At 42.7% G+C, this 288,358-nt stretch overlaps 2 protein-coding genes and 1 long non-coding RNA gene across 6 annotated transcripts; 2 read left to right on the top strand and 1 right to left on the bottom strand.

Moving 5' to 3' along the window:
* Positions 1-54,499: 54,499 nt before the first annotated feature.
* On the top strand, positions 54,500-93,143 carry esrp2 (epithelial splicing regulatory protein 2). Of its 3 annotated transcripts, none has more exons than XM_055648460.1 (17): positions 54,500-54,658; positions 54,827-54,967; positions 55,186-55,314; positions 60,945-61,058; positions 66,557-66,671; positions 68,012-68,110; positions 68,199-68,253; positions 70,168-70,278; positions 73,622-73,754; positions 73,851-73,893; positions 74,978-75,279; positions 78,784-79,002; positions 81,624-81,810; positions 82,524-82,716; positions 84,189-84,369; positions 88,688-88,804; positions 92,271-93,143. In XM_055648460.1, the coding sequence occupies exons 2-16, from the start codon at positions 54,839-54,841 to the stop codon at positions 88,775-88,777; spliced, it is 2,100 nt and encodes a 699-aa protein (XP_055504435.1). In that variant the 5' UTR covers positions 54,500-54,658; positions 54,827-54,838; the 3' UTR covers positions 88,778-88,804; positions 92,271-93,143. The 3 variants fall into 3 exon arrangements, with proteins under 3 accessions (XP_055504435.1, XP_055504433.1, XP_055504434.1); XM_055648458.1 differs by having other exon boundaries at positions 81,624-81,822; XM_055648459.1 differs by having other exon boundaries at positions 54,505-54,658; positions 54,758-54,967; positions 81,624-81,822.
* Positions 93,144-141,722: 48,579 nt separating this feature from the next.
* On the bottom strand, positions 141,723-259,987 carry nfatc3a (nuclear factor of activated T cells 3a). 2 transcript variants are annotated; one of them, XM_055648456.1, is made up of 10 exons: positions 259,628-259,987; positions 230,384-231,497; positions 216,027-216,189; positions 193,705-193,904; positions 190,712-190,884; positions 189,556-189,696; positions 182,256-182,311; positions 181,544-181,670; positions 173,022-173,768; positions 141,723-145,939 (listed from the first exon to the last, which is right to left on the bottom strand). In XM_055648456.1, the coding sequence occupies exons 1-10, from the start codon at positions 259,713-259,715 to the stop codon at positions 145,833-145,835; spliced, it is 2,916 nt and encodes a 971-aa protein (XP_055504431.1). In that variant the 5' UTR covers positions 259,716-259,987; the 3' UTR covers positions 141,723-145,832. The 2 variants fall into 2 exon arrangements, with proteins under 2 accessions (XP_055504431.1, XP_055504432.1); XM_055648457.1 differs by lacking the exon at positions 259,628-259,987 and adding an exon at positions 258,221-258,407.
* LOC129705064 (uncharacterized) lies at positions 258,946-283,908 on the top strand. Its single transcript, XR_008724847.1, has 3 exons — positions 258,946-259,360; positions 279,068-279,346; positions 282,981-283,908. It is a non-coding gene; the product is annotated as an uncharacterized LOC129705064 (long non-coding RNA).
* The last annotated feature ends 4,450 nt before the right edge of the window (positions 283,909-288,358 follow it).

The following is a 288,358-nucleotide window of genomic DNA, read 5'->3' as shown; positions in this document are numbered from 1 at the left end:
GGCGGAATACTTGAATATGTTTGAAAAGCAAACATCACAAACAATAGTGAGCCAGTGGTGCACTCCAGGATGTGACGAGTGAGTTTCAAGAAATTCTCAATGTGTCATCAATCCATCGATCTACATTCCTCAGTAAATGTAATTGTGTTTTGACCAAGTATTAATGACGCCGCGTTCCTTTGAATAAAATTCACGGGAATCCCGTGGCGGCGTCATTAATATTTGGTCAAAACACAATTACATTTAGTGAGGAATGTGGATCGATGCATTGATGACACATTGTATAACTATGTGTTAACTACTGCCTGTTAACAAGTGCTAACAGTGGTAGTTAACAAATCGGTTTTGTCTGATGGCCGGTGCAGTGGTTTTTATCCATGTTCATTTATAACAAGGCGAATATTTAAAAAATAAATCTGTATTTAACAACGCAAATTCGTATTTCCATACGAAATACGGAAAATTAGCGTGGGGCCCCCTGAGGCATGGGGCCCAATTTGGGAGCAATCAGTCCAATCGGCTTATAATAATAATAATCAATTTTATTTGTGGCCGCCTTTCAAAAGTCTCAAGGACACCTTACAGAATTTAACAAGAGTAAGAAACATATAATCGGAGTAAAATGAATAATAAAGACATCACCAATACACAAATTAAAGACAGAATTCGATCCAAAGACAAAGAAATCAAAAACACAATGTGAAGAGAGAGCAGCGGCAGCTAAACCGCGCCAGCGTACACTCTCCCTTCCGGCAGCCATCTTGGACACAAACTAAAATAATCACTTACACACAAAAATCATCCCCCCACAATGATTACCACTGTGGGGGAAGGCACAATGTCCAGTCCCCTTCCCCGGTTCTCCCAAAGTCAGGCCTATTGAGGCCTCCGCTATTGCCTCTACGGAGGCCCGATGTTCCTGGCCGTTCTCGCCGGGTGCTGTTGCCCCGGCGTCGGGAGAGTCCTCTCAGCGGCTGGGCCACCTGGAACGGCCGCTTCCTTACCGGAGACCGCGGCTTCCGAAGCCGACAAGGCCGCGCCGGTTTGGAGCTCCCAGGCTCCCGATGTTGAAGTCGGCGCCGCTCCGCTCCGCTCCGCAGACCCACAGCCCGGAGGTGTTGAACTCGGCGTTGTTGAACTCGGCTTAAGGCCGACCCTGCCCAAGAATGTGGGGTGATCTTATAGAGGTGTACAAAATCATGAGAGGAATAGATCGGGTTGATGCACAGGATCTCTTGCCCAGAGTAGGGGAATCGAGAACCAGAAGACATAGGTTTAAGGTGGGGGGGAAAGATTTAATTGGAACCTGAGTGGTAACTTTTTTGCACAAAGGATGGTTGGTGGGTGTATGGAACGAGCTGACCGAGGAGGTAGATGAGGCAGGCAAGAAACATTTGGACAGGTGCATGGATAGGACAGGTTTAGAGGGACGTGAGCTAATCGAAGGCATGTGGGACATGGGTAGATGAGACATGTTGGGCGTTGTGGGCAAGTTGGGCTGAAAGGGCAGTTTCCACGCTGTATCACTATGACCTATGTAAAAGACCTTCATAGAGCATTCAGTAGTACAACTCAAGTACAGGCTGCAGCCTGGGACTTTGCTGATCTCCATGGCTCCATGCCATACCACACTGTTGGCGAGGAAACTCGCCAAATGCCAGCACACTGCTTAATCCTTTCAGGCTCCAATGTTCAAAAATGGTAATTTAGCAATACTTAATACATTCTGCAGGTGTTTCTTCTCCCAGTTCCCAGATACAGCAGCACTTTGAGCATTTGCATAATTCAATATTTCACTTGCTTTCTGTGGGAAAGTTTAAATTCCCATGGAAAGGCATCAGCTCAAGTGATCTGAAGCCTATTAGTTTAGTTTAGTCTAGTTTTGCTTGGAGTTACGCTGAGGAAACAGGCCCTTCGGCCCACCGAGTCCGTGCTGACCAGCGATCCCTGCACACCTACACTATCCTACACACACTAGGGCCAATTTACACTTATACCAAGCCAATTAGCCTACAAAGCTGTACGTCTTTGGAGTGTGAGAGGAAACTGAACATCTCGGAGAAAACCCACGCAGGTCCGGGGAGAACGTACAAACTCCGTGCAGACAGCACCCATAGTCTACACTGTATCTTCTTATTTGTTCTATCTATTGTACTTGAGTTTGACATGATTGTTTTTATGTAGAGTATTATGGCTTTTCACTGTACCTCAGCACACGTGACAATAAAAAATCTAAATGTACACAAAAGCCTAAAATACTCTTCTACATGTTAGAAGCGGTGGCAGGAGATATGGTGTTAAAAGGCCGCAGAGTGGACGGAGAAGATTCGAAGGGCCGAATGGCCTAATTCTGCTCCCATGACTAATGATTACAGACAGTTCTCAACTCCAAACTGTAGTAGCTTATTCCACGCAGCCCAGAAATGAATTGGGCCAACTGCTTTAATTAACGGAGGAATTAAACACTGGAAATATCATAATGTAAATCAAAGAAAACAACTGACCCTAATAACAGAGGAAAGTTTATAGATGAAGACAATGAAGAAAGTTGGGCAAAGTCTTTGGGGATTCTTGTAATGATGTCCGAGGGCATTATGATGAGCCTCCAATAACCATGGTGATCTTTCATCAATTTCAACGTCTATTGTGTTTGACTCCAGACATTGAACATGAACAGATGAAGCTGTTGATCCATTATAACATTAGATGTCAGAACATGGTCAAAGGGAGATGACCTTTCCTTATATTTCCCACGTTCCCTCATCCCAAATGAAATCAGTCTTACTGTAAGATTAATAGCAGCAAATTAATGAATTAATATTAATTTATTAATTGGGCAGTCACAGTGGTGCAGCGGTAGATTTGCTGCCTTACAGCAAATGCAGCGCCGGGGACCCAGGTTCGATCCCGACTGTGGGTGCTGTCTGCACGGAGTTTGTACGTTCTCCCCGTGAACTGCGTGGGTTTTTCCGAGATCTTCGGTTTCCTCCCACATTCCAAAGATGCACAGGTTTTGTAGGTTAATTGGCTTGGTAAATGTAACTATTGTCCCTAGTGGGTGTAGGATAGTGTTAATGTGCGGGGAACGCTGGTCGGCGCGGACCCGGTGGGCCGAAGGGCCTGTTTCCTCGCCTTATCTGGCTGGAATTTAGAAGATTGAGGGGGGATCTTATAGAAACTTACAAAATTCTTAAGGGGTTGGACAGGCTAGATGCAGGAAGATTGTTCCCAATGTTGGGGAAGTCCAGAACAAGGGGTCACAGTTTAAGGATAAGGGGGAAATCTTTTAGGACCGAGATGAGGAAAACATTTTTCTCACAGAGAGTGGTGAATCTTTGGATTTCTCTGCCACAGAAGGTAGTTGAGGCCAGTTCATTGGCTATATTTAAGAGGGAGTTAGATGTGGCCCTTGTGGCTAAAGGGATCAGGGGGTATGGAGAGAAGGCAGGTACAGGATACTGAGTTGGATGATCAGCCATGATCATATTGAATGGCAGTGCAGGCTCGAAGGGCCGAATGGCCTACTCCTCCACCTATTTTCTATGTTTCTATGTTTCTGGTCGAGACCCTTCTTCAGACCTGAGTCATAGATTAGATTTATATTAGATGTTTATCTCTGAACTAAGCTAAACTAACATAGAACATAGAACAGGACAACCCAGGTACAGGCTCTTCAGCACAGAATAATTGCACCCAAAATGATGCCAAGATAAGCTCATCTCATCTACCAGCACATAATCCCTATCCCTGCATTATTCCCTTTACCGTGTACCTGTACACTGTGGACGGCTCGATTGTAATCATCTATTTTCTTGCCGCTGACTGGTTAGCTCGCAACAAAAGCTTGTCACTGTACCTCAGTACACGTGACAATAAACTAAACACAAACTCAAACTCTAACCACGTTCATATCCAAACGCTTATTAAATGCCACTTACACATACGCCTCCACCACCACCCCTGGCAATGCTTTCGAGGCACCCATTTCTAGTTTAGGTGCTTGTTTGTGTAATTCATAGTTATCACAACACAGTACACATCTTCTTGATGTTTAGGTAGCCCTGTAACTCAATAAGTTTCATTATCACAATGGTTTATGCAGGTATTTGAATCACGGGTGCATTATGCTGCATTTATGTAAGAGTTGAGTTGAGTTTATTGTCACGTGTACCGAGGTACAGTGAAAAGCTTTTGCTGCATGCTAACCAGCCAGCGGAAAGACAATACGTGATTGCTATTGAGCCATCGGGTCTTTGGGACGTGGGAGGAAACCGGAGCGCCCGGAGAAAGCCCATAGGGAGAAGGTGCAAACTCCACACAGACAGCACCCGAGGTCTGGATTAAACTCGGGTCTCCGGCGTTATGAGGCAGCAGCTCTACCAGCTGCGTCGCTATGACCCCAACTGTTGTATAAGTTTCAGAAATTCCTCCAAAAGGAATTTTCACTGTTCCAGGATTTACAAAAAGCATTCCAGTTGAAAAAAATAACAAGCTGAGCCCAGTGATGTCCCTTGCAGATTATAAACACGATAAATCACTACCTCAAACCATAACCACGGCACTCCTTTTACAGTTGCAGTCAAGTGCCAACTTGCATGATGGGAACTGATTTGGTTCTTGTTTCCTAGCAACCTTCTAGAAAAACCAGTCGGGCCTGTGTGATGTAAGATGTTCCCATGAAAGTGGGAAGAGGCAGAGGGTGAGACGTATCCTTGAATATAAGGGCGGATGACAGAGTTTTGATTCAGCCCAACTTAACACGGAGTTCAGTTTCAATGAAACCCTACCTGTTCATCCAGTTGGGGTGTCTGTATTATCTCAGAAGGGTGTTGGTCTGGCCTTTTCTCATCAAGTCATTATGTTGTCTTTCCCTCAGTTGATTATGAAACGCCTAGTGTTTATCTCTTGAGGGGTAAACAGTTACTGCAGTAGCAATGCTGCTGTCAGACAGTTTCTTCCCAGCTGTTATTAGGCAACTGAACCATCCTACCAACAACTAGAGAGAGCAGTCCTGAACTACTATCTACCTCATTGGAGACCCTCAGACTATCTCTGATCGAACTTTACTGGCTTTATCTAGCACTAAACGTTATTCAGGTTATTCCCTTTATCATGCCTCTGTACACTGTGGTCGATTGTAGTCTCGTGTGGCCTTTCCTCTGACTGGTTAGCACGCCACGAAAGCTTTTCACTGTACCTTGGTGATTTGTACCCCAACATCCCTTTGTTTTTTTACTCAACTCTAACTTACAAGTAACATGCAATAAGTGACCTCTTTATTCTTCCTGCCAAAACATACCATTTCATTTCTCTATTCGTCTTGTCTAAATGTCCTAGTCCTTTTACATCCAATCTGCATCGACAAACCAATATAGAATATAGACCCGTTCAGCACAGGAACAGACCGTTCAGTCCACAATGTCTGCAGCGAACATGATGCCAGGTTCAACTAATCTCCTCTGCCTGAACGTGATCCATCTCCATCCAGAAATATAAATGGTCACTGGTTCCTTATTATAAGAACTTTTGGTGGAAGCCGTCAAAGACGAGATTCTAAGGTAGACAAAAGTGCTGGAGAAACTCAGCAGGTGCAGCAGCATCTATGGAGCGAAGGGTAGATGCTGCTGCACCCGTTGAGTTTCTCCAGCACTTTTGTCTACCTTCGATTTTCCAGCATCTGCAGTGCCTTCTTAAACAAAAGACGAGATTCTTCTCACTGGTAGTTTGAGATTAGTTTTGTTTAGTTTCGAGTTACAGCGTGGAAACAGGCCCTTTGGCCCATCGAGTCCATGCCGACCAGCAATCCCAGCACACAACCTATCCCACACACAGTAGTGATAATTATACCAAACCAATTAAACCACAAACCTATACGTATTTAGAGTGTGGGAGGGAAGTGGAGCTCCTGGAGAAAACACACGCGGTCCCAGGGAGAATGGACAAACTCTGTACAGGCAACACCCGTGGTCAGGATCGAACCTGGGTCTCTGGCACTGTAAGGCAGCAACTCTACCGCTGAGTCACCGAACCGCTCTTAGTTCTTATGTTCCTAAATCTCACATTTTTAGATATTCAATAATAACTAAAAATTAATGGAGTGACATGCTACATTTGCAGCAGTAATTATATGAGGCCAGGAGGTATATTGGACATCGTCACATGAACAGCCTGGCATGTAATCCAGCATTTATTCCATATGCACGCAGCATAATTCAGGCTCTGCATGTCGTATGATGACAACTTCCCTGTTTCATTGCTACTGTGCATTTCAGTAACTTTTCTCTGCTTGATACATTTCATAAAAGTAGGATGTGATTTCAAACAGTGAAGCAGTGCATGTCAGATATTAAATATGGAATTATGGATTTATACAACTACCTCTTTGGTTGAAGTTGTTGTGGTAATTGTACATTAGTATTCACGGAGAAGCATAATAAGGCAAGTGTCACCTGATGCGGCAAGATCTTCAGTTTTTCAAAAATATACACTATGTAGAAAACATGTGTACATGTCCTTCTTTACATTCAATGAGCTATCAAAGCGATATGTTCTCTTACAAATGCATCAATGTCATTCATGTTGACACAAGGAACTGCAGGTGCTGGAATCCTTAGCAAAGCACGAACTGTTGGATTAACTCAGTGAGTCAGGCAACATCGCAAGAAGGAAATGATAGGCAACGTTTCAGTTCGGCTCCGGTGTGGGAGATTGCAACCTCCTCGTGGTCCACCCTGTTTCGACGAATGCAATCAACTCGACGTGCACAAACAAATAGATCAAATAGAACAAGTTGACCTGCAACTTCAGGCTGTGCACGCCATACACAAGAAGAAGTTTGGCTCCTGAAGAAGGGTCTTGACCTGAAAAGTCACCTATCCATTCTTTACAAGAGTTTTGCCTGACCCACTGAGTTACCCAGAACTTTGGGCTTTACTCATTATCATTTGTGTTTCTGCTATAAACAATAGGGTGCTGTTTGATTCACCTCCACCCCATTGAAGACATGGAACTGATGCACTACAGTGTACCACAATACTGAGAACTATATTCTGCACTCTGCATCTTCCCCTTTGGTCTATCTATTGTATAGTTTAGATTTGTTCAGTTTAGAGATACAGCGCGAAAACAAGCCACTTGGCCCACCGTGTCTGCGCCAACCAGCAATCCTAACCTATATGCGCACTGACCTATATTACCAATATAGGTAAACGTACCTATCCTACACACACTAGGGACAATTTACAATTATACCAAGCCAATTAGCTTACAAACCTGTACGTCTTTGGAGTGTGGGAGGAAACCAGAGCACCCGAGTCACAGGAAGAACGTACAAGCTCCGTACAGACAGCACCTATAGTTAGGATCAAACCCAGGTTCCTGGCGCTGTAAGGCAGCAACTCTACCGCTGCGCCACTGTACCACCCTATTGTATTTCAGTTTGAATTAATTGTAACTATGTACGATATATCTGATCTATTTGGATAGCAGGCAAAGGAAAGGAGATGAGAAGAACTTTTTTCACACAGAGAGTGGTGAATCTCTGGAACTCTCTGCCACACAGGGTAGTTGAGGCCAGTTCATTGGCTATATTTAAGAGGGAGTTAGATGTGGCCCTTGTGGCTAAGGGGATCAGGGGGTATGTAGAGAAGGCAGGTACGGGATACTGAGTTGGATGATCAGCCATGATCATATTGAATGGCGGTGCAGGCTCGAAGGGCCGAATGGCCTACTCCTGCACCTCATTTCTATGTTTCTATGTTTCTAAAGCTTTTCACTGAACCTCAATACATGTGACAATAATTAACCTAAACTTAAACCAAAACCAAAAACGACACCATGAAGTGTTTGAAAGGCCGTTGGGCAGGAGCCAGTCCTCCAATGTCCACTAAAAGCTGGAGTAACTCAGCGGGTCAGGCAGCATCTCTGGAGAAAAGAACTAGGTGACGTTTTGGGTCGAGACCTTACTGAGTCTGATGAAGGGTCTTGACCCAAAACGTCATCTATTTCCTTTCCCCAGAGATGTTGCCTGACCCGCTGAGTTACTCCGGCTCTTTGTGTCTACCTTCCGCGTAAACCAACATCTGCAGTTCCTTCCTACACACGTCAGTGTCTCGTACTGACAGGACGTCAGACTGTGGCGCTTCCCCACAAAGGCAGCGTTATGGAGGCACCGAGCTTCAGTGCGGCCCTCAGCACGTATCTCAGCAGCCTGAACATTGCCACCCTGTGGCTAAATCATCAGCTGAGGGAGGGTCAACAATAACTGGCAGATGATTTAATTATCATGTTTCATCTGATGCCCAAAGGCTTTTGGGGTGGCGCAGCGGTGCAGCGGTAGAGTTGCTACCTCACGGAGCCAGGTACCCAGGGCGAATCCTAACCAAGGGATGCTATCTGTACAAATCTGTACAAAGTTTGTACGTTCTTCCTGTGACCGCATGGGTTTTCTCCGGGTGCTTCGGTTTCCCCCCCAGCCTCAAAAGACGTACAGGTTGTAGGTGGAAGATAGACACAAAGTGCTGGAGTAACTCAGCAGGTCAGGCGGCATCTCAGGCTAAAATGGGTGGGTGAATTTTCGGGTCAGGACCCTTCTTCAGGCCTATCCATTTTCTCCAGTTATTCCAGCACATTGTATCTATCTTTGGTATAAAGCAGCCTCTGCAGTTCCTTTCTATGCGGGTTTGTGGTTTAATTGGCTTCCGTAAAAATTGTAAATTGTGTGTAGGATAGTGCTATAGGACCCACAATACCTCTACTCTGATCAAGAAGGCTCATCAGCATCTCTTCTTCCTGAGGGGACTGAAGAAGGTCCATCTGTCTCCTCAGATCCTGGTGAACTTCTACCGCTGCACCATCGAGAGCATCCTTACCAACTGCATCACAGTATGGTATGGCAACTGCTCTGTCTCCGACCGGAAGGCATTGCAGAGGGTGGTGAAAATTGCCCAACGCATCACCGGTTCCTCGCTCCCCTCCATTGAGTCTGTCCAAAGCAAGCGTTGTCTGCGGAGGGCGCTCAGCATCGCCAAGGACTGCTCTCACCCTAACCATGGACTGTTTACCCTCCTACCATTCGGGAGGCGCTACAGGTCTCTCCGTTGCCGGACCAGCAGGTCGAGGAACAGCTTCTTCCCGGCGGCTGTCACTCTACTCAACAACGTACCTCGGTGACTGCCAATCACCACCCCCCCCCCGGACACTTATTATTATTTATTCAAATCATTTGCTATGTCGCTCTTCCAGGGAGATGCTAAATGCATTTCGTTGTCTCTGTACTGTACACTGACAATGACAATTAAAATTGAATCTGAATCTGAATCTAGTGTACGAGAGTGTTTGCTGGTCGGTGTGGACTCGGTGGGCTGAAAGGCCTGATTCTGCGCTGTATCTCTAAAGTCTAAAGTCATTCGTTTATAGACTTCTCCTTATGTTGAAAAACCAAAAAGCATCATTAACTTGGTGAAAGGCGCACTTTAATCTAGTCCTGATGCTGCTGAACTTCCAGTGTAGGAAGCAAAGATCATATGATCTTTGGTAGGAAGGCGTCTTCAGGCAGGCACATTTAATGCTACAGGTGCTTATGGGCGGAACTGAACCGCCTTTAATGCCTTGGGCACTGTTTCCAAATGGAGGACAAAATAAATATTCTCTTTAGTTCCATGGAAAATAATTCCTGGAAAATCTTCAGAATAAATGGGAACACAACAAAGAGATGGTAATTTACTTGCAAATCAACTCAGTATCTACTTGTCTGCTACAAAACTGAGAACTGTTGCATGAGAAGGAGTCACAACACACTGCTCTGTTATTAGTTTCATTTAGTTTAGTTTATTGTCACATGTACCAATTAAGATACAGTGAAACTCGAAAGGTAGAGTGAAAAGCTTTTGTTGCGTGCTAACCAGTCAGCGGAAAGACTATACATGATTACAATCAATCCATCCACAGATACAGGATAAAGAGGATAACAATTCACGCAAGATAAAGTCAAGTGAAGTACGATTAAAGATAGTCCGACGGACTCCAATGAGGTAGATAGGATGGTTGAACTGCCTGATAACAGCTGGGAAGAAACTATCCCTGAATCTGGAGCTGTGCGTTCCCATTCTTCTGAACCTCTTGCCTGATGGGAGAGGGGCGAAGAGGGAGTGACCGGGGTGAGACTGGTCCTTGATTAAACTGGTATTGCCGAGACAACTTGAAGTATAGATTGGAAACATAGAAACATAGAAAATAGGTGCAGGAGTAGGCCATTCGGCCCTTCGAGCCTGCACCGCCATTCAATATGATCATGGTTGATCATCCAACTCAGTATCCTGTACCTGCCTTCTCTCCATACCCCCTGATCCCTTTAGCCACAAGGGCCACATCTAATTCCCTCTTAAATATAGCTAATGAACTGACCTCAGCTACCATCTGTGGCAGAGAATTCCAGAGATTCACCACTCTCTGTGTAAAAAATGATTTTCTCATTGGAGTCAACCATTGGAGTCAATGGTTGCATGATGAACTGGGCTGCGTCCGCAAGTCTCTACAATTTCTTACGGTCTTGGATGGAGCTGTTCCCAAACCATGTTGTCATGCATCCTGATAAAATCTTTTCTGTGGTGCATTAATTTGGATCACAACAAGAGACAAAGACAGATGCAGAGATAACATTATGTTTCATTCTTAAAAAAACACTGTGCTTTTCTTTTAAAATTTGAATACAAGTAACTTATCAAAAACACATTCAACTGTAATACAAACTGAAAGTGTTGTGAATACCATGTATGCATGGGTCAGGGAGCATTTGTGGGCAGATAATGTTTGGGACTGAAGACTTATCAAAAATCCATAAATTAATCCAGTCGCTGAGGTCTTCCTCATTTTACAAGTATTGATGATAGACTATAATTGGGATGCATTGGTTCTGAAATTAATTGTATTTGATGCTTCACTTTCTGACATCTGCACTGGATTCAGGGTCAGCATCATGACTTGGTTCATCTGCAGCAGACATAATTTTATCATTTCATCGGCACGGTGGCACAACAGTAGAGTTGCTGCCTTACGACGCCAGAGACCCGGGTTCGATCCTGACTACGGGTGCTGGCTGTTTGTACCTTCTCCCTGTGACCGTGTGTGTGAACAGACAACTTGCTGACCTTCACATGCATTGGACTTTACTGGACTTTATCTTGCACTATGCGTTATTCCCTTAATCCTGTATCTGTACATTGTAGACGGCCTGATTGTAATCATGTATAGTCTTTTTTTTCTAACTGGATAGCATGCAACATAAAAGCTTTTCACTGTATGTTAGTACACGTGACAGTATTACACTAAACTAAAAAAAACAGTTTCCATGTTGTATGACTCTTTGGCTCTGATGCTACAAACTTTAATGGCATGGTCAGCACTGGTGTGTTTTCACTAGAACAAAAAGTTGTTCTGGTCCAGATGTGTAAGAAGGAACTGCAGATGCTTCTGAGACCGTCTGATGAAGGGTCTCGACCCAAAATGTCACCTATTCATTTTCGGACCCGCTGATTTACTCTAGCATTTTATGTCTATCTTGTTCTGGTCTATCCAGCTCTTTCTCAACGTGACTCTTGAATACACATGGGATGGATCTGAGCTGACAAAAGGACAGGATTTTAACCGGTCTTTGTACGTAAGCACAATGAAACTTGTTCTGCCAGTGGAGATGTTTTTGAACGTATGGTCACACCTAATGATGTCCTCAGATGTGAATTTGAGTCATCACTGCTGCAAAATATTTTTTCCAGTTCAGGTGGATTTATCTCAGCTGGTTTGAAGCCAAGATTATTTTTTCATCGTTGGGACCTTTACTACCTTTTGAATGACACTGTGCCTCAATATCCGTACAACCTTAACAGGGCAGGATTTTAGTTTAGTATTGGTTTCTATCAAGTTTGTGTGACTGAGGGTGTTAGGGCAAATCATTACCAAACAACCTGCCATAGTATTAATCCACATAATCAGCCTGAAGAAGGGTTTTGGCCCGAAACATTGCCTGTTTCCTTCGCTCCATAGATGCTGCCTCACCCGTTGAGTTTCTCCTACATTTTTGTCTACCTTCGATTTTCCAACATCTGCAATTCCTTCTTAAACATTAATCTGCATGTCCTTGTTTTGGCTATTAAGTAAGCTGAAGTACTTGGTCGTTTAAACTAATAGCATTGATAGCAACTGACTGAAATGGTCTCACCAGTACAATGTAAACCTACATTTGTAGCCTTGGATGACTGTGTTTGGCTAAGTGGGAACCACATTTATAAGTCTCCTGAGACTTCTCTGACGTACTTCATATGCCATTTCCACTGACACAGCAATTTTGCATGCAAGTTCAAATGTACCATTTTCTTTGCTCAATACCCGAGACTCATGTTGGTTAATCTTCAAGATAACAAGCAAACTTCTCATCTCCCTCAGGGTGGCACGGTGGCGCAGCGGTAGAGTTGCTGCCTTACAGCGCCAGAGACCCGGGTTTGATCTTGACTACGGGCGCTTGACTCCCCGTGACCTGCGTGGGTTTTCTCTGCGAGCTTCGTTTTCCTCCCACGCTCCAAAGACGTACAGGTCCGCAGGTTAATCGGCAAAAATTGTAACTTATCCCTAGTGTGGGTAGAATATTGTTTGTGTACGGGGATCGCTGGTTGGCCCGGACTCAGTGGGTCAAAGGGTATGTTTCCACACTGTATGTCTAAAACTAAAACTAAAATAAGGCACTACCCTTAATCTTCAAGCACCCTGCTTGGTTTAAAATAAAACATTAATCTTTATTTGATATATGAGGTGGATGTTTCTCAAGTTCTGTCCACATGCTGAGGTTCCTGATACTGCTAGCCAATGCAGCAATGTAGTCCCACTCCTACCAGACAGGATAAGATAGGTGTGGACTAGAGGGATATAGGCCAAATGTGGGCACCTGGGACTAGTGTAGATGGGGCACGTTAGTCGGTGTGGGCAAGTTGGGCCGAAGGGCCTGTTTCCTCGCTGTAAGACTCTATGACTCCGTGACTCTATTAAACTTATGTAATTTAACGAAGAAGAGCAATATTAATTGGAAAGTTATTAGAAAGTAGACGCCTCTCAAATGAATGGTCCAGCTAAAGTTGAGTAGTAAGTGTGATGGGGGGGGGGGGGGGGGGGGGGGGCAATGATAGATCTGCAGGTGAAGAGAGCGATTTAATATAAATACAGAACATAGAACAGCACAGCACAGAAACGGGCCCTTCGGCCCACCATGCTTGTGCAAACATGATGCCAAATTAAACTGATCTTGTCTGTCTGTACATGATGCATATCCCTCTATCCCCAGCACTGCCATGTGCCTATCCAAAAGCCTCTTAAACGCCACCATCGTATCTGAGTCCACCACCACCCATGGCAGAGCGTTACAGGCCCCCACCACTCTCTGTGTAAAGAATTACCCCTGCACACCTCCATTAAACTTTCCTTCCTCTCATCTTATAGCTATGCCCTCTAGTGTCAGACATTTCCTCCCTGGGAAAACATTTCTGACTGTCTACCCCATCTATGCCTGTCATAATTTTATATACTATCATCATTTTGTAAGTTTGCATAACTTTATACACTTAGATATTTACATTTTGTAATCCATGCTCCAACTGGGTCAAAGTTGGAGCAAAATTCTGGATTTTAATTATTGTCAATTTTTTTTTCTGGACTTTACCTTGTCTACACATCTGGACATCTGCAGCAGCGGCTGCGGAGGGTTGAGGTCCCGACCACGGGGGAAAATGGAGGAGGACTGGCCAAACTTTGTGCCTTCCACCACAGTGATGAATGCTGTGGTGGATGTTTGAGTTAAATTGTTATTATGTTTTTGTGTGTTCTTTTTTCATTGTAGCGCTGCTGGCAAATTCAGTTCATTTGTACTTTATCAGCAGGTGACAAATAAAACTGATATTGATATTGAATATTGATTGATAATCAAATGTGTAAAAGACTGTTTACACAGTGGACTCACATGATTATGGTCCAATCAGCCATAACATCGGCTGACACGCCTAATTCTGAATTAATTATGTATGCACAATGATCTTGCCTCTTTCTGCCTTCCTCTCACGATTATTCCCCATCTACAGTTATGGACATCATAAATGCAAGCTCTTGAAAACACCGAGAGCAGAATAATTTCAAACTTTCAACTCATTTGGAAACTTGTAATCCGTAGAGTCCCGATAATCTTCCATTGAGTGAGGAACATACATACATTTATTAAAGTAACCTGAGCACATAGATGGGGATGATGAAATCTTGCCTTGGGATAGAGAATGGGTGTGGGGACATAATTGAAGGATATACAATGCACTGTGAGTGCCAACAATATCGGCCTGAAGGCGTTGAGGTCAATGAAAACTGATGAATCATCAAGTTTCAACTTCACAAGCCTTTGCATTCAAAACAGACTTTTACCACAATTCAACTTCTATACGCGCCACCCAAAAATAATGGTTGAATCTAACCTCATTAGTTTGTTGTGAGTTGATAATTGATTTGCTTCTACAAACATCATAATATAATATTAAAGTGTCACCATTAATAGAATTATAAAATATGTTTTTGTCCTTCGGGGTTGGAAACATTAAAGATTAAAGGACATAGTTTTCATTTTTAGAGATACAGCATGGAAACAGGCCCTTCGGCCTCCTGATGCCAAGCTAATTGGCGATCCCCCATACACCAGTTCGATCCAACACACTAGGGAGAATTTACAGAAGCCAATTAACTGACAAAGATGCATGTCTTTGGAATGTGGGAGGAAACCGGAGCACCCGGAGAAAACCCACACGGTCACAGGGAGAATGTGCAAACTCCATACAGACACACCCATGGTCAGAATTGAACCCAGGTCTCTGGCACTGTGAGGCAGCAACTTTTCTATGTTCTAAAAACCTCTCATAATGATACATAGATCTATTCATTTTGAATCTGTTTTTGTCTGTAAAATCACCAGCTGGAGTTTTTGAATTGAATAGAACCCGCGTGGAAGTTACAGGGTTCAGATTTTGATGAATAGAAGCAGAAAACTAGGAGCAGGAGTAGGCCATTCAGCCCATTGTGTCTGTACTGTCCTGCAATATACTCATGTCTGAACCTTTCCTTCTATACCAAAGTTGTGTGCTTCCCCCAAATCACATTTATGAATGAAAACTGGTTACTGGCAGTATTTTTTTATTTGAGTACTGTACTTTCCAATTTTATAAACGGCAGTAAATTTATAGTAAATTCAAATATATTGATGATTATGGGTTGGAAGGAGCTGGAGATGTTGGTTTACACCAAATATAGGCACAAAATGCTGGAGTAGGTCTGGAGAAAAGGAGTAGGTGACGTTTCAGGTCGGAACCCTTCTTCAGTCTAAATTTCTTCCGGCAGAGGGGGGTGAATCTTTGGAATCCATTGACACAGAAGGCTGTGGAGGCCAGGTCAATGATTGAGATCGATCATAGGTTCTTGATTAGTACGGGTGTCAGGGGTTGTGGGGAGAAGGCAGGAGAATGGGGTTATGAGGGAAAGAGTGAGTACAGTATGGAAACAGGCCCTTCCGTCCAACTTGCCCACACCGACCATGATTGAATGACGGAGAAGCTTGAATGGCCTAATTCTGCTCCTATAACTTATGAAACGTCACCTACTCCTTTTCTTCAGAGATGCTGCCTGACCCATTGAGTTACTCCGTGATCATTCTATTGTTACTTATGTTACTATTCATTGTAGTTCTGCTTTTGGAGATTCAGCGATGTTTGACTCAACAGAACTGGGTTCTGCTGTAACCAGAGCCCAATGTGCTAGAGTATCGTTTTTCTGGATTTGATCTCTAATTAAACATGTAAAAGACTATATATGTCCCAACCAAAAATACTTGTTGAATCTAACCTCATTAATCTTTGGGGTGTTGATAATTGATATGCTTTTTTTTACAACACTAAAATAATAAAAGATTTCACCATTAATAGCATTAAAAATCTTTTTTTCCCAGGGTGGACATTTTTTGTTTAACTAAGTTTAGAGGGACAGCACAGAAACTGGCCCTTCGGCGCCAGCAACTGGTGCAGTAGTAGAGTTGCTGCCGTAACGGGTTCGATCCTGACTATGGATGCTGTCTGTACGGAGTTTTACGTTCTCCCCGTGACCGCTTGAGTTTGCCCCGGGTGTTTATGTAATTTAGTTTAGAGATACAGTGTAGAAACAGGTCCTTCGGTCCACCGAGTCCGCGCCGACCAGCGATCCCTGCGCATTTACGTTATCCTACACACACTAGGGACAACTTACAATTGGGAAGCTTGCAATGCAGCGGTATGAATGTTGATTCCCCACCCCCCCACCCCACCCCCTACCACCCCCCCCCCCCCCCCCCCGCTAATTGTCCTAAAGATTTTAATTTTTGTCATGGGATGTGGGTGTCACAGGCAAGGCCAACATTTATTAACCAAACCTGGTTGCCCTTGAGAAAGTTTAGTTTAGTTTAGTTTAGTTTAGTTTAGTTTAGTTTAGTTTAGTTTAGTTTAGTTTAGTTTAGATTAGTTTAGTTTAGTTGAGTGCACCAGAGTACAGTGGAAAGCTTGTTTGTTACATGCTCTCCAGTCAGCGGAAATACTTTACATGGTTACAATCAAGCCGTCTACAGTGTATAGATACAGGATAAAGGGAATAATCTTCAGTGCAAGGTAAAGTCCAGTAATGTCCGATTAAAGATCGTCCGAGGATCTCCAATGAGGTAGATGGTAGGTTAGGATCACTCCGTAATTGGTGATAGGATGGTTCAGTTGTAACAGCTGGGAATAAACTCTAAGTAGGCACAAAAAGCTGGAGTAACTCAGCGTGACAGGCAGCATCTCTGGAGAGAAGGAATGGGTGACGTTTCGGGTCGAGACCCTTCCTGAATCTGGAGGTGTGCTCTTTCACACTTACATAACTATTATCTGATGGGAGAGGGGAGAAGAAGGAGTGTCCAGTGTGAGACTCATCCTTGATTATGCTGGTGGTCTTGCCACGACAGCATTGTGTAAACGGAGTCAATGGAAGGGAAGTCGGTTTGTGTGATGGTCTGGGCTGCGTCCACAATTCACTGCAATTTCTTGAGATCTCGGATGGAGCTGTTCCCAAACCGTGCTGTGATGCATCCCAATAAAATGCTATCTAAGGCGACGTTATTGCCACTTTCATGAAAGGTGACATTAATAAAACGTTTCAAGTCAATTAATTCCCAAGAGAACAGCAATTAAATGTACCACTGTTTTTGCATTGGTATTAGCTTAATCTTGTGTTTTTGCTGTGAATTACACTCAATCCAGCAGTTTTGTAAATGGTAGACCCAGTCCCACCAACCAGGCATTTCCCACTCAACAAGATGTGTAAAGGTATTTGCCTTGTCAGCAAAGCAGGGCCATTTGTAGCTGGTGTTCTGTAAAAAACAGATGGTGTGTTTGTCAAGGAAATATTTACCTTAGCTCAGAGTGCAGCCAAAGCCTTTACAAAGCAAATCCATATTAACGTTCCGAGGAGATAGATTTCCTAGCTCACTTTGTTTAAAGATACAGCACGGAAACTGGCCCTTCGGCCCACCGAGTCCGTGCCGACCAGCGAACACCACACACTAACACCATCCTACACACACTGGGGACAATTTACATTTATACCAAGCCAATTAACCTACAAACCTGTACGTCTTTGGAGTGTGGGAGGAAACGGAAGATCTCGGAGAAAACCCACTCAGGTCACCGGGAGAACGTACAAACTCGGTACAGACAGGACCCGTAGTCAAGATCGAAACCTGGTCTCTGGCGCTGTGAGGCAGCAAACTCTATCGCTGCGCCACCGTGCCGCATAAGGAATAAACTGAGATAGAATAAATCCACACTTGATCAACTAATTACATGGATTTGTTTCAATATAAAGTGTAATTTAGTTTAATTCAGAGATACAGCATGGAAACAGGGTCTTTGGCACATTGAGTCTTAAGTTTATTGGCCAAGTATTCACATACAAGGAATTTGCCTTGGTGCTCCGCCCACAAGTAACAAGTAACAACATGACATATAGTGACAGTTACGAATGACTCAGAAAACACTAAACATTAATAATAATGAAACATTAATGATAAAACACCGTTGATCAAGCATGTGAACCAACAAAATACCAGATCAAAGGGAGGCTACAGATTTTTGGCTGTTGAGTAGAGCAACTACTCGTGGATAAAAACAGTTTTTATGTCTGGCTGTGGCAGCTTTGACAGTCCGGAGTCGCCTTCCAGAGGGAAGTGATTCAAAGAGTTTGTGGCCAGGGTGAGAGGGGTCAGAGATGATCTTGCCCGCTCGCTTCCTGGCCCTTGCAGTGTACAGTTCATCAATGGAGGGAAGGTTGCAGCCAATAACCTTCTCTGCTGATCGGACGATTCGCTGCAGCCTCCGGGTGTCGTGCTTGGTGGCTGAGCCAAACCAGACCATGATGGAGAAGGTGAGAACAGACTGTCTTATCCCACTTTTTCATGCACTCTCCACACATTAGGAGCAATTTACAGAGGGCCAATTAACCTACAAACTCGCATGTCTTTGGGATGTGGGAAGAAACCGGAGCTCCCGGAGGAGAGCCACACGGTCACAGGGAGAAGGTGCAAACTCCGCATAGTCAATTCTGAAGGTCAGGTTCTAACCCGAATCACTGGTGCAGTGAATCAGCAGCTCTACCACTGCACCACTGTGCCACCCTGAGTAAAGAGTTTCAGTGAAGAAGGGTCTCGACCCGAAACGTCACCCATTCCTTCTCTCCAGAGATCCTGCCGGTCCCGCTGATTTACTCCAGCATCTTCAGTTTAAACCAGCATCTGCAGTTCCTTCCTACGGCAGTGAAAAGCTGGTTCCGCTTGCCAGCCAGTCAAATCATCCTATACATGAGTACAATACATCTGCTTCTAGAACAGCCCTCGGAGAGTCGCCAAGTTCTGCCGCTATTTTGCAAGTCCCACGTCTCTGGAACGTCCAGCCTGGGTTGCCGGTGAGATGCAATCCTTAGATTCCACGCTTTAAGGACGGGTGTCCTGGTAGCACTGGGGGTGAACTTGGGGTCGACCTGGCTCCGGCTCGATGCCATCGGCTCCTTGCTCCCTGCATTTGCTAGCACTAAGACATGCCACCACAATGACTGATAACATCCATGTTTTAACCAATATTTTAAAATCATAACATCTACCTGTGGTTTCTGTTAGTTGTCCCTGACGTTTTATTTTATTTTTTGAATTAATAGTGATGACATAAGAATTATTGGTTCAGCTGCTAAAATGAGTTGAGCAGAAAATGATTGAGTTTAGGTCAGGTTGGGGGAAGTTCCCCCCCGCCATGGGTACCATGTAATCCCGTGCCAGGTGAGGAGGGGGCTGTGGACCCCCAGTAGGACCAAAAACAAGACCTGTCAAAGGGCGGATGAGCTTCTAGCGAGCCAACGGCCATCCACACACTTCAGTGGAAGTTGCGATCGCTGTCATACACGGCATTGTAAGGCACCGTGCCCGATGATGTTTTCAACAATGATGATGATTAGGTTTAGAGATACAGCGCAGAAACCGGCCCTTCGGCCCATCGAGTCCGTGGCGGCCAGCAATCTCCCCACACCAGCAATTTCCTACACTCACCAGGGACAATTTACAACTTTACCATGCCAACTAGCCTACAAACCTCCACATCTTTGGAGTGTGGGAGGAAAGAGGAGAAAACCCACGTGGTGACGGGGAGAATGTGCAAACTCTGTGCAGGCAACACCCCCGTGGTCAGGATCGAACTTGGGTCTCTGGCGCTGTAAAGCAGCAACTCTACCGCAGCGCCACCGTGCCACCCTCAAAGCGTGACATATATAATCACCAGAAGGCACTAAGAGACTTAATTATTCCTCTAAACATACGGTAATTGCATCATTCTGTTTATTTCAGCAATTGATATCAATTTTACCCAGTACAAAATGTAACAGGGATAATTTCAGGGGCACTTTGCATGAGTCCATCAATTTGAATGGGTATTTCCATGTGCAGTACAATTCATCCTGATGTACATGTTGCAAATTTCTCATTAATCCTTGTGCAATATTCCTTTTCGAACATTGCAGTGGAAATTAGTCCAAGTTGTCTTGGGAGCAACCAGAGCTGGACAGTCTCAGGACAACGAGGTCTTCATAAGCACTGGAGAGGAACCCTTCTCCCATCAGGCAAGAGGTACAGAAGTGTGAAAACGCACACCTCCACATTCAGGGACAGTTTCTTCCCAGCCGTTATCATGAATCTGAACCATCCTATTAACAACTAGACAGTGGTCCTAAGCTACCATCTACCTCATTGGAGACCCTTGGACTACCTTTAATTGGACTTTACTGGACTTTATCTTGTACTAAACGTAATTCCCTTTATCCTGTAGCTGTACACTGTGGACGGCTCGATTGTAATCATGTATAGTCTTTCCACTGACTGGTTAGCAGGCAACAAAAAAGCTTTTCACTGTACGTTAGTACACGTTACAATAAACTAAACTAATCACTAATTACTAATTACTAATTACTAATCTATATGGAAGGTTATTTGATCCTTTGGTCTAAGGTTTGTAACACGGCATCAAATGCTACAAAACATGGCCCTCATGCCAGCCATTGAGGGCCAATTTCTGACCTTTCAACCATGTTTCCAATGGTTTAATCACATCCCTCCCATCATCCTCCTCCCTGACCGCAATCACTGCCCAGACTCACAAAGGATTTGTCTGGAAGAGATAGGAGCGGCAGTATAGAGTCAGTGTGGAAACAGGCCCTTCGGTCCAACATGCCCTCACCGACCAACATATCCCATCTACACTAGTCCCACCAGCCCGTGCTTGGCCCATATCCCTCTAAACCTATCCTATCCATGTTCTTGTTCATATGCAGATTTGTAGGTGAATTGGCCTGTGTTAATTTTAAATTGTCCCTGGTTTGTGTAGCATAGTGCGAGTGTACAGGTGATCGATGGTTGGCGCGGACTCGGTGGGCCAAAGGGCCTCATTTCCACACAGTATCTCTAAACTAATCTAAACTAAATTTATAGGTTATAGCAATGACTTCCAAGGTGAGCAATTAAAAGAGTAGATCTTTTATGACCCAGGAACATTGGAGGAACAGCACCTCATATTTCGCTTGGGCAGTTTACAACCTAGCAATATGAACATTGACTTCTCTAACTTCAAGTAACTCTTGCTTTCCCTCTCTCTCCATTCCTCCCCCTTCCCAGTTCTACAACCAGTCTCACTGTCTCCGACTACATTTTATCTCTGTTTGCTTTATTGTTACCTTCTCCAAGCTAACACTGATCTAGGATAGTCTGAAGAAGGGTCTCGACCCGAAACATCGCCCATTCCTTCTCTCCAGTGATGTTGCCTGTCCTGCTGAGTTACTCCAGCATTTTGTGTCCACCAATGATCTATTCTACATTTCCCTTGATCTCCATTCCTTTTGTCCTATTTTCGCACCTTACACTTCCTTATCTCCACCCCCCCTGACATCAGTCTGATGAAGGGTCCCGACCCGAAACGTCACCCATTCCTTCTCTCCAGAGATGCTGCCCGTCCCGCTGAGTTACTCCAGCATTTTGTGTCTATCTTTGGTTTAAACCAGCATCTGCAGTTCCTTCCAAAACATTGTTAACTTGTTCTCAGTCCCACTTTGGCCAAATAAAATGGAATCTCCTATCAAAAACCATTGGCAGGAGTGTGAAGAAAGGGAGGAATGTGTAACAGCACTGCTTCGTCCCTGGTGTAATGTGGCACCAAGTTAGGGACGGATTATTAATATGTATTGAACTTTTCCATAATTATTTCTGCTTCTTTGTACAACAGAGAAAGAGCACATATTATTGCAGAAACACTAAAAGCAATATTGTTTAGCGACCACAAGGTAAGGCAAATAGATACAATGGTTCCAAATGTAACACTTAGATGCTTTGTCACAAGCCAACAGCAATGAGCACAGAAAAGAGGTGGCAGGTAATGCAATACCAGAAATATTATATCTGTGTGGATGTAATAGAAAAAACAATGATCAAATGTCTGTTAATAATAATAGTGAATTATACATTCAGACAATAGTAGGCATTATGGACGGAAAAAACCATGAGTTTAGTTTAGAGATATAGTGAGGAAACAGGACATTCGGCCCACCGAGTCTGCGCCGACCAGCGATCTCTGTACACTAAACCTATCCTACATACCAGAGACAATTTACAATTTTTACTGAAGCCAATTAACACCTTTCAAGGTAGACAAAAGTGCCGGAGAAACTCAGCGGGTGCAACATTTGCATATTTTCCTTTGCTCCATAGATGCTGCTGCACCCGCTGAGTTTCTTCAGCACTTCTGTCTACCTTCAAATTCCCAACATCTGCAGTTCCTTCTTTAACACCATTCCAAGTGTTGGAGGAAACCGGAGCTCCTGGTGAAAACCCTCGCGGTCACGGGGAGAACGTACAAACGCCATACAGAATAGCGCCTGTGGTCAGGATCGAACCCGGGTCTCTGGCGCTGTAGGGCAGCAACTCTACTGCTGCACCACCGTGCCACCCCAAGTGTCATATGTACATGCCTAGTTGCAAGTTTACTGTCAGTTCAGACAACCAGAATTTTCTCTACATAAAGAAACCGGGAATAAGTTCTGTGCTAAAGTTTAATTTATTAAATTTAAATTTCATTTTTTTTCCACCAGGTCATATAATTTATTTAAAGTTTCCTTAGTTTGCATCATTTGACAACTTGGATCACTGGAATATTTATTGTGGCTGTTTAAATAAAGTTACAGTCTCACGGTGCCACTATCCTGTTTATATCAACGGGACGATGGTGGAGAGGGTCAAAAACTTTACATTCCTGGGCGTGCATATTTCCGAAGATCTTTCCTGGACCCAGCACACAGATGCAAGCATAAAGAAAGCTTACATCAGTGCCTCTGCTTCCTGAGAAGATTACGGAGATTCGGTATGTCAAAGAGGATTCTCTTGAACTTCTACAGCTGTACAGTAGAGAGCATTCTGACTGGTTGCATCAGGGCCCGGCTTGACAACTTGAACGTCCAGCAGCGGAAAAGACTGCAAATGGTTGTGACCACTGCCCAGTCCATCACCGGCTCTGACCTCCCCACCATCGAAGGAATCTATCAAAGTCGCTGCCTCAAAAAATCCCTAAAGCCATCAGGCTATTAAACACTACATACAAGCTCTGAACTACAACTGGCTATTATTATTATTGCACTATATTTGTTTATTTATTGAGTATGTGTGCATGCGTATATATACACACTGAACTTTTTCACTCCCGTTATGTACTATGTCTCCATATTCTGTTGTGCCGCAGCAAGCAAGAATTTAATTGTCCTATCTGGGACATATGACAATAAAACACTCTTGACTCTTGTCTTGACTATTGGATATTTTCCTTGTGACTAATATCAATGATCATTCCAGTAAGCCTTCACTTCCAGCAACTTAGAACGTAACCTCACACAAGGAAGAATTTGCAAATCTATCGTAATGCCAGACAAACCACAAAATGTTTAACAGCAAACTAAGGATTTTTGAAGTTAATTTATTAATTGTAATGAAGGAAATGTCATGCTCATTAGCCATTGCAATGTTTAAGATACAGCTAGGCAGAAACATGGAGAGGACAGCTTTGGAGGGATATGGGACAAACGCAGGCAGGTGGGACTAGTGTAGATGGGACACATTGGTCGGTGTGAGAAAGGTGGGCCAAAGAGCCTGTTTCCACAAAGTATAACTCTATGAGTCTATAATAGCTGCAAACATACTGCAATCTTGGACTTGGGGACCTTGGGATATATGTGGGATGAATAAAAACGGGATTAATAGAGGGCTGGTGTAAATGTATGGTTGATGGTTGGCATGGAGTCAGTAGGGTGAACGGCTTATTTCCATGCTGTATCTCTTCATGACTAAGCCAATTATATTTCTCCGTTTTGTCTTGATGCCTTCTCCCAGATTGATGCAACCATGGTGCACCAAGATCATCAGCTCTGGAATTCCTTCCATATACCTCGGCTCCTCCACCTTTCATCCCTCCTTTCTCCATCCATCACCACCTCTTCATCAGCTTGTGATATCCACCCTAATATCTCCTCAGGTACCTCATCTGTTAATGTTCGGTGCAATGATATTTTCACAATCTTTAAGGAACGAGATGATAATTTTTTTTTTTCACACAGAGAGTGGTGAATCTGTGGAATTCTCTGCCACAGAGGGTGGTTGAGGCCAATTTATTGTCTATATTTAAGAGGGAGTTAGATGTGGCCCTTGTGGCTAAAGGGATCAGGGGGTATGGAGAGAAGGCAGGTACAGGATACTGAGTTGGATGATTAGCCATGATTATATTGAATGGCGGTGCAGGCTCGAAGGGCCAAATGGCCTACTCCTGCACCTATTTTCTATGTTTCTATGTTTCTATGATGGTGCTGTAAGGCCTTGGGATGTCTTTAGCTGTAATGAAGGTTAATGTGCGCTACTGTTGAGATGAGGTGGTGGAGTCCTTTTGACATCATATTTACACTGCTGCTGATGAGGCCAGATGTTTGCGAAATTTATAGCCATGAGCTAACTCTTGCCATTTCCATTTCTATAACCTGGTCCCAGAAGAAGGCTCATGATGAACTGAATTTGCAAGTTTGATTCTGTGACAAGGAAGCTCTATTTTGTTTGTTCCTCGCTACTCAACATCATGACAAGTGCCCAGCTGCATTAGTTGTCATCGTAGATCCAATGGGGAACTTTGGCCAGTGCTATATCCTTATTTTTATTGAAGATAGACACTAAATGCTCAGCGGGCCAGGCAGCAACTTTGGTGAGAAGGAATGGGTGACATTGCGGGTCGAGACCCGTCTTCAGACTGAGAGTCAGGGGAGAGAGAAACTAGAGGTATGAAGAGGAACAGAACAGATCAGAGTCAGAACCGATGACCAAAGAGCCCACAAAAGTCCATTGTTGGCCGTGGAGGGGGTGATAAATCAATCAATCAATCAATCAACCTTTATTGTCATCTTGCAAGCAACAGTTGTACTGCAAAATGAAAAGACGGAATAGCCAGCATCGCACATGAAATTTAAAACAACTTTGGTGAGAAGGAAAAATGGGTGATTTGACATTGCGGGTCGAGACCCGTCTTCAGACTGAGAGTCAGGGGAGAGAGAAACTAGAGGTATGATCCAGCAGGAACAGAAAAAACACAGTTAAAATACAGTAACCCAATCATAAAAAATGTCCCGGGGCCGCTGAGGAAGAGTGTTAGAGCACCTCGTAGATCAGATTCAGAACGGCTCTGAACAGTTCTTGTACCGAAGGGAGAGCCCACAAAAGCCTTCCTGTCGCGATTGTTGGCCGTGGAGTACAGACTCCACCCGGTGATAAGTCCTGAGGATGTTGGTGGGGAGTGAGCGTTTTACAGGAAAAGTCGCTAACACGGATGACGGTGAGGCTGTGATTTGCACACCGAGGAACTGGACTCTCTCCACTGCAGTGCCACTAATGTTGAGCGGTGTATGCTCTGGCTGCGCCCTCCTGACAATCTCCTTAGTTTTGTCGACATTCAGTTCTAGGTTATTTTTGCCGCACCAGTCCACAGTTCTACTTCCTCCCTGTTGTTTCGTCAACTGAGACCCACCACTGTAGTGTCGCCGCGAGATTTTATTGTCCCTGAATCTGGCAGCACAGTCATGTGTTTCACAGCGGGCTGGCACACAGCCTTGAGGGGAGCCGGTCCTCACGTGATCGATCTCCAACACGGACTGACTGACCAAGATCCAACACAGGGTTTAAAGCAGGGTTAGTTTCTCCCAATTCCCTGTGGGATGATGCCTGACTGAAGTCAATGACCTTTGTTCTGTCCCAGGCCTCCTGGTAGAGATGTCTGTAGAGCGGTTGAGTGGAGGGGGTCTAACGATGAAGGCTGGCACAAAACACTTCATTATTATTGGGGTCAGGGCGACAGGGCGGTAGTCATTTAGGCAGGCAACCACTGGTTTCTTCGCTATGGGGATTATCGTGGAAGTTTTGAGGCATGTGGGGACAACGAGGGGATAACGAGGGGATACGAACAGTAAAACTAACAGGATGACGAGGGTGAGGAATGGACAGAGAGGGACAACAACAGCGTTGATTTCTCCAATTTCATTTTAACCCCCTTCCCATTGCCTCTCTGTCTGTCCATTCCTGAGGCCAAACACCCTCGTCGCTTGGGCAGCTCATCCCAGTAGTATGAACATTGATTTCTCCAATTTCATTCCCCCTTCTCTCTCTGTCCATTCCTCACCCTCGTCATCCTGTTAGTTTTACTGTTCGCATCCCCTCGTTATCACCTCCTCCACGGCCAACAATGGACTTTTGTGGGCTCTTAAACAGGGTGGTAGAATTGCTGCCTGACAGCACCAAGGACCCGGGTTCAATCCTGACTACGGGTGCTGTCGGTGTGGAGTTTGCATGTTCTCCCTGTGAGCACCTGGGTTTCCTCCCTCATTCCAAAGATTTGCGAGTTGTGGGTTATTTGGCTCCGTAAATCGCCCCTAGTGTGTGGAATACAAAACTGGGATAACACAGAACTAGTGTGAACGGGTGATCGACGGCCAGCATGGACCTGATGTCTCCATGCTGTATCTCTAAACCAAACTAAACCATTGAAAAGTATTGTCAAGGGGAACCTTTAATAGTTTAACCACTTTGCTATGAAGATTGAGACTTTTCAAAATAAGTTATCTATGTGCTATACCTTTATTTTTTATCTTTTCATCCTTGTGAAATTCGCCCTGGGGCGAAGTTTACTCAAAAAAACTGTCAGACTATTTAACCGTATTGTGGGGAGCAGGAAGCCGTCAGCTCACGTGACAACTATACCTGCTGAACAACATTTCTACGTCTCAGCTAAATGGGAAGAAACAATCTCACACCGCAGCACGGAGAGCTCTGAATTTCCTTCCCATATCCATGCCTGTGACTCTGGAGAGGGGAGGCTTCTTGGTCAACCTAATTGCATCTTGGAATTCTTCTTTTCTTTGACCATGGCTGGAATTGGAAATCGTAGCAAATTCTTCACAGACGGAACCTTCCCTGTAGGAGAATTGACTGGCTAATTCTTGGCTGTCGATTCTGTGCCGTAGCCCCAGGGAAACTTAGCCCCACCTGTGAATGCACAAATATGTCAGGTATGCTTCAATGCTCACTGCAAGATCAGTGACTCCATTCAGGGGGTGCTAACAGATGTAATCTTAGACCAATTTGAGTCCCAATGTTTCTACTTCTTTCACCTCCAAAGAATAAAACAAAGTAAAGGAAATGAATGAATATTCCACGATGGTCAGACCTGCCTTCTTTTTCTGTTTCCACCTATTCCAGCTGATAAATCCCAGCGCATGCAACCTTGACACTGATTCCTCATAGCAAAGGGATGAAGTCTGGTGAAAAGAACTGAACAAGCCAGGATGACCTTTTGATGTCTCGGGTCAGGTCACATACCAGACTTACTTAAAATCCATCTGTGTTTGTTTTCCAAATGATCTTATCTGTATCGCTACCTGTTCCAAGGAGTGACCATGCACTAGAACTCAAGATTGCAGCCCGACGTTATTCAAGGCAGCAAGCCCTTCTTTCCTGACTCGACAAACCCAGCAAGGGATTCTTCTTAAGGTAGACACAAAATGCCACAGTAGGCCTGTCCCACGAGCATGCGACTCCATGCGGCAAGCGCGACCTAACGTGGTCGCTTGAGCCGTACGGCCTCGCGGGGCCGGTCCCACTTCGATCGCCTGAGCCGTATGGAGCTTGTCCCGACATCATGCGGGGCTCCGAAAAACTGACCGTGTTCAAAAATTCCGTGCGACAACGGCCTGGTACCCCGCAGCCGCCTCGACGCCATACGCACCACCTCGACGGGCGCGCGCAGCGTCTCAACACCATATGCAGCGTCTTGACACCGTGCGTCATGCGCGAACTTCCCGCGGACTTCGCTCGAACTTCACGTCACTCATTCGACCTCCGCGCGGCCCCCGCTTCCGCTTTGATCGCGCTCGCCGCATGCAGGTTGCATGCTCGTGGGACAGGCCCTTAACTCTGGGGGTCAGACGGCATCTCTGGAGAAAAGGAATAGGTGACGTTCTGGGTCGAGACCCTTCTTCAGACTGAGAATCAGGGGAGAGGGAAATCTGGGGTATGAAAAGATACAAAGAACTAATGAATGAAAGGTATGAAAAGAACAAATCAAAGCCAGCAACCAGGGTCAAGGAAAGACGGAGCCCACAATGGTCCATTGTTGGCTGTGAAAAGGTGATAACGAGTAGGAAACTCGTACTATGAAATGGTGGCTGTTGGCCATAAAGTGTGGGCACTGTGGCTTGTCAGAATATTTATCTTCCAAAAAAAACATCACTGCTGAGTAATTCCTACTATCTCCCTCCACCCTGACGTCAGTCTGAAGAAGGGTCTCAACCCTAAACATCACCCATTCCTTCTCTCCAGAGATGCTGCCTGTCCCACTGAGTTACTCCAGCCTTTTGTGTCTACCTTTGGTTTAAACCAGCATCTGCAGTTCCTTCCTACACATGACTGCATGAGGGATCAGCACAGAACCCCGAAACAAACCCGGGTGTGAAGGAAATCAAGGCAGCTCTACAGAGAAGAGGGAGTCAAGTTTAATTTGAAATCAAGCATCGTTAATTGTTCCAGGTGGTCGCAGGGAACGTGGATAACATGGATGTTATCGGTAATGAAGAAGGGGTCCCGACCCGAAACGTTGCCTATCCATGTTCTCCAAAGATGCAGCCTGAGCTGCTGAGTTACTCCAGCTCTCCGAAACTTCAACATCACTTTAGTTTAGTTTACTTTAGAGATACAGCGCGGGAACAGGTCCTTCGGCCCATCGGGTCCATGCCGACCAGTGATAACATGTACATTAACGCTATCCAACACACACTATGGTCGTTTTTACATTTACCAAACCAATTCACCTACAAACCTGTAGGTCTTTGCAGTACGTCACTTGCATTAACAAAGCAAGGTTTATTTTTCTTCTCAAGAGCTCCTAATTCTTTAATGGTCACTGTCAGGCCCCTCCTGGTGGACAGCTGGAGAGCAAAGCTGACTGGAAAGTGGGAGTAAGTCAAGTACTGCTATACCTGAAAGGATGTGTGTGATTTTAGGACACCCCTATAAGGGAGAGGAAAACCTCAAACCAAAGAGAAAATCCTTTAAATTTAGAGGTAAATTAAAAATAGGTTCATTAATTGAAGCAACTCTAATACACCTGGTTTAAACTGAACCTAATTTATATCCAAATAGTTATTAAGGTATCAGTGAGTTGTTATCACAGCAAAACAATAGAATGCATTAATCCTTATATATACGCACTTGGTGACAGATTAGATCAACGCGTTGCACTCTAACCTTTGTGACCCAAAATTGAGTACTATCTAAAGAAGACTTCAGCATGAAGTTATATGTTTCTCCTTTCTCTGTCAGTTGGTGAATTCTTGACTAAAATGAATTAAATGCTGGCGTTGATGTTCGTCAAGGTGGCACGGTGGCGCAAGCAGTGGAGTTGCTGCCTTACAGCACCAGAGACATGGGTTTGATCCGGACCACGTGTGCTGTCTGTACGGAGTTTGTACTGTACATTCTCACCGTGATCGCGTGGGTTTTCTCCGAAATGTTCGGTTTCCTCCCACACTACAAAGACATACAGGTTTGTAGGTTTTAAGAAAGAATCGAAGGTGGACAAAAAATGCTGGAGAAACTCAGCGGGTGAGGCAGCATCTCTGGAGCGAAGGAATAGGCGACGTTTCGGGCCGACACCCTTCTTCTGTCGAAGAAGGGTCTCGACCCGAAACGTCGCCTATTCCTTCGCTCCAGAGATGCTGCTTCACCCGCTGAGTTTCTCCAGCATTTCTGTCTACCCTCAGGTTTGTAGGTTAATTAGCTGGGTATAAATGCAAGAATGAATGTGTGGGCGATAGTGTTAGTGAGCGGGGATCGCTGGTCGGTGTGGACTAGGTAGACTGAAGGGCCTGTTTCCGCGCTGTATCGCTAAACCTAACTAAAAAAAATAATAATTAAATAGATTACATGAGGAAGAGGCTCTGCCTTAGTCCAGAATGGATTGTTATTTTAAATGAGTCAATGAACCACACCCACCAAATGGAGCATGTTGTTCATTATTTTGCATTATTTCATGATCTCATGGCCGGGATAAGGGAATAAAGTCATCGTTGTTCCTCTTGTGAAATAAACCAACCACAGGTCTCATATCAAGCCTTGTGTTCACAAAAGTTTGCTTGCTCTGCCTTTACTTTTCACAGGGCAGTGCCATTTGTTTCAGCTCATGAGATTAGGGCTTTTTGTGGCTTCACGCCATCCTGATCAGCTTCCGAACCAACAAAGTCCTTTTTTGAAAAGCAACACTGCCATGCAGGAGAAAACACAGATGCCACGTTACGCATGGCAAGCACTTGGAAAGAGAATTGGTCATTCTTCAAAAATACGGTGCTGCCAGAGGAAGTAGTTTGGTCATGGATTATCGCGACATGTAAGAAACAATTAGACATGTACATGGATAGAGGCAAAATGCTGGAGTAACTCAGCGGGTCAGGCAGCATCTCAAGAGAAAAGGAATAAGTGATGTTTCAGGTCAAGAACCTTCTTCAGACCTCTGATGGTAGCCTGGTTAAAGGTGAACATCACCTGGTGAACTAGTCGATAAAGCATTACGATTTCCGTGTATACGGATGGCAAATTATTGAAGTTTTACTATAGTTAGTTTTAGTAATGATAACTGAACGATAGATATTGGAAGCAACACCAGGAATAGTTCTCCCTGCTTTTTTAAAACAGTACCTCGAGATTTTTTCATGCAACGGAGGCCTCAGAATAAACCTGTCATTTAAAATACATCCCAAGGTGTGTAATAATCTTTCAATAGTTGAGTTTAGTTTAGAGATACAGTGCAAAACACTGAGTCCGCACTGATTAGTGATCCCTGCACATTAATACTATCCTACACACTGGGAACAATTTTACATTTATACCAGGCCAATTAACCTGGACGTCTTTGGAGTGTGGGAGGAAACCAAAGATCTCGGAGAAAACCTACGCAGGTCACGGAGAGAACGTACAAACGCCGTACAGACAGCACCCCTAGTCAGGATGGAACCCGGGTGTCTGGCATTGTAAGGCAGCAACTCTACCCACTGCCCCACCGTCCCGCCCCTGACGGGTGCGTTAGCCAAGATGTTTATGGCCAAGTCCGTGGGGCTATGCAAACAAACAACCAAAGCGACCTGAAATGCCGACTCTGAACCTCTAGATTCCCTCCCCCCAGACTCTCAGTATGAAGAAGGGTCTTGACCCGAAACGTCACCTATTCTTTTTTCTCCAGAGATGCTGCCCGGCCCACTGTTACTCCGGCATTTTATGTTCTTCTTCTTCTTTCATGTGGCGTGCACAGCCTAAAGTTGTTGGACAACTTGTTCTATTTGATCTTCCGTTTGTGCACGTCGAGTTGACTGCATTAGTCGAAACAGGGGGGACCACGTGAAGGTTGCAATCTTCCACCCCGCATTTTATGGTCATCTTCAACCAATGGAACACTATTGAAGTACCTTGCTGTCAGTTCATCACTTGGGCAGGTATGAAGGAAGCAACTGTTACAACTGAATGTAGCTTCGATTTTTTAAATATTGGGATAGTTGTGCCGTGCTATCAAAAAAGGTCATCCCAGGTATTAAAATGTCAACTGTGATGGTATTAATGGCAGTGCTGATAATAGTTTTTACAAGTATCTTCAGTTTGCCATGGGTGGGAACTTAGCTTGAGGGAAAATAATTAATGTACAGTTATTTTTGCAATGCTTGCAGCCCAGGAGAAACTTTGCTTGAACCACCTTAAATATATTAACGGTAGAAAAAAAAGAATGCCACCAGTTTTATTCTACAGCACGGGAAGATTTACTTGCCAAAGGGCAGCAGTGTAGAGCAGCAGTAGAGATGCTGTCTTACAGTGCAAGAGACCCGGGTTCAATCCTGACCACGGGGGCTGTCGGCATGGAGTTTGTACATTCTCCCTGTGACCGCGTGGGTTTTCTCCAGATGCTCTGGCTTCCTCCCACAGTCCAAAGACATGCAGGCTTGTGGGTTAGTTCACTTCAGTACGTTGTTAAAAAAAATTGTTCCCACGTTAGTGATCACTGGTCGGCACGGCCATGGTGGGCCGAAGGGTCTGTATCTCTAAAGTCTAAAGTCTAAACTCTAAAGGTAGATGGGTAGATTTTTAAGTGAAAACCTGAAATAAATCCAAAGCCACTTGAAATCTGAAATATTATGTAATACTAGACTAAGTGGGACGTGTTGGGTCCCAGCAACTCACGGGCGGCCTGGTCCCCCAACGCAATATTCCACCTCTCCACCAATTCCAATATTCAGGAGAGAGAATCTCAACATTTTTTAAACACTAATAACTCTTTTGTTTTTCATCGATGGGAATAATGTTGAGATTGCATGTGACATACGGCGTCAAGGCGGCTGCGGGCCGGCAGGCCGTTGCCGCGCAGAACTTTTGAACACGGTCAGTTTTTCGGAGCCCCGCGCGATGTCGGGACCAGCTCCGCACAACTCCATACGGCTCCGGCGATCGAAGTGGGACCGGCCCCGCGAGGCCGTACGGCTCAAGCGACCACGTTAGGTCGTGCTTGCCGCATGCAGGCGCATACTGGTGGGACCGGCCCTTTAGGTCGCGCTTGCCACATGGAGTCGCATGCTCGTGGGACAGGCCCTTTATGAATTTATAAAGCACGGAAACAGGCCTTTCAACCCACCTTGTCCAGGCCATCCAAGATGCCCGATCTAAGCCAGTCCCACCTGCCCGCATTTGCCCCATATCCCTCCAAACCTTTCCAGTCCATTTGCCTGCCTGAAGAAGGGTCTTGACCCAAAACGTCACCCATTCCTTCTCTCCTGAGATGCTGCCTGTCTCGCTGAGTTACTCCAGCATTTTGTGTCTACCTGTCCAAATGTGTAATAAGTGTTATTGTAGCATCTGCCTCAATTACCTCCCATGGCAGCTCGTTACACACACCCACCACATTCTTCAATGTAATGTGGCTGGGGCATTAGTAAGGGAATAACCCTTTGCAGTACAAAAGCACTAGTCTCTCCAAAGTATCGCACAATAGGGCTTTTTCTTTCCTCTATACCCACAGCTCACTTGCTCCATCCCAAGAATGTATACACCCAGAGAGAACAATTAAATGGCAATAAAACAAACACAATACTTTCCGATGGGTGGAACAACAGAAACACCGTTCCTTGCCTAAAGAAAAGATGCAGCTTCATAAAAAGAGGTGACAGGCTTTTTTTTTATTGATGTAAGAGTACACCCTTGCTGCGTTACCCTCTAGTTGGAATTCCATATCTGTCCAGACTCACTGGAATATGGATCATCGGCTGTCGTCGTTGGATACATGGTTAACATCTGATAAAGGGATCGTGGAATTATTCCACGGGTCAATTTTCTCCAGAAACGCTGCCTGACTCGCTGAGTTACTCCAGCACTTTGTGCCTATCTTTGGAATAAACCAGCATCTGCAGTTCCTTCTTATATAACATATTAACGTAAAGTTCCCACCTGACGGTGTGCTACGAGTTCCACTGTTCACACCCTTGTATCCATTCGTTATCACCTCTTCCCCAACTAACGATGGGCATGGATGCATGGAGTTTGTACGTCCCCCCCGTGGCCTGCGTGGGTTTTCTCCTGGAGCTCCGGTTTCCTCCCACACCCCAAAGACATAGGCTAATTGGCTTGGTAAAATTATAAATTGTCCCGAGTCTGTGTAGGATAGTGTTAGTGTGCGGGGATCGCAGGTCGGCGTGGACTCGGTGGGCCGAAGTGCCTGTTTCCACGCTGTATCTCTAAAGTAAACTAAACTAATTATGCTGTGTAGGAAGGAACTGCAGATGCTGATATACACAGAAGATAGACACAAAATGCTGGAGTAGCTCAGTGCGTCAGGCAACATCAGTGGAGAAAAGGAATAGGAGACTTTTCGTGTCGAGACCCTTCTTCAGGCTAATTATGGCTGCCACCCTTCATTGCTCATCTGTTGCCTGCTGTGCTTTGTTTTGGCCTTTTCCTAACTCCCCTCAATTTTCAGTCTGAAGAAGGATCTCGACCCAAAAAGTCACCCATCCTTTCTCTCCAGAGATGATGCCTGACCCGCTGAGTTACACCAGCACTTTGTGTTTTTTACAATAAAGTTCACATCTGACAGGACATGTCAGAGTCATGTCATTAATACACCTTTAGGGATTGGTAACTCTAACTAGCCTTTGAGTTTTGATTATGGACAAAATAGAAAGCATTTGGCCTATAGAAGCCAGAGATGTGGAGATGCATTCAATAAATAATTGGTTGGAATAAGGCTGATCCCAGGGCAGGTACAGGCTACAGGGCATTGGAACAGGATCTAACAACATCAGCACATCTGAAACAAAATCACAATGACTGCAATAAAACCCGCAATTAGTGCAATAGAATTAATAGGGTGTTGGCAAATGCTCCTCCCTCTCATGAGGCTCAGAATAGGTTGGGATTTTACAAGAACTGGTTTCACAGTATACCTTTGTGCCAAGGTTTCTGGGTTTAATTCAGTTAAGTTTAGTTTATTGTCATGTGTACCGAGGTACAGAGAAACGCCTTTGTTGCGTTGCCAACCAGTCAGCGGAAAGGCTATACGTGATTCCAATTGAGCCATCCACAGTGTACAGATACAGGATGAAGGGAATATCGTGAATAAAGCTAGTAAAACCGATCAAGGATAGTCTGAGGGTCTCTTATGAAGTACATAATAGGTTAGGACTCTAGTTCTCTAGTTGCTCTCTAGTTGTGGTAGGATGGTTCAGTTGCCTGATAATAGTTGGGAAGAAACTGTCCCTGAATCTGGAGGTGTGCGTTTTCACACTTCTAAACCTTTTGCCGGATAAGAGAGGGGAGAAGAGGGAGTGGCCGGGCTGTGACTCACTCTTGATTACGCTGGTGGCCTTGCTGAGGCAGTAAATGAAGGGAGGTTGGTTTGTGAGGTGGTCTGGGCTGTGCCCACAATTTTCCGCGCTTTCTTGCGGAGTTGGGTGTAGCTGTTCCCACACCAAACTGTGATGCATCCCGATGAAATGCTTTCCATGGCGCCTCTGTAAAAGTTGGTGAGAGTTGTTGGGGACTTGCCGAACTTCCTAAACCTTCTGAGGACGTAGATGGTACAAATATGGCTCCTACGGATGTGTAAGTGGATGGTACAAGCAGCAAAACCCTTTGCCCTGGATAAAGTTGTGCAAAGGAGCTCTAATGCACAACCATAAATGACGCTAATGAACGCATGTGTAGCTTCTGAGAATGTCGGAACAATTTTTGCACGCAGTTCTTGTTCAGTATATATTTTTATTCTGATTAAAGTTTACTTTCATTTTGAACAACTGACAGACCTTTCTCCCACTACATTGAGACTGATGTAGCCCGAGAATAAAAATATGTATAGGTATTCACAACAGTCATTCTATACATGAGTCACCCAGCCATTTATCCACATGCCCCTGGGGTTTTATTTTATTTATCTAATAAAGAGGCATCTTGGTTGGCATGGGCAAGTTGGTCCACTTATAGGTTCAACTCTGCTTTCCATTTTCATTTATTGATAGCCATGGAGAGTTTTAGTTTAGTTTTAGAGTTGCAGCACGGAAACAGGCTCTTTAGCCCACCGAGTCCACGCCGACCAGTGATCCCCACACAATAACACTACCCAACACACACTAGGGACAATTAACACATTTTTTTTAATGGAAAGCCAATTAACCTACATAGCTGTACGTCTTTGGAGTGTGGGAGGAAACCGAAGATCTCGGAGAAAACCCACGCGGGTCACGGGGAGAACGTACAAACTCCGTACAGACAGCACCCATAGTCGAGAATGAACCCACCGGGTTCGGGTGCTGTCTGTACGGAGTTTGTATGTTCTCCCCGTGATCTGTGTGAGTTTTCCCTGAGATCTTCGGTTTCCTCCCACACGTACAGGTTTGGAGGTTAATTGGCTTGGTAAATGTAAAAATTGGCCCTAGTGGGTGTGGGATAGGTGGGAGGGGGGCTGAAACAGGGCTTCCTGTCTCTCCCTTCGGGGGAATGCGACTTTTTCTTGTCGTATCCCCCCTTCTCTGCCTCCGTCTGTGCTGAGGCCTAATGGCGGAGCTGGCGGCCTCCAACCTGCGACCGACCTCGAGGCTCAGGATGTAGAGCCAGCCAGGACTCACCAACTGTGCCGTCTTCGAGCTGTGGCGGCGTTCGGGCAGCAGCACGACTCAGCGCTCCGTGGAGGGCGGCCCGGCGCGGGGCTGAGACGCTCCGGTGGCAGCGGCACGACTCGAAGGCTGGGACGGCGCTCCCGTGAGGGCGGCCCAGCTCGGGGCTGGAACGGCGCTCCCGTGAGGGCTGCCCGGTGAGGACGGCGCTCCGGTGGGCAGCGGCATGGGGCTCGAAGGCTGGGAGGGCGGCGGCTCCTGAAACGGCGCTCCGAGGGCGGCCCGGCGCTGGGCTGGAAACGGCGCTCCGGTGAGGGCGGCCGGCGCGGGGTGGAGACGGAGATGAGTGCTCCGGTGGCTGAGGCGAGGCGGCGTTCTTTGTGTTTGTGTTTATTGTGTGTTTTGTTGTTTATTATTACATGTATGGCTGCAGGCAACGACATTTCGTTCAGACCGAACGGCCTGAATGACAAATAAAGGATCTAAATCTAAAATCTAAATCTAAAATCTAATGCGCGGGGATCGCTGGTTGGCATGGACCCGGTGGGCCGAAGGGCCTATTTCCGCACTGTTTCACTCAACTAAACTAAAGAGCTAGTGCACAGGGTGATCGCTGGTTGGCACGGACTAGGTTGGCCAAAGGGCCTAGTTCCACGCTGTATCTCTAATGTCTAAATAAAGTCTAAAGATAGTTCACAAAATAGAAATAGTGGTAACCTGTATGGTCGACTTAGTGCTCAGAATCAACAGTGATACAGGTGAAGTGACACACCAATTCACTGACCCTACACCAACACTAAAAATAGTTTATTTAGTATGATTCTGTCTGAAAATTGAAAACATTTTAAAACTTTCTAAAATGAATCAGTTAACATCCAGGCAACAAGTTGTAAATCTGAAATCACAAAACCAGCTTGTGGTCTTTATATTCTTAATTGCAAAATATTCCATGCCATTTTAATTCCTTTTGAATTGAAACTTCAATACTGAGGGCAATGCTTAAAATGATTGTTAAATGCAATTATCTGAAAATGATCTTATTTGCTTAAACCGTGGCTCGTGTTTACTGTGGTGGAATGGATGTTAAAGAACGTTGAAAATAAACTTTAAAATATATTGTGGTATCAGGAAATAATCACAATCCAATAAGTAACATTCCACTACTTTTCACTTCGAGTCACAGGCCGCTCAGCCCAACTGGCCCATGCCGACCAACGTATCCCATCTACACTAGTCCCACCTGCCTGCATTATGGCCCATATCCCTCCAAACCTGTCCTATCCATGAACCTGTCTAATTGTCTCTTAAACATTGCAATAGTACTTGCCTCAACTACCACCTCCAGCAGCTCATTCGTATTTTTGTTGTTTTTTGTATTTCTGAGCTCACAATGAAAATAAAGCAAAGCAAACCACTGATTATTTAATTTGGAGATAGCAGTGACCACATTTGCCTCTGCCAGCCCGTTGATGAACGAAATTACTGATTTCCTAACGTTAGGCTTGTGCCCGGCACTCGCACAGTGTTGCAATAATCAAACCTTATTCTCGTTCAATTTGTTTTAATCATTTTTCTTTGTATATTATGTTCATTTCCATTTACAGAGACTACAGATAGGTGACATTTTGGGTTGGGACCCTTCTTCTTCATCTGAAGTCACTTAACCATTTTCTCCAGAGATTCTGCCTGACCCGCTGAGTTACTCCAGCACTTTCTGTCTTTTTTTTTGCTAAACCAGCATGTGCAGTTCCTTGTTTCTACAGGATGAAGAATGAGACTGAGGCCACAAAGATGATGGATCCACTTATTATACATTTTCATAGCTAAATTCTACCTCACTTTAAGAGGCTACAGACCCTTCTGGTTACGTTGAATATCGGAGAGTCTTTCAGAACTGCTCCCCTGCTCTGTACCAATCCCACCCCTTTTATACGTTTGTTATGGAGTGGGACGCCACAGAAACTGGCCCTTCAGCCCAACATGCCACTTTTATTTATTAACTGTTTGAAAGATACATCATGGAAACAGGCTCTTCGGCCCTCTGGGTTCATAGTGACCATTAATAATAATAATAATAATAATAATAATAATAATAATAATAATAATAATAATAATAATAATAATAATAATATAATATATTTTATTGTCATTGCACATCAGTGCAACAAGATTTGGTATGCAGCTTCCAACTGATGACAACAAAATTAAATAAATAAATAAACTGTGCGACGTGACCATCTGAGGGAGACAGACCAGGGGGGATGGGGGGCACTCAGCAGGGACGGTTCAGAGCCGCTATAGCTCCGGGAATGAAGCTGTTCCTGAGTCTGGACCCATTCACACTAGTTCTAAATGATCCCTCTTTCTCATCCACTTCCCACACACTGGGGGCAATTTTACAGAGGACCAATTAACCTACAAACCCACACGTCTTTGGGATGTGAGAGAAAACCGGAGCACCTGGAGGAAACCCACTTGGTCACAGGGAGAACATGCAGATTCCACACAGACAGCACCTGAGGTCTCCGGGGTTCTAGCAGCTGTGCTGGTCTACCACTCATACAATTCTTACATTTTGAACATTTTACCAACATCCCCTTTTACAAAACGTTATTGTGGAGTCCAACGTCCTTAACCTCAGGCCTCTGGTTACCGAGGCAACAAAAGAAATAGTTCTCTCTGACTTACATTGTTAGCACCTCCCATAACGTTGGGCATCTCTGCTATTTGTGTGATTAAACTTTAAAACAAAATGGTTTTAACTGTTCCCATAAAAAGTAGTTTTAACATGGCTAGGTGGAACAAAGTAAGAGATCAGGTGAGCTTATTCAGTCAGTGCCCTAGGTGAGGTGACAGCAGGTTCCACCATAGCTTTGGGGATACCTGGGTTGTGAAGCCTATAATTAGTGCCCAGCCAGAGTCATCTAATCTCCATCAGTGTAATTACCTGTCCATGCTGCATTGTGTGACAAAATATAAGTATATACTTTTTCAAATCAATTTCATTTCCCCTCAAAAATATACACTGACCATGATTAGTATACATGGTGAATAACTTTGTTTCAGGCCTCAACATCTTGTCTTAAAGCTGCTGCCTCATAGTGCAAGCGCCCCAGGTTCGATCCCGACTACAGCTGCTGTCTAACTGGATGCTTGGTAAAGCACATTTAATACGTAATTTTAAACAAAATCTGGTTACCCATTGATCAGTTGGGAGAAGACTGCACCTTATACTGATTTAATCATTCAGCGGAAGAGAAACCTTTATGCTAACATGAAGGAGCCAGGCATGAATAACTTGGACTACCCACGCCAGGGGGCCACATGAGTGGCACGGGTGGGGGACATTATTTCTGGAAATGAAAATGTCAGATGGAATTTTCGCACTGTAAACACTGTATATATTTCTTACTTGGACAGGAGCCACAGAGTGGCACGGGTGGGGGACTGTTTGGTGAAATTTGACAAATGTAAAAAAATTGTACTGAAAAAACTTGTATAGTCTCCGAAAATGTCGGATGAATTTTGTTTGTTTGAATGGTTCAGGAATTGTATATATTTATCAATTGAATAAAGTCTATTTTGAAATTTTAAAAAAAATGAATAACTTGGACTAAACTTGGACTAACTTGGACTGGGCGGCACAGTGGTGCAGCGGTAGAGTTACCGAGCCAGGGAGCCGGGCTCGATCCTGTCTACCGATGCTGTCTGTACGTCCGTACTGTGACCGCGTGGGTTTTCTCTGGATGCTCCAGTTTATTCCCACATTCCAAAGACAGGCAGGTTTGTAGATTAATTGACCTCTGTAAATTACACCTAGCGTGTAGGATGCAAGAATGGGATTACATAGAACTAGCATTCATTAGACAGGGGGTCTCGGTGGGCTGAAGGGCCTGATTCCACACGGAATCTCTAAACTAAACTAAACATGTTGTTTAATTTGGGTTGTTTATCTTGTTTAATTATGTTGTTTAATTTCATGTGACAGGTTCTTGGGCTCTGTTGCGTTCTTAAAGCAAGCATATCAGCGGATGCATGACTGATGCAGTTTAATGTGGATAAATGTGAGTTTATCCACTTTGGTGGCAAAAGCAGGATTATTAGAACAAAAACAGGCAGATTATTATCTGAATGGTGTCAAGTTGGGAAAAGGGGAAGTATAAAGAGATCTGGGGGTCCTTGTTCATTTCTCACTGAAAGTAAGCATGCAGGTACAGCAGGCAGTGAAGAAAGCGAATGGCATGTGAGGATTTGAGGAAGGACATTCTTGCTATTGAGGGAGTGCAGCTTAGGTTCACAAGGTTAATTCCCAGGATGGCAGGACTGTCATATAGAATGGAGTGGCTTGGACTTGTATACTCTGGAATTTAGAAGGATGAGAGGGAATCTTATTGAAACATATAAGATTATTAAGGGATTGGACACGCTAGAGGCAGGAAGCATGTTCCCGATGTTGGGGGAGTCCAGAACCAGGGGCCACAGTTTAAGAATAAGGGGTAGGCCATTTAGAACGGAGATGAGGAAAATCTTTTTCACCCAGAGAGTTGTGAATCTGTGGAATTCTCTGCCTCAGAAGGCAGCGGAGGTCAATTCTCTGGATGCTTTCAAGAGTTAGATACTCTTAAAAATAAGAGTCTGGGGATATGGGGGAAAGGCAGGAACGGGGTTCTGAATGTGGATGATCAGTCATGATCACAGTGAATGGCGGTGCTCTATACTCACAACTCTATACTCATGACTGCGTAGCCAGTCATAGTGCGAACTCCATCATCAAGTTCGCTGACGACACCACTGTGGTGGGACGTATCACTGATGGGGACGAGTCAGAGTATAGAAGAGAGATCGACCGACTGACCAAATGGTGCCAACACAATAACCTGGCCCTCAACACCAGCAAGACCAAGGAACTGATTGTGGACTTTGGAAGGGGTAGGATGGGGACCCACAGTCCCGTTTATATCAACGGGTCGATGGTGGAAAGGGTCAAGAGCTTCAAATTCCTGGGTGTGCACATCTCTGAGGATCTCTCCTGGTCCGAGAACACTGATGCAATTATAAAGAAAGCACATCAGTGCCTCTACTTCCTGAGAAAATTACGGAGGGTCGGTATGTCAAGGAGGACTCTCTCTAACTTCTACAGGGGCATGCTGACCAGTTGCATCGTGGCTTGGTTCGCCAACCTGAACGCCCTGGAGCAGAAAAGACTACAAAAAGTAGTAAACACTGCCCAGTCCATCATCAGCTCTGACCTCCCTACCATCGAGGGGATCTATCGCAGTCGCTGCCACAAAAAGGCTGGCAGCATCATCAAGGACCCACACCATCCTGGCCACACACTCATCTCCTCGCTACCTTCAGGTAGAAGGTACAGGAGCCTGAAGACTGCAACGTCCAGGTTCAGGAACAGCTTCTTCCCCTACAGCCATCAGGCTATTAAACTCACCTCAAACAAAACTCTGAACATTAATAGACCATTATCGGTTTATTTGTACTTTATCTGTTTATTTATTCATGTGTGTGTATATTTATATAATGGTATATGGACACACTGATCTGTTCTGTACTATATTCTGTTGTGCTGAAGCAAAGCAAGAATTTAATTGTCCTATCTGGGACACATGACAATAAACTCTCTTGAATCTTGAATCTTGAATCTGACTCGAATGGCCTACTATTGCACTCTATTGTCTATTGACATCAGATTCAATTGTCTGCCTGAGTACCATTCAGTAATACATGAAGCCTGGTAGTGCCCGATGGAAATACAGTTGTATTCAGGCAGAGTGTTGCTCTACAACATACAGTATGTCCCATCACCCAACTCCCAGCGTTCAGACATTGGGAATGAGCGTCACGTATCAGCACCGCAACAGCCACTAGTCTATTGTGCGGATGATATCGATAAGTAACATTCACCCTGGGGAATTTTGCCACTGCTCTTTTTTATAATCCATCTGCAACTCTCTCAATAATGTTCATAGGACACTGAGGTTCTATTTAAGACGTCCCATCATTGGAATTCACCAGTGTACAAAACCATTTTCAGTCTGGTCTCTTTGCTACAGATATCAGTAGCTTCAAAAGTGCTGGACTTTGTCTATTTAAATCTGGGGCATCCATCATCACGGGCAGAGGGAGAGGGAGAGAGAGAGAGAGAGAGAGAGAGAGAGAGAGAGGGAGAGAGGGAGGTAGAGATAGAGATAGAGAGAGGGACAGAGAGAGAGGGAGAGAGAATGAGGGAGAGAGAGAGAGAGAGAGAGAGAGAGAGAGAGGGAGAAAGGGGGAGGGAGGAGGGACAGCAAGAGAGAGAGAGAGAGATAGAGGGACAGAGACGGACAGACTCAGAGAGAGAGAGGGGAGGAGAGAGAGAGAGACAGAGAGGGAGAGGGACAGAGAGAAATAGACAGGAGGAGGGGGGGGGAGGGAGGGAGACAGGGAGAGGGGAGGGAGAGGGAGAGGGAGAGGGAGAGGGAGAGAGGGAGGGGAGGGGAGAGGGGGAGGGAGAGGGAGAGGGAGAGGGAATGTCCTTCCTGCCTGAGGGAGAAGACCATACTGAAATATTGATCGCTGAACGATCGATTGCCATCAGAAGTGACGTTTCTGCCCTCCGACCTCCTTCTGTTAGTGTGAGTCACATGTTGGAGCCAGCGAGCTGTGGACAGGGAGGAGGATCAGGAGGTGAGTAACTCAAAGAATTGTCTGTTCCCTGGGTAATTGCTCATAGCAGACAGTCAGTACAGAAACAGGCCCTTCGGCCCACCTTCCACTGCAGGCCCTTCAGCCCTCCTTCCAGTGCCGGCTTCACAGGCAGATTCAACTGGCAGATAGATCAATCTGTAAGACATAGGAGCAGAATTAGGCCATTCGGCCCATGGAGTCTGCTCCACCATTGGATGGTGACTAATCTATTTTCCCCCATAACCCCATTCTCCTGTTTTTTCCCCGTTACCTCTGACATCTTGACTAATCAAGAACCTCTCAATCTAAGCTTTAAAAAAATACCCAATGATTTGGCTTCCACAGCCGTCTGTGGCAATTAATTCCATTGATTCACCGCCCACTGGCGAAAGAAATTCCTCCTCATCTCCATTCTAAAGGTGATGGCTCAACTTTGATCCAGAATTGTGAGTGATACTGGTACTGGTTTGTTATTGTCACGTGTACCTGGACAGTGAAAGTTTTGCATGCTCTCCAGGAAAACCATACATAAACTGTGTCCATCACTGGCAGTGTATGTTTTAACAATTCCTGCCCAGACCCAATTTTTAGATTCTGAAGAGCTATTGCGAGGGAAAGGTGTAACTGTTCACACTGTGTTACTAAATATTTGCTTGGTCAATGTTCAATTTGCATTCTGATATCAATCAGAACTTTCGGTACTACGAGTTTCAATGACTGTTTTCCCGAATGTTTGCAATTCTGTTTGTCCGTAGGTTGATTCCATCGGATCTAGGCACCGTTCTCGCCTAGCTAGCACTGACCCGAGCTGTCCACAGCAAAGACAGAGATGGCCAGTGGTTGGAGGCCTGATGTTTGGAGCTAACACTGAGCAAATACGGCAAGGTGAGAGGCTTTGCATTGATTTACAAAACTTATCTTAAATCAAAGTCACAACAAAACCAAATAGGAATGCTACATCTTGGTGCAGGTGTCCAATTTTCTCTGTTCAATAGGGGATTGTAACTTTCACAAGTTACACAAGTTATAGCAGTAAGAAATCTATAAAACGTTTCCAGCAGCTTGATAATGTAAAGGGGATCACTGTATCACATGGATGAACAGAACCAGGGGCCACAGTTTAAGAATAAGGGGTAAGCCATTTAGAATGGGGATGAGGAAACACTTTTTCACACAGAGATTTGTGAGTCTGTGGAATTCTCTGCCTCAGAGGGCAGTGGAGGCCGGTTCTCTGGATACTTTCAAGAGAGAGCTAGATAGGGCTCTTAAAGATCGCGGAGTCAGGGGATATGGGGAGAAGGCAGGAACGGGGTACTGATTGTGGATGATCTGCCATGATCACATTGAATGATGGTACTGGCTTGAAGGGCCGAATGGCCTACTCCTGCACCTATTGCCTATTATGATTGCCACTCTCTAAACACTCCAAAACTAAATGATATTGATAGTGGAATACTGCCAGGGGAATGCACTGCCTATAATGTGGTGGAACTTGATTCTGTAGGAACTTTCCAAATAAAAATTGGGATGTATTTGAAAAGGAGTAGGTTGATGAGGACGATGTTTGAGGAGTGTTTGAAGGCTCTGGGACTGCACTCATGGGGGGGGGGGGGGGGGGGGGGGGGGGGTCTCATTGAAACTACCAAATAGTGAGAGGCCTAGGCAGAGTGGATGTGGAGAGGATGTTTCCACTATTGGGGGATTCTTGGACCAGAGGGCACAGCCTCAGAACAAATGGACACACCTTTAGTGTAGAGATGAGGAGCAATGTCTTCAGTCAGAGGGCGGTGAATCAGTGCAATTCATTGCCTAAGATGACAGCAGAGGCCAAGTCACTGGCCAAGTTATTAAAGCGGTTTTGACTAGCACGGGTGACAAAAGTAAAGGGGAGAAGACAGGAGAATGGTGTTAAGGGGAGAAAATACAGTAGACTAGCCATCATCGATCGTATGGTGGAGCAGACTCCATGGCCTAATTCTGCCCCTATGTCTTACAGATTGGTCCATCTGCCAGTGGAATCTGCCTGTGAAGCCGGCACTGGAAGGAGGGCCGAAGGGCCTGTTTCTGTATTGACTGTCTGCTATGAGCAATTACCCAGGAACATACAATTATTTTAGTTACACATCTCCGATCCTCCTCCCTGTCCACAGCTCGCTGGCTCCAACATGTGACTCACACTAACAGAAGGAGGTCGGAGTGCAGAAACGTCACTCCTGATGGCAATCGATCGTCCAGCGATCAATATTTCAGCATGGTCTGCTCCCTCAGGCACGGAAGGATAAAATGATTTTTTTCATACCTGCTGAGTTCTGATTCCTATCAAGATTCGCTATTTTCACTTTTACAAGTTTTACAATATTTCCGATCCTCACAATAGACAATAGAAAATAGATCATTGGTGCAAGAGTAGGCCATTCGGCCCCTTCGAGCCAGCACCGCCATTCACTGTGATCATGGCTGATCATCCACAATCAGTACCCCGTCATGATCCATTTTCCTGTCTCAACCAGTCTTGGACTCCCCCAGTCAGCCCTCTACCCTCTGCAGACTTGTTCCTTTCTAACTGCCGATGTGACATCAACTGCCTTAACATTACGACTGCCCTTACCTACTCTAACCTCACCCCCTCCAAACGTATAGCCCCCTGCTAACAATATTTCCTGTTGTACATGAACGGGTGATCGATGGTTGGCATGGGCTTTGTCGGCCACAGGGCCTGTTTCCATGCTATAGATCATTTAGTAAAAACTTCAGTACAAAAAATACATGCTAACTAATTTAAACATTGTTTTATTTGTGCATGCTTCAGTTTGAAGTTAATTTGGGAAAATTGAATAAGCCAATAAAACATTATGATCGTGAAATAACAGCTCAAAAGATAGATAGATGCCATTTAAACATACAACTTTCGAAAGAGATTATGTTCCTGCAGTCATAACAGCAAAAAAAACAAAAACGCACAATTGACACAATTCCACACAAACATCCATCACAGTGAATCTCCAAACACCTCCTCACTGTGATGGAAGGCAAAAGTCTTATCTCTTCCCTGTTCTCTGTTCTTTATTCTTCTTCTCCCGCAGTCAAGCAGTCAAACTGCTGCATCGAGCTGATCGAGGCTCTTGATGTTAGAGCCCCCGGCGGGCGATGGTAAGTCCCGCAGCCGTTTAAGCCGCGCCGGGCAATGTAAGGCCCTGCTCCGGGTCGATTTAAACCTCTCAATTCTGGCGGGAGAAGTTGCCGTTGTGGGAGCTCCGAAAAGCGGTCTCCCACCAGGGACCCGCGAGGTCCCGATGTTACCGTCCATAGGGCCTGCAGCTGGAGCCTCCGAAGCCGGATCGCAGCCGCCGCGCCACCACGGCGCTCCGCGTTACGAAGTCGGCCAGCGATGGTCCGCGATGGTGAGTCTGCAGGCTCTGCAACTGGAACCCCAGGTCGATTCCGGTTGGAGGCCGCCGGCTCCACGATGTTAGGCCCCAAAGACAACGGAGACTCAACAGGGAATAGGTCAAGTCCCCCATGCAGGGAAGAGATTATTATAACAAGTTATTCGTTTTAATACGATTTTCATTACTGACTACACATTGATACATCAGCTGTGAGTACAGTTATTTTAATAAAATGATAAATTGATTTGGCCCAGCAAGAAAATAGTTTCTTGAAAGAAGCCTGTTGTATTGAGAAGAATTAGATGTCTATCTCATCACCCTACCCTTACCCCCAACACACGCACATACTCAACACACATTGAGTAGCACACATTGAAGTTAAAAGGACAAAACAAACTTCACTGAAAATACACTCATATTGAACCTATATCAGGAGATTTAAGGAAGATAGACACAAAATGCTGGAGTAACTCAGCGAGACAGGCAGCATCTCTGGAGAGAAGGAATGGGTGACGTTTAGGGTTGAGACCCTTCTTCAGACTGTTTCATAAAAGGAGTCTGAAGAAGGGTCTCCACCCGAAACGGCACCCATTCCTCCTCTCTAGAGTTGCTGCCTGTTCCTCTGAGTTACTCCAGCATTTTGTGTCTATCGGTTTAAACCAGCATCTGCAGTTCCTTCCTCCACAGGAGATTTAAGGACCCTGCAGTCCACTTACTGCCTCCTGTCAGTGTTCATGAACACGATTGAAAAGAGACGAGGGAGTCCACATTGCCCCATATATGGTAACTGACAGTATTATGGTGACACAACAGTGTAAGATAAATATAGTATTTCGCTACAGTATTTCCCTTTTAATTAATGTCTCTAAGTCATGATAGTATAGATTCATTGAGCCATGCAGCATGAAAACAGGCCGTTCGGCCCTACTCATTCATTCTGTGCAGGATGGCTTATTGATTGTAATCATGTATTTACTTACCGCTGACTGAATAGCATGCAACAAAAGCTTATCATTGTACCTCCGGTACAAATGACAATAAACTAAACTAAACTAAACTTATACTAGTCCCACCTGCCCGCATTTCACCCACAACCCTCTAAACCTTTCCTATCTACGTCCATGTCCAAATCTCTTTTAAATGTTGTTATAGCACCTGCCTCAATTACCTCCTCTGGCAGCTCGTTCCATATAACCATCTGTGTGGGAAAAGTTGCCCCTCAGATTCCTGTTAAATCTTTCTCCTCTCACCATAAACCTACAGTGGCTTGCAAAAGTATTCATACACCTTGAACTTTTCCACATTTTGTGACGTTACAACCACAAACGTAAATGTATTTTATTGGGATTTTATGTGATAGACCAACACAAAGTGGCTCATAATTGTGAAGTGGAAGGAAAATGATACATGGTTTTCAATTTTTTTTACAAATAAAAAACTGAATAGTGTGGCGTGCAAAAGTATTCAACCCCCTTTACTCTGATACCCCTAAATAAAATCCAGTGCAACCAATTGCCTTCAGAAGTCACCTAATTAGTAAATAGAGTCCACTTGTGTGTAATCTAATCTCAGTATAAATACAGCTGTTCTGTGAAGGCCTCAGAGGTTTGTTAGAGAACATTAGTGAACAAACAGCATCAGGAAGCCCAAGGAACACACCAGACGGGTCAGGGATAAAGTTGTGGAGAGGGTTAAAGCAGGGTTAGGTTATAAAAAAATATCCCAAGCTTTGAACATCTCACGGAGCACTGTTCAATCCATCATCCGAAAATGGAAAGAGTATGGTACAACTGCAAACCTGCCAAGACATGGCCGTCCACCTAAACTGACAGGCTGGGCAAGAAGAGCATTGATCAGAGAAGCAGCCAAGAGGCCCATGGTAACTCTGGAGGAGCTGCAGAGATCCACAGCTCAGGTGGGAGAATCTGTCCACAGGACAACTATTAGTCGTGCACTCCACAAATTGGGCCTTTATGGAAGAGTGGCAAGAAGAAAGCCATTGTTGAAAAAAAAGCCATAAGAAGTCCCGTTTGCAGTTTGCCACAAGCCATGTGGGGGACACAGCAAACATGTGGAGGAAGGTGCTCTGGTCAGATGAGACCAAAATTGAAGTTTTTGGCCTAAATGCAAAACGCTATGTGTGGCGGAAAACTAACACTGCACATCAACCTGAACACACCATCCCCACTGTGAAACATGGTGGTGGCAGCATCATGCTGTGGGGATGCTTTTCTTCAGCAGGGACAGGGAAGCTGGTCAGAGTTCATGGGAAGAGTTCATGGGAAGATGGATGGAGCCAAATACAGGGCAATCTTGGAAGAAAACCTGTTAGTGTCTGTAAAAGACTTAAGACTGGGGCGGAAGTTCACCTTCCAGCAGGACAACGACCCTAAACATACAGCCAGAGCTACAATAGAATGGTTTAGATCAAAGCATATTCATGTGTTAGAATGGCCCAGTCAAAGTCCAGACCAAAATCCAATTGAGAATCTCTGGCAAGACTTGAAAATTGCTGTTCACAGACGCTCTCCATCCAATCTGACTGAGCTTGAGCTATTTTGCAAAGAAGAATGGGCAAAAATTTCAGTCTCTAGATGTGCAAAGCTGGTAGAGACATACCCCAAACGACTTGCAGCTGTAATTGCAGTGAAAGGTGGGTCTACAAAATATTGACTCAGGGGGGGCTGAATACTTTTGCACACCACACTTTTCAGTTTTTTATTTGTAAAAATATTTGAAAACCATGTATCATTTTCCTTCCACTCCACAATTATGCACCACTTTGTGTTGGTCTATCACATAAAATCCCAATAAAATACATTTACGTTTGTGGTTGTAACGTGACAAAATGTGGAAAAGTTCAAGGGGTATGAAAACTTTTGCAAGCCACTGTATGTCCTCCGGTTCTTGATTCCTCTACCCGGGTTAAAAGACTCTGTGCATCCATCTATTCCCATCACCTCATGATTTTTATACACCTCTATAAGAACACACCTCCACCTCCTGCATTCCTAACCTCTCCCTGTGGCTCATGCCCTCAAGTCCTGGCAACAACCTCGTAAATCTTCTCTAAAATGCAGCTTAATAGCTAATACTTTATTACCAGCTTTTTGTGTCTATTTTCAGTTTAAACCACCATCTGCAGTTCCTTCCAACAAGGTTTATTACACACAATTACACACTAGTTAATGTGGTGTTCGATAAATAAGTCTATTCCTATAAAGTTACTGCACCTCAATAATGTTTGCTTGTGGACATTTGCTGACAGAAGTACTGGCAAATATATTGGCTCCTGCTCTGAAAAAACACAAGGGGATTGAATAACTATGTCTGATTTTTAATATTCTTTTGACACTTTAGAAATTGATGCATAAGATTCAATCAAATAAGAGCAAATAGAGAAATACTTAAAATATAGACTATTCAAGAAACCAGTGTTGAATTATGTTATTGAAATAGCTTTGTGCATTAGTTGTGTTCTATGTGTTATATTTAGTGTGACACATAGAACTGCAGATGCTGGAATCTTGAGCAAACCAGGAAGTGCTGGAAGAGCTTGGCGGGTAAGGCAGCATCTGTGGAGGGAATGGGCAGGTGACTGTTCGGGACGGGACACTTCTTCAGACTTCTTGAGTCTGAAAAGAAGTCCCAACCCAAAAGGCTCCTTTACTAATCCCTCCACAGGTGCTGGCTGGCTCTCAGAGTTCCTCCATCACCTTGTGTTTTGCCTATATTTGGGTATATCTTGGCATTTTTGGACATTAAGAGCTATATTTTTTTAATATCTAGAAAGATAGTTGTGTCTCCAAGTCTAGATTATAATAACACACCTCCATATTTCAAGGGTGTTCTAAATTCGAACTAACCATTACGTATGATGAAATTACTAATGGGGCTACTGTGGTGGCCAGTACTGTCAAATCCCGGAAATTCCTGGTTACAAAATCCCACAACAGCAAGCGCACCAAAGACTGAACAAATGATGAGTGTGGACTTCTCGGAATTGAACTGATAACCAGGGCAAACCCAGCCCCAAGAAACTCTAAAGATAGGCACAAAAATGCTGGAGTAACTCAGCAGCACATGCAGCATCTCTGGAGAGAAGGAATGAGTGACGTTTCGGGTCGAGACCCTTCTTCAGGCCTGAGTTAGTCCAGCTATTTGGGTCTATCTTTGGTGTAAACCAGCATCTGCAGATCCTTCCTACCAAGAAAATCTAAACAGGTTTATTTAACCAGAGCTACCCTATAAAGCATTATCTTCACTTACTAAACAAAATAAACTAGTAAATTGGTGCAGGAATAGGCCATTCGACCATATCCCTTGATTCAGTTAGCCCTGAGCTATATCTAACTCTCTCTAAAATACATCCTCCTTTACATTATTACACTTTACATTAAAGAACTCTTGACACTATCACAACTTTCTCTTTCGATGCGTGGAGTTATCTCTTTCGTAATTCCAATTCATTTCCGAGAGTGTGATAACGCTTTTATTAGGATTCTTCCACTCACAACGACCCCGCCCTTGTTGGATACATTCTATAATTCATTTAGAATCTACGTGAATCTTAATCAGGAAGAAGCTACGGAACAAAACCATCTGAACCGCTCTGCTGCTATTCACTGTTGGTGCCTCGACCGCTGTGACCAAGTTGGACTCTAACCTTTAAAGGCTATTCTCGGAGAACCCGAAGAATTCGCGAATATATATATATGTATAGAAGGGCATGAAGAAGGGTCTCCACCCGACATACCACCTATTCCTTTTCTCCATAGATGCTGCCTGACCCGCTGAGTTACTCCAGCTTTTTAGGGCCTATCTTCGGTTTAAACCAGATTTTTCCTACATATATTAGATATACATATATATATATATATTGTGTAGGAATGAACTGCAGATGTTGGTTTAAACTGAAGACAAAAACAAAGATAGTTGCCAGTTCACGTTGTTACCAGATCCTATCCCAAAATATTTGCCTATTTTACCTACCTATTTCACTTGAATAAAGTTTAATTGAATTGTTGAGCCATCTGCTTTGCTTTATTTAAGAGCTATGCAAGTATACGGCCAGGTTAGCATTGTGTGTTTTTGTGTTAAGCATCTTTGTTTTCCTCAAAATAATGTTTTGGTAGAATTTAAAAAAAACTGACAAAGTGGTTCCTACCATGCATTACCTAAGGTATAGCTGCATTAAGGGCTTGTCCCACTTTCACGACCTTTACAGGTGACTGCCGGCACTCGCGATAGATCGCCAACATTTTCAACATGTTGAAAATTCAGCGGCAACCAGAAAGACGCCACGACTCTTTGGAGACCTCATGCAGGCGACCCCTGGCGACATGTCGCGAGTGACCTCCAAAGAGAGGTCTCCAAAGAGTCGTAGCGTCTTTCTGGTCGCCGCTGAATTTTCAACATGTTGAAAATGTTGGCGATCTATCGCGGGTGCCGGCAGTCGCCTGTAAAGGTCGCGAAAGTGGGACAGGCCCTTTTACACCCTAAACAACACGGCATTCCGTTTCAAGCTGCGGGAGTTCAGGCAGGGAGGGAGGGTCACTCCACATTGTGTGGCCGGCCTCCTGTCATGATTACGGCTGTGAGCAGGTTTGTTCTGAAGGCGTGGCACGGTTTCTATGGGAACCCCATGGTGATTTGCGCGGTAGCAATCGAGTAGCTTTAAACAAACAGAGCCGCCGGGCGCCGGCCGGCAAACCACAAAAACATAAAGTACTGCTCGAAGTCCACTTCCCCCCAGATCTATTCTGACTGGGTGATCGCGGGACCTTTCTTGTGTCTGCTCCCTGTTCAAGTTCCTGTGGGGGGGAGATTCAAGCGACCCAGAGCCCACCTCCCATGACAGTACAAGTCCATTGAATGGCAAATATACCTGGTTATTGTTTAACAGACACAACGAGAGCCCGGGCCACGTGTCTAACCGCGCATTGTAGGGGGAAGTTAATTCTTTTCAGCAATTTCATTCCACCAGAAACAAATCCAGTATTATTTATCAACAACCGCCACCAAACACTGGCTGCAATACACATTAACATCTTCGATTACCACAACCGTTTGGAAATTCGAATCAGATCTAAAAATGGGGAGATTACCCAAACTATAAACTAATCATTACCTTTCATTACCAAGAAAGAATGCGACAGTGTGACTTTCTAAAGAGCCAAGAGCATAATTTTGAAGAACCTGTCAAGCTGTGCTCTTTATAGATTACATTATAGACCACAGCAACAATGGACCATGTGTGCTCGCTATTGTTAGCCAAACATAATATTGCAAAAAAATATTACCCCAGCCCATTTCTCTTTCCCACCCCCTCCAATCAGTCTGGAGAAGGGTTCAATGTCGCCTGTCCTTTCGCTCCACAGATACTGCCTGACCCGTTGAGTTCCTCCAGCACGTTGTGTGTTTGCATTACATTGCAAAACATTCCAGTTTCCAACTGTCAACGCGGATGGACGTCCCTTCTGCCGCTGAAGTTCAATTTACACTACAAATCAGTGTTGATAAACAGAAGATGGACACAAAAAGCTGGAGGAACTCAGCGGGACAGGCAGCATCTCTGGGGAGAAGGAATTGATGGTGACTTTTCGGGTCGAGACCCTTCTTCAGAATCAGAAATAGTTCTTCCAAAGGGGCGTGCTCTAAGTATTGAAGTGCAAGTCTGAGTTAACGATACGAGACAAAAATATATTCATTCGTTCTCTCTTTAAAATTCTGATGGAAAATGACTGGAAAATTGCATCAACAGAGCAACATTAATCATTAATGGGTGTGCGATGGTCTTTATCAGTGGCTTAATTGGTAAACCATCGCAGATTAATATCAATGAAACCGTTTCCTATGGATAATTCAGGGTGTTGAAGTATTTTATTCTCTTTCAACAGAGCGGTATTACAAATATCTAGGCACATAAATTAGTTGAAATGTCCACATTTCCTAAAGGCAATGTCTTTGGAATCAACTCATTAAAACCACCTTCTGCATTAACAAGTTAAGGTTATTGTATGGTAAATAAGTACACTGCAAAACTTCATGGCTGCTTTACAATCGTGAGTAAAATAAACACTAGGGTTGCGCAGGCGTGGAGTCCACGAGTAAAAAAAGCCCAGCCTTAAACAAATATTAGACTCCAGAGATCATTGGACCCGCCAAATCTAATGAAGAGAGTGGCCAGTTAATCGCTGTTCCTTGGTGTTTGGCTTTTAGGAAATGTTAGTCCAGGCAATATAATAGCATCAGAAGTTCTCACTGCATTTCCTCCAGAATCTCTAGTCTTAACACGATATCTTGGAGATTGCAAATGCAGATTTGTTGAAGATTGTCAGAAGGATGTCTTCTATCTCTCCCATAAACTTGTCACTCCGTGTCATCTGCAGAAGCCACAAGCTGAACCCAGAGCGGCGAAACTAAGTTGCACTTTGTGTGTTGAAGGAACTGCAGGTGCTGGTTAACACCGAAGAAATTAACAAAATATTGGAGTAACTGGGTGGGTTACGAATAATAGGTGACGTTTCGGGTCTGAAGAAGGATCTCGATCCGAAACGTCGCCTATTCCTTTGCTCCAGAAATGCTGCCTGACCCGCCGAGTTACTCCCAGCATTTTTGTGACTAATTTAAACTTAACCTGTTAGAGGCCTCGTAATATTTGAAATAAATAAAAGTGAAACAACAAAAACGCTCCCAAGTCGGAGAACATTTGAAAGGAGGCAAACGTTCAAAGTCGAATGCGGGGGAAGTTTTGTTAAAAAAAGATTCAAAATACTTCCACCTCCAGAGTAATTTGATCGCCTGGGTTTACCTGTTTTAATGAGAAATAACACTCAATGAGCTATTTTCAAGCTAGTGTCAAAATGTGGCCTGTTTCCTGCAAACCAAAAACACGGTACTTATCCCACGTGGAAAGGTCCAAGAGAGAAGGGAGAGAGACAAGGGGAGAGGTGCTTGGTGTCTTCTGAGACTCCACCAAGCACAAGGTGAAGCGACCAGCGATTGGGTTGTTCCACTTTTTGTGTAATGCCACGTCCCTGTTTCCTTGTTTGCAAAAGAACCAATGGAATCTCCCAAGCGATTGCTCCTTCCCTTGTCACATGGTCTGATCAACGGGCAGGTAAATGAGGACAGACAGCAGCCATCGTTTTTCCCCATGTCAGTGAAAGGGACAAGCTTTGTCAGTTTCGCCTAGAGAACGAGCAACTCCTCAAACACCTTGGGACCAGGTAGAACCAGAGACGTTTCTTTTTTTGTTGTTGCTGTTGTAAATGAAAGGAAAAAAAGGACTTTCTTATATCCTCTCTTTCTTTTTTTTCTTTCGGTAGAGGTGATCACTCGAAAGGTGAACACTTTTTTTTTTTCCTTCCCCTGTTTGTTTGATTCTCTGCTTGTAGTTCTCCGTCGTGATGGCTTCGCACGAATCTCTGGTGGTTTTATCTGGGGCAACAGCTGGTGAAAATGGGGCTAAACTTGGCTCGGATGAAAGGGAGCTAGTTCTCTTGGTGTGGCAAGTTGTGGATCTAGTCAACAAGAAGGTACGCCATCGATCTGGATTTTTTTGTTTTGTTTTGTTTGTGCGTGTCTCTCTCTGTCTTTTATTATTATTTTTTTTGTACACAAGCCAGTTTTCACCGGTGAACGAATGCTCTTCTGCGTTTCAATGTGAGTGTTTTAGCCTTTGGAGCGACTTGTTTTACGCAATGTTCCAACTCTTCTCCTCTCCTCCCCAACCCCCTTCCCCACACGTTAACAGGTAGGCGACGTCCACCGAATCTTTGTAAAAGCCGACAACCCCGAACTGAGCGAGCAATGTAAAGAGGATTTGCTTCCTTGCGTGGAGGGAATCGACAAGGCGGAGCCGCTTGACCGAGTTATTGTACAGGTGATTCTGGCCTTTTAATCACCCCCCTTCCCCCATCCCCCCCCACTAAAAAAAAAAGTTTGTTAAAAAAATATATGTATATGGGGAACTTTCAAGGGAGAGTTTCCAGCGAGAACATGTACAGGGCATGCAGTTGAATTTTTTTAAATAATGACAAGTCGCCTATTTGCAAATCCAGGAAGCAATTCCAATCCTGGGAACGACCCACCCGAATCCCAAATGGAATTCCCACCTTGACTGCTTTCAGCTCAACTCGCGAGGTGGGGTTGGCGTAAACAGATTTTTAATGCCATTTGCGTGGGTTGGTACACAGATGCGAGGCAAGTCGGGACGTTTCAATGTATTTTACCAGAGTTTAGAAGCAGGGACTGTCTTTGGGAAGGGAGGGGCAGCGGCTAATGACGCTCATGTGTCTTCAGAGTCTTGCATTGACCTTCAGAAAAAGGCTGTCACAGTGCGAGCCTGACTCGGTGATGCTCAAACATGCTCACCTGTCTTGCTGTTCCCCACATCATTACTGGCAAAGAGAAACATTGACCCAAACTGAGTTAAACAATTACACTGGAGCTACTTCTGGGGACTTTGTTTACATGAAATGAATTTACAAACCTCATTGTCTTTTATATCCTGGTTAAACTGAATAGTTTTTTAAAAATATCACAATCCTTGGAGTGGGGGGGGGGGGGATGGAAAACCAGATGGCTGGTCTATCTATCCCTTGTTTAACTATTGTATCTAATCCGCTCCAGTCACCTGTAAACACGATTCCTAACGAATGGCCATTAATGCAACATTCAATTTAATACTCAATGGTTGGGTAATTAAAAAAAAATAATTTTAAATGTTAAAAACTCCATATAGATTTTGCAGAGATTAATAAATTAGTTGACAAAATGGTCGAGTTTACTGCGGAATAACTGATAATTTGTTGTATTTAATGTTGTTGTTGCATCTAAGGTGTATATAAAGCTACAGCAAATACGATTTTCATTGTTCCAATTCGTATCCGGCACATTTTGACAAATAAACACCTTTGGCTAGGTGCCAGCTCTCTGTCTTGTCTCAGCGACATGCAAGTGAAGACCAATCTGTTTATTTAGCCGTAACGAGGCACGTTGCTTTCAGTTGGGGGAAAACCAGATCTTGTTAAATCCCTCTCGATCTAATTGATGTCCGTTCCCTCTCCTCTCCCCGCTCATTGCAGAGTTTCTACATTTTTTCTCTCACCAAGTTTAACAACCCATAGGCTTGGTGGAAGGGAAGTGATGGGGTTCCAGTGAATCCAATGACCAGAGTCTAATCTCTTGTATCTACTGCAGAGTGGTTACATATTGATTTGGTTAAAGATTTTAAGGGAAGGTAGAGGAAATCTTGCAAATCGAGAGTGTTGTCTGGATGTTTTTTTTTAACATGCAAGTAATAGCATCTAAAAGATGATGTCTGAAGAAGGGTCTTGACCCGAAACGTCACCCATTCTTTCTCTCCCGAGATGCTGCCTGTCCCGCTGAGTTACTCCAGCTTTTTGTGTCTTTCTAAATGAAAGGCATTGTTTACAGTAGCATCTATTGGACCTGTAGCTAACAGGTTTTTGCCCATGGAGCTTGGATTCCTTGTGCACTACCCCAGTTCCTGAATAAGTTTCCTCCCCTTGCATACACATGGCATCTCTTCTTTGAACACCATGGAGTTAATGGGTTGAAGCAGTCTAGTTATTGTTTGCTGTGGCTTCTTATTGTACGGCCTGCAAGAACCTGCTTGCAAGGGGGAGGGTCAACAATGATGCTGTGACTTTTGCCTGAATTGTCTTCTGCTGGTCATGTTGGAAATGCGCAGTGGGCCTGTCAGCATCTGTAAAGAAACTCTGGGTGCCATCTGTATGGAGTTTGTACGTTCTCCCCGTGACCTGCGTGGGTTTTCTCCGAGATCTTCGGTTTCCTCCCACACTCCAAAGATGTGCAGGTTTGTAGGTTAATTGGCTTGGTAAATATAAAAATTGTCCCTAGTGGGTGTAGGATAGTGTTAATGTGCGGGGATCGCTGATTGGCTGGGACCCGGTGTATCCACGCTGTATATCTAAACTGTCAAAGTTTCATATGCAAGGAAGCAACTCCTGTACTTCTATAGAAACTTTAACTTGGATGGCAAGCCTTATCCATGGGTGGTAACTATAACTTGTATTGCAACTTTTAGCATCGTACATTATCTCAGTGCATCATGAGAATTCAAACACAAGTTGGCATTGGCAGACAGGAGTTACTTGGGCAGCCCACTAACTGGTAACCTGAAGAAGGGTTCTAACCTGGAACATCACCTATTCCTTTAGCCCAGAAATGCTGCCTGACCCGTTGATTTACTCCAGCATTTTCTTGTCTCCCTCTGTGGCTGGTTTTAAAGACTGCTTTGGAAGAAAGCCGTGTAGAGACCATTTTGCAGCTATGGCAGCTTGATGCTCCATTGTTGTAGCCTTTGAGGATACCAGAGCTGGTGAATATGTTGGGCAATGTTAGTGTTGGCAAATATGGAGGAAAGAAGCGTCATGGGGATGGATGTATTGTAATAAAGAGCATTTTTATTTTAAGACGTTACTCCACTTGATCCAAGGATGGTTAATGAGCAGAGTTATGACACTGTTTAACATTGCGGCCTAAAACAGGAGGACGAAAGTGGGATTGTGTGGCAGATGGCGTAGAGGTAGCAGGCTCGATGGATATTTTTATGATGAAGATTAGATAAATTCTTGATTAGAACGGGTGTCAAGGGTTATGGGGAGAATGGCGGTAAATGGGATTAGGAGGCAGATATCAGCCATGATTGAATGGTGGAGTAAACTTGATGGGCTGAATGGCCTAATTCTACTCCTATCACTTGTGAGCTTGTCTAGGAGTCACGTGGATATGGGTTTTGACAGCAACATGAACTGAGGAGGAGGCAGGTGGCATTCCAGTGGCAAGAATATGGGAGATTATACCTGGGCAGGATCAGTGTGGCATCGGCTTGGCCGCAAGGCAGTTTCCAGGGGCAGAGATGGAATCCATACACAAGGAATGGAATTTGCACTGGTTTCCAAATTCATGGCCTTGCAGCAAGATCTGCTTTTCCAGTGTTTTTTGGGCAGCCAGTGTAACAGATTAAAGGGGATGGTTGGGTTCTTTGCTGTCGACTTGATACCACCAGTAGTTGTAAATGATGATTTTAGGATATTATTATGATTGACTTCATGCAGTTGGGGAATGAGCGGAGCCAATGAATAATTGTAGACACAGGGAACTTGGGTATTTTAACCATGATCATGCTTTTTACCTCTAAATGTATCGACTGGATTGCACTTCCTTGAAGGCCTGTATCTTACACCTACTAAAACTAAACTTCAGAATTCTGAAGAAGGGTCCTGATCCAAAACATTGTCTGTCCATGTTCTCCAGAGATGCTGCCTGACCTACTGAGTTACTGCAGCATTTTGTCTTTTTTTTTTTGTAAACCAGCATCTGCAGTTCCTTGTCTTTACAGAATTCTCTTGTTTTCCTGATCACACATTGTGATCCTTGTGATCGCAGATTAAACTTTTTGTTCTTGACCATGCAGCGTCCCACTAGTGATACACTAGTCCCACCTACCTGTGTTTGGCCCATATCCCTCTAAACCTTTCCTATCCATGTACCTGTCCAACTGTCTTTTAAATGTTACTTTAGTAGCTGCCTCTGGCAGCTCATTCCAAATACCCACAACCTCCTGTGTGAAAAGAGATTCACACACTTGATGATGAAATCATCTTAGATACCAAGTCTTCTGATTTACTTTTACTCATTTATTTTGCCACTGTTTGGCCTGTCTGTAACAACTGTTCGTCCAGATGTGTCTTCAACGAAGAGTAACCCGAGTATTTGTGGATGTTGGATTGTGGTGCTTCTGGTTTTTGGGAGGTTAGTTGCCTCTCCTTAAAGTGGTCAGACGTGTTATTCTTGTCCAGCATTGACACCAGGCTACCAAACTAGTATTTCCACTTAAAGATTTTCAGCCAGCCAGCATTTCCTTTTAACCCTTTCCTAATTCGTTCTGTTGCATTGTTTTTTTTTGGGTTACGTTTGAAAGACGAAGCAAACAGCCGTTGGTGTGGGGAATGGACAAGTTTGCCTTTTTCCCTTGAATCTGAATGTTAATGTTTGGAATTGTCCAGTTTGGTGTTTTTACTGAGTACTTGTAAAGGAGGTGATTGTCCTAAAGATGTTACCTTGACTGCAAGCAGAGTGTCGACAGACTCTGTGGAGCCACCTGTAATTACTAGGGTTGGCTACTCCATGTTCAGTTCTTTGTGTAATGAAAGGGATTGCATGTTTTTGGCAAATGTCAGACAGCGTCAAAGTTGATAAATCGACAACTCTTGTGGGGAAATTTTATGATGTGATCCCCTTAATAATTCATAATTATTTCACAAAGTCCCGTAATTTGATTTAAAAAAAAAAAAAAAAAAAAAAAAATCATTCCTGTAGTCAGGACTGTGATTGGATATGCATTGCTGCAAAAAATGTTTTGTTTGTCTGAAAAATCTTTCATTCTTAACAATGTGTCCGGCTGTAGAGTTTCCCAGTGAATATGTTGTAGAAACAAAGAATTGCAGATGCTGGTTAATAAAAGGAAAGGACACAAAGTGCTGGAGTAACTCAGCAGCAGGTCAGGCAGCATCTTTGGGGAACATGGATAGGTGACGTTTTGTGTCAACACCTGAAGAAGGGTCTTGACCCAAAACATCACACGTTCCGTTCATAAGTTACATTCGGCCCATCAAATCTCCTCCGCCATTCAATCATGGCTGATTTTTATCTCTCGACCCCCCCCCCTCCATTCACCTGCATTCTCCCCATAACCCCTGATCACCTATCCATGCTGTCCAATGATGCTGCCTGACCTGCTGAGTTACTCCAGCACTTTGTGTCCTTCAGTGAATAAGTTTGTTCTCTCACATGGCCTTCCCACCTCATGGATGTTGTTGCAGATGCAGCTCATTGATACATTTGGATTGATTGAAAATGAATGGACATTTTACTGAGCAGTCTAAAGAAGAATGACATGTACACCTTTTAGAGTCGGCATCATTCAATGTGGAACCAAACCCTTCAGCCCTCTTAAGCATATCTGTGCAAAGTCTATTAGATACACCCCTCTACTTTTGCTATATGTTTCCCAGGAGTATATAGTTAATGCTGACACGACTCTCTCAACTGTTGCTGCAGATATTTTTGCTGTGCTGAGTCAGTTTGATATCATCTTGCACAATAGGGTCACAATTATGTAACTTTTCAAAGCAGTGCTTGTTTCCACTTGCGCCCTGGTCTTGGATAGATTGGCTCTTGAAGCTCTGATAGATTGGCACTGAAATGGAACATGCCAGCAGATATGGGAGCAGGAACATTTCCTTGAACTCCCTCCCCACCCATGTACACTGAATGCAAGCACTATAATTGGAAATGATCAACATTTAGGATGCAGGTACTGAACTTTATGAATGTTGGCCAATAGAACCTACTTGTGGTTAAAACGTTTTTGGGTTTCGCGAGCCCTCCCACATTCTTTGGGTAGGTGTGAACCAATTATTGCAAATGCTCTGAATAAATACATGAATCATTTCTTTTCAGTTCAACCAAGCTGTGTCGAACGAGTTGAAAGCACTTGGGAAAAGTTCCTACTGCCTTTGTACCGATGGCCAATTACTCGTCCGGCAGGTCCTGCACCCTGAAGCATCTAAAAAGGTGAAGGAATTTGACAGCTAAGGTTATAAATGTTCGATAAGGGAAAAACAAAACACTTGTGGCAAATGCTTATTGTGGCCTAAACCTGATCTCTGCTAAAGTGCTTGGTGTTTAACTGTCTTTTATGCCCCTGTCCCACTTAGGAGACCTGAACGGAAACCTTTGGAGACTTTGCACCCCATCCAAAGTTTCCGTGCGGTTCCTGGAGGTTCCCAGAGGTTTTTGTCAGTCTCCCTACTTGCTTCCACTACCTGCAACCTCTGGAAACCGCACGGGAACCTTGGGTGGGGCGCAAAGTCTCCAGAGGTTTCTGTCCAAGTTTCCTAAGTGGGACAGGGGCATTATGATGCACATTCTATGTGGCAACACACAGATTTAAATTTGGAGATACAGCGAGGAAGCAGGCCCTTCAGCGCGCCGACCAGCGATTTCCCCGCATTCTAACACTATCCTGCGCACACTAGGGAACAATTTACATTTTTACCGAGCCAATTAACCCACAAGCCCTGCATGCCTTTGGAATATGGGAGGAAGCTGGTGCTCCTGGAGAAAATCCACACAGGTCACGGGGAGAATGTACAAACTCCGTACAGGCAGCACCAGTAGTCGCGATCGATCCCAGGTCTCTGGCGCTGTGAGGCAGCAACTCTACCGCTGTGCCACCAAGCTGCCCACCATCTTTGCTAGAAATAGGCATGACTCTCAGCTGCACAAATTACATTGATCATTGATCATTTAGTGTTTGTAAATTGGGATCCGATTAAGTGTAGTGATTTTTGCGTATCTTGGACCTGTAGTGTGAAAGACTACTCAAGCCAGAAAATGCACTCCTGTACATGACTTTTTTCATCCACAATCATTCTCGTTCTTTGCATCCTTCCCAATTCATCCTCCTTCCCAAATCATCCTGCAGATGCAGTGGACATTATTCCACAGTGCAATCTGTTCAAGAACGGAATTCACTATCAAAACATGGAGGGGACAGGACACAATTTTTTGGCGGCCACATGCGCACACTCACACGCGCGAGGCTTCGGACGCTCAATCCAGCGCTAAATGCAGCTCAACTGCCTGTCTCACCGGGTCAACTAACAGCCCTGTCTGGACTGACGGGATACCAGCGCTGCTTCTCTGCGCTGGCCATATTTCCCGCAAGTCCAGGCAGGTTAACCTGGCGGCGATGTCGCCCACCTCTCAAAACATGGGGGGGGGGAACGTGTCCCCTCTGGCCCCCCTGGGTTTTCCGCCCCTGAATCTGATCAATAGGTTACTTGGCACCTTGTGATCTTGTTCATACTCCATCAGTTTTTTACATTTAGTGGCTTCTTCAAAGGAACATAAAGCAGATCATTGGATTCCTCATCCCTGTAGTCATTCAGTGAAATAGTATTTTATCTCCATGTCACTTCTCTGTGCAAAGATTTTATCCCATCATTCTCCCTAGCGTTTGGATTGCACGGTAATGCTGTGATACAGTTGCTGCCTTACCGTGCCAGAGACCTGGGTTCGATTCTCACCTCAGGTGCAGTCCGTACAGTGTTTGTACGTTCCTCCTGTGACCTTGTGGGTTTTCTCCAGGTGCTCTGGTTTCTTCCCACACTACGAAGACATGTAGACAATGTAGACAATTGGCTTCTGTAAAATTGTCAATTGTCCCTAATGTGTAGGATAGTGCTAGTGTACCAGATGATCGCTGGTTGGTATGGACTTGGTGGGCCAAAGGGCCTGTTTCCATGCTGTATCTCTAAAAAAATAAAAAAATAAATTCTATTGACCTGTGTGAATATACTCTGCAGTATATCTGCGCAGCCCTCTTCCAAAGATTCACTGGTATCTGTGCTCAAAATCTGCATTTCTGAGAACTTTGTACTTTGTGTTTCCAGCATTAAGTCTATACTTTTGCTTATTTATACTCCACTTTCAATTTGTATGATTAAGTTAATTTGATCCTAATTGAGAATTGAATCAGATTTTACCTGAGCAGAAAAATTATTAATGTTCCTACTTTGTTGAGCATTAATATCAGATTTGTAAACTTTACTCTGGTGTGAATGAGATTTCCAGTCACTTATCCAGAGATGGTTGCCTTTTTAATACCATTTGGTCTTTCTTCCTATGGGAGTGTGGTGTTCTCAAATGTAGTATATTTGGTACAATTACATAACCTGATTGCTTTGTCCCATTTGGGGTTCCTTCTAGAATTGTTCATTTGGCTAAACATTTGAGCAATGTAGGTTTGACTTCAAATGAAATATTCCTTTGTGGGGATAATAATTTACCCGAGGTTTGGATAGAGTTATTTTGGAATAACACCTGACAGAAAGACAGAAGTTATACTTGGACACTGAAGAATCTGGTTGTTGTGAGAGTCTCAACGCAACACTTGAGAGAGGCAGAGGCTAGGTAGGCACAAAATGCTGGAGGGAAGGGCCTGTCCCACTTTCACGGCCTAATTCACGACCTCTGCCGAGTTTGCCCTTGACTCGTACTCGCAGCATGGTCGTCACGAGGTCGTAGGTAGATCGTAGCGGGCCGTGATGGTAGTCGTAGGTACTCGTGGCATCAAGTAGGTCGGGGGGTTTTTTTCTAGCCTGATGAAAAATGTCCACGAGTAAAAAAGGTTGTGAAAGTAGGACGGGCCCTTTACTCGGAGAGAGTAGCTGGAGTGTCATTCTGAAATCAAGGTTTTATGATGATTTCCAAATAAACGAGAGGCACTTTGAGAGGTTCCTGGTTCTTTTACAAAGACTGCCTAAAGGCAATGAAGGAACTTAACAATAACATTTGGATGGGGATTTGCTGAACACCGGGAGTAGTATTTATAGGACTAAGGAAAAGTGGAAGTGTGGAAATAAATAGACCAGGCTGCCCAAAGAACAGGGCTGTCTGGTCGGTAATAAATGCTATGTGGAAGTCTCAGTCAATAGTATAGAAATCATTCCTTTTGGAAGTGTGTACAAACAGAATGTTAAGGGTTCTGCTGTTCTGTTGTCAAAGCAGTTAGTTTGACTAGGGGGAGCTTTCTCCTAATCCTTGCAGACTCTTTCCTGACTTTGCGTCGTTGTTAATGCCTCATCTTTATTGTTCAGTATGCTTTTGATTTTTTTTTTTTGCCTGCTGCATGCCGAGATGGAGACTATAATTAAACTAGGTTATATTTATGTTGATCCTGTCGGTGTCTTTTATGTTTTTCACATTCCTGTGAAAGCTCCCCAAAACGTAACACATTTTTTGAGGAAAGAAAGACTAGCATTTGTTGATAGTTTTTGTTTATTGTCACGTGTATAGTGAAAAGCTTTTTGTAGCGTGATAACCAGTCAGCGCAAAGACTATACATGATTACAATAGAGCTGTCTATAGTGTATACATGCATGACAAAGGGAATAACATTCAATGCAAGACCAAGTCCGATTATAGAGGGTTTCAATGAGGTAGATAGTAGCTCAGAACCGCTTTCTATTTGTTGGTAGGATGGTTCAGTTGCCTGATTACAGCTGGGAAGAAACTGGAGATTTGTTTTCACATAACCAACAAAGAGTTACAAGTGCTACCCTGCAAATGTCTTACCTGGTTTGCTTAATTTTCAGGTGGCATGACACCTGATCCAAACGGTTTATATATGTAAATATTGCAATTCCCCGGCCTTTTTCAAGTTTTGTCCTTCAAGCGATGTGTAACTTGATGCTAAAAGGATACGTACAAATATAATGCCCTCTAAACAGCATGGCTGTTGGACATTTGCACACTCCCTCTCATGAGGAGGACAGGAGCAGATAATACCGTTTTTGAACTTGGTTAGAACCAAGTTTTGGGTAGGCACTTGACAAGATGCAGGAAAAATGTTCCCAATGTTGGGCGAGTCCAGAACCAGGGGCCACAGTCTTAGAATAAAGGGGAGGCCATTTAAGACTGAGGTGAGAAAAAACGTTTCAACCCAGAGAGTTGTGAATTTGTGGAATTCTCTGCCACAGAGGGCAGTGGAGGCTAAATCACTGGATGGATTTAAGAGAGAGTTAGATAGAGCTCTATGGGCTAGTGGAAACAAGGGATATGGGGAGAAGGCAGGCACGGGCTATTGTTTGGGGATGATCAGTCATGATCACAATGAATGGCGGTGCTGGCTTGAAGGGCCGAATTGCCTCCTGCACCTATTTTCTATGTTAGATGGATATTATTGAATTATAATAAATAATGGGTCAAATAGCACAAAATATTACTGGTGCTTTGGGGTCAAACTCGATTTTGGGCTGTTTGTCAATGGAAGTTATAAATTAGTTTCACCAACAGGAGGGTATGTGGCTGATATAGTTGATGAGGTAGGATGCTATGGTCTATAATCTGGTAGTCATCTGCTCAGGATGATGTGGGTTTCATATTATAATAAAACACAAATGTTACAGAGTTGACTTTAGAAAGTGTTTACTTAATGATGCTTGGCATTATCTCCGAAGTTTGCCGTATTTCAGTCCTAACTAGTTAATCTAATTTGTACTTTTCACTCCAGCAAATTTCTATTTATTCGTTTTTTTTTTTAATTCGTTTTTAAAAATTCCATTAAGTCAGGCTGGCAATTATATTTCCTATTGAACAGCTCAACCCTTCATTGATTATTGCTTGGGATTTATTTCAGGATGTTTTAGTTGAAGGAGAAAGTCTTCTGAAAGTTTGGTTGTCTGTGTCTAAACACGATACCAATTGAGTTTGCGTTGGTTTATGATTAGAGGGCTGTGGAGGCCAAGTCCAAGGGCAGGCACGGTGGCGCAGTGGTAGAGTTGCTGCCTTGCAGCACCGGAGACCCGGGTTTGATCCCGACTACGGGCTCTGTCTGTACGGAGTTTGTACGTTCTCCCCGCGACCTGCGTGGGTTTTCTCCGAGATCTTCGGTTTCCTCCCACACTCCAAAGACGTACAGGTTTGTAGGTAAATTGGCTTGGTATAAATGTAAATTGTCCCTGGTGTGTGTAGGACAGTGTTAATGCACGGGGATCATTGGTTGCCGCGGTCACGGTGTGCCGAAGGGCCTGTTTCCGTGGTGTATCTCTAAACTAAACTAAAACTAAAGTCAGTGGATATTTTTAAGGCAAAGATAGACAAATTCTTGATTAGAACGGGTGTCAAGGGTTATGGGGGAAAAGGCAGGAAAATTGAATCAGGAGGCAGAGATCAGCCATGATTGAATAGCGGAGTAGACTCAATCAGCCGTATGGCCTAATTCTACTCCTATAACTTGTGAACGTGATTTATTTGGTGATTTCTCAGGACCCGATTCATCTTATTCTCTTGGTGGCTCTTATTCCCTGCTGGTATTGATCTTGTAATCGATCTATGGATCTGATTCAAGGCATTGTTCATTACCTGGTAATCCCCACCCAATGCACATTTCTTTGGCGGCGGGTGAGTTGAGAGGGAGGAGGACTATTTTCAAGCCCCTCCTCTTCAAACATTATCCATTGAGTTCAGAATATTTAATTTGATTCTCGTTTCTTTTTATCTTTCAGAACTTGGTGCTATCGGATGTGTTCTATTCATTTTATGACCTGCAGAAGGAATTTGAGAAATGCTGTCCGGATGTGGCCGCTACTAAAGAAGTTTCCATCGGCTCCATGGCAGAATGTATCCTTCCCTGGCTTGTGCCTGGACTTCTCTCTTTCAATGCGTTTGACTGAGTTTTCATCCAATGCAATTCTACTTGGCATTCCTAGAACTGAAAGTTGATCCATATTGGAGATGGAGTTCTTGATTGATTGGTTGATATAATGTTTGGCCATTCATCGCCCATCAGTTCCACACTAATGGAAACAAAATCTCTCTTTCCCCCAATTTTCTACTTGTGCAATCCAAGTAGAAAATACACACCGCAAACTGATTGTATTGATCTGTTTGTGATCAAAATTAACTTGTAGCAGAAGCTTCACAAGTCTGAAGAAGGGTCTCGACCCAAAACGTCGCCCATTCCTTCTATCCAGAGATGCTGACTGTCCCGCTGAGTTACTCCAGCATTTTTCATCTATCTCCACAATCTATCATGAGATAGATTTACTCTAGAGTTATTTAAAACAAAGTAGTGCAGCAGTAGACTCAGCACCAGAGACCCGGGTTTGAGCCTGACTATGGGTGTTGTCTGAACTGACTTTAAGTTCTCTCTGTGACCAAGTGGGTTTTCTCTGGGCACTCCAGTTTCCTCCCACACTCCAAAGATGTGCAGGTTTGTAAGTTAAGTGACTTTTGTAATTATTTGAATTGTCCCTAGAGTGTAGGATAGTGCTGATCGGTGTGGACTCAGTGGGCCGAAGGGCCTGTTTCCATGCCGTGACTAAAGTGAAAGTGGATCAGTTCTTGTTTTCTGCTTTTTCCACTTCTCCAAAATCCTTGGGACTGTGACGATGGGAACAAAGCAAATATAATTAGTATTAGAATCTCTGATTATGGAAGGCACATGAGTGGAACATGGGTATTGAATGCTCAATTTGACAGTGTTTTTGTAATCAGCTTCCCTTTTTATTTTTGTCTATCCCCTGTTTATTTTGCTTAGTTTAGTTTTTTTTAGTTTTAGAGATACAGTGTGGGTAAGTGCCCTTCGGCCCACCGAGTCCATGCTGGCTAGCGATCCCCGCACACTAGCGCTACCCTACACACACTAGGGACAATTTACAGTTTTTACCAAGCCAATCAACTTACAAACTCTGTACCTCTTTGGAGTGTGGGAGGGAACTGGAGATCCCGGGGAGAATGTACAAACTCTGTATGGACAGCTCCCGTAGTCGGGATTGAACCCGGGTCTCTGGTGATATAATACAGCAACTCGATGGGGAACACCACCTGGTGTAATCTCTTCCTGGTGAAATCTCTCTTTTAAAAAAAAAAAAAAAATAAAATAAAAAATCCCTATTTCCCCCATCCTACCCCTGAATTACAAGATGATGCCAAACCAACTTCCTTAATGATGTGTACAGACTTGGAATTGAATACAGACGATGAAGCTAAAGAGTTTGGTGCATCTGAAGTGGCGACCATGGGAGAAATTATTTTGCATTTAATTAGCGAGCCTTATAGTAAGTGTCTTGACCTTTGCATTTGCCATTCATTCTTGATCAGCTGTGGACGCTGCATGACACATTGTTGCGTTACTTTCTTTTTCAGATTACAGCTTCAAAAACTTTGAAACCGTCAACTACAAGTTTGAAACTGGTCCCTGGTGAGTGCACTTGTTGTTATGTGGAAGGTGTTGCATTTCAGTCATTTGTGGGGAAACTGCAGTCAAGAAATGCTTGGCAGAATTAGCTATTGATGCCAAGAGTGTTTTATTGTCGTTTGTCCAAAAGTGGAACAATGAAACTCTTACATGCAGCCGTGCAAAAGAAATGTAAACATTGTACTGTGGACACCATAATAAAACCAAAAAAAGGTTTGGTGTGTATGTGTAAATTGAGAACTATCAAACAATAATAGTGCACAGGCAGAAGCAATGCCCCCAAGTCTATGTCGTTCAGAGCTTATTTGGAGGTTGTAGTGTTTAATAGTCTATTGGTTGTAGGTTGTGTGAGATGGAGTCAGAAATGTGCCTTGAGGCTGCAAATGTACACCTGGAAGAAATCTGATCCAGGGAAGCATGTTCTGCTGATGGACCATTTTCTTGCCCTAATGGGTCCACCACGCTTGTTATGCTTCACAATTCAATTCTGAGTCCTGATCTGTGAAGGCCCATAGAAAGGATTCTTGCACAATGGTGAAGGGGGGCAGGAAATTGGGGAGAAGCTGAAGTGTTTTATTGCCAGATGTCCCAGATAGAACAATGACATTCTTACTTGCTGCAGTACACAACAGGATATGGAATCATAATAAATAATAGAACAAAAACTCGGCAGAGAAAAAAAGAACAAACAAGATTCAAGAGAGTTTATTGTCATGTGTCCCAGATAGGACAATGAAATTCTTGCTTTGCTTCAGCACAATAGAATATTGTAGGCATAAATAAATACAGAACAGATCAGTGTGTCCATATAGCATTGAATGTATGTATATGTATATACACACACACACACACACACACACACACACACATATTATATATATATATATATGTGTGTATATATATGTGTGTATATATATATATATATACATGTGTGTGTATATATATATATATACACACACACATACACACACATACACAAACCGATAAAGTGCCATAGGTTAAAGTTCAGATTTGTGTTCGAGTTGAGTTTAATAGCCTGATGGCTGTGGGGAAGAAGCTGTTCCTGAACCTGGACGTTGCAGATTTCAGGCTCCTGTACTTTCTACCTGAAGGCAGCGGAGAGATGAGTGTGTGGCCAGCATGGTGTGGGTCCATGATGATGCTGCCAGCCTTTTTGAGGCAGCGACTGCGATAGATCCCCTCGATGGTAGGGAGGTCAGAGTCGATGATGGACTGGGTAGAGTTTACAACTTTTTGCAGTCTTTTCCGCTATCGGCGGTCGTTGCCGAACCAAGCCAATAACGGTGCAATAATAATAATAGTCTATTGTAGTTCATAGCTCATGAGGTTGTAGTGTATAATAGCCTACAGTAGGGAAGTGATCTTGGAAGTATCCCGGTTATTGATATGAGTGGTGGGTTTTGATTGTCAGGGAATTAATGACATGTGTATAGTACAAAAGAAGCATAAACACTTGACATAGAAAGAAATTTCCCCTTGGCAAAGCTTGTTAAACCAGTGGCATTTGCTATAAGACGCGGGCAGCACGTAGGCGCTGTCAGAGTTGCTGCTTTACAGACCTGGGTTCGATCCTGACTACGGGTGTTGTCTGTACAGACTTTGTACGTTCTCCCCGTGACCTGCAGCATGGGTTTTCTCCGGGTGCTCCAGTTTCCTCCCACACTCCAAAGACTTGCTGGTTTGTAGGTTAATTGGCTTTGGTTAAATTGTAAATTGTCCCTAGTGTGTGTAGGATTGTGTTAGTGTACAGGGTGATCGCTGGATGGCATGAACTTGGGCTATAGGGCTTGCAACCGTGCTGTACCTCTAAAGTCTAAAGACACTAAATGTTGTATAATAGTCATTTCTTGACATCATGCTGATCAGTGACACTTTGTGTCCAATGCTCTCTTGCAGTAGCAAAGCTGAAGGAGTGGACGGCGAAACAGTAATTAGGGCCAGAGGGTTGCCGTGGCAATCATCGGACCAAGATATAGCACGGTTTTTCAAAGGACTGAATATTGCCAAGTAAGTCTGCTTTGGAATAAGGACCTAATCCTGTGAATGTGCAATCACTTTCTAACCATTCTTGATTTGACATCAAATGCCATTCAGGAGATCTGCCTCCAGTTATCTACTTTGACACTTAACAACTCTTGAGGGGAAATGTATATAGCGACCTCATCGTAAAATGTGATTATTTCCAAGATCGGAATTCTTGAGGTGATTCTCTAGTTCCCTCCACAATCCCTTCTCTTGAAGCAAAGGCTATCAGTACTCCATGTCTTTTACTGAATGTTTGGTGATTTTAATGACATTTCACTTTGTGCTGTGGCATCTTGTTTACCTTAACCCTCTAAAGCAACTCTGGGCTGTCTTCGCACTAAAAATACTCCTCTCAATTGCTAGTGGTTTTGCAGTCAATTGTGTTCCAATTGTTGAAGGAAGATGTTGGGCAGGTTTGCAATTCAGAAGCTAAATACACTCTTTGACATCTTTGGAGATGTGCTGCAGTCAGATTACGACTCGATTCCTCACTGGGGCTGAGCAGCTGAATGCTGGGTGTCTTGAGTGCAGCTTGGTCATGTTGTAGTGATGGTCCAGGGGGTTATCGATGTCGACACCAGCCCAGGCTGAGCGTGTGAAGTTTACCAACTACCACCGGTAGGGAGAGGGAGGGAAAGCAGGAAGTACTTGACATTAGAGAAATCAACGCTCGTAAGCTGCCAAAGCAAATTGTGAGGAGCTGTTCCTCCCCTTTGCATGTGGCCTCACTCTGTCAGTGGAGGTGGCCCAGGACATCTAGTTGTCCTGCCAGTTCCACTGTTAGCAGCCTTGTATCTCTCTCGTTATCACACCTTCCACAGCCAACCATGAGCCATTGTGGCCTCCACTGTCTTGAGGTCATCTGTTGCCGGTCTTCTTATTCTGGCATTTCCTCCTCCTCTGTCCAACCCCACCCCCCCCTTAACTTTCAGATGAAGGGTTCAGACTCAAAACGTCACCCATTCTTTTTATCCAGAGCTGCTGCCTGACCAGTTGCGTTAATGCAGCATGTTTGTGTCTATCTGCACTTATCTGACTACTCCCTTTAAATTGCTGCATCTTTCTCTTAGCCTTGGCATTGTCAACAAATGTCCTTTTCCTTTTCGCTCTGTAGGGCGTGCAATTGTCCAAATGTGTTGATGAGAAGCGCGCAGACATCTGATGGCATGTGGCTCTTGGTAAAAGGAGTGAGAGTTAGATTTAGCTCCTGGGGCTCAAGGAATCGACGGATATGGGGGGGGAAATGCAGGAACTGGACTGATTTTTAGATGATCAGCCAAGATCGTATTGAATGGCGGTGCTGGCTCGAAGGGCCGAATGGCCTATTCCTGCACCTATTTTTCTATGTTGCTATGAATGCACAGTAGTGGAATGTTGGGTGTGATTAGCCCAAGGGGAGGTTTGAACAGGGTGGGAGGTAGGAATGGGGACGAAGCTTCTGGAAACCAGTGTAGACTAGTTGGATTGCATGAACCATCTCTGTTAAGAAGGTTGGCAAAAAGATGATGCTTCTGAATTACACATTAGGTATGTACAAGGATGCTGGCATTGAGTAGCTAGACCAGAGGTGAAGTAGAGAAGGAAGCTGTGGATTCACACCTTGGAATGGTCTTAATGCTGTAACTTTGGATGAGGGGAAACCAATAGGTGATGAGTTCATGGTCAAGATTCCACGAATCGCTCTTCTGGCAATGACTACAATGAATGTATTCTGGCAGTGTAGAGAATAGTTGCAGAATTTGGGGGTTAAAAGGTTGATCATATGGTAACATAGTGGACATCCACGCTATCAAAGCAGAGGCGATGCTAGAGTTACCTGGGCTGTGATCAACCATGGGGTGACACAGTGGTGCAGGGGTAGAGTGGCTGCCTCACCGTGCCAGAGACCTGGGTTCGATCCTGACTATGGGTGCTGTCTGTATGGAGTTTGTGCATTCTCCCCGCGACCAGCGTGGGTTTTCTTCAGTTGCTCTGGCTTCCCCCACACCAAAAGACGTACAGGTGCGTAGATTAATTGGCTTCGGTAAAATTGTAAATTGCCCCTAGTGTGTAGGATAGTGTTGGTGTATGAAGATCACTGGTCGGCGAGGACTCGGTGGGCCGAAGGGCCTTGTTTCCGCACTGTATCTCTACACTAAATGGAAACAAACTAGGGTTGTCCAATGATCTGGATCAGTGAGGTGAGGAAAGGGAGGATGATGTAGGTAAATGGCAAGTGTGAGAAAGAGCAAATGGATACGGTCTGAAGAAGGGTCTCAGCCTGAAACGTCACCTATTCCTTCGCTCCATAGATGCTGCCTCACCTGCTGAGTTTCTCCAGCATTTTTGTCTAAAGTGCGGTCTCTGGAGATGTTGCATTGGCCATGGCAATGAGATGGCCAGATCTCCAAAAATGAATGAATTAAAAAATCTGAAGGTGTGAATTTCCAAGAAGAAAACTTGAGATAAACACAAGGGGTTTGGCCATTGAGAATTACTGTTGTCAGTTGTTGATAACTGCTGCACAAGCAGAAAAGTGGAAGATTATTTCTTGATTTGCTCCTCAAGGCTTGGTTTGTACAGAGAATAATTCCTTCTCTTTCCCCTCCTCCAAAAAACCATTCTCGGGCAAGTCATGTTGACTTAATATTGGTCAATATTTACCCATCGTGAAAGTGTAGTTAAATTGGCAGGATCTTTATCCACTGTTCCCAGCATCGCTGGATAAAGTTTGCGATCAAGATTTTGTGTTGCATTTTTTTTGATTAATCATTGTGCTGAGCTTCTTTGTAACACCCACTGTGACACAGCAGTAGAGTTGCTGCCTTGCAGCACCAGAGACACGGGTTTGATCCTGAGTACGGGTGCTGTCTGTACGGAGTTTGTACGTTACTACGCGTGGGTTTTCTCCGGGTGCTCCGGTTTCATCCCACACTCCAAAGACATACAGGTTTGTAGGCTAAGTGGTTTCGGTAAAAATTGGCGCACCATGTCCTCGCCGACAAGCGATGTTCCGCACACACCAGCACTATCCTACACACTAGGTACAATTTCCGATTTTTACTGAAGCCAATTAACCTACAAACCTGTGTGTTTTTTGAGTGTGGGAGGAAACTGGTGCACCCGTGGAAAACCCATGCGGTCATAGGGAGAACGTTCAAACTCCATGCAGACAGCATCGGAGATCGGGATTGAACCCGGTTCTCTGGCGTTGTGAGGCAGCAGCTCCACCACTGTGCTGCCCCTTAATAACTAAACTCAGAAAACGGAACTGTTAAATGGACTTGTTGATAATGGAAGTTCTTGAATACTTTTTAATAATGGGGTGATTCTGGATTTATTGAAGGGGTGGTGTAGCTTTGTGCCTGAACTCTCAAGGAAGGAGGAATGGAGAAGCTCTGGTCAGATTCATCAATCGAGAACAGAGGGACCTTGCACTGGAGAGACACAAGCATCATATGGGGAGCAGATACATTGAGGTGAGAACCAACATCACGTGGCATCTAACTTTACTTTTTAGCTCTGCTTTTCCTTTTTAAAAGAAGCATCTCGTTCACCTGAAACTTCCTTTCCAGGTATACAAGGCTACCAGAGAAGAATTCTTAAAAATAGCTGGAGGTAAGTTTTTGGGAAGAATTCAAACAGATAGACAACTTTAATAAAAAAATAAAAAATAAACATTTTAATTTAGATGTTTTCAAAGTTAATCATCTATCTTATTTATGTTTGGGAACTGATTTGAAGCTGAAAAGAATTTAGTCAGAGGGTGGTGAACCTGTGGTATTCATTGCCACATGAGGCTCTGGAGGCCAAGTCAATGGATATTTTTAGGGTGGAATTGACTGATTCTTGATTAGTACGGGTGTCGGGGCTTATGTGGCGAAGATGGGAGGACGGGCTTGAGAGGGAAAGATAGATCGGTCAGGATTGAATGGCGGAGTAGACTCGATTGGCCAAATGGCCTAATTCTGCTCCTAGAACCTATGAAAATGTAGTCAGTGACTGGGCCTATGCTTTGGCTCATTGGGTTGACACTTGTACACTAACACTATCCTACACGCTAGGGACAATTTACAATTTTACTGAAGTCTATCGACCTGCAAACGCACGTGGTCTTGGGAGTGTGGGAGGAAACCAGAGCACCTGGAGAAAACCCGCGCAGTCACAGGGAGAACGTACAAACTCCGTACAGACAGCACTCGTAGTCGGGATCGGATCTGGATCTTTAGTGCTGTAGGGCAGCACCCCTACCGCAAGTCCCAAAACTAATTATGGGATTCCATTATCGCCAACTCAAGATTTCTTTGGTATATTGTGGATATTTGGACTGTAAAAGGGCAGTTGCATAATCGATCCACTGAAGTCTCTGGTACCTGTGGGTGTCATGGTGGCGCTGCATTACAGCGCCAGAGACCCGGGTTCGATCCTGACTACGGGTGCTATCTGTGCGGAGTTTGCACATTCTCCCCGTGACCTGTGTGGGTTTTCTCCGGGTGCTCCGGTTTCCACCCACACTCCAAAGACGTACAGGTGTGTAGGTTAATTGGCTTTGGTAAATTGTAAATTGTCACCAGTGTGTGTAGGATAGTGTTAGTGCGCGGGGATTGCTGGTCGCCGCGGACTCGGTGGGCCGCAGGGCCCGTTTCCGCGCTGTATCTTGAAACTAAACTAATTGGGAACGCTTTATTTGTTTCTCGTGCAGGTACTTCGAATGAAGTGGCACAATTTTTATCGAAGGAGAGCCAAGTGATAATACGAATGCGTGGACTGCCTTTCACGGCCACAGTGGAGGATGTCCTTGGCTTTTTTGGAAAGGAGTGTCCTGTCACCGGCGAAAAGGAGGGGCTCCTCTTTGTGAAGTATCCCGATGGGCGACCTACTGGCGATGCCTTTGTCTTGTTCGCATGTGAAGAATTTGCCCAAAATGCACTTAAAAAACACAAGGAGATATTGGGAAAGCGTTATATAGAGTTGTTCAGGAGTACTGCTGCAGAAGTACAACAGGTTTGTACCATTCACTGCATGTTATGTTGCATTTGACTTGACCTTTATGTAGAGCAGTGGTTCTTAACCTGGACCCCCAATGGGGGTCGTTTGGGGCTTTGCCGGGGGTCACGAAGGGAACACAAATAACATATCAATTTGTTTCACAACAAGAGGATTTCAGTATAGGAGTAGAGAGGTTCTTCTGCAGTTGTATAGGGCTCTGGTGAGATCACATCTGGAGTATTGTGTACAGTTTTGGTCTCCTAATTTGAGGAAGGACATCCTTGTGATTGAGGCAGTGCAGCGCAGGTTCACGAGATTGATCCCTGGGATGGCGGGACTGTCATACGAGGAAAGATTGGAAAGACTAGGCTTGTATTCAATGGAGTTTAGAAGGATGACGGGGGATCTTATAGAAACATATAAAATTATAAATGGACTGGACAAGCTAGATGCAGGAAAAATGTTCCCTATGTTGGGCGAGTCTAGAACCAGGGGCCACAGTCTTAGATTAAAGGGGAGTTCATTTAAGACTGAGGTGAGAACAAACTTTTTCTCTTAGAGAGTTGTGAATTTATGGAATTCCCTGCCACAGAGGGCAGTGGAGGCCAAATCACTGGATGGATTTAAGAGAGTTAGATAGTGCTCTAGGGGCTAGTGGAGTCGAGGGATATGGGGAGAAGGCAGGCACGGGTTATTGATGGGGGACGATCAGCCATGATCACAATGAATGGCGGTGCTGGCTCGAAGGGCCGAATGGCTTCCTCCTGCACCTATTTTCTATGTTTCTATGTTGAGCCCATGTTTAGGAACCTAACAAAGGTACATACCACATACAGTATTTTGTTCACGTACATGCGCGTACTGGTGCCAAAATGGTTAAGAACCTCTGATGTAGAGGAATGACTGTAATCTCGATCTAACCAATTTAGAATGAATAAGCATTTGTCCTTTTATGGGTCTGTCCCCTCCAATTAATTCATCACTTCAATTTGAAATCATATGGCAAAGAACAGGCCAATTGGCCCCAAACATCTGTACTATTTCTCTGGGGACCCTGTGTGATTAGTCTCCAATCATGATTTTGTTTTAATCAAAAGTATTCATCAAATTATATTTTTGTGAAGTTATTATTGGATCTGCTTCCACCACTCATGGGTAACGCATTCCGAATGAGGGGATCAAACCAATTAGGATTAGTTTTGTGTAGGAAGGAACTGCAGATGCTGGTTTAAACCAAATATAGACACAAAAAGCTGGAGTAACTCAGTGGGACAGGCAGCATCTCTGGAGAAAAGGAACAGGTGATGTTTTGGGTCGAGACCCTACAGTCTGAAGAATTAAAAAAAAAATCTGTTTGATGCCTTTTTTATTTCTTGGCTCCATCCAACTAATTGTATAAGCAAAGTCTTGAGGCAAGATGGGAAACAGCTGTTTACTTCAGGTGTCTTTGCAAAATGTTTCTTGCAGTTTTGTTCGTTTGCTGCCAGCAATGAATGCAGATCACGATCAAAACTCGTGCGTCAACTTCTGTGAACCACCATCTTGATTGATCCTCTGCATCTTTGCATTAAGCAGCTGTCATAAGCCATGTTCCTCACTTTGTAAGTGCTGGCTGCAAATTTCTACACAACACTGGGGCCACGATGGTGCAGCAGTAGAGGTGCTGCCTTACAGCGCCAGAGACCCCCGTTCAATCCCGACTACGGGCGCTGTCTGTACGGAGTTCGTACGTACTCCCTGTGACCTGCGTGGGTTTTCTCCGAGATCTTCGGTTTCTTCCCACACTCCAAAGACGTACAGGTTTGTAGGTTAATTGGCTTGGCATAATTGTAAAATTGTCCCTAGTCTATGTAGAATAGTATTAATGTGCGGGGATCGCTGGTCGGTGTGGACTTGGTGGGTCGAAGGGCCTGTTTCTATGCTGCATCTCTAAACTAAACTGGACTCGCTGATTGCATAGGGGGTGATGGAGCTGCGTGTAGTGATTTTGCATTGGTGTTGGCTGGAGGGTGTAGTTGTCCCATGTGGTGATGGATCGGGATTAAACATGTACTTTTAAACAGAAATTCCAGCAAGTTAACAGACGAGGTGATCAACCAAGTCTGGGCAATCTGGTGCTCTGTAGAAGGTTCATCCTAACAGCTACCTCCAGATAATACAAATTATTCCACGTATCAAATTCCTCGTATGTTGCAAAACGTACTTGGCTGACAAAGTAAGTATGAGTATTATTCTTGCCGCTGAAGATTATATTTATCTCACGTTATCCTTGGATAAAATATCAAAGTGCCTGATACCTGGAAGTAAATTCAAGTACTCTTACCTAGATGTGTGTCTTTCACTTTGCAACAACATTCATTTTTGGGCAAGTTAAGACTCTTAAGATTTTTTAGCAACTCTGAGCTTGTAGAGTACAAGATGGCACTAGAAACGTGGTGAGTCTTGTCTACTGTCTCAGTGCAATTTACAATCTTGCACTCTTGTGCGATCGTCCCTAATGTACAGTGAGATTGTTACTGAACTGTAAGCAAAAAAATAATTTCACTGTACCCACATTTTACAGTACTGTTCATCCTCTTTGAAGTAGAAATCTCAGTGTTGTCTGGTTTTAATGCATCAACTAATGACAGTTTTAAAATCTCCCAGTTAGTGCTTTTTTTTTTGGTTAAGAAAGTAATATCGTCTATTTTCTTGCAATTGAATTACCTGTCATAATTGCAATGTTCCATTAGAATGGGTTACTGAGACATTGTGGTGTTAGGTTTTCAGTTGGATATCAATGAGATGGATATTATTTTGAAGGAGAATCTTGCTTCAAGACCGAGTCGGTTTCTGATAACATGGAACATGTTGAACTGTGGAAGCAAAGAACTGCAGATGGTGGTTTATAGCAAAGATATGACGCACAGCGCTGGAGTAACTCAGCAGGTCAGGCAGACTCTCTGGAGAAAAGGGATGGGTGACATTTCGGGTCGGGACACCCCTTCATTCAGACTTCTTCTAAAGAAGGGTCCCGACCTGAAACATCACCCATCCTTTTTCTCCAGAGATGTTGTCTGACTGCTGAGTTACTCCAGCGCTTTGTGTCTATCTTTGTTATAGAACAGTACAGCATGGGAACAGGCCACTCGGCCCACCATGTCCATGCCAAACATGATGCCACAACACATTAAACTCCTAGATACACAAAAAAGCTGGAGAAACTCGGCGGGTGCAGTAGCATCTATCGGCCCGAAACGTTGCCTTTTTCCTTCGCTCCATAGATGCTGCTGCACCCGCTGAGTTTCTCCAGCTTTTTTGTGTACCTTCGATTTTCAAGCATCTGCAGTTCCTTCTTAAACACATTAAACTCCTGTCTGGAATGTGGTATATATTTCTCAATTCCTTGTAGCTTTCCACAAGATACTAATGTAAATGTGTCGATATGCTTGTGAATGATCTTTCCAAAGCTGGAAGTGTTCTAATAAGGAACCAAACAACTACTAATGTTTTGTTTTATTCTCTCATCCATTGTTTCAGGTGTTAAACAGATACATGTCCGCGCCATTAATTTCAACACTCCCAGCTCCATTAATCCCATTGTTACCTCAGCCATTCATTGCTACTGGAAGCACCAGGGATTGTATCCGTTTACGTGGCCTTCCTTACACGGCAAGCATTGAGGATATTCTGGACTTCATGGGGGAATTTACAATCGACATAAAGCCACACGGTGTTCACATGGTATTGAATCAACAGGTAGTTTGAAATCTGCTTCTGCTGATGTGAAATCCATTGTGTATCAGTCGATCTTATGTGGCCAAGCCTGTTTACTGTTAGGGTGCAGATGATTTACTTTGGCTTGTGGACAACCCTGCATATTAACTCCTGGGCGGAAACAATGGCACAGCGGTAGAGTTGCTGCCTTGCAGCGCCAGAGACCCGGAGTTCGATCCTGACTACGGGTGCTGTCTGTGTGGAATTTGTACATTCTTCCTGTGACTATGGGTTTTCTCCGGGTGCTTCAGTTTCCTCCCACACTCCAAAGATGTAAGAATTGTATCTATAAATTGGAAATTTAGTTTACTGCAAAAAAAAAAGAGTAAATTTGCCCCAAGAGTGTGATACCCATGACTGGTGAGTGTATTTAGGGTGTGATCGCTGACTAACATGGTGATCATTAATAATTAAATGATATTTCAAGGAAGTTCTCTCTGTATTTAATGAGGCTCCTTCTGGCAGACAAAAGTCTTGAGGTCCATGTCCTGCCAAGTAGCCTGCCACTGGACTGGTTATGCTGCCATCTCTTGGAAGTTGCCCAATTATGGGATGCTTTGTGTCTCAAATGTAGAATCTGAAGAACCCGAAACGTCACCTATAAAATAGTCCATAAAACCTGGAACTTTTCTAATCCTGTTTAAAAAAGATTGATTGCGTAATATTGTTCCTGGATTCTCATTTTAAGTCCCCTTCTCCCCTCTCCCACGCGGTCATGGTGGGAACGTACCAACTCCATGCAGACAGCGCCCGTATTCGGGATCGAACCTGGGTCTCTGGCACTGTAAGGCAGCAATTCTACCGCTGCGCCACCATGCCACCCCAATGCTGGAGCTGCTGTATTGAAGGTTATCCTGTACGTTGATATGCATTGACTTCTGAGTATGTTTATCCTCCTATCTGTAAATTATAGATAGATGAAACAATTTTCTGTGCTGAAATCCACTCGGGATGCAAGCTCGGGATACATCATACTCTGCTTTCTTATCTCAACGTGCACGAGAAGAATATCTCTTGCAATTCACTTTGAATTCTCCAATTTTGTGTCGCCTCTAACCCGCATCCCCGTACATTTTCTCCCTCCATTCCTTCCTCTGGCTTCACAATTAGCAACTCTTCAAGCTGTCTGTCTTGCACCTTCTGCTTTAATATCTGACCTTCGTCCAAACTATTTGCCTATCGGACCCCCCCCCCCCCCCCCCCCCCACTAATGTGCACCTAATTAGCTGCCATGCTTTGTCCAGCTTCTCTCTCTCTATCCCTTCCCCACCAATCATTCTGACAAAGGATCCCGACCTGAAACGTCACCTCTCCTTGTTCTGCACAGTTGCTGCCTGACCCGCTGAGTTACTCCAGCACGTTGCATCCTTTTATCTTTAATTCACTCTACCACGATGTAGTTTAATCACATTGCTTAAACCTTTTTAGCGAAGAATAAGTTCATTATTTTACGTGATGGTTGCATCAATAAATGTAACAAGTTTTAACTCCTATTCGGTTTCTTAAATCAAAATGTATTCAAGAGTTAAATATAGCTCTTGGAGCTAATGGAATCAGGGGATATGGGGAGAAAACGGGAATGGGGTACTGATTCTGGATGATCAGCCATGATCATATTGAAAGGCGATGCTGTCTTGAAGGGCCAGATGGTCTACTCCTGCACCTATTTTCTTTGTTAAAATATTTTTAACATTGCTGGTAATATTGATGAGTCTTGAGAAACACTTAAATCCACCCACCGAGAGGAAGCATTGTTGGAGTATCTAACATGCACTCAAATTTTTTTTTAAATGGCGATTCACAAAACTGCCCAAGCCATGAGTATTTTCGTGACTTGTAGCCGTGCAAATTAAAATTTTAAAAAAAAAACACTCCTACACAAGGTGAAACTTTGAAGTCAAGGGAGAAGAGAATTCCTTTAACATTAAATCAAATTATAATTGGAAGTGGACGAAGCTTACTCTGGTCATTAACCATTTAAACTCTGCTTCCTGTTCCTATACTGACCTTTCTGTCCTGGGCTTGTATTCATTGGAATTTAGAATGGTGAGAAACCATTAATATCTTATAGAAATATATTAAATTCTTAAGGGATTGGACAGGCTAGATGCAGGAAAAATGTTCCCGCTGTTGTGGGGGAGTCCAGAACCATGGGTCACAGTTTTAAGAATAGGCGGTAGGCCATTTAGGACTGAGATGAGGGAAAGCTTTTTCACCCAGAAAGTTGTGAATCTGTGAAATTCTCTGCCACGGAAGGCAGTGGAGGCCAATTCACTGGATGTTTTCAAGAGAGTTAGATATAGTTCTTGGGGCTAAAGGAATAAAGGCATATGCGGAGAAAGCAGGAACGGGGTACTGATTTTAGATGACCAGCCATAATCGTATTGAATGGCGGTGCTGGCTCGAAGGGCTGAATGGCCTACTCCTGCACCTATTTTCTATGTTTCTATAAATGAAACAACGTGTGTGTGTGTGTGTGTGTGCGCATTGGTAATTATCTGTTAAGTTTGATGCTGTTCACAAGGATTTTTCATTCATCTGTCAAAATAGAATTGCAATGACAGTGTTTTTTCTCCCCCCCCCCCCCCCCATCCCAACTCTAGGGCCGGCCCTCCGGTGATGCTTTCATTCAGATGAAGTCTCCAGATCGTGCTTTCTTGGTTGCACAGAAATGTCACAAGAAGACCATGAAGGACCGATACGTGGAGGTGTTTCAGTGTTCTGGAGATGAAATGAGCTATGTTTTAATGGGTGGCACTTTAAACCGTAGTGGCTTGTCTCCGCCACCATGTAAGTTACCATGTAAGTTTTGAATTCTGACGCTCTTGCTGCTAAAGGCTGAGATTGTGGTAGGTGGAGGCTGGAGCTCTATTTACCCTTTTCATCTTCACCTAGTCTGCCGTGATCAATGTCCCATCAATCGACGCTTGAGAATGAATGAGGGTTTTGATTTTTTTTTTGTGTCTCCCCACTGCCTTGCCATTCCCCTTCCTTCCCTCTCTCCCTCCTTCCCTCCTTCCCTCCCTCACCGAATTTGGGTATTGTTACTGGGCGACTTTTGCTTTTTGGTACTTTCTGGAGCTCTGCAGTAGGTCTGCCTGGTTGTGAGGATGTGGAAAGGTTTTGGGGGTGGGTGGGGAGGGGGAGGGGGGTGGGAAGTTGATGTTGGTGGGTGGGAGATAAGGTGACTTTACTGGGAAGCGCTTTAATACAATGCGATAAACATTGTCGAGATCAGCCTTTGGCTTTCACTAAAAAATGGTCACTTTTTTTCCCCCCCCCCCCCCCCCCCGGAGCTAACATGGAGGGATAACCAAATTGCCGACAGATGCATGAATGCAAAATGCCATACATATTGGCGACTGCAGTGGCTGTCTGCAGAGTTCAAAGCCCTTTGAATACTAATTACACACAAGTATCTATTTGGGATGTCAGACACGTGCATTGTTTGTAAGCCACTGTTCCCGCTTCTCATTTGCGCTCTCTTGTTGTCGACGTTCCAGGCCTCTCCCCGCCGACGTACCCCACCTTCTCGCCCGGCACGGCCGTTATACCAGCGGAAGCAGCACTCTATCAGCCCCAGGGCTTGTTGGCACCAGCTCGGTCAGCTCAACCCACATCTCCTGCTGTCGCCTACTACCCAGCTCAAGCCTCAGCCACTCAGCTCTACATGAATTACACCACCTACTATCCAAGGTAACTATCCCCGCTGGATCCCTCGTGTTACTGGGGCGGCGCGGTGGCGCGGCATTAGCGTTGTTGCCTTAGAGCGCCAGAGACCCGGGTTCGATCCGGACTACGGATGCTTGTCTGTTCGGTGTTTGTACCTTCTCCCTGCGACTGTGGGTTTTCTCCAGTTTCCTCCCACGCTCCAAGAACATACTGGTTTGTAGGCTAATTGGCTTGGTATAAAAATAAATTGTCCCTAGTGTGTGTAGGATAGCATGTGGGGGTCGCTGGTCGGTACGAACTCAGTGGGCTGAAGGGTCTGTTCCCGTGCTGTATTTCTAAAACTAAAAACTAAACTAAAACTACTGGTGCGGTCCTATTACCACTGTTTAGTGGTGGAGTTGCTGCCTTGGTACCAGAGACCCCAGTTCGATCCCGACAAAGGAGTTGTTCGATCTTCATTGTTGCCTCACTTTCCTTTGAATGAGTAGCACAGTGTTACACAGTTCAACGCCTTATTTCAGTTTATTCCCACCCCATCATACTTGCTGTCGAATGCATCATCTGTCATTCAGTTACTCCATTGATCTACCTTAGATCTGAATTCCCAATATGTTACGTGTTCAATATAAAAAAAAATCCCAAACATTTTTTAAAGCTGTTCAGTACGTTTTGATTTCCACCACCTCTCCTCCCACCCCACAATGAACTAGATGTTCGTTCTTGCCACTTTATCTTTGAAAGACTAGCACCTGTTGCTACACAATATTATTTTCTAGGTTCACCAGATATCAGACCGTCGGAGGACGTGATGTTTCAAATAATTCCTGTAGCAAGCCAGACCCAGCTGATTCATTGCTTTTGGGGAAGGGAAGCTAAGTGCAATTGAATTTACTGAAAATACTGCATTGGGTATTCGAGTAGAGCTGCTGCCTTTCAGCGCCAGAGACCTGGGTTCGATCCTGACTACAGGTGTTGTCTTTAAGGAGTTTGTGCGTTCTCCCTGTGACCATGTAGTTTTACTGCGGGTGCTCCGGTTTCAACCCATCCTCCAAAGACGTGTGGGTTTGTAGGCTAATTGGCTTCTGTAAATTGCACGTGGTGTAGGATAGAACTAGTGGACAGGTGATCGCTGGTAGGTGTGGTCCCGGCCGGTCAAAGGGTCTGTTTCCATGCCGTATCTCTAAAACTAAAACTACTGCTAACTTAACACTCGAGAACCTTCCTTTAAAAATGTATATAATTTATGAACACACACACATGCAAGAGTGCTGTACCTTGCCTGCATACGTTCATAAGTGATGGGAGCAGAATTTAGCCATTCGGCCCATCAAGTCTACTCCACCATTCAATCATGGCTGATCTACCTTTCCATCTCAACCCGATTCTCCGGCCTTCTCCCCATAACCCCTGGCGCCCGTACTAATCGAGAATCTCGCTCTCTCGCGCTCTCTCTCGCTCTCTCTCACACACACACTTGCATTAACTTGTTTTTGCAGCCCCCCAGTGTCGCCGACGACGATGGGATACTTTGCGGCTCCACAAGCAGCGATGGCGGCGGCAGCAGCATCATCGGCGACCCACGGCGTGTTGCCACAACCCGGAGCACTTGTTCGCATGCAGGGTCTGCCTTACAACATTGCAACTAAAGACATCCTCAGCTTCTTCCAAGGATATCAGGTAAACCCATTAATCTGCCCTGTTTTTGACGAGCTTTTCCTAACTGCGGCACCACGCTTTTCTGACCGAGACCATTTGTAATGAATGCCGCTCTCAAGATGGCAGCACAGCTTGTGGGTTGATGTTCACTGCAAGGAACTGCAGCTGTTGGTTTATAAAAAAAAAAAAGACACAAAATGCTGGAGTAACTCTGCAGGTCAGGCAGCATCTCTGGAGAACTTGGAGAGGTGACGTTTTGTGGGTCGGGACTCTTGTTCCGTCTGATCGTTGTAGTAGGCTGGAATTGAGATGGAGACCTTGGGAATCCATCTTGAAGAAAGATCTTGACCCGAAATGTCACCGAGCCATTTACTCCAGAGATGCTACTTGGCCCGCTGAGTTACTCCAGCACTTTGCATCAATGTTACAGTTCTCTAGTTGGCCAAAGCCCAAGGAGATCTAATGAATTTTCTTGTGCATTCTTCCTCTGGCTCTCCTGGGACACGTTGAATACTGTACTGACCTTAAAGTGAATACATCTTGGATCACCTCTTGCTTGGTATGGCCGGCCACGTGAAAATGTGTGTACTGTACGCATTGCACTTTATGTGGGTATTGGCCCGTCGGCTGTTAATGGTGATAAACTCATCTTTGCATTTTTGGGGAAAATGAGGTGGTGGCCTTTGGGGTTCCCCTCCCTTATGTGGAATCTCTTTTGATTTTATGGCACTGCATGTTTTGAACACTAATGAGCACATTGCAGCAACACCAGACCTACCATGGAACAGGTACCACTTACTAACAATAAAACCTGTTGTCTCAAAACTAACAAATCTCTTTTCAATGCTCAAATATAAGTTGCAGGGGAAGCAAACTGGAACATCCAAATACATCAGAATTCTTTGCATTTTGACCTTTTGTTATCAGCTCTTTACTTTCATTATCTTACTAACCTTTTTTTTACATGGAGAGAATCTGCTTGTATCAAATTTGATAATGGAAATTAAAATTCTCTTAGTAGAATTGTCATGTTGTGGCTTTGGCAGAATAACTAGTGTAAGGATCTAAAAGTGTTCTCTTATTCTGGTGGATAATGTTACTTTCCTTCGTAATCAAATTAAATGCCTGCATTTATAACTTAAATTTACCTTTTTTAAACTATGGTGCTTTAAACTTCCTGTTCACGGTCATTATTATAGAGCCACACAGCATGGAAATGAGTCCTTTGTACCACTGAGTCAAGCCCCTGCTTGGGTTAATACCATATTAATCTCCATCCATAGGTTTATATGTGATAGGAGCAGAATTAGGCAATTTGGCCCATCAAGTCTACTCCGCTATTCGATCATGGCTGATCTATCCCTTCCTGCTAACCCCATTCTCCTGCCTTCTCCCCTTAACCCCTGACATACCCATCAATTCCTCTGCATACTAACCCCCTACAGACGAGGGACAATTTACATTGGCTGATTAACTTGCCAAAACTACAGTTGTGGGAGGAAACCGGAGAATGTACAAACTCCACATAGATGGCATGGGAGATGAAGACTGAACTTGGGTCCTTGGAGTGGTGAGACACGATTAGTTGCAACATTGTGCCACTGCAACTGAAACTAAATTGAGGAACTAAATTCCTTTTATGTGAACATTTGTATCGATTCAACTATCAGTTTCCTAACCAAAATTACTTTCTTGCCTAAGTGTCCCAGTCCTAATCGTTTTGCTTGTAGGATAGTCACCAGCTATTGGCATGCAAGGGGAAATTTTCATTCCAAAACTCGATCCTGACTGCAGATGCTGTCTGTGCAGAGTTTGTACGTTCTTCTCCCTATGACAGTGTGTGTTTTCTCCGGCTGCTCCGGTTTCCTCCCAAGATGTGCAGATTTTTGTACATTGTACATTTGGCTTCTATAAATTGTGGCTAGTGTGCAGGATAGAACTAGTGTATGGGTGATGACTGATCCGCACTGACTCAGTGAGTGGCAGGACCTGTTTCCACGCTGTATCTCTAAAACTAAAAACTAAATGTTTCTTTCTCACTGTCTATCTCCTGGACCAAGATTAAACTCGTATCAAGGAATAATAATGCTGCTGAATATTTAAAATGTCCTCACTTTGTTTGTCTGTGGTTTGATATTTGTCTGGGAGGTTGCAAGCTAACATTAACATTTTAAATACATTTTTGAATCCTCTTGCTATTCTTCACGAGAGAATTCACTTAAGTGTTGTTGGTGCAGGTCTGATAATATGCTAATGATTACACAACCTAGCTGGCCCAAGCTAGAATATGTTTCTGGGCAAGGTAATATTTTTTTTAGTAAATGCTGGATGTGCCTCTGCCAGGATTAATGATTCAATGGCAGATTGACTGGGGCAACGTGCCAGTTTGGGATTGTACTTGCTTGCTTCAATGTAATTCTGATCCTTTCATTTCAGGAGCCTGATGTAATCATGTTCCTCACCCCACTGTTCCTTTTGTAACTTAAAATTGGCAAGAGAGAATTTGTATATTTTATAGATGTGATGACAGTAGATTCTAAGCACCTTTAGAAATTATAAAAGAGACGCTGGCCAAGCCCATTCTGGTTTCACCTTGTACTCCCAGAATTGAATAGCTAACATTTCTCTTCATTTCTCTATTTTGAGTTCCGATTTTTTTTAAATATTATTTTTTTAATTTTATTTATTTTTTGTACCTAAAATTTCAGCTATTTTAGAAACTTGAATGGTGTCTAAATCACATTTAACTATCTGCTTTTGAAACATCGCTTTTAGTCTCAAATTTACAGACACAAAATTGAACTACATTGATTTAAATCTGCAATTTCAAAAAATTACTTTTGACTAAAGTCTTACATGAAGTTAATATTATACTTTTATCAATAGAAAGGGTGTTGTAATGCAGGGACCCTATATTAAGTGAAATGACCATTATAAACAAGGCTTCTGGGGGACCACAATGGACTGTGTGCCTTTTCCAGTTTATAGGTGGGCTGTTTTTAGGTGTAGAATTGGGGCCATTTGGCCCATCAAGTCTACTCCACCATTCAATTATATATGAAGAAATGATCTGCTTTTCCCCCTCAACCCATTCTCCTGTCTTCTCTCCATAACCCCTGTCACCCGTACTAATCGACTGAGCCTTAGGGCTAGGTTGTACGGGGCGGGGCCCAAGTCTGTATCCAGAATTTGCACGTGCCTCTACATGTTGGGCTCATGTACATGGTCCCCGTAAGCTTCAGCACCATGGTCCAGGTGACTGTGTAGATGCCCCAGACCACAGCTCCCTAACTGCTGATAAAGCTGAATCCCAAATCATTAGTTTTTAGTCATCTCTGAAATTGTTTTTGCACTGTGTCTGAAGAATGGTCCCGACCCGAAGCGTCGCCTATCCATTTTCTTTGGTGATGCTGCCTGACCCGTTGAGTTACTCCAACATTCTGTTTTTAATGTCTTTTTGTTGAAGACAGAAAAAGGCAGCTGCCCCATGCCTCCTATTCCGTGACCCACGAACTCCACTGAAATCAATGCCGTGCGATTTTTCCAGCAGATCAGCTGATGCTACCTGGACTTGTGTAAAGACCAGAGGTAGAGCAAACACTCATCACCAGCTCCCTTGAACCAGTCAATGAGGCCCGTGCTGCTGAGGTTTTCCCAACGCAGGTGCTCATGTCTTCACCTGGAATGGCTGAGAGTTGACGCTTCCTTTCAGAACTCCCTGGCCACACCCATCATGGTTTGGCTCAATTGGTTCCACAAAGACAGTTAGTCAACCCTTGTTATTATGGACCTGTTTATAATGGATTTTAGTTTTAGCAGACTGCCTCTTTAAAAACACGGGCCACTAGTTACACTGCGGAGGCGTTGAAATTGCCAAGGCGTTGAAATTGCCAAGGCGTTACTTCAATTGACATTTAACAAATAGCATTTAGTATTTTTAGCAGTAACAAAAATATATTTTTAGTTAATAGTTAACAATAGCTAATTGGAAACAAGTAGTTGTTTCACGTAGGTGGTTGATGCAAATCTCTTACTTGGTTATAGCGGGCATTTGGCAATAATTGACACCATGTATCTTCCCCCCCCCCCACCCCCATCGTCCATTATAACATAGCTTTACTGTATTACAAGAGTTAGTTGCCTTTCTAAAACACTTAAGATTGGTGCATTTGGTCCTACAGTCAAAGGGATGTTACGTTTTGTAACAAACTACAATTCTCTCTTGCCAAGTTAAAGCCTAGGGTAGAAACTTTCTAGGTTTGCAATTTGTGGTGAGTCATGCCCTGGCCCACGCACTGTTCCTCATTGACTGATGTGTGTATTCAAACTTGTACTGTAGTACGCAGCTGATGACTACACCGGCCTCATTCAGATGAACGAACAAGCAAGGAGTATGTTTCAGGCACCCAAAGAGTGGGTCTGTTTGTAGATGACCAACTTTACAAATGTCAATAAGGTAAGGAGGTCACTTCCTGGCCGCCTCTCTGGCCAGCGTCACTTGTGAGTGACGCCAACTGGTGTTTCAAACCTGGCAACTTGCATTTCTCTCTGTCCGTCTCTGAGACTATCATCTCTCCTGGCTTCTACCAAGGGTGGAACTGGAAACCCCAGGTGAGGTGGTCGCTGCCGCCCTTTGAGCAGTGTCTATTAAAGTGCTCTCTCAACAGTGGGAATGATTAGTGGGATGAATGGATGGCTGTATGAGCTTGCATGGCTGAGATGATATAACTGGAGGGAATGTCAGAAGATGTCTCCATGGTGCTTAATTGCTCACATATGTAGTGGCACAGTGAAATTCTTATTGCAGGCTCCGCCATCTTTGGCTCCATTATTCAAAGTCCGGTCAACCCGTTCGCTTGATGTACTAGAGCTGTTCCCACGGGCTGATCTTCCCCCTCCTCGCCCCTGGGCCATCTTTGGGTCCCAGGGCAGCTCCTGCAGCCGACCTTGAAGGCACTGGAGCCAATACCCCGGTTCGCCCTCCTACCCGGCCCTTGCTCCTCGCGTTCGGCATCTCCAGCTCCCAGTCACGCCAGCCGCCAAGCCTTCGGGTGGGTATCTGGTCTCGCCGACTGATGACCCTTCGGTCTATGCCCCACCGACCAACAAGACTTTGAGTCTTCAGGCGGCTTCCTGGTCCCTCCGACCAACCAGCCTTCCTGGCAGGCACTTCGGCAGGGCCTCTGCTGCACGGCACGTCTAGACGTGAAATGTGCAAATATGAATTGGTAACCAGAGTGAGCGGAGAATTGCCGTTTAGTGGATTTAAGAAGGGACTGCAGATGCTGGAAAATCAAAGGTTGACAAAAGTGCTGGAGAAACTCAGCTGGTGCAGCAGCATCTATGGAGCGAAGGAAATAGGCAACGTTTCGGGCAGAAACCTTTCTTCAGACGGAGTTTTGGCCCGAAACGTTGCCTATTTCCTTCGCTCCATAGATGCTGCTGCACCTGCTGAGTCTCTCCAGCACTTTTGTCTACCTGCCGTTTAGTGGCGATCCTTTTGTACGTGGTTTTCCATCCTTCAAAAACGAACTGGAGAAATGTGGTACAGGATTCCTGGGATGTCAGAACTTTCATACGAAGAAAGACTGGGTAGACTCGGTTTGTACTCGCTAGAATTTAGAAGATTGAGGGGGGGATCTTATAGAAACTTACAAAATTCTTAAGGGGTTGGACAGGCTAGATGCAGGAAGATTGTTCCAGATGTTGGGGAAGTCCAGGACAAGGGGTCACAGTTTAAGGATAAGGGGGAAAATCCTTTAGGACTGAGATGAGAAAAACATTTTTCACACATAGTGGTAAATCTCTGGAACTCTCTGCCACAGAGGGTAGTTGAGGCCAGTTCATTGGCTATATTTAAGAGGGAGTTAGATGTGGCCCTTGTGGCTAAAGGGGATCAGGGGGTATGGAGAGAAGGCAGGTACAGGATACTGAGTTGGATGATCAGGCATGATCATATTGAATGGCGGTGCAGGCTCAAAGGGCCGAATGGCCTACTCCTGCACCTATTTTCTATGTTTCTAGGATTGGAAGGTAACGCTCTGTAGAACGTTCCAATCTCCACAGTTTCCTTGCTGGTTTGAAGAGCTGGAAAGGTAGCGATTTGTAGGACAGCGAAACATAGTTGAACAATGCAAGGATGTGTTTACATGAAATGTCTTTCTGTAGTGAATTGTGGTTTGTCGAGTGTGAAATGTGACAATTTTCGTGAGTCGAGTGTTTTATTGCCATACGTCCCAGATAGAACAATGAGATTCTTACTTGCAGCAGCACGCAACAGCATATGTAAACATAGTACACGGTGAACAATATGATCATCGAGAGAGTTGAAAAAAAGGTTCAGTGTGTAGTTCAGAGCAAATGGATATGTTTTCTTGCAAACAAAATGGTGCACTCCTAAAATCGAACCTCCAAATTACCTAGACTAGATTCCTTCACTATTTGCACATCAAAGTGGGTGCTGCAAATACAGTGCAAGTCAGGGAAAGGTCTCGTTTAAACTGCTTCACTGTCCACCAGTGTTGCTGGAGCTGCAATTACCACCATTATCTTTTCAGCATTCCAGAATCGCCCAATTTTTGCTTTAACCAAACTCTGAGCAGATCTTGACGTAAGCCATACGTTATTATGAGATAGACCTTCATTTGGCAAAGTGCAACATGGCTCTTAATAGAGTCAATCTAGTGCTCATGAAATTTACACAATACATGTCTAATATAACCATAAGACATTGGAATGACACCATTTCCCCCCCCCCCCCCCCCCCCGTGACCTTTGGTGCTACACATTGAAGGGATACGGATCTTTGTTCTTCTTGGCGGTTGGTTGCTATTCTTTTCTTTGTTTTTCCAACTTTTCAGTTTTTTGTAATACTGTTAGCAAACCTTTTTAAAATGCTCTAATTTTACATGCGTGGCAGTGGGATCAAAGGTCATCAAGTCCGAAAAGGTGACAAATTTTGCTCTTTAGATATGACACCCATTTTTGTTTATCTTGACATCGAGGCAAAATCATTAGATTGACGGAGCTGATTTATCAACCTGTTGCTGCAATGGTCGTGATGAAGAATCTCCAATTGTCCATCAATTTCCAAGTGGAGCCAGAATGATACACCATGGAAACAGGCCCTTCGGCCCAACTTGCCCACACTGGCCAACATGTTCCAACTACACTAATTCCACCTGCCAGCATTTGATCCATATCCCTCCAAACTTGTCCTATCCATGTACCTGTCCAACTGTTTCTTAAATGTTGGGATAGTCCTTGCCTCAACTAACTCCTCTGGCAGCTTGTTCCATACACTCACCACCCTTTAGGACAAATCTACCCCTCGTATTCCTATTAAATCTTTTCCCTTTCACCTTAAACCTGTGTCCTCTGGTCGTCTTCACCTACTCTGGGCAAGAGACTCTGTGCATCTACCCGATTTATTCCTCTCATGATCTTATACACCTCTATAAGATCACCCCTCATCCTCCTGCGCTCCAAGGAATAGAATCCCAGCCTACTCAACCTCTCCCGATAGCTCAGACCCTCTAGTCCTGGCAACACCCCCGTAAATCATCCCTGTACTCTATCCAGCTTAACAACATCTTTCCTATGACACGGTGTCAAAAACTCTACACAACACTCTAAATGCAGCCTCACCAACATCTTGTACAACTGCAACATGGCCTCCCATCTTCTATACTCAATACTCTGGCTGATGAAGTCCAATGTTCCAAAGGCCTTTTTGATCACCCGATCTACTGTGACTCCACCTTCAGGGAATTATGCACCTGCACTCCTAGACCCCTCTGCTCTACAACACTACCTAGAGCCCTACCATTCACTGCCCATGTGAGACTTCCCAAAATGTAACACCTGCCCATGACCTCCCATGTTGCAGTCCAGTTCAATTTTGTGTTCCTCTCCTCCCACAGCTTCATGCAGATACGATCTTGATTCTGTATAACTTCAATGGCCAGCCCAGCGGCGAAGCTTTGGTGACGTTCCCAACCCTTGAGACGGCAACGAGAGCTATGTCGGAAAAGAACGGACAACTTATTGGTCATCACTGCATAAACCTCAGATTGGTGTAAGATCTGCAATCAAAATTTTTTTTTTGTTTTTTTTGTTTGTTTTTACTCGTGGAAACGCACAGAGTCCTTACAGGAAAGTGGCCTTGTACAGAACACGGCAAAATAAAAGGATACTGAAGTGTGGGACACCCCCTTCCTGCCAAAGGGTTGTGCACTAATGCAAAAGCCATAATGAACTGCAATATTCTTCATCTACCTTTTTAACTACCAACTTACATTTATGATTTTGACTTTATACTGACATGGAAGTGACTTGCAAAACTTGACAATGCTAACTAGTTAAGTTATATATTTTATTTAAACCTAGTAGCTTCAGAGCCACATGTAGACTTGCTGTTCTTAATGTGCATGCAGTGTTTATGTTAAACCGTTTGTATATTATGATACAAAGATGCTGCTTATAGGTAATGCCTCCAATGCATGAAATAGAATTTTTTTTGTATAAGCCTATAAGCAATAAGGATGAATTTTTTTTTACGCTATGATGACTAAGTGACAAATAATCTGCTGTTGGAGCACTAACACCATGTTATCCATGATTTTCTTCCCTATGTGCCTTAACGCAAAGTGCAATATCAGCAGAGCAAGATTTTGAACAGGCCTTCTTGTGAGGTTGAATGAGTTGTATGTACTTTAGTTAATAGAGCAAGTTTGAAACTTGCAAAGTATAAATTGTACGCTTTGTATAGCCAATAAAGTTTAAAGATGCATAAATGAATCTGTTAGTTTATGTACAACTTTAGATATTGTCTTTTGCTTCCCATTTAAAGGATATCACTTAATCTTGCTGTAATCTTGGCATTGCAGGGCAATGATTGTGGACAAAGGGCTGCTTTTGTGCTGTACAGCTTGATAATCTTGGTGTATAGTTTAGAGATATACCGTGGAAACGGGCCATTTGGCCCTCCGAGTCCGCACTCACCAACGATCCCCGCACATTAACACTATCCAACGCGCACTTTGGACAATTTACAATTAAGCCAAGCCAATTAACATACTAACCTGTACTTTGGAATGTGGGAGGAAACTGGAGATCCTGGAGAAAATCCACGGGGAGAACATACAAAATTCCGTACAGACAGACACGTGTAGTTAGGATCGAACCCGGACCTCTGGCGCTGGAAGGCAACAATGCTACTGCGCCACCGTGATATTGATATGGATCAGTGGATGTATTGGGCAGGCATTAGGAATGTGGTTCTGATAAGTGTAAATTGATGCATATTTTAACTCTCTCTACATCCAGTGAATGGCAGATAATTCCACAGATTCACAACTCTTTGGGTGAAAAAGTGTTTCCTCCTCTCAGTCCTAAATGGCCTACCCTTTATTCTTAAACTGTGACCCCTGGTTCTGGACTCCCCCAACTTGGGGAACATTTTTCCTGCACCTGGCCGGCCCAATCCCCCCCAAAAAATATGTTTCTATAAGATCCCCTCATCCTAAATTCCACTGAATACAAGCCCAGTCAATCCATTCTTTCATCATATGTCAGTCCCGCCATCCTGGGAATTAACCTGGTGAACCTACGCTGCTCTCCCTCAATAACAAGAAATGTTGGCATGGGCAGAGGTCTTTTTTAAACAAAAACATTAGATATGTCTTGAATTTAACTTTGGGGGTTGTATAATGATGCATGTCATTTTTATTTAGTCAGAGACTAACTTTGCCATGCTGGTTCCAGCTGGGCAGCAGTTGCGTGCCCTCCACTGCAGGGAGCAAATACACGGGCAATGGTCTTGACAATGAGGTCAAGATCAGTTGCCTGACCTGGCCTAGACGCTGCATTTTCTGCGGGACTTCCAGGAAGGATTTCGAACGTGTGCTCGTGATTTTTTTTTCCCCCCAGGTTGAAGGAGAAGCAGGGCCACCAGTTGCCTGAACATCGGAGGTGGACCAGTAGTATAAGCAGGTGAGAACTCAATCTTATTTTTGGAAGCTCGGGCCATCTGATTCAAATCTGTAATCCTTGTTTATCCAAGTAAATCTCCTTAATTAGTTTGGTTTAAATCTGGTTAATTTTATAGAAGGCATTCATAATGTGTGGAAGACCATTAAACATGTTGTCATTAGAAAGTTGGGGGCACCAAGGAGGAATTGGCCACCAGCATAATAGTCAAACGTGTTTGATTGTTGTATGTCCCAGATAGAACAATGAAATTCTTGCAGCAGCACAACACGTATATTAATAACAAAATAAATAAAATATATTAAGGGCTAAATTGGGACCCGGACATTAAAGGTCAGAAGAGGGACCCAAACCGAGGCATTATCTATCCATGTTCTTCAGGGATGCAGCTTGACCCGAGTTACTCCACCACTTTGTGTCTTTTTGTTTATTGTGAACCAGCATATGCAGTTCCTTGTTTCTGCATTGTTACAGGTAATCATTAGTTACTGTGGAAGAGAAAGTGAGTGCTTTTTAATAAAGTGCCAAAGTAATTGCCTTAAATAGTTACTTGTCTATTGCACATTATTTTCATGGCTTTGTAGCACCAGCAATGAAGGAGAGGTGTATGTGTGTGTGAAACGGATACAATTTGGAACCAAAGTATTAATTTGGGAACGATGTGGTTGACAATTGTGTTTTCCTTCACTAATTCCTGTCAGCTGGGTGAAGCAAGGGCTAATCAGCCCGTGTGTGTCACAACGATGACTCTACAATGAAGTAACAGTGGGCTGTTAAAGGATGGAGCAAACCAGTTTGGGTACCAGCTGGACAAAACTTGCAACATAATTGCAGTTTTGGTCTCCTAATTTGGGGACTGACATTCTTGTTTAGTTTACAGATACAGCGCGGAAACAGGCCCTACGGCCCACCGAGTCCGAACCGACCTGCGATCCCCGCACATTAACACTATCCGACACACACACTAGGAAAAATTTACACACACACCAAGTCAATTGACCTACAAACCTGTACGTTTTTGGAGTGTGGAAGGAAACCGAAGATCTCGGAGAAAAGTCACGGGGAGAATGAGCAAACTGCGGACAGGGTTAAATCCGGGTCACTGGTGCTGTAAGGCAGCAACTCTACCGCTGGGCCACCGGGCCGCCCTTGTTATTGAGGGAGTGCCGCGTAGATTCAGCAGGTTAATTCCTGGGACGGCAGGACTGACATACGATGAAAGAATGGGTCGACTGGGCTTGTATTCACATGAATATAGAAGGATGAGAGGGATCTCATAGAAACATACACAATTCTTAATGGATTAGACAGGCTAGATGCAGGAAAAATGTTCCTGATGTTGGGGGAGTCCAGAACCAGGGGTCACAGTTTAAGAGTAAGGGGTCGGCCATTTACAACTGAGATGAGGAAAAACTTTTTCACCCAGAGAGTTGTGAATCTGGAATTCTCTGCCACAGAAGGCAGTGGAGGCCAATTCACTGGATGTTTTCAAGAGAGGTATAGCTCTTGGGGCTAACGGAATCAAGAGGTATGGGGAGAAAGCAGGAACGGGATCATATTGAATGGCGGTGCAGGCTCGAAGGGCCGAATGGCCTATTCCTGCACCTATTTTCTATGTCTATGTTTCTAATTGTGAATCTGAATTTTGTCTATGTTGGAATTATTGTGGACTAAAACTTTGAGCAAACTGGAACATTTATTCTAGTTTAGTTTGGAGATACAGAGTGGAAACCGGTCATTCTGCCCACCGAGTCCGAACTAGCAATTGATCCCCGAATATTAACACAATCTTTCACACACTAGGTACAATTTACATTTGTACCACGCCAATTCACCTACACACCTGTACGTCTTTGGAGTGTGGGAGGAAACCGAAGATCCCGGGTCAAACTCGCAGGGAGAACGTACGAACTCCGTACAGACATCACCTGTAATCGGGATCGAACCCGGCTCTCTGGCGCTGTGAGGCAGCAAATTTACCGCTGTGCCGCCCAATTCGGATTAATCTTCTGATAACACACAAAAAAAAACACGATCTTGGCATAAGAATGAATGAGACAAGGGAAAAGGATGTGATCTTTTGGGGAAAAAAAGAGACAATGCTCTCGGTGGGAAGATGGAGTTTAACACCACTCACTCAAATAAACCAACCATCTCATTTATCAATTCTCCCAAAGAGGGAAATGGTGTTGTATTGGAAAGACCGTTTACACTATAAGAGCTAAAACTGATGTTTTCATTAAACTTCAATTTAAAGTGTTTCGTTTCATTGTTAATTAAACATATTTGAGGAATAATGTGTGAGGGGTATATTTGGTGCTGTATTTAATTAATCTCCCTGCTGTAGGAGGGATAACATGTCAATTAGATAAAGTGAAGGATGTAATTATATTGTGCCCTGTAGGTGGGTGTAGTTAGTTCCAAATAATCTCTGACAAAGATATGGGAATGAGCAGAAGGTTAAGGAGGAAGGAATAATTTTCTACACTCATTTGGAAAGAGTGCAGAGAAGGTTTATGTTCAGAAGTGATAGGAGCAGAATAAGGCCATTTGGCCCACCATGTCTACTCCGCAGTTCAATCATGGCTGATCTATCCGGAAGTGGCGGCGCTGCCCAAGCAGCTGCGGCTCGCCTGAAGTCCGTCTGTCTTGCTCGTTTTGTTTTGTTTTCTTTTGGCTTGTTGGACGTGTGTTTTAGTTTATTTTTATTTGTGTATATATGTGTGGGGGGGGGGGACTGGTTTTTGTCTCTTCCTTCGGGGGGGGGATGCAACCTTTTCTTTGTCATATCTCTGTCTCCGTCTCCGTCTGCGCTGAGGCCTAATCGCGGAGCTGGCGGCCTCCAACTGGAACCGACCTCGAGGTTCCGGAGGCAGAGCCTGGACTCACCATCGCGAAGCTGGCCGACTTCGGGGCTGTGGCTCGACTTAGGAGCCTCGGAGGCTTCGGCCGCGGGTCCAGTGGACAACAACATCGGGAGCTCGCAGGTCCAGATTTGTCCAGAGCTCCCGCAACACCAGCTTCGTCCGCTGGACTGGAGGGCGGCAGCTTCGACCGCCCCGGGCCGCGGAGTTTGAACCGGCCCGTTCACGGAGCTCGGATTCGGCCGCGGGATTTACCATCACCCAGCGGGGGGCCCCAACATCAAAAGCCTGGATCACCTCAATGCAGAGGGAGAACAAGGAAGGAAAGGCAAGGACTTAAGACTTTTGCCTTCCATCACAGTGAGGAGGTGCCTGGTAGACTCACTGTGGTGGATGTTAAACTGTGTTCATTGTGTGTTCTGTTATTTTATTCTCTGTCATGACTGCAAGGCATGTAATTTCGTTCAAACCAAAGGTCTGAATGACAATAAAGGATACTTTATACTATCCCTCCCTCCTAACCCCATTCTCCTGCCTTCTCCCCATAACCCCTGACAACTGTACTAATCAAGAATCTATCACTGCCTCAAAAATGTCCACTAACTTGGCCTCTGCAGCCTTCTGTGGCAATGAATGTACGGGGATGTTGCCAGGATGTGAGCGCCTGAGCTATAGGGTGACGTTGGGAAGGCGAGGGCTGTGTTCCTTGGAGCGCAGGAGGGTGAGAGATGATCTTGCAGAGGTGTATAAGATCACGAGGGGACCAGGTAGGGTGAATACGCAGTCTTTTACCCAGAGTAGGGGGATCTAGAACCAGAGGACATGGGTTTAAGGTGAGAGGGGAAAGGTTTGGTAGGAATCTGGGAGGCAATCTTTATATTATGTACAGAGAGAGGGTGGTGGGGTATATGGAATAAGCTGCCAGAGGAGGTGTTTGAGGCAGAAACTATAACATTTATAAGACATTTGGAAATGGCATAGATAAGAAAGGTTTGAAGGTATGTGGGCAGGTGGGACTAGAGTAACATAGAAAATAGGTGCAGGAGGCCATTCGGCCATTCGAGCCTGCACCGCCATTCGATATGATCATGGCTGATCATCCAACTCTGTATCCTGTACCTGCCTTCTCTCCATACCCCCTGATCCCTTTAGCCGCAAGGGCCACATCTAACTCACTCTTAAATATAGCCAATGAACTGGCCTCAACTACCTTCTGTGGCAGGGAATTCCACAGATTCACCACTCTCTGTGTAAAAGTAGATGGGGCACATTGGTTGGCATGGGTAGGCTGGGCCGAAGGGCCTGTTTCCTTGCTGTATGACTTTAGAACAGTTTCTGACTGACTTGACCCATCCCAACCAGGTTGTTACAACCTGCTATGTTCCTGTATTTTGCTGAGCTTCCTTGTTGGCAGCCTTTCGAATTCTAATTCTCATGACCAGTCACGCCCCAAAGCACGTTTCCTCATCGTGGGAGTGTCTCCTTAAGCCAAGCTGCTTTGAAAATGTTCTTGTTTTGATGCAATAGCGTGTGACTCAGGAGCTTGGCGTTTGTCATGTGTTCAAGACACCACCTGCCTTTCGTTACGTAGGCATAAATCATCTGCTGTTACTGCCCATATTGTGGCCACAAACATAGAAACAGAAAATAGGTGCAGGAGTAGGCCATTCGGCCCTTCGAGCCAGCACCGCCATTCAATATGGTCATGGCTGACCATCCAAAATCAGTTCCCCATTCCTGCTTTTTCCTCGTATCCCTTGATTCTTCTTACCCTAAGAGCAAAACCTAACTCTCTCTTGAAAACATGTGTAGGTTTTAAAGATATTTATCTTAATTTAACAGCAAAGTTTTTCGAAATCTTTTTTTCTGAAATGATTACTGCTTGGTTTTGTGCTAAAGGCCGTCTATAACATGTATCAGTGACTTGAATAAAAAGATTTCCATCTAGAAATTAGATCCACCAAAGGTTGCTTGTTCTACTTTGCTTCTGAAATTTATAATCACCGAGTTAGAGACTCGTAGAATCATACAACATGGAAACAGGCCCTTCGGCCCAACTTGCCCGCACCGACCAACATGCCCCATCGACACTAGCCGCACCTGCCTGCATTTGACCCACATCCCTCTAAATCTATGTGTAGGAAAGAACTGCAGATGCTGGTTTAAATCAAAGATAGACACAAAATGCTGGAGTCATTTAGCGGGACCAGCAGCATCTCTGGAGAGAAGGAATGGGTGATGTTTTGGGTTGAGATGCCTGAAGAAGAGATATCACCCATCCCTTCTCTCCAGAGATGCTGCCTGTCCCGCTGAGTTGCTCCAGCATTTGGTGTCTATCTTCCCTCTAAATCTGTCCTATCTGTATACCTGTCTAAATGTTTATTAAAATGTTGTCTTAGACACCTCCTCTGGCAGCTCATATATACCTACCACCCTTTGTTTAATGACAAGGTTGTCCCTCAGGTTCCTATTTAAATCTTTCCCTCACCTTAAACCTGGGTTTGACTTTGCCGTATAGGAATGAATGCCTCCGTGCTGTAATTCATCGATGTTTGCTTTTGTACACAGCTCACTACAATGGTGAGCTGCTGACAGCATTTTGCAGTTACCTTGCACAATCAAGCTTGAAAACTTGCAGACTGACGCGGAACAGCGGAGACCGAGGCAGTGCAGCGTAGGTTCACGAGATTGATCCCTGGGATGGCGGGACTGTCATATGAAGAAAGATCGAAAAGACTAGGCTTGTATTCACTGGAGTTTAGAAGGATGAGGGGAGATCTTGTAGAAACATATAAAATTATAAAAGGACTGGACAAGCTAGATGCAGGAAAAATGTTCTCAATGTTGGGCGAGTTCAGAACCAGGGACCACAGTCTTAGAATAAAGGGGAGGCCATTTAAGACTGAGGTGAGAAAAAAACGTTGTTATTGATAGGGGATGATCAGCCATGATCACAATGAATGGCGGTGCTGGCTTGAAGGGCCGAATGGCCTCCTCTTGCACCTATTTTCTATGTTTCTATGGAACTGAGTCGAAGGACCGGATGGCTTACTCCCGCAACTATTTTTCTATGTGTCTAACATCTGCTCTAGTTAATGAAACACCAGATTAAAAGGCAATCGATGAAGGTAAGTAGTGTGGAGCCAAAAGCAAACTGCTGGAAGAACTCATTGGGACGAGCAGCATCTGTGGAGACAACAGGATGTTTGCTGTTTAGGCTCGAGACCCTTCATCAGGTTTGAGTGCAGAGGGGAAAATAGACCATGCCTGGAAGTGTGCTGGAGAATGGTGAGTGATGGGTGGAAAAGATGACGGGGGGAACCAGGTGAGATAGAGTGGTGGTGCTGGGATGAAAAAGATGAACAAAGGGGAAGCGAATAGTGGCACATTTTTGGGTATCCCTCTTCAGATCACACCATGACTAGAGGAGTTTAGAAGAGGGGAGACCTCACTGAATCTTACCGAATAATAAAAGTCCTGGGCAGAGTGAATGTGGAGAGGATGTTTCCACTAGTGGGCGAGTCTAGGACCAGAGGCCATATCCTCTGAATAAAAGGACACATGTTAGAAAGGAGATGAGGACGAATTTCTATAGTCAGAGGGTGGTGATTCTGTGGAATTCATTGCCCTGTGGCGGCCAAGTCAATGGATATTTTTAAGGCGGAGATTAACGGATTCTTGATTAGAGCGGGTGTCAGGGGTTATGGGGAGAAGGCAGGAGAATGGGGTTAAGAGGAAAAGATAGATCAGCCATGATTGAATTCTGGAGTAGATTTGATGTGCCAAATTACTTAATTCTGCTCCTAAAACTTATCAACACATGAACTCATCCCGAGCAGTAATTAGCATATCGTGGAACCCCCTTTCCTGATGTCATCTGCTGCCAGCCACCATCTGTCCTGGTCTTCTCTTGCTTCCAGAACCACTTCTGCCATCAGTCTGAAGAGTCCCCACACAAAACGTCACCTATTCATTTTCTTCCAGGGATGCTGCACGATCTTCTGGAAATGTTTAGAGTGTGATGCAGCGGTAGAGTTGCTGCCTTACAGCGCAAGAGACCCAGGTTCTATCCTAAGCTCTGCTGCTGTCTGTATGGAGTTTGCATGTTCTCCCTGTGACCATGTGGGTTTTCTCTGGGTGCTCCGGTTTTCTCCCACATTCTAAAGTCGTGCAGGATTGGAGTTTTATTGGCTTCTGTAGATTGTCTCTAGTGTATCGGATAGAACTAGTGTACAGGTGATTGCTGGTCGGCACGGACACGGTGGGCCGATGGGATATGGGCCCAATGCAGACAAATGGAAAGAGCTTTAGATGGGCATATTGGTCAGCAAGAACAAACTGGACCAAAGGGCCTGTTCCTATGCTGCATGACTATTGTTAATATCTCTCTACACTACACTGTCGCTATGACATTGAATTTTCCACACAAATAAACAAACAGATGAACTTGTGAGAAAGGCTATGAGAATGAAAAGATTATATCTACCTGGACTGCTGTGTTTGAGCCCGTAAGTATTGACACTAAAGACAATAACGTTGCTGAGGATTTCTACAGGACCACCTTGTGGTCTCTGCAGGTATTTTGTCCATTTTAAAGCGTGTAAAAGCATTTCAAAATGATCAAATTCTTCTGAGCTGTATCAGTAAGCAGCATGAACGGCAATATTGTTGATGGGGAAGGAGCCAGTGTCATTCAACTACCCGCCATGTCCACAGTTGTTGACCTGATGCCGTTAGATCAAGCTTAAAGCTCTCGGGAAGCACAAGAGACCGCAGATGCTGGGATCTGTAGCTAAAACAAGGTAGCTGGAGGAACTCAGCGGGTCAGGCAGCATTTGTGGGAATGGACTGTTTACGCTTCCGATTATGGGTGGCGCCGTGGTAGAGTTGCTGCTGTACAGCGCCAGAGACCCGGGTGACTACAGGTGCTTGTAATAGCAATAATAATACACTTTATGGTCTTTGTAAATACATACCATGACATTTCAGGCGCACTGCCCGTGCGGAACTCCAGCGTATCAGATAAATATATAAATAGCGACAATGAAAACAGCATAAATGGCAAGAAAAACCAAGTCAAGTCAGAATGTGCAATATTCCACAGTATGTTGTAGCAGTACAAAATATTGGCTGTAGGGGGGTGTATATTCAGTGCAGCTTTCCTGAGGGCAGAAGGGCAAACAAGTGATGAGCGGGATGCCTTTCGCAGGCAACAAGAGCTATAGATCTGTTCCAGGGCAGGCAGTTTGTACGGAGTTTGTACGTTCTCCCTGTGACCTGCGTGGGTTTTCCCCGGGTGCTCCGGTTTCCCCCCACACTCCAAAGACGTACAGGTTTGTAAGCAAATTGCCTTGGTAAAATTGTAACTTATCCCTGATGTGCGCGGGATGGTGATAGTGTGCGGGGATCGCTGGTCAGCGGGAACAGACTCGGTGGGCCGAAGGGCCAGTTTCTGCGCTGAATCTCTAAACTTAACTAAACCCTTCATCCACATTCTAAGTTTGTGACAAGGACGATGAGTCTTGAAGAGAGGGAATTGTTTCATTAGATAATTTACCCATACATCAAGTGTTGGTGCCTTGATAGATCCTGTTCTGTGAGTCGGTTTGTGGTATAATCCTGCATTAATACAAATGTATACATGCAATGCTTGAGATTTGGATCTGCGTGTAACATTGCATCAATGCAAATGGCAGCTGATGACTGCCAGGGAATTACGTCCACCACAAGTGACTCGTATGGCAACAGTTTTGCAGTCAAGAGCTAGAGCAGGACCCAGTGCCAGGAAACAGTTTAAATTGTACTGGTGGGACGATTTAAACCTGTTGCTATTGTTACAATCAGTTTGCTATGCCAACTGCTTCATTTGCCAAAAGGAAGGTCCTATTTTGACAACCTGCAGAGTCTTGGCTATAAACATGCAACAAAATAAACTTCAGTACAGTTTAGAGATATAGCGAGGAAACAGGCCCTTCGGCCCATCGAGTCCGCGCCGGCCAGCGATCCCTGCACCCTAACACTATCCTACACACACACACACACAAAGGACAATTTACAATTATGCCAAGCTAATTAGCCTACAAACCTGTACGTCTTTGGAATGTGGGAGGAATCCGGAGATCCTGGAGAAAACCCACGCAGGTCCCGGGGAGAACGTACTGACTCTGTACAGACAGCAGCCACAGTCAGGATTGAACCAGCAAGGCAGCAATTCTGCCGCTAACGGCGCGGTGCCGCCCCTTAGTTCTGTGCTGGTGGGTGGCACCACTGGTAGAGCTACTCCCTCACAGTGCCAGAGCCTCAGGTTTGATCCTGACCTCATGCGCTGTCTGTACGGAGTTTGCACGTTCTCCCTGCGACCACCTGGGTTTCCTCCCACATTCCAAAGAGGTGCAGTTTTGAAGATTAATTGGCTTCCTGTAAGTTACACTTAGTGTGTAGGGAGTGGGTGAGAAGGTGGGATGGCATAGAACCGGTGTCAGTGGGTGATCGATGGTCGGCACGGACTTGGTGGGCCGAACGACCTTTCCCATGCTGTGTCTCTAAAAGTAAACAAAACCAGAAAACAAGACACCACAATGTGGGTGTTTATTCCGATAGGTTACACAGTAAACATGGCACAAATAATGAGGTAGTAAGCAGATCTTTTTAGGAAAGGTGTCAGTGTCCTGATCCGTGAGTTAACAATGCTGTAGACTAACAAGCAATTTCAAACAGATTATAGACGCAAAATGCCGGAGTAATTCACCTCTGGAGGAAAGGATTAGGTGGCATTTTGTGTCAAGACCCTTCTTCAGACTGAAAGGCGGGGGAGAGGGAAACTAGAGGCATAAAAAGGTTCAGAACGAATCAGAACAGGTGGAGCCCACAATGGTCCATTGTTGGCTGTGAAAGAGGTGATAACGAAGCAAATAAACATTCTGAACAGGGGGTGTAAGATTGCAACCATCACGTGGTCCGCTCTGTTTCGACTAATGCAATCAACTCGACTGCACAAACCGAAGATCAAATAGAACAAGTGTTCAAGAAGGAACTGCAGATGCTGGAAGATCGAAGGTACACAAAATTGCTGGAGAAACTCAGCGGGTGCAGCAGCATCTATGGAGCGAAGGAAATAGGCAACGTTTCGGGCCGGGACCCTTCTTCAGACTGATGGTGGATGGGGGGGAGAAGGAAGGAAAAAGGGAGGAGGAGGAGCCCGAGGGCGGGGGGATGGGAGGAGACAGCTCGAGGGTTAAGGAACGGGAGGAGACAGCAAGGACTAGCAAAACTGGGAGAATTCAACGTTCATGCCATCCGGACGCAAGCAACCCAGGCGGAATATGAGGTGCTGTTCCTCCAATTTCTGGTGTTGCTCACTCTGGCCATGGAGGAGACCCAGGACAGAGAGGTCGGATTGGGAATGGGAGAGGGAGTTGGAGTGCTGAGCCACCGGGAGTTCAGGTAGGTTATTGCGGACGGAGCGGAGGTGTTCGGCGAAACAATCGCCCAACCTCCGCTTAGTCTCCCCGATGTAAATCAGCTGACATCTAGAGCAGCGGATGCAGTAGATGAGGTTGGAGGAGATACAGGTGAACCTTTGTCGCACCTGGAACGACTGCTTGGGTCCTTGAATGGAGTCGAGGGGGGAGGTGAAGGGACAGGTGTTGTATTTCTTGCGGTTGCAACGGGAAGTGCCCGGGGAGGGGGTGGTACGGGAGCAAAGGGAAGAATTGACAAGGGAGTTGCGGAGGGAGCGGTCTTTGCGGAAGGCAGACATAGGGGGAGATGGGAAGATGTGGCGAGTGGTGGGGTCACGTTGGAGGTGGCGGAAATGGCAGAGGATTATTTGTTGTATTTGCCGGCTGGTGGGGTGAAAGGTGAGGACTAGGGGGACTCTGCCCAAATAGAACAAGTTGTCCAACAACTTTAGGCTATGCACGCCACACGAAAGAAGAAGAAGAAGTTCTGAACAGAAAGCTCTGGCAAACTGAAAATCTGCCTGCCAAAGTCTTACAGACATTAAGGTAAATGGTGTGGACGGAGCAGACAGTAACACCCATCATTGTCACAAACTGTGAAAACAGGCCACCTTTCATGGAAATACCAAGAACTGGGCTTGGCCTCCCCTCCTCTCAAAAGATACGTAGGTCTGCCTCCACCATCTGGTCAAAACTTGAACAGGTGGAATTATTTTTTTACTGGGTGACGTTTTGGGTCGAGACCCTTCTTCAGACTGCAGTTAGACTAGTCTGATGCCGATAGACACAAAATGCTGGAGTAACTCAGCGGGACAAGCAACATCTCTGGAGAGAAGGAATGGGTGATGTTTCGGGTCGAGACCCTTCTTCAGACTGTCGGTAGTTTGACGAAGGGTCTCAACCCGAAACGTCACCCATTCCTTCTTTCCACAGACGCTGCCTGTCCCGTTGAGCTACCCCAGTATTTTGTGTCTATCTTCGGTGTAAACCTGTTTCTGCAGATCCTTCCTACATATTTATGTTTTCTTCAGATAAAATTGCGTTAAGCCAAAATTTTAACAATGCTTCCAAATTAAATATCGGCTAATTCCAACATTTTTTTTTTTTAACATTGCAGTTATCCAGAATCCACAATCTTTTCCCCATCTTCTGCAAAAAAATGTGTTAATCATAAATTATATTTCACTTCAAAATAAAACTACACATACATTAGACTTGTTTGCAGTATAGGATTAAAATAACTTTATACTGTATGAAAATCAGGGAGTATATTAATGTACCTTTGAAGTGCAGGTTAAAAGAAAAACAAAGTGCTGGAGTAACACAATAGACAATAGGTGCAGGAGTAGGCCCTTCGGCCCATCGAGCCAGCACCGCCATTCAATGTGATCATGGCTGATCATCCACAATCAGTACCCGTTCCTGCCTTCTCCCCATATCCCCTGACTCCGCTATCTTCAAGAGCCCTATCTAGCTCTCTTTTGAAAGTATCCAGGGAACCTGCCTCTCCAGAGATGCTGCCTGCCTTGCTGATTTGCTCTCTTGAAAGTATCCGGAGCAACTCAGTTGGTCATGCAGCATCTGTGGAGGACATGAATAGATAACGTTTCGGGTTGGGACTCTTAGTTTTAGTTTTTAGTTTCAGAGACACAGTGCGGAATCAGGCCTTTCGGCCCACTGAGCCTGCAGTGGCCAGCGATCCCTGCACACTAGCAATATCCCACACACACTAGGGACAATTTACAATTTTAGCAAACCAATTAGCCTTCAAACAATACAATACAATACAATACGGTTTATTTGTCACATTGCACAAAAAGTGCAAGTGAAATGGATTTGTCAGCAGCGATACAATGATAAAGAGCACACACAAAAACACAATCAAAATTTAACATAAACATCCACCACAGGATTCATCACTGTGGTGGAAGGCACACAATTTGGCCAGTCCTCCTCCATCTTCCCCCGTGGTCGGGACCTCAACTTGTACGTCTTTGGAGTGTGCAAGGAAATCGGAGATCCCGGAGAAAACCCACGCAGGTCACAGTGAGAATGTGCAAACTCAGTACAGACAGCACCCGCAGTCAGGATCGAACCCTGGTCTCTGGCGCAGTAAGGCAGCAACTCTACCACCGGGGGCGGTAAAGTGTAGATATCAAATTGAAAATCTATCTACGTCTTCCCTTGACTGTATTCAAGACTGATTAGAAGGGCAATGTGATTAGTACATTAACTAAATGGAGCATGCTGAAGTAGGTAATGAGTTGTACTGATGATTTCCAAACCATCCATGATCAGCCAGCAATTGCTATGTTACATAATCTTTCATTACCAAAACTGAATAAGATAAAAAGGGAGTCAACATAGTTCATGGGAATGCATTTTGGCTGACTAATGCTGCACTGCATTGCCTGTGAAACCACACAAGGGGCGCCGTACGATTGGCAGCCCCGCCAACAGTCTGTCTGTTTTTTTTTTGTCTTTTAAAGCATTTTTTAGTGTGTGTTAAAAGTCTGGGTAAATGTTCTCAGGTTTGTTCCCTGTGGGAGGAGGGAGTGTGGGGCAGGGGAAACGTTTTTTCAGTTTCTTACCTTGCCTGTGAGGGGATTATTTCCCGGATCGCATCTCCGGTCGCTCTGCAGCCTACCATCGATGGAGCTGGAGGCCTGACTTGAGCTCCACCGCGGTGCGTGGACTAAACATGGGAGCTGATCCCTTGCCTGGGATCACTCCAGCCGCAGCCTGCGGACTTTGCCATCGTGTGCTTGCAGTCTCGGGAGAGGCTGAGTCGGGAAGCTCCAACGGCACAACCGACCAGCCCCGACCCGGGGGCCGATCGCCGGCGTAGGGGATCTTACAACCCCCCCCCCCCCCCACCCCCCGCCCCCACCCCCATGCAGGAGCTGATCGCCCCGATGCGGAAGGCCCAGACGCCGCCGGCTATGATTGCCCCGTCAATGGAGGACTCCAGGCCCCCGGCCACGGGAGAGCTAAGGGAAGGGATTTGAACTTTTTTTCACCTTCTATCACAGTGAGGAATGTGGAGGAGTCACTGTGGTGGATGTTTATGTTAAATTGTGTTTTGTGTGTTCCGTTGCTTTTTAGTTGTATGACTGAGTTGGCAAATGAAATTCTTTGTATGTTGCAAAACATACTTGGCTAATAAAGTATTATTGTGGGTGTGATGTATGTAATATAATTAGCATATGTTATGTCTTGTGTGAGGGGACGCGTGCGCTAGGGGAGACTCATGGTGGCGTCCTGCAATAAAGTAGCTTGTTAGTTTACTCCTGTATCTGAGAGTTCTTGTTAGTCAGTTCCAAGCATCCAAATACACTACAGTGGGTACACAAAAAAGCTGGAGAAACTCAGTGGGTGTAGCAGCATCTATGGAGCGAGGGAAAAAGGCAACGTTTCGGGTCAAAACCCTTCTTCAAACAAAAACGTATTATTGTGATTGTGATTGTGATTATTGCTCGGTAAGAAATCAAGGAATTATTGTCAGGACAGACGAGGAACTACAAATGCTGGAATCTTGAGCAAAACACAAAGTATTGGACAAACTCAGTGGGCCGTGTACCATCTTTATAGTTTAAAGATACAGCGTGGAAACAGGTCCAGCGGCCCACTGAGTCCGCGCCGACCAGCGATCCCCGCACACTAACACTATCCTACACACACTAGGGACAAATTGCAATTTCACCGAAGCCAATTAACATTCAAACCTGTACGTCTTTGGAATGTGGGAGGAAACTGGAGAAAACCCATGCAGGTCACGGGGAGAACGTACAAACTCCGTACAGACAGCACCAGTGATTTGAATCAAACCCGGGTCTCTGGCGCTGTGAGGCAGCAACTCTACCGCTGCACCACCGTGCTGCCCTAAATTTCTCTGGAGGAAATGTACAGGTGATGTTTTGGGTCAGGACCCTTCTTCAGAATAATGTTGATATTTAAGTAAATTGAAAACCAATGAACTAAAATAGCATTGTTGGTCGCATAAGAAATAATCCTTGCTTTTCCTACACTGTATATGTTATGACCAAAACTAAGAAATGTGGATACTTAATGGTAATCACAGCAAAGTCTCTTGCATCTACTGTTGGAAACTATTCTAACTTAAGTAATATTCTTTTAGTGATAAGTTAAAACAATGAAATCACAGTTCTTTAAGTTTCTGCACAGAGAAAATCATACATTTTATAATTGCACATGCAACGATGCCCTTTGGACTCTAGAGATACAGCGTGGAATCAGGCCATTTGGCCCATCAAATCCACACCAACCAGCAGACATTAACACTATCCTGCGCACTATGGACAATTTTACCAAAGCCAATTAACCTATAAACTTTACGTCTTTAGAGTGTGAGGGGAAACCAGGGCACCTGGAGAAAACCCACGCGGTCACAGGGAGAACGTACATGCTCTGTACAGCCAGCACCCGTGGTCAGGATTGAACCTGGGTCTCCGGTGCTGTAAGGCAGCAACTCCACCGTCGCGCCACAGTGCCCCCTGTTGGTTCTGGTTCTCGCAACTCAAACAAATAGATACTTTCACAACATGTTATGTGAAGTTGGTCTCCAGTGTTCAGGCGCCAAATACAGAGTCAGTGTCTGTGTTGGCAAGATAGACACAAAATGCTGGGGTAACTCAGCGGGACCGGTTGCATCACTGGAGTGAAGGAATGGGTGACGTTGCAGGTCGAGACCTGTGTTAGCAAGAACCATGGGGTGATTAGTTAATGAGTGAGTGTGATAATGTTTCCAGTTGAGCACCAGGCCTGCTCTTCACTACAATGCATGTCTTGTAGTCCTCCCCATTTCAGATGACTGAAATTGTTGAGCCATTCCCACTATAAACACTGACCATTTCTGAGAAGGTTCCTGGCAAAGTTAATGGTCTAATCTACAGCAGGTGCCAATTCTAGGTGCAATTAAAAGTGAATAATTAAAACAACATTCACGCTTAACCATATAACAACCATATAACAATTACAGCACGGAAACAGGCCATCTCGGCCCTACAAGTCCGTGCGAACAACTTTTTTCCCTTAGTCCCACCTGCCTGCACTCATACCATAACCCTCCATTCCCTTCTCATCCATATGCCTATCCAATTTATTTTTAAATGATACCAATGAACCTGCCTCCACCACTTCCACTGGAAGCTCATTCCACACCGCTACCACTCTCTGAGTAAAGAAGTTCCCCCTCATATTACCCCTAAATTTCTGTCCCTTAATCAAGGGACAGAAACTCTGTCTATCCCTCTCATCATTTTAAAGATCTCTATCAAGTCCCCCCTTAACCTTCTGCGCTCCAGAGAATAAAGACCTAACTTATTCAACCTATCTCTGTAACTTAGTTGTTGAAACCCAGGCAACATTCTAATAAATCTCCTCTGTACTCTCTCTGTTTTGTTGACGCTTCATTTAGTTCATCAATATACAATACAATACAATATTTATTGTCCTTTGAACCTCAGTGAGGCTCAAACGAAACTCTGTTTCTACAGCCATACAAACAAAAACGATTCCTACTAGACACACAACCAATTTAATTCACACAAACATCCATCACAATGAACCTCCTCCTCACTGTGATGGAAGGCAAAGTCTTTTCTCTCCCCTGCTCTCCATTTTTCTCCCGATGTTGAAGCCCCAGGCGGGCGCTGGTAAGTCCCACGGCCGTTTAAGGCCGCGCGGAGCGATGTACGGCCCTGCTCCAGGTCTAACTGTCACAAAGTTGGAGCCCCAGGCGGGCGCTGGAATGTCCCGCGGCCATTAAAGCCGCGCCGGGCGATATATAAATGTAATGTTTAAGAAAGAACAGATGCTGGTAAATCGAAGGTAGACACAAAATGCTGGGGTAACTCAGCGGGAGAGAAGGAATTAGCGACCTAAAGGGTCTCGACCCGAAATGCCGCCAATTCCTTCTCTCCGTAGATGCTGCCTCACCCAATATAAATACCATGTTGTAGTTGTGAAGACATTGGGAAACATAAATAATTTCATTGATATTTTGGACATTTACACATTTAAATATCTGTGAACGGAATTGAGCAGACAAAGTGGAGAGGCAAAGATAGCGAGTGTTTGGGAATTCCACTCCATGCTTCATCATTGTGGCGAGCAGCTCGGTGGCACAGTGGTAGTGTTGCTGCTTTATAGCGCCAGAGACGCGGGTTTGATCCTGACTACAGGTGCTGTCTTCAGACTGAAGAAGGCTCCCGACCTGAAACATCACCTATCCATCACCTCCAGAGATGCTGCCTGATCCGTTGAGTTACTCCAGCACTTTGTGTCTCGTAATCTCGCGGCCCCTCCTCAGAAGGATTTTCAAAACTGGGTAGTTTTCCTAAATTTGAGCAGAATTGGGCTATTCTGCCAACGTGTTTCTGATCATGGCTGATCTATCTCTCCCTGTCAACCCCATTCTCCTGCCTTCTCTCCATAACCCCTGACACTCCTACTAATCAAAGATCTGTCAATTTGTGCCTTAAAAATATCCATAGACTTTGCCTCCATAGCCGTCTGTGGCAATGAATTCCACAGATTCACCACACTCTGACTTAAGAAATCCATCCTCATCTCCTTTCTACAGGAATAGCCTTTTATTCGGAGCGTATGGCCTCTGGACGATATTGTTTTAAGGTGATAAGTAGAAGAATTTCAGATGATCAGTGATTGATATCTGAAATATACTGCTAGATGAGGTGGGATAAGATATTGTGTTTACGAGGCATTTAGGCAGACACAGAAGGAGGACCTCAGCGGGGCAGGCAGCATCTCTGGAGAGAAGGAATGGGCGATGTTTTCGGGTTGAAACGTCACCCATTTCTTCTCTCCAGATGTGCTGCCTGACCCGCTGAGTTACTCCAGCTTTTTGTGTCTATCTTTGGTTTAAACCAGCTTCTGCAGTTCGTTCCTACACAAGGCACAGAAGGATATGGGTCCGAATGGGAACATATGGGATGAGTATAGATGGGCAAAATAGTTGAGATGAGCATGGTGGGTCGAAGGGCCTGTTTCTGTTCTGTACTATTCTGAGTCCAGATTGTCATTGATTAATGATTATCAGATATTTTAGACCATGCGTATACCTATTAACATTATAGTTGGAATAGAGGTCAGTGATGTACCCCAAACTTGTACCTCTCACTACTCCAGTGAATGGTGCAGATGGTATCATATGTTAGTTTAGTTTATTTAGTTTAGAGATACAGCGCAGAAACAGGCCCTTCGGCCCATCGAGTCCGTGCTGGCCAGCAATCCCCATACACTAGCACTATCCTGCACACCAGGGACAATTTACAATCCTTACTCAAACCAATCAACCTACAAACCTGCACATCTTTGGAGTGTGGGAGGAAACCGGAGCACCCGGAGAAAACCCACCTGGTCACGGGGGAACGTAGAAACTCCGCGCAGACAGCACCCGTAGTCAGGATCGAACCTGGGTCTCTGGCGCTGTGAGGCTGAACTTGAAGCTTCGAGTTAATGGCCAGCTTCACGACATTTTAGTCAGAAATGAGTGGAAATAAAGATTTTCTTTTATTGAGGCATCTCTCACACTGGGGATTTGGCTGATATTGCACCTGGGATGTTTTATAAATGCAAGTTGTTGCTGGAATGGTGGAACCACTGTTTGCATCTCTGTGGCATGGTGTTGGGACAGAGAAACTGGCCAAGTGGTGTCAATGCTTCTCTGTAAAGACAGATGAAGTAGCAGCTACTTTCAAAGTCGTCTTAGACACAAAATGCTGGAGTCACTCAGCGGGCGAGGCAGCATCTCTGGAGAGAAGGAATAGGTGACGTTTCAGATCAGATTCAGATTCAGATTCAATTTTAATTGTCATTGTCAGTGTACAGTACAGACAACGAAATGCAGATCGAGACTCTTCTTCAGACTGATGACAGGGGTGTGGCCGTGTTTTATTTTCAGACAGAGACGCTGCCTGTCCCTCTGAGTTACTCCAACATTTTGTGTCTATCTTCGATTTAAACCAGCATCTGCAGTTCCTTCCTACACATTTAAAGTCGTCCTGTTGAGTCTCGTTGTCTGTAATCCGTTTTCACCCAGCCCACAGTTAGCAATGGCCTGTTTCCATTATCATCGTCAGTTGTTTGCATACCTTTCATGAATTTGTTCTATATCTTTCTATATTGGTGTCTATATCTCTCGTTTCCCTTTCCCCTGACTTTCAGTCTGAAAAAGGGACTCGACCCAAAACGGCACCTATTCATTTTTCCCAGAGATAGAAACATAGACATAGAAACATAGAAATTAGGTGCAGGAGTAGGCCATTCGGCCCTTCGAGCCTGCACCGCCATTCAATATGATCATGGCTGATCATCCAACTCAGTATCCCGTACCTGCCTTCTCTCCATACCCCCTGATCCCCTTGGCCACAAGGGCCACATCTAACTCCCTCTTAAATATAGCCAATGAATTGGCCTCAACTACCCTCTGTGGCAGAGAGTTCCAGAGATTCACCACTCTCTGTGTGAAAAAAAGTTCTCCTCATCTCGGTTTTAAAGGATTTCCCCCTTATCCTTAAGCTGTGACCCCTTGTCCTGGACTTCCCCAACATCAGGAACAATCTTCCTGCATCTAGCCTGTCCAACCCCTTAAGAATTTTGTAAGTTTCTATAAGATCCCCTCTCAATCTCCTAAATTCTAGAGAGTATAAACCAAGTCTATCCAGTCTTTCTTCATAAGACAGTCCTGACATCCCAGGAATCAGTCTGGTGAACCGTCTCTGCACTCCCTCTATGGCAATAATGTCCTTCCTCAGATTTGGAGACCAAAAACTGCACGCAATACTCCAGGTGTGGTCTCACCAAGACCCTGTACAACTGCAGTAGAACCTCCCTGCTCCTATATGCAAGATGTTGCTTGACCCGCTGAGTTACTCCAGCTTTTGTTGTCTATCTGGCCATCGATGGTTTGAGAGAGTTGCAGCCACTTTGGATGAAAATTGCTGTCGGAAAATACAACTTAAAAAAACTATCTGAATTAGGAATTGTGTGGGGCTAAGAAGCAACTCATTTTAAGCTCTGGCTAATAACTTGCAATAATGTATTGTGTCCACCAGGGGATGCTATAGGAGTGTGTAGGAGCCATTCCAAGTACCAAATCTGCTGGAAATTAATTTAATAACTTACTGACACTCTCTCTCCCACCCTCTCTCTCTCTCTCTCTCTCCCCTCATATTCTCTCTCACTTTCACCCACTCTCTCACCCTCTCCAATGCTCTCTCTCTCTCTCCTCTCTCTATCACACCCTCTCTCTCCCCCACTCACTCACTCGCACCCTCTCTAGCCCCTCTCTATCTCTCACCCCCACTCACTCTTTCTCCCTCTCTCTCTCTCTCTCTCATTATTTCCCTCACTATCTCCCTCTCCAAATCTCCATAGAACATAGAACATAGGTGCAGGAGGAGGCCATTCGGCCCTTTGAGCCAGCACCGCCATTCATTGTGATCATGGCTGATCGTCCCCTATCAATAACCCGTGCCTGCCTTCTCCCCATATCCCTTGACTCCACTAGCCCCTAGAGCTCTATCTAACTCTCTCTTAAATCCATCCAGTGATTTGGCCTCTACTGCCCTCTGCCATCTCTCTTTTTCTATCTCTCTCTCTCTCTCTCTCTCCCTCTCTCTCCCCCTCTCTACCTCCCTATCTCTCTCTCTCTCTCACTCTCCTTCACATCCACATTAGTCTGGCAGGACGTTCGGCTTTGTGAGAGGCCGGCACCAAAATAACTTGAATGTTGGAGTCTGACCTGGGGAACACGTACGGCAACATTTACCATCAATGTACAAATAATGTGCAAAGTGTGATTTTGATATGAATCATGCTTTACACATTCAAAAAATCTTGCCTTGTAGACACTTTGAGGCAAAGATCTCGCCCTGAACAAGTGATGGGGAACAGGTTGCCTTTAGCAGCTGGGTGCGGCCTGGTGTGAACACATTCCTACTTCCCACCTTCAGGGCCACACCCATGGTGAGCTTCCCTCATGTCGTACACACAACATTTGCCTCAGTCTTTCTCCCTCCTTCATGAATATAAAATAATACTTTCAACTGAAATAATAGAACTGTTCGGATCGTCTGATCTCTGAGAAGCAGGCGGTCAAATATTTAAAACCTACATCGTTGTGTTTGAAAGAGGAAAATAACAGCTAAAAGGATGCATTTTCCTGTTCTTTATGGAGAATAAGAAAGTAGAAAATAAGCAAGAGAAGCATTTTCAGACTCAGAGAGTCATGGCCATGGAGTCGTACAGCATGGAAAAAGGCCCTTCAGCCCAACTTGCCCATGCCGACCAAGATGGGCCATCTAGACTAGCCCCACCTACCCACATTTGGTTTTATCCCTCTAAATCATTCCTATCTATGTATCTGTCCAATTGTCTATACACCCACCACCCTCTGTGTGGAAAGTGTAGTTCCTCAGGTTCCTATTAAATCTATCCCCCCCTCACCTCAAACCGATCTACTCTGGTTCTTGATTCCCCAAATCTGGGTAAAAGACTCTATGCATTTACCCTGTCTATTCCCCTCAAGATCTTATACAGTCTATAAGGTCACTCCTCATCCTCCTGCGCACCAAGGAATGAACTCCTCGCCTGCCCAACCTCGCCCTGTAGCTCAGGCCCTCAAGTCCTGTGCCTACTCTTCCATTTAATGAGATTGTGGCTGTATCTTTACCTCACCAATAGTCCCGCATCATTTGATTCACATAATACTTAAAAATCTTTCATTCCCCAATTGGCCTTTTACATCCTCGTGGCTTAGAGAATATTCTCCGAGTGAAGACATTTCTTCCCATCTCTGTCCCGAATGGCTGACCCCTTTATTTAGGGACAGTGTGACCCCCTTGATCTGGAGAAATTGAAAGGTGGAACAGTGGCGCAGCGGTAGAGTTGCTGTCTTTACAGTGCCAGAGACCATGGATATGCAGGGAATTGAGGGATATGCATCACTTGCAGGCAAGATGAGATTAGTTTAAGTTGGCATCATGTTCAGCATGGGCACTGGGGGCCGAAGGGCCTGTTACTCTGCCGTGCTGTGCTATCTTCCGCGTAAGGCCCAAATTCCACCATCTTCTGTTGCTCGGCACACTGCCAGGATAAATGAATCATGGGTGGACAGGTCACAAGGTCATTGGGAATAGGAGTAGAATTAGGCCATTTGGCCCATCAAGTCTACTCTGCCATTAAATAATAGCTGATCTGTCTCACCCTCCTAACCCCAATCTCCCCATAACCTCTGACACCTGTCCTAATCAAAAATCTATCCATCTCTGCCTTGAAAATATCCACTGACTTGGCCCCCACGGCCTTCTGTGGCAAAGAATTCCACAGATTCACCACCCTCTGACTAAAGACATTTCTCCCCATCTCCTTCCTAAAAGAACGTCCTTTAATTCTGAGGCGATGACCACTAGTCCTAGACTCTCCCACTAGTGGAAACATCCTCTCCACATCCACTCTATCCAAGCCTTTCACTACTCTGTACGTTTCAATGAGGTTCCCCCTTACTCTTCTAAACAGGAGGGTGAAAGTGTCCCTGAGAGTTGACGTTGAGGGTTGATTAGGGGGGAGGTCACTGTGGTGCAGCGGTGAAGGCAGCATTGGAGGCCCGGGTGCGATCCCGCCTACGGGTGCTGTCTGTAGGGAGTTTGCACGTTCTCCCCGTGACCTGCGTGGGTTTTCACCGAGATCTTCGGTTTCCTCCCACACTCCATAGACGTACAGGTTTGTGGGTTAATTGGCTTTGGTCAAAGTAAAAATTGTCCCCAGTGAGTGTAGGATAGTGTTAATGTGCGGGGATCGCTGGTCGGCACGGAAGGTGCTGTTTCCGCGCTGTATCTCTAAACTAAACTAAAACTAAGCGTGTGATGGTGCAGAGTTGGATAATTGTGGAGGAAGGCAGTTTTAGGTGGATGAGGTCGACTCAGGCCAGGCCAAGGATTTATTTGGCTGCGGCATTGAGCATGTGTGCACTTGACTTGAGTGCAATGGATGCTTCAGATACTTGACTATTACCGTCTGTCCGAAAGGATTTATTTAGTGACTAGTTCATGAGGCAGATGAGTGCTGTGACACACAGGGTATGTGAAATAAGGAGGGAAAACAGGTGGGATTTTGGTGAGCGATTGAGTGACATTGTTAGGTTGTCATTAGAATGGCACCATTTTTCCCTTTGCTTATAGATAGCCTTTTATTGTCATTCAGACCGAAGTCTGAACGAAATTATGTTTGACTATTGTTGTACATCTCGGGCTATGGACTTATTTTTGTTGCAATCAACTCTCATGACAAAGTCCACTGCAATGCTAAATGCAGCATGCAGCATTGGAAACCTATTGTGGTTCCGACAAAATTGGTCCATAACTAAACCTCTACATAGGGCTTAGTTTAGTTTAGTTACAGCGTGGAAACAGGCTCTTTGGCCCACTAAGTCCGCGACCACCATCGATCACCCGTTCACACTAGTCGTTTGTTATCCCACTTTCTCATCCGCTCCCTAACATGTGGGATGTGGGAGGCAACTGGAGCATCCCGAGGAAAGCCACGTGGCCACAGTCAGAACGTGCAAACTCCGCACAAACAGTAGCCGAGATCAGAATTAAAGCCGGGTCTCAGGCGCTGTGAGGCAGCAGCTCTACCATAGAAACATAGACATAGATATAGAAAATAGATGCTGGAGTAGGCCATTCGGCCCTTCGAGCCTGCACCGCCATTCAATATGATCATGGCTGATCATCCAACTCAGTATCCTGTACCTGCCTTCTCTCCATACCCCCTGATCCCTTTAGCCACAAGGGCCACATCTAACTCCCTCTTAAATATAGCCAATGAACTGGCCTCAATTACCTTCTGTAACAGAGAATTCCACAGATTCGCCACTCTCTGTGTAAAAAATGATTTTCTCATCTCGGTCCTAAAAGACTTCCCCCTTATCCTTAAACTGTGGCCCCTTGTTCTGGACTTCCCCAACATCGGGAATAGTCTTCCTGCATCTAGCCTGTCCAACCCCTTAAGAATTTTGTAAGTTTCTATAAGATCCCCCCTCAATCTTCTAATTTCTACCGAATACAAGGCGAGTCTATCCAGTCTTTCTTCATATGAAAGTCCTGCCATCCCAGGAATCAGTCTGGTGAACCTTCTCTGTACTCCCTCTATGGCAAGAATGCCTTTCCTCAGATTAGGAGACCAAAACTGAGGAAAGACATTGACCAGCTGTGCCAATGGACAGTTTGCCAAGATGCAGTTGGCCAGGTGAACCTCTTTACATTAGTTGATTATGTCTGTTGACCAAAGTGGGACTTTTCAGAGATTTGAGACTTTAAAGATGCAAGATGATGCTAGAACATGGTGAGTCCTTGCATTAATCTGGTCCCAACCTGAAACGCCACCTATCCGTGTTCTCCAGAGATGCTGCCTGACCCGCTGAGTTACTCCAGCACATTGTGTCCAACCTACTCAGTCTCTTGGTGGTGGTCTGTGAGTCATATCTACCACATGCAGATGGTGTTTGATTGAAGAAGATCACAAGGTCATAAATCATAAGTGATAGGAGCAGAATTAGGCCACTCGGCCCATCAAGTCTACTCCGTCATTCAATCATGGCGGATCTTTCTCTCCTTCCTAATCCCATTCTCCTGCCATTCTTCTACCCCCATAACCTCTGACACCTGTGTACTAATCAAAAATCTATCTACCTCTGCCTTAAAAATAATCACTGACTTGGCCTCCACAGCCATCTGTGGCAAAGAATTCCACAGTTTCATCACCTTCGCCCCGAAACGTCGCCCATTCCTTTTCTCCAGAGATGCTGCCTGTCCCGCTGAGTTACTCCAGTTTTTTGTGTCTACCTTCCGGTGTTTGACTACGACAGCCTGTGTAGTGACCCTGTCCACTCTGACCCTTCCATTCCCACCAGGAGAGCACGTGTCATCTGCTGCGATAAGGTCGAGGCCTGGATTTTATCACCTGCTGTATTGTAGCCACAGCCTACAGCCCAGTATAGTGTGGAGCCCACAATGACCAAAGTCAGCTTGGCTTAGTTTAGTTTAGTTTAGAGATACATACAGAAACAGGCCCTTCAGCCCACCTAGTCCATGCCAACCAATGATCCCTGCACATTAACACTATCCTACACACATACTACACACACACATACTATCATACACACATACACACAAGGGGTAATTTACAATTACACCAAGCCAATTAACCTCCAAATCTGTACGTCCTTGGAGTGTGGGAGAAAACCGGATCACCCGGAGAAAACCCACGCAGGTCACGGTGAGACTGTACAGACATCATCCATAGACAGGATCGAACCCGGGTCTCTGGCACTGTGAGGCAGCGACTCAACCGCTGCGCCACCGTGCCGCACAATCCCCACTCTTAGAGAATGCCAAGACATGAAACGAGGAGTGGGAGAGATTCAAATTAGATGGGGTTGCTCACTCCCACCCAAATGATGTCACCTGCTAGATTTAACAAGAACAGCCCTCCCTCTCTCTCTCTCTCTCTCTATCTGCTACACATGGCTCAGTAACCTTGGATTCAAAATTATTCCTCCATATGTTTTTTTTTGGGTGCTCCACAGAATCTAACACTGAAACCTTGAACTTATTAATGGACAGAGCCAGCATCTGTCAGCGGCGTTGGTGACTCACAAAGTGAACTACAGACTTTTCTGGTCAGCCGATCTAATTTCAACATACTTGAGTTCCCTTCCTGAAGGTTAAATGGGTTAAATCAATCTGCTTTTTTTTTTCCAGTCATGATCGAGCTTGCCCAGGGCTGCCGAAATCTGTTTCTCTGCAAATCACCCGAGCTGGTTCTGATGAAGCACATAAAAGGATAGCTTTGAAAAATCTTCTAGATGCCTGTGAGCCTGGAACACCATATATAGTCTTTCTGGAAGTTGGGCCAGTGTTTTAGAAGTCTTTTTGCGTTCGTTTTTTTTGTCCAATTTCAAAGTGAAATAACATGGGTGCTAAAAAAATTCTCTTTTGAAGCTAATGTTACCAAATGAAACAAAGAAACGGCGCAGAAAACAAACTGTTGAAGGAATTTAGCAGGTCAGGCAACATCTTATTTAGTTTAGTTTAGAGATACATGTCTGGAAACGGGCCTTTCAGCCCAGCGAGTCCGAGCTGAAGGCGATCCCCGCACACTAACATTATCCTACACACACACACACTAGGGACCATTTACAATTTTACCAAGCCAAATAGCCTACAATCCTGTATGTCTTTAGAGTGTGGGAGGAAACCGGGACACCCGGAGAAAACCCTCGCAGGGAGAAACGTACAAACTCCGTACAGGCAGCACCCATCGTCAGGATCGAACCCGGGACTCTGGCGTTGTAAGGCAGCAACTCTACCGCTGCGCCACTGTGCCACCTTTGTGGAGGGAAAGGAATATAGAAGATAGGACAGTGCAGCACACGAACAGGCCCTTCGGCCCACAATGTTTGCACAGAACATCGGGCCAAGTTAAAATGATCTCATGTGCATGTGCATGAGCCATATCTTGCACTTCCAAGTGCCTGACCTAAAAGTCTCGAGCTTAGAGATATGACAATAAAACACTCTTAGGCAATAGACAATAGGTGCAGGAGTAGGCCATTTAGCCCTTTGAGCCAGCACCGCCATTCAATGTGATCATGGCTGATCATCCCCAATCAGTACCCTGTTCCTGCCTTCTCCCCATATCCCCTGACTCCGCTATTTTTAAGAGCCCTATCTAGCTCTCTCTTGAAAGCAACCAGAGAACCTGCCTCCACTGCCCTCTGCGGCAGAGAATTCCACAGACTCACCAATCTCTGTGAGAAAAAGTGTTTCCTCGTCACCATTCTAAATGGCTTACTCCTTATTCTTAAGCTGCGGCCCCTGGTTCTAGACTCCCCCAACATCGGGAAGATGTTTCCTGCCTCTAGCGTGTCCAAGCCCTTAACAATCTTATATGTTTCAATGAGATCCCCTCTCATCCTCTTGACTCGTGTGAATTACAGCATGGAGGGGCAGGCCCTTCGATGCACTGAGTCCACTCCAGCCATCGATCACTGGTTCGTACAAGTTCTATAACATCCCACCTTCTCACCCACCCACTCCCTGCACATCAGCTGGGTGTTAGGGGTGAGGGCCTGGGGTGGCACTGGAGCAGGCAGGTGATATCTGGATCCAGGTAAGGAAGAGTTAATGCTTGGGAAGATGGACCTTGACCTGAAACATCACCCATCCCTTCTCTCCAGAGATGCTACCTGTCACACTGAGTTACTCCAGCATTTTGTCTCTATCTATTGGTTGATTACAATGACCAGTGCTGGAGGTGTTAAAATATTCCTCGTTTATCTTAAAACGCCTCGAGTTTGACATTTCTACCCTGGGAAAAAAAGGTAGTGACTGAGACCTCCTCTATCTATGCCTCTCATGGTTTAATATACATCTATCAGGTCACCCCTCAACATCCATTCCAGTTTGCCCATCCTCTCATTACAGGTAATACCCTCAAATCCAGGCAGCATTCTGGTAAATTTGGTCCTCAAATCTACTCCACTGCTCAGAAAAACGAATCAAGATTCAAGAGAGTTTATTGTCATGTGTTCCTGATAGAACAATTAAATTCTTGCTTTGATTCAGCACACAGAACATAGTAGGCATTGACTACAAAACAGATCAGTGTGTCCATATACCATTATATAAATATGTACACACATGAATAAATAAACTGATAAAGTGCAAATAATAGATAATGGGCTATTAATGTTCAAAGCCTTGTCCGAGCCAAGATTAATAGCCTGATGGCTGTGGGGAAGTAGCTATTCCTGAACCTGGACGTTGTAGTCTTCAGGCTCCTGTACCTTCTACCTGGAGGTAGCAGGGAGATGAGTGTGTGGCCAGGATGGTGTGGGTCCTTGATGATGCTGCCAGCATTTTTGAGGCAGCGACTGCGATAGATCCCCTCGATGGTAGGGAGGTCAGAGCAGATGATGGGCAGTCCTGGCCTTAACTCCCGTTTCTATCTCTTTCTCTCATCCCCTTGGACTTCCGTGGAGTTTAAATGTCAACCTTGAGCTTGAATATTTCGCTTTCTCCACCTCTTCAGCTCCCTGGGCACAAACCCCAACAAACTGATCAGCATCTGAGATTGAAAATCCCCCAACCTCCAATCTAAATGGGCAACACCTTGATCTGAAACTATTCCCCTTGGCTCTAGATGCCCCCCCACTAGGAGAAGAATCTCTTCGACATCTACTCTTCCGTCCCACTCATGTTCATGTTTCATTTCCATTTTGCACCCCCCCCTCTCTCCGTCCCTGGTCGTTGTCCTAGTCTCACTGTCGTCCTCTCGAACTTCACTGTCTGTATAACTCGTTATCCTTCTACCATAAGGCTGAAGAAAGGCCTCGACCCTAAACGTCACCTATTGCTTTTCTCCAGAGATGCTGCCTGACCCACTATGTTACTCCAGCATCTTGTGTCTATTCACAGTAGCACAAACCAGTCCTGCTGTCAAAGCTTAGAGTTCAACTGGTAACGTGACATTATCTTGGATAGTGTGTTTATTTGACACTGTAGGAGCTTTCATTTATGTGTGACCTTGAGATAAATAGTTGTTGTAAATATTTGTTATCTTTTAATTGATGCACTTCAACTATTTCCTGCATTACAGCCAGTGGAGAGGCAAGGCAAGAAAGAAATTGCTCGTGCATGGAGTAATATTTAGCCTGCCTATGGTCACAAAAAAGATATTTCTTTTAATGGACAAACTTTGGGCGGCACGGTGACGCAGCGGTAAAGCACCAGAGTCCCGGGTTCGATCCTGACTACGGGTGCTGTCTGTACGGAGTTTGCACGTTATCCCTGCGACCTGCGTGGGTTTTCTCTTCAGTTTCCTCCCACACTCAAAAGACGTACAGGTTTGTAGGTTCATTGGCTTGGTATAATTGTAAAGTTGGCCCTAGTGTATGTAGGGTAGTGTTAATGTACGGGGATCGCTGGGCGGTGCAGACTCGGTGGGCCGAAGGGCCTGTTTCCATGCTGTACCTCTAAACTAAAGCAAACTGCTTTTTAGCTTAAAACACAAAGTGTGGAAGTAGGTCAGCGGGTCTGGCAGCATCTATATCAATCAAATCCTTCCTTGTGGCACCATAACTGGCTTGTAATCACAATATATGTAGATAAGATATAACAAAGAGAAAATAACCACAATAGCTCTAGGGGCTAGTGGAGTCATGGGATATGGGGAGAAGGCAGGCACGGGTTATTGATAGGGGACGACCAGCCATGATCACAATGGAGCAGCTCTCCAGAGGGTGATAAAAACTGCCCAGGGTATCATTGGACTCCCCCTGCCCCCTCTGGAGGACATTTACCACTCCAGGTGCCGCAGCAGGACCTGTAATATGGTGAAAGACATTACACATCCTTGTCACCACCGTTTCACACTGCTGCCCTAGGTACAGGCCGCTAAAGTCACGCACTGCCAGACTCAAGAACAGCTTTTACCCATCAGCAATCTTGGAACTGAACTCTGTCTCGGGAGTGGGTTATGGGGAAGGAGGGGGGGTGGGAGACAGTGTTCATTTATGTAAATGTGAATCCATGGGTGGGTTTGGGGAGGGAGGGGGTGTAAAAAGTATATGCGAATGTTTGAAGTTGTTTTAAATGGAGAGACACAGTAATCTCGTAGTATGTGACACATGCAATGACAATAAAGCATTCTGATTCTGATTCTGATTCTGAATGGCGGTGCTGGCTCGAAGGGCCGAATGGCCTCCTCCTGCACATATTTTCTATGTTTCTAATACCAGTGCAAAAATCCCAGTCCTTAGTGCAATCAAAGACATTCCACAGGAGTTCATAGTTGATGTTGTCAAGCTGGAAAGGGTACAAAGAAGATTTTCGAGGATGTTGCCAGGACTAGAGGGTGTGAGCTATAGGGAGAGGTTGAGTAGGCTGGGATTCCAGTCCCTGGAGTGCAGGAGGATGAGGGGTGGTCATATAGAGGTGTACAAAATCATGAGAGGAATAGATTGGATAGATGCACAGAGTCTCTTGCCCAGAGTAGGTGAATCAAGGACCAGTGGACATAGGCTTAAGGTGAAGGGGAAAAGATTTAATAGGAATCTGAGGGATAACATTTTCATACAAAGGTTGGTGGGTGTATAAAACAAGCTGCCCGAGGAGGTAGTTGAGGCTGGGACTATCCCAATGTTTAAGAAGCAGTTAGACAGGTACATGGATAGGCCAAGTTTGGAGGGATTATGGACCAGGCGCATGTAGGTGGGATTAGTGTATCTGGTTTATATTGGCCAGTGTGGGCAAGTTGGGCTGAAGGGCCTGTTTCCACACTGTATCATTCTATGACTCTATGATGTTAGTGTTGTTTCTTGTTCAAGAGCACTGTCTGTTGGTTGTTGGGAAGAACCTGGTGGTCACAGTTTTCAGACTCCTCTACCTCTTCCCAATGGTAGGAGTGCAATGTGAGTGTGGGCAGGGTGGTGTGGGTCTTTGCAGGGGGAATTTCCTCCTATGACTGTAGAAATGAGTTTATACATCTGGATTAGTCTATCACTAGATGTAAACTGAAGCGGGAAACCGTTGAAATAAATTGGAGCCCAATAGTTTCAATGCTGAGTCACTCGTGTCAAGACTCATTTATAGAAGTTTTCTTTTCAATAAGAAAGGCGTGCAGTCATTCAGAAAATGTAATTGATTGATCTGGGTAGGACAAACCATCCCGTGAATGTGACCAATAGATAGTCACTAACGTAGATTTATTCTGTGAATATAGACACAAGAAGCTGGAGTAACTTGACTGGGTCAGGCAGCATCACTAGAGAAAAGGAATAGATGACGTTTCGGGTCGAGTCCCTTCTTCAGACTTCAGTCCTTCTCTCCAGAGATGCTGTCTGATCCGCAGAGTTACTCCAGCTTTTTGTGTCTATCTTCGGTTTAAACCAGCATCTGCAGTTCCTTCCTTCACATTTTGACTGATTCCGTGAGTCAGGTCATTTTCACAAGGATTGTTCACTTGGGGATCAACATGTACTTCACGAGATTATCTCCCCACTCCAACAAACATTAATACTTGTACTTAATCTAAGATTCTGCTTCTGTATAGTAATATATTTATTGAAATGTATGCCTAAAAATAATTTCACTGTACCTTGTTACATGTGACAAAAAAGTACCATCGAGCCATTGAACTTGCAAAATGCCCTCAAATGTAGTACAACCACTTACATTGTTACTCAAGTACTTCATCTTTATTACTCATTGTTACTTAAGTACTTACAATCTACATTGTTACTTAAGTTACTCAAGTACTTAGGAAGAGCATCACATAGAAACATAGAAAATAGGTGCAGGAGTAGGCCATTCGGCCCTTCGAACCTGCACCGCCATTCTAGATGATCATGGCTGATCATCCAACTCAGTATCCTGTCCCTGCCTTCTCTCCATACCTCCTGATCCCTTTAGCCACAAGGGCCACATCTAACTCCCTCTTAAATATAGCCAATGAACTGGCCTCAACTACCTTCTGTGTCAGAGAATTCCAGAGATTCACCACTCTCTGTGTGAAAAATGTTTTTCTCATCTCAGTCCTAAAAGGCTTCCCCCTTATCCTTAAACTGTGACCCCCTTGTTCTGGACTTCCCCAACATCGGGAACAATCTTCCTGCATCTAGCCTGTCCAACCCCTTAAGAATTTTGTAAGTTTCTATAAGATCCCCCCTCAATCTTCTAAATTCTAGCGAGTACAGCAAAAAGACTGCATGATTACAATCAAGTCTTCCATGGCATGCAGGTACAGGAGAGAGGGACTGATGTTTAGATAAAGAGAATAACATTTAGATAGAGGGTGTAACGTTTGGCAAACCAGCATCTGCAGTTCCTTGTTTTTCACTGAAAGCCCACCATGTCAGTTGAGAAATTTAAATTCGGCATCAAATAAATTTGGAATTAAAAAAAGAATAATAGAAGCCATGAAAATACTAGATGGTTATTTAAAAAAATCAGCTTTATCTAAGGCCTGTGGTGGGAACAAAGAAGAAGGGAATACTAATATTTCAGCGCACTCTTTTTAAGGTGAGGGGGGAAAAGATTTAATAGGAACCTGAGGGGTAACTTTTTTTTACACAAAGGGTGGTGGGTGCATGGAACGAGTTGCCAGAGGAGGTAGTTGAGGCAGGAACCGTCATAATGTTTAAGAAACATTTGGACATGTACATGGATAGTGCAGTTTAGTTTATTGCCATGTGTATCGAGGTACAGTGAAAAGCTTTTGTTGCGTGATGAGATAGGTGTGGGCAGATGGCACTAGTGTAGATGGGGCATGTTGGTCAGCGTGGGCAAGTTGAGCCGAAGGGTCTGTTTCCAAGCTGTATGACTCAATGCTATTTCGCATAAGCATTTACAAGTCCACATTCCATTTAAAGTATCAAGAAAATTTAATGGAACCAAAATGTATTCCCCTTTCATGCGTAAAATGGCCATTTATTTGATATTGATGTTGTGATCTACAATGCTGAAACTAAGGCCTCAGTTGCTGATCGTTCTAAACCGGCCTGTTGTTTGGGGTAATGTGTTATTCATGGTGCTCCTCAACTCTGCCTCCTCACTAATGATCAATGAAAGATTACAGTGATAATGATTTTAGACTGTCGACAAAAAATTAAAAAGGACCGGTGGTGCTTACGCAAATTAAAGTGCATACGTTTACAACCAGTGACTGCATTGAAGGCCTTGGAATAGATGTTATTAAATATTAATTAAAAGCAGTGCATTAAAAATGCAGATGCTGGTTGCAGTCAGGGATCCCATATGCCATATGTTCATGTATTATAGCACAGAATAAGTGTTCACGTTAGAATATTAAACCCCATTCCAAACTGAGTGAGGGAAACCAGCTTACATCTTTTAAGAAATACCATCTATTTCCTTTCGTGAATTTTATAAAATCTTATTAATAAAAATGTACAAAATGATTTAATAACAGAATTCCCATCCAGCTGTTAAAACGCAGTGTTGAGTTTGGTTTAGATACAGTAGGGGAACAAATCCTTTGGCACACCGAGTCCACGTTGAGCATCTGCCACCCATTCACACTAGTCCTATGTTACCTCACTCTCTCATCCACTCCCTGCATATTAGGGGCAATTTTACAGGTTAAACTACAAACCTGCTCGTCTTTGGGATGTGGGAGGAAACTGGAGCACCCGGGGAAAACCCACGCGGTCACGGAAAGAATACGTGCAAACTCCTCACAGACAGCACCCTAGGCCAGGATTGAACCTGGGTCTCTGGCGCTGTGAGGCAGCAGCTCCACCGTGCTGTCGTTTGCTTAACCCTTTTCTGTTCAATCATTCATTAAAGCAGCAGGCAAATGTAGAGGGGCGCTTGTGCTAGAAATAAAATGAATATGTAGCCGAGATTGGGATATGAAGCAGGAGCCTGGAATTAGACGTTAGATACAGTGCGGTAACAGGCCCTTCGGCCCACTGAGTCTGTGCCAACCAGCGATCGCCCATATACTAGTTCTATCCCAACACTAGGGATAATTTACAGAAACCAATTAAGCTACAAATCTGCACATCATTGGAGTGTGAGAGGAAGCTGGAGCACCCGGGAAAACCCACGCGGTCACGGGGAGAACGTACAAACTCCGTACAGACAGCGGCAGTGGTCAGGATCGAACCCGGGTCTCTGGTGCTGTATGGCAGCAACTCTACCACTGCACCACCGTGCCGTGTTCCTGCTGGTGGGTGCGGGAATATAAGCAGTGTTGGAAGGAGCAGATACTCAGTCAGCAGCTCCTTGAAGGCTTCAGCTAGCTGCAGTGCACTCGTCAACATCTTGTGTCTGTGCACTGTCAGGGTAGGAAGGCGAGAGGTGAAGGTTGAAACTAATCGCAGCTGAACTTTCATCACAGCAGTTACGAAACGAACGAGTGAAATGCTGTATCAGTTGTTATCTTAAGATTGAGTAACACACAGAGTGATTACCCTCAGGGGCTGAAGGTCTGGCAGCTTCACCCGAATAAAATACTTCCCAACTTCCTGTAAACCAAAGTAAGTTACTCTGATCTGAAGAATGGTCCCAACCCGAAATACCACCTGTCCACAGATGGAGGGGTGTCTCAGTGGCACAGCTTTAGAGTTGCTGCCTTGCAGCGCCAGAGACCCGGGTTCGATCCCGACTATGGGTGCTGTCTGTACAGAATTTGGACGGTCTCCCTGTGACCTGCGAGGGTTTTCTCCAGGTGCTGCGGTTTCCTCCCACACTCCCAAAAACGTGCAGGTTTGTAGGCTGATTGGCTTGGCATAACTCTAAATTCTTACTAGTGTGTGTAGGATAGTGCTAGTGCTAGTGCACTGGGTGATCGCTGGTCGGCACGGACTCGGTGGGCCGAAGGGCCTGTTTCTGCATGACCCGTTGAGCTACTCCAGCACTTGGTGAATATCTTAAATTATTCTAATCGCAAGCTAACACTGTTTATAACGATAGGATAGAGAAAGGAAGGTGTCCAGCTGCAGGCTTGTCTAGATCGGTGGCAGCAGCTACTTATTCTGCAATTCTGCCTCCTCGCTGTAGGGCAGCACAATGGCACAGCCGGTAGAGCCGCTGTCTCCCAACTCCAGAGATCCTGGTTCGATCCTGACCTCAGGTACTGTCTACGTGGACTTTCCACAACCTCCTTGCGCCCGCGTGGGTTTCCTCCGGGTGCTCTGGCTTCCTTCCACATCCCAAAGACGTGACTGGTTTGCAGGTTGATTGGCTGCTGTCAATTGTCCCTAGTGTGCAGGGAGTGGACAAGAAAGTGGGATAACGTGATGGGGGTGATCATTGGCAATTGGAATTGCTCAGGAGAGCAAGCGCACACTCATACTGATGCATTTTCTCAAGCAATTGCATGTCAGACTGTATTGGACCTGCTGTATGTGCCTTGTGTTTTATCTGATTCACTTGATGGGAGACCACGTTAGATTATTGCCCCAGCAGTTCTGGCTTTAAGGGTAACAGAACGGGCCATTCCCTTAAACTCTTCCTGTGACTGGGTGGGTTTCCTCTGGGTGCTCTGGTTTCCTCCCACGTCCCAAAGATGTGCTGGTTTGTAGCTTAATTGTCTTTGGTAAAAATGATAAATTGCCCCTAGTACGTGTGATAGTGCTGGTGTACGGGGTGATCGCTGGTTGGTGCAGACACGATGGGCTGAAGGGCCTGAGTCTGCGCTGTATCTCAGGCCCTTTTCTCCTCCTTTCCTTCCAAAAGAACTCATTGTTAGATGACAAGGAGTTGCTGCAATCTCATCATCAGTGATGTCGGTATTTAAAATATACTCTCTGTCCATCACACCTCTCATGTGTCAGCGATTTTACCCACATGTAGGTGGTGGGATTTCAGAGAGAAAAAGCCAAACACCTTAAGGCAGATGCTGGAGTAACTACAGACTTTGCAGGACAAGAGTTGAACGATGGTGGAAGTTCCGACACTGTTGTATAAAACGGTTGTGACTGAGATGCCTAGCTTTGACAAGGTTTTACCATCTGGTGTTCAGAAATATGTGCTGATGCCTTGAATCCCTACGCTAGCTCAGCTGGTAATACAGATGTGTCTAATTCATAGCTGGAGTTGTTACAGATGGAGATATTTACAAAGAACATGGATTTGATCTGATCTAACTGTGGCATTACATTTTGTCACCTTTTAATTCCATCTGTAGTTGTGCCTCAGGATAGAGATGTTTTATTAGAAAAATCAGCAGCCGTATGTTTAGCTTAATTTTAGAAATACAGCGTGGAAACAGGCCCTTCGGCCCACTGAATCCGTGCCGACCAGCAATCCCCGCACGCTAACACTAGCACACACACACACAAGGGACAATTTAATCAAATCTACTAGCCTACAAACCTGTACATATTTGAAGTGTTGGTGGAAACCGGAGCTCACAGAGCCAACCCACAAGATCACCGAGAGAACTTGCAAACTCCGTACAGACAGCACCCATAGTTAGGATCGAACCCCGGTCTCTGGCGCCGTAAGGCAGCAAGTCACCAAAATGCCTGTGTTTAAATATGTTGCATCATTTCCAAGATGTAAACTTCTCAGCCAACCACCCAGTCTAACCTTTCTCAGAAGGTCAAATTCCCCACGATAATCCGAGACCTTCCCCGAAATAAAATTGATTGATGCCACGTTTGTTACATTTTGGTCACAAATAAATCTACTCAATTTCCTTCTAAGAATTTTTTCTTCGCCTGGAAATCCCTTTTCCAAGTAAAATAGTAATTAAAGAGCAGCCGTGTGGAGGTAGATGCCCAAGTCTTCATCTTGTCCAATCGTGAGTTGAGACTCAAGTTTGATTGTCATAGGTGCCGATAACACAATGACATTATTAATTGCAGCAGCTTAACAAGCCTGTAAACGCAATACATACAGATAATATAATAATCAAAAACATCTATTAATTATTTTTTTGCACAATACTAGTGCAAAAAAAAACAAAGGTTCTTAGTGCAACCAAAGGATTGTAGAGGATAGAAGGATAGAAATTGGAGTAACTCAGTGGGTCAGCCACTCCCGACCCAAAACATCATCAATTCCCTTTTCCCCCCAGAGATGCTGTCTGACCCACTGAGTTACTTCAGATTTTTGTGTCTATCTTCAGTTTAAATGAGCATCTGCAGTTCCTGGAGGTCTGGTGGTGTGTGCTTTCAAGCTTCTGTACCTTCTGCCAGACGGGAGCAGAGAGAAGGAGGAATGACCAGGGTGGGACACGTCTTTGATTATGTTGGCTGCTTTTCCGAGGCAACATTGATGGGGTCAATGGTGTGATGACAGGTCTGTGAGACGGGATGAGCTGCGGTTGCAGGTTGTTTCTCCACTTAGTGAGGACATAATGGTGAATAACGTTGGTGGCTTCATCCACATGGGAGAATGAGATCTCAAAAAGCTACAGAACTGCTTGTACTTGAAGGTGTGTCTGATTTACCATTATGTGTGCTCTGCACACTCCTGTTACAAAGGGCAGCCTTAGTTCTCACAGCTGCCTTTCTAGCTTAACTTCTCCTTCTTTCTGTTTGTGTAGGGAGGAATTGCAGACCCCAGTTTCAACAGAAGATAGACACAAAAAACTGGAGTAACTCAGCAGGTCAGGCACCTATTCTGGAGAAAAGGAATGGGTGACGTTTTGGCCTGAAACATCACCCATTCCTTCTCTCCAGTGATGCTGTCTGACCCGTTGAGTTACTCCAGCTCTCTGTGTCTATCTTCATGCTCTCTTTTTGCTAATCTAAGCTGATACCAGACACAATTTAACTTGCATTTCCAGGGGATCTCCCTGAATTTACGGCATTTGGTGAACAACCTTCAAGACAGAATCTGTATGGGATTTAAACCGGTCGCAGTTTGAAAACAAGTCGATTACAGTGCAATATTTATATTCAGGCAGATGAAAAATCAATAGTTGGTATGATATAAGATGATGTTGATATTATCTGGAGATTTACAGCATTGACTTTTAAATGCTGATGTAATAAAGATAAAATAAGTGGATCTCAGACTCCAGATCATCAACTCTTGATTCAAAATTCCTCCGTGTTTAGATTCTAACTACAGAAATGGTGGACATTATATCCATTCATTTTAGTTTAGTTTAGTTTAGAGAGACAGCATGGAAACAGCCCTTCTGCCCACCAAGTCCGTGCCGACCCGTACGTTAGTTCAGTGTTATCCCAGTTTCACATCCTACACACTAGGGGCAATTTCGACTTTTGACTTTAAATTTTAGAGACTCAGCGTGGAAACAGGCACTTGGGCCCACTGATCACCCCGCACACTAGCATGATCCTACATACTAGGAACAAATTACAATTTACAGAAGCCAATTAACCTACAAACCTGTACTTTGTTGGAATGTGGGAGGAAACCGGAGCACCCGGAGAAAACCCACGCGGTCATGGAGGGAATGTACAAACAGCACCTGTAGTCAGGACACACCTATCACTCCCCAGGCTGTGTCCCCATCCTCCCCCCTCCTTCACAAGAGGATTATTGGGACACAGCTACTCAGAAGATTATTGGGACACAGCTACCAGCATTGGAGGGCATCTACCACACACGGTGCCTCAGGAAGGCCGTCAGCATCCATAAAGACTCCTCACACCCTTGTAACGGACTGTTCGAACTACTTCCCTCCGGCAGACGTTACAAGGCCTTCTACGCCCCAACCTCCAGACTCAGAAACAGCTTTATTCCCAGAGCTATAGCGGCTCTGAACCGGCCCTGCTGAGTCCCCCCCACCCCCCCTGGACTGTCTCCCTCGGATGGCCACGTCACACTGCTTATTTATTTATTTTACTTTTCTTTGACATCGGATGGAAGCTGCATACAAAATCTCGTTGCACTGATGTGCAATGACAATAAAATATATTATTATTATTATTATTAGTCCGAAGAAGACTCACAACCTTGGTTGGTATTTTGTTGGTTCACATGCTTGATCAATGGTATTTTATCATTAATGTTTTATTATTATTAATGTTTAGTGTTTTCTGAGTCATTCCTAACCGTCACTGGATGTCATGTTGTTACGTGTGGGCGGAGCACCAAGGCAAATTCCTTGTATGTGAATACTTGGCCAATAAACTTACTTACTTACTTACCTGAAACATCACCTATCCATGTTCTCCTGAGATGCTGCCTGACCTGACCAGACCTGCTGAGTTACTCCAGCACTTTGTCCTTTTTTTTTTTTTAATTCAACCAGCATCTGCAGTTCCATGTGCCTCTAACCTCCGGCAGGTTGTGTGCTGCCTTGAAACACACTGGGACGTGACACCGAGAGGCAGGGTGTCAACATGCTGCTCTGCTGTGAGTGACAATAATCCAGTCCGATGCCAAGGAGGTCATGAATAAGTGTGAACCAGTCAAACAAAAGGGAGAGAACAAAAGCTCTTAATTGTCAATTTTAGTTTTCTAAATATACCTCTTGCACTTAACATGTCAACAGGTATAACTGATGATAGCAGTTGGATATGTACCCTGTGTTCACAAACAAACGCTGTTCATTCTATTCAACATTCGAGCTGCCTTCAGTTTAATCCATTAATTCTTTGTTGAGAAGCCTGCAGATGTATTCCCTTTGAACACATAATTACTGGAAATAATCAGTTTAAAAGCCACTGTCCTATTGTGCTTAACATTCTTTTTCATCTAATATTTATTTCAGGCTCATCAAAATAATTATGTTTTAATGCAGCTCTGCGCATAAACTTGCATATAAATCCAACACACTATTCCTGCTTCTTGTGATGGTGTGTTTCTATAAGTACAAAGTACATGATGGCATCAGCATATTCTGCTGTAGGACAAGTAATTACTTTCATGGAGTCATACAGCATGGAAATAGGTCCTTCGGCCCAACCCACCTACACTAGCCAATATGTCCCATCTACCTAGTCCCACCCTGCCTACACCAGCCAATAGCCATCTATAGTCCCACCCTGCCTACACCATCTACCTAGTCCCACCCTGCCTACACTAGCCAATATGTCCCATCTACCTAGTCCCACCTGCCTACACTAGCCAATATGTCCCATCTACCTAGTCCCACCCTGCCTACACTAGCCAATATGTCCCATCTACCTAGTCCCACCTGCCTACATTTGACCCGCTGAATTACTCCAGAACTTTAATACAGTGGCAACGTCAGAGGATTGAAGAGTTGAACACAGATACATTTTTCCACGAGTTCTGCAGCTCTGCTCAAGTTCCTGTTTTTATTCCACAGGAATTGTGTTGTTAGATGGATAATAAATGGTGGCACGGTGGCACAGTGGTAGAGTTGCTGCCTTACAGTGCTAAAGACCCAGGTTCAATCCTGACTCCGGGTGCTAGTCTGTACGGAGTTTGTATGTTCTCCCCATGACCTGCGTGGGTTTTTTTCTGGTGCTCCGGTTTCCTCCCACACTCCAAAGACGGACAGGTTTGTAGGCTAATTGGCTTCGGTAAAAATTGTAAATTGTCCCTCGTGTATGTAGGATAGTGCGAGGATTACTAGTCGGTGCAGACTTGGTGGGCCGAAGAGCCTGTGTCTCTAAAATGAAAAAATCTAAAACTAAAGTATGAGCTAACCTAGTGAAAGGTGGCACTCACTTTCAATTTTTGGAAGTATAACTTGTGTCTAACTTTTTAATTGCCTGTCCATGTTGCCATGAATGCTACTAATGCTTTGGTAGTGTGTGATGTCTACAATTGCGAACAATAACAGGAGCCTCATGAAGGATGGCAGAGAGATGAACGACGCAGAAGGCCAAACTAACCATGTGGAGTGTGCTGGTGGAGGAGACATGAGCTTGACTTCAGTATCCCAGACGGCGTTGGCTAATACATCAGATCAAAACTTGCATCCAGTCTCCACCAGTAGATAACAAAGCTGCCACCAAACTCATGTGTAGGAAGGAACTGCAGATATTGGTTTACACCGAAGATACACACAAAATGCTGGAGTAACGGCGCAGCAGGCAGCATCTCTGGAGAGAAGGAATAGGTGACGTTCTACAGACTGAGAGTCAGAGGTATGAAATGAAAAGGTACAAAGAACAAATGAATGAAACGTAGACACAAAATGCTGGAATAACTCAGCAGGTCAGGCACGGCAAACTCAGGAATTTTTCGTCAGGATTCCTTCCAAGTTTCGACTGCAATTTGTGAATGCCAGGAAGGACGGCACGGTGGCGCAGCAGTGGAACTAGTGTCTTACAGCGCCAGTGACCCAGGTTCAGACCTGACTACGGGTGCTTGTCTGTATGGAGTTTGTAAGTTCTCCCTGTGACCTGCGTGGGTTATCTCCCGTTTCCTTCCACACTCCAAAGATGTACAGGTTTGTAGGCTAATTGGCTTGGTGTTAATGTATAATTGGTGTCAGTGTGCAGGGATCGCTGGTCGGTGTGGACTCAGTGTGCCAAGGGCCTGTTTCTCGAAACTAAAAATACGTGGGATCTTCTATTCAGCCCCTTAAAATGCTGCAACCAATTGGCCAATTTTTTTTTTTTTTGCAACGCATCTGAGTTTTATCAACTTTATTAGCACTGGGTTGAGCTGGCGGGTGGGTTTGTGGTTCTTGCTAGTTGTAGGTGCAGTTGCAGAGTACTGAGTGGCACTCAGTTGCCTCCAGTTCACTCAGGAGAGCTCATGAAACACATGGCCTCCAAGACATCAACGTGCAGCTGGTCCGTGCAACTGAAACTATATTTCTGTGGTCACGCAGGCTTCCTAGGCAGCTGCCATGTCTTATGCTGCAACGCAAACACCCTCTCCGACTTCTTGATGTCTCCAGACTTACTGACTAGCTGGCTTGGAGACAATAACGACTCGAAGATGTCTCCACGCTCGACCCATGAGTTCCACCAGGAACCAAACTGAAACTTTCTTTAAAAAAAGGCCGGCACAATGGCACAGCAGTGGAGTTGCTGCCTTACAGCGCCAGAGAACAGAGTTAGTTCCTGACTAATAGTGCTGTCTGTACGGAGTTTGTACCTTCACTCCGTGACTGTGTGGATTTTCTCCAGGTGCTCTGTTCTCCCCTCCCCTCCCCCCCCCCCCCCCCCCCCCCCCCCCCCCCCCCCCACCCACTCGAAAGAGGTACAGGTTTGCCGGTTAATTGGCTTTGGTTAGTTGTAAAATTGTCAAGTGCTCATCATATGTTAACCAACTCATTCCTGGAATAATTCTTGTAAACCTCCTTCTTGACCTTCTCCAGAGCCAGCACATCCTTCCTCAGAGATGGTGGGTTGCTGGAATTATCAATGCTCAAGGCTCTGCTGAAAGAAGTCACAAATAGCACGTGAGAGTCTCTGTATAAATGACGTGGGCTCAGAAACACTGAAGCGGCAAACAGGGCAGCAAGGTACAAGAGTTAACCAAAGGAGGAAATGTGTAGGATGTGTTAACCAGCAGGGACCTTAAAAAAAACAGTACATGCATAGGAAAAAAAAAAAAGTTTTTAGAGATAATGTTTGAACCATTTTTAGACGCATGATATTCTTAAACGCATGGCTGAGGCAGTGCGAAACTGAGAAAATCCCAAGCATTTTATTTAATATTATCACGGGTTGCAATCTAGATTCCACCTGCAACGTTTTGCGATGGGGTGGGGAAGCTACTGATTATACACGAGTCAATTTGCATGTATAAACTCATTCACTTTATAATGTTGCATTTCTCATGCAGAGTCTTGTACGTGGGTTGGAAAGGCTTAGTGGGATATGGGCCAAATACGGACAACGGGACCAGCTTAGATGGGGCATCTTGGTCAGCATGATCGAGTTGGGCCAAAGGGCCTGTTTCCGATGATTCTACATAAACAAATAAGAGAATTAGGGCTGTTTTGGTCCTGCTACAGCTGGGTTTTCATGTTTTGTTGCACACAAACCCTTGTAAATATTGGCATTTTTCAAGCACTATCTTAAAAAAAAGTTATACTCTGCAACGACATTATATTCTTTAGCATTGATACAGTTAAATTTCTGGATCTGTATGGTTAGCTTACTTAATTATAAACTGGTGTAGCATGAAAAACAAGTTCAAACCAATGTCAACTTTAGATACCACCAGTTACACCCACTTTCCTAACCTTTTAACCTGCTGGAGCAGAGAAATTGTGAAGTCTTGTCATCAGTGATAGGAGTGGAATTAGGCCATTCATGTCTACTCCGCCATTCAATCATGGCTGATCTATCTTTCCCTCCTAACCCCATACTCCTGCCTTCTCCCCATAACCTCCGACTCCTGTACTAATCAAACTTCTATCTCTGCCGTAGAAATTTCCACTGACGGCCTCCACAGCCTTCAGTGGCAAAGAATTCCACAGATCCATCACCCTCTGACTAAAGACATTTCTCCTGTCTCCTTCCTAAAAGAACGTCTTTTAATTCTGAGGCTATGACCACTTGGCCAAAACTCTCCCACTAGTGGAAACATCTCCTCCACATCCATTCTACCCAAGCCTTTCATTATTCTGTGTTTCAATGAGGTCCCCCCTCATTCTTCTCATCTTCTTGTACAGGGTGTTGTTGAGGTTATGTCTGGATACGCCAGACATATCATACACCAAGATAACTTCACCAATGAGTTGCACAGGCAAGCACCTTTTCCAATATCCACTATGCACAATTTTAATGTTTTCTGTTCCATAAATCACTATTTCTTCCCTGTTAAATATCTTTGGTGCTATTTTTCCATTTCTCATTTACCAAACATGAATATTATTGACTGCCAACATTGTTAGACTGATTGCTTGGCCACACATTTTTATTAATATTAAACAATATAAGCATGATATTTATCTATGCCTAGTTAAGAAGAATAGAGAAACTGGATGGGTACCAGGGTGAAGTGGTGTTGAATGGCAGTTTCTGGGCTTAAGAGTCCAGGCACCTGTGGTTTAGAGCATCATATATGGATGAGCAAAGTCAAATAAAGTGTTCCATAACTCATTTAATGCGAGGGTCTACGATTTAATTTTAGTTCTTGGAGTAACTCAGTGTCGACCCATCTAAAACCAGAGCGATTACTGAAAAGAATTCTCTGGAGTACAACATATTGAAGCAATTATTTCTTCAGCTATTGTTGTTACTATATATCTGTGATTAGTAACTACACATAATAATAATAATACATTTTATTTGTATAGCGCTTTTCAAGGACTCAAAGTCGCTTTACATGGTGAGTCAAGAACAAAACAAAATAGAGCAGTAAGGCAGAGATGCAAAGGGGAGGGGGACATGGGACTAAGGGTATGCAGAGGTGAAGAGATGGGTCTTGAGGCGGGACTGGAAGATGGTGAGGGACTCAGAAGTTCGGATCAATTGTGGGAGGGAGTTCCAGAGCCTGGGAGCTGGCCTGGAGAAGGCTCTGTCTCCAAAAGTGCAGAGGTTGGATTTCAGAATGGAGAGGAGACCGGCTGAAATGGATCTGAGGGACCGTGAGGGTTGGTAGGGGGAGAGGAGGTCAGTGAGATAAAGGGGGGGGGGGGGGGGGGGGGGGGGGGGGGGTGGTTGAGGGCTTTGTAGGTGAGGACCAGGATTGTGTACACATGCATTGCTGTACACATCCACTGTTCCTAGGTTTGTGACAGAGTATCAGCGAATCAATCCAGATAACTACTCTCAAATTTGCAGCATTTACAATGTTAAAGTGCATGGTTTAAGAACAAATTTAAATAATGAAGATAATAAATCCTAAGATTTGTATGCAGCTATTTTGTTTCATCATACTATTTCTCAAGGCAAGTGAAATTGTGTATTCTTACATCATTGTAAGTTGGACCGCATCCATTATAACAAATAAGTAATTGGGATAACATGGAAATATCCACTTTCCTGGATTTTTAAACCAGCATACACCGTGGAAAGGGTGAACGGTGAACAATTTGTTTATGCAATGATCGCGGTTAGGCCGTATGATAACAGCTCAACCTAGGAACAGCCAGAGAAATGTTGTTTTGAATGACTGAGTTGCAAATACAACTTTAGAGATGGGAAATACTGTTTCACATTTCCATCGTGTAATACAAATGGGCCAATTAGACAAGAGTGAAACCTGATCATTAATACCTGTAGGATCTGTAGGAAGGAACTACAGAAGCTGGTTTAAATCGAAGAGACACAAAGCTGGAGTTACTCAGCGGGTCAGTCAGCATCTCTGGAGGAAAGGAACAGTCGAGACCCTTCTTCAGACTGAAAGCCAGGGGAATGGGAAACGAGAGATGTAGAAAATCCTTCTATAGTTCTTGTTCCCCTGACTCAGTCTGAAGGGTCTCGACCCAAAACGTCACTTAATGCATGTACGATTATGCTTTTAGAAACATAATGTAACAGCACGGGTACAGCTATGGGCGGCATAGCAGTAGAGAGTCAGAGGCCCAGGATCGATCCTGACTACGGGTGTTGGCTGTACGGAGTTTATATCTTCACGCGTCACCTGGGTGAGTTTTCTCCGAGATCTTCGGTTTCCTCCCACACTCCAATGACGTACAGGTTTGTAGGTTAATTGGCTTGGTATAAATGTAAAAAACTGTCCCTAGAGTGTGTAGGATAGTATTAATGTGCGGGGATTGCTGGTCGGTGGACCGAAGGGTCTGTTTCCACGCTGTATCTCTAAACTAAACTAATATCTTCACAAGTGCTAGCTGAGAGTGGAGTTTATTCTTGACATGGAGGGAGTACAGAGAAGGTTCACCAGACTGATTCCTGGGATGTCAGGACTTTCATATGAAGAAAGACTGGATAGACTTGGCTTGTACTCACTAGAATTTAGAAGATTGAGGGGGGATCTTATAGAAACTTACAAAATTCTTAAGGGGTTGGACAGGCTAGATGCAGGAAGATTGTTCCCGACGTTGGGGAAGTCCAGAACAAGGGGTCACAGTTTAAGGATAAGGGGGAAATCTTTTAGGACCGAGATGAGGAAAACATTTTTCACACAGAGAGTGGTGAATCTGTGGAATTCTATGCCACAGAAGGTAGTTGAGGCCAGTTCATTGGCTATATTTAAGAGGGAGTTAGATGTGGCCCTTGTGGCTAAAGGGATCAGGGGGTATGGAGAGAAGGCAGGTACAGGATACCGAGTTGGATGATCAGCCATGATCATATTGAATGGCGGTTCAGGCTCGAAGGGCCGAATGGCCTACTCCTGCAGCTATTTTCTATGTTTCTATGAAGATTTCTTACTCAGTTGTTTGCCTGGAGGAGGCGATAAATAAGGGAAGGGGAGGAAAATTGCTGGAATTGGCAGAAACAGCCCATTGCAGTGACGATGAATCTGACATGAGAGTATAGCAGCTAACAGCCAGGAATCAACCATAGAGGAACTATAATTAATTAGATTAAACTTTTTCCTGATGATTGTGTGAACGTGCCTGACGTAATTAGGGCATTTTCATCTGGTAGGCTAAACACAAAATGTAAGTGTATTTGCCTGAGATAATTCTATTTGTCCTCTGCAATCGACCGAAAAATCATCAGAATTAAGCAGAGGGTAGCACATTTCTAAATTAACCTCCAATTAACTTTCTTCTAAACAAATCAAAAGGCCATTATCAAGGTGAGGGTGAATTTGTAAAATAGTTTTACCTGTCATTTATCAAGGTGCCTGAATGTTCAGTGTATGTATTCGCCTTTGTATAACTCTGTATGCCACAGACCATTCCTAATAGTTTTGTCCCGTTCTTCTTCCTCGCAAGCTACTCCAGTGTTAGGTAGCCAGAAATAATATGGAGAGAAAAAAAAATAGTACAGATCCAACTGATTTTCTCACAACTGGTTTGTTGCCAGACATAGAATGAAATAAAAAGAGTAACTTCATAATTCCGGATTGCTACAGCCACGTCTCCCACCTTTTTGCCACAGGGAAGTGTTCATCAGAGTATTCCGCATCTCCTCACTCCCGCTGGTACAAGAATTCCCTCTTGAATTGTTCCTTGGATTCCATTTATTTCTACGGCTTAGCAGCTTCAAGAGAAAAGCAGGGAGCTCCAGCGTCCATTATACATGAAACCAAAGTTTTTGATTGTTATTTAAGAGGGGCAATGGAATATCCTTCTCAAATCCAGCTGCTCACACAAAGTTGTCTCCATATTATGCCTGCTTCACGATGCCATGCAAGCTCTTAGCCAACCTGTCCACGACAGAACCTATTTAATACGGACTTATGATAGTAAAGCTTTCTTGCACAGATTATGCACCTAATGCAACAACTTGAGCTAATCTGCAGGACACATGGAATCCTGTTCAAACATTGCCTTCTGATAAATATCCACAATGAAACATTGAAAAAGCTGGACCTCTCACTATATATCAAGAATCACCTCTTAGATAAGGCAGATATAGATGAAACTCAAAGCTTCCGAGCGTTGCCAAAAGCTGTAGCGTCCTCTGGAAAAACACATTTGATACTGAAGACCTCAAACACAGCTCAAAACTCAGCACATGGCTCAGAGGTCAATAGTGATCTCTGCTCTCCTATACACTGTCAACGGCTTAATTTTAATCATGTATTGTCTTTCCACTGACTGGATGACTATCAAAACTGTCTTTACAAAATTTTCCAAATCAATGTCAACGTCCCCTTCCAGACAAACATCCTCAACGTTGCGATCTTATTTTTACACTATCCTACAGGCAGGTCAATCACTCAATGGCAGTCTCCTCAAACAGGTGCACTGTTTTGAATTCTGTCACGTCACAAACAGGTAAAGACAGCCTTGGTATATTCAAAAAGGTGTGGGGTTAGGTTGAAAAATGATACACCTTACCCTTATATATATCTAGTTCCCCTCTCCCCTGACTCCGTCTCCGACTCCCTAAACGTCACCCATTCCTTCTTTCCAGAGATGCTGCCTGTCCTGCTGAGTTACTCCAGCATTTTGTGTATCAAATATTCTGATCTTGAGGGATTAGGCAAACAGTTGAACATTTCCATAGACTTAATAGAATATTAAAGCATATCAACAGACTATGACTTAATGTAGGTATGAATAATCTATTCCATTTTAGAGGTCTACTTGCCAACAATCCTTGGTGACCCACTGGGGCATTAAAAACGTTACCGCAATGGCTAAACTATAAGAGCTTACATGTCAGCTTAATATAGAATCTTGGAATGCATTTATACGCAGGAGCATCTTTAGTTAGTCAGCTTTGGTTTAAAATATAAATTACAACTTTATCTCCTCAGGATTTATACTTATTTGTCAACAAGCATTGGCCGGATTCCAACTAGTAGGCCCCTATCAGTAACTACTGAGATTTAGAATATTATCTGAACCATTTCATCAATGCCATTTAGTCTATTTTCATTATTTACTCAGGGGTGCCATCTTATGTTAGTGTTTTCTACTCTGCCTATAAAATGTGTGGGGTTCATACCGAATTTGCAAGAAGTGAAATATATAACAATTATGAAGAGAACATTCATGCCTTCTGCCTATAACTTCAAGTAACTGATAAAAACACTCAATGTTACACATCTTACATTTTATTTAAACACTATGACTTAAGAGCCTAGGAGTAAGTTCTTTCATTTGTATGTCTCTCAACAGCACAGCAATCTTAAAATTCCTTACAAAATTTAAAAATACAAAATGTACATGAAATTACAAGGCTCTGTAAACATCTGCAAAACAGCTGACGTAGCCTGTAGTAGTTTCCTCAACTCCTTCTACAAAACATACAATTGTTGAATAAATCGACCATTAGGAATGACATCTGTTTTGAGTATCAAAAATAGAGTTTTAAAGCAAGTGTTCACACCAGCAAGTGAAAGTTTTATTCTTTGGTTAAAAAAAGGATGGCAGTTCCATTGACACAGTAATGTTTTCCAAAGGATGAACATAATTGCACTGAAGCTAGTTTCAGTTCCAAATTATACAATCCCATTCCATCCTTTTTATAACTAACACAATTATAATCTAGTACCCATAATGTAGTTTATTTTACTAAAATACAACCACAGTTCTTTGAAATTTACAGATTTTTGTAGCATTTGAATAAAGTGTTAAGGCTTTCCCTATAGTTTTCCAAAAGTTCTACGAGTGTTTTTTAAAATGAAATACACATCCAGTCAGCGCAGAGGGTACCATATATTTCAGCTTTTTTTTTGGAAATACCAACAGGCCAAAACTCCACTGTGCTGTTAACAAAGCTGAATTTGCATAGCCTAAAGTCTGTGCTTTTATGACAATCAGTTAAAACAAAACAAGTTTCATGAAGTTGTTTCTCTCTACATACTTATTAAAGAAATAAACCCACAAAATGCTGTTTTATTAAGACCTGTTGTATGTAATCCTCGACAAAGCAGATATATATATATATCCATATCTATATATATATATCCATATCCATATATATATATCCATATCTATATATATAGAAACAAAGTGGATATCCACAGCTACAAGCTTTTTAAAGCAGTTCTAGAATTTCTATGTCTTCAGGCGTTAAGGTAATTTGAAGGCAACGGAAGGTTGAGTGCATAGGATTTTCTGGGTATCTTCTATACACTAGTATAGTACAACTTCACAAGTCACGTAGGAGAATTTGCAAAGACAACTCACATGGTATGTCAATCATTGCAAATTCCACATGCTATGATATCCAAGGTTAAAAGGCAAGGCTGGAAAACAGTACAAGTCATCATAGATTACTTTATGCAATAAGTGCTACATATAATGTGAAATAAACCAAACCCGACAGTTATGCTAGTGGTTCAGTATAGGGAGAGGGAAAACAACAGAACCTTTCCCTACTGCATAAGCGCATTCTAACGGTAAGAACGATACTCAGGTCAGAGCTTCCTAATACTCAGAGCAGGGGCATCAAAATGTGATCCTGCTCCATTAACTACTTCATACTATTGAATGTGAAATTGCAATTTGGCAGTTAGAAGACCAACACCAAATGTTAAAAAAACTCAAAACAAATAACTCCCTATTAATTACGTATGAGGCTTTTTACGAGTCACATAGTAATTGGAATTGTCCATCGATTTGTCTTTTTTTGGGGTGGGTAGTTAATTAACATTTTTTCGTAGGAAACACTTTGTTTCCATTTATCATAATTTCCTTAACATTCCAAGCCTACAAAAGAACAAATTATTGTGCTGACAGGAATGACAGCAACCGTCGTTTCATTTTCTATATTACATAATTCTGTTTCTTTGTATTTGTTTTATTTTACAAAGTCTGAATATTATATAAAACATAAATACAGAATGGACCAATGGTGGAGCTGCTTCATTTGAATTTCACCTTTAAAATTTGTTTTTAAAGTGGTATTCTGCATCTGTGACTTCTGCGTTGTTTTTAAGAAGGTGATGATTCGGGTTGCTATGGAGTTAGACAAACAGAACTTCTACTCTACTCGCCCGTTCTTCGAATGCTGCAGTTTCACTGAGGGGAAAAAACTAGGCCCAGATTTTGAACTTACTGGTGAAGTGATGGCACTTGCTATTGATCTCAAAAAGAGCTGTCCTCAAAGATCCAGCAGTTTCTTGGGGATGGGGGGGGAAATGAGATTTGCAGGGCAGTGGGATGTTTTTCCCTTTCTGATGTTGAATGCTGTCACACATCAGTTCAACATGATTCAGCTACCATCACTACATCAAAGCAACATGATCCAGCTACCATCACTTTTCCTTCGCTCCATAGATGCTGCCGCACCCGCTGAGTTTCTCCAGCAATTTTGTCTACCTTCGATTTTCCAGCATCTGCAGTTCCTTCTTGAACATCACTACATCAAGCTGGTTGGTCTGCTCAATCACATTAAAACAATCTCTATGACAGCCAACCAAAAAGGAAAAAGACACTTTCACATTATTTAGCAAAACATTTCTAAACAATTCATTTGGAAAAATAGAGATCGGAACTTGCACAAATGATTATGGTATTAGCTGAAATATAAATATCTTAAAAAATAAATATTTTAAAATCCACTAATATTTTGACTATTTATACGAGGGATTTAATTTTGGGGCCAGAAAGTTTGTTAAACTATCATTATCCTTTAATAATTAACAACACATTTTGACCTTAATAAAGCAAAAGAATTTTCAGTGAGCTTGAAAATAGCTTAGATACCATACTCTAAATTCAACCAATTTCCCACAATTCTGGTGGTACAATACACAGCAACTGCAGGGAAGGCCGAATCAAATGACAGCACCTTTCCTGCATTAAACACGGATTTGCTGTCAGTTTTCCGGTGCTAAGACAGTGAGCTCTGATAATTCCATCACCATTACAACCTAAAATTCAGGTCAATTTGTTTCTCAATTTTACTTCCACTTTTACCAAATACAACGTCATGAATTATAGCTCCATCAATAATTATTTAAGATGCAAACCAGAATATATCTGATTTAAACAATCCTAAATAAGTATAAAAGCTCAATTACCAGTGCTGTTGTATGAAATGGTGTAGTACTGCATGTACTAGTATCTCCCCCATCATCCCCATATTGCATATGTAGCATGGACGACTCCTTATTTATTTTTATTTTGTTTTAAAGGGACCTGCAGGTTAAACTCAGCCAGTGGAGATTCATGAGACACATGGGCTACTGCAAATGACTAAAACACTTCAAAACCACTTGAAATCTTCTGCAAACTGTTGTCATTTAACTTAAATTTGATGGCTTCAACTTAAATCCTGTGACATAGTAAAAGGCATTTATTCCATAGGTCCTATTACAAAATGCATTAACTCTATTTTTTGACAAACTCTAAAAGCTAAATTAGTAAGGCGCTTGTATTTGTGCTATCCTGAACATCTAAAGTTGCAAAAAAACTCCTTGAATTTGGAATGTTAGGTTCCCCCACCCTCCCTCCCCATCCTGACCACATACTTCCATGATGGAATGGACTGTTAAATCTATAAGATACCAATTTAAGTTTATAAACAAATGCAATAGTACATTTGGCTTTGCTTCCTATTAACAGATAAGTCGTTAGTCATTTTTACATTGATGGTTTCATGATGTTAACTACACCGGGCAGGTTTTCTTGTCTCTGTAAGTTCCCATTCTCAAGAAACCCACAAGCACTTCAGAATGACAAAATGCAGATGTCACTACTTTCAACAATTCCTTTACCATCTATTTATATTAACACCAAACCACAGACCTCACTAGACCCCATTTTAGCTTAAACTGTGTGTAATATAAGGTAGGTACCACAGCAGATACAAATCACCTTAAATGTAGTACAACATTCTCCATATACAGCATATTACTTGAATTAATCTACTTTGGGAGAGCCGACTCTCAAAGTGTTGTTAAAGTCACCTAAATGCTTTTTCAGAATTATTTTTCCCACTGCTGTGAAATGCAGGAAACAGAAGACAGCATTTATGGAACATTACAATGCAGGACTGACACGATATGGTTCAATGACAGTACAGAACTGCAGCACCCCTTGTAGAACTACGCAAGGATCAACTGTTCCAGTTTATAAAAGGCCACAATGTTGGAAGCACAGCAAATCTTAAAGTTGGGGGTGAGGGTGAGATTGATGCCGGGCAACAACTTGATGAAGATCAGCAAGACTATTAAATGTGTGCTGTTTGTAGTTGACGTTACACACCATCGGATATCTCATTTTCCAAAGCTCCAGGGCAGGCACACTGTGCTGTTGCACGAGAAGATGGAATCTGCGACATGTCTCTTCCAATTATTTCATTCACTGGAGAGAAAAAAGGAAGAAAAATCAGGACATTTCTAGCAACAGACAATAATCTAATGTGCAAATATCTGATCAAATAAAAGTTCTGTTTAAATAATTGACAAATCAAGTACAGCATTCAGACTTAAGATCGTGAATATATTAAAACGATTCAACAATTTTGGTGAAGATATTGAATTTGAACATTTTGTCTCAACTGAAACCCTCACCAAAGGGACTGCAGCTGTTCAATAAGGGCCACCATCACTTGGACAATAAATGCAGGCCCTGCCAACAACACTTGCACTCCAAAATGAATAAACCAATATCAACCCGTCTGATATTATTTGCTGCTCAATCTTGGAAAGTATGTCAACATGAACAGTATGACCAAGGATTCAAACACAGTGCTATAATTTAGTTGAGTCTGGTTCATGCAGTAAATCAGGGCAGGTATTGTCGAATGGAAATGTAGCAGCATATCATCTGATCAACATGCATTGGTAAAAGTAAACTAAAGTAAATAAACCTAATGGCCAGGATTTTACTGCCACATTGACCATCAATGCAACTTGTGGTTGCCACTTTCCTGAATTTATTTCAGCCAAATCCAGAATATAATCATACTTGGCCAGGTGGTGCTGAAGTTGTACGGTTGGGCTCGAGTTGTGGTTAGGATTTAAGACATAATGAAGTGTTGTGGTCACTTGAGAAAAAGGTCCAGCCATGGAACTCTGCTAACAGTTTTCGACAGCCTCTAGTTTTGGTAGCTGTCAAAACTGTCTTTGTGTTTATGTTATCAACAGCTCTACTAGAAATTAATAATTTGTCCAAATCCAAAAAAAGGAAATCAACTGATTAAACGCATACATTCACAAATTGGACTAATTTAAGCAAAATATTATGTTATTCTTTCCTTTTTAGCTCTCAGCCTGAAAATTGCTAATTAAATCAATGGTTCTTACAGATCCTGGCAAAGGATAAAAAGGTAGGATAACCTGGAGTAAATGCTGGAGAATATCAGCAAACTTCAACTCATCTGTTGAAGTGTACTGAGATGATAGCCAGGAAATGGTCAGCTCCACCTTGGAAGGCAAGTGTGAGCAGAGAAAGACCGGCAGCTCCAGCCATCGTAAATTACTTTGTCAGCAGCTCATCGCCATTACAGGTCTCTCGGAGATATTCCCGTGGTCCCCCACCTCTCTACAGCTTAAAACTAACTGCATTTCTCTTTCCATTTTCTTTTGAAGGTTCTTCAATTTGACATGATAACTCTGTTTCTCTTTCCACAGATGCCGCCTGACCTACTGAGGTTTCTGTTTTATTTCTGATTTTCATCGTGATGTAAATGCTTGTACATTGATTTATCTTTAGGTGGCTACTCGCTGAAAAAACAAATTTTTGGTAACAAATTGTAATCCTTAAAGGAAATGTTTGATGTTCTTGCCTTTGTGATCTTTTATTTTAAGAAAGTTAATAAAGTGCAGTCAGAAAGGGAAATGATATATTTTTTTTAAATTTGGAGAAAAGTCAACGCCTAAAAGTTTCACAGAGATTGACATAAGGAGAATTTTCTGTTAGACTGGCGTTGGACAGGATAATTTGTTTCTGCAGTAAGTGGATCCGTCAATGATTTCACTAGTTGCTTTGTGGCTAAATGAGAAAACCACAAGATATTGTTGACCCAAAAACAGGTAAAATTATCAGTTCCTTGAATCACAGACGTAGGTAACTGAAAACAGGTCATCCGTGTAATCAAGTTACATCTTTTGATCTTTTTAGATGAGTACTTGGAGGATTGTTTCACAAGCTTCTGTAATTGTCAAAATAACAATTGAAATAAAATGTACTGTACATTTGACATCATAGGTTCTCAGTGTATTTCATTAACGATAGTGCTTAAATATTAATCAAAGCAATGAACGTAACCATATAGGAATATGGTTACAATTCAGAAGAACTCTCTCAGTTACTCATTCCTTACCATTCATTATTTTGCTCCACAAGTTTAGTGTTTTCATAACAATGTGGCTGTACTTCCTAAATGATCTGAATCTTCCAAAAAAAATTGAATAAAATGTCTGAATTAAAAAGAGCAGTGTGTGTAAAATGTCAAGAATGAACTCTGATTAATCCATTGGAGAAGTAACCTTTACTGCGCTATGGTTGAGTTTTAGTTTGATAGCGTTGTGCATTGAAATGTCCACTTGTCAGATTGTCTGGCGTTCTGGAAACCAAGCCGGATAACCTGACAATGGTGGCATGCATTTACACATGCCACCATTGTCAGACTGCAACTGAAAGCATCCGTTTGGATCGAAAGATTGTTGGGCTTAGATCACCATTTGAAATGAGTCAATACCATGTGGACCTACCACTGATATTTAGACAAACTCTGGATTATTCGGGGTTATGACAAAAATGATTCTATTCAAGTTGCCATGGATACATGGATAAACATGTCTCAATATATTCAATGTAGATTTACCTTTGGATCATTTGAAAAAGCCACAAACAAAAACTAGAGGGATCAAACATGCTCCTTTTAAAAATAAATGAATCTCTTGGAATCCAGGTTAAAATGTTAAATACAATGTTAATACAATAAAAAGACATGTTTCTGTCCACAAACAAATTTAAAACTACAATGAAGAGAAGAGTTTTCAGGCAGGTTCCCATGATAAATATTTATAAATGGTTTTACGTTGGAACTTGTATTTCCACACAAACAACTTGTCCTCCCAAGGTTACAAACGCCTGAATTATGTACAGCCGTACATACAAGTAAGCATTTAGGAGACCGACAGAGTGGATTTACCAGCTGCTGGAACCTCCTGACAAGTGGGAACGCAGTTCATCGCAATATGGTGGAGTTCAATGCCCTGGTTTAATTATACATTTCACAGTTCATAGATCCCTGTTGCAACCTAAAGACCTGTACCAGAAATAATTTGATCTAAGGAAATCTTACATCAAAAAAAGGCATGCCAATGAATGTTATTAATGCTTACTTCTGTGCCAGATGGACAACTCCATTTAATGAAGTTCAAAAAAATAGTTGAAAACTAACTTGGGGTACCTGAGTGTATGCAGGAGTACTGTGGCAACTTAACCAGTTAAAACTCGACTATTTAACAATAGAGAAGTGGCACTTTCCCTCTTTCAAATGTATTCAGACTGAAGAGTCTCGACCCGAAACGTCACCCATTCCTTCTCTCCAGAGATGCTGCCTATCCTGCTGAGTTAGTCCATCTTTTTGAGTTTATCTTACCAGATACAGCATTAGATTGTGCATTTATCTGTAACAAATAGGGTGAATCAATTCCTTCTCTGATAGTTTTACTCTTCCAAATCACGATCATGAGCGACAGACTGGGTCATTCATTGATACTTCTCCTGAACCAGCACTGGATTCGACAGCAAAAGCTGAAATGGCACAAACATAGTGTGACATTTGGTTTATACCTTCCTGTCCACATATTTTGACCCTTAAATATGATTTCTGCAAAATCTAAAGTGAAACTAGTTGATAACTAGTTTCAACTCTAACCTGACAATTGTTATACAAATTTATACTTGCAAATAACTCAATGAGCAATTACAAGCATTTTCCTTCCGTGTACAAAGATTAAAGGAAGTTAAGTCAATCTGAGCCAACAATTTAACAAGGTGGCGCAGCGGTAGAGTTGCGTCCTACTGCGCCAGAGACCGGGGTTCGATCCAGGGCATGGGTGCTGTCTGTATGGAGTTTCTATGTTCTCCCCATGACCTGCGTGAGTTTTCCCCGGGTGCTCCAGTTTTCTCCCACACTCCAAAGACACGCAGGTTTGTAGGTTAATCGGCTTTGGTAAAATTGTAAATTGTCCCTCGTGTGTGCAGGATAGTGTTATTGTACACAGTGATCGCTGGTCGGCGCGGACTCGGACCGAAGGGCCTGTTTCCGCGCTGCATCTCTAAATCTAAACTAAAACTAAAAATGTAATGTAGCACACACAAACGCTTGAAAACAAACATAAAAAGATTTAACTCTCTCAAAACAGACAGCATCTTGAAAGACAAGTGACCTTTTAAAAGGTTCTAAACACATATTCTGGTTAAAATGTACATCCAGCTGATATGCTCTAAAAAATCTAGCTGTAGTACACGTCATTCTTCAACTAAAAAAAATCCTTTTTAAATCTGCAGGATGCAAAACTCCATTTATGAATTAGTGGAAATATTTGAACAGGAGGTGTTCTTTTAGAAGGACTCAAGTGGTGAAATATAATGAACAACCCTAATAAACCATTGATAATTCAGGATTCCTTTTATATATTAGCTTGCTAACTCAAAGTTGGTTAGTCAACAATCTCTTTTATCCTTTACATCATGCACATGAAACACCTGCTTCTGCAAATGCACAAAGGATATATTATTGTCAATGCTTCAAAATAGTCGATGACAACCATAAATGTCTGGACTGATTTCTAACTGAGCAGCTTATTAACAACAATGATCATTTGGATATCTTAGCAAAAACATAGCACTGATCCCTGAAGGTGAAAATTTAATTAAAAGGTATTTATCTCAATTTAATTTGCTTACCAGTGCTTCTGCTAACAGGGAAAGAGTAAAGTCCTGTGTTTTGTGTGCTTCACAAAACCCTTTTTAAAATTAAATCGTTATCAGAGGTATATAGCACGAAAAAGCCAACTTTCCCATGTCGAACAAGATGCCTAAGTGAGTTCCACTTGCCTGCGTTTGGCTCATATCTCTCTAAGCCTTTCCTATCCATGTGCCTGTCCAAATGAGCTTTAAATGTTAACATAGTACCTGCTTCAACTACTTCGTCTGGCAGCTCATTCCATATACCTATCACATAGAAAATAGGTTCAGGAGTAGGCTATTCAGCCCTTTGAGCCCTTCAATATGATCATGGCTGATCATCCAACTCAGTATCCCGTACCTGCCTTCTCTCCATACCCCCTGATCCCTCTAGCCACAAGGGCCACGTGCACCCTCTACATGGAAAATGGTGCCCCTCAGGACTCTATTAAATCTCTCTGGTCTCAACTTAAAACTATTGTTCTCTGGTTCTTGATTCCCCTACTCAGGGGGAAAGACTGTGCATTTACCCCATCTATTCCACTCGTGATCTTATACATGAAGATCATGACCCTTCAGTTTTCTGCGATCCAAGGAATAAACAGATATGATTACAGAATGAATAACCCAGATTTATATTTTAATTGACAAGGCTGGTTAATAGTATCGTAAAAATATTCAGTTTCATACCATTGTGTTAAAATAATAGGAATAAGCTATTCGTAAAGTGTTCTGCTTATTCAGTTGAAGAACAACAACCTTTCAGCAGCTACAATTTGGTTTTGTTATATTTTAAACAAATGCAAAGTGTCATATTCTATGGAGCTAAGACTACAATGATGTTCAAAGAATGGCAGTGCTACATTCATTAAATTTAAATTAATGTATGGAAAATAAAAGCTAATACATATTTGGCTTTCTCTATAACCTAGTTGATTTTCAAATATAGTAAGAAAAGACCGGTAGAAATTCTCAGGCAAAGATCAGGATTTTGTAAGTATTGTTAGAAAATATCTGACCAGATAGTTCCACAGGTTGTTTTGAAGAAATACCTTCCCCTCTCTAATCCTGCAATAATTTTTTTTTTTTTTAATTCCAAAGACCTCAAATTAAATTTTGACAATTTTGGAAACGATCATTTTGAATTGCTAATCAGTTGATCAATTTTTTTTTACTTTGAAGGAAATGAAAATGGTGAATAATTGAACAGGGCTTTATGTTTCAGGCTGCCATGAACCTTCTCTTTTAACAGTCATGAAGTCAGAGCTATACATCACAGATATAGGCCCTTCAGCCCACATTGTCCATGCTGACCAAGTTTACATTCTGGACTAGTCCTATTTGCCTACATTTGGCCCATATTCCTCTTCTTATCTATATCAATCCAAATGCAAGTGTAAACTGATTCCTTATCAGGTTTAAATGATTCACAAAATCTTACTTCTTCAAAGATCAAACTACCTGAATTTTTTTTTTTTAACCCTTACCGCAATAAAAAATCCACCTCTGCTTTGATCCTTCCCACTACTTGTTTTTTTTTCCACATGTTTTTATTGATTTTTCACAGAGATATATACAAAACAGTGCAACACCATCACCATAAATAAAACAAAATAAGAAAAACAATCAAAATAAAAAAATAAGACCGTATGGTTCACTTACCAAATTAAAAAAAAAAATTGATTAGTTATCTGGAGATATTTCAATATTCGCACAAACATACCATCTAGTTCTATATAACAGTCTTCCCATATCTAGCTCGGCATTTATCTAGTTGGTGTCATGGCTCAAATAAACGATCCATTTTCCCCATATCTTCTTGTTTCTTATTGCATCATGATTTTAAATACAGATATAACTTCATATTATTTTATTCTTTCATTATTACCACACCTCCACATTTGAAGTCTTTCAATTCCCAGGATGCATCATGCACTGCCTCAATAAAACCTACATTTGGTAACCTTTCCAATATGTTTCTGCTTGGATGTGACTTCCGACTGTGAAGCAACTAATGATGCTCACTAAAAATGCAAATTAAATCTATTTAAAGCTAAAAAAAAAATGCTTAAAATTTTAAAAGAGGCTTTTGGTGGCAAAAACAGGAAGGCAGATTATTATCTAAATGGTGTCAAGTTGGGAAAAGGGGAAATACAGCAGGGTCTGGGGGTCCTTGTTCATCAGTCACTGAAAGTAAGCATGCAGGTACAGCGGGCAGAGAAGAAAGTGAATGGCATGTTGGCCTTCATAACAAGAGGAGTTGAGTATAGAAGCAAAGAGGTCCTCCTGCAGGGCCCTAGTGAGACCACAGGGTGTGCCCTAGAGGAAGGACATTCTTGCTATTGACCACACCTGGGGAGTATTGTGTGCAGTTTTCTATGCTTTGGAAACTCGAAGGAAGGACAAAATTATTAAGGGTTTGGACACGCTAGCTATTGAGTTGGGGGAAGTCCAGAACCAGTGCAGTGTAGGTGGTCCACAAGGTTTTCCCAGAGCCATGTAACTTGCAGATACACTGTTTCTGAAAAGAGTTTGAAAGACGTGTACTGCTTAATTAATACAACTTGGTTGCTGGCGTGAAGGGCCGGATCACTTCAAGCTACCATCATAAAATAATTTGCAAGATTATAGTTAAGATAAAGTAGAGGACCAAAACATTGATTAAAGGCCAATTAGAATATGAGAGTAGTCTGGCATGGTAGCTGGAACATAATGTGGATACATGTGAGGCTATCAAAACAGAAAAAAGACAAATTAACATTTAAATTATGTTAGACTGAGTGGCGTTGATGTTTGCAGGGGAATGTCATTAAAAACCAACACGTTAAGTGAATCTAAAAATGAGGAAGGCAAATGGTACGTTATCTGTATTTATGTGAAGATCTGTATGCAGGAAGTCTTCCTGCTGAAGGACAGAGCTTTGAAGAGACTGTATCTGGATCATTACATACTGCTTTGGATTCCTTAATTAAGGATGTACTTGCTGCAGATACTCATTGTGAGGGGAAACCAAGCAAACCAGGCCAGCATTCTTTAATTTATAAGAACAAGTGATCTCAGACACTTACAGAATTCTCACAGAGCTCAATGGGTCAGATGCAGGGAGTAGTGAGCAGTTTAGAACCTAGATTCATAGTCTCAGCACTGAAATGAGGAGAAATCTCTTCACTCATAGAGGACGGCGAATCTTTAGAATTCTCTGCTCCAGTGGTTGTGGAGGTTCAGTCTGTTGTGAATGAATACTAAGGATTTTGCATTTTAAGGCAATTCAAGAATATGGGAATAATGCAAGTGTGAGCTCTCAGATACATGATCAATCATGATCTTGATGAATGGCAGTGCAAACAACTCCTGCTCTTATTTCTTATGTGAAGTTTTTTCCATCCAAATAAACTGAAAGAGTTCAGTATTCCATTCATGTTACAGTGCTGTGATCAAAAGAAGCTCTGTGACATTAACAAAACACCATTTTCAGGGGATCAAATTCACAAGGCCATTTCCACATGCTTCTCTATAGGCTTGCACGCTTGCACTGCTGAACATTAACAGCTTCAACAATTAGGCTTTCAAATGAGCCAAATGGGGGTTTTACTTTGATGGTTTTACAGATCTGCTCCAATTCTAGGTTAAGTCTGCATCCAGAAATTAAACTGCAATGGTAAATTGAAAATAGTAAATTCTTAGTTGCTATACTACTCTGAATGTTATGTGTGGCTCTGCAAACTAGCACCTTTTGTCTTTCAAATTAGTACATTTTATTACAATCCATCATTGTCAAACGGATACTGTGAATAGCACCAGCTCTTGGATTACCAACGTTCTTGGCTCAGTTAAATTGACAGCTGGAAGTAACACGCTACTATTTTAACTGCAACAGCTTTACTAATGGTCCAGCCAACCATCCTACAAGAACCAACCATTATTTTAGAGGAGAATGCATTCTTGGCCACTAGTCTGTATGCATAGTAACATTTCAAACTTCTTGTAATTTTGTAATAAATATTCCCAGTTAAAGCCTCTCAATTCTGTATAATAGCGTGAAGCAACATGTTTAAATCAAAAACTTGCTAATGCATTAATACAAACCCCACTTTGTTACACCATGCTTAAATGATGAATTGTCTTTGGGGAACTTACATTCATCTCTAAATACAATCCAGGGAGACGGAAAGACCAACCGGGTTTTGGAATGGAATTAGTGATGAGCAGTTATTATTCGCAGGCACAGGTGGTAGAAGAAAGAAACATGGAAAATGACAACACCTCCTCCCTGCCCCCCCCCCCCCCAACAAAAAAAAGTAACTGGCTGAAGATGCACATTGGTGTAAAGGAGAGTCCAGGATTCTTACCCATTCTTAGCATGGTCGTGAATTGGGAAACGTCAGAGAAAATAATCTCTCCGAATTGGGGTATAAAGAAAATACTTGGAATTCATAATGGTGGAGGTCAGGAGTTTGAGGTGCTGCTGCTGCACATCTCATGGTGGCGTACATAGCAGCCGCAGAACACCAGTGGTGAAGGAAATCAATCATTGAAGTGATGGGGAACCAACTTTTCGTCAAATGTTTATAAGTTCCTGTATGTTGTACAATTTGTACTCATTCAGGCAATAGCAGGGCATTTCTTCATAACCTTAGTTGTGCCTTGCAAAGATGCAAAGATATTGGAAAGTCAGGTGACAACTAATTTACTGCAGAAAAACCACACACCTCTGAGATAAGTTTCAAGTAACTCCCAGGAACTTGGTTAGTTAAGTTTAATGAAGACAGTTCCATCTAAGTTATTTGAAGATAAAGCAGTCAAGCCTTCCTCTTGCTTAAGTGTGACACTTTTATTACTTGTGACAAAAGTATTACTTCCCATGTTTCAGGCCACACTTTAAGATTAAATAGATCATGCCACCCATGAGATGACTTAATTGTCCAAGGGGTTGCATTTAAGGTAAACATTCCCATCCTGATCTTCTAACCCAGGATACGTTGCTGCTTAAAACGATCAGGCCCAAGCTGTGGCCGAGAAACCCATACAAACATTGGCGTCCTGTAATGTGAGGATTGGCCACCAACCATAAATTAAAAGCTTTGTAACATTGGTGAGTTTTCCTTGATTTGTTTTTAAATTTGAACTTCCAAGGGTTCTTTGCTGCCTAATGTCTCAGTTACATATTTTTTCGTTATACTTCCAAATTTTTAAACTTTATGTAAGTTCATCTCTGTTTGCAGAGTTAAAAGTAGTATCAAAGCTCCTGCATAAAATTGAAAACCAACTTAATTCTGGACCTTTATAATACATCAAACCACAGTAGTGGCAGTCTGGAACCAAAATTTAACTAAGAAAAGCATGACTATCAAAATCGGGATGCGTTAACACAAATCACAAAACTATACTTGGCAGCCAACTCGAGCTTGACTTTAAATTTGTGGGTTTCAAAAAAAAAAAAATTAAAACATATCGTCATTCTTGCCTTTGCTCTAACTTTTTTCCTATTCTTCCTCTATTCATTTCCATCCACATTGCCTGTTCATGCTTCCTCACCTTTACAAAAGTAGTCTATATTTCACAATTGCCTATTTATTGCCATACTATTAAGCCCAAATGAACAAAAATAAATGAAAAGTATGATTTCCAAAGTAAATGCATTAAATAAATCGAAATGTTAATATTAATCACACATTTTTTTAGTTTACTGACATTTGATCACATTGCTCCATCACAGTCCGCAAAGGATCACTTTCATTGCAGGTCACACAGCTGCATCAAGCATTGTAGAACAGGGGTCTACACATAACTTTTATTTCAAAAGGGAACTGGCTAAAATAACTTAAAACTGAAGTGAAATATTCCAGACTTTGAATTCATCAGATCATAAATTGCTTGTGGGATGGCAGGGAAAAAAAAAGAGATTTTTCAATATTAATAATTCAGATTTGGAAATGCATTAAAGCTACAATCGAAGGCTCTAAGTTGTAAACTAAGAATTAGAATTTGACAGAAAATTATCACTAGATTATTTTTGAAGGCCAATCATTCAAATATTAATCATAAACTAGCTGGTAGTGTGAAGCAACAAAGTAATTCAAAAAGATCTGGGGGAAGTGAGCCACCTACCATTTTCCATAGATTTAGCCGAAAGAGAGTACATTTATATTAAATGTAGCAATATATTAAAACATTTATTTCAAAAAAGTAAAAAACAATTAAAAAATGTAAAAAAAGGTTTGATGACCTGAATGAAGAAAATCCTCCATCTTGAGTAATTTTTGATCTCCCTGTCAAGTTCTTGCTTATTTACATGTGGTACTTTAACCTAAGAACTTCTTGATTTGTTCACTCCACGACTTGATGATCTGCTTCTCTGCTTAATGATTAAAACTAATTTAGAGAACACCATCAGCTTTTCTACACTCAAAAGGATTTTCCTCAATGGTACATTGGTCATTGCAATGTATATGGATTTGCTTTGCTAACAAGACCACACTAATGAATCACCATTCTGATAAAGGAAATCTGATACATAATCAGACCAATAGCCGATTTTTTGTAGACAATAGAGAATGCTTTACGTTCAGTAAACGGATATCAAAGGTTATGTTTTTGCTTTTTGCTCAAAACAGCTTGGGAACAACCTGTAATTATTTTCTTAAGAAGCACAGATATGCAAATTTTACACTTGGGAGATTTTTTGCATTCCAGATAAGCATAAACATAAGATCAACACAAAACGCTGGAGTAACTCAGCGGGACAGGCAGCATCTCTGGAGAGAAGGAATGGGTCATTTTGGGTCGAGATCATTCGGAGCACACCCACCAGCCTTGTTTGAAATACTTGTATTTCCCTCTCATCTCCTGGCAGCGAATTGACTCATATTCGGAGTCAGGTTGTGAAATTTCAGCCAATCAACCTATTTATTGGGATGCTAAATGTTCCTTTTCAAACCTGTTTAATTTGAAACTTCAAACCAATATTTTAAACATTTGCGTTACCAGTGGAGTTATATAGTTCTTAGAGTACTAGCAGTTAGCAGGGGGGAAATTATACCTGAGCACTGAATCATTTGAAGCTATGAACAAAGACATTTAGCCTACCATGAGAAATGATCAAGATGAAAATTTGAAAATTACAAAACCACATTAAATACTGAATAAAAACTGAAAATACACTATATTATGAAGCACGACCTGATGTTTATTGATGCAGCATTTTTTACTATGCAAGATGGACTGGCCTCTTTGGTGCACTTTTTCTTCTAAAAGAGAGGTACTCTTGCCCAAAACATACTCAAGCCAGTAAATTTGGCTAAAATAAGATGAAATTAAATTTCTACAATTAGAGTCTACATAAATTATTTTTTAAAATGGCTGTGTATCAGATGCACAATGATTCCCTAACTGAGGCTGGATGGTACAAAAATACAGCACAATAATGCCTTCACCATGTTTAAAAAACAAGGTGAAAATGTTGTATCTGCATCTCATTTTGCATTAATGCAGAAAATTTAGAGGACCAGATTTGAGGCTTCACAGAACAGCGTTGTCACCCATTCCCAAATTAAACAGGTTTGAAAAGAAACATTTACCATGCCAATTGATTGGCTGAAATTTCACAACCCGACTCAGAATGAGTCAATTCGCTGCCAGGAGATGAGAGGGAAATAAAAGTATTTCAAACGTGGCTGGTGGGTGTGCAGATCTTACAGACCTCAAGGCACATGCTCTTGGAAATAGGGTAAATTCCCAGACATTTGCACATATGCTGCATTTGTTTGCATAAATGTCTTCAATGCAAATGGGTTAACAATTGGATTGGAATGTCAGATTTTTTTAAACAATTGCAATACACTCAAGAACAGCAATCGGAAGCAATGTTCATATTCATCATTTCAACAGGAGCACAGATTGCCAAGATTTATAGAGCTGGGGAAGAGGCACTAGTTCGATCTTAACTAACCGTTTGCGGGTTTAGATAAGGTTGGAGGCATTGGTATCTGGGAGTGTCCAAATGGAGGTTAGACTCTCTCAAAATACTGCTATAACTTAGGATACTGTCCCTCCTTAAATATTTCCCCACAGTGGGACACTTCTGTGTTACGATCTCTCTGCTTGCTACTGCACAACAAGCCTAAAAAGTCAAACAAAATTGCGAGAACCTTTTTGGATTTTAGTCTGCAAACTGAAGTCATAGTGGATTAGCCTCCACAAAGGATAAGATTCCATTTCAAAATCTTGTATACAAATAGTCACTCATACTTACAAAGTTATTATATACCATGAAGTATACCATGCACGGAATTTGTATTTACACCTATCTTTACTTGAAAATTGTCATTTTTCTGTGCATAAAAGCTAAATATTACTGGAGTACCATACAACAGCGAAGCCTTGAAACAAAATATTGCTTTGTTTTAAATACAAAAATTAAGCCTCTTCCCCATTGAGTAAACTATAACAAGATAAAGCATTTGAGCAACTACAAGTGAAAAGCTTGGAAATTCAATTACAATGAGCTTAGCAGTGTCTTTGAATCTGACAGGTTTCTGTCATGAGAAGGTGGTTTTAAAATTATGAGATCTAAAATGTTAACTTGAACTCAAGGCACTTTGAGGAAGCTATCTGAGATAGAGAGAGCTTGATCAATATGTGGACAAAATCAACGTCCATCTCAGTGGAAACTATAACCACAAACTGTCGCACATTGTATAGAACTTTTACTGCCACTTTTTCCATGCCAAAACACGTTTATCAATTGGTTTTACAAGTGCAAGTTTGAAATAAATACTTAAATATGTATCACTGTGAAGTCCATAAGTGGCAATGCATACTAAATCTCTCTATTAACAATGAAGATGCAATTATCTGGTAAACCTGATAGCAATGTACTAACATTAGGCAAGCTACACAAGTCTCAATTCTAAACCAAAGTTTACTGAAAATTCTTAGAGAGGAATTCTGCTTTGCTTTGGACTAACATCACATCAAGCCGAGTTAAGTTTAGTGTCCCATACACAAGTACAATGAGGTACAGGTACAATGAAAATGATGGCATTGGAGATGTGTTTAGCCACACAGTCATGTCCATAAAGAGAGCAGAGCAAGGGGCAAAGCACTTGGCCTGAGGTGCACCCATGTTGATGGGCAGTGAGATGTTGTTACTAATCCACACTGATTGAAGTCTGCTGATGAGGAAGTCAAAGACCTAGTTGTAAAGGGACGTTCAGAGAGCCAGGTATTGGAGCTTAGTGATGGGTTGCATGGAGTGTATGGCGTCAAAGCCTGGCCTAAAAATGGCCATCTGCCTCTTTAAATCCCTATTGGCACACTGTAAACTTACCTAACTTCAGTTTAAATGTTGATGAAAAAGAGATTCACATCTACCCGTTTTCCTTAACATTTACATTAGGAAGCTAATGCGAGGCCGCAAACACATTTTAGAGGCAACTTCATCCTGTGCATGACTGTTGCAGTTCTTGCCGATCTTGAGCAAGGAAATGGAAGGAAGGCTGTACTTCGTTAGATCCATAAGCCTCCAGCATTTGTAGTCTCCTTTGTCTTATTCTACCTGGTTATTACCTCGTGCACGGCCAATCTTGCAGCACAAAGGCGATACAAAGTTCTAGACTTCTGTGCAACAATGATTCTGAATAGCCCACAGGCTTTATTACGTAGATTGCTGTATCCACATTAAAAAGTTACCTGACCCTTTCAAGCATTGAAGGACAGAAAAATACAATATTGTTTAAAGTTTCCACTTTAAAAAAAACCTCATAACTATTTACTTCCAAAAAGGAATTAAACTCCTTTCTGTTTAGCATTGGAGAAACATAATTGGAGAAATCATTAATAAACTTGCCTTACATTGTAATATATAAGCACAAACCATTTACATAGTAAAATTGACAATTTAAGTTCCAAAACATGGCAAGGACAACTCATTCTGTTAAAACTAATGGCAGAGGAGTGTAAATTGCAGCAAAGTGCAATTCGTAAGAAATCTTGTTGACATTCGCATTAAACGCATCAATATGGTGCATTATAAAACAAACATAGCTTAGTACATAATATGAAATTGTTTCCTGTTGACCCATCTTGTTTTGGCGTGACATGAACCACAAGGTATTATTTGAAGTTTAAACACCCACCCCCGCCAAATAAAAACTGCTTGCTCAAGTGATTTCTAAACCACATCTCGTTCCTAGGTTTTAAACAGATAAACATTCATAGTGACGAAGGTATAAAATTAAACACTTTTCCATGTAACTAAACTTCTAACCAGCATATTACAGAAAACTATTTAGATAGTGTATCTTCCATTTGCACATTATGACAAAGCTCTTTACAAAATATCCTCAGAAGTATTTTTTGTATTTTATCAATATAAAACCTCTCTCAACATGTAAAGTTGAAGACAACTTAAAAAGAACTGAGGAGGCTTGAAAATTAAATAAAAAATGTTTAATAAAAATCATGGTTCATGTTTAGATAGGAAACAGTCTCACCACATGACAGAGGACTGACGTTGTCATCACATGACAAAACACATTGGTAGCTCTTCTGAAAATGTCAAACTTTACAAGTGAAATGGCCCTTAATTTATTATCTTTTTCAGCTCATACTCCATAATTGAGGTACAGAATATTAATAATTTTCAAATGTTGACGTCGAAATTTCACACAATTCTCAATAAAGCCATTGTCCATTGACACACACACACTAGAGAGATTAATCTGAACAAAATAATACACAATTCTTTGTTAGGATTACTGCCACTACAGTACTATGTTGGAAGTCTTCATGATACCTACTTGTCCCCATAAAGAAAGCTCACAAAAACAACAAAGGCTTTGCCCATTAATGACAATGGAACAAACTAAAACCACATTGTCATAAATCTGACTTAGCTGAAAAGTTCCGCATTTGACCTGCAACGCCTAGATCCAGAATGGAAGATAAAACAGGACATTCTGGCTAAACCTACAAAAGTTGAACAAAAAGTTTTAAAGTGAACGTGACATAGATTTAAGTAGGCAAAATAAAGTACAATGGTAAAAGGGGCATCGAAACGACTGAAAAAAAATTACATAACTAGACTCAATGTTCCTTGCGAACTAACCCAGTCGGGTTGGACTAAATTGCACAGCTGCCAACAATATGCGAGCTAAAATAAGGAAAATAAAATATGCCATTTTTTAATAATTGTTTGGCATTGTTTTTGTGACTCCAAGGTGTAATCATAACTATCAAACAAAAGCAGAGCAGAAGTTATTATTACAGTTGGCCCATGAACGATTCACCCATTTGTAATGAAAATTCACTTCAATAGTTAGACATTTAACTGAACGGTCTTTTACAAAAGTAAATGCACAAAAATATATTTTAAGATCTAAATTAAGGGGAACAACATTACCATTATGTTAAGAAGACCACCATTAAAAAAAACAACTATTTTTGAATTGCTTGTTAAAAATAATGACCAAATTTATTTCATTTTGGTTGTTTTTATTTTGGTATAATTTATATGTTAGATAGTTCATTTTGAACAAAACCTATGTTGGTGGATCTATATATAATTTAATCACACACAACCTGGTAAAATCTGGAGATTATAATATATATAAAAATAAATATCACTCCTTTTAAATTCATACGCATTGAGAAATAATTTGATTAGTCCCAGCTTCAAGAGGGCTTACAACTCAAAGAACTGCACCAAAGATTGTTAAATTTAAGTTTGTGCACGCACATGAACTAATAAAATGGTATAATCAAATATAAAACTAAAATCAAGCTTGACTTGGAATTCCAAAGCCAACAGTAATAAATCATTATTACAACAGAGGAATTTTAAAAGGTACTAAATTAGTTCCAATGGCAACCCAAATAAGGGTGGAAAGGGGTGGATAAAACAAATTCATCAAAATAAATGGAATGATTAGTTTTTAATTAAACCCAAGGAATTACTAGAATAGCTGGTACACAAAAAAGTTGGCGAAACTCAGCGGGTGCAGCAGCATCTATGGAGCGAAGGAAATAGGCAACGTTTCGGGCCGAAACCCTTCTTCAGACTGATTGGGGGCGGGGACAAGAAAGGAAAAAGGAGGAGGAGCCCGAAGGCTGGGGGATGGGAGGAGACAGCAGGGGGACTGAGGAAGGGGAGGAGACAGCAAGGACTAACAAAATTGGGAGAATTCGATGTCCTTGCTGTCTCCTCCCCTTCCTCAGCCCCCCTGCTGTCTCCTCCCATCCCCCAGCCTTCGGGCTCCTCCTCCTTTTTCCTTTCTTGTCCCCGCCCCCGATCAGTCTGAAGAAGGGTTTCGGCCCGAAACGTTGCCTATTTCCTTCGCTCCATAGATGCTGCTGCACCCGCTGAGTTTCTCCAGTTTTTTTGTGTACCTTCGATTCTCCAGCATCTGCAGTTCCTTCTTAAATACTAGAATAGCTGACTAGGTTGCTATATTCTAGTATTCTTTTTAATATGCCAGATTTAAATTTTCCTAACAATATATTAAATTTAGTTTAATGAAGCAGCATGCAAATTCACGTGGTTTTAATGTATGAAATATTAATTGTGCACGTCACCTTAAGTGAAAGCAAAATGGGTATGATTATTAATTACTCATGAGATACAGTTCACAGAAAACGCCGTATCAACAAATCTAATCAAATATTCCAGGCAATTATAACTGAGAATTCAAATACTTTTTAAATGGTAAACTATGCAACTAAGGGCACCATCATAGGAATGTTTGAGGAAGACTAAAATACTAATATTGGATCACAACTTCTGATAAGTTTCAACTGCATTTTCGAACAGATAAACCCATAACTGGATTATTCCTAAACACAGGCTCCAGCTTGGCATTTCTCCGAGCACTGATCTAACACTGGAGTACATGAGTTGCACCAGTGGATTTGCAAGGAGTTCATCAGATAAGTGCAAACCTCTGCAAATGTCCTAAGCATTTGGAATATAATTTAGACAGGGAGGTATTTGGGCTCAGATAATTTATTTGCAGGAGAATGAATATTCCAAACACTGTTCATTTATATTCCATATATGAAAACACGTAATTTCTCCTGAAACTGAAGCAAGTTCATGATAGACAAAAACTCTACAGTAAAAACTCATCTACAGGATGGTCATGAATTCTTAGGCAAGGATGCCTGTCAGAATACACATTAAGCATTTCACTGTTGAGGTCTTTAATAAATCTTCTGATTGAAGAGTTTCCCGTGTATTTGTATGAGAAGGTGCTGACTTCAACAAGATGTCTTTCAGGGAACATTGTAAACATTCTTGGGTGGTCAGCTTTTCAGATTTCTCATTGTGTATAACTATACTAGACTGCATTTAATCGTGTTTCTGGTAGATCAGATGCTAGACAGCTGTCAGAAATGCAAGATAAAATCTTCAGCATGAGTGCATTATCCTCAGCGTCAGTGTGCATTATTCAGAACTTTCAGCATTTCCTTTTGCTGAAAAGGACATCAAGCTAAACTGAAAAACACACTCAAATGCAAATTTAAAACTAGAGGGGGTAATTTTCAACCTCTCACTTCTGAGATTCCCACCTGCTTTAACAGTACATCAAGAAGAGTACGGTGACGTGCCTCAATGACTATCGACCAGTGGCACGAACGTCTGTGATGATGAAGTGCTTTGAGAGGTTGGTTATGGTGCACATCAACTCCAACCTTGTCATGAACCTCGACCCACTGCAGTACGCTTACCGCACAACAGGTCAACAGTAGATACAATCTACTGGCTCTCCACTTCGCATTGCACCACTTGGACAATACGAGCACTTACGTCAGGCTGTTGTTTATAGACTACAGCTCGGCGTTTAATACCATCATCCCTTCCTAGCTGGTTACCAAGCTCACGGAACTGGGTCTGCGCATCCCTCTGCAATTGGATCCTTGACTTCCTCATCCACAGGCCACAGTCCGTTTGAATTGGTGGAAACACTTCATTCTCAGTAACAATTAGTACGGGAGCACCTCAATGCTGCGAGCTCAGCCCCCTCCTTCATTCGCTCTATGCCCATGACTATGTAGCCGGACACAGTGTGAACTTCATCATCCAGTTTGCCGACGACACCACTGTTGTTGGACGAATTTCAGATGGGGACGAGTAGGAGTATAGAAGTGAGATCGACTGACTGACCAAATGGTGCCAGCACAACAACGGGCCTCTCAACATCAGCAAGACCAAGGAACTGATTGTGGACTTTGGTAGGGGAAGGATGAGGACCCACAATCCTGTTCACATTAATGGGATGATGGTGGAGAGGGTCAAAAACTTCAAATTCCTGGGTGTGCATATTTCCGAAGTTCTTTCCTGGACCCAGCACACAGATGCAATTATAAAAAAGGCACATCAGCGACTCTACTTCCTGAGAAGATTAGGGAGATTCGGCATGTCGAAGAGGATTCTCCTAAACTTCTACAGGTGCACGGGACGGGAGAGAGCATTCTGACTGGTTGCATCGTGGCCTGGTTCGGCAACTTGAACGTCCAGAAGCGGAAAAGACGACAAAAAGTTGTGACCACTGCCCATTTCATCACTGGCTTTGACCTCCCCCACCGTCGAAGGGATCTATCGTAGTCGGTGCCTCAAAAAGGCAGCCAAAATCATCAAGGACCCACACCATCCTGGCCACACACTCATTTCACCATTGCCATCAGGAAGAAGGTACAGGAGCCTGAAAACTGTAACATCCATGTTCAGGAACAGCTTCTTCCCTACAGCCATCGGGCTATTAAAAACAACAATGAATAAGCTCTGAGCTCTGAACTGCAAAATACTATATTATTATTGCACTATATTTGATATTTATTGAACTTTTTTTTCCCTTCCCCATTATGTACTATGTTTACATATTCACATATTCTGTTTTGCTGCAGCAAGTAATAATCTCATTGTCCCATCCGGGACATATGACAATAAAACACTCTTGAAGTAACTGAGAAAGTCAACATGTGAAAACTTTGCACAGTAAGTAGTATTTAATAAGGTACTGTTGCCAACTCTGAAAATGATACATGGGCTCAAAGGACAGTGAATAGAATCAATATGCAAAAATCACAATGTACAGAATCACAGGTAGACAATGCCACATTTTAGATAAATGGTCCAAATTAATAAGTGGGAATCTAGCAGTTCCAAGAATCTGCCAAAGTATTGCCATAGTCTTACTTACAAAGAAAAATTCAAAGGGCTTCTTTCCGAATAGTTATATTTCTCAGATGGAACGTTTTCCTCCTGCCGGCTATGAGAACGAGCATTGTTTGCATTTGGAACAGGACTACAAATTTATTTATTTTTTAGAAAAAGTGTCAGTCAGTAAAATATTGACACCCATGTAATCTCTATATCAAACTCTGTTATGTTGGCAGTAAACTTAATGCCATTCAGTAATAATCACAGATTAATTATACATGCAATGTGGCATCTAAATCATAACAATGGTTCTGCAAGCTTTGAGAAATGACCTCAAGCTACAATAGCCACCACCAGCTCCCCACACACCTTCAACCCTCCCTTTTCATACCACCAACTTCAAACCCACTGAGATCATTAGTGTCAGCTTCCGACAATCGTACCTGCCTCCAAAACAGAATCCAATTCTCACTCGCAGAAAGGTCTCCCAGCACTGAAATTAATTCTGAATTATTACTATGGAATGTCACTGTATACTCAATGCAAGAGGATTAACTGAATATCACCCAAGGTTTAGAATCTGGTGAAATTGTTTAACTGGCCAAAGCTTCAGATGAATGTGCATCACAGAACTAATAAAACTATGCTGTAAAAGGCTGGCAGTGAAAAATGTGTGCATTGGAGATGGTCAAGCAGATGTCTCAACCCTAGAATACCCTTATATTTTAAAATGTGGCAAAATTCTCCAAGGTATTTAGTTATTGTTATTATTAGTAATCCGAGTATGTACTTGTTGGACAAGAAGCATAATCAAAAAGAACAAGTATCTTAAATTAAAATGTATTTCTGTCATGTTTGCAAGCGTGGGTATTCAATAAGATCATGCATGACATAAGAACTGCAATGGCAAATGTGGCAAGCAGATTTTTACAGCTACTTCCATTTTGGAATAAAATTTCAGAAGTTGGCAGGGAATTGCTATTTTTCTCTTTCCTTCCATCAGATAGAAACATTTTAAAGAAATCAACTTCATGAAACTGAAAATGAATCAAAATGTTAATTATTGTTGAGAGTGAAATTTCACTTCAAATCATTCATCTGACTTCAAGTAGTACCTCTTAGGAAAAACTGATTGCGTCCATGGATGATTCAACATTTTGGAATAGAAGTCATATTCTAAACCACTCAGCTAATGGAGATACTAATTTCTGAAACCCACAAGAAACACTGTATTTTTGCCAGCAAGTAAAAGTATTTTTCTGCAAGCCAGCCAAGATCTATGTGTGATTTTATGCAATTATTTTGCGTGGTATCCAGCATTACATCACATGCTACCAGGACAAGATATACTTTCCAATATACTTTTCCCCTAGGAAAACTGTGTTCCTATTTACTTTGAGTCCATAATGTACTCTGCATTTTGCTTAAGTACCATGATGGTTTATCCCATTCCATAAATAACTTTACACTCAATAAATGGTACTTACTGGAAAAGTATATGTGGCCTAGAAGGAATTGGGGTCACGTATAGCTCAGATTCCCTAGCTAAAATAGGCAAATGTCCCAAACTTCATCTTAAAGTGAAATCAGTAAGAACATTTCATTCAAAGTAGGTTTTAAAATAGAAAACTATTTGATATAATTTTAGTACAGCTAAAGCAAATACTTCAGCAAAAAAATGTACACAATGACAGAACCGAGCTTTGCCAATGAATTTTGCACCATTTAGCTCAGCATTTTAAGTTGTAATTAATTATTTTATGAGACTTCCATAAAAAATGTTAAATGCATAGATTTATTTGTAACCACTGGTGTAGATGATTACATTACATCATTATATTGTTAAGACAATGTTAATTTTAACCTTTACAGTAAATTTAAGCTGCTGTTTGGAAATTATGCCAACCAAAATATAACTATTATGCTTTACATTTTCTTTTTAAAATAAATGTAAAAAATAATCTATCAGTGTTGCAAGTTGCAATACTGAAAGCACTGGGGTAGAGTGGAAGCATTTTTATTACAGTTTATATACAATACCATTATTTGTTTTGCAATAGTGATTGCAGAAACATAAACACAGATTAAAACTCAGTATAAAGTGCGGACCACTAGTACTGGTGCTGTAACATGTTTCATTCAAAATGCAACTATAGTGTGAACTATAGTGTGAACAAAATTCTAGATGTCAAATTGGCAAAGCTTACTTTCAAAAGTCACAGGACGATATTTTGACATTACTGGTACCTATACTGCAATCTAAGCTTAATACTTCAGCTTGCATCCTTCCTTAGCCTTGCAGAGCTGAAGATACATTAAGCAAGGAATGACTCCCCCATCCAACCTCCATAATCAGCATTATTAAATTTTTACGTGTTAATGTAAGTTGCGTACAGGTGTTAAGATTCTTCAAATTACATCCTCTTGAGGAGGTACAGCTTTAAGAAATGCCATTTGCAGCCACCTATGATTTGATGTCTGTTGATTCATTCAATACATTGAAGTCAACGATGAAGGCATCGCTATCATGGGAATGAGCTGATGGTATAAAGTTCTGTATTGCCCACATTCTATTTAGCAGAAACAGGTTAATTGCTCATCATTTTGTTTATGAGCTTCCATTGTTTAATTTTACCTATTCCCACTGAAAGTCCAGTGAATCCTGAAAACAATTTGGACCTTAGAATCAATTAGTCAGATTAACGGTCAGTCTCAAGGAAGTTTAACATACATTGCCTGTAGCTTGTCATCTAAAGGCCCAGTTTTAACAGCTGTGGGTACAGAGAGATTCCCTGTAGCTGCACCAGATTATCCAGTGAAGTATATTTAGATTTGTCTGTGGCTGAGTGAAACCTGTAAGTGGTACAGTGTCAACTTTCACCATAGCAGCAGCCTTCACCTATAATTAGCTCAGATTATTCTCATAGTGGAGCAACAGCTGCAATCTTTTTGTGCTAGCTGGATCAAGAAACATTTGGTAGACATGGGAACTTCATGATGATACAAGAGTGTGCAAATAGAATCATTTCAAATAACGTAATTTTTGAGTAATGCTATAGAATATTAAGCATGGTTTAATATGTTTTTGCCTCTCTCCGAATAGACTTCATTTCACATTTACAACCAGTGTTTCATCAAAATATGCACTGTGAGTTGGCAGTGAGTGGTGCTGCCTCATTGTTCCTGCAAGCCAGTTTCAATCCTGGCGCTGAATTTGTCTGCTCTCTTGATGACTGAATGAGCTTCTGGGTGGTCTAATTTCCTGTCACATCCCAAAGATATGCCAGTGGATTATTTGGCTACTCCTCAATGTAGGTAAATGGCAAAAGCACCATAGTGGAGTTAAAGAGAATGAATTGCAGGGAACCAACAGCCTCATGTTGTTTGCACTATGACACATTACACCAACAGAAATATAGCAACTTGTATTGAATATCTAATTATTTAAAATGGCACAAATATATAACCATGAAACAATTTAAGCTATTGGTGCAACTGTGTAGATGTTAGGGCAGCATATTGGCGCAGCAGTAGAGTTGCTGCCTTGTGGAGCCAGAGACTGAGGTTCGATCCAGACTACATTTGCATGTCTGTACAGAGTTTGTACATTTTCCCTGTGACCGCGTGGGTTTTCTCAGGATGCTCTGGTTTCATCCCACACTACAAATACGAAGATTTGTAGGTTAATTGGATTATGTAAACAGTCCCTAATGTGCAGGATAGAACTAGTAAACAGGTTGGTCAGAGTGGACTCGGTGGACCTGTTTCTCCATACTAAGGTTTAACTGATTTGATTTAAAAAGTGAATATATAAAGTAAATAGCCAGAAGAACCAGAAGAATGAAAAGTTCTGGGGAGTGGATGTGTATATCTGCATTACTAAAGAGTGCAATAGGAATAGTACAGGGAAAGCTATACGAGAATTACTGTAATCAGAATGGGAAGACCGGTTCCAAATAATGTAGGCCCCATTGAGCTAGGCAAGAAATGAAAGAAAGTGGTGGATGTCGGTGACATCATTCAATATAAACTTGCAAGAGCATCGAGGAAGTGATAGCACATCACAGCTGGATGACATTTATTAACTTTTCTTAAAATTGTGTGCGCTTAGCATAGGCAAAGACTACATAATAACACCAGTATTACTGTGAAATGTATTTTGTCCTTGTCATTATTTTGAGGCTTCCTTCTGAGAAAGTAATACAAGGTTTTGATTTAGGTTATTGAAACCTTTAAAATTTAAATGTAATTCACAAATTAGAAACATAGAAAATAGGTGCAGGAGGAGGCCATTCAGCCCTTCGAGCCATCACCGCCATTCATTGTGATCATGGCTGATCGTCCCCAATCAATAACCCGTGCCTGCCTTCTCCACATATCCCTTGATTCCACTAACCCCTAGAGCTCTATCTAACTCTCTCTTAAATCCACCAAGTGACTTGGCCTCCATTGCCCTCTGTGGCAGGGAATTCCACAAATTCACAACTCTCTGGGTGAAAACGTTTTTTTCTCACCTCAGTCTTAAATGGCTTCCCCTGTATTCTAAGACTGTGGCCCCTGGTTCTGGACTCGCCCAACTTTGAGAACATTTTTCCTGCATCTAGCTTGTCCAGTCCTTTTATAATTTTATATGTTTCCATAAGATCCCCCCCTCATCCTTCGAAACTCCAGTGAATACAAGCCTAGTCTTTTCAATCTTTCCTCATATGACAGTCAAGCCATCCCAGGGATCGATCTCGTGAACCTACGCTGCACTGCCTCAATCACAAGGATGTGCTTCCTCAAATTAGGAGACCAAAACTGGACACAATACTCCAGATGTGGTCTCACCACAATTCAAAGTGATAACATTTTAGTGCAATTTTGCAAATTAAGTGATTAATATTTTGTTTCATTTATATTGCACACAGTATAATGATGTAGATTAGTTGGTTAAATGAGTGTTGATGGTGAATGTTTTTGTAGATAACACTGAATAGTTCATCATCAATGTACCAACCACCTTTCAAGTCCTGGCAAGCTTGTACATTATTCACTCTTTGCGGCAAAATTAGAAAAGTATTCTTTGCACCCCATTTATCTTTATAGTGCATTAAGGAAAAATACACCAATTGTTAAATATTTTTGAAATTGTAAAAATTACACATAATTGACAGGCTCAAAATCATATTATAGCACAATTCCACAGATGTAAATTGCATCAAACTAAACATCTTTGAATATCTTGCTTCATGAATTATCGTGGTAAACAGCAAGTGAACTTCTAAAATTGAGTAGAGACAAGCTGCATGCTAACAGATGTCACTTTCCTCCTTTGCCTGCAGGGACCCAAATGTTTGCACTTCCCACCTACATTCAATCCTTCTCCATTAACATGATGAGAGCACTACATAATGTGAATGGAGATGCCCTCAACTATATTGCCACAAGTATCGTGGTCCATCTATCAACATGTGCAGGGGAGATGTGTCTGTAACGAGTAGACGATGAATGTGGAAATGCCAAAATATTTCATTTTGCACAAAAGATGATTTTCAAAGCATCATCTTCATCAAAAGATCACAATTGGTATGTTGAATTCCTTATTCTCAACTGCAGTGCCCTTTATGCCACACGATAACACACTATAGCAGCCCATTTTGGTGCTCAATATTCAACTGTATAAACACAGATTTGCAAAGGTATGTAAAGCTCAATAATAAATTAAATTTGAATTCAGCAGCCCAAAGATGAGCCATCATATTTACTTAAGCTTTTGAAGACTGGCATCTTAAATATATTTGTAAATGACACTTTCACACGTTAAGGCATCACATTTCACTGCATTCACAAATTCTAGTTTTGCAGTATGAATAATTGGTCTCTACTAATTTATTAGCACCAAGATTTATCTTTTCAAAAAAGGATTTCTCCATTTTCACTATCTCTTTTGCTCTCTCTTCAAAAGGCTGATTCCTTGCTTTGGCTCCACATGTGCAATGGCATTCTTGTATCCACGAAGTGCATCAATGTGAGATCATATTACTCTGCAACCATACATCTGTATTTTCTGTAGGGACCCCTGAATGATAACATGTGAAAACACCAAGCACATTCCCTTATTATTACCCAGTGCCAGATTAACAAAATGAGCCAAGACTATAGATCAAATCTAAAACCTTAAAGTCGGGTTAGTTTATTTGGTGGCTTAAGTGAATGATTTACACACAATGGAGAAATCATGTTCATGAATATAAATAAATAGCACAAAATTAGTTTTAGACTGAATAAATCAAATTCCAATTCTGAACCATGATATTCTGGAATTATTAAAATGGGTTTGACCTGTCATATGTTGTTAATTCTGCGTAAACTAAATAAGGGCAATTTGATTGAATGATCTCTAATGCTGTAACTCCTATTTCTATTCAAAAATCCAGGATGCACAAGTTGGCTTGAATCATGGATGATTATGTGGTAAGTCCAGACCTCTTTGCTCCTATACTCAACTCCTCTTGTTATAAAGGCCAACATGCCATTCGCTTTCTTCACTGCCTGCTTACTTTCAGTTACTGCATGCTAGACTTTCAAGTCTAGAGATTTATCAGCAAGTAAGCAAGATAATGGTGGGAATTCTGCAATGAAGGGTTCAGCCCACTGTCTGAAATCACAGGGTCTCCCAGCCCATGCGTAGTCATGGATATAATCAAATATTAACTGCACACAAAAAGCTTAACACCTCCTGACTCGGTCAGATAGAATTTGTAAAGAAAGGAAATGTGGTTGTTTATCATAAAAACACTCAGCATTTAACTGATCCAAGGTCCGACAAAAGGGATTTATGTCATTTTGACTACAGTAAATAAATTGAAAGACAACTCAACAACTACTTCAAAAGTGCTTCCTTCCTCTGCGATTTCCAACAAGGAAGAGAGCCGCCACTTTTGGGAACAAATTAATCAAAATTTAGTCTTTCAAATTATGTACCTGCAAAGCTGAATATATATTGTTGTTCCTTATTTAATCCGTATTTAAGAGATTGGAGGCTACAAACAAGTTAACCTGACATCAGTGGCAGGGAAAATGCTGGAGTGCGTTAAGGAAATAATGACACAAGGAACTGTAGATGCTGGTTTACCAAAAAGATACCTAACGTGCAGGTGTAACAGCCAATCAGGCAGCATCTTGAGGGCATGGATAGGTGACATTTGGATCTGAATATTATTTTTAAGAAATGCATTACAGGCACAATTTACATTGTGCAAGAGGTTAGTAGTAATAAGATGAAAATTTACCAGGATGAGTACATATGTATGTTTTCTTAGTTAATAAGGCTCTTTTAAACAAAACAAATTCTTGTATAAAATAGGTTAGATTGCTTACCATCATCAAGTGTTATATCCTGCAGTCCAATGGTCTGGAAAGGTAGCTCATTGTCCTCTGGCTCTTGTTTAATGTTCAGCGAAGCTCTCTCTGGTGTTGAAAATGGGGAAGGATTACACACATTATGATGCGTCAGTGGAGGGGGCCCTGATAGATTGTGTAGCTGTGGTGAAGATTGTCCAGAGTGTGGCGAATGTCCCAAAGGATGAGTTGCTGTTGGGGATGGCGATGAGGCTGGGCCTGGGTTTGGAGAACAGTACATTTGTTGCATTTGTTGACATCCCAGGTTCATTTGAAGTGGACCAACTACATCAGGCTGATAAGATATTCTCTCATATCCCTGGCTAGAAACAGAATTCATGGGAAGACCTGGTTGTCCATTATACATCATGTTAGATTGCATAGGCTGGTAAGAAGGCCCAAGAGGTGGAGCTGGTTTTGGGAAAGACTGGTGCCCCAAGGGAGCCATGATAGGGCATTCAGTACCCGGGCTAATGCTTCTTGATGGCAGATGCGGCAAACATGGTACTGATGGAGAAATCATCGATACATATGTTTGCTGCAGTGGAGGTCCAAGGTTCCTCTGTGAAGCAGATGTCAAATTTTCATGGTGTCCAGTATCCGCTGAAGGCAGCTGAGATCCAACTTGATGTAGACCAGACATGTTAGCTGTATGTGCAATAGGCAATGGAAGAGTAGGAATCGTGGGCATTTCCAGCTCATCGTTATGTTCCCGCTTGATTAAAACTGCGAAGATGATAAAAAATAATTTAAGGTTATGGATAGACACATGTGAATGCACCAAATCATACTGAATTGACACTATTTCTCCTTTAATATGGGACTAAAGCTTAACAGGCACTTTACCAAATAGAGGCTGTGGACATCAAGACTTACACAGTGTAAAGTACATAGTTTAAACTGACATTTTAATGCTCCTCTTAATGACAATGACATTGTCAAAGGATACAAAGATCCTGTGCATTATTGAAAGACTACCAAGAACTTATCCCCTGAAACAACATCATAAAAACAACACAATCGTTCAATTCAGTTTTATTTCCAAGTTGAAAGGTGAAAGATGGAATAAAGTTTTCTTGAGCACTGGTGGATGGCTTGATCATGTATGAACATACATTTCTTTAAAAATGAGAGATAACCAACAGAAGTCAAATTATTTCCTCTGGAATGTACAACCATATCACTGTGATTCAAATAAAACCAGGAACCAATTTGCCTAATCTCTGGCTTCTAATCGCACAGGAAAAAAAAATGTCATCCACTATATCAACAATGATTGTTTTAGCGTATTGAACACAATAATATGATTTTCACAATAAGTGCAATTTTATAGTTTGGAATTTAGTTTGCAGATTGAAATTGTGCCCTTGCAAGGTTCTATTTTCAATAATTACACAAGGCACTTGTGAAACAAATGTATTGTTGAACATTAGAATGCTAACTCAGTGTGAAGACAACTACTTCATGATTGCATCCTGAAGAAGAATGCACCTGGTGTTCAAACAAACTCTGGCCCACAAGTCACAAATGTGCTCAAGAACCAGGGGATCAAAATTACACGCAATTCCTATGTAAATTGCCTCAACTGAATTAGCAATTTATTTTTAGTAGCAATAAGAGGAAAACTGAACAGATAACTCTCTCTTTAAAGTGAACCCTTTAAAAATAACGTTCATATCCTTTTATACAACAGATTCAATAGCAGCAAAATAACAAAAAGTATTGTCAAGGCTAGCACAACTCAAAGCAAAGGGAAGTATCCTGATCTATAAAATGCATAAAAAAATGTAAAGATCAATATCTAAAAATCTGTATATTACAACCAGTCAATTTTTGTAAGTTAAACTTACAAATTGGTAGAAGTGCAACTCGGCTCTAGGGTAGTATGGAAAGAGTTAAGAAAAATTCCAAACCAATTTTTTTCCACGCTGTGCAGCCAGATGATATAAAAAACTTCAAAGCACTGGTAGTTTGATCCCATTTAAACATATCAAATGATTTGAGACAACAAACATTAACAGCTGTGTTCCACATCTCCACCCAAATTATTTTTCAAGGCATACTCATAAACATCATTTTTACTGGATCATGCATTAAATTTTATAGCTTTGCATTCACCAATGATAAGCATTTTAATATCATAAAATAACTCATTCTCAGAGTATCAGAAATATTATGATACAGATGATGCCATTCAGCCCTTCCTATTTGTGCTAGTTGAAAAATAATTAGCTAACTCAATTCTACCTTCCAGCAGTAGGTCCATAGCCTCACAGGTCGCAACTCTAACCACATGTACAAGTACTTTAAGTATTATGAAGATTTCTACCACTATCATCTTTTTTAGTCAGAAAATTCTACACCCCTACTGAATCATTAGTTCCTTAGAATTGGTTTACCAATTACCCAAGAGAAACAGAACCTTCCAGACACTCCATTAGTCACCCAAAACATGATTAATCTTGATCAAGTCCCCAAAAACCTCCCCTACCCCCATTTCTCATAGCTAAATACCTAAAACTGCCAAAAAAAACCCCACATTTTTCCTGTAATATGATGACCAGAACTGTACACTGTACTCATGCTATGGTCTAAATGGCATTATGCATTCTAGCGTAACTTTCCTGTTATATTCAGTGCCTCAACAAATAAAAGGAAAACACTCTTGCCTGTTGCCTGATACCTTTAAACACCTCTGGATATAAATATTAAGATCTGTTTGTTCATTCACAACACTCAATATCCTTCCATTTTTCACATGTTCACTGGCCTTGTTGCACTTCTCCAAATGCATAATTTCTAATTGCATAGTTTCCAATAATCTGTACCTTGAAAAAGGACACACAGTGCTGGAAAAACTCAGCAGGTCAGACAGCATCTCTGGAGAACATTACTCCAGCAATTTGTACATGTTCTCCAGAGATACGACCTGGCCTGCTGAGTTACTCCAGCCCTTTGTGCCCTTTTGTATATTAACCAGCACCTGCAGTTCTTTACTTCTACAGTCTACACCTAAATGTAGTTAAAGTTACTGCTCAGTAATTATTTGAATCATTTTTCCTTTAAAAAAAAAAACAAATGTTTGAAATGTGAACTAGTGGGGGTGGAGGGAATATATGTATGAGTGGGGGGGGGGGGGACTCGATGTAAGAAACAGCATGCATATGATTTTGAAAGGGACAAGAAAGGCTGCAGAAGGCTGTTTCAATCTGCTAGAGTATCTCACACATAGGAGTCCAAGTCTCAGTATAACAATCTGGAAGATCTGAAGAATTATGGTAATATTTCTGCAATTTCCCTCCTTGCTTTTAATGACTTGGAATATCTTTCATCTGACCTTGGTGCATTCTCTTTTTTCAAAGATGCTAAACTTCTTAAAACATCCTCTTTTACTATGCTACTTCCATTCAAAACTTCACACCCATCCTACCCGATTAAATATTTGTAACAGCCTCTCAGAAAGGTGCGAGGAAGGCATGAGCCAGTTAGAAGCAAAATATCCTCAACCAGATATTAAGCTACAACTTATTTTTTGTAACCTAATAGTTATCAAATGGGAAAATATTTCAAGAAATGGTGTTTGCTGAGGGCTTAATAAAAGTCAAACATCTGTAAAAGACAGCTTTGATTACGTTTTTTCCCCCCAAAATAAACCAATTATTAAAAATTAGTATTTGAATTAACTTGAAAGATTTGGCTGCTCTTCTTGAAATAACGTGAGGACAACACAAGTTTTTTTTTGCATCATTTTCCTATGGCTTTGGGTGCCATACACCCACACATACTCTGTAGTTAGCAGCAAACAATTTCTGACTAGTTCAAGCCTCAGCTTCTGACACTTGGTTTAGCAGGAGACAGTGGTTTATAGATAATAACTGGTTCCTGCTCAGCAGTACAAGCCACTTCCTGCCAACACTTGCCCCGATCCACCATTGGACCAGTACATGCTTCTTACAATGAAAGCAAAACATATTCATATTGTGGGCTACATAATATGCATTCAGCTTTAGTGAAATAACTCATTATTTTATTGTTCCACAAAGAAACTTAGGACATTTTACACACTAACAGACAGAATGGGAAGATTAACTTTTGCCCATTGGACAAGGAATTAAGTGGATCCCATTTTCCACCTATACTTTGGTACTCCTGCAGCCGACATCTTATTATCAGTGTCACCTCACTAGTATAGCATCCCAATAGATTTTGTTTTGCTCAGTTCTGCCAAGAGGCTGGGAAATTAGTTAGTGAACCAAGTTTAGAGTTGACCTCTTCTTGGGAAATGAGACTGGGCAAGTGACTGATGTGTCAGTGGGGAACCACCTTGGCACCAGTGATTAGAAATCACCAGAGTCTGATTTGGCAGTGATATTCCTTGGCCCATGCAGTGATACTCCTTGGCCCATGACTCTCACTAATACAATTCAGGAATGATAAATACCAGGCACCCTTCTACACATTGTCAAGAAACTCACTACCAGCAAAATTCTAATGCTTTCTGATACAGCGTGTGAGCAATTTTACATAAAAACACAAGTTCTTCCTACATAAACTACGGTGAAAGTAATGGCTTGGCTCATTTGCAAGTACAGGTGCACAACCTTTTATCCGAAGATCCAAATAACGAAAACCTCCGAATAGCGGACATTTTGTTCGGTCCTTGAAGAAAGGTCCTTGAAAACGTTCACCGAAGGCGGCCCGCAGAGGTGACAGCGGAACCTCCGGTCGGTCCTCGAAGAACGGGGAACTAAATCCCCATTCATAAAAGAGAAGGTGAGAGTATATTGCGCGGGAAGGTTAATAATTAACAATATGCTGCTACCTGCCCGCTGAGTTAAAAAGTTCCCACGGTAGACTCACGATACACAGTGTATCGTGAGTCTTGCATGGAAACCTTTTAACTCAGCGTGCAGGCAGCAGCAGATTGTCACTCCCTGCAGTTTCACCCCACCTACACCCCTCTGCTTCCCGGCCATGTGTGTGACCCCTTCCCAGCTCCCCGCCCATTGCACCGGCGCGGGGGCTTTGCACTGTCTTCACGTCGGCGATGCTAGCAGCATAGTCCCAGTCACCGGAGACGTCAGGACCAACGGGACACCGACCCCCAGGCCCACTGCAAGCACAGAGATCCCAGAGACCCACAGCCAGCAGCAGCCCAGCCCCGTTCCAACTCCAGAGGAAAACTGCAAACTGGCCGGAGAAGTCAGGACCACCAGAAGCCGCTCCCCGAGCTGCGCCCCCTCATCGGGACACCGACCCCCAGGCCCACTGCAAGCACGGAGATCCCAGATCAGCAACTCCAGCCCAGCCCCGTTCCAACTCCAGAGGAACACGCTCCCCGTATGGGGCAGAAGCTGATGGTGTGCAAGGTACTTCTTGTTCTTGGCAACTTTACAACTGCCACTTGTCGCCGTAGCGGCCCATCGGGGAGCGGATTCCTCTGGAGCTGGAGGGGGAGGGGGGTATTGTGCTGTTTGATCGCCCCCTACTATCCCAGGGACAGGGAGACAGGACGTTCACCGAGGGCGGCCCGCAGAGGTGACAGCGGAACCTCCAGTCGGTCCTCGAAGAAAGGGGAACTAAATCCCCATTCATAAAAGAGAAGGTGAGGGTATATTGCGCGGGAGGGTTAATAATTGACAATATGCTGCTAAATGCCCGCTGAGTTAAAAAGTTCCCACGGTAGACACGATACACAATGTAGGCAGCAGCAGATTGTCGCTCCCTTCAGTTTCACCCCACCTACACCCCTCTGGTTCCCGGCCATGTGTGTGTGACCCCTTCCCTCCCCTCTCCAGCACCGGCTCATTGCACCGGCGCGGGGGCTTTGCACTGTCTTCACGTCGGCGATGGCAGCAGGACAGTACAGTCACTGGAGACGTCAGGACCAATTGGACGTCGACCACCAGGCCCACTGCAAGCACGGAGAACCCAGAGACCCACAGCCAACAGCAGCCCAGCCCCGCTCCAACTACAGAGGAACCTGGGTTGCGGATGACGGAGCGCAGCTCGGGGCGTCGTAGGGGCCCATCGGGGAGCGGGTTCCTGTTGGTCCTGACGTCTCCGGCCACCTGCTATCCTCCGGGAACTGTACCGCCCTTGCAGGAGAGTGGGGTTGTTTGCAGTTGCAGAGGGAGGGGGCAAGGGCGGTACAGTTCCCAGTCTCAGCTCCAGTCCAGGGGGGTGGCTGGAGACGTCAGGACCAACGGGACAGCGACCCCCAGGCCCACTGCAAGCACGGAGATCCCAGAGACCCACAGCCTGCAGCAACTCCAGCCCAGCCCCGCTCCAAATCCAGGGGAACACGTAGGGGCAGAAGCGGATGGTGTGCAAGGTACGTCTCGTTCTTGGGGTGGCGCAGCTCGGGCTGTGGGCAAAGTGCCACTTGTCGCCGTAGCGGCCCATCGGGGAGAGGATTCCTCTGGAGTTGGAGGGGGAGGGGGGTATTGTGCTGTTTGATCGCCCCCTGGTATCCCAGGGACAGGGAGACACAGCGGCTTTTTAAGACTGGTGGGCAATCACTTCCAAAGTACTGCCCACACAGTCAGTACACCTCTCCTACACTGCATTTCATACAAACATTTATTCTGCAAAAAAAAACCTACATTGAAGACTCAAACTCGCGACCGAGTAACTGCCGGGATCAAGGCGCAAACTCGCGACCTTGCGGATATGAGCCGAGCACTCTACCACTGAGCCAGCCATTAAAATCTACGCTAAAAAATTTCCATTCCGAAGACCGACAAATTCTGAATTACGAAAAGTGTCTGGTCCCAAGGCTTTCGGATAAAAGGTTGTGCACCTGTACCTTGTATTGTCCTTCACTATTATTTGCTATTAGTCTATAGTCTCCCACAAAATACACAATATAAAATATATAGAATTACTTTCCTAAAAAACTAATAATATTGATTAGAGAATAAAATTACAGTGAAATAAACAAATTAACTGCTCCCCTAAAGTTTGGCTTACCCATTTTAGGAAAAATTCATTTTTTTTAACTGACAAGAGTTTCATAAAATGGGAGAAAAACAAATACCGAATCTTCTTAAATATTAAATCTGATAATATTTGAAAAATAATTTGTCATTTGCAGTCACCCTTTTCTCCCTTACCAAGCTTCTTGCAAATATTTATCTCAGAATCTTAATTCTTTTGGAACATAATTCAGCAAAAAAAAAAAAAAAAATCAGTTTGACTTCTGGCTTTTAAATATACAAACCAAAACCTCATGTTACCTGTATCTTAGTGCACAATCATGATTCTCCCCATCAAATATCTTCACAGTATCTAACCAGTCAAGCCTCCTCCGAGTGTTCATTGCTCCACTTTTAACGCCCACTTATTCTACACACCAAAAAGCAAAGGCCCATTTTGCACAACCTATTGTCATTCCAGGTGAATCTGGTGAATCTTGTGTGCTTTTCCCCAAATAAGGAGACCAAGTTGATATGCAGTTTTCCAGACCTAGTCTCATCATACCTGACAATGGCAATATGATTACCTATCTCTCCTCTTGAACTTCATCTTGCTTACAATAAAAGGTCAAAATTCCATTCCGTCTCCTACTTTCTTGTTCTAACTGCAAAATTAATGGCGTCACATATTAATGGGCTATTTAAAAACATTTGCTTAACGTGTGTCTTCATGTAAAGGGCCCAACTGCAGTTCAAAATAATAGTAAACTCCACAAACCTTCACGTGACTCCATATGAACACATGCCTCGGATTTCACAGAATGCATGACTCGTCTTCACTGCATTGTTGTACTACAGATTAGTTTAGTTGAGAGATACAAATTGGAAACAGGCCATTCCAACCACTGAATCCATGCCAACCATCAATCCATCTATCACATGTTCACATTCTGAATTCTCATCAGATTTCAGAGATACAGCCTGGAAACAGGCCCTTCGGCCCACTGCGTCCGTGCCGACCAGCGATCATCCTGTACATCAGCACTATCCTACATACTAGGGACAATTTATAATAGCCAATTAACCTACAAACCTGCTCGTCTTTGGAGGGTGGAAGGAAACCCATAGAAAACCCAAGTGGACACAGGGAGAATGTGCAAATTCTGTACAGACAGTACCTGTGGTTAGTATCGAACCCGGGACACTGGAGCTATAAGGCAGCAACTCTACTGTTGTGCTACTGTGCCGCCATCCACTCCCTTCACATGAGAGGCAACTGAGAGGCCAATTAAGCTACAAACCCATATGTCTTAGGAATGAGAGGGGAAATCGGAGGACAATTCATTTTTGTGGAGAATGTTGTCTGTGTTCAGTATCCAATTTGAGAAACTTGAGCAAACACAGTACAATTGTCTGCTTTATGCTACATTAATAAAAACATTGCTCACTTTAATAGAAGAACAGCTTCTAGAATTAGTACTGAATTAATAAACATTTTTTACTCCAACTCACTGTTGCAGAGAAATTACCCTCTTCCCCACATCTGTGTTTTCAAAATGTAACCAAGTGAAATAACTGATTTACCTGGCATGTAAGAGAAGCGTTGGGACTGACTTCTTTTTCTCTTCCCATTGCAAACATAAAATTGTACTTGAACTGCAGATGTAACATTTTTATTATGGTAAGGAGGAACTTCAACAACAAGATTAACCTGAAACAAAATAACTTTGAAGAATAAGTTCAAGAACAATCCATTACTTAGGCTTGAAGTAAAATAATACATTCCATCCATCATCATCATCAAGGGGCTTTATGCATATTACTCCATAAACGAAAATTAAAAACTATAAGAACAGTTCACAGAATAAGTTTCGGAGGTGGGCAGAGGAAGAATAAAACTGAACCTATTGTTTTAAAATAATGAAGAGGTACCAAATCGTCAAATGTACGTTTGGAACATTCAGAATTTGTATGTAAAAATAAGCTTTATCCACGTCACAAAATATTCGAGCTATAACAATGATCATAATTTGCTCGCAATTAAAAACTGAAAATCTGCTGAAATTAAAGTCAACATTTGACATCATTATCAATTCCCTCAGCTCTTAAGATAATGAACAGGATTAAAGTCTTACACCAATCAAAATAATCAATTTTAATGAAAGCTTTGTTCCAAATACATTTAGTTTATTGAAATCTGCTGTGAACCTCAGAGTTTACACAGTTAGCAATTTGGGTAAACAATTCAAACATATATTTTGAAAATACTATTTAAATAGAAAATCAAATATCTTACCCCTTGAAATTTCTCCCTGAGAATTTTGCCTTCGACCTCCCACTGAGGACGTCCATCTGAGGGAACACATACAAATAATTAACTTTACCTCTAACCAAAAACACTGCATCTATGCAACTGATAAAGACTTGTAATACTGAGCATCCATGGAAACTTCACCAAATCCGTGTGCACACGAGGGCGGCAGGATGTGAAACTATGTACATATGTATTTCGGCAAGATGAGAAAGTGCAGGTGCATCTGTATGAACCCAACGACTGTACATCTCCATTTAGTGTGGAGCTAATATTGAAAATGGAAAAGTGCATGTGGATAACAAGATGAGGTGCAATGTACGGAACACTGGATGGGCAGTTGATGGGCATATTCAAGACTAGAGTCGGATCATTTTTTGGATTGGCCGACAAGGAAATCAGTTAATAAAGTGGCCTTGACACAACGGATCACTCGCATAGGTTTACAAGAATGATCCCAGGAGTTAGTGGGTTAAGATATCATGAGTGTTTGACAGCACTGGGCCTGTACTCGCTGGAGTTTAGAAGAATGAGGGGGGACCACATTGAAACGTACAGAGTAGTGATAGGCTCGGATAAAATGGATATGGAGAGGATGTTTCCACTAGTGGGAGAGTCCAGGACTAAAGGTCATAGCCTCAGAATTAAAGGACGTTCTTTTAGGAAGGAGATGAGGGGGAATTTATTTAATCAAAGTCAATGGATATTTTTAAGGCAGAGATAGATAGATTCTTCATTATTATGGGTGTCAGGGGTTATGGGGGGGGAGGAGGCAGGAGAATGGGGTTAGGAGGGGGAGATAGCACAGACATGATTGATTGGCGGAGTATACTTGATGGGCCGAATGGCCTAAATCTGCTCCCATTCTTTATGTGGCAACATGCACCTATAGGTCATTTATGTGAGGGGTTAGAAATGTGTAGGAGCATGGGGGGGGGGGCACAAATGCCCACATGGTCGTGCGTGTTTGTTTGTTGGGGTGGAGGAAGAATGTATGCATGTGGATGCTTCCACATCGGCTAACACTAATACAGTGTTTTCCATATTTCTCAACAACTATTTAGTACAGTTATTACTCAATCAAAACACAATGAGCTTTTGTTTTGTTTCATGTTTCATTATAAGAATGGCACTTCCAGTTTAATGCATTAATTCACATCACCTGCCCTGTTCATGGCTTACATCTGATCCGCATGTCCCCAGAAAGAAGTCCAAAATCTTTTGACTTCGGAGCCACGCTATTAACAGAGTCAGGGTGACTCGGACATTGAGTTCCAAGACGGCTGATGCTGGAATCTTGATTATAAAATAACATAAGCTGCTGGAGAAACGCGGTGGGTCAGGAAGAATCTGTAGTAACGGATAAGCGACCCATCAAATTCCTCCAGCAGTTTGTCTGATTTGTACAATTACTGGATCCTTGTAGACCAGAATCAAAGCGTAACACCCTCGATTTGTATGGGGCAACGGCAGAGAATAAAATAATAGCATGTGGCAAATCATATTTTTATAGAAAATGCACTTTTAACAAAGAGATTTGTTTCTTCATTTTTCAGCTCATATTTTCAAAATACTTCAATTAAGCAAAGTTCATAGTTTAAAAACAATGTGCTTTATATTACCCAAGGGATATCATTAGCATTTTGTGTTTCTGAAAGCAGGCAGTTTAAAAAAATTAAAAAAATGAGACTAATACTCCAAACAAAACTGTTTTAGTCTGTAAACAGGCCTCGAGCTTTTATGATAATTCTCTGGAGGCAAGCTCTCCAAATATGAAAAAAAAATGGCCAAATCGATCCTCATATTGTTAATCGTATTAGTTCTTGGGAAATGCAGGTGGAACATATTTATTTCATTCCTTGAACATTAAAGTTTGGAAAAATAACTACATTCAAAAATTAATTCTAAATTAATTTGTAATTTCTATATGTAAATTGTAAATTGTAAATCTTTATTGTCATTTCCTGAGTATTCGCATACTCAGAGGAAACAAAAAAACGTTTCTCAACCAGTGTCCATTCAGTTTTCGTTACAAAATAAATAGCAATTAAAATTAAAATACATGTCATGAACAATTTAACCCTCTAATAACATTCAATAACATTCAACAGCCGTTCCGATCGGCAGCGGCACAACAGTGGCTCTGCTGTAGTGTGGGGTGTTTGTGCGCGATACTTGGCAGGGGGGAAAGTTCATTTAACAGTCTTATAGCCTGTGGGAAGAAGCTGAGGAGCATCCTGCTGGTTTTGCAGCTGATGCTCCTGTACCTCTTCCCAGATGGGAGGATGGTGAAAAAGTCATGCGATGGGTGGTAAGGGTCTTTGATGATGGAGATGGCTCTGTTGATGCATCTCTTCTTGTATATGTCCAGCAGGAAGGGGAGTGGAGCACCAATAATCCTGCTTGCGGTCTTCACTATCCTGTCCAGTTGGTGCCGTTCGTACGCCTTGCAGCTCCCGAACCAGGAAGTGATGCCGTATGTCAGTGTGCTCTCGACAGTCCCCCTGTAAAAAGTCCGTAGATGTGTGGTGGGGAGGCCTGCTTTCCGTAGTCTTCGGAGGGGGTGAAGTCGCTGCTGGGCTCTCTTGACCAGAGCTGTGGTGTTGGCCGTGGACGTCAGGTCATCAGACAGGTGTAGTCCTAAGAACTTCATGCTGCTGACCCTTTCCACATCAGCTCCGTCGGTGTGCAGAGGTGCATGGTGATGTTTCCCCGCCCTCCTGAAGTCAACCACCATCTCCTTAGTTTTTCCCACGTTAAGAATGAGGTTGTGGGATTTGCACCAACCTGTGAGCAGCTCCACCTCCATCCTGTACGCCGATTCATCGTTGTCACTGATGAGACCCACTACTGTTGTGTCATCAGCGAACTTGCTGATGAAGTTGTTATTGATACATCTGATACAAGATAACATTGTTCTTACAACTAACCTTAGCTTATCCACCGTGGGAAAAAAAAATCATAATTTCCCTCATTGCATCCCCTCAAATATCAAAATCAAAGCTTCTGGCCTCTTCTACCGACTACATCTTCTGACACAGAGGATTGTGGTGACTTTTCGCTGAACTCCTTTTGCTTTTTGAATGGTTTCCTTGTATTCTAACATCTGAACAATTCTTACAGTGTGGTATGGGTAGAAACCGTACAACTTGTACTGTCTGAAACATTTTGCAGTTTGGTAGCTTTCTCTCCAGACCCAAGTATATCTATTTTATATTATCTGTACATTTAACAAGTCACCATATGTTTCTGAAGCAGGAGAAGTGGGGGCCAATGCAAATTGCTGAGATAAATCTCAGCAGCAGACATTTGTTAAAGGCATTATGCATTTTACAGTTCTAATGTAATCTCTATATGATCCAATTGCAATGCTTCCTCAAATATCAATTTCAGCTCTCCCGCTCTTCACCCCCCTCGCCTTTCAGACTGAGGAAGGGTCACAACCCGAAACGTCACCCATCCTTTTTCTTCAGAGACACTGAGTTACTCCAGCACTTGGTGTCTATCTTTAATACAGGAGTCAGGTTTTACACCAAGTTCAGTGAAGCCATTATAATGCTGTGAGGTGTGACACTGCAGCACTTATCCACAAGTATTCCATTATTTAGATTGGGATTATTTTACCCCAAAAAAGCAAAGGAAAAGAAATGGACCAATTTTAAGAGTTAACCGTGTTAAAATGGGACATGATTGATAGATTTTCTAACGCCCAAAAAGTAATTTTTTAATTTAAGAAACAATGGTTTGACATGGTCAATATTCATGGTACATCAGGGAACATAGCATCTAATTCAAGGCAATCCTACACTTAGCGCAAGATTCTATTTTGTGATTTCAGACTGCAATAAACATAGGAGTCTATAGGAGGCACTGCCTCAAAAAGGCAGCCAATATCAAAAACCCACACCACCCATGCCACGCACTCATTCCATTACTATAATTGAGAAGTTGGTAGAGGAGCTTGAAAACCGTGGTTGCCAGGTTCAAGAATAGTTACCTCCAAACCATTAGGCTCTTGAACATTACACACTAACCTCAGTAACTGGTTCTATGGACTGTGTCTTTGTTGCACTGTGGACTTTGGTTTTACATAATATGCTAACCTAGTTTGAAGGTTATTTATTTATTGTGTAATGATTATTACATATTATATTATCTACGTGTTATTGCATTAACAGTAATGCAAATCTACACCAAGTAAGAATTTCACTGTTCTGTTATCTGTACATATGACAATTCATAGAGCCATGTAGCACGGAAACAGGTCCTTGTGCCCAGAAAGTGACCATTAATTAGACCCATTTTTAATGTATGCTCAGGATAATTAGAAATCAAACATTTTTTTTGGAATCCCACAATTTTAGTGCGACAGCGATATATTAGAAGCAGGCAATGTTGTTGTTAGTTTATGAATATTCATGCATATTGAAACTCACTCTAACCTCTCTTGCTACTCCTTCATCCCACCCCAACTTCCCACTGCATATGTTATAGTATTGACACGCTTTTGCCCAACATCCTTTAATTCTTGACTTCTGCTTCTCTCCTATCCAACCTGACCGTATGAAATGTGAATAACTGAAGTCATTCTTAGGCCAGACAGCAGTGTATTAGAAAGTTAGTTGCACTTTTATGGTACTCAAGCTTTTGTGGTCCACTTTTAAAAAAAAAGTAAAGTCCACATCACTGGATATGATTAATTCTGCTTCACAACTTGTCAAATATGGGCTGCAGTCAATTGGAGTTAGAGGCGTGCTATGACTCCAAGTCAAGAGTCTAATTATGGCTGCATATGCTGGCATGCACCATACCAGTTTCTCCCTTATCAACAGATCAATAGATCCTTATTGTGCCTTATATGTGACACAGGGCCTTGATCCAAAACATCACATATTCCTTTTCTCCATAGATGCTGCCTAACCAACTGAGTTACTCCTGCCTTTTGTGTCCGTCTTCAACGAAAAAGACATTTGGACAGGTGCGTGGATAGAAAAGGTTTAGAGGGATATATGCCAAACATAGGCAGGTGGGACGAGTGGAGTTGGGGCATCATGGTTGGCATGGGCAATTTGGGCTGAAAGGCTTGTTTCTGCGATGTATGGCAATAATTCTTACTACATTTTCATTATTCATGGTAAGATATTGGATGTTTGTACAAAGTATCGATAATTTACAAGACTTTCCCTTTCACCCATGAATTGTTATTTAAAAATCTTAAACTGGTTCATATGGAAATATCTAACTGGTGTCATTTCATCAGCTGTAAGGAAAAACAGTAGCTGAAGTCCAGTCTTCAGGAATCTCAAGAAAGTCCTGACCTGAAATGTCACCAACCCATGTTCTCCTGACCTGCTGAGATACTTCAGCAGTGTCTTTTAAAACAATATATAAACTAGCACCTGGGGTTCCTTATATCTCCAAAAAGTATAGCCCCCCTAACAGATCTCGAACTCTGAGGAGCATCCAAAATCTGTCCATGTGAGCTGGAATTCACACCACACCGTCACATTATGCGCTCAAACACCAGGCATGGGAGAGGGACGTGGGTATATGCAGAAACAATGATGGGCATTTTGAACATTAGCTAATGTTAACAGCTTTCTCATAATTTGTTATGCTGCTTCTTAAAGTACAAAATCACTTGACAGCTACAAAAAAAAGTGCGAACTATGAACAGTCTGATGCTATATCTGATTGCTTTTTTCCCGCTCAAAGTGTAAATATATTAATTGGACAATAATAGATTACAAATGATTTTGACTCTCTGTATTATGGAAGAATAATGATCTGTATTCGTGGTTGAACATAAAATACAAATATGATGCATCAGAAAAAGTGTTAACATGGAGAAATCATTCAACTAGAACTTTTCTCAAGGCACTTTCATGCCAGGTTAAATAGCATGCTGTATTAAAATAGTCAGAATGGTTAACCATGCAATGCAATCTAGTAATGTTTCTGATTAAAACTGCCCAGCCTAGTAAAGTAGTAGCATCTGACAACTATAAGTAAACAACAGAAACATTCATAATTTAAATGTTGTTTCCTGGATGCAGATTGCATTATGCCCGAAGCTTCCAAATTTAGGTCAGAAAAAATATTGCAATTGTTTTGTTCCCATTATTTTTCAGATTCTCTAAACTGATGAAAATATCCTGATAAAATATCTAAAAGCAGGTGATTAACACAGTATGCTTACAATCACCTAAATCGCACATATTCTTTGCAACTTCCGTTTTAAAGATATTTAAAGGGAGAAAATGAGTACATTTACATTTTTTTAAAAAAGTGATTATTAAGTGTTTGTTCATTTATTTACATCAACCAATTACATAATTAAAAGAGACAAAATAAATAACAAGCTAGTGCAATTATATTTTAGTGTTTATCACTTTGGAATATTCAAATTCTTTACACTTATAAAACGTTACTAAAATGGCAGCACTTCTTCATGGAACTGCCTTCTTTTGCCTGTGTAAATGAACAGAAGTTCAGACCTCCATGCAAGCCTGTATGATTGTGCTTGACCTGAACTTTTGCAGCACCTGTGTGGCCTGAATTGAAGTTTTACTACAAGGTATGGCAATTGAAAATTAATGTGCATTGCGCTTACAAACATTTGCATTTTCAAACCCTTGACTCGTACAACGGGATTTACAGACCGTACAAGTTTTTTAACTGCAATTTCTTGACATTTTCCACCAAACTCATGTCAGGTTAAACTTGCCAAGTCATTATGTGCCACAGCAATGATACGCCGCTTATTTGAATGATCAGATAGAAGAGAAAGAATGAGCATATCGTAAAATATAACAGAACAGTGAACCATGATACCAAATTAAACTAACCCCATCTGCACTCACATGGTCTCTTTCCCTCTGCTTATGTGCCTGTCTAAATGTCTCTTAAACATCGCTATCATATCTGCTTACACCACCCTCCTGATTTTCTAATTCTGAACCTCTTCAGCACCCTCCTCAAAGCATTTACACCCTTCCAAACAATCAATGTAGCTGAAATAATCTGATAGAACCCCCCCCCCCCCTCCCCCCCACTAAAATAGCCAAATTAATGACATTGTAAGAGCATAGCCAATTAGTTTTGGTTAACAGGTGATCAAATATATTCCATTTGAAATGCTCTTATCCAAAATGAGCAAAAGATAACCAAGGAAAAGAGAACCGGTTTTAAACATAAATAGGTGTATTAACAGAGAAACGCATATTTGCACCATTTTGGTAATACAATTATAAATATGTATAGCTTAGTATTATATTTCACATACCTGGGCCCTTTTCAAGGAAGATAACCTTAGAGTCCGGAAGAAAATTGAAACCATTGACAATCATTTCTTCTCCACCAGTGACGGAACATGAATTGATGCTGTACTTTTCAATCTGAGGGAGTTCCTGGGCAGATCGTTGGGCTGTTTTAATCAGATTATTGAAATTACCAAATATATACTGAACACTGAAATCATATTGAATTTAACGCATCAATTCGTATATAATTTCAAAAAAATTAAGTACACAGATTTTTTTTTTATATGTACACAGAAATCAGCTTCAACTTATTTTTCCAGCCTTAATGATCATGCACTCTTAAAGAATTAAAAAAGCTTGCAGGCAAGTATCTCATGAAATCCCGTTGATATTTATTGGCAATTAAGACAGGAAAATGTTCATGGTTATAATATGCACATTTAAAGCAAATCCAATCAGAGAAGCCATCAACTTTAGCAGTTTTTTGTAATGAATTAATGCTACTTGATAGAAGAAACAAATTCAATCATTACTTAGCGCCATCTGAAAGATGCAATCGTGCTTCTCAGTGACTTTATTTTCACTAATTATCAAGCACGAGAAGCACTCAAAATGTTTAATTAGAGGCAATAAGTTTGTGTTCAAACCCAAACAGCAGTTGGACTAAGTATGTGATAATGCTGCGTATTAATAGTGTAAATAAAGCAGATTATAAACACAATAATATCTGAAAACAGAATACCCACCCAGCTATGGAGTATCTAGATGCAGTGGCCAAGACAATGTTGTTTGGATTCACTTCACAATGCTGCATGTAATGAGTCCTAAATCCCAGCTTTTTGACGTTATAAGGCCAGCTTACCTTTAAACTTTCTTCTTACTTTATGCCAGTTATTTGGTGTGGTAATTATATTTATGAATTCATTTTGACACTTTATTCACAGTGTGTTCATCAGTAAATTGGTACATTTCAAGGAGTGGAAATCAGGGGTTGAATCCAAATGAAGGAAACATTTCTCCTAAAGCTCATCTTCAACATGCTAATTATGTTACAGAAGGCACACAATCTATTCAGCGAGATCCCTCCAAATAAAGCAGATTATAAACACAATAATATCTGAAAACAGAATAAAAACAATATGCAGAAAAAAGATGGATGGAAATAAATTTCATACTAACAGCATTCAACAGGAATGGAAGATGCCTGCAGCGAGACAACTTTCCCATTGGGCTGTGGGATATGCACACGGAAAACAAGGCGAACCCTTGTATTTTTTCTGCCAATATCAGTTTCTCCTTTGCGAAGTTCTATATCAGAGTTGCGAAGTTTCAAAATTCCTGCACAGTCAATGCTGAAACAAAACAAGAAAACATTTTAAGCACTCCAACTTAACATCAAATTCAGATGATTTCTAATTAGAAAGTTGGTTAAACAGCAACTTCAGCTAGGATAGGATCCTGTGCCTTTTCTGCTTACCCTCCTGATTCCCCCTTCCCTAGAAGTGCCACCCTCTCACATTGTCCATGAGCACACATTGCCAGCAATACGTCTAGCTGGGTCTGACACATCACAAAGTACAATTCTCTCTTTCAGAACAAAGTAGTGCACAATAAGCACACCCAGCAACAAAGTAACAGGATTCAGATCCTGCTGGATCTTACCATAGGGCCGAGATTATTCAACGTGAAGTGACCAAGACAATGTTCATGGGGGTTGTGACTTCAAGACCACTGAAGAGGATGGCGGTGTTGTATTTAATCCTCATTCTTACATCCCAGTTTGTTCTCCAATAATCCAAGTGCCTGTTACCTGGACAAAGACTTTGATGCTGCAGTCCATAAGGTAAATGGCCACATACAATGGTATCCCTGGTGTAATGTCAGGCTTATAGGAAAGGTAGTCCAGCACCAACATTGGACAGAGTTTTATGCACAGCCTGAAGCCCAATTTCCCCAGGATACAAGGGAAGCTCCATTTTAATTGCACATATAGCTTGATGTCTCAGCTTCTTCTGCAGCACATCTAGAAGTCAAACATTTGAGTATCTATAGAATCATACAGCATGGAAACATGCCCTTCAGCCTAACTACTCCACGGTGACCAAGATGATCTTTTAAACCAGTCCCATATCTTTCAAAATTATTCCTATCCAAGTACCTGTCCAACTGTCCTTCACCATCACTATTCCAGCCTCAACCACTTCTTCTGGCAGCTCATGTCATAAACCCACCACCATCTGGTAAAGTCCCCCTCGGGTTCCTATTAAATCTTTCTCCTTGCCTTAAACCTATGCCATCGAGAACTTGATTCCGCAAACCTGGGTAAGATACTGTGTGCATTCAGGAAAAACATAGCAGTGATTCAACAGGAGGCTACACTTCAGACATGCACTCAGACTGCTGCAAGAAAATGGATAGCGTAGCACCAGTCGAGGTAACCCTTGACCCTTTCCCCTAATCTTTTCATTGTCTCGATAGAAGAATGACAATTGAAACAGGTGGCAGGTCATGCCGACAGATCCACCAGTTTGATACCATCACATTGGAAACACAAAGTATTTAAACTTGCCTTTGAAAGTTAAATAGTAAAGATAAATTAAGGAGTGATCTATTAGGATCATGGCCGAGGTATTGAATGAATGATTTGCATGTGTATTCACAAAATATGCTGCTGCTAATGTCATGGGTAAAGGAAGAGACCGTATAGAAATTGAATGGATAATGGATTTAATGCCTATTTAAAAGGTTAGCTAAAAGTCAGCCAATCGCAGAGGAATGTATCCTAGCACATTGAAAGGTTGCAAATATTACACTCATTTAAAAAAAAAAATTAAAAAAATCTACCATTGAAGGTAAAGAAAGGTTGAGAGATCACAATACTGGATCTAATTAATTTTAATTTGGAAAACCACAAGTTGACAGCCAACTGATAAAAGCCAAACCTGATCAACAGGAAAGGAACAATGTGCACACAATCTGTCAAAAGACAAAAATGGTGGTAGAAAGCAGACAGCAGTGGCAACAGTAGTATTTCAGCTTGCAGTATGTGGGAATCGTAGCAGTAAGGCAAAGTCGAGGAACTATAGACCAGTGAGGTTAACATCTGCGGTAGGTAAGTTACTGGTAAGGATTCCTAAGGATAGAACACATGTGCGCATTTGGACAGACAGTGGCTGATTAAGGATATTGTTCATAAGTTTATGTGATAGGAGCAAGATTCAATACGAACAATGTAAAATATATTGAGCAATTTACATCAAATGATCTCCCTTGCTTATTGGGAAAAGCATTAACGACCAAAATCGCTATCTAGTCATTCATTTGAAGGCAATCCTGTCAATCGGGAATGCAACTTTCCACCAAAATGTCAACCTCATATCAAATTCATTTATACTAGATAAATCATACACTTCATCTACGTCCACGATTTTTGACAGTCTGCTTTGAACCAACTTCATTATCAAAACATATGCTTAAGAGAATACTCCAGGTCAAGTTCTTGCAACAATTGCACCTGCAAGCATTCAATTAAAAATGCCCAACTTTCTAAAACATTTCTCTTTATCCGACAATCTGTCGCTGGTGACCACTCTGTTCCAAATTAGGAGCTATTAGTGGTATTTCTATTAACTTTGATTTCCTGCTTTTAAGAGGGGTTGAGGGGATGCAAGACATTGACTTTTTTAAACCTGGACCTACAAATAAAACCATGAAAGGAAACTACCACTACATCATGAACATTTATCATAATTTCAAACTGTACAATTTAAAAACAGCAAAGCTGTAGCAATTCCTTACCCTGGTATATTAAAGGAATCTTAGTTACATTTGTATAAGCCCTGCCTGAAACATTATTCATGGGTTTTTAATTATACAGACTTTAAATAAAATGGCAAAGGTTTTAAAATAAATATAATAAAATGAAATTAAAATGTACACGTTCCAACTGACTTTAATGGTTCGATTATGCAAAGCATCGAACAGGATAGTTTAATTTAATTTATTACTGTCATGTATCGGTATAATTAAATTAAATTATCCTGTAAAGTGAGAAGCTTTTGTTTGTGTGCTATGCAGTCAAAGACTATACATGAATACAATCAAGCCCAATGCACAGATAAAGGATAGTGGACAAAAACACAATATCATTTCACTTAGGTTTGCATAAGTACCTGGCAATCATATTGTTTTCAGGTAGAAGTGGAATTTCAAGAACCTTTGTGCTGGTAACTATGATCTCCTGACTAGCTGTGGCAACAGTCTTTCCTGTAATTCTGTGCACCTGGTAGAATGCATGTGGTCTTAAATAGCGATCATCAGCAGTTCCAATGAACATCTGCAGGTTGATTGGCTTTTCATTGTAACCTTGAAGCTGTGAACGAAAACACATTTACGATAAGCAAAATGTAGTAGATTTGCTGGAGAGAAAGCAAAGAAAATAGGCTCCCAAAGATGAATTACACTTATGGAGAGATATAATTGACCATAGTGGAACCAAGTTTCTATTACTTTTTTTCCTTACTAAAATTAATCCAGTTTGGCCACGAAATTGTGTAAATAATTCTGATTTCAGTTCTAAAAAAGAGAGAATTTTGCTTCCAACAACATCTCACGAAATATTGTTTCCACATTTTATAGACACAGTTGCAGCCAATGTAGCCTTTGGAGTTAATATTTTTTTTAAAAGACAGAAGTCTGGAAACATTAAGGAAATTAGAATCACACATGATGCACAAGTATTTCAATCACAATTCCCCTTCACCCTCCAGTCAAAGGTTTGTAACCAAAACACTTGTTGATTGATAGAAAATAAATGGAAAACTGTCACTCCAGTTTATGGTTGCCTAAATTTAAAAACAAGTGCCGTCGATTTGTGCTAGCAATGGCATGTGCACAGTATCGGTACAGCACTTCACACTCATAAACCAGCATGTTGGTGATTCATTAAAATTTTATGTTGCAATAAGAAATCTATTTAGAAAATAGTGTTACTTTTAGGTCTCGTGTCTAATTTCTCAACAACTGAAAAACGAATATTGTGTTTTATACGACCGTCCATCCTGATTAACCAGTCATTTATCTTGTTGCTGTTTTTGTGATCATTTTGTCCCCGTTTTAATCTCAGGTGTACCCAAAATCATACTGGACATGGATCTGTTAAGGGGACATACTACACAGACGTTTTTGGTAAAATTCTCTTAAGGGATACAGAGAGTGATGGGTGGCAGTTGGCAATGCTAAATAGAAATCTGGCTGATTCTGATGCCCATGTAGTTTCCATAAAGCAGTACTGTACACCAGAGAGCCAGGAAGAAAATCGGAGAAACCATAGACAGGCCTCATCAGAACAGCAGTCTCTGGCTACAGAAGCCCGATATGGAGTGTTAAAAAGCTGATAAGCCCATCCACAGATTATTTTACAGTAACAAGACTCAAGGGTCCAGCCAATATGCTTGCTGAATTGACTGTGATACATCTAGATTTTACTTTAGAAATACAGCGTGGCAACAGGCCCTTCGTCCCACCGAGTTCATGCCTACCAATGTTCACCTAGCCCACTAGCACTATCTACACGCTAGGGACAATTTACAATTTCCAGAAGCAAATTAACCTCCAAACATGTTGTGGATCCCAGAACACCTGGAGAAAACCCATGCAGTCACAGGGAGTGTGCACAAACTCCGCACAGACAGCAGCGTAGTCAGGATCGAACCTAGGTCTCTGGTGCTGTAAGGTAGCAACTCTACTGTTGTGCCACTCTGCACCATAATGCTGGTATTAGAAGGAAAAAGACAAGGAACACATATCTACACTAAGTCCTGGGCATAGCCCCAATGGCATAACTGTGTGCAGCCAATATTGAAAAAGAATGGTGTGAATAATACAGTGAAAGACTATCTGGGGCAAACCCACATGGTAAAACTTTTTTTGAAAAAGCCCACTGCATGGCTATTACTGTTTATTGAGTGGACACACGCATGAAAGATGATTGACATGGCTTTACAACACACCGTGGATCAGATCATATTATTAAAAACCGTTGGAAGCATTGAAGAAGAACATCAGGACATTTGTAAAATCAGGGCACTGCAGAATGTTCTAAACAAAGACCCTTTGACAAAGTTAGAGAGTGCATCTCAGTGTGAAGTGTGCCGACAAGTGAAGAGCCAACCATTATTAAATAGCCCCATGGTGCAAAACAAGCACGGGAGCAGCCCTACGTAGCTTTAGAAGTTTGGCAACATAGGCCCACTTTCCTCGAATCTAAGAAACCAATATTTTTTAACAATGGTCGTCACCTACTCTGGCCATTTGGCAGCCATTCCTTCCGTCAAGAGACACCAGTTTATATCCAACCTGGGAGACCCTCTTGAAATAGTCTTGATAATAGAACCCACTTTTCATGACAGAAGGTATAGGAATGGGCGTCTGACCACGTATTGACTAACACACATTCCCTACTATCCTCAAGGGTCAGGCCTGGTTGAGAGGATGAATGGTCTGTCTAAATAACCGATCAAGCTTCTCATGCGCCCCCTCTCTACAGATCTCCAAATGTGTGCAAGCGGGAGATTTTGGATGCACTACCCAAATGACCCTCGACAAATGGCTGAAACTCTTGCAAATGGGCAAGGTACCACGCCATGGATTAGAGTACAGGGCCAATCAGCGCAGATTTTGTTTTGAATCGAGAAAATTGTAAGGCAGCACAGATTAGGTATGTCACCAGTGAGCGCATCATAAAAGGACAACACGGTAGAGGAATTGCAGAACCCAAGTGTGTGGGATCACATCTGGAACTATGGAATCCACGGATTTGCATTGTATCACATGTAATTGTTGTGCTTCTTTGAATTGTTCATATATTACAACATATTATTCTACTTTTATATTACATTTTGTTAAAAAGTACATACATTATGTTCCTGGGGAGATTTGTACATAAGACTGAGGATTGCGCTGCCAGGCCACCCAGTGGAACCGTTGTTTGAGTGCATCTGGTTAGATGAGTGCTGTACACTGACAATTCCAAGAGGTGGCATGTAATGCAAGGGTTAAAACAGGCTTTTCAGCTAAAATGATGTTTTTTCTAACAGTCCCCATGTCAAGCATGCAGCTTGCCTCGAAAAATAATTGGGTGCTTAGGAAAATAATTAGGCTCACTTGGAAAAATGAATAACTCACAGGCCTCAGATCATGCAGCCTCAAAGACATCTTGCAGTCAGACAAGACAAACTTTTTTTCCCAATGGCCCTCTGAGATTAGCTCAAACCTGCTCTAATGACCCCTGTTCCCATCACCAAGGAAGACACCTGGTTTTAATAATGTAGTTGATAGGTGTTTGTGGATTAGGGAAGAACTGCAGGTTTATTGAATAAACAAGTGAATGCCACGAGTGAGTACACTGGGCATCATCTTGGACCGGGATCCAGAATGGTGCCAAGGCCCTAGAGCTTTCATGGCCACGCTATTAAGGAAGTCCCAGCGTACAAAAGAAAGGCATGAGAATTGTTGCTACCTGCGCCGCTGGCATCAAGAAAGACCCAAGGAGCGGAAGGGTGTGAGATTTGAGACTTAATCTTTTACTTATATGTTTTCGTAAACAGTTTCTCTGTAATCTTGAAGTGTTCTTTCTCAAATCATTTATTCAAATCCTCAAAACTTACATGTATCATCACAGCAAGGGACAATACTAAGTTTCTTTTAGGAAGGTACAGATTAATCAAGGGCAATTAATATGGATCTATCATTAGAAGGCCCTTTATGAATAACTCAATTGATTATTTTGAGCAGTCGACAAGGAGAGCCGATGATGCCAATGTATTTGATGCTGTCAATAAAGGATTTTAGCAATGCTTTTGACATGGTCCCACAAGGTAAGCTTGTCAAATAAATAAAAGCTCCAGGGATCCAAAACAGAGTGACAAATTGGATCTAAAATGGGTTTAGAGGTAGGAATCCTAGGATAAGGGCCAAAAGATTTTTATGCAACAAGGACTTTTGGTACCAATAGATTCACTATTCCATTACTTGCCCTCTATGTTCAATATCAATGATTTAGTCTTGATTTCTAAAAAAAAATCATTTTTAGGATCTGGGCACAGATGGAAAAGTCAGTGCGTATTACCCATTACAAATTACATTTGAGAACCTGGTGAGCTGCCACATGATGCAACAAGGTGAACCCGTAGTGTTGTTCGTGAGAGAGTTCCAGGATTTTGACCCAGCAAAAATGAAGAATTAGTGATCCATTTCTTTGTCAGATTGGTAAGTGAAATTGAAGAGGAACCTGCAGATGATGGTATTCCCAGGCATTTAACGCGATTGTCATTCTTAGTTACAGTCTATTAGTTGAGAGGTGCTGCTGGAATAGCCTGGGCAAGTAAATCCAATGCTTTGTGAAGATGCACATTGGAGTCATAGAGTTTCAGTCATGTAGGGAGTGAATGTTTAAAACAGCAGTCAAACAAGCTGCTGGAGGAACTCCATCAGCCAGACAACTCTAGTGGATAGAAATACTCAATATTTTGGATCAAGATCCTTCATCTGGACTGAAAAAGTTAAAGGGAAATAGCCAGTAGGTGGAGGCGAGGAAGGGGGGGGGGGGGGGACGGGGGAGGGGGGGGGGGGGGGGGGGGGGGGGGGGGGGGGGGGTGGTGGGGGGGGGGGGGGGGGGGGGGGGGGGGGGGGGGAGTGCTGGTAAGTGGTGAATCGAATCAGCTCAGTTTATTCTCAGCGAGGGGGGATTAATCGGAAGATGGAGTCAAGTGGGGGAGGAAAAGGTACAAATACCTAAAGGTTGGGCAGTGATAGATGGAAGCAACTAAGAGCTGTAGATGATACAAAACAATGCTTAGCCATACCAGAGAGGATTGCGGGCACTCTTGAAGCTTCATCTTTTTATTAGCTGCTTATTCACTGCCTTTCGTGGCTAGAAATGGTCGGACTGCAAGGATTCCATCTGGTCCGATGGTTGTGATATCATTTTGATCTGTCCATGACATGCTGATTTTACCGTTGAATACACATCTTGTGTTGCAGCTTGTGTTGGGTTAGGTTTAGTGACAGCTATACCTTGTAACATTGTTCACGATATTTGCATTGGTGGAAATGTCCCAATATATATCTTGTCATACCCTCATAGGATCTTATATTTCAATAAAATCACTCCCCTTTCTTCTAAACTCCAGAGATCTAATTTATGTAGCTGCTCATGACACGGCAACCCTCTCAACCAAACATTTACCTAATTAGTTTCTTTTGGATTGCCTTTTTTAAAAAAAATAAGGTGTCAGAAATTGTGCTAGGTTCTCCAGATGTGATCTCATCTTTACAACAGTAAGAATACTTCCCCATTTGTAGACTCTCTTAATGTGCTATTTGCATCCCCCCTCCCCCACCACCCAACATATCATGCACCTGCCTGCTAACTGTTTGCTTTAAGGACATCTGAACACCAAAAAAATAATAATTTTGTATAATTCATTAATTACACAACCTAATTAAAATGAACAGTCATTAAAGTTATAAAGCAGTTTCAGGAACTGATGAGTAGATGACTATACTGTCAGAAATAAAAATACCAAACAGACTATAAATCTATAATGAGTTCTGATGCCAAAAGGCTTAACACTGGACAAAAGGCAAAAATCAGGAAGAAGAGTGATGTATACTTTTCAAATTATTGGGATTAAAAGATAGTTTTTAAAAAAAAACACAAAATAACCAGGGATATGAAGACAATATCACCTTGCCAATTGCAAGCCGAATTGCAGTGACAAGTATGGATCAAACACACCGTGCACTGATCAAGCATGCAATGTCTACAGGGTTGAATGTTATTTAATCTAACTAATCCCAGTCAACCAGCTGCTACACATCACAACTCAAGCATATGAATTCTGAGTTATATTAAAATACTGACATTTATACTGTCCAGATCAGTAAAACAACCACATGCCCTTTCTACCGGGATAGTAAACAGAAACTAAAATAAAACTGCTGTATAATATTACACATGTTGATCATCTAATTTAAGGGCATTTTATTTTGGTCATCTGTTCTGTCAGCACTTGCCAGAAATAGCAAAAGACCATCCTATAAACAATGCAAAAATTACTTTCCCTTATTAAGAACCGAATAAAAACCCATTTTGAGCACTTAAAAATCATTAAGGTACTTGACCAAGATATTACGCAGTGCCTGAGGTTGGGCCTATTCTCTCCAAAGTATCCTTCTCGACCATTAATGTAACACTACACTTGTACAGACACCCGTTGCTTTTATATGGGACCATTGCCAAGCTGTTTGTGTTTCTCTTGCGTTTCTATGGCAAAGGTTAGTGTATGCGTAAGTAAAATTGTAGTGAAGGGGCTAACACTAAAGGTCGCCACAGGATAAAGTCAACCGAGTTCCAAATAACTGAGACTACAATCACTGTGAATGTCTTATAAGTTGTATACAGTTAACTACGTTTAAACCAAAAAAAGTTATTTCAAATTACTCAGTCAAAAGGCCATATATATTGGAATGATATTTTGACAAAATTGTTCAGTTGGTAGGCAGCCCCACAAGATCATGATTTACTTGCACTACAGTTCTGAGATCTGTACGCAAGTGAATTGGCCACTGAACAGTTGTTACAGATGGTCTTGATGAAGTAAAGTCCTTGCCCAACCACGATGATCCAAGACAAATGTTCTGGCTTAGCAAGCACACGTACACCCACCCACACACACCCACACAGGCATATGATCTTGCCCACATCTTTTTTCCCCCCATTAACTCATACAATGTCCATTTGTCCCCTTTTACTCACTTCATTTGTCAGCCTATTTCTTCAATCCATTGATGCTGCCCATCCTGCTGAGTTACTCCAGCATTTTGAGACTATCTTCAGTGTAAACTAGCAGCTGCAGTTCCTTCCTACACCCCCTTTGGGATTATTCCCCCAATGCCCATTGCCCTTCAGAGAATATCTGGCTACCTTTCTGATGATGCTCAATGAGAGCAGATTACAGTAACCCATGTTGGAAAGGTCAGGGTGTGCATGATTTACTGGTTGCCTAATTGCATTCATCTCCAGGAGTGTAAATATCATCACCATGTTTGCACTAGTTAGAATCTAACTCCCTGCTACTTCACTGGACTTTACTGAGCCCAGTGGCAGAACAGCCCATTCAGCCCTCTGAATACTGATATGTCATTGGATGGGCAGGAACATGAAAAAAAAAACTGGAAAAACCAGGAACTGCACGTGCCTGTTTACAAAAAATATATACAAAGGGCTGTAGTAACTCAGCGAGTTAGGCAGCATCTCTGGAGAACATGCAACGTGTGTGAAGAAGGGCCCTTACCCGAAGCATCACCTGTCCATGTTCTCCAGAGATGCTCCAAACCTGCCGAGATCTCTAAATTTACCTTTATGGGGGGTGGCTGGGGCCACAAAATTAGACCCAAATTTGCAGAACTATACACAACATAGAACCGTTTAGCATGAAAAAGGGCCATTCAGCCCACAATGTTTGTGCCGAACACGATGCCAAGTTAACTGATCTCATCTGCCTATACATGATCCATATCCCTCCATTCCCTACACTTCCCTGTGTGCTACCTGAAAGCCCCTTAAATGCCACTATCATAGCTGTCTCCACCACCACCCCTGGCAATGCATTCCCAGTCCCACTAGTCTCTTTATAAAAAATACTTGCCCTGCACATCTCCATTAAACTTTCCCTCTCTCACCTTATAGCTATGCCCTCTAATGTGGACGTTTTTACCCTGGGAAAAACGCTCTGACCATCTACCCTATCGATGCCTCTCATAATTTATATACTTCTATTCTATTGTCTCCCCTCAATCTCCAGCATTCTATAGAAAACAATCCAAAGCTATCCAACCTGGGCCCCATATCTGAGGAAGGATGTGCTGGCACTGGAGAGGGTCCAGAGGAGGTTTACAAGAATGATTCCAGGTATGAGTGGGTTAGCATATGATGAGCATTTGACAGCACTAGGCCTCTACTCGCTGGAGTTTAGAAGGTTGAGGGGGGGGGGGGGGGGGGGGGGACACATCATTGAAACTTACAGAATAATGAAAGGCATAGTGTGGATGTGGAAAAGGTGTTTACACTGGTGGGAGAGTCTAGAACCAGAGGTCATAGCCTCAGAATTAAAGGGCACTCTTTTGGAAAGGAGGAGAGGAGGAACTTATTTAGTCAGAGGGTAGATAATCTGTGGAACTCATTGCCACAGAGGGCTGTGGATATTTTTAATGTAGAGATTAGAAAGGGTGTAAAGGGTTATGGAGCGAAGGCAGGAAAATGTGTTTAGGAGGCAGAGGTCAGCTATGGCGGAGTAGACCTTTGGCCTTTTGGTAAAATACATACATTTCACTGTCACCTTTGTTTATAGATATTTTATAAGGCCCACATTTATTATACTGCAGTTATATTTGGCATCAGTGTCAAGGGAAGTGGAAATCATTTTGTCTACTGAGGTAAAAATAGCATTCCTACCTGCAAAGGTAACCTGGGAATAACAGTAAAAGAAAAGGCAAATGGTTGTAAACAACCACACATGGCCAGGTGGAGGGGAATTGTGTTTGGCTGCTTTCCAGAAGCCTCAAAATAACAAAGACAGAATTGGATACATGTACTAAATACAGAGAGCATGTTAAAGGTGTGCTACAGAATTTTCTGTAAATGTACAACTACAGAAGTTGCGCAATGGTCCCAACCTGCACGTTGTTTTCAGCACAGCAACTAATATCACATTAATTCTACACATGGCAATTTTTTAAATTAAGTCTGGAAAGAAACTAATTTTTTGTTGCAACTACATATTTTAGATGACAACGAATGAACAATTAATTTACTTGGCATCCTAGCATTTGGATTCAATTTCCGAGCATATGTAGGACACTTGTCCCTCAACATTTAAAAAAATGTGACAAACCCAATTTCAAACCATTTTGACTTCTGGGAATCATGTGATTTCAACAGCTGCCCAGATTTCTATTTTGGTCACATGCTCCCTAGACGTCACTAATGTTTACATTACAATTAGGATTTCTCTGCCAATGCCATTCAAGCAGGCTGCATAGAAGGCCTCGTAGTATCTGCAAATCCCCCCTTCCTCTCAGTGGAAAGCACCTCATTCTACCCTGAAGAATTTGACAAATATAATGGTTAGCTGAATATGAATAGGAAGCAAATTCCTGTACAAAACTACAGCTGCAAATGTTGATGCTTACATTCAAATTGGAACCAAATAGAAATTAACTGGATTTTGAATGCTAAAAGTAGCATTTGAACAAAAATATTAAAATACACCATCCTACCATGTGTTACAGAGTGTGTACATCCCATCCCTGTGACAGAGTAATTGTGTTCCTTAAAAAAACCCATATGTACAGCCATTTTCCATACTGTGAACCCTTGATAAAAATTGGCAAGATTTGTTATTTCTTTAACATCTTCCAATTATTCTTTTCTCACGTAAATTCCCCCCAAAGCAAATTTTCATTCTGCAATTCAATTTTTTTTTAATGGTAATTTATAATTTCTGCTGCGGTGAATTTCTGTCACTAGAAGGTCCATAATATGGGGATACACTGCAATCTGGAACTTTATCATTTCTATTCATTGTTCAGAAGCTTGATACCTATTTGGAAAAGGTTGGTTAATAAATATGATCTATCATGACCAAGCTCTCCGTTTTGCTTGAATAATATACATGCAATTTCTCAACTCCATGAAAATGTCAATGCATCCATTGATGGCACTGAGAATGTAGGATGTTCAAATTACTGGCACAATGCTCTACTTGAAATGAACAGATATAAATTAGCATATCGATTCTACTGATAATGAAAGTAGTCAAGGACTACTAGGACAGTGCTATCCAAAATATTTACCAATAGCCACAGGGCAAGCTGATAATTTAAATCAAAGATAGACACAAAAACCTGGAATAATTCAGCGGGACAGGCAGCATCTCTGGAGAGAAGGAATGGGTGACGTTTCTGGTCGAGACCCTTCTTCAGACAGGTTAGGGATAAGGGAAACGATGGATAGATGCATTCCTAGTAAACATAGGGATCCACCATCTTGTGATTCTGACAACAGTAAGTGTTGCAAAAACAGTGCAGATGGAACTTGGCCTTGTCATCTTTCTTCCTCCTGTGCCCCTCTCTTCAGTGGGACAGAAAATAAAGCCTTTAAGGATTTTTACGGATTGCATGGAATCCAAAACTAAGGCCAAATACCTTAAGAAAAAATAAAACGGATGAAAGCCTTTTACAAACCTAAAAGCAACATTATACATTCATGCCATTACTAGTCAACGTGAATATAGAGTTGGTAGCTTGTTTTGGGTATGCACCAGTGACCTCAGCTGGGCTAGAAATAAGTTTTTCACATCTGAAGCATATTCTGTCTGATGGACAGCATAGTTTAACACCAGATAATTTGAAAAAAATGCTAGTAATTATGTGCAACCAGGCAACTTTGGTTATTTAATGTTGTATACCTTTATAATTAGCAATTTTAACAATATTTCGATGGTGGAAATAAATGCCTTGTTATGCCTTTTTTGTCAATAAATGGCCTTTTGTGCCTTTTTTGTACTTTTATTATGCCTTTTTGCCTTCCTATTTCAGTTTTTTAGCACCTGAACATCCTGGCTTCAGTTATTGGTGTTTAAAAAAATGTTGAGATTCACTGTACTGAAGGCCACGCCCCTTCCGGAGGGACTATAAAACCCGAAGTGTTGAGTGCCTCACTCAGTCACTGCAAGATGGGCGAGCGTCATGCAAGCGGTCTTAAATGACCACCTAACTGTCATTTGGCAAACTAAAAAGCTGCCTAGGTTGCCCGGCTGGCAACAGAGAAAAAAAATCACTACCATAATTATACCATAAAAATACTACCATAAATGTATCAGGGAACTCTAACTTTATCTGTTTTGGCTATCAGTCTGATTTAGAAACATAGAAATTAGGTGCAGGAGTAGGCCATTCGGCCCTTCGAGCCTGCACCGCCATTCAATATGATCATGGCTGATCATCCAACTCAGTATCCCGTACCTGCCTTCTCTCCATACCCTCTGATCCCCTCAGCCACAAGGGCCACATCTAACTCCCTCTTAAATATAGCCAATGAACTGGCCTCGACTACCCTCTGCGGCAGAGAGTTCCAGAGACTCACCACTCTCTGTGTGAAAAAAGTTCTTCTCATCTCGGTTTTAAAGGATTTCCCCCTTATCCTTAAGCTGTGACCCCTTGTCCTGGACTTCCCCAACATCGGGAACAATCTTCCTGCATCTAGCCTGTCCAACCCCTTAAGAATTTGGTAAGTTTCTATAAGATCCCTTCTCAATCTCCTAAATTCTACAGAGTATAAACCAAGTCTATCCAGTCTTTCTTCATAAGACAGTCCTGACATCCCAGGAATCAATCTGGTGAACCTTCTCTGCACTCCCTCTATGGCAATAATGTCCTTCCTCAGATTTGGAGACCAAAACTGTACGCAATACACCAAGTGTGGTCTCACCAAGACCCTGTACAACTGCAGTAGAACCTCCCTGCTCCTATACTCAAATCCTTTTGCTATGAAAGCTAACATACCATTCACTTTCTTCACTGCCTGCTGCACCTGCATGCCTACTTTCAATGACTGGTGTACCATGACACCCAGGTCTCGCTGCATCTCCCCTTTTCCTAGTCGGCCACCATTTAGATAATAGTCTGCTTTCCTGTTTTTGCCACCAAAATGGATAACCTCACATTTATCCACATTATACTGCATCTGCCAAACATTTGCCCACTCACCCAGCCTATCCAAGTCACCTTGCAGTCTCCTAGCATCCTCCTCACAGCTAACACTGCACCCCAGCTTAGTGTCATCCGCAAACTTGGAGATATTGCCTTCAATTCCCTCATCCAGATCATTAATATATATTGTAAATAGCTGGGGTCCCAGCACTGAGCCTTGCGGTACCCCACTAGTCACTGCCTGCCATTGTGAAAAGGACCCGTTTACTCCTACTCTTTGCTTCCTGTTTGCCAGCCAGTTCTCTATCCACATCAATACTGAACCCCCAATGCCGTGTACTTTAAGTTTGTATACTAATCTCTTATGTGGGACCTTGTCGAAAGCCTTCTGGAAGTCCAGATACACCACATCCACTGGTTCTCCCCTATCCACGCTACTAGTTACATCCTCGAAAAATTCTATAAGATTCGTCAGACATGATTTACCTTTCGTAAATCCATGCTGACTTTGTCCAATGATTTCACCACTTTCCAAATGTGCTGCTATCCCATCTTTAATAACTGACTCTAGCAGTTTCCCCACTACCGATGTTAGACTGACTGGTCTGTAATTCCCCGTTTTCTCTCTCCCTCCCTTCTTAAAAAGTGGGGTTACGTTTGCTACCCGCCAATCCTCAGGAACTACTCCAGAATCTAAAGAGTTTTGAAAGATTATTACTAATGCATCCACTATTTCTGGAGCTACTTCCTTAAGTACTCTGGGATGCAGCCTATCTGGCCCTGGGGATTTATCGGCCTTTAATCCATTCAATTTACCCAACACCACTTCCCGGCTAACCTGGATTTCACTCAATTCCTCCAACTTCTTTGACCCGCGGTCCCCTGCTATTTCCGGCAAATTATTTATGTCTTCCTTAGTGAAGACGGAACCAAAGTAGTTATTCAATTGGTCCGCCATATCCTTGTTCCCCATGATCAACTCACCTGTTTCTGACTGCAAGGGACCTACATTTGTTTTAACTAATCTCTTTCTTTTCACATATCTATAAAAACTTTTGCAGTCAGTTTTTATGTTCCCTGCCAGTTTTCTTTCATAATCTATTTTTACTTTCCTAATTAAGCCCTTTGTCCTCCTCTGCTGGTCTCTGAATGTCTCCCAGTCCTCCGGTATGCTGCTTTTTCTGGCTAATTTGTACGCATCATCCTTCACTTTGATACTATCCCTGATTTCCCTTGTTATCCACGGATGTACTACCTTCCCTGATTTATTCTTTTGCCAAACTGGGATGAACAATTTTTGTAGTTCATCCATGCACTCTTTAAATGTCTTCCATTGCATATCCACCGTCAACCCTTTTAGAATTAATTGCCAGTCATTCTTGGCCAATTCACGTCTCATACCCTCAAAGTTACCTTCTTTAAGTTCAGAACCATTGTTTCTGAATTAACAATGTCACTCTCCATTCTAATGAAGAACTCAACCATATTATGGTCACTCTTGCCCAAGGGGGCACGTACAACAAGATTGCTAACTAACCCTTCCTCATTACTCAATACCCAGTCTAAAATAGCCTGCTCTCTCGTTGGTTCCTCTACATGTTGATTTAGATAACTATCACGCATACATTCCAAGAAATCCTTTTCCTCAGCACCCCTGCCAATTTGATTCACCCAATCTATATGTAGATTGAAGTCATCCATTATAACTGTTTTGCCTTTGTCGCACGCAGTTCTAATTTCCTGTTTGATACCATCTCCAACTTCATTACTACTGTTAGGTGGCCTGTACACAACACCCACCAGCGTTTTCTGCCCCTTAGTGTTTCGCAGCTCTACCCATACCGATTCCACATCCTCCAAACTAATGTCCTTCCTTTCCATTGCATTAATCTCCTCTCTAATCAGCAACACTACCCCACCTCCTTTTCCTTTCTCTCTATCCCTCCTGAATATTGAATATCCCTGGATGTTCAGCTCCCAGCCTTGGTCACCCTGGAGCCATGTCTCCGTGATCCCAACTATATCATAGTCATTAATAGCTATCTGCACATACAATCTTCCACCTTATTACGAATGTTCCTTGCATTGAGACACAAAGCCTTCAGGCTTGTTTTTACAACACTCTTACCCCTTATACAATTATGTTGAAAAGTGGCCCTTTTTGATTTTTGCCCTGGTTTTGTCTGCCTGCCACTTTTACTTTTCACCTTGCTACCTATTGCTTCTACCCTAATTTTACACCCCTCGGTCTCTACGCTCACACATTTAAGAAACCCTTTCCTTTTAACTCCATCCTCCACTATCCCATTCGACACCCCACCCCCCTTATTCAGTTTAAAGCCACCCGTGTAGCAGTGGCAAACCTGTCTGCCAGAAGGCTGGTCCCACACCTGTTAAGATGCAATCCGTCCCTTTTGTACAGTTCCTCCTTACCCCAAAACAGATCCCAGTGATCTAAGAATCTAAATCTCTGCCCCGTGCACCAGTTCCTCAGCCACACGTTCAGGTCCCATATCTCCCTGTTCCTGCTCTCGCCAGCACGGGGAACTGGAAGCAAAACGTTGATAACAACCCTGGAGGTCCTGCTTTTCAACATTTTTCCGAGCTCTCTAAAGTCACGCTGCAGAATATTCATCCCCTTCTTTCCGACATCGTTTGTGCCGACATGCACTACCACTAAAAGTATTTATTAAGTACTCGTGTGCCCAAGATCTTGAGACTGACGTAACTTCAAGAGCAATATTTCTCTGAGGGATACTGAGAAAACAAAAATACTGTACCATGGAGGCACATGACAGCTGCTTATGCTGACTCTGCACTAGAATCATTCTTCAAAGTGAAGTGCGTGCTGCTAATTCCAATGATACGTGGGAGTTAATGATTGCATAACATCAGATTTCTGCCTGTACTCTGAACATTCCTGCCTAATCATACACTGTGATAACTGATTAATTGATTAAGTAATAATGGAAGTATTCTGACCATATCATTAATGAAACCATTGCTAAACATGAAGACCACACACAAACTGGAGGAATAGCACCTCTATTTCACTGGATCGCTTCCAGACTAATAGCGCAAACATTCAGTTCTCTAATTTTAAGTAAACCACTCCCTGCCCCATCCATTTCCTCCCCCCTCTCTTCCTTTTGCCCAGCTGGATGCACACCCATTTCTCCCACTATTGCACCCCCCCACCCCCCTTTCCTCTTCACTCTGCCCCCTTCCATATATATCCCTTACTCTGGCCTCACAATTCATGCACCTCCTCTCCTTATCTCACAGCCTAATGTCTCTTTTTCATTTCAGGCTCTTGTCTACCCACCCCCTCACCCTGCATTCACCTATCACTTGCTCTAAAGAGTTTGCCCTGGCCTCACCTCTTACCCTGCTTTCTCCCCCCAACTACAATTAGTCAAAAGATGAGCCCCAACCCAACTTTACAAAAGACCATTCGATATCTAGAGCAATGCAGGTCGTGAATTTTCATTACGCTGCAAACTGTAGGTAATCTTAGATAGACTAATGCTCCACCCTTCAACCAAAAGAGAACTCATGCCTCAAGGTTGCTTAATTCGATAAAAAGTATGAAAATACCTTAACTAATTCTCGATGACTATTAAGGTTTCAAAATATTAATTCAGACAGTCCCCTTTTTTGTTGGTAACTGAATGGAAGCTCTGAGATGCACGAAAGCTGAGAACTTAATTACTTGGCATTTTTCATGATTTTCCTGTTTGGGGAACCCCTGCAAATATTAAATTCCCCAAGAGCCTTCTCTCAAAGCCACTATCACCTGCGCACAGTAATGAATAATAATATGGCAGAAAATATTTAACATATAGCCAAAAGAACAGACTAACCAGTATTTAAAAAAAATGAACATTTAAAATAAATCAGAATCTGGCATGCCTTTTGGGAATTCTCAAACCATGCTTCCAATTAAAATGTTAAAGACCTCGATTAGATTACTGTCAGCCTTTTTTTCCTGGATAATAAAGCTCCAGTTGGTTTAGTCCTCCCTGATGGGTTTAACGCTCCATTCTGAACACTTGTAAATCTGCTTTATACCTTTTCATTCTTCCTCATGCTATGGAGCGTGCTGGGCCCCAATTGTACCTAAATCAACTTTCGAACAAGTCTAACATGACATCTGCTTATCAGATCTAAAATGCTTTAATTGAAGCCTATGGAGGATTCCATTGTATGCACAGACATGGTTTTTTTTAACAACGCCCTTCAAATTATAATATAGCTTGACTCAGTGGCGACTTTGCCCTTCAAGCCTATTCCAAGCCGCAGAGATCAAAATCCATCCGAAACATATTCCACGTACCAACCTACGTATTACTTAATACCATTATTCATTTTGGTTAACAGATGTCTATCCCATATTTAACATAAACAGCTGTCCAAACATCAACTGTCATTTATGGAAAAGCTTCATTTGTATTACCTTTCACTTTTTATTCCACTTTTCACTCAGGTCAGGAGCGTGGAGTTCAGACTCCAAAAGAGCTGCCTTTTGGGACTGTCTGGGAGGATTGATAATCTGTGAGTAATACATTTGATTTTAACTTTATAACAGCAGGAAATACAGAAAATGTGAATTAGCTTGGTGTAATCATCCAGCAATGAAGGTAAGTATTCAATTAATTCAGACGCAGCTACTATTTAGATGAGCTATCCTGTTTATCCCACTCCACTACTTCTACCATTCAGCTCTGTTTCTTAACAGGTATTCCTACGTTTGAAGATATTGTTGAATTAGCATTTGTGAATTTCACTTCATAACCTTGCTTTAAAGTTGTCTCCTTCGGTTAATTATTTCAAAAGCTCAGAAATATTTTCTCATTCAACAAACCTAAATCACTCATCAGTTTAAATATTCCTTTAATAAGCACCTCTGCTATAAGGAGGGCAAGTCGAGTAGAGATCCTTCATATGATACAATTCTGATCAATTTTCTTGACTCTTGGGATCTGATATCTCTCCTAATGTATGATGCACAGAATTGCACAAAATACACCAGCTGAGTTTTAATCATCGCTCTTTCTCAATAAATCATATTACTGACAAGAAACTAAAATAATTAAAAGTGTCAGATCAACAGCAATCTCACTCCTAAAGAAACAATACTTACCACTCCCATTTTCATATTGACTACATACCCACGTTAGTTATTGCTCACAATTCTGCTCATCACGCTGGATGGAGATTGTGATAGGGCAAGAAATGATGCCATGAGAACTTAAGGGGGCGGAGAATTATAGTTACAAAAAATGCTCGTTGAAGAATACACAATCTGCAATTTCATCCGCAACTTCTTTCAAACAAAAACAATGCCTGCATACAAAACAATCTATGTCTTCATAAAGCAAACCTCAAACCAATTTTCAAGGGCTAATAAATGGAAAACATTATCATGCCACAAAACTGCCAGACATTGACCATGTATAACACGGGAGAGCTTAACATTTACCCATGACATTCAATGGCATCAACATTCACCGTCAACATCCTTGGGGGCACTGCTGAACAGAAATTCATTGTATCAGCCATATACGGTACATATATTGTCAATAGAATGTGCCCATGGCATAGTATTCTGCAGCAAATAACAACCCTGACATTTTAAAACCTTCCCAGCATTTACAAGATACAAATCGGAAGTAGATTGGAATATTCTCCATTGTCAGTAGAAGTCTGTTTCAACTTTCAAGAGGCTTTAAATAATCTGGGAGAAAGATTTGTACCCCATCCACAACTTCACATAAAATCCGTAATTGAATATGGTGGAAAGAATTTGCAAAAACAGTTAATGGGGGAAAACTAGAGTTGCTCCGGTTATCATGGACATACATCAAATGGCTTCCCTCTGTACAGTAGCCATTTTATTAGTCTAATCATTTATCTCTGAGAGCACAAGCACACTGCAGCTAACAAACACACTGAGGCTGCTCCGGCCGATAGTTCTACAGGCACAATGCCCCATCAGGGAGCACAAGGGTTTCAGAGACATGCTCGCAACATTCCTTCCATGTCCTACACCTTTCCAACTTAGAAACACACCACCCTCTCATTTTTGTCACTGGTCTAAATCCTGGATTTCCCAACTAATGTAACTGTGAACGCTCCTTCACCAGTGGAACGACAGCAATTCAAGGTGTTAGGTTACCACTACTCCTCACAATTAGTGGTGACAATGCTGGCCTTCGCAGCAATGTCCCAAACCCCAATAAGGGACATACAGGTGCACAACCTGTTATCCGAAAGCCTTGGGACCAGACACTTCTCGGATTTCGCAAATTTTCGGATTTCCGAATGGAAGATTTTTAGCGTAGATTAGGTAGGTAGCGCGGGCGGCTTGAAAAGTCTGGAGCGGCTGCCTCCTCCCCGGAGACCGGGGAATCATTGTAAATCATTGCTTAAATGTTAGTCAGTTAGTTTGGAGGGATTTTATGTGGTGGGGGGGGGGGGCCGGACGCCCGCAGCCCCAGCTCCGCGATGTTGGGAGTCGGCAGCGTCGCAGCGCTGGGATACCAGCGGGGAGCGGGCAATGCCTTACCAGGTCGCCGTGCAGTAAGCTCTGGAGCGCTGTGGCCGCCGACACACATCGCGGGCCGCGCTGGATTTGGAGCGCCGCGCAGCCAGGGGTAGAGTTGCCGGGGTCGGAGCTACAACCGGCGCCGCCCGCGGCCGGACGCCCGCAGCCCCAGCTCCGCGATGTTGGGAGTCGGCGGCCACAGCGTACTGCACGGCGACCCGGTAAGGCATTGCCCGCTCCCCGCCTCTCCGACCAGGTAGGGGACTAAGAATTAAAGTTTCCCCCTTCACATAAAAGCCCTCCAAACTAACTGACTAACATTTAAGTAATGATTTACAAATGTTTAAGTGTCTCGCCGGTCTCCGGGGAGGAGGCAGCCGCTACAGTAGTACAGACCTGGGTTGACCGTGGGTCATTTCGGGTCAAGTTTGGCGCCAAAAGCGAGCTTTGGTATACAGACGACATCCTGGAAAAAATGTCTGGTTTTCGGAGCTTTTCGGTTTCCGGAACTCCGGATAAAAGGTTGTGCACCTGTATACCAATGCACCAGAGCTGATAAGTGTTTAACAAAGTGCATTTCAGCTAACAAACCATAATAGATTAAATGGAGTGGACCTGAGCATTATTCTTTTCAATTCGCTATTTAAACTGTATTTGACTCATGTGGCATACGTAAGCTTGTATATAAACTAAAATGTTCACAGTTCATCTGCCAAACAGGCCAATAATTCCAAGGATAAAGTGGCAGGGTCATTGCATACAATGTGACATTATTTGTAGATGTTTTGTTCAAAGGCAAACAAAGAAACTCACTAATGAAAACACAAAACAACCCAATATCAAGTCATAAAGAGAGTTCAAGATGCAGTGGCAATAAAGTCAGGGGTAAAATCTTGGCGCATCTTTTCTGAATTATTCGATGTATTTCAGTTTTATGTCAGAATTAATTTTGAAAATGAGCTCTGGGATGATTTGACTCATTTTTCCACAAAGAATTTGGGGGTGGGGTAGGGAAAAGTTTTAAGCATTGAGTGTTAAAAGCCACAGCTTTAAAAAAAAACACAGCTTTTAAAAGGCAAAAACAGGAAAGACAATAAAGTAGTAACAAACTAAGTATTAAAGTTCTATTTCCAGTAACAAAACATGTCAGTCAAGGGCAGCACAGAGGCGCAGTGGTAGAGCTGCTGTCTCGCAAAGCCAGAGACCAAAGATTGATCCTGACCTCGGTTGCTGCCTGTGCAACATTTTTATGTTCACCCTGTGACCACGTGGGTTTCCTCCCACATCCCAAAGACGTGCAGGTTTGTAAGTTAATTGGTTTCTGTAAATTGGCCCTTGTGTATAGTAGACGAGCGTGGGATACCACAGAACAAGTGTATGAGTGATCATTCGTTGGCAAGGATTCAGTGGGGCGAAGGGCATGTTACCACACTAGATCTCTAAACTAACAAAATTCTAAAATCATCCTCTCCGGTCCATTATGGCAGTATGTCTCTGGTCGTAACCAGTTAGCAGAGATTGCCTTTATCTGTTTGCGAGTATACAATAAATTTGGGACAAGATTACAGACATACAAATTTAAGATAACTGGGTCAGGATTGAAGAAACATTTCAGATAAATAGACAAAATCATTCCAGTTAAGTCACACAAAATCATTGTAGCACGGGAAGAATTGTGTGCAATGAAGGGGGTGAGGGGCCTGAGCAAGCCACATGAGAGGGGCTTCAGTGGAATCCTGAAGAAGGGACAGACAGCAGAGAGGAGGGAGACACCCACAGTAGTTAAACTGAGATTGTATAGAGTCCCAGTGCTCGTCAAATAAGACCACCTGGGTCTCCGGAAGATATGCCTCAGGAAAGTAGCTAAGTGTCTCCCCCCCCTCGCCCATCTGGCAGAAAATACTAAGGCTGGCAAGCACATAGTATCAGGTTCAGCAGCAGTTTCATCGCTGCTGTTATCAGCAATGAAATGGACCCTTCGTAAGCTAATGGGGCTGTCCCAATCTCCCAATGTATCTCAGTGACCCATGCACACTTGTTTATTTACACTTCTCCAAAGCTGTAACACTGTATTCTTTGCACTAATTGTTATATTGTGTATGGTTTGACTGTATCCTGGATGGAATGACTTGACTGGACAGCATGCAAAAAAAATTTACACTGGACTTTAGTACACGTGACAATAAAGCAAAACCAAGATAATGTACTGTCTACGAAAATGTTTAAAACTACTGTATTCTCAACAATCATTCATAATCATTCCCATTTGCAAGTTTAAGAGCAATTGCAATGCACTTCTGTTTGAGCTGAAGAATGGGCAGTGTGGATGATTGCTTTTACCACAACACCACAAAACACTAGAAAAAGAGGGGAATGAAAAGTCTGGGCTTGAAAAGTAGCATTCAATCATGGCTTCTTTCCCAATGTTAGTTTATAAATAAACCACCATCCTCTAACACTTTGTTTTACAAGCATTGCACAATAAAATTCTAATTGGTCTAAAAAAGAGCAATTCCAGAATCATCAGGGCTGGTTCAGATACAAGATGAAAACTACAATATGAGCAGAATTTGCTGAAAGCTTTTGTTTCCTTTCCTTGCAAGATTCCCAAATGCAGTCAGCCACATTGATAAAAATGCCAATTTGAGGTCAAGCTAAATCAAACGAAATGAAGTTGGAAGCAAATCCTGAATGTACATCATTATTTAAAAAAATAATTGATTTACACCAAAATATACACATGTTCAATGCAAGCAGATTAGGAGGAAAAGAGTCTGAAAATGTAAGTCACCATCGCAGAGTAATGGAAAACAGATTACATTCACAATTTTGCATATAGGGTGATTTCACCAAAGGTCAAATGAGCGTAGATCCCCCCTCACGTGACCGAAAATTTTAACTGGAGGACATCTCTCAGTTTGGTACATGTAAGTGAATGGGGAAACACGCACTTTCCCACCCGTTAAAAACATGGAAAACGGCCGATTTTTGAGCTGAAATTTTCTGTGCTAGTCGGGGTGACCGTGAAGCACAGCGACCTAAATTTTCAGGCAAAAAAAAAGATAGAAAGTGAGGTAATTACAAGAGGGAACTGAAGGTAGAAAGCGGCGGAAGTGAACAGCTGACAATTGCCGTGGTGATTTTAAGATCCAAAATATCGGGAATTATCGCGTTTGCTCGCTGAATTTCATCAAAAGTAAGTTAATAATTCCTTACTTTTGATGAAATTCAGCGAGCAAACGCGATAATTCCCGATATTTTGGATCTTAAAATCACCACGGCAATTGTCAGCTGTTCACTTCCGCCGCTTTCTACCTTCAGTTCCCTCTTGTAATTACCTCACTTTCTATCTTTTTTTTTGCCTGAAAATTTAGGTCGCTGTGCTTCATGGTCACCCCGACTAGCACAGAAAATTTCAGCTCAAAAATCGGCCGTTTTCCATGTTTTTAACGGGTGGGAAAGTGCGTGTTTCCCCATTCACTTACATGTACCAAACTGAGAGATGTCCTCCAGTTAAAATTTTCGGTCACGTGAGGGGGGATCTACGCTCATTTGACCTTTGGTGAAATCACCCTATATATACCATTAAATGTTAGACTTTAAACTATTTGTTTTTTCCTCCAAGCAGTAATCATATTTCTCAAAAAAGTCATTCAGAATATCACAGTAGTGACATCTGCTAACAGGTAAGAGAATATGAAACTGTCTTAACACAATGAAACCATAGTAACAATCAATTGTCCCTGCTGCTTCATTTTCAATGCATCAACAGGTGATGCTTTACTTGTAGGCCACGTGACATCACCACCAATGATAAATAAGATATCATTTTACAGAATGACAATAAGTGATACAAACAACATGAAAAATTGTGGTTCTGCTTTCCCTTCACCTGTCAAAAACTTAGAAACATTTGACAAACCAGGGAAATCGCATGCAATATTAATTAGCATTGGTGAAACAAATCAGTATTACATTTGTAGAACTATATCAAAAAGTGAACAGAAGCAATAGATCTCTTACTTAAATTCTCAGAAACTGTGCATCCTGTTACCAATATGGGAAGGAATCTGGAATGTAACCATCGACTAAATGTCACATAAAAAATAGTACACAATTAAAACACCAATGGTCAACAACTAGCCCTTGCCAGCAAACTAGCAAAATAAGTACCTTAACAACCGGGTGTCCACCTGAAGACGACTTCACTGCTCCTCGACTCCCTTCTGTCTCATAGTGAGCCCTGTGATGAGTCTTCGGCTGCATTTCAATCTTTAGATCATACTGCATATACTGACTTGGCAAAGGCCAATCTAAGGAAGGCAACGATGATGTACTGAAATTCAAAATATACATATGCTTTAAGTATCCTGTAAAATATTATTGTATTTATTTCAACATTACCATTAGAAGGTCCTTAAGTAGAATTAGATGGCATCGGGTGAAAAATATCTAGAAGGAGCTGCCAAAAGAAGTGTTCAATGCAGATACAATAACATTTAAAAGGCATTTGTAGCAGTGCCCGGATAGGAAACTCAAGACCAATTAGGACCAAATGCAGGCAAATGTGATTAACAAAGATAGGCATCATGGCTGATTTTGAAGAGATGAACCAAAAAAAGGACAATTTCACTCTCGTACCATTTCACGATTCTATGTTGATCTTACGATTATATGTGAGAAAAACTTGCCTTAAAACATTTCAATATGCTTTCAGTTACCATCCAAACCTTTTTTCTCCTTCCAGGATAGTACTTTTCATTGTATAAGAAAAGACTGTCACCAATGGCTGGCCCAGTCCACTATTTAACCATATAAGAACTTGAGATTACGGAACAGCAGTGCACAAATGAATGTTCATGATTTTACAGATCTAAGCACAATCAGGCTCATTGTATCTTAAAAAGTTGGGTATTTGATATATTAAAAAAGTTATTTTGGTTATATGCACGTACATGCTGTTGGCTGGGAGTTATTCAAATTTATATCTTCAATTCTCCTATAAGCATCAGTAATACATTGGCATTTAATACCAACCCACAATGTTTTAAGATCCTGAATACCAGCAGTCCTAAAGATAAGGTGCTCCAGTTTTATTGGGGGCGAGTCAGCTTGTGGCTAAGCTGGTTATATTTTCTAATGGATCACTCAAGAGACCTAGAAATTCTAGTGCATCCAAGCAGATGTGAAACATGGTGACAGCAGCAGCACACCATGATGGTTTCCATACATGACCACACCTTTTTATACTTCAATAGTGCCTGAAGGAGCACAGCACACTCCTAAATGGTCATTGTACATTCTTGCTGTTGATAAACTGTGGGTGACTCAGCTGGAATGAAAAGGGAATACATGTCAAGTTAGATGGTGAATTACACAAAGATGAACTTGGAAGTCTCACATTGCTGGTGGAAGCAGCAGGTTTGAAAGCTAATTTTGTGAAGGAGAAAAACATTGATGAAGTGAGCAATACATATTATAAATGTAGTGCACCACAGCTTTGTGGTAACATTAATAGATCAAAGTTTCAGGACAGTGACTTCAAGGAGCTAGAAAGCAAGTTAATCACCACAGAATACTCAGCCTGAGGTGCGTTTATGAACTGATTATATTAAATCAAAATTAAGTGCATCTGTTTTGGGGTTTGGTTTCAGATCTGCTATTTAGTGAACTTCCTGTAAAAAGTATCATGCAATTCGGACAGCAATCAAATCTTTTTATTAGTTGATCATTTAAAATAGAACATCCTCCTCAGCTGAAATCCATTGCATGTTTAATCACATGAGAATTCAAAGACACCTTGTACATTTAACATACCTGGTAATAGCCCTTTAAAACATTTTGTCTCATCAGAAGCATCCAGATCAGATGTTTAGATCTGATGATAATATAATTAACTTACTACATTCAAACGTCTGATTTTTAATGCAGAAGTGTACTGCAGATTATGACAGGATTCTAAGAACTGTTCGTAACACAAGTGATTTAAATAGAAACACACGCCAACCAAGGACAATATGTAATTAAACTCAGGTGCTTAACTCAACCATTCCGATATTGCCACGGACCAAGTTCCTGCCCGCAGAAGATTTCTGTAGCCCCGCAACAACCAACAATCCATCCGTCCCCCTAGTGCTCGGTCATGTGTATAGACGGTACAAGAGTTAGGCATTCATAAATTGGAGGGGACCTGTATTACCATAACCTGCTGGCGACTTGCACAAAGTGTTATAATCGGCAAGAAAGATCAGGACTGCATGGAAATCTACGAAAAAGATCAATTTTATGGAGTTACGCTATAAATAAATGTTATCTTAGAAATTATCATATTTACATTCAATCTGCACTAAGAAATGCATTAAAAATCTTGAAGCTTCTTGTACATAGAAAATGGAAGAGTACAGCACTGGACAGGACCTTTGATCCACAATATCCATGTTGAACATGCTGCCAAGATAAACTAATCTCCTCTGCCTGCATGTGATCCATATCTCTCCCTTCCCTGCACATCCATGCGCATATTTAAAAGGCTATCATATCTGCCTCCATCACTGCCACTTGCAGCGTGTTCCACGCACCCAAATGTTTTAAAAACCTGCCCCGCACAGCTCTTTTAAACTATTTCCTTCTCAGATTAAAATTTATGCCCTCTGGTCTTTGACATTTCCACCCTTCGAGAAGGGTTCCGACTGTCTACAAAATAAATGGCTCTCAATTCTATCAAATCTTCCCTCCAACATTTCGGAGAAAACAATCCAAGTTTATCCATGTATATGGAAGACGATGCAGAAGAGGTTTACTGGAATGCTGCATTCTAATGCAGGCAGCATTCTAGTTAAAATCTTCTGCATCCTCTTTGATGCCTCCATTTTATTCGTAATCAGAATGATACAGTGTGGAAACAGGTCCTTCGTCCCAGCTACACTAGTCCCACCTGCCAGCATTTGGTCCATATCCCTCCAAACCAGTCGCATTCATGTGCCCGTCTAACTGCTTCATAAATGCTTCTTATATTGGGGAAACCAGGACTGTACAAAATACTCCAAATACAGCCTTAAACAAAGTCCTATAAAACTATAACATGACTTCCCGACTCTTATAATTAATGCCCCGACCGATGATTGCAAGCATGCCATATGCCTTCTTGTAGTTTGAGCTAAAGGAAATGGTCTGCTTAATGTGATGTATGTTAAAATTAGTAAATTTGCTGCTCAGCAACTTCATACTTTAATTTTGTATTAAACTAAATGCTACAAAACAAGGATCAAGATACATGAAATTAAATTGGCATGTACACTATTAAAAATTAATACAATGAGCAGAACTGATCATATGTTGAATACCAATATACTAGATTATCCAGTTAATCCATGCCCTTCCAACTGATCTGACAATTGTTACAATTTTTAATAATAAAAGTTGCAGGTTAAGGAAATTACTGAGCAAAAGCTTCCTGGACTAGAAGTCGGGTATTAACTCAGCTTTTTCTCATAACACCAAGTTCACTTTAACTTGTTATATTGCTTGTCCAGTTTGGGCAACACGGTGGTGCAGCCTTGCAGCCCTTTCAGCACCAGAGACCCGGGTTGTATCCAGAGTACGGGTGCTGTCGTTTTTACGTTTACCCCGTGATCGTCTGGGTTTTCTCCGAGATCATAAGAAACAGGAGTAGAATTAGGCCATTCGGCCCATCAAGTCCACTCCGCCATTCAATCATGGTTGCCCTCTCCCTCATAACCCTATTCTCCTGCCTTCTCCCCATAAACTCGGACACCTGTACTAATTAAGAATCAATCTCTGCCTTAAAAATATCCAGACAACCTCCACAGCCTTCTTGGCAAAGAATTCTGCAGATTCACCACCCTCCAACTAAATACATTTCTCCTCATCTCCTTCCAAAAAGAACGTCCTTTAATTCTGAGACTATGACCTCTAGTCCTAGACTCCCCCACTAGTGACACATTGGCCTTTATCGGTCAGAGTATTGAGTGTAAATGTTGAGAGGTCATGTTGTATAAGACGTTGGTGAGACCGCATTTAGAATATTGTGTTCAGTTCTGGGCACCATGTTATAGGAAAGATATTGTCGAGCTTGAAAGGGTTCAGCAAAAATTTACGAGGATATTGCCAGGATTAGAGGGTGTGAGCTATAGGGAGAGGTTGAGCAGGCTGGGTTGTCGCTCGCTATTCCTTGGAGCGCAGGAGGATGGGGAGTGAACTTAGAGATATGTATAAAATCATGAGAGGAATAGATAAGGAAGATATTAGTGGAATCAAGGACTAGAGGACATAGGTTCAAGGTGAAGGGAGATTTAATAAGAATCAGAGAGGTAACTTTTTCACACAAAGGGTGGCGGGTGTATGGAACAAGTTGCCAGAGGAGGTACTTGAGGCTGGGATTATCCCAACGTTTAAGAAACAATTAGACAGGTACATGGATAGGACAGGTTTGAATGCATATGGACCAAGCACAGGCAGGTGGGACTAGTGTAGCTGGGACATGTTGGCTGGTGTGGGCAAGTTGGATCGAAGGGCCCGTTTCCACACTGTATAGTGGAAACATCCTCTCCACATACAATCTATCTAAGCCTTTCACTATTCTGTATATTTCAATGATGTCCTCCCTCGTCTAAATTCCAGCAAGTGCAGGCCCAGTGCTGACAAACGTTCATCATAGGTTAATCTACTCATTCCTGGAATCATTCTTGTAAACCTCATCTGGGCCCTCTCCAGAGCCAGCACATCCTTCCTCAGATATGGTACCCAAAATTGCAAAATTGTCCAAATGCGGCCTTACCAGCGCCTTAGAGCCTCAACATTAGGTCCCTTCGGCTTCCACACTCCAAAGATGTACAAGTTTATAGGTTAATTGGCATGTGTGTGTGCACGTGTGTGATAGTGTTAATATGCAGGAATCGTTGGTCGATGCGGACTCAGTGGGCCGAAGGGCATGTTTCCACTCTGTATCTCTAAAACAAAACTACTGCTAAATAAGCAGGGATTTCCTTTACACATTGGTAAAAATGAAACCTCTGTCTGTGGTCCTCAACATCCCGAAACACCACACCTTTACCTGCTAACTACCTCTATCTCTTCTCCAATAAGTTCAATCATTTGTCTTGTGCAAGGTATATTTCAGTGAATTGTTTCTTCCTTAGTGCATTATGACTTAAATGTCAAGGACCACTTTCTCAGCTCGCCATTTAATTCATTACTTTGGGCCATATTTGGACCAAGGCTACAGCCAAGTGATCTCACCAACCTCCTCCCCCCAAAAAAATGAATTAGTTATAAGCAAGTTAAATGATGTTTGACAGCACTGTCAAGAGAGCCTTCCATTAATTTGCTGAAAGCAAACAAATTGGATGGAAATCCAATGGTAAGTTTGGATTTATCTTGTTTTGTGGTCACGATATACCCGGGCAATTTTCTACAGTGCCCTCCATAATGTTTAGGACAAAGACCCATCATTTATTTATTTGCCTCTCCATTCCACAATTTGAGATATATAATAGAGAAAAAAAAATCTCTATAATAATAATGTGGTTAAAGTGCACATTGTCAAATAAAGGCCATTTTTTATACATTTTGGTTTCACCACGTAGAATTTACAGCAGTGTTTATACATAGTGATACATAGTCCCCCCATTTCAGGGCACCATAAATACAATACAATTTATTTGTTGTCATTTGAACCTCATTGAGGTTCAAACGGAATTTGGTTTCTGCAGTCATACACACAAGAAGAACCAAGACACAACACAATTTACACAGACATCCATCACAGTGAATCTCCTCTTCACTGTGATGGAAGGCAAAATCTTATCTCTCCCCTGCACTCCTCATTCTCCTCCCGATGTCAGAGTCAAAGCCCCCGGCAGGCAATGGTAAGTGTCCCGCGGCCATTAAAGCCGCGCCGGGTGATGCAAGGCCACGCTCCGGGTCTTGGTGTTGGAGCCCCCCGGCCGGCGCTAGCAAGTCCCACGGCCGTTAAAGCCGCGCCGGGCAATGATGTAAGGCCCCGCTCCAGGTAATTTTCAACCCCGCAACTCGGGCGGGAGAAGTCGCCGTTGCGGAAGCCCCGAAAAGCGGTCTCCCAGCAGAGACCCGCGGGCTCCCGGTGTTACTGTCCACCAGACCTGTGGTTGGAGCCACCGAATCTCTGGGGTCGGGCCGCAGCAGCACGCCACCACAGCTCCTCCTGCTCCGAACTCGGCCAGCCCCGCGATGGTAAGTAAGTTCGCAGGCTCCGCGACTGGAGTCCCAGGTCGTTCCGGTTGGAGGCCGCTCCACGGTGCTAGGCCCCAACAACAACGGAGACCCGACAGAGAAAAGGTCGGGTTCTCCATGTGGGGGAAAGATTTTAAAAGTTTCCCCACCCCCCGCCCCCACCATAAATGGTTGGGACACATGGCTACACAGGTGTTTGTAATTGCCTCCTTAATGCAGCTATAAGAGAGCTCTCAGCACCTAGTCTTTCCTCCAGTCTTTCCATCACCTTTGGAAACTTTTATTGCTGTTTATCAACATGAGGACCAAAGAGCCAATGAAAGTCAAAGAAGCCATTGAGACTGAGAAACAAGAATAAAACTGTTAGAGACATCAGCCAAACCTTAGGCGTACCAAAATCAACTGTTTGGAACATCATTAAGAAGAAAGAGAGCATTGGTGAGCTTACTAATCGCAAAGGGACTGGCAAGCCAAGGAAGAAGTCCACAGCTGATTTCAGAAGAATTCTCTCTATACTAAAGAAAAATCCCCAAACACCTGCCCCACAGATCAGAACACTTTTCAGGAGATAAGTGTGGATTTGTCAATGTCCACTGTCCACAGAAGACTTCATGAACAGAAAGAGGCTACACTGCAAGATGCAAACCGCTGGTTAGCCGCAAAAATAGGATGGCCAGGTTACAGCCTGCCAAGAAGTACTTAAAAGAGCAACCACATTTCTGGAAAAAGATCTTGTGGACAGATGAGACGAAGATTAACGTATCAGAGTGATGGCAAGAGCAAAGTATGGAGGAGAGAAGGAACTGCCCAAGATCCAAAGCATACCACCTCATCTGTGAAACACGGTGGTGGGGTTGTTATGGCCTGGGCATGTATGGCTGCTGAAGGTACTGTCTCACTTACCTTCATTGATGATACAATTGCAGATGGCAGTAGCATAATGAATTCTGAAGTGTATAAACACACCCTATCTGCTCAAGTTGAAACAAATGCCTCAAAACCCATTGGGCGGCGGTTCATTCTACAGCAAGCCAATGATCCCAAACATACTGCTAAAGCAACAAAGGAGTTTTTCACATATACAAAATGGTCAATTCTTGAGTGGCCAAGTTAATCACCCAATCTGAATCCAATTGAGCATGCCTTTTATATGTTGAGGAGAAAACTGAAGGGGACTAGCCCCCAAAATAAGCATAAGCTATAGATGGCTGCAATACAGGCCTGGCAGAGCATCACCAGAGAAGACACCCAGCTACTGGTGATTCGGTCCACGAATCAGACTTCAAGCAGTCATTGCATGCAAAGGATATGCAACAAAATACTAAACATGACTACTTTCCCATCGATGAAAAAGAAGAGTTAGCAATGTTTTAAAAATGTTGACATTCTCTCTGCTGCCCCTGCTGGTGGGAGGGGGACTATAAAATCCGGAAGTGTTGTGCCTCACTCAGTCTCTGCAAGATGGAGGAAGCGAGAGGGTCACGTCTCCGAGCTGTGAATAACACTGAACACATGTCTACTCAACTGTGAGTGCCCTTAATGTGGTTTGAAAATGAGAATGTGGTTGCTTTGAAATGCTGCACTGCAAATGGTTGTTGGTGGTGGTGACTGCTTTGAAATGCTGCACTGCAAATGGTTGTTGGTGGTGGTAACTGCTTTGAAATGCTGCACTGCAAGTGGGTGTTGGTGGTCGTAACTGCTTTGCAATGCTGCACTGCAAATGGTTGTTGGTGGTGGTAACTGCTTTGAAATGCTGCACGGCAAATGGCTGTTGGTGCTGGGTCCCCTCCTTCCCCCCAGTCCCTTCAGCCCACAACACCCATAATAGCGGTTCAGAAAAGCAGCCCCCCCCCCCCCCCCCCCCCCCCGGACTGGCCATCAATATGGTGGAGAGGTGGAATATTGCGTTGGGGGACCAGCCCTCCCATATGAACATGGGACCCAACGGGTCCCACTTAGTCTAATACTTATGGATATTCATTTATGGGATGTTAAAGCTGCGTTAAAGTTTACTCAAACTATTTGCATCATAGCGGCTGTAATGGAGCTTAAGACTAATTTAATTAACTAGCCTTCACTTTATCTTAACTTTGGCGGCAGCATCCTAATGTAATTTCCCACCCATTTGTTTCATACAAATAGATTTACAACTTAGATCAGTAATAGTATCCGACCCACCTGATTCACCCTATCGGTAAACTATCCCAGTTGTTTAATGCCCAAATTACCACCTCTGATATATATATATAGATATATATATAGATATATATTTGTTTTAAATCGTTGAGGCTTCTATTCTGTCATAATTGGCATTTTGTAGGCTAAGTTTTCATTGCTAGGGAGAGAGCAGTTTTTTTTCATATAAATAACATTCACTCTATTTCTCTGCAGTATTTACTTATGTTGGATCACAATGCTAGTGAAAATTAGTGAAACGTATCTGAAATGAATTATAATATTTATATTACAAAATTTACTTTCAATAAAGCAGTAGCTGACAAATTTTCTACTTTCATTAAGATTACATTTTTTATCTCATTGATATGACTTTTTTCATTATTTATAACTCCATAATTGCTTCTATGTATTCTCAAGAGCCGCTACTAAAGAAAATCATTACAAAGCTTTTAACACAGGACCTTTTGGGTTTTAATAGGCATGGACCATTCCCCACTGCTACATTAGCAAACTATTTTGGCACGTTTCCTTTTTTAAAATAGCATCTACACAACATTAAACAAGAGTTCAGATATGGGAACATCGTTTTGTATATATAGTTTACAGGATAGATTCTATTCAGTTTAAAAACTATTGATCTTGATCTTATTTGATATCCTCAGCTTCAACAATGCATTTCTGTACCAGAAGCATCCCACACTGCAGGTTGTTTCAAATTACTGTTGAAGTTACACAAATTATGGGGATTACTAATCCAATTCACTTCAGATACTTTGAAAATGAATATAAAGTGCAAGTAATTTCCAAATCATAAGAGTTATTTATCACCTTTGTCAAAGCATTTCATGTGTAAATATGACCAACACCAAATTACGTTTTAAGAGATTTCTTCAAAAAGAAGAAAGAAAGTGACTGGCTAGATCCAGAGTTCAGGGGTGACAATAAGACTGACCCAGCAATAAAACCTGAATAAAGGATAATCATTACCATAAAAATGGTAATCGGGGAAGTGATAGCAAGGTCAGAGCAGTCAGAAATAGGCATGGCTAGTATTGTAGAGGTAGGATGGAGACTGTATCATGGATGAATTGATCATTAAAGGAAACGTAGAAACCAACAGCTCAGTAGATTTATAGATGTTAGAATGATGGGTAAAGTTGACGAGATGCAGAGGTAGAGGTGTCAGAGTTCATATGAAGAGATACTTAGGAGTTAACAGAAATGTTCCTAAATTACGATAGACATGTACATACTCAGAATTTAGAGGTCAGGATCTGATGAAAACTTTAATGAACCATATTCTCCAGAGGTGCTGCTAATCTGCTGAGTTACTTCAGCACATTGACTCCTTTGATGTATTAACCAGCATCTGCAGTTCTGTGTTTCTACAGAAGTAAACTGATAATTGCCTGTTAATTAAAAGTTATGAATTGCAAAGCAAATTACATTACATACTCAGTGTTATCCTGCAAAATGTTGATTCATTATAATGTCCTTGGCCCCCCAAACACTCAAGTATGTACATCCCTCCACTTAGAAAAAAGGCATCTACCCAGGCTACATGCCGCTGCACCAGGAAGTGGCCTGCTAGGAACACGGTGCAAATCCATGGCTTCCGCAGTACTGCTCAGTGTGGAGATGCTATATGTGAGCATTGGTATTGGGATAAGGCAGGCAAGCAATGTATCTAGTCAGCACTTATTTGTGGTGTTCAGAGCTGCAGCCTGGCCAGTAAGTTGAGTGTGGTCCATTGCCGGGAATTGGCAGCATCTGCTCTATATGTTGACAGACCACCTGGAGTACAAGCATTTCACTAATCACACCAAAGAGTTTGAATAGGTGACCAGAGCTGAGAGCCGCCCATGGTACCTACAACATCACTTGTTCCTGGGAATGCATCCTGCACACTAAATGAGGTACCAGGATAGTGATTAAACACAAGTATTTTAATTGACTGTGAAACACTTAACGATATCCAGACATCAATGTTTGTCCATCTTACTTTATAATGGATTTAAGAACGAATGTGATTTAGACACAAAAGGACACAATATGCTGGAGTAACTCAGCAAGTCGGGCAGCATCTCTGGAGAACATAGATAAATGTTTCAGGTTGAGACCCTTCTTCATACTGGACAAATCAGGGTCTGAAGAAGGGTATCGACCCCAAAACTTCACCTATCCATGTTCCCCACAGATGCTGCCTCATCCATGTTCCCCACAGATGCTGCCTCACCTGCTCACTTACTCCGGCACTTCATGTCCTTTTATGCATTAACCAGCATCTGCAGTTCTTTGTTTCTACAGATGTGAACTGATAACCTGTTATTTAAAACTTATAACCTGTTATTTAAAAGTTAGGAATTGCAGAGCAAATTACATTTATTCCCATTTACCTTGTTTGGAATTGTTGTTTTCAAAATAGAACACTAATTTGCGACTGCATTGGCAATAATTCAAAACTGTAACAATAATTCTACTATTTCAATCTGATACTCCACCAATCTATACAAAGGCTGTTCTTTCAACATAATTAGATTGAAACACATAGGTAATCATGTGTTCCACAAGCAAATGGGGAAGCAGGCAGCCTGGAGTGATTTATAAAAACAATTTTTGGTTCATAAATTAAATTTGATTCTTATAATTACTTGCTTTAGTAATCTATAATTCTAGTTGCCAGGGTATTTAGTCCAGGTTTATTGAGAAGGTTTCGTACAGGTAACAAGCAGAGTAATTGTTTTGCATACTTATAGAATCAGAAACACTCGTGATTAATTAACAAAGTAATTCTAAAACATTAAAACATCTTAAATTATAACTTAACCTTCCCTCAGAATCTGCCCCTTCAGCATTTTGTTTCCAAGTATCTAGTTCTGCAAATATAATTTCTGATGTAAATTATTTAACCTTCACATGTTTGTTTTAGTTGCCGATCTTCTGATTATTTTGAAAATACAGGCCAAGATTCCCTTGAAAGATTTCAGCAAGTAGCAAAATTGAAAAGTACCAAGGGACTAAAACTGTAACAAGCCTGGTATATTTAGTCTCAAGGTTTCTTGGTGATTAAGTCAATGAATACACTGAAGCCAGTGTTTGAATCAGACTTTCGGGTCTTTGCAAGTCTAGCTCAAGAGGAAATGTTATTTGGGGAGTGAATATAGAGGTTTGAGCTGTACTTTTCTTTTATAACACCTGCTTCAAACAACACTTCAAAGTAACTTCTGTTTGTAATCTCAGGAGAAATCTATTTTGGTCGTTGCACTGTCTGAACATGCTTACCAGTATCAGAATCAACAGTTACAACACATATTAAACCTTGAATCAATTATACTTTATTTTTTGAATTGGTTTGAATTTCTAGTTTTGACTCATGGGGAATCTAGTTATTTCCACCAAATATATGGTGCATTTTGCAGCTGTAATGCCAAAAGAAATATATAGCAAATATTATATAGTGATTAGGAATGGAACAAGGCTATGATGCAAATATAATATACAAATGTAACTTCAGACTGAGAGTATGGATGAGCGAGTCAGTTGCCAACACTGCAAGTCTGTCCTAACTTCATCAGGAATCAGTTTTGTTGCAAACAATACAGGGAGATGGAGAGGGGTTAACAAACAAATTCTGGCATTTATACCATGGAGATTCTTGGGGCAACTGGAGTTCTTCCATTTGAGATTGTTTCCCTTGGGTACTGTTAACTTCAGAAGAAAACCTTAATTGATTTTTCTTCTCTAATAATGATCACTTGGGCAAGATACAAAACTATATGGACATTGTTCTGATTCAATATTTGAATTATAGCATTCTATTCAATATTGGTCCATTAAATTTTTAATAGAATGCTATAATTTAAATATTGAATCAGAAATCAGGTGATAGTTTAAATGGTCACATTCGAATAAAGAACTAAATTAAACAAGATCTAGCAGCATTTCATAAAGATGCAAGGAATTAAGTGGACAGGGAAATAAGTAATAAATGCAGAGGTGAAAAACAAAATAAATTGAAATTGATGGTGGAAGAGAATGGGAGCAAGGTATGGAGTGCAGGAAAGTTAAGGTTGATAAAGGATGGAATTGTGAAATGAAAAATAACTCTGCAACCCCACAACATTGCAAAATTTATATTGCTATTAAAACACATGAAACAAGTCTTTAAAGGCAATTTTTCCCTTAAAGCACCAAGTCACTGTTCTGAATAAGATTACGAATCCAATTACAGGTGGAGGAATTGATCACTTATTCTGAAATTTCAACTCAATGCAAAGGGACAAGGGACTTGCTCTGATACAACAAGAGATTGGCTAAAACAGCAACCTCACACATTTCAGATTGCAAGTCAACTGCAGATAGCTGCAGGGAGGGTTCGAGAATTCTGGCACATTGGCCAGGATAGGATCGATTGAAAAAGCACGATCGCTATTTCATTGTTGCATTTTTCCAAGGGATTGGTCCTGTAGAGATGATACGTTGCTTTCATGTCAATAATGATCTTGGAGCACATTCTGGATACACAAAGTTAATAAATGCTAACTTTGGTTTTCCATCATTTGTACTGCCTCAGTTTTCTTTTAAATGTGTAGATATGCCTAATTTAATATTCATCGTAATGATCCCATCCATTCACTCAAGGAACACATTATTCTGTGCTAGCATGCTCCTAAAACTATTCAAAATCGGAAGGGGGGGGGGGGGGTTGAAGCCATACAAACTTTTAATACTTCATTCAGTACATGGTTAGTGGCAAACTTTAACAAAAATCTGTTAATACGAGTTTTGAAATTTTCAGCTCTGGGATGGAGATAACGGAATCAAAGAAACGTATAACCGTAACAAAGGAAGTCATTCAACCCATTGAGGCTAATCCCATCAGTCCCATTCCCCAACACTTCTCCTAAAGCCCTCAAAAAAATGTCCTCTCTCAAGCATCTTTGGCTTTCAAAGCCCCTCTTCACTTTCCATCAACTTTAGAGTAATTGCTTTCCAAACCCTTATCTACTTGGAGTACTAGAAACATAGAAAATAGGTGCAGGAGTAGGCCATTCGGCCCTTCGAGCCTGCACCGCCATTCAATATGATCATGGCTGATCATCCAACTCAGTATCCTGTTCCTGCCTTCTCTCCATACCCCCTGATCCCTTTAGCCACAAGGGCCATATCTAACTCCCTCTTAAATATAGCCAATGAACTGACCTCAACTACCTTCTGCGGCAGAGAATTCCAGAGATTCACCACTCTCTGTTTACTAAAATGTTTTTTTCTTCACATCTTATACCTATTGACCAAAATATTAAAACTTGAATCATTTGCTAATAGAACAGCTTCCCTCCACAACCCCATCTAAATCAGTTGCAATCCTGTATGTATCCTCCAAAACAAAGCTTATTTGAAACAAGCAGCACAATCTCATTCTAAATGTAGCCAAGCTACCAGTTGCTACCCTACTTTTTGGTTTAAACAGTTCATCCCCACTCCCCTGCACTTACATTCCAAGCCTTTATTTATGAAACTCTTCTCATATGGTTTACCAACTCTTAACAATTCACCCACTTTCCAGCACTAATCCAGGTCCCCCTGCAGCCTGGGGCCCTTTGCGAACTACCAAAGTTTCATAAAACTCCAATATATGGTAGGTATTAATGGGCTTGTTGAGAGACAGAGAAATTATTGGAACCAAACTGATATAAAGAAATTTAGGGATTATTGGCAGGAGTAAATAATTCATGAGACTGAATGAGGTTATGGACCTGAGAATGGTAGGAGCTATTCACTCAAGGAACAAAATTACAAATTACAGGTTTTGCTACAAACGCCTCTCGCTTGGTGCACTTAATTATTTTTTACATGGAAATTCATCTTAAGGTCAATCAAAAGATGAACGTAACATCAAGACTCCTAATGCAATAATTATTTTAACTTCATTTTTGGCCATTTTAAAGGAAAAGAACATGCTAACTCAGAAACACTCATTACTGTCTTAATTTTCTAATTAAATAAATATTAATCATCGTTCTTATGCCAAACTGCAAACATCCTTAGCTCCAATTTGGTGGGCTTGGCTTTATAAAAATTCTTGAAGGCAACATGCATAAAAAAAAAAGTACTGAACTTACCGAAAAATTGGTGTATGGCCACCAGGTTTTGGTTTGTTCCAAGTAAAATGTGAGGGAACAGAAAGAAACTGTTCACTTAACAAATCTTTCTTTAAAGGATGTAGAGTCCCAGACAGATCATCTACTGGAGATTCAACTGAAGGTGATAATCTTCCCTGATCATCTGAAGTCAAATCTATTTTCCCTGACACAGTAGCAGCCTGATCCTGGGAGGTCTTCCTCGATTTTAAAGGTATGTCAGTCTCTGGAGGGCAACACTGAAATGGAATGAGCCCAGGACTTAGACTGGAGGCACCCTGAAGAAGAGTGTTATTCAGCCAGGTATCCTCTGTGATACTTCCTCTTGGAGAGTGACCAGGAGACGGTGTGGGTGAATGGTGGGGTGAAAGTGAGCCTGCATAGCAGACCTCTGCACTTGAATGCCGGCGCTTTCCCCAGGGAGAAGTGGGTCTGGATGATGGTCTTGATGTTGGACGAGGGCTGAGCCAGTTTTCATCGGTAACACTAGCTCTAGGTGAATGGCAAGGTGATTGTCTAGGCGATACTGAATTTACATAAGCATAATTTGGATGCCACGACTCATCTGTTGGACAACATCTAGGTGATCCACTAGGAGAAGAACCAAGTGTAAATCGAGCAGCAGCTTCATTCAACTCAGCGTCTACATCATCATATACGTGAGAGAAAGATTCACAAGATGAAGCATCTGAAAACCAACTCCTGGAAGAAATGCTGCTAGCAGGACTTGGACTTAGCGATGAATCCCTGTAATAAGAAGGATCAAGAGGAAGGTAGAGATGGTCCCTGGATGGTCTGTCCAAATAGTCATTATCTGTGCCATTTGCATGCACTTCTTCATTAGGTCCTATTCCTTGTGGACAATTGGGAGAGATGGAGGTGATTTGAATACTAGGACATTCAAATGGTTTAGGAGCACCTACTAGACTATACTTTGACGCTTGGACATTCGAAGCCTGCAGTGGGTGCGGCGATGAAAATATTGTGGAACATGTCTGCGCTTCATGGTGATGAATACCTATTGGTTGAATTATATTTGACGATTGGTTGCAATCATTAAAGTTGTAAAATGATGCAGAATCATCAGGCTCTGTATCTGAAAGAAAAAGAGAAATAAGTTATACCTTTATTTTGCTATATTTCTACTATCATTATAGAACTACTTACTACAAGATTAATTGCATTTGTGGTATAAAGTTGAAGTCCACTAACATCCCTCTCCCTTTTCTATTTTATCACATGTAAATGATGCAAGATATTGGGATATTGATTTGTGTATGTGCATAAGCATTGCTAAATTTACCAATGTATTTACCATTGATTTTTTTTAAATGCATGTTACAAGAAATGCATGGCCAAGAGACAGAATTAGCCTCCAAGAGGAAAAATTATCTGAACTCTTCTGTATCCGGATGTACAATATTATATCAGTATATATTTAACTTGACTGGTATAGACCAAAACCTACTCCAAGACTTAAAGCAATTAAATATAGGCTAGCACTTCTGCGTCCAAAGTACACAGCATTGTCAAAGACAATTGTCAAAGACACTGTCCCTCAGGTGAGATAAAAACTTTCTTTTTCAGCTGGTCCAACGATTCAAAGCATTTTAAAGATCCCCGAGAACAAACAGCAGTGATGTCAATGAAGGCCACTGCACTTTGTAAGATTTTATGGTGCACAGCATGGTTTCCATGTTCAATATTAATATATTGGATTTCATCGTATTCAAAGAGCTTTGAAACTTTTACAAGAAATTGGAGTCTTAAAACCTTCTTTGCAAATCTTTCGATACAAGAAAAGATAATTCCTTTAAATTTAAATAACAGCACTTTTAAACATAGAATTGTGACGCTGGGGAACAGCTTTAAAACATACAATGAATGATACATTAGGATGAACGTAATTACATTCAACATTACCGGGTGCCAATGACCACTCAAAGTGCCACCAGGCAACCTAAAGGGCGAGTCATTTTGCCCGGCTTGGCAACTTGGTTTATACCCTAGACACACAAAAACTGGAGTAACTCCGCGGGTCCGGCAGCATCTCTGGAGAAAAGGAAAGTGACGTTTTGTGTCGGCGACGGTTGTGGGAAAGATGCTAAGTGTGGCAGGACGGAGGGTCAGAGCTAAAGACAGGCAGCAGTGGCGACGGCTCCATCTCCTCCTCCCGCACCCCGCCCCACCCGGCCTGTTAGCGGCAGCTGCTGCCACTCCGCCAACTGCACTTTCAAAACAGACCCTTGGAGGAGAGAGGCGGACATAGAGTTGGGGGGGGGGGGGGTGATTGGAGGATGGAGACGTGCCAAAACACTCTCGGCAGCCCTGCACCGCAGCCAGGATCGATCCCGGTCTCTGGCGCTGCAATCGCTGCCGAACCACCACTGGATAATCCCCGTCCCCACCCGAGAGCCTTCACACGCCCGGGGGTGGCAAGGGGCGTCGGGAGTCAGACCGGCATGGTGCCCCCAGGCAGCGCAAAACCCAGCTCACTCTGCCTGTCCCGCCAGGTTAACCAACAGCCCTGTCTGGATTGAGACAGGGCTGTAGGCGAGACAGGCAGTTGAGCTGGATTGAGCTGAAATTACCGTTCACGGGGCCTCCGAATCCTCACGCACGCGTGCGTGCGTGGCTGCCAAGATATTCTGTCCTTGGTCCCCTCCATATTTTGGTTGCGATTTCTGTGCCCGATAGATGTTCTCCGAGGAGCGCTGGCCTTCCTTCCCACCTCCTCTGCCCCTTCCTCTCTCTCTTGTACGCCCCCTCCACTCCCCTTATCCTGAGACCCCTCCTCTCCATCCCGCAATGATCCCCATTCCTGCCTCTATTGTCCTCACTGACATCCCCTGTGCTCCCCACTCCCCCCCCACCCACCTATTCATCCTGCACTGATCTCCCTAGCCAACTCGCATTGATTCTTCTGCCACTCCCCATCAATCCTACAATGGTCCCCCAATTCATCCTGTACTGACCCCCCCTTCCCATCCATCCTGCACTGCTTCTCCCCTTCATCCTGCACTGCTCCTCCCATCCATCTTGCACAGATCCCCCCCATTCAACCCCACTGACATCCCCCACGCTCTCCCCTCATAATTTTACCCACTCCAACCAACACTCACTAATTCCCCTGCCTCAATCCATCCAATCCACACCGATTGCCCTCACGCCCCCCCCACCCCCACCCTATCCATCCTGCACTGATTCATACTGTTTATCAACAATTTTCTTTTTTAAATGGTGCTTACAAACTGGGTATCTTTATTGCCACATACATCTAACCTGAATGTCTGGTAATGTGGCGTCTTGACACCTTTAAATATATTACCAAACATTTGCTGCATTTATGTCCTTTGGCCATCTGTCAGTTAGTGTAATGTTTAACCTGTCAGATGGGTATAGTCAGTTTTGTCAGCTATTATTATAAAATGCCTTTAGAAAATTCCTTGCAACCTGTATATTTTGTGGTGGATAAATTAAGTGGGAAGCGAGAGTGTTTCTGTACCAATAGCAATAACGACCCATGCTATGGCCATGTCATGATAATTTTCGGTCCTTCACAGAAAATATGCATCAATCTGTAGTGTGCATGGTTAAGCATATATGTTATCAAGGTCCAGGATTTATTGACACAGGTTGATCATACGCTGAATAATCCAACCACATTTTTGTTTGGAAGTGGAAAGAAATAATAAAAATTGCATTAATTGCAATGTGTAAAAAGAGTTGAGATACTGTATTATAATTTTGCTGCATGTCATTGTGGTATATATCATGTCTTGATTGGTGAATATGTTAGTTTGTGACTTTATTTGAAGCAGAAATAATATGTGAATGCTTCATTGAGCATAATTCCGACTGGTAACTACGCACTTCGTCCGAGCATGCGTCATGCAAGCCATCTTAAATGACTACCTAAAATGTCATTTGGCAACCTAAAAAGCTGCCAAGGTTGCCCGGCTGGCAACAGGGGAAAAAAAGCGAGAGCCCTGTATAGTGCCCTCCATAATGTTTGGGACAATGACCAGTCATTTATTTATTTGCCTCTGTACTCCACAATTTGAGATTTGTAATATTTTAAAAAATCACATGTGGTTAAAGTGCACATTGTCAGATTTTAATAAAGGCCATTTTTATACATTTTGGATTCACCACGTAGAAATTACAGCAGTGTTTATACATTGTACCCCCCATTTCAGGGCATCATAATGTTTGGGACACAGCAATGTCATGTAAATGAAAGTAGTCATGTTTAGTATTTTGTTGCATATCCTTTGCATGCAATGACTGCTTGAAGTCTGTGATTCATGGACATCACCAGTTGCTGGGTGTCTTCTCTGGTGATGCTCTGTCAGGCCTGCATTGCAGCAATCCTTAGCTTATGCTCGTTTTGGGGGCTAGTCCACTTCAGTTTTCTCTTCAGCATATAAAAGGCATGCTCAATTGGGTTCAGATCGGGTGACTGACTTGGCCACACAAGAATTGACCGTTATGTAGCTTTGAAAAACAGTTTTGTTGCTTTAGCAGTATGTTTAGGATCATTGTCTTGCTGTCAAATGAACCACCGGCCAATGAGTTTTGAGGCATTTGTTTGAACTTGAGCAGATAGGATGTGTCCAAATGCTTCAGACTTCATTTGCTACTACCATCAGCAGTTGTATCATCAATGAAGATAAGTGAGCCAGTACATGCTCAAGACATAACACCCCCACCACCGTGTTTCACAGATGAGTTGGAATGCTTTGGATCTTGGGCAGTTTCTTCTCTCCTCCATACTTTGCTCTTGCCATCACTCTGATAAGTTAATCTTCTTCTCATCTGTCCACAAGATTTTTCCAGAACTGTGGTTGCTCTTTTAAGTACTTCTTGGTAAACTAACCTGGCTATCCTATTTTTGCAGCTAATCAGTGGTTTGCATCTTGCAGTGTAGCCTCTGTATTTCTGTTCATGAAGCCTTCTGCAGACAACGGTCATTGAGAAATCCACACCTGATTCCTGATGAGTGTTTCTGATCTGTCAAACAGGTGTTTGGGGATTTTTGTTATTACAGAGAGAATTCTTCTGTCATCAGCTGTGGAGATCTTCCTTGGCCTGCCAGTCCCTTTGCGATTAGTAAGCTCACCAGTGCTCTTTCTTCTTAATGATGTTCCAAATAGTTGATTTTTGTACGCCTGAGGTTTGGCTGATGTCTAACAATTTTATTCTTGTTTCTCAGTCTCATAATGGCTTCTTTGACTCATTGGCACAACTTTGGTCCTCATGTTGATAAACAGCAATAAAAGTTTCCAAAGGTGATGGAAAGACTAGGTGCTGAGAGCTCTCTTTTACCTACATGGAGGCAATTAAACACACCTGAGCAATTACAAACACCTGTGAAGCTGTATGTCCCAAATATCATGGTGCCCTGAAATGTGGGATTGGGGGGGGGGGGGGGGGGGGGGGAAAAAACACACACACTATGTATAAACAACTGCTGTAATTTTAACATGGTAAAACCAAAATGTATAAAATGTATAAAAATGGCCTCTATTAAAATCTGACAATGTGCACTTTAACCACAAATTGTCGAGTACAGTGGCAAATAAATAAAGTGTCTTTGTCCCAAAAATTATGGAAGGCGCTGTAAAATTTGTATTTTAGGCCAAGATACTTTAAAAACAGTATTTATCATTAAGGAGTCTGCAAAAATATTATCTCATGCTATATGGATTAAGAATTTAAGGTCCTTTCCATTGGGCTCCCTTGATTATAGAGTGGCCAAAAATCTGTGAATGTGTGTCAAAACAACTTCACAAATTATTCATTGATCTGTACGATCTCTCTCTCTCTATATATATATATATATATATATATATATATATATATATATATATATATATATATATATATATATATATATATATATATATATATATATATATATATATATATATATATATAAAGGTTTCAATGAATAGTATGGAAGTACAAAAAATGCAAATTATCTAAGTCTACATTGAACCAAAGGTTTTAGGGAATTTATCAGAGATTGACTAAAATCTTAAAAATGTTCTATTTAAATTTTTCATAGTTTTCAGCTGCAAGTTTCACTCCAGTGGCAGACCCAGGATCAGGTGTATGCATATAGGTCCTATGAGTAACTGACCTCTGTAGAAAGCATCATTCACCAAATTAAATGTGTTTACATTTTTATACAACATCCAATTGACCTGGATAATATCCTATGAAATGATAGCAAGAAGCATTCCTGGTTTGTAACACTGAATTAATCTTCGGGTAAACAAATAAATTGGACATCCGTAACGAGGATTAATTTTCCAAAGAATGTTCAGATTATATAAAAGATGCAATTGCTTGTGTGATACAAATGAAGATGAGAGTTGTGAAAAATGTAACCAACAAGGTTAAAGATTCTACTTGCCAGGAACTGGCATTAATTAGTATCACATAGACCAAGATACCGTGAAAAATAAACTTTGTTTGCACACCATCCAGGCAAATCACACCAAGACTAAAAAGGTAGAATATGGTTACAGTCCCAGAGAAAGTGCAGATATGGGAATCCTTAGCATACAACAGGTCCACTGTTGTATCCTTAGCATACAACAGGTCCATTCAAGAGTTTGATAACAATGGAAAATACACTGTTTTTTAAAATCTGGTGGTAAGTGCTATGAACCTATGAAGGAAGTGGAGGGGCGGGGGCGGGGGGGGGTGGAACGAGAATGACCAAGGCGCAGGTAGCCCCTGATTTTGTTGGCTGCTTATGTAGACAGAAGCAATATGCGTGGGAGAGAGCATAGAGAAGAGGACGGTTTGTGTGATGGACTGGGCTGCGTTCACACACAGCAATTTCTTATGGTCTTTGGCAGAGGAATCGCCGTACCAAGCTACAAAGCATCCCAATAGAAATCAGTGAGAGTGATTGAAATACTGACTTTCCTTAGCCTTCTGAGGAAGTCGACTCTCCACTTCAGCACCTTGATAAAGCGAAGGGCATGTACACCATCCTGCTTCTTGAAGTCAATGACCAGCTTCTTATTAGAAAGTACTGTAAATGTGGGGCTGGGCCAATAAAGGCACTTTAGGTAGCACTGATCATTAAAATGTCAAATATAGACTGCATTATGCTAAGAGCTTCTAAGCAGTAGTCAATCGGAGCACATTTAGCTAGCAGAATTGCACCATTGTTTTGTACTAATGGATTTAAAAATTAATATACTCGTCTCTGCAGCATCTAAATTGGTACCAATTGAGTACAGTTTTCATTTGCCAACTAAGTTATAACACCATATTTAATCACTATTAAAATAAAATCTGAAAGTCACTATAATCTTTGCTGTACTAAAGGTACTCAGCCAACTAACAATAATATTCTTTATATTTAAGGGAAAAAAAAGGAAACTTTGAATTGGCTAATCCTTGAGTTCTGGGTTTTATGAGATAATATTAAACAGGAAAGAGCTCAGATTCTGGAGATTTTTCTCAGAGTTTCAGCTGATGCGTAAAGCCATTTATGTAACAACCAAATTCATAGGGATTCTACCAATTAATCATGCGGAATCTGAAATTGTTGATAAGCAATGCAAAGACACAGAAAATAAATGCATGTCTTAGACGATAGGTGAATCCTGGGAACCTCACTGGTTAGAAAATCTTGTCGCATAGAAATAGATTATTCAGTCCACCACATCCACACTGACCAGTGGGCATGAGATTTTAATCCCACCTTCCAGCATTTAGCATACTGCTGTGCCTTGGCAATCCAATGTTTTTCTCGACATTTCTTAACTGCCTTCAGCAACTGTGCTTCCATTAATCACTCAGGCAATGAATTCCATGTACTCTCTTACTGGGTGAAAAATATCTCATCAGGACCCCCCCCCCCCCCAACTCTTTAGCCTTAATTTATGTGCCCAGTTTTATCTACATCTTTTATGGAAAAAAAGAGTCCATCCTGTCTATACTGCTCATACTTTTATACATTTCAATCATATCCCCCTTAACCTGGCACCTCCAGTCTCTCCTCATAACTGGAATGCTCCAACATGCTGGTAAATTTCCTCTGGTGCCATCACACCTTTCCCATGGTAAGGCGACCAAAACAGCTTGCAGTACTCCAGCCGAGGTTTGAGCAACATTTTATTAATTTGGAGCATAACTTCCATGCTCTTGTATTCAACTGCCCAACTAATGAAGATAATTAACCACTTCATCCCAAAGTAGCCTGGGATAAATATTATCCAGCCTTGGGGATAATATTTAAGTCCACTTTATGGAGCCATGTATTTCAACGAGAATTGTGCATTTTCTTTTCTATTTGCCAGGGTTAGAACATTTTTTGTTGATCAAATTACAAATCCTCCCTGGCTTGCGAACGTTTCATTTTTACTGTTGCCCACAAGTCAGAAAATACACAAAAATCCCTTGATATGGCAACCATACATCCTCAGTATTTTAATGAATGACATCAAGAGTATACAAGGCTGCTAATAAAGAACAGTTACTAAAAGTGGAGAGGGAAAACTAGTTCTGTTATTTGTAGGAATGAACATTTGTACGTACATGAGATTTTAAAATGCAACTAGACCACGTGGGACACGTTGGGTCCCATCCCCAACCGGGGGGTGGGGCGCATGGCATCACAGGGGAGGGCTGGTCCCCGAACGCGATATTCCACCACTCACCCATAGGTCCCAACACTCACCACTCCCGAGAGAGTGAGTGGTGACAGAGAGTGAGTGGTGACAGAGAGTGAGTGGTGACAGAGAGGGAGGGGTGTGGCAGAGACAGAGGGGGAGGCAGTGGGGCGGCAGAGGGGGGGGGGCAAAGGGCAGAGGGGGGGGGGGGGCAAAAGGGGGGCAGAGGGGGCAAAGGGGGCAGAGGGGGCAAAGGGCAGAGGGGGCAAAGGGCAGAGGGGGCAAAGGGCAGAGGGGGGCAAAGGCAGAGGGGGCAAAGGGGGCAAAGGGCAGAGGGGGCAAAGGGCAGAGGGGGCAAAGGGCAGAGGGGGCAAAGGGCAGAGGGGGCAAAGGGCAGAGGGGGCAAAGGGCAGAGGGGGCAAAGGGCAGAGGGGGCAAAGGGCAGAGGGGGCAAAGGGCAGAGGGGGCAAAGGGCAGAGGGGGCAAGGGCAGAGGGGGGGCAAAGGGCAGAGGGGGCAAAGGGCAGAGGGGGCAAGGGCAGAGGGGGCAAAGGGCAGAGGGGGCAAAGGGCAGAGGGGGCAAAGGGCAGAGGGGGCAAAAGGGCAGAGGGGGCAAGGGCAGAGGGGGCAAAGGGCAGAGGGGGCAAAGGCAGGGGGGGCAAAGGGCAGAGGGGGCAAAGGGCAGAGGGGGCAAAGGGCAGAGGGGGCAAAGGGCAGAGGGGGCAAAGGGCAGAGGGGGCAGGGGGGGGCAAAGGGCAGGGGGGCAAAGGGCAGAGGGGGCAAAGGGCAGAGGGGGCAAAGGGCAGAGGGGGCAAAGGGCAGAGGGGGCAAAGGGCAGAGGGGGCAAAGGGCAGAGGGGCAAAGGGCAGAGGGGGCAAAAGGGCAGAGGGGGCAAAGGGCAGAGGGGGGGCAAAGGGGGCAAAGGGCAGAGGGGGCAAAGGGCAGAGGGGGCAAAGGGCAGAGGGGGCAAAGGGCAGAGGGGGCAGGAGTGTCCCCTCTGCCCTTTGGGTGTAATGGTGGGTCCTAGTAATGACCACTTCTCCCATCTCCAACGAACCCACTCCTCTTCGACTCCCCCTCATGGCCATCTACCCTATAAGGGATAAGGGATAAGGGGGAAATCCTTTAAAACCAAGATGAGGAGAACTTTTTTCACACAGAGAGTGGTGAATCTCTGGAACTCTCTGCCACAGAGGGTAGTTGAGGCCAGTTTATTGGCTATATTTAAGAGGGAGTTAGATGTGGCCCTTGTGGCTAAGGGGATCAGAGGTTATGGAGAGAAGGCAGGTACGGGATACCGAGTTGGATGATCAGCCATGATCATATTGAATGGCGGTGCAGGCTCGAAGGGCCGAATGGCCTACTCCTGCACCTAATTTCTATGTTTAGAACTTTCTATTTTAAGCTGCCGACTGGACATCAACTACCTCAACTTTTCACTCCTCTTTCTCACTCTAACCTCTCCCCCCCTGAATGTACAGCTCCACTCACTCTGCAACAACCCCGACTGGTTGATCAAACCTGCCAATACGGGAGGTGCCGTGGTAGTCCGGCGCGCTGACCTGTCTGAGGCCAGGTGCCAACTCTCATACGACACCTACTTATCCTTGAACCATGACCCCACAGACGAGCACCAGGCCATTAGAATTAGATTCCTTTATTGTCATTCAGACCTTTTGGTCTGAACAAAATTATGTTGCCTGCAGTCATACACAGAATAAATAATAACAAAACATACAATAAACACAAATTAAACATCCACCACAGTGAGTTCACCAAGCACATCCTCACTGTGATGGAGGCAAAGTCTTAGTCTCCGTCTCTTCCCTCCTTGTTCTCCCTCTGCGCTGAGGCGATTGATCCAGGCTGAAGATGCCGCCCTCCAGTCCAGCGGACCTCCGTGGTGATGTCGCTGCTGCTGAAAGCCGGAACGCCGTCTCCACTCCGAGATGGCCCGCCACAGCATCAGCTCCAGGCTGCCGCCCCAGCTCCGGGTCCCGCAGTCTCCGCTCCGGGTCCCGCAGTCTCCGCTCCGGGCTGCCGCCCCAGCTCCGGGTCCAGCAGTCTCCGCTCCAGGCCACCGCCCCAGCTCCAGGCTGCTGCCCCAGCTCCGGGTCCCGCAGTCTCAGCTCCGAGCCCCGCTGCATCAGCTCCAGGCCGCCGCCGAAAGCCGCACCAGCAAGTCGGGCCACCGCTGCCTCAGCCCCGAAGACAGCCAGCCTCTCGTTGGTGAGTCCTGGCTGGCTCTGCCTCCGGAGCCTCGGGGTCAGTCTCAGGCTGGAGGCCGCTAGCTCTCAGCTAGCTCTCATTAGGCCTCAGCGCAGACGGAGGCAGAGAAGGGGATACGACACGAAAAAGTCGCATTTCCCCGAAGGAAGAGACGGAGAACGAGAACATGTTTCACCTCCTCTAACACAACCCAACAAACTAGAACCAAAACAAGACAAAAAAAAAAACAGAAAAAAGTAAAGACAGACGGACTGCAGGCGAGCCGCAGCTGTTAACTGCGCCGCCACTTCCGCCACTTCTCTAGCACCATCACTGGCTTCATCGCTTCCGGCTCCCTGCCCTCCCAAGCCTCTATCGCATCGTTCCCCAGCCCCGCACGGCCTGATTTTATCTTCTCCCCAAAATCCACAAACCTGACTGCACTGGCAGACCCATTGTTTCTGCTTGTTCTTGACCCACTGAACTTATTTCCACATATCTCGACTCCATCCTATCCCTCCTGGTCAAATCCCTTCCTACCTATGTCCAAGACACCTCACACGCTCTTCGTCTCTTTCATGACTTCTGTTTTCCAGGCCACCACTCCCTCATCTTCACCATGGATGTCCAGTCACTCTACACCTCCATCCCCCACCAGGAGGGTCTTAAAGCCCTCAGTTTCTTCCTCGACCGCAGAACCAACCAATCCCTGTCTAGTAACTCACCTCCGCCTAGCGTCTCAACAACTTTTACTTTGACTCCTCCCATTTCCTCCAAATCCAAGGCATAGTTATGGGCACGGGCCCGAGCTATGCTTGACTCTTTGTAGGGTACGTCGAACAATCCTTGTTCGAGGCGTACTGTGGCCCTATCTATGAACTCTACTTGCGCTACATTGGCGACTGCATTGGTGCTACCTCCTGCACCCACTGACTTCATCCATTTCACCACTAACTTCCATCCGGCACTCAAATTCACCTGGACCATTTCCGACATCTCCCTACCGTTTCTAGACATCACCTTCTCCACCGCAGGTCCACCGGCATCTACTACAAACCCACTGACTCCCATGGCTATCTGGACTACACTTCTTCCCACCTTGCTTCCTGCAAGGACGCAATCCCCTACTACAAATTCCTCCGTCTACGCCGCATCTGCACCCAGGATGAGGTGTTGTTCCACACCATTGCATCGGAGATGTCCTCATTCTTTAGGGAACGGGGGTTCCACTCTTTGACTATAAATGAGGTTCTCACCAGGGTCTCTTCTACATCACGCAGCTCTGCTCTCACTCCCCATCCCCCCCCCGCTTGTAACAAGGGCAGAGTCCCCCTTGTCTTCACATTCCACACTACCAGCCGTCACATACAACACATAATCCTTCGACCTCCAACAGGATCCCACCATTGGCCACATCTTCCCATCTCCTCCCCTTTCGGCTTTCCGCACCCTCCGTAACTCCCTGGTCAATTCATCCCTTCCCACTCAAACCACCCCTCCCCTGGTACTTTCCCTTGCAACCGCAGGACATGTCTTGTCGTTTTACCTCCCCCCTCGACTCCATCCAAGGACCCAAGCAATCTTTCCAGGTGAGGCGGAGGTTCACCTGCACCTCCTCCAACCTCATCTATTGCATCCGCTGTTTCAGGTGTCAACTGCTCTACATCGGTGAGACCATGCGCAGGCTTGGCAATCGCTTTGTCCAACACCTCCGCTCAGTTCGCATTAACCAACCTGATCTCCTGGTGGCTCAGCACTTCAACTCCCCCTCCCATTCCGAATCCGACCTTTTGGTCCTGCGCCTACTCCATGGCCAGAGTGAGTCCCACCGCAACTTGGAGCATGGGCTCATATTTCACTTGGGTAGTTCACACCCCAGCGGTATGAACATTGACCTCGCCAATTTCAGGTAGGCCTTGCTCTCTCTCGTTCCCCTCCCCAGCTCTCCCACAGCCTCTTCCTTTCTTCCCCCCCTCCCACATCACTGAAGAAGGATCTCGACCCGAAATGTCGCCTATTCCTCCGCCCCACAGATGCTGCCTCACCCGCAGCGTTTCTCCAGCATTTTTGTCTACCTTCGATTTTTCCAGCATCTGCAGTTCTTTCTTAAACAGCTTCTTCAATCCAAACAGTTCACGTGACGATGGTTCTCCAGCATGACTTCAGAATTAAGGGACAGAAGTTTAGGGGTAATATGAGGGGGAACTTCTTTACTCAGAGAGTGGTAGCGGTGTGGAATGAGCTTCCAGTGGAAGTGGTGGAGGCAGGTTCATTGGTATCATTTAAAAATAAATTGGATAGGCATATGGATGAGAAGGGAATGGAGGGTTATGGTATGAGTGCAGGCAGGTGGGACTAAGGGGGGAAAAAAAAATTTGTTTGGCACGGACTTGTAGGGCCGAGATGGCCTGTTTCCATGCTGTAATTGTTATATGGTTACTGTTAGATGAAACGGCCAATACTTTTAACCACACATTTCACAGTAACACGAAAGCAGCAATAAGCCACATAAACCCAAATATTCTAACCATATTACCTTCCCCCCAAACCGATATTCCTGCAGTTCATCCAAAGATACAACCATTTCTCAATCTTTCGGACCGGACAACTGGGCGTGTTCAACTCATAATTCTGAAGACTCAATCTGCATAGAAACTATTCCACACTTGTGTCCTGAACCGTTAACTCATTTTATAATTATATCCGAGCAGATCAGAATGTAACAAATGTAACACTGTTATTTGAGAAATAAGCACGAAGTACACAATTAGCCAGAAATTAGTAAATACCCTTCTAAAAAACGAGAAGCAGCCTTTTAGTATTTATCAATCCCTAATATTTTGCTCCAATGAGATCACTTTATTCTTTCAAACACCAATGGGCATAGAACAACTCTATTCAATCTTTCCTTACAGTCGAGTTCTTTTATCGCAGGAGTGAATCCAAGCTAGGCGGCACTCAAGGTTAATACAGAATTTCCTAAGCACAGAAATCAAAACAATTGTCAGCACTACCTGTAGTTGCAATAAAGCACAAAACTTCCTCTTGTACTAGGACTGCCTTGCAATAAAGATCATCGCATTATCTGTCTTCCGAATTGCTTCCCTACACATTCGTGTTTTGCACATCAGCAGATTTCATGTTTTGTATACCAACACACCCAGATCAATATTCACTGACAACTCACCCAAAAGATCTATTCTTCCGACAAAAATGAATAACCTTGCTTCTTTTCACACTATATGTAGGAAGAACAGCAGAAGCTGGTTTACACAACGATGAGAGACAAAATGTTGGAGTAACTCAGTGGGACAGGCACCATCTCTTGGGAGAAGGAATGGGTGACGTTTCGGGTCAAGGCCCTTCCTCAGACCACTTCTTTCACTTTTCACACTATATTCCATCCCATTTCTTGCACAAACACAAGGTGTCAATATCTTTGTAGTTTATTTGCTTGCTTCTCTGATCATTCTCCCAACTTTGTATCAGCAACAAATATGGTTACATTCGAATTATTCCAATCAAATTATTATAAATTGCAAACTGCAAAAATAATAAAATTTAGTCAGTACACTGTCTGTCAGTCCAGCAAACATTTAAAACGATCAAGCTATCACTCTTAGCAAAGGAAGGGCGTAAACCAGGTGTGCTGGGTTTTTCAAATTGCTGAATAACCGAGAGTCAGAATTTGTGGTGTTAAGTCAGCTGTATTCCACAAATAACCATCTGCCAACCTAAAACAAACTCTTTTTCCATTGTCCTTCATCGTCAATCCATCCCAATTTAGGATTTGTCATCCTTCTTACCCAACGCCCAAGAATCCTTACTTTATGAAAGAATCTTGCGTGGTACCTTAATAATTTTGGAAAAAGAAAAACAATGGTTTCCCCCAACTATGCTGAAAGTTACATTCTCAAACAAATGTCTTTAATGTGGTTAAACAAAATTTCCCTTTTACAAAAAAATACTTGAGATGCTGAACATATGAAATAAAAGCAAAAATGCTGGAAATACTCAGCAGACCTTGGGATGTCAACAGAGAAACAAAATTAACATTTCAAGTCAATGGTCATTCATCTAAAGTGTACTTAAAGCAATTCCTATTTTATTAATTTTGATAAAATTTTATTTACTCTCCTTGGCCATATTATATGTTACTTTCCGCTCTGCTGGGACTATTCCAGAATCTAGACGTCTTGGAAGATTACAACATGCACTGGCTCTGTAGCCTTTTGTTTTAGAACACTTAAGATACCAGGTTCCCCACAATGTTGCCTGAATCAATATTTTCTGCATTTTCTAGAAAATTAATTTTGAAAGTCAAAAACAATGCAAAAGAAAGCTCTATCTACTCAATAAACACCGAAGCCGAACTGACAATTTATTGAAGTTCATCATAATTAGCACCTGCAAAGAGCTTCTCTTAGAATCATTTGTTAAGGACAGCCAACAGATCCAGGAGTAAATAAATAATAAACACAAGACAATATCACCATGACTTTTGGGGAATAACACAGTAATATGGGCATTGGGGCATCCAAACAGGGACCTGCAGCCTAAAGAACAAGTGGTAGGTAGAACAATTCTGGCAGATACAGCAATTTGTCAATGACTACCACTCATGGATTCTTCAGTGCTGTTAAGATCACCTACCTTTAAAACTTTCATGAAGCCACCAAAAACCAACCTGTCCAGCTGCACAATACTGCTAGGTTCACCAGTCACTGAGATTTTATCCTAAATTTTGGGCCAAGAATAACTGTTATACAACTTTTATATCAGAAGAATAGATATTTTCTTTAAGGAAAGCTATCCTTTTATCTCTTACTGGTTACTGTTACTTTAGTGACCATAGCTAGCCATGGATGGACCACATTTCTAGTGATATTCAATGAATATTCATAACGCAATCCTCCATTTTTTGCTGTTATTGATCCACTTTTTACAAAAAAATGCTAGTTGACATAATAAAATTGATCCAGGACATTCTTTGGATTTCATCAACTTCCTGGGCAACTTTAAAATATTGCAAACAACCAAGATACTTCACTGGAGCATTACCAAGCAAACAATTGGATACTGAACCTCTTAAAGCAGATGATCAAAAACTTGGTCAAAGTCTTGGCTTTAAAAAGCACATTAAAAAGTGAGGCAAAAATTTGAGGGGGTATTCTTGGGATTACATTAACATTGAATTTACAGATAAGTAGAGAAGCACGGATACCTGACCCCAACGAATCCTAAACTTCTCAAAAGGAAGTAGCTGCCAAGATAGTTGACGCATTCATTGGTTGCAATCTACGGAAATTCCCTGGATTCAGAAGATATCCCAGAGGACTGCAAAACAGCAAATGCAACACCGCTACTCTAGAAAGGAGACAAAAACCAGGAAACCTTAGGCCAGTTAACCTTAACATCTATCACTGGTAAAATACTGGAATTGATTAGCAAGGAGGAGATAGCAGGCCTATTGAAAAATCCTAAAATAGTCAAACAGATTTAGCTTGATTTTTCAACAAAAAAAAGTGTTCAGCAAACTTGCTGGAATTATTTGAGGATGTAACAAACAGGAAGCATAATGTGAAACATTAGATGTTACATATTTGGGTTTTTTGAAGATATTTGATAATATGGCACATAAAGAGCTGGGAGATACATTTGCATGAAAAAGGAGTGTATAACCAGCAGAAAATTCAGTACGGATAAATAGGTTATTTTCAGGTTGTCAGTGACAAGTGGGACCCAGGGATCGGTGCTGACACCTTATAATTTGCAATCTACATTGATTTCTACATTGATTTGGTTCGGAAAGTGACAAAAAATACAACAGCCACAAATATAGATACCAAAATAGTTGGGTTAGCAAATTGTGAGGATGACAGATGCTAATATACGTTGAGCACATGATAAAAGAGGCCAATGTTGGCCTTTATTGCAAGGAGTAGAGTATAATAGGAATTTGATGAAACATTATTAGGGAATGGGGAAGCTGCATACTAGCACTGCGTTTGGGTTAGCTCTTCCTACTAAAGGAATGATGCAATCACAAGGGAGGCAATATATTAGGTTGATTTGTAGGATAGAGGTTAACATACGAAGAAATGCTTAAGCAGGTTGGCCCTCATTTCATTAGAATTCAATAGAATGAGGGGATCTGGTCATTTTTAAACATCAAGTAACCCAGAATATAGACACAAAAACCTGGAGTAACTCAGCAGGACAGGCAGCATCTCTGGAGAGAGGGAATGGGTGACGTTTCAGGTCGAGACCCTTCTTCAGTCTGAAACCATGCAACCACATCTCTGAAATGGATGCAAACTTTAATTTCAATTAATTCATATCTGGTTTTGAGTGTCGTCTATTCAGAGAGCCGTCAATTTTACCTTGTTAATACATTCCCTTGGTATGTTGATGCATTATTATTGTTAAATGCTCCAAATTGCTCCGACTTTGATCTTACTCATACGTAAACCCTCCTACTTTCTTTAGAGCTGTTGAACATAAAAATTACATCTAAGCATGTAATTTTTTTTAAATGATTTTTTGTTTACATCTTATTCTTAAACAATAAAGTACTGTCTCTTCGATGAAGTGTGAAGTACCAGGTTTAGGAATCCAGGAAGTTACAACTGGCCAATACACCAGAGTCAGCCCTGCACGAAGAGCTGTGGGATTTATGGTAAAACACTTGTTTTGAAAGATGCATTTTATATTCCAAACTGCCCTTCTCCCATCCACCCCATAATTCCCCGATCTCTGTTATGGCATGTAAGCTGGAAAGAGGGACAAATCCATGACCAAATGGCAGATGGGGTCCGGCCGGCAGAAAGGGGAGATAAGGTCATAAGTGATGAGCAGAATTGGGCCATTCGGCCCATCAAGTCTACTCCGTCATTCAATCATGGCTGATCTATTGCTCCCTCCTAACCCCATTCTCCTGCCTTCTCCCCATAACCCCTCACACAATCTATCTCTGCCTTAAAAATATCCATTGACTTGACCTCCACAGCCTTCTGTGGCAAATCTGTAACAAATTGTGAACATAGTTTGATTCATTAATGGACTGGATTTTGCCCAAGGGAGATGGTGTAAAAAAGTTTTATTTTAATAAATCTGTATTTTCTTTTCAGGTCATGCAATTAGCAGAAAAACAATTTTTAATTTGCAATTGCTGTAATTAATAAACAGAAAGACCATGTGTCAAGCTCCATCGTTAACCATAGTTACCAGACTCAAATGGCCCTAGATCCCAGCATGGTTTACATGAAGTAGCAGCTCCATATTTACCCAATGCTTGTGCTAGCACCCGTGAATCTAAACTCTTGATTTGCACCACTCTTTCAACTATTCATTAAGTTGCACATGACTTAAACAACAATCCAGAGATTATTTCCCTAAAGTTAAAAAGAGCTTTATTTCCTTCCTCTCTGGAATCCATTCCTAGTTCTGTCTCTCGTCAGCTCCAGGCTTTTCTTCACATGTGTGAAATCTATACCTCAAGCACCACATCAAGATGGTTTGAGGCTTCGAAATTGCATTTAAAATGCCATCACAACTGCGTTGGAAAACAGCAGTTATCCAAAGAGGTAATGGATTATTTGCAAGGCAAGGCAGTACACTTGAAGGTAGCCACAAAATGCTGGTGTACCCCAGCGGGACAGGCAGCATCTCTAGAGAGAAGGAATGGGTGACGTTTTGGGTCAAGACCCTTCTTCAGACTTTTGAATTACACTTGAATTTGTATTTGAATCAGTACACTTGAATTATATACAATTAAACCCAACATTTTGTGTAAATATTGGTGAGCTGAAACTGTAACTCAATGTTAATTTGAAACTCAATGGGGGAAATTGGGACGTGTTCCATAGATTTGATCAGGATAATTAAGCACAATGTAATGGAATTAACTATCTTATTAAAACACATTCACTTTAGTGGTCACTAGCCACTGAGCTTGTTACCATTAAAAATAAACTCTGGACTGGCAAGAGTTGTGGAGCTAATGGAGGCGACAACAATTCCCATCACAAAGGGATTACAAGACCATAGCATTCAGGTGGTCAGTCAACACATGGAGCAGTTTCTGTCTGTCCTCAGTAAAGGCCACACTCATCATGCTTCCCAAGAGTGCAAGCCTGAGGCAAGAATCCCAGCAGGGACAAGCCAACATCATTAGCCCTCCAGGCCCAACACCAGCCGTCACAGACATCCATGTCACATTGAATTAAGTTCAGAGTGGCGGACACATGCACGAGAGCCATGGCAACTCTGATCTTCTGTGTATATATGTGGTTGTCTTTATATCTTCGTGAAAAAACTACGCAGTAAGAATAACATTTTTACATATTCCGGTTGAAATTTTACCCCGTTGAGGCCGGGATCACCTTATCTGAACATTTCATGCTTTATTTCTCGACTTATTACTGATTAAAGTTTAAAGCCATGAAAAGACTTTGAAATGAAAAGCACCAGCTTCAAATGATGACGTCACAATCGCTCAGTTAGCTGAGACCAGCCCGAATGAAGACATTTGACACGTTATTTGCGATCAAAGCATTAAAAATAGCAACTTTCACAAGATTTTTGCATATTCTGATTCACATTTTCCCCCTCGAGGCAGAGATCACTTTCACTGAACATTTTATGCTTTATTTCTCGACTTATTACTGGATAAAGTTTTTTAAAAATCAAAATACCTTCAATTTCAAACCGACCAGCTTCAACTGATGACGTCACAATGGCAGCTTCAACTGATGACATCACAATGGATAGACTATCAGGGGGGAGGGCGAATTGCAATTGTAACACTCAGGGCAAGTGCAATTGTAATTTTTATTTTTATTTTTATTTTTTTTTAAGATCACTGCCGAGGTAGGAAAAGGTAGTTCTGGAATCTTACGTTTGGAAACTGCTTGAGTTGGAGGACTACGCCTCCTCTGGGGGCTACGGGTAGGGAATGGGTGCGTTGCGTGAGCAGACCCAACGGGTCTGCAGTTGGTCTAGTAACATATAAAAGTATAAATAACGCTGTAATAATCCATTTTAGTGTTAATTCTCTCAGTACTCTGTCATAGAATTCCATCCCTAGCACAAAGTTACCAATATACTGTCCAAATGTGAAGCAGCGTACTACGAATTGAAACAATTGCATTATATAAAATGTGTGTACACAGATCAGTTTTAAAGTGAAACTCTGCTTATTGAGATTTTAAACAGATTGTGATTGTTATATCGTTGCAAGCAGGGACACTATAAACCTCTCCCATCCAATGATAATTTGAACACAGACACGAACACAGGAAGAATAGTGTCCATATATTAAAATATACTACATTATTCTCATGCACTTTATCTTTGTACTTTTACATAAGAGACTACAGGTATCAAAGGTGCCATCTATATTTGAAATCCAAGTTGATACCATCCGATGCACCTTAGTCCTCAAAAACAAATCATATCCAGTTAGTCACTGCATGGTGCAGAACTCTAATGCACGATCCACAGGTAACCTGTACAGCTGGACCAGCATAAACAGCAACACTAACAAGAAACAAACAGGTTGGTGAAAAGGCACAGTGTTTAATATAAATTTACAATGTATATTAAACAATGACTGCTAATGACATAATTGTGGGAACTGACTAGAGTAGCACTCGGGCCTGCAATGGCAAATGCCATTCTGAATACCAGTCTGAAGAAGGGTCTCGACCCGAAACGTCACCCATTCCTTCTCTTCAGAGATGCTGCCTGTCCCACTGATTTACTCCAGTCTATCTACGGCAAACGCATGTTAGTTTTAAAAATTGTTCATTAGACCAAACTGGTTCAATAGCGTTTTATTTACAACGCCCATTTTCAAATGTCATGGAACTGAACTAGATTACCTCAGTGATCTATTAACTCTGAACCCTCACAACGTTATGTTCACCAATTTCTCCAAATTGAGATTCTCCTAATAATGTCAATAGCATTCAAAGTGTTTTTTAAATACTCAGGTGAAAGATAAGATTCAATTTTTAAAAAGAATTTATAAGTAAAATAAATTTTACTGAAAAAAAAAATAGCAGGCTAGTTTATTTTTGCAAACCGTTCTCAAGAAATTAAAGTGCTTCAGTGAATTGTACATGTCCAGAAGTAAATGCCTCCCATTCTCCAACCATCACTTGCACCATTCAAACCAAATTGTTGCTGCATTGCCGAGCTCTCCTGGAGTTCAGAGGCACCCACCCTTGGAACTGGCAGATGGCCTCTGCTCCCTGCAATACAGGCACTACCAACATTTTTCAGTGCAGCTGAACTATTGAAGGGAGCGCTGCCACTGAATGACTGAGTCCCTGGGAAGGAATGGAGTTTCTGGCTCCATATGGATTGGGGCGGGGGAAGAATAATAAAGACAGAACCTAAATATTTTTTAGAAATGCCCCTTTCCTCCAGTGTAAACCTTTCTTGGTTTATATTTTCCTGTGGTATGAAGTAGCACTGTGCTCACATCCTCACCCCAAAAATGTAAAGAGCTGAGAACAAAGGTTTTCATGTTAACCATCTACGTAATGAAGGAAATTATGACATCGGTGCACACGTTGAAATGATCTTCAGCATGAACTACTGCTGTCCATGCTGCACAGATTCACCAGACATGGTGGCTGCCAAACTTAATCAGCAGCATGATGAGAACATTAAGGGTAACAGAGCAGTGAATGGTGCAGTCAGAATCATAAATAAGAATAAGTTTATTGGCCAAGTATTCATATACAAAGAATTTGCCTTGGGGCTCCGCCCACACGTCACAACATGACATAGTGACAGTTAAGAATGATACATAAAACATTAAACATTAATAATAAAACATTATTGATTAAGCATGCGAATTAAATGAAATACCAGAGCAAAAGGAGGCTACACATTTTTGGTTATTGAGTATAGCTGTTACTCGTGGAAAAAAAGCTGTTTTTATGTCTGGCTGTGGCAGCTTTGACAGTCCGCAGTCGCCTTCCAGAGGGAAACGATTCAAAGAGTTCGTGGCCAGGGTGAGAGGGGTCAGAGATGATCTTACCCACTCGCTTCCTGGCCCTTGCAGTGTACAGTTTGTCAATAGAGGGAAGGTTGCAGCTAATATACTTCTCAGCTGATTGGACGATTTACTGCAGCCTCCGGGTGTCGTGCTTGGTGGCTGAGCCAAACCAGACCATGATGGAGAAGGTGAGGACAGACTCTGCGATGGCCTTATAGATTTGGACTATCATTACCTGTGGTAGATTGTGCTTCCTCAGCTGCCACAGGAAGTACATCCTACGTTGTGCCTTTTTGACTGCGGAGTCGATGGTAGCCCCCCACTTAAGGTCCTTGGAGATGATGGTTCCCAGGAACTTAAAAGACTCCGCAGATGTGACTGTTGTGTTGTTGATGGTGAGGGGAGGGGGAGCTCTCCTAAAGTCCAAAATCAATTCCATTGTCTTAAGAGCATTGAGCTCCAGGTTGTTGCGATGGCACCAGGACGCCAGCTGTGACACTTCCTGTCTGTAGGCAGATTCCTCCCCATCCTGGATCAGTCCAATCAGAGTTGTGTTGTTCGCAAACTTGAGAAGCTTGACAGGAGTCAGTGGAGGTGCAGTCATTGGTGTAGAGAGAGTTGAGGAGAGGGGAGAGTACGCAGCCTTGTGGTGCTCCTATGCTGAGGGTTTGCGGGTCCGAGATGTGCTTTCCCAGCCTCACATGCTGCTTCCTATCCGTTAGGCACAGTCAACTCTGAAAGATTGTAGTGCAGTAGCTCTGGCGCAATGGTGTTGAATGCACAGCTAAAATCAACAAACAAAATCCTTGCATAGGTCCCCTGGCGGTCTAGGTGCTGGAGAATGAAGTGCAGGCCCAGGTAGGAGCAGGGATAGACTAATCCTGCAGGGATAGACATTTCCTGCCTATGATTTGGTTCCCTTAATATATAGAAATCTACTTTGAATCACTAAGCCAACACAGCCCACTAGCCCCCAAATGAAGACATTTCTCATCATCTTGACTTAAACATAGAAAATAGAAAATAGCCAAGGAGCAGATTAAACAATCTGGTCCAGTATATTAATCTGCCCTAACCATGTAGTTGTATGTCCTTTTAAAGCAAATGTATATTAATTAAACACTGGGCAGGTTTGTTTAAATATTAATGGAAATTCAAGATAGAGCTCAGAATCTGCTTGTAGGATAATTATCTAAAAATTTCCAAACATAGTGACCCTGATACAGAGTTGGCTACACATGGCTATCTGTGGAATATGATGCAGCTGGATTCAGTTTTGATTGATAACTGTAAGAGAATAAGCACACTCATGGCACACGTCATCTCCATTAGCTTGTGGATTGCACTGGTATGTGTATTTAAACCTATGTGTGCTTGAGATATTAGTGGGGTGGTACTGCAGACTACAAGAGCCAAAGGAGATGAAGAAAAGCGCCCTTGCGTTTGCGCTCTCTCTACCTTTTCCCCAAACACCAACAGCCAAATCTTCTGGAAGGCCAAGGTAGTTTCTCACTAAGAATCGCTGAACTCTTTGTGCAGGTTCTGTATCAGCTAGATCCAAATGTTATCAAGTACGTCCTCAGTGGAACACTTGAATGGTTTGGGTCCCACTCGGCAAACTTGTATACAAAAATTCTACATAAATACCCAACACAGCTGCTGATTGCTAATCCATGGAAACCAAAATTGAGAGTACACTGTTCAAATTGCAATCATTAAACCTCAATCTAACCTCTCAGATGGATGCAATTACTTGTGATACTATTTAAATAGCCAGGAAAGTCTTTTGGGATATCCTGGCTAATATCTGTTCAGAAGCTAGCATTACTGTTAATAACTTATTTCATCATTACCTTATTACTGTTTTGGGGATCTTGGCAACAGTCCACCATGATTTCAACCATTTTTGAGAGAGACTACAAAAGCTTTGGAATAAATAGTGGTACATGCTTAGCAAATATGTGCTGAAACATGTTCCTATATTAAAGTATGGTCAGTAGACATCCTAGAACAGTCACTGTCGCAATCATTGGTGCTCCTGTGATTCCAGCTCATTTATTTCACAAAAACTGCATTTCATCCTACTGCCTTTACTCAGTCTTCTTAAGTACGCTACTCACTGTTGAATGCATATTTGTGTCAAGTCTGAATTGTGAAAGATTAGATACTCAGGATGGATGTAGTCCTTTTTTTTGTTTTTTAAACAATATATAGCAATATGTTCTACTGCATGTATCCACTGTACTTCAATGCTAAAAGGAAATACAGGGGCCATTTCATTCGGGCTTACTAGCGAGCAAGTTGCCTTAGAAGCTAGGTCTAGTTTCAAAATTAGCTTTGCTTTCTTCAGCATACGATGCCTCAGCATAGAAATAGGTTGGATTTCTATCCCGCTTGCCAATAAAAAACATAAAATGTACTCAACACTATTAACACCAATTAAAAACCATAAATCTCCTGATGGAGCAGGAATGGTCACACTCAGTTTACATTGTCAAATAATACAGCTCAAAATGAGCCAGGCTGCTTTTCAGACTAACACTTGGTCTTTCTCTAACTGTATATAGCTAACCATAGAACCCAAAAATGAATAACTATTGTTCAATACTAAAAACAATGATGAAATATGTAAGAGTCAATAACTATGATGGGCATTAATTTTAAGTTATGCATGCTAATATGCACCCCAAGCTACAACTCAAACTCCATACCAATTTCCAATAAAATGTATCTATCAAGTTGCCACCATGTGCTATTGTAAGCCTATATATTTCAGCCAATGCCTTATGCCACACTTACTCAACCTTGCATTAAATAAAGGCCAAAGAGAAAGAAAATGAAATAAATATCGGGAGCATATAACCTTATTGTGCAGAAACTGCTAAACGTTGTCATCCAAGCAGCCTTGGGAAGACAAACACTGCTTGTGAGCTACATTTGTTATAATATTGTCAGTTATTCATTTTAATTGGGAATATTTAATCCATGGTATTTTGCAAGCCAATATTTTCTAGTTAAATAAAATCTTAGTTGATCTGCAGATAAATGCTTAAGAGTTAGAGATAAATAGCCAAGGAGGCATTTCACGTAGCACAACACTGAAATAGCCACTCTTACATAAAAACTAATTTCATTCCTTTTCTAAAACGGTACCCACAGGGGAACTAATTTACATTTGTACATGAAGATTCCAATTTTACTACCAGAACATCTAAATTCATTCACAGATATTGAGAGCTAGCTCTGCAAAGAACTGCATATTAATTAACAATTTTTCCCTACAGTTCAGTGAACTGGGGGCAACAGGTTTTGTAAACACAGCTGGAGATATCATTTGGTATTAAAGCAAATGACAGTTCAAACATTAGCTGCATAATTCACACCAGCAAATAAGATGCTTACAGTGACAAAAATAACACTTTGTAATAAATAATCACATTAATAATCAATGGTGCCTGGGTAAACTTTAAAAAACTGAAAAGAACCCCAGGATCAGATTTTTTTTAAATCAGCTAAAATCAACATGTAGCTGAAGCCATAGTTGATTTATCCACTCAGAAAATACTCAAACAACTCTAAATGCTACTAACTGTCAACACAACATTGATGTGTTACTTCAAAATACCACTGCTATAATTAGCTACCACCTACACAAAAACCAACACTAGGCCCAAAATTCCTACTGATAAACACTTCCACTTTTTGATGTCTAAACCTTGTACTCATTGATAAAATGGAAACATGTTACATAAATAAACAGGGAAAACAATAGCTGAATTTCATTATCCAACAACACTGTGAGGCCAAAATGAAGCTATCTTCATATTACTTTAGGTAGACAAAAGTGCTGGAGAAACTCAGCAGGTGCGGCAGCATCTATGGAGAGGGTTTCGGCCCAAAACGTTGCCTATTTCCTTTGCTCCATAGATGCTGCCACACCCACTGAGTTTCTCCAGCACTTTTGTCTACCTTCGATTTTCCAGCACCTGCAGTTCCTTCTTGAACAGTTCATATTATTTTAATTGCACATAACAATAATCATCTAAACTGAATGACAATACATTATCAAATGGTTCCATTCGATAAATATTGTTCAAAACATTCTGCACAAATTGAATTGAATAAATCAAAGTGAAATTAGTTTTCAAAAGTCAAAAGCAATATCTGCTGAAACTTTAAATATTATGTGATTCTTAAGATAAACCATCTTGCACGATCAACAAGAGCAGAAACACAAGCATACTAATGATTTGGTATAAATAAATCACTTTTACATTTTAGTACTTTTTACATCCCATATTCAAAGTACAAAAATAAATCTAATTTTGCAATACTCATAATTTAATCTGACACCCGTCATGAACTTAAAAAAATAAATGCAAAGTGAGCTACAATGGCCCTTTGAGTCAATGTCACACACAGGCCCTTCAAGCCAGTCTGCCCTGAGCAGTCATTTATGTTAATATTAATCCCTTTTGCCTCACATTTCCATTGGCGACTCCACCCACCAACCCCAGATTCTACAGCTCACCTGCAGTTTACTGGGAGGCCGTTTATAGTAGCAAATTAACCCATCAACCTGCACTTCTTTAGGACGTGAAAAGAAACCAGAGCATTATGACGAAACCTTCATGATGAGTGCCAACCCCACCAGAAGTCTAGCTTTCTGGAGCTACAGGACTGCAGATCTATTTGCTGCACTACTCTGTTGCCTCAGTAGCTTGCTCCACCACTCAAATCAATCCAACAGGATTGATTTTGGCTCTACTACACTTTTCTGCTTCCCCCCACCCCCCAAATTCAACCATGAACAAAATCAATTTAGAAATCCTCTATCTTTTAACCATTCTTTTTATCTACAGGTGCAGACAAATCGAGTGGTGAATTCTTAATTTTTTTTAAACAAAATATTTCATCTCCTTTTTTGTCTAGTCCAGCTGAATTACATGTGCATCTTCAATTATTTTCTGCTTCATTTACATGTTGTCAGAGTTATTACCAATTAAAATTATCCTTCTCAGTATTCCATCTAATTCATTGAAAATGATTGCTTTAATTACCTTCAGATTAGATACATTGAAATAAAGTTGCGTGAGGCCAGAAATAAAAACAGTACTTTATTTTTTCCCTTGCATTCCACAGAGCCAATATGGACTACAAAGCGAGACATAAAAAGCTGGAGTAACTCAGCGGGTCAGACAGCATCTCTGGAGAAAAGAAATAGGTGATGTTTCAGGTCTCGACCCAAAATGTCACCTACACCTTTCCTCCAGAGATGCTGCCTGGCCTACTGAGTTACTTCAGCTTTTTGTGTCTATCTCTGCATCTGCAGTTCCGTCCCACACATGGAGAACAAAATAGCAGCTTTCAGCCCCTGGTCTAACAGCATAATAATAATTAAATCAAAATCAAAATAGATAGACTATTATTTTAAAGAAAGTCATTGGACTTGGGAAGAAATAACTAAGACGATTGTAAAATTCCATTGATAATCCTGGAATTACAAAGCAGAATTTGATGTGATTACAGTTCAGTAACTATATTCTACATCACTAAGAATCAGCCATGTCACTACACTTCTATAGTTACTATCACACTAAATTTAACCTACTGAAATACCGCACATAGCTATCTGATCTCTACTCCATGGAAACAAATCTCCTGCTCATTATTTAGCAAAACACATAGTAACCAGTACATAAAACAGTCAATTTGGAAATTATAGAAATGTCCCTTCTAGGACTGACATTATAAACAAATCACAAAAAAACAGATATAATGTTCTGAAAAAGAATGATTAGTTTGTTTAAAAAGTCCTGAGACAACCAACACAGAACGTGCAGTTACAATTTTAATTACACCAAAATCATGAAAAGGAAATTAATTATTAGATAATGTTAACAACTGATCCACCTCTAATTATCAAGAAACCATGAGAGCTAATTCAGAAACTGCTGCTCACCTGCTGATGTGGCACAAAGCATTTTGTAGCCCCAGCACTGTGCAAAATAAGCTAGAAGTCTAAAAGAAAGACTCCTCCAAACTTTAGAGACGTTGATAGTCCTTTCACGGCAAAGTCAGTCTGATATTTAATTATAATTAACCAGAAGCCTGATGAAATTACAGTCGTCCAATCACGGGCACTAAAGGAGCTGGTACTCCACTTTCTTTTTTTTCCGAGTCTTTTACTGTCGATGTCCCTATTAGGTCCGGAGGCCGCTTGAAAGAGCAGGGTCGAGTATATTACGATATGACAAATCGGTGGCAAATTGGCATCAATTTTATTAGCAATCACCTCCAGCAGCAGAACTGTACTATCCCATGCGCTGCTGGAAGTGGATCTACCTTTCTGATCACTTCCCTCGTCTTAAATTCCACTGTCATCTGAACTGCACATGGCGTGTCTCGGCAAATTTGATGACTTGAATGTTGGGCTAACTTCCAAGTCTACTTTCGTATATTCCCACGTCCCATATGGGCTCGCAGAGACTCCTTCCCTTATTTACGTTGTTCAGCGTGCAGTCTGATGAGGCCACTAACGATAAATACACAGCAGGCACAGAAAAAAAAAGCAGTTTGCCAAACCAGTTTCTAAAAAACAAATTCAAGGAGGGGAGAGGAGCGGGGGGGGTGAAGTAAAATAAAGGCGAATGTGGAGTTCAGTTAAACTCGGTAATTGAAATATCCCAAAACAAATGCATCATAGATTTTGTCACTCCCAGTACAAAAAAAAGTTAAACGTCCAAAGAAAAACTAAATGACCTCTAGAAACAGCGACTGTGTACAGAACACTTTTTCACCAGCAGAGCAAAACAAAAGCAGCGCCCAGTTGTGTGTGTAAACAATACAATTTGTCTCCATGACTTACGCGTATATTCCGCGCGTTGAGCGGGGGGGGGGGGGAGAAGAGAGAGAAAAAGGTGTGAGAATGGAGCGATTACAGAACCTTTAAAGAAAAGTAGAACATAATGGAGTAGTTGCTAAACCTTTAAAGATAACATCATGGAAAGTTGCTGAACCTTTAAAGAAAGGAACGTAGGACAGAATGGAGTGTTTGCTGAACGCAGAATGCTGTCGTTTCTGAACCTTTAAAGGAGGAAAGGTAACAGAATGGAAATGTTGCTGAATATGTAAAGAGAAGTCGAACAGAATAGAGTGGTTGCTGAACCTTCCCCCTCGCCTCCCCATACTGCTGATATCCACACTGCGGAGAGATATACAACACACGCCATGAGCAACAAAAATCTCAACACACACGTATTTTTTTGATAATTAGCCCATGCAAAAACAACAAAAACGACGGGAACTTTTTAGTTGTCGCAACGCGTTAACCCCATCAATCTGGAAGCGCCCCCACTCGGGTACAAACCTGCAGGGCCTAGTCCGGGCTGCGGACTGTCTTCACCAAATATCAGTCTAAAGTCAAACTCGTCATTGCCACTGTTTACAGTAGTCATCGGTTATCAGTTTCCCGTTCGCCTACTTGCTTAATAAGTTCATAACAATGGGAGCCCCCGAACTCTTTTTCTTCCTCTCTCTCTCTCTCTCTCTCTTCTTTTTTTCGCTCTCTGCGCCAACTTTTGCCGCGGCTCTTTTCTCCACTCGCGCTCCGCCAGCACCGCCGTCCCGTTTGCCGAGCGGTTTATTAACCCCGTGCTCGCCGCTCAAACTTTGCCCGCCCTCATCTCGCGCTCGCGCTCTCTCTCTCTCCCGCCGCCGCTCGTCCTCGTGCGCGCGCGTGCACCCGCCCACCCCGTCGCCGTTGGTGGCGGCTGCTGTTGCTGCTGCTGTTGACGCACACGTACGTGCGCGCACCCGCCGACGCGCTTGACGTAGCGCACCCCAATGGGACCTCTCTCTCTTTCTCATCCGCGCGTGCGCGCCCGTCGCAAGGCACCACGGTACTTGCAGTCTTTCGCGCCCACGCCCACCCCACACTTTCTCGCCTATAAAGTGTAGGAAAGAACTGCAGATGCTGCTTTAAATCGAAGGTAGACACACAAAAAAAAAGCTGGAGTAACTCAGCGGGGGGGACAGGGCAGTGTCTGTGGAGAGAAGGTCACTACAGGTGCATCTCTCCACATTTACCAGAGATATAGGTGGAGAGATGGAGAATAATGAACAATGCAAAAAAAAGTAACGATGATGAACTCTTTCATTCATAGAAACATAGAACAATAGGTGCAGGAATAGCCCCCTCGCCCCGGCTTTTGTAATAACCAGGAACTACAGGTGCTGGTTTAAACCTCTCCCTCCAACTCTCAGAGGAAGTGTCCTCAAACCCCTCTCTCCAGAAATGCTGCCTGTCCCGCAGATTTACTCCAGCTGTTGTGCCCCCCTGTTTGTAAACTTGTTCCTACAAAGTCCCAACTGCAGATGCTGGGACACAAAGTCTGGACGGAATGGCTAGGCTTACGTTTCGGGTCAGGACTCTTCTTCAGAGTGGCATTTGTAGTCTATTTTTGCGTGCCTGTGTATGAAATGCAGTTGGAAAAGAGTCTCAAAGCTGTCTTGAGCAAAATATAAAAGTGCTGTAGGAACGCAGTGCGTTAGCAGCATTTGTAGCGGGAAATGGACAGGCGACGTTTCGGGACAGTGAGTCTACAGAAGGGACCCGACGCTGTCCATTTCCCTCCACAGATGCTGCCTGGCAGGAGTGTCTCCAACACTGTGTTTTGCTCAAGAGTCCAACACCTGCGGTTCCTTGCGTCTCGAAAGTTGTCTTCACGCTGTCACTGCAGAACTTGCAAATGGGTGAAATGTGACAGGGTGCTGTCGCTGTTGAGTATTCCCAGCCTCTTTTAATTGGAATGGAGTGGAGGATGGAGTGATAAGAGATCTGAAAGGTGGGCTCCCTTACCGGAGGCGATCATAAACAACTCGAGCAACGCAGGAGCCAGGAAGGAAAGTGAAGTAATTAATTCCCAGCCTGTTTCAAACCAACTGTTTGTTTCCCACTATCTGCAGAATCTTGCTTTTGTATAACGAGTTAACACAAATACGTTTATCAACAGACAAGAAATATTTATCAACGTTTGGCTTTGATGTTGCATCGCACAAGTCAACATCAAAGATATCCTGTCTTTAAGACAAATAAAGATAGTGACCAAAGGCTTTATCAGAGTGGTTTTAATGAGCATCTTAAAGATGTCAATACAGAGAAACCTTAGAATTGGAATTCCTGATCAGCTTCTTAGTAAAAGCACTCAGACTGTAGCTTAGTGCAGCCAACGCCATGGTTCTGGGACTAGGAGGACCACCGTCTAGGGTCCTTCTGCTACTGCACATTGGGTAGCAGGGTGTGGTGGAGACGCCCCTCAAATGAGGGAAAGGATATCACCCCAGGGGTGCACATGAATGGCAATGGTGGCGAGCATAATGACATTTCTGGGAACACTATGATACGATGCTAATGAATGTATGCACAGGCTTCAAGAATGTCAGAAGAATTTTTGCACTGTTCTTGTTTTGTATATATGTTTTAATCTGAATAAAGTATATTTTGATTTTTAATCCTCAACACACAGTCATGTACCTTCCAATGGGCAGGTCTGCAACGTTTAGTTGCAGTGAACGCCAAGCACACCACTACCAGACTGGGAGATGTCTATTCACCCTATTTGGGGTGGCACGGCACGGCGGTAGAGTTGCTGCCTTACAGCGCCAGTGATATGGGTTCGATCCTGTCTACGGGTGCTGTCTGTATGGAGTTTTACAGTCTCCCAGTGACCTGCGTGTATTTCTCGGAGATCTTTGGTTTCCCCCCCACATTCCAAAGGGTTTGCAGGTTAATTGGCTTAGTGTAATTGTAAATTGTCCCTAGTGTGTGTTGGATACTGTGAGTGTGTGGTGATCGCTGGTCGGTGTGGACTAGATGGGCCGAAGGGCCTGTTTCTATGCTGCATCTTTAAACTAAAAACTAAACAAATGATCATCTTCCGGCAGCAATTCATGCGTAACAAGTTTGTACCTGTATCTTGACGTATAATCACCATCACTGGTTGTTGCATACGTTAGGAGGGTCATGTGCAAAGTCGCAATTAAATATTAAAGTATTAATATTTAGAAATCAGCATCTTAATATCGATTGTTTCCAACGGTCTTGAAGGACTTGACGTCGAGTGCAGTGCGAATGTCATGATGGAGATGATTCCCTACGCGAATTGTCTTTGGGTACAGTGAATACCTATAACTGTCCTTATTTGTTTGGATGATGTTGTATTTGAAAACCCCCGATTGCCTGGTCTTTGGTTGTCTGTATGAATTTGTATATTGAAGATGATTCTTATGTTGCTTGGAATAAACCCGTAAGTTTTTTAATAGATGGTCATCAGGAGTAATTTGGTCTTACGGTCTTGAAGAGTTTCCCACTCTAGATCAGCAAGGATTTTAGTGATACTGGACTCTGTGCTGTAATCACCAACGGTAAACCTTGCAGCTCTATTTTCAATTCTTTCTAACTTGTCCCCATCTGTTTTATGTTGTGGATCCCAGACACACGGAGCAATACTCAAGTTTGGGTCTTTTCAGAGTCTTGTAGGCTATAGACTTGATTCTGTTGTTGCAATAATAACTATTTATCTTCAACAGTCCCAGCATTCTGTTAGCCTTGGTTAGTGTGAGTAGACCATTTCAAATCACTGCTGAGTTCCACTCTCAGGTAGGGGATGATGTTTCACATCTTCCTGGGTGGAGTGCCCCATCTTGTACTTCATGGTAACTGGGTTCCTTCTATGGGTGACTCTCATACTGAAGCACTCCGAAGAATTGAAAGACATCTGCCAATCTCTTTACCATTTGACTAAAGCATCAAGGTCTTGTTGGAGTTTCCCCAAGTCCTCCATGGATTGTATTCTTTATATAGATAATACAATCATCCACAGAGAGTCTAACCTTTGAGTGGACCTTTGAAGGCAGATCATCGATATATGCCAAAAATAGTAGGGGTCCCAGGACTGTACCCTGGGGAACCCCAGATGAAACTTTAGCTCTGTTGGAAGAAACACCCTCCAGCACAACGTGTTGGTGGCGGTTTGTAAGGAAATACTCAATCCACTTCACTGCGTTGTTTCTAATTCCCTTGTGGCGAAGTTTCATAAAAGACGTCGGTGGGGCACAGAATCGAACGCCTTACTGAAGTCCATGGTAATCAGGTCTGCCTGGCCTTTATTATCCAAAATCTTTGCAAGGTCGACAACAAGAGCAGATAATTGAGTGTCACAGGAACGTCCCTTGCGGAAACCGTGTTGCACGTCGACTAAGATGTGATATTGGTCAAAATGATTCATGATATGATGATCAGGGCCGGCCTTAAGCCGATTGGACTGATTGCTCCCAATTGGGCCCTGCGCCTAAGGGGGGCCCCACGCTAATTTTCCATATTTCGTATGTAAATACGAATTTGTGTTGTTAAACACGCATTTTTTTTAAAAACGAACGTGGATAAAAACCACTGCACCGACCATCAGACAAAAACGATTTGTTAACTACTACTGTTAGCACTTGTTAACAGCCAGTAGTTAACAAGTAGTTATACAATGTGTCATCAATGCATCGATTCACATTCCTTAGTAAATGTAATTGTGTTTTGACCAAGTATTAATGACGCCGCGTTCCTTTGGATAAAATTCACGGGACTCCCATGAATTTTATTCAAAGGAAAGCAACGTCATTAATACTTGGTCAAAACACAATTACAGTTACTGAGGAATGCAGATTGATACATTGATGACACGTTGAGAATTTCTTAAAACTCACCATCATTATTGAGGGCTCGGGACCGCAAACTTCTTCTTGATGTACAGGTTAGTCATTCACCTACCGACCCACGTTGTGTCTCTCTGTCTTTCGCTCTCTCCCTCCCTCTCTCTCTCCCCCGCTCCCCATCTCACCTCTCTCTTGCTCTCTCACTCCCTCTCTCTCACAATGGGGGGGGGGGGGGGGGTCATTGACTTTTGTTGCCAAGGTTTTAGAGTAAAGCATAACTCACTTCCCCAATGTGCTGGAAAAAACTAGAAGGTGCATTGACCTGCACTGTTTCACAGACTTCCAATGAGCTGGTTCAATGTTTGAAGGGTCTGAAGGGTCAACCCAAAGCATCACCCATTCCTTGTATCCAGAGATGTTGCCTGTTCCGCCGAGTTCAGTATTTTGTGTCTATCTTCGTTTCAATGCTTCAAAGGTTTCCATATTATTAGGAAAACTAGAGTTGAGAAAAGTTACACAACAGATCACTCCACCCGTCCAATCAGCCGCTGTCTCCAAGGGCATTGTGTCCAATCACATAATGCAGTTTAATGGTAATTAGCAGCTACGGTAAAGGTTGGAAGCCAGCGGAGGTACTGACGGGAGCAGGAGAGATTCACACAGTGTATAATCCATAGCACCTTAGTGTACAATTTCATAATATATACTAAATAACAGGGCTGACAAACCTTGGTTGGGAACCTGGGGCTCACCAAAATTGTTCCCAATTGGGCCCCGCACCTCCTGAGGCTGGTCCTGATGATGATGCAGGATACGTTCCAAAATCTTACATGGAATTGATGTCAATGAAATTGGTCAATAGTTTCCAGGGTTGTTTCTTTCGTCTTTCTTGTATAGTGGAGTTACTTTAGTGGACTTTCTTGTAAAGTGCATCACCTCAAGCATCTGGTAAACAGCCAGAATCCCTCGGAAAATGACGAAAGAACACAGAGACCCATGTTGCACTGTCGTATTGGGATGTAGCTTAACAAAAGATCATTGTCTCTTGCAGAGCTTCTGGGCAAACACGCATTTTAAAAGGGTGATGATACAAACTCCAACGTAGACATCTCGAGGGCGGCAAATGGTGTTACTGAGACTCCCACTTCCACAGAACATAGTAGAGCACAAGGAATAGGCCCTTTGGCCCACAATGTTTGTGCTGAACATGATGCATAGTTTAGTTTAATTTAGTTAAGAGATACCGCGAGGAAACAGGCCCTTTGGACAACGAGTCCGCGCCGACCAACGCACACTAACCCAAGGGACAATTTACATTTATACCAAACCAATTAACCAACAAACCTATACGTCTTTGGACTATGGGAGGAAACCGAAGATCTCGGAGAAAACCCACGTAGGTCACGGGGAGAACGTACAAACTCCGTAAAGACAGCACCCGTAGTCGGGATTGAACCCGGGTCTCTGCCACTGTAAGACAGCAACTCAACCGCTGCGCCACCGTGCCGCCCCAAATAGGGTGAAAGACATCCACAGTCTGCTAGAGGTGTGCTTGAAGTTCACTACAACTGAACATTGCAGACCTGCGCTTTGAGAGGCACCAAATTGGCATGGACCTCTAGTGAAGATATCTTCAGGTTAAAGGCTACATGTCCTTCTTAACGGAGAACGTTGGTCCCACAGTACGTTTGCTTCAGAAGTTAAGAAACAATTAGACAGGTACATGGATAGGACAGGTGTAGAGGGATATGGGCGAAATGCAGGCAGGTGGGACTAGTGTAGATGGGACATGTTGGTCGGTGTTAGCAAGTTGGGCTGAAGGGCCTGTTTCCGCGCTGAATGACTCTATGACTATGACTTTTCGTGCATGGTATTCCACATTTCCGGATGTTTGTCAGACCTTTTTTTTAAAATTCAAAATAAAGTATTCAGAGTAAGAAAATTGACAAAGCAGGTAGAGGCAAAAATCCTCACGACATTCTCAGAGGCTAGACATACATGCATTGTGTTGTAGTGTAGTGTTTACAAATGTTACCCGACACCCTTGTCACCCATGTGGCCCCCTGGGGTGACATCCCTTCCCTTGTTTGAGGGCTGTCTCCACCAGACCCTGCCCCCAAATGTCCAGCAGAGGAAGGTCCCTAGACTGTGGTCCTCCCCCACGGAGCCCTGCACGTACTCCAGCAATTAGGAACGGGCCAGGCAGCAACATTCCCCAACGGACATCTCACGCTGCTGGGAGGTCAACAATGCTCGGGCAGAGTAAAGAGCGTATTTCACCGAGTTGATGACCTTCCAGCAGCACTCGACATTCGTCTCTGCATGCGTCACTGGGAACAGTCCGTAAATCAGGGAGTCTTCTGTTCCAGACTGTTTGGGATAAACCTTGACGGGAACTCTCCAGACTCCCTTTGCAAATCCACACTCTGCGAAGAGGTGGGCAACCGTCTCCTCTCCGCAGCAGCCGTCCCGGGGGAACCGTGCGCTGGTCGTGAGATTCTAACGGTGTAGGAAGGATCTGAATGGGAGGGCTCCCCTCACCACCAGCTTGATGCTTGCTGGTGAGTTGTGTGGCGATGAGGCATTTCGCCAGACAAGCTGGACAGTCTGCTCTGTGAACCGCGCCATTGGATCCATGGAGTCATTTCCCTGCAGTGCATGCAGGACGTTCCGATGGTCTCGTGGCCTTGCTACGTGTGGAGTTGGCGGGCGTCTTTCAGCACATTTCAGCGATGACAACACTTCTGGGCACGTTTCATTAACAGTGAATCCCTTCAGGGGTTACCCGTGACCATGTACTGTCAATGCAAATTCCTTTCATTCCTTCCCGAGGCTTGTTTGCTTAGTGGCAACTTCTACCCTAAAGCTTTTACTTCTGCCGACCACTTGCTGACTTGTATCCAGGCAGCTATTAGAAGGACAACTGATTTCTGTTGGTGCAAAGAGCCCGGTGTCATTTGTTTAACCAAGAGCAACCAATGAATTTTCCTGTCAATAAATAATTCATGTTTATAAAAAACAAACACAACATTTTGGCAACAAAAGGGATCCACGAATATTAAAGAAAGCTATTTTAATCCTTTAGCTTGACGAGAATGAGAATTAGTCTGGCAGTAATGTATGTGGTGAATTAACTCTTTGTTGATTATAACCATATAACAATTACAGCACGGAAACAGGCCATCTCGTCCCTTCTAGTCCGTGCCGAACACTTATTCTCCCCTAGTCCCATCTACCTGCACTCAGACCATAAACCTCCATTCCTTTCCCGTCCATATACCTATCCAATTTATTTTTAAATGATAAAATCGAACCTGCCTCCACCACTTCCACTGGAAGCTCATTCCACACAGCCACCACTCTCTGAGTAAAGAAGTTCCCCCTCATGTTACCCCTAAACTTCTGTCCCTTAATTCTCAAATCATGTCCTCTTGTTTGAATCTTCCCTACTCTCAATGGAAAAAGCTTATCCACGTCAACTCTGTCTATCCCTCTCATCATTTTAAAGACCTCTATCAAGTCCCCCCTTAACCTTCTGCGATTAGTTGTCTGAAATACGTTAATAACTATAGACCCAGGTGGAAATTCAATTGAATGGATACACTCAGTGTCAACTCAAAATGCTGGAGTAACTCAGCAGGACAGGCAGCATCTCCAGAGAACTTGGATAGGTGATCCTTTAGAACAGATTCTTTAGAACAGGGCTGAATATTCAATTTGACTAATTATTATAGAGCAGTTGTGGAAACCAAGCAAGTAGCTTCTGTAAACATGCACAAAGGTCTTTGTGTCAGACCAACCATCCTAATTTAGCACCAGAAAATTACATTAACTGTAGCAAAATCCACAATATATTAGTCACTGCTAGTGTTAGTTTAGTTTATTCTTGTCACATGTACCAGGGCACAGTAAAAAGCTATTTTGTTGCATGCTATCCAGTCAGCAGAAACTCTATACAGGATTACAATCAAGCCGTCCACAGTGTTTAGATACAAGATAAAGGGTACAACATTTATTGAAAGATAAAGTCCATTTAAAAATAGTTTGAGGTGGGAGGTCAGGACGGCTCTCTAGTGGATGATAGGATGGTTCAGTTGCCTGATAACAGCTGGGAATCAGCTTTTATCTTGAGCTGTGCATTTTCACACTTCTGTACCTCTTGCCTGATGGGAGAGGTGAGAAGAGGCAGTGACTGGGGGGGGGGGGGGGGGGGGGGGGGGGGACTGAGACCGAGCCAAAAGGCAAAGAGTGTCGTATCCTTGAGACGTAAAAAGCACTTCACTTGATACACTCATTCCTCCTGAAAAGCATCCAATGAGACGTGACAGTTCATACAGTGATGAATCATCTTTATGCACTCCAATAATACATCATTCATTTGGTAGATAGACACAAAATGCTGGAGTAACTCAGCGAAACAGGCAGCATCTCTGGAGGGAAGGAATGGACCTTTACAGTTGAGACCCTTCTTCAGGTCTCCACCCGAAACGTCACCCATTCCTTCTCTCCAGAGACGCTGCTGCCTGTCCTGCTGAGTTAATCCAGCATTTTGTGTCTACACTGAGTGTATCCATCCAGTTGCTCTATCCTACGATTCCCCTGGCCTGGCAGAAGTCTGTAATCAGCAAGGCAGTCAACCAAGAGTCAGTGGGGATAACAGCATCTGAGCATGGATGTGGAATACCAATGCACACAAAGCCTTCGAGTCCTAGAGTGATACGGTGTGCAAACAGGCACTTTGGCCCAACTTGCCCACACCGACCAAATTCTTTGGTGTAAACCAATGTTTGCAGTTCGTTCCTACATCATTAATTCGGTAATCAGAAAGCCAGAACTGGTAACAAATATTAAGATTTTACTGACTCTAGTCATTATGTTCCTGGTTGTTCATTGAATATTACCAGTGAATCTAGTCATGTGTTTGTCATTGCTAGTTTTGACTCCTGACTGCCCTGACTAGTCAGAAATAGACAAATTTGTGATTAGAACGGGTGCCAAGGGTTATGGGGAGAAGGCCGGTAAATGGGATTAGAAGGCAGAGATCGGCCATGATTGAAAGGCGGAGTAGAATCAATGGGCCGAATGGCCTAATTCTAGTCCCATAACTTGTGAACGTGATCCTGACCTTGGGTGCTGTCTGTGTGGAGTTTGCCCGTTCTCCCTGTGACTGCATGGGTTTCCTTCGGGTGCTCCAGTTTCCTCCCACATCCCAAAGACGTGCGGATTTGCAGGTTAATGTAGCCCAAGGTTTGTGTGGACTTGTCTCCATGCTGTATCTCTAAACAAAACTAAACTAAAGACAATTAAATTGCAAATCTGAATGAAAATACCCAAGAAAACAGATTCCCATTTTCAAAGAACCAGCAACATGTTGTTATGTTATGACAATAGCATCGTAAGTTGGTCAGGAGGCTGATGTTATTTATTTATATTAAGCGCAATACTTCAATTTATATAACCACACCATTCTTTAATTCAATCTACCGTGCAAGAAAACACTAACACTGACACCAAGCTTTGGTAAAGGTTGCAACAGTGTCGAATGAGCAAACAAGGAACTGCAGATGCTGGTTTACACAAAGTGCTGGTGTAACTCAGCGGGTCAGGCAGCATCTCTGGAGAACATGCATAGGTGACATTTTGGGTAGGGACCCATCCTCAAATTGATTGTGGTGGGGGGGAAGAAAGCTGCAAGAGGGGAGGGGCAGGATAAAGCCTGGCGGATAATAGGTCAATAAAGGTCAAGGGGGAGGGGGGGTTAGGGTTTGATAGTCAGATGGTAGGGCAGAGATGCGAGACAAGAAGATTACAGAGTTTCAAATTGTGAAGCTAGAGGAAGGAATGTTGGTGAGAGGGGAGAAATAGGTGTGAGTCCGGGGGGGGGGGGGGGGGGGGGGGATGAAAGGGTGAGGAGGTGGGAAGAAGGGAGTGGGTCATGGGGAAGAAGGGAGGGAGGGGAGGATCTTAGAGGTTACCTAACATTGGAGAATTCAATGTTCATCTTGTTGGGCTGACAGCTACCCATTGCAGAATATGAGGTGCATTTCCTCCATTTTGTGTGTAGCCTCACTCTGCCAATAGAGGCGGCCCGGAACAGAAGGGTCAGCGTGGGGAATGGGAAGAGGAGTTAAAATGGTCGGCAGCCAAGAGATCCAGTAGGCCTTGGTGGACCAAGCGCAAGTTTTGGCGAAACAGTCGAATGAGGATAAACTTTACAGCACTAAAATATGTTTGAAAATCTGTAATCATGACAAGCAATGTTGCCATAAACACCAATAGGTCAAATGTATTGCAATCGAAAATAACAAGGTAATCGGGAGAACTTGTCTCAGCTCATCCACATTCATACACACATACACCCCTGTTTGCCATTTTTCACATCATGTTAATAATATGTAGTAATACCAAAGCTATTTATTTCCTAACTAGCTACAATCGATTCAGGCCAGACCTTTCATCGTTTAGAAACTCTTATTCATTTACAACCTCAGTAACTTACTGCCTCAACGTTTTACTCGGGTTAATTAATTGAAAGATACAACTTGGAAACGCTGAGTCCATGACGGCCATCGTTCACACTGGTTGTATCTTTTCCCACTTTCGCATCAACCCTCTAGACACTAGAGGCAACTTACAGAGGGGCAATTAACCTACAAACCAGGATTTCTTTGGGATCTGGGAGGAAACCGGAACACCCGGAGGAATCCCACGTGGTCATAGGATGAATGTGCAAACTCCACACAGACAGCACCCGAGGCCAGGATCAAACCCAGGTCTCTGGTGCTGTGAGGCAGCAGCTCTATCATTGTTCCACCAATGCAGCAGTCATAGATATGTAAAAGTCTTTATGAAACTTGTCAAAATCATAGTTAAAATGATGCTTATATTTTCAAGAACAAATTAAAGGTAAACAACTTTTTTTGGTTTTGAAGAAATGTCTACAAAAGGGTTTCCTAATATCCTAACATTTGTCACCATCCTCCATAATGCAGAGGTACAGCTGTTTACAAAGGCAACAAAATAAGTCTTGAGGGTAGACACAAAATGCTGGAGTAGCTCAGCGGGACAGGCAGCATCTCTGGAGAGAAGGAATGGGTGACGTTTCTGGTCGAGACCCTTCTTCAGACTGAAGACTATAGGAAGTCTTGATGCATTCTACAATGCCGTTTAGATTCAAGATATTAAGAATCCAAAGGGATATGTTTGGAGTCAATCCAGAAATAGGTCAATACATGAAACAGAAGGAATACAATCCTCCAAAATAGATCATTAAAGCTGGGAGCGTTTAGTGGCAGGAAGATCAGGGGTTACCAAAACAAACAATGAAATAGATAGCACCAAGGGGAAAGAAATAATCTGTCAGGCTGGGATTTGGGACTGTGTCATGGAAAAGGATTTGCCTTCAATAAATCTGAACCAGATACATCTCCTTCGAGTGTGCAGTGATAGAATATATCAGTGATGGTCCAATGGATCTCAATCTTTGCATGACATCTGGAATTGCAGTTAACTCTAAACATTTTGCAAGGGTACAGATTTCCATTAGTTTTACTTGCAGACTGGTGTGGATTTCTGATGTGTATCCCAGGGTAGAGGCTCCCGACAGGGAACAATCCTACATTATATCGTGCCTGCGTACGCTTTTAATTCTGAAATAAGTACAAATTTATTTTTAAAAAGGCTTTTAGATCATAGAAACATAGAAACATTGAAAATAGGTGCAGGAGGAGGCCATTCGGCCCTTCGAGCCAGCTCCACCATTCATTGTGATCATGGCTGATCGTCCCCTATCAATAACCCGTGCCTGCCTTCTCCCCATATCCTTTGACTCCACTAGCCCCTAGAGCTCTATCTAACTCTCTCTTAAATCCATCCAGTGATTTGGCCTTCACTGCCCTCTGTGGCAGGGAATTCCATAAATTCACAACTCTCTGGGTGAAAACGTTTGTTCTCACCTCAGTCTTAAATGACCTCCCCTTTATTCTAGGACTGTGGCCCCTGGTTCTGGACTCGCCCAACATTGGGAACATTTTTCCTGCATCTAGCTTGTCCAGACTTTTTATAATTTTATATGTTTCTATAAGATCGGCACGTGGATGTGCAGGGAATCGAAGGATGTCGCAGATATAAAAGGTTAATAGAAGTTTAACAGCGTGATATTTGGTACGGATATTGTGGGCCGAAGGGTCTTTTCTTATACTATACTGTTCTGTGTTCTGTGTTCTATGTTCTCTCTTGAATCGTCCTGAAACAATATCAAGATCTGCTCTCAACGCAGAAAGAACATAGGGGGGAACATCTTCTGTTTCCCCCAAACTAATTTTGAAAGTTAGTGTCACTTATGGTTGAAAGCCTACATTATTTGAGTGGCAAAGTGGCACAATGGTAGAGTTGCTGTTTTACCGCACCAGTGACCCAGGTTTGATCCTGACTACAGGTGCTGTCTGTATGGGCTTTTTACGTTCTCCCTCTTACTGAATGGGTTTTCTCCGGGAGTTCTGGTTTCCTCCCACATTCCAAGATGTGTAAGTTGGGAAGACGTGGAAGGTCTTCCTCTTTAATGTTATTTAGATTTCAGTAAATCCATGGAGTACGGCAGTCACTCTGTGGTACCTGATGTCTATATTCTGCACTCTGTAAGTTTCACATTACTCTACCTACTTGATCTGAGTTTGGCTTGATTGTACTTCATGTATAATAGTATTTGATTTGATTGGAGAGCATGCAAAACAAAGTTTTTCACTGTACCTCGGTATTTGTGACAATAACAACTACATTTTCTACCATTAAGAGCAATAACCTTTATAAAGGCAAACTCCCAACAACCATCAGGCTATTAAACACTGCAAACTCCAAATAAACTCTGAAGACAGACACAACAAGCTGGAGTAACCGAACGGTCAGGCAGAATCTCTGGAGAAAAAGAATAGGTGACGTTTCAGGCCGAAACCCTTCTTCAGATTCTGTAAAGTTTAGCCAGCTTATTTTGTCTATCTTCGGTGTAAACCAGCATCTGCAATTCCTTCCTATATATATAAAATATATCTATATCTATATTACAAAATCTCTGTTCTTGACCGCTTTTGGCCTTCTGTGCTGCGATTTCCTGCTGTGCTGCTGCAGCCACCTGACAACCAAAATTCATTTTGTGAACACAAACTTTATAAAAAGGCGAGGCAAACAATTGGGCTGCAGCCACTTTACAGCCGCATCGAGGGGACTCACCGTGGAGTAGACGTGCGTTCAGTGTTATTCGCAGCTCAGCGAGCCGTGACCCTTTCCTTCCTGGGACTGGCAGAGACTGAGTGAGGCACTACACTTCCGGGTTTTATAGTCCCTCCCCCTGCCACCAGCTGGGGCAGCAGAGAGAATGGGCTTTTAAAAAAAAACATTAATATCTCTCTGATTTTTCATCGATGGGAAAAATCCTCTGGTCCAGGAAGGCGGAAGGCGGAGGTGGTCGCTGAGCGAGGTGGCCAAAAATGACGGCCATAGGTGGCGGTGTTCTCTCGGTAATCGCACCACAGTGGGCCAAAAGCGGTCAAGATCAGGCTTTTAGTAATATAGATAGTTTCTAGGTGAAAGAGAGTATGTCTGATTGGGTGAGGCCAGGGCTGTCAACATAATTAGCTGATGACTCCATCATTGCCAAACCCTAGAGATTGAAATGGAAGGGCATACTGAAAACTTGCAAGATTACATCAAACCTTTAGCAAACTCCTCTGAGGATGAACCAAAGTTGTGCTCTGAACTTGTGTTTCTATTCTTTACAATGGAGCCAAAAATCATTGAAGGAGAAATTCGAGTTAGAAATAGTTTGTTTTCTTCTGCTGGTTACTTGTCCTTTTTTGTCTTTTTAACTTCTTACTTTGAATTTAAAATTTTTTTTTGGCGTTAGCGTGATTAGCTTTTAATAGTTTTTAAATGTTTCTGAATGTGTGGACGGCATAGTGATGCAGTGGTAGAGTTGCTGCCTCACAGCGCCAGAGACCCGGTTCGATCCTGACCATGGGTGCTGCCTGTATGGAGAATGTACGTTCTTCCCGTGACCTGCGTGTGTTTTCTCCTGGTGCTCCAGTTTCCTCCCACACTGCAAAGACGTACAGGTTTGTAGATTGTTTGACTTCGGCAAAAAAAATTGGAAAATGTCCGTAATGTGTAGGATAGTTTTAGTACGGGGTGATCATTGGTTGGCGCGGTGTGGGTAAGCCAAAGGGCTTGTTTCCGTGTGGCATCTCTAAAGTCTATAGGCAGAGGTAACCATTAAGCCTGGTGGCACTCCTTGGATGTATAGAAAGGAACTGTAGATGCTGGTTTATACCGAAGATAGACACAAAGTGCTGGAGTAACACAGCGGGTCAGGCAGCTTCTCTGGAGAAAAATAATTGGTGACGTTTCGGGTCGGGACCCTTCTTCAGACTGAAAAGGGGGTGGAGGGGGGGGAGGTGAACCGCTGTGTTACTCCAGCACTTTTTGAGGAAGAGGGTCCAGACCCGAAATGTCACCCATCCATTTTCTCCAGAGATGCTGCCTGACCCGCAGAGTTACTCCAGCGCTTTGTGTCTATCTTCAACACTTCTGGGATGTCAATTTGAAGCAATTGGGTGGCAGGGATTTCTGCTAGTTATTGTGACGCCTGCTCTGGGGGGTCTGAGCCAGGCGTGTTGGAGCAGATAACATCTGACCCGTTCACTGGCTAATTTTTTTCATTCATTCACTATTTTTTTTACACACTATTGGCCATGCGTACAGTTTTGGTCTCCTAATCTGAGGAAAGACATTCTTGCCATAGAGGGAGTACAGAGAAGGTTCACCAGACTGATTCCTGGGATGTCAGGACTTTCATATGAAGAAAGACTGGATAGACTCGGCTTTGTACTCGCTAGAATTTAGAAGATTGAGGGGGGATCTTATAGAAAATTACAAAATTCTTAAGGGGTTGGACAGGCTAGATGCAGGAAGATTGTTCCCGATGTTGGGGAAGTCCAGAACAAGGGGTCACAGTTTAAGGATAAAGGGGAAATCTTGTAGGACCGAGATGAGAAAAACATTTTTCACACAGAGAGTGGTGAATCTGTGGAATTCTCTGCCACAGAAGGTAGTTGAGGCCAGTTCATTGGCTATATTTAAGAGGGAGTTAGATGTGGCCCTTGTGGCTAAAGGGATCAGGGGGTATGGAGAGAAGGCAGGTACGGAATACTGAGATTGGATGATCAGCCATGAAGGTGCAGGCTCGAAGGGCCGAATGGCCTACTCCTGCACCTAATTTCTATGTTTCTATGTTTCTATGACCTGAGAATACTCGAGGGTGGCACTGAAGAGATTAAAGGCGACTGCTGTACGATCCATCCCTGGCAATGGGTGGATCCACCAGACAGCAGAGCAGAGCGTGGCACTGCCTTGCCACTGCCAGTATATTCCACGTAAGTGAACCTTTTGTTTCAAACAGAATCAGGTGCTGATTGCTTCTCACACAAGTATTTCTCCATCAACACCCTTTCAGACAGGTTCTGACAAAGTGTCCACATCCAAAACCTAAACCAGCCGGTTCCTTGACGCTGCTCGATCTGTTTTCTGGAATCTTCTGGTTTTGTTCACCGTTTACACAAGCCCGCAGAAGGTTTCAGGCGTGTTTAAAAAAAAACCCAGCAATCAGACATAGCAAGGACTTTCAGAGCTATGAATCTCCCCACCTTGCCCTGAGGTGCAATTAGAAATTGTCTTGCTGTAAACAACCGTAAACTGCAGCACCCTTTCATCACCCTCTCAAGGATGAGTAGACATGGATAATAAATGCTAGACTTGGTAATGGCAGTTACAACTGCCCCAGCCGTACAGACTGAGGGTAGGGAGTGGGGGGGTGGGTAGGGGGGAGGTGAAGTGCTGGAGGTGTGAACCTCACAACAGCACGGTGGCACAGTGGCAGAGCTTTGAAGGTGGCGCCCAACGCAGGCGACTATTTGCATGCAATGCAGATCTACAATCACATATTGCAATCGCTCCACACTCTTAAATATTCCCATAAGGGCCTGTCCCACTTGGCCGTCATTTACGTGATATAATTTACATCGCATGCGTCGTGACACGCAATGTGATGCGTGCATGGTGCACATTACGTGCGCATGGTGCGCATTGCGCGCGCATGATGCGTGATGACATAGGCAGTGACGCATGTCTGCGCGCGGCGTCGCAGGATTTTGTGATGTACAAAATCTTTGCCCGCCATCTGCGGGACGCGCAAACACCGGCCAAGTGGGACAGGCCCTTTATGGCTTGATTGTAATCATGTATTGCCTTTCCGATGACTGGATATCACGCAACAAAAGCTTTTCACTGTGTCACGGTACACGTGACAATAAATTAAACTAAACTAAAGAGTTGCTGTCTCACAGCGCAGCACAGACCCGGTTTCGATCCTGACTACGGCTGCTGCCTGTGCGGAGTTTGTACGTTCTCCCTGTGACCTGCGTGAGTTTTCTACGGCCGCTCCGGTTTCTTCCCCAATTCCAACGATGTACAGGTTTGTAGTTTAACTGGATTTGGTAAAAATAGTAAATTGTCCCTAGTGTGTGTAGGATAGTGCTAATGTACGGGGATCACTGGTTGGCATGGGCTCGGTGGGCCGAAGGGCCTGTTTCCTCGCTGTATCTCTAAACTAAGACTAAGCAAAAATGGTGTCTGAAGACTGAAAAATCCATTAAAAAACTGAAGTTTAATTTATGTCACAACCAAGATAAAACACTCACGCTTGCGATTACTAACCTGATGCTAGTGGAGACACAGAGAGGCACAACATTTGAGACTAAAGTTGCGTCCTGGGCCTCCTCCATTGCCAGAGTGATGTCACACATATTTCACTTGGGCAACATTCAACCAACGGTATGAATTCTGAATTCTCTAATTTTAAGTAAGTTCATCTCATACTCCCCCTTCTCCCCTCCCTCCTTGCCCCCTTCCTCCTCCCTGGTCATTTTACCAGTTCCACATTACTCCACATTGTTTCACTTGAGAGCGCACCTTCCTTGATTAGTACGGGTGTCATAGGTGATGGGGAGAGGACTGGAGAATGGAGAGAGAAAGATAGACCAGCCGTGATGGAATGGCAGAGTAGACTCGATGGGCTGAATGGCCAAATTCTGCTCCAATAACCTATGAACTTATGAACATCCCAAGCCAACAATGGACTTACCAGCCAACGACCTGCCTGAGGTCATTTGTGGCTGGCCCTGATTGGTCCTTATTTGGGGCCTCAACCTCTTCACTTACTCTCCCCTCCCCTCCCCCCACTTTTGGTCTGAAGAAGGATCCCGATCCGAAACGTCATCCATCCTTTTTATTCCAGAGATGCTGCTTGACCTGCCGAGTTACTCCAGCACTTTGTGATTTTGCTCAGGATTCCAGCATCTGCAGTTTCTTCGAATCATAGAGTCGTACAAAGTGGAGACAGACCCATCGGCTCAACTTGCCCACACTGATCAACATGCCCCATCTACACCAATCCACCTTCCTGTGTTTTGGCCCATATCCATAACCCAACTATCTTTGGGTCTTTCTAGACACTGGGTTTATCTTTGCTGAAGTGAACTAGATGTCAAAACCAGTTTAGAATACGGCATGAAAATCCCCTCTGTTGGCCATGAAGAAATATGCAGAGATATTTGATGCTACTAAATGAATGATGTGTTATAAACCATTAAACCCAACAAAATCTGCTCCATTCAGTCAGCAGGTTAACCATACACACACCATTCAGCCATCTCGCTCTTGACCACACTGTGTCCCAGAGTGGGAGAAAGAAAAACAAGGGTCAGTGGACATTAAGAAACTCGTCTGGAAGATTCCTCTCTGGTAATTAGCAACATTCCAGTGCTCACAGATTCACAAAGTCCAAATGACTAAAACAAATCCCCTGCAATCAGAAATCTCCCTTCTCTTAGAAACCGGACATGTTCCAACTAAAACAAAATATTAATTTGTTATTTCTGAAATGTTTATTTATCATTAGTACGTCACCTAATGTACTGAAACATTCCCGACCATAAAACTATTTGTCAGAACATTTTACAGGAGACAACACTTATACAGGCTCATTCCATCCATTTCTAGACTTCTCATCCAGATAGATGAAATTAATATCTTTAGTTTAGATGAGATTCTAGTTTAGAAATACAGTGTGGAAACAGGCCCTTCCTCCCACCAAGTCCACGCCGACCAGCTAGATCTAACCTACAGACCAGGGACAATTTACAGAAGCCAATTAACTTACAAACCTACACCTCTTTGGGATGTGGAAGGAAACCGGAGCAACCGGAGAAAACCCACAAGGTCGCAGGGAGAACGTGCAAACTCTGTGCAGACAGCAGCCGAGGTCAGGATCGAACCCGGGTCTCTGATGCTGCAAGGTAGCAGCTCTACTGATGTGCCACCCTATGCCATCCTCTTCTACCCAATCAGCCATGATCACAATGAATGGCGGTGCTGGCTCAAAGGGCCGAATGGCCTCCTCCTGCACCTATTTTCTATGTTTCTATGTTTCTAATCATATTCCATGGAGTCTGCATGACTTACAACTAAACAACACACTAAAATTCCCGGGTCCACAGAGCCATATACAACACAGCCAGCAAGCCTTTATTCCTCAATGTTTAAACTTGTCTCAAAGGAATGGGTAGATCTATTAATATAGCAAAGTGGATGTTCCAATGAGCTACACAGGTGAGTGAAGGTGTTGTTAACACAATCACTTGTTTACAGAGAATATGCATTTAGTCTAAGGTAGACACAAAATGCTGGAGTAACTCAGCGGGACGGGCAGCATCTTTGGAGAGAAAGAACCGGTGATGTTTCGGGTCAAGACCCTTCTTCAGACGTCACCTGTTCCTTCGCTCCCGAGATTCTGCCTGTCCCGCTGAGTTACTCCAGCATTTTGTGTCTACCTTCAATTTAAACCAGCACCTGCAGTTCTTTCCTATGCACTTAGTCTACATGGATTTAGGAAAAATAACACTTGGCTACTGATTCATTATTTGTTTGCCTGTACTGGGCTTACCATAACATTGAATTGAACTTAAATTAATTCAGATTTGCTTCACATTTTGTTCAGCGTTTAGGCCCCACAGCAGAAGCGTCCACGTTGCAGGGCTGGAAACTGGAAGTTTCCCGAGCTATTTCTGCTACCACCATCATCTATTGTAACAAGTGGTGGCTTCCACTGATTGTCGCCGGAAGCTTGCGTCCTTTTCAAGACGGACGATGACAGCGAGGTCAACATTTGAAACATGGAAGATAGACACGAAAGAGGAAGAAGAAGCATTGTATACAAAGAATCGTACAAGATTTAATCAATTGGCAATCTCCATCCCACGCCCAACATTACTGAAAGGTTTTATATGGCCATTATCATGCCGTTACTTTGGGATTTATGTGTGTTTAGTTTAGTTTAGTTTAGTTTAGTTTAATTAAGTGTAGTTTATCATCATGTGTACCAAGGTAGCGTGAAAAGCTTTTTTGTTGCATGCTATCCAGTTAGCAGAAAGACTATGCAAAATTTACAATCAAGCCGTCCACAGTGAACAGATAGAGGATAAAGGGAGTAACGTTTAGTGCAGGATAAAGTCCAGTAAAGACCGATTAAAGATAGTCAGAGTCTATAGGAAGAAAATGGATAGATAGATGGTCAGGTTATAGGAAGAGAATGGTTAGGCTGGGATTTTTTCTATAAAATGCAAAAATGCAAAGACCTTACTGAGATGTACAAGATCATGGGGGGGGGGGGGGGGATAGATGAAGTGAACACACAGTCTTTTTTTCCAGGTTGAGGATTCTAAAACTAGAGGGCATAGGCTTAGCGGGAGAAGGGAGAGATTTAAGATGGACCTCAGCAGGAACTTTTCCACACAGAGAGTAGTCCGTACTTGTAGATGAAGCTACAGCGGCTGATACAATGATGACTTTTAAAAGACATTTAGACAGAAATATGGATAAGGAAGATTTTGAGGTCTATAGCCAAATGCAGACAAATGGGACTAGTCCAGTATGTCAACTTGGTCGGCATGGACAAGATGGGCTGAAGGGCCCATTTTCATGATGTATAGCACACTCTAGTTGATGATAGGATGTTTCAGTTGCCTATGTTTCGTACACTTCTAAGTGAATATATTTAAAATCCAACTCTTGTATAAATACAAGTCCTTTTCAAAAATGCACTGTAAACTCTTAACATGGTTCAATGCACAGAATATTTGACTAGTGGCACATTACGGGTGTAAACACCAGAAAGCTACACCTTGTCTGGAAGCCGATCCAATAAGTAACCCAACAGATGCAAATGCTACCCCAGCAATAAAGCATTAGTCAAAATTGTCAAGTGAACTATTCAAGCATAAAACTAAATGAAGAAGCTCGGTATCGTACCATACATCGCGTCCAAATCCCTCGAGCCTGACTTGCAGTGAATCCTGGCCTTCTGTGGATCACGGTCGAATTGCTCAATGACTTAGCTGCACAACACACTGCCTTTTCCCCAGTTTTTCTCACCGAGGGTGTTAAGCGAAAACATATTCTTGGACTTAATCGAGTGGAATTCTCTCTTCATGGCATAAATATTTTGGAATCATTGTTTTCCACTTGCAATTTTTTAATTTTGACTCGGGCTTGTAGACTTTTTCCAATACACGGGAATCTTTCGGTTACACTGTTTAAAGCAGGGTCTTACCCTTCCAGGCAAACTTAATTCCTGGCTCCCACCCACGCTCCTCGTGTTCCTCAATCTTCTGGTTTATGCTTCCAGCAGAATTCCCACCAGGAACTGGTGACTCACCAATGTTCCGACTGGTTTTTTTTCCATCCACACCGTCTTTAATTAAAGAACGCAGTGGCCTCACTGTTATCGGAGTTTGTACAGGGCTTCCCCTTTAGATGTCTTTGTGGAAGGATTCCCCCCTGAGTCACACAGCCAGTTATAGGTTGCCATTTCCATCCCCCATTGATGCATGAACTACAGATCTAGACAGGCTACAGATCTAGACAAGCAGATCTAGACAAGCAGATCTAGACAAGCTACAGATCTAGACACGCTACAGATCTAGACAAGCTACAGATCTAGACAAGCAGAACTAGACAAGCTACAAATCTAGACATGCTACATATCTAGACAAGCTACAGATCTAGAACGCTACAGATCTAGACATGCTACAGATCTAGACAAGCAGATCTAGACAAGCAGATCTAGACACGCTACAGATCTAGACACATGCTACAGATCTATACACGCTACAGATCTAGACACACGCTACAGATCTAGACAAGCAGATCTAGACAAGCAACATATCTAGACAAGCAGATCTAGATAAGCAACATATCTAGTCAAGCAGATCTAGACACACTACAGATCTAGACACACGCTACAGATCTAGACACGCTACAGATCTAGACACACGCTACAGATCTATACACGCTACAGATCTAGACAAGCAGATCTAGACAAGCAACAGATCTAGTCAAGCAGATCTAGACACACTACAGATATAGACACACCCTACAGATCTAGACACGCTACAGATCTAGACACACGCTACAGATCTAGACACGCTACAGATCTAGACAACGCTACAGATCTAGACACGCTACAGATCTAGATACGCTACAGATCTAGACACGCTACAGATCTAGACACGCTACAGATCTAGACACGCTACAGATCTAGACACACGCTACAGATCAAGACAATGCTACAGATCTAGACACGCTACAGATCTAGACAAGCTACAGATCTAGACACGCTACATATCTAGATCTCTTACACAAGAGGCTGCAGATGTTGCAATCTTGAGCTAAACACAAAGTGCTGAAGTAACTCAGCAGGACGGTACAATGTGCAGTAGTAGAGTTGCTGCCTTGCAGCGCCAGAGACCCGCGTTCGATCCTAACCACAGATGTTGCCTGTGCAGAGTTTGTACATTCTCTCTGTGGCCGCCTAGGGTTTCCTCTGGGTGCTCCGGTTTCCTCCCATACTCCAAAGACTTACAGGTTTGTAGGTTAATTAGGCTTTGGTAAAATTGTGACTTCTCCCTAGTGTGTGTAGGATAATGCTAGTGTACAGGGTGATCGCTGGTCAGCACGGGGTCAATGGGTCCCCTGCTGTATGCTTGAAGTCTAATGTCTAAAGACCAGGCAGTATCTGTGGAGGGAAAGGACAGGTGACATTTCGGGTTGGGACCCTTGTTCAGACTGTTGAACTATCTCCACCACAGGGGGCAAACTAGCCCCAGACATCTTGTACAATCCCATTGACTCCCACCGTTACATTCAGTACCTCCTCCACCCTGCTTGTCACATGGGACGCCATTCTTTCCTTTCCACTTCTCCGACTCTGTCACATCTGCTCGAAGGACGAGGCTTCACACTCAACGCCATCCCAGATGTCCTATTTTCTTCAGTAAACTCGGCTTTTCCCTTCCTGTTGTGGACGCCGCCTTCACCCGTGTCCCCTCCGTATCCTGCAGTTCTGCTCTCACTCCCCCCTCCCCCACTCCCACAGATGGAACATTGATAGAGTACCCCTCAGCCTCACCTTTCACCCCACCAGCCTCACCATCTGAATCAGTAAAGAAGTCACAGTCACGGAGTCAAAGAGTGATGCAGTGTGAAAACAGGTCCTTTGGCCCAACGTGCCCACACCGACCAACATGTCCCACATACACTAGTCCCACCTGCCTGTGTTTGCCTCATATCCCTCTAAATCTGTTCTATTCATGTACCTGTCCAAATGTTTCTTAAACATTGCGATAGTACCAACCTCAACTACCTTCTCCACACACCCACCATCCTTTGTGTGAAAACGTTTCCCCTCAGGTTCCTATTAAATCATTCCCCCCCTCAAACCTTTGTCCTCTGGGTTCTTGGTTCCCCTCCTCCGGACAAGAGACTCTATGCGTATACCTAATCTATTCCTCTCACGAAGTCTCCTTTGTACACAAAGTCCCGACCTGAAACGTCGCTGTTCTTTCTCTCCACAGACGCTGGTGACCCACTGAGTTCCTCCACCTCGTTGTGTGTTCAATTTAGAACGATTCCTCTCCGAGCTCCCTGTGTGAGATGATATCAACATCAATTATTGGAATAGCTCAATTAAAAGAAACACAAGCTTGTGCAATTGTGTTGGCCTAGGCAAATCCAAATGACCAATAAACCTGCCAGCACCCTACTGCTTGTCACTCCTTACCATAATTCAGGATTTTCATCTTGTTGTATGTTTGAAGGACCATGCTTACAATTTAAATTCTTGTTGTAACTTCAAAATGCCTTTCTAATGATGGATTTATTTATTTGTGTTAGTGCTTTTATTGAGACCAGTTCATTTGACGTCATTAGATTCTCTTATGTCTGAGAAAACAAATCTAAAAAAACAGATACAAATTGAGAGAGTAACTCAGCGGATCAAGCAGCATCTCTGGGGGAAAAAAAGACACAAGGTGCTGGAGTAACTCAGCAGGTCAGGCAGCATCTCTGGAGAACATGGATGGGCAACATCAGTCTGAAGGAGGGTCCCGATCCGAAACGTCACATATCCATGTTCTCCAGAGATGCTGCCTGATCAGCCGAGTTACTCCAGCACTTTGTGCCTTTTTTTTGTTAACCAGCATCTGCAGTTCCTTGTATCTGGAAAAAAAGTAAACTTGGTCATTGTTTGAGAATTCAAAACTTGTGCTTTAATGACACTGCGGCATAACAGGTAATCAAATTTAAAATCATAACTATTCTAATTGCATCATATATTAAATGTTTATCTTTTATCTCATATATTATATGTTTATCATCTGCCACAGAAGGCAGTGGAGGCCAATTCACTGGATGTGTTCAAGAGAAAGTTAGATTTAGCTCTTAGGGCTAACGGAATCGAGGGATATGGGGAAAAAGCGGGAACCGGTTACTGATTTTGGAAGTTCATGATCATCTTGAATGGTGGTGCTTGAATGGCGGTGCCGGCTTGAAGGGCTGAATGGCCTACTCCTGCACCTATTTTCTGTGTTTCTATGTCATTCAAAAGAGGGTGGCATGGTGGTGCAGCGGTAGAGTCACTGCCTTACAGCGCTAGCAGTGACGGAGACCCGGGTTCGATCCTGACTGGAGTTTGTACGTTCTCCCCATGACCGCGTGGGTTTTCTCTGAGATCTTCGATTTCCTCCCACACTCCAAAGATGTACAGTGGGTAAATTGGCTTGGAGTATGTGTAAATTGTCCCTAGTGTGTGTAGGATAGTGTTTATGTGTGGGGATCGCTGGTCGGTGTGGGCTCGGTGGGCCGAAGGGCCTGTTTCCGCACTGTATCTTGAAACTAAACTAAAAACATTTTGCTCCACCTATTATAACCCCACAAAAATCAAAAATACACCAGTCCACTGATTACTAATTTTCTTTCTGCCTGGATAGCTCCCCTCATCCCAAACCCCTCGAAAACATGCTTTAATATGGAAAGCTATGTCAATTCCAGTTGTTGTTTCAAGGCAATACGTTTTAGTTCCATGATATCATGTACTTTTAGTATTTGCATCAACTGACTTTTTAATTGGAGCTTTTAATTTGATTAGTGACTTTAACAATATTCTTGAGCAACTAAATTGTCAGTTCTCAGTTTATCTAGCTGGTGACGGGTTTTATGAAATTTATTCTTGTCAAAGAAAAGTTTATTTTACTTTGTATTAGTTTCCAGAAGGTCATGGCCAAAGTCGTTACTTCTTTCATCTTCGGCCTGTTTTACATCTCGTTTCCTAACAGGCTTTTAAACCTGTGTTTTTTAAGAAGCGCAGCTAATCTGCCAGCTAAATAATGACATTTTTTTTTAAACTGCGGCTGCTGATAATCTTGAGTAACCCCCAGAAAATGCTGTAAATACTCAAGTCGTTCAGGCTGCATCTGTGGGAAGAGAAACATGGTTAACGTCTCGGGTCAAAGACCCTTCATCACAACAGTGGTGCAGCGGTAGAGTTGCTGCCTAATGCCCCTGTCCCACTTAGGAAACCTGAACGGAAACCTCTGGAGACTTTGCGCCCCACCCAAGGTTTCTGTGCGGTTCGCGGAGGTTTTTGTCAGTCTCCCTACCTGCTTCCACTACCTGCAACCTCCAGCAATCACCTGCAACCTCCGGGAACAGCACAGAAACCTTGGGTGGGGCGCAAAGTCTCCAGGGGTTTCCGTTCAGGTTTCCTAAGTGGGACAGGGGCATTATAGCGCAAAGGGGCCGGGTTCGATCAAGACTACCGGTGCTATCTTTACGGAGTTTGTACGTTCAACCCCTGTGACCGCATGTTCTTTCTCCGGGAGCTCCGGTTTCCTCCCACCTTCCAAAGACATACAGGTTTGTAGGTTTATTGGCTTTGGTAAAATTGTAAATTGTCCCGAGTGCGTAGGATAGTGTTGGCATACAGAGTGACCGCTGGTCTGCGCGGACACGGTGGGCCGATCGGCCTGTTTCCACGCAATATCTCTAAAGTCTAAAGTTGACCCCTTCAAGCTAAATACAGAAGATACACACCAAGTGCTGGAGTAACTCAGTGGATCAGGCCACATCTCAGGTGAAAATGGATATGTGACGTTTTGGGTCACGCTAAATCCATCTTGGTGTGTTTTTCATGAGTCAGTTCTGACATTCATGTTTGATTTAAAGATTGTGAATTAGATTTTAATCTGTATGTAATGGTTGGTAAATCCTGTGTTCGTTAATGTATGGAAATTTTATAGGCCGTTGGAATGAACCAGAGGTACGACCCAGTGGGATGTTTACAGCAGAGAATTTCTGCTATTTTTTATTGCCTCTTTCAGATTACATTCACTTTTTATAGTTGGCTTAAAATAAGAAGCCAACAACGTATGTGGAGCAATAAAAGAACTGCAATCTTTCCCCATCACATACATTTTCTTTCCACACAATTAGCCTCTGACTGGAAACAGAAACCCTTAAAGAACTTAATCTAAACAACGTTAAAAAAGTTAGAAGTTGCATAAAAAGAAAGTTCATTTACAAGAGGATAAAATTGACAGGGCCAAATAAAAGTCTAGCTGTAAGAATGTTAAGAGTACAGCAGTCAAAACAACATGGTCTGTGCAAACCAAATATCGGCCAATCAGCCAGAATTAATGTAGCTCAAACTTAATTGAAGCCCAATTAGCCGAAGAATAAAGACAGAATTGATGCTAAGACATGTTTGCCTCCATTGGCCAATGCCATAATGACTGGGGACATTTATACTTGATATGCTGTATTAAAACTGTTTCTTACATGGCACGGTGGCGCCGCAGTAGAGTTGCTGCCTTAGAGCGCCAGAGACCCGGGTTTGATCCCAACAATGGGTGCTGTCTGTACGCAGTTTGTACGTTCTCCCCGTGACTGCGCGGGTTTTCTCCGGGTGCCCCGGTTTTCTCCCACATTCCAAAGTGTGGGTTTGTAGGTTAATTGGACTTCTGTAAATTGTCCCAGGAGGATAGAGCCAGTGTATGGGTTTGTGGAGGAAGGAACTGCAGGTGCTGGTTTAAACCGAAGATGGACACAAAATGCTGGAGTAACTCAGCGGGACAGGCAGCATCTCTGGAGAGAAGGAATGGGTGACGTTTCGGGTCGAGACCCTTCTTCAGACTGGGGGTGTGGACGTAGACTGTCTAGTGTATGGGTTTGGCGGTCGGCATGGACTCGGTGTGCTGAAAGTGCCTGCTTCCAGGCTGTATCTCTAAACAAAACTAGCCTTATGACTGAGCAGTGGGAAAAAGGCTTGGTCACAATGAACAGCGGATGCTGGAAGCTTGTGTAGAACACCAAGTGCTGGAGTAACTCAGAAGGTCAGGCAGCCTCTCTGGAGGACATGGATTGCCGATGTTCGCCACCCTCATTAAGTGGCAAAATGCTTGATTGGGACTTAAGAGAATGAAGGCTTTTATCCATTAAAAAAAAGCCTCTTTGGGTAAGATAAAAGAAAGCCAGACTGAATGGAAATGTGTAAGCAAGACAGCCTTCTTCCTCAATGTAAACTCAATTACATTAAATTCCCAATGGAAATTGAGAAATCCAAAGGGAATTTTCCATGAAAGTTAAGATGCTGGCTTTCCTGATACATTTGGTATTAAAAACACTTGGTAACAAGACTGCAAAGACCTCAGAGATTAAAGATTCACCGTTTTTATTCGTTAGCCATTTCTCAGCTATTTATATAGATCCTTCAACTCCGATCCGCTGGCCAGATGGCATCGTGGGGAAACGTCCTCATTTGACCAGGAACACGGATGAACCAAATTCAGCCTCTCCATGAACTCAAACGTGTACAATGAGCTTCAGAGTCATACAGCACCGAAACAGGCCCTTCGGCCCATCTCATCCATGCCAAGCAAGATGCCCTGGTCCCTTTTCCCACTGTTTAACCCATATTCCTATTTCCTATGTCATTTAACTGTTATTGCCCCTGTCTCAACCATTTTCTTTGGCAGCTCGTTCCATGAACACACCACCCTCTGTATGAAAAATGTCCCCCCTGGTTCCTATTTAATATTTCCCCTCTAACCTTAAAAAAGCAAACCTATGTCCCCTGGATCTTGATTCCCCAATCCTGGGAAAATTCACCCTATCTAAGTCCCAAGTAATTTTATACACCTCAAGAAGATCTCCCCTCAGTCTTCTACCCTCCAAGAAATATAGTCCCAGCCTGCCCAACCTCGCCCTGTAACCCAGACCTTCAAATCCTGGGAACATCTTTCCTGCTTAGTGGCATGTTTCCTATTGATGAGTTTGTGCATGTCGGGTTGATTGCATTAGTTGAAACAGGGTGGACCACGTGAAGGTTGCAATCTCCCACCCTTCCAGCACTCCAAGAGTGAGTGGTGCAGAGCCTGGAAAGATTCCAACATCAACAACGGAGAGGTCATCCCAGGCCCCACAGTGAAATCACTGGGCTTTGACCTCCATAGCAAGCAATGGCTAACTCAGAACAGAATCCGCACCCTCCATGCAAGAACAGCCCATCACCTGCATAAGTGGGGGATGACAGACAGCCCTGCTTGCGACTGTGGACATCCAGACCAGACCATCCTACACACCGTGAATGACTGCCCACTGAGGCTTTTCCCTGGTGGCATCAAAGCCATCCACCCAGTAACTGACCCAGCTGTCCTGGCCTGGATGTCTACCCTTGATCTACAACTTTAGGCTGTGCACGCCATAGGCAAGAAGAAGAAGTATTGATGAGTGATCAAAATTGAACATAATACTAAAAATGCACCCTCCCCAATGTAACTGCAACATAACATTGCAACTTCTGTACAGTGCACTGATTGATGAAGACTAGAAGCCTTCTTCACCACTTTGACTACCACCCTGACTCCACTTTCAGAGAAAAATGTACTTTACTCCTTTT

Source organism: Leucoraja erinacea, chromosome 17, assembly GCF_028641065.1.
Source record: "Leucoraja erinacea ecotype New England chromosome 17, Leri_hhj_1, whole genome shotgun sequence".
NCBI classification, from domain to species: Eukaryota; Metazoa; Chordata; class Chondrichthyes; order Rajiformes; family Rajidae; genus Leucoraja; species Leucoraja erinaceus.
This window is presented reverse-complemented; position numbering and strand designations above follow the sequence as displayed.

Bases quoted from the DNA above. Each gene is read 5' to 3' on its own strand.
- esrp2 (XM_055648458.1), top strand. From the start codon at position 54,839: ATGGCTTCGCACGAATCTCTGGTGGTTTTATCTGGGGCAACAGCTGGT. The intron at 70,279-73,621 runs GTAAGTCTGCTT...GATTTATTGAAG, and splicing joins AAAGGACTGAATATTGCCAA to GGGTGGTGTAGCTTTGTGCC. The intron at 79,003-81,623 runs GTAGTTTGAAAT...TCCCAACTCTAG, and splicing joins ACATGGTATTGAATCAACAG to GGCCGGCCCTCCGGTGATGC.
- nfatc3a (XM_055648456.1), bottom strand. From the start codon at position 259,715: ATGACTACTGTAAACAGTGGCAATGACGAGTTTGACTTTAGACTGATA. The intron at 231,498-259,627 runs GTTTGTACCCGA...TTTTTCTTTCAG, and splicing joins GCCCGGACTAGGCCCTGCAG to ATACAGAGCCTGATGATTCT. The intron at 189,697-190,711 runs GTTAGTATGAAA...TGATTAAAACAG, and splicing joins TTCCATTCCTGTTGAATGCT to CCCAACGATCTGCCCAGGAA.